The 244,234-nt window shown below is 45.9% G+C and overlaps 2 protein-coding genes and 1 pseudogene across 4 annotated transcripts; all 3 read right to left on the bottom strand.

The window, feature by feature from the left end:
- Nucleotides 1–3,714: 3,714 nt before the first annotated feature.
- Mboat2 (membrane bound O-acyltransferase domain containing 2) lies at nucleotides 3,715–125,990 on the bottom strand. 3 transcript variants are annotated; one of them, XM_032907527.1, is made up of 13 exons: nucleotides 125,794–125,989; nucleotides 80,959–81,104; nucleotides 76,410–76,487; nucleotides 37,577–37,672; nucleotides 27,373–27,428; nucleotides 22,628–22,682; nucleotides 17,706–17,886; nucleotides 16,001–16,193; nucleotides 12,875–12,978; nucleotides 9,802–9,866; nucleotides 8,465–8,597; nucleotides 6,252–6,403; nucleotides 3,715–5,086 (listed from the first exon to the last, which is right to left on the bottom strand). In XM_032907527.1, exons 1-13 carry the CDS (start codon nucleotides 125,866–125,868, stop codon nucleotides 4,861–4,863), a joined length of 1,560 nt encoding a protein of 519 aa, XP_032763418.1. In that variant the 5' UTR covers nucleotides 125,869–125,989; the 3' UTR covers nucleotides 3,715–4,860. The 3 variants fall into 3 exon arrangements, with proteins under 3 accessions (XP_032763418.1, XP_032763420.1, XP_032763419.1); XM_032907528.1 differs by lacking the exon at nucleotides 37,577–37,672 and having other exon boundaries at nucleotides 4,861–5,086; nucleotides 125,794–125,990; XM_032907529.1 differs by lacking the exons at nucleotides 37,577–37,672; nucleotides 76,410–76,487; nucleotides 80,959–81,104; nucleotides 125,794–125,989 and adding an exon at nucleotides 37,062–37,080 and having other exon boundaries at nucleotides 3,720–5,086.
- Nucleotides 125,991–174,184: 48,194 nt separating this feature from the next.
- Nucleotides 174,185–174,300, bottom strand: LOC116906348 (annotated as a pseudogene).
- A 62,876-nt stretch (nucleotides 174,301–237,176) lies between these two features.
- On the bottom strand, nucleotides 237,177–243,329 carry Rrm2 (ribonucleotide reductase regulatory subunit M2). Its single transcript, XM_032907526.1, has 9 exons — nucleotides 243,158–243,329; nucleotides 242,980–243,054; nucleotides 242,538–242,684; nucleotides 242,123–242,239; nucleotides 241,126–241,259; nucleotides 240,377–240,471; nucleotides 240,122–240,255; nucleotides 238,735–238,953; nucleotides 237,177–238,636 (listed from the first exon to the last, which is right to left on the bottom strand). Exons 1-9 carry the CDS (start codon nucleotides 243,254–243,256, stop codon nucleotides 238,484–238,486), a joined length of 1,173 nt encoding a protein of 390 aa, XP_032763417.1. The 5' UTR covers nucleotides 243,257–243,329; the 3' UTR covers nucleotides 237,177–238,483.
- Between the last annotated feature and the right edge of the window lie 905 nt (nucleotides 243,330–244,234).

The raw sequence follows: 244,234 nt of genomic DNA, 5'->3' as shown, positions 1-244,234 counted from the left end.
GGACCTTCCCATCCCAGGAATCCATGTCTCTGTCATTCCTACTGCCTCGTATGATGTTCCTTCTGGTGTGGAGGCCCCTTCATGTACATAAAGCTGACAAAAAGACGGACAAGACTGTATCCCCATTCAACACAGGAGTCCTCTCTGTGTGTGATTAAGTCAGCAGCAGATGGACTTCAGTGACAGATGAGTGTGTACAGAACCGAAGACATTTAAAATGGGGACAGAGACATATTTTAAAAGCTTATCAAACGCTCTACCCTATGTATGTCCTTCCCCCACGAAAGAACAGAGAAAATAATTAACAAATTGGTCTCTCAAAGAAGTTTTCCCAGGATAGAGCCTGTGCGGGGAGCACCAACGTCTCAGATTTCAGGGGGCAACCCCCACTCTCCCATTGCAGACAAGCTCCCCGGAAACTGCCACTCATTTTACTTCCTTTGCTGTGTAACGCCTGGCTTTATATTATATCCCATCGCTGATTACAGAAGCAGCACATGGGAGACACAGCTGGAGGTGGCTCTGGGTCACTGGATCGCCTTCAGACAGTGGTTGTACAGGATCTTTGAAGTGTTATTTTCAGAACAGACAGGCTGTCCCTTGATTTATAAAAGTGGCGTTAAGAGTTACCACTCGTTTTAAAGGCAAGACGAATTAGCTGGCATAGAAATGTGTCATTAGGTTCTGGGTGACAAAATTTCCCCAATCAGTGACCTATGGAGCTTCTTGCCAGCTCTTCACTGGAGTTTGCATTGTGTTAAAAACCTAGTAAAATAAATTATTATCTGAAAACATACAAAAACGTCATTAAGCAGCCTGCTAATTAAAATGTAAATTGGCTGCATCCTCTGTACAAGAGCCTCAAAAAGCAGCTTAGTCGTTGATTAGAAGAGCATTCCTACAAAATATCAACGTGGAAAATTTCATTTCAAATTTGTCTTCCACGAGGAGAAATCACTAGCCACAGATTCGACTACGGGGGTGTTACAGAAAATCACTGTAGGGAGCTGCCACATTCTAACCCACCAAACTGGAGAGTTCCAAGCGGGTTTGTTTTGAAATGCAAATCTCTTCCTTGAGCACTCAGAAGCCTGGTACAAACTCACTTTTCCAAGGGCAGTGGGAGGCAGAAAGTTAGCATCAAGGGCAATCAGATAAGTGATCAACCATTCCTCAGATGCCACTGGTGGAATGTAAGAGGTGTGTATGGTCCTCGGGTAGGTTAAGGTCACAGTCACAGTGTAAGCTGGAGTTCCGCACCTAGGTTAAACTGGGTGTGTTCGATTTCAGCCAGGGTAGATTACTAATGCCTGAATACAACCTCTCACAATACTGGTTTATAACTATACATTTGATCCAAATCTCAGTGGACACAGCAGAAGCAATTATTCTAAACACGTCTACTCTCTCAAGAGTGATTGGGGTCAGTTGAAGTGTAGAACTCTTAGTCAGTGAGCTGATACCCATGAAAAACTGAGACAGAAACAGTAAGAACAATGTTCTAGATTGGCCCATGAAGACACGAGCGGAACGCTGACGAGGTACGGGTTTTAAGTAGGAAAAGCATTTGTCCTAAGTGTCTAGTCTTCGGAAGTAAAACTTCACTGTTATTTTGATGGCGATTTTAAATTCTTTTCCGTAATTAAAAAAAAAAAAAAGAATGACTAAATTCTCTAAATTAAATAATTGCTGTAGAGTTACATGGTGATAAACCCCGTCTAGTAATATCAGCAATTTATGGGGGATATTTAATCCTTTCCAGCTTTACCCGACAGAAACAGAAACTAAAGAAAGCAACCAGGAAATGGCATGTTGCTACCTGTTGCTAGACAACCATTTTATAAAATGTTACCGCCTCGCTTTTTATAAAAAGCAGCTGGCAGTAACCGGGTCCCTCTTTGCCCTACAGAACTAGGGGGAGGGGGTGGAGGAGGTGGTGCTCCCCGAGGCAAAAGCCAGAAGGACCAGACAACCACTAAGTACTTACACAAAATCACCATCATTTTCTAGAAACTTCCTCCAAAGTGGCATGTGTGGGAATACCCTGTGTGGGTGTCATCCACGGTAGGGACCAGCATGATAAGACAGAGATCAAACATCTCTGAAACCTAGAGAACCTTCTCTCCATCTCTGAGTATTCTAAAAGCTAAGCAAGCTTCCTCAGTCACTCCAGGCTCCAACTAAAATGTGTATTTAAAAAAAACAAACAAACAAAAGCAAGCAAACAAAAAAACAAAAAACAAAAAAAAGTGAGCTGAGATGCACCAAATTGACAATTACTGTTTCAAGAAAATGAGATTTGAGGGAAGAATATTTTTGTTCTATTTTTTTCCCTGAGTAGTATATATTTGGACAGAAGTATAAATGTGATGTAGACTGGCCATCTCCAGAATGATTTCAGGATACTCAAGAAATGGAAAAATCCTATAAGCACACAGTGTCCCGCTCTGCTGGTTAAATGCAGTGGGCACATGGTAGGATGATCCTTCAGAATTAAGAGCAGGGCAAACATTAGTTTTAAATTCTTCTAAGTAGAAATAAAGTAATATTTACAGTATTCCAACTAGACATTTATTTTATAGAATGTGGGGTTTTTTTGGGGGGGGAATGAGAATTTGATTTATTTAATTTTAAATTGTGTTCTGATTATGTCTCCAAATTAGAAGACAGTCATCCAAAAACGACCTCATGAATGTAACTAGCAGCCGTAGAAGAATGAAAAGGGAATCAGTCAGGTTGGAATGCCGTGCATGTGCCGGGAAGGAGAACAGTGAGCAACCGTCTTGCTCTTTGGACGATAGTGCTAGGATTATAAATTCATTAAGAGGAAACAGGCAATGAAGGCTCAATGTATAGGCTCGGAAAGAAAGTGTGTTGGGTGGCAGATACAAATGGGATAATTTGTGAGTGGCTGGATAGATGGATCAAGCCTGCAGCAGCTTCTAAGGCTGTTCTGGCTTCACTTAGGAAAAGTTGTCTTTTCTTCACTGCTGTCTTTAACAGTGACTGGATTCTCCACCAAGTTCATGAAATCATGGAAACATCTGGGAGACTGGTACTCTCCATGAATACTATTTTCTTTCTCCTCAAATTCTACAGCTGGCTTGATTTCAACACAAGGGAAAGAAAACTAAGAAAAAGGTATTTTACTGGCCATTTCCCGGGGAAGGGGAAAGGGGAGGACTCTAGAGGCCAGGAGAAGGCGGTCCTCATCAGAAGCGACCTGCCTTCAGAAAAGCCAACACGCCACGTATGGCTCCCAGGTCCTAGAATGCCACGCCAGCATCTGCATCTGTCTTCCTCTGACATCTATAGGTTTCTGCCACCACCGCTGCTTCTTACTCAACTCTACTTACAATGTGTTAGCGGCAAAAACTCATCTGACAGCTTGGATTTCATTGAAAATTTAAGGCAAAACCAAAAACAAATTTCACAAAAGAAAAAAAAAAAAGAAGAAGAAAGAAAAAAAAAAAAAAAAAAAGGAAAAGATTGGTCAAGTAACAGTGAGGCCTAAAGGCCTCTTTTTCTCTAGTCTCAGGCTCGGTTCCATGACCTCAAACCCAGCCCTTACGGCTGCTGTAGCCCACACCACGCGACTAAAGACAAATCCAGTCACTCCAGGTAAGAGTGACTGCCTAAAGGAGAACACGGTATTTGTGTTGAGAGAATCTAACACCCACTTTAACAAGAGTTTAATGGAAGAATTGTAATGCATGAAGTTAAAGAGTATAGAAACTAATTTATTAATTTTCAAGAAAAAAAAAGGTCATTTAGACTCATCGACTAAGTTTTCTTTTCCCTAAATCTTTCCCAAATCGCAATGAAAAGGACAGGGACAAGAAACTGATGAACCATACAAGGACCTTAATTACTAGAGATTTCTTTCAAAGTCTTCAACTCATCTATCACTGTTACTCTTATAACCCCCTCTAACTCTATGTAATTTATGCTCGAGAGCTTTCTTCAGAAAGTCCACAGTGTTATCACTATGAAGCCGTTGTGTCCCCTACAGTTACACTGGTCTCGGACACAGAGGGGAGCCCTCTGCCGCTGGCTGCAGGCCGCACGGTGCTTTCCTACTTCTGGCCTGCTTACCTCATCTTCCCTCTTAGTATTGTTTTTTTTTTTTTTTTTTCTTAAGAAAATAAGCCCAAAATATCACATTGCCAACCTTTAATTATGTTTAAGAAAGTCCTCCTGGAAGGGCCCCCTGACTGACACCAGGTAATTAAGCTCCCAGAAGCATAAGTTACCTGTAATGAAGCCCTGACTGTGTACAGTTCCACCATGCATACAGTCCTCTAGGATACCTTAAGGAAACCCTTCAAATACTGAGATGTTTATTGCATTTTCTAAGAACCCACAATCTTAAATATCCGGCTTTAGTCTCCTCCTCAATCCTCTCTGCAGCACACCATATCAAATATTGAAATCGTCTCCTCACCATATTACCCTTGAAAACACCATCCCGGAACAACAGTTTAGGAAACGGAAGATTTAAGGCAAGACATTCATTTGGAAAAAGTTAATCGTCCAGATTGACATGATTATTTTTCCACCTCTTCTGTGCCTTGGGATACACAGTGTACATTCGGCAACAGGGTACACCTATGACCTTGAGGGCTGAGGTCAGAGCGCCCCGCTGAAACATGGGAAGATTTTGTATAAGGCGTGACCCACAGGAACATGGCATGGGAGGGGTTGTTTCATTCCATTCCCAATCTAGTGTACAGGAAATCCCCCATCCGAGACCGTCCCATTCCACCCAGTTAGTCTCTCTTCCTTAAACAGGAGGCTCTGCGAAGGCGTCAGGACTGGTTTCTGTTCACAGACGGGAACAGCCTTCCAGTGCTCTCCCCCTCACTGTGTTAGTGGCGAGTGTCTGGAGCCAGTGTCTTGGTTCTGATTGCAAACATTATTCATCGTGGAAAAGCTGTTCTGTCCCAGAGAATTTTCCCTTTCGTCAAACTTTTTGGCCCACGAGGGCTGAGCATTTTCCTGTGTGCTCTTTTTTCTTGGAGACTTTTTCACCGGCAGCAACAGCAACACCAAGATACTACAGACGTGGAGGCAGTAATACCAGGATCTGAAAGTAACGGGAAGACGGTTACCAACCACACCTCTCCAACGCCCGGGGCCCTGAAGATGGGGTTATCCACTTCATGACTCTTCCATTTTCTCTACAGTGTAGGCTGGGGTGTCGGTAACTGCAGCACCGCCCCCCATGCCCCCCACCTCACCCCTAGCTCAGAATATAGGCCTAGATATATTCCGGTGTTTGGTAAGGGTCTCGAGGCCACACAGGAAAAAGTAGAAAGGCATTATTAACAGAGACGGCAGACACAGAATTACAGGTGGGGTCACCAGAGAGCACTAGACATGAAATGTCCAGTCACTGCTTGTCCTCCTCTGAAACCCAGTCACTCAAATATAGCCACACCCAACACATCACCAGAAAATCAGCCACTGTGTGGACGCTGAGACTGAAGGGACTTAACCTGATTCCAAAGTTAAAAGTTTGAGTGGCTGAAGAAAAAAATAGGGGACAGACAGTCCCAACTGACAGTCTAGCCGCCCAAATGGGTAACTCTGTTAAAATGGGTACGTTAACCCACTACTTGTTTTTTCTATGTGAACATAAAGCTCGATTCTAATGTTGGAGTCCAATTCTTTAATCACACACTCTTGTGCTAAGTCCCCAAGCCCCACAGAAATGAAGAACTGGACAGAACCAATCTCAACACTATACTAACACAGGAGAAGCAAACATTGGTGGGGCAGGGAGAGGAAAGAGCAAGGAACACCAGACTTCACTCAGCAACTTCCGAGATACAGAGGACCACAGCAGCCAGTCACAGGCCAGAGAATGTGAAGGAGACAAGTCCCACCCTTCCCTTTCCATGATCGAACATCCAGGTAAGTAGTGATCGGCGATGTACTCTCCGCTTTTCCTTCCTAGCCATGTTCTGGACACTCAGGCTACACTAAGTCTTCCTGAGATGGGGCGGGTTCCCCTACTGGGGCCACTGAAGGAGCCACACTTCCAGCCCTGGGCTCGATGGGGTGAGCTGCTCCACGAAGACACTTGGAACTGCTTGGTCCAGGATTAAGAAATAATTGACAGTATACCTAATGGCAGAAACGAGGCTGGAATATTACTGGCTGTCTGTTTCTACTGCTCTGTTCAATTAGCAAGGACCTTCCTTTGAAAACACAGCCACCCCTCCTGACAGCTGAGAAGTGACACTTACCTGTAAAACGTGAACGATGGGTTTATAGAGAGAAGCACGAACGGAACAACCGTGTAACTTATTGTTATTTGGGTTGCCGCCCACGTTATGATGTCATAAAATAACTTAAGTTGAGGGGGTTCAATGAAGTAATGCCTAAAGTTATTCCTCACCTAAAAGGAAAAAACAGACGTGAGAAATTGCTACCTCTTTAGATTGCCATTATTTATAAAATATACCGGTGACGGCAACTACTTCAAGCCTGCAGAGTAGCACTCTCACACTGCTGCCTCGGTTTGGACCACCACTGCCCCCAGAGCGAGCAGGTTCCAGCATCAGCAATCACATACTGTTGGTGGGTGGGGAGGGAGCGAGCACATGGTGGACTGAACAGAGGGCCTCGGGGAGCTGTCTGCAGGTTTGCTGTGGACTTGAAGTTGTTTAAAATAAAGTTTCCTAAGAGGGTCAGCAACGGACACTGACGAGAGGTCTCTAAATAGTGCTGAGTAAATCAGAGACTACGTGTGCCTTCACTGGATCTCCAATTTCTTCTCTCACTTGGGAATGAGGCAGCAGAACTCTCGCTCAGCCTCCAAGTGTGTGGGAGACCGGAAGGGCCTATGAACTCAGTTCTGACCAGAAGCGTACACAGAAAAAGGGACCATATACCACTTACTGATGGAAACCGGGAAGGTCCTTTCGAAAGGTTTGTTTGTTTGTTTGTTTGTTTGTTTGTTGCAGGGTTGGAGACTTGTACATTCTAGGCAAGCACACACAGCTACATCCCTAGCTTTTTACAAAACAGTTCAAAATAGCCAAAGGTTGCAGTTCTAAAACTTAATCAAACAAGATTATTCATTTCTACCATATACCTCATTTTTCTTTCTTCTTTTATGTCTGGTGTGTCTTAACGTCTCCCCAGGTGAAGCATGGCCTTGGTTACAAAGATGCCACATGGGTTCCTCAGAACTGTGGTTACTGTTCTCAGAGGCTAGAACCAAATCTTGGCACCTAGGACCTCTTTCCTAGCTCTTGCTAATCCACTCTATCTAATACCAGCAAGCCATTTCCTCCAGCATGGCTGGGGATACAGCTCAGTGCTAGAGTGCTTACCTAGCATTGTAAGGCCCCAGGTACAGTCTTCAGCACTCTGAGGAAATAAAAGTCCTACCTCTCCTGACTCCCTGATGCAACAGACAGAACAGGACCAGGCCTGATGCCCAGGCCCCTTCCATTGTTTGTCCCCTTTCTTCCTCTCCAGAACTATCTGCTATTCACATATACAGGAACTCCCTGCTTTAACTACATCTCCCAGGCATTTCCAAAATTCACTATGGCTTTAAACTTTTCTAATGTTGTGCCCATGCCTAAGATACAATCTTGCCCCCATTACACCTTTGAAAGCACACAGACAAAAATCTGTAGTAATGAGCTCATTTCTAACCAACCCAACCAAGAGGACTTTAGACTCTCCTGATATCTGCTACCTACAAAACCCATAGGTTTTACTGTCTATGCCCTGGGATACACATGTAGGTGCACATACAGAACACACACATCCATGCTTATGCTCCTAGCCAGACTACCAGCTACCAGAAGGCACAGCCCTGTATTACTATGTCTTGCTATTTCCCTCATACACTCCCGCAGTACATCAAAATGAGTATCTGCTGCTTTGTTAAATGAGGGTATTTTGTTCATGGGACACACTACAAAGCTTGTTTAAACACACAGTTGGACACATTACTTCCCTCCAGTAGACTTTCAGATACCACATGGACTTATCCCCCTTTTCTCATCCATATTATGAAGCAATGTCAAATGTTTCCCCAAACTATTCCAGGTTCCCACTAGGGAACGCTCTACAGAACAAGACCACACCCACAATCCATAGTGTCTCCCTACTGGGACCAGCCCAGCCCCTTCTCTAGGAGTGGCCATGCTCTACTCTGAACTGAGAGAGGTCTCAAGGGTTACATCTCTCAGGAAACAAACGATTTAGAAGAGACCCCACATTCTACTCATCTTTGTTATCTCTCATGTTTAAAGCATTTCCTGCGTGCCAGGGGCATGTCTTCTCCTGGTATACAGTTAGCAAGGAGGCTGGCAGGGGTGTGAACACTCATTTCTGGAGAACAATCACACACCTAACTTCTACTAGGCAGATGATGCTGACCACAGCCAAAGACGCAGAGTCACTCGCTGAATTATAAAACAAAAACGTTGATACTTACAGCCCGAGCTGCTAACGTCATCAACACTCCTGTTAGAAATGTCAGATAGTATCCTGGATAGACCCCATGCCAAATGGCCGAGAGGAAGAATGTCTGGATTGTCGGACTGAAGGTTGCTCGTTCATAACACACCCTAAAAACCACAGAAAACATGGAGAGACAAGAGGAGTGAGTGGATCTAAGTTCCCAGAGCCCACGGGATCCTCTCTGGGCTGACAGGACACATGAAAACAAGCGGCCTTCCCCCTGGGCATTCCCTCAGTCATTACGCATCAGACTTGCAAGCGTAGGCTTTGCTGTGTCTTTTTACTGGTATATGTGATTACTAAAATGATCGCTTCCAGGTGGGGAGTCTATAAAACTTGGTCTGCTTTTCCTAACACAGGAGACAGGATTCGATATGAGATGAGCTAAGACAGAACACTGGGAAGGCTGGCTGGCAGGCAACGACAACATATACTGTTTGTCTCAGCGGTGCATTCGATGGCCACTGTGCTCACGTGACTCCTGTTCCCGGCCTGTAGTCTCAGGCTGAGGCACCATCGAGTGTGCCATTCCACCCCACCCGCCTCACACATCCTGAGTGAGACACGTCTGACCTCCAGTTCCCTATAGCCTGGCTGTTCGTGGGCTTGTCTGCACTCCAGGGGATGGCTGTAAGATCCCTGTTGTTGTTTTTCAGACTACTTTATTTTGCATGTGTGATTGTCTTGCCTACATTCATGCATACATATTCTGTTAGAAGTGTTTGAAAAGGGCCTCCGGTCCTCTGGAACTGGAGTTATAGATTGGTGTGAGCCACTTTGAGGATGCTGAGGGTTGAACTCAGGTCCTCAGCATGAGCGGCAAACGCTCTTAACTGCTGGACCATCCCTGAAGCCTCTGGTACAATTTAGTGTGAGCTCTGACTATGGAGTGAGAATGAGTCTTTTGGTCCTACCTGTGTGTGTCCCACGAACAAAATATATAAGCTGTTGATTCAGTTCTAGAAACCCAGGGCAAGCCCAGGGGCTGGCTGGTATGTTGTGTGTTTTTAATATTAGTCTCCAATGCACAAGAGTTAAGAGCTATAGGAACACTGGCTAGGCCCAGACATCGGCAGAGCCTGAACCAAGCTGAGGTGACATCAGCGTAGGAATGCTTGTGACTCTATTCCAAGAAGTTCTGACTTGATGAACAGTGCCTTGCTTTGGTGGGTGCTAATGGCAGACCCTCGATAAAACGAAGAGCGCGTGTCACTCAGCACACTGACAAGTGGTGAAGAATGTTGAGTTGGCAAGCTCGGCCTCAAGTCCTTAATGCCAAAGCATGCCCAAGGGTGACTCCAAGGAACATACCTTTTGAGCCAAAGAGCTGTCTGGATATTCCAATTATCGAGAAACATCTTAAAACTTGTTGACATCTGAAAAACAAAGAGACCATTTTCTTCGGCCAACAAAATAATGAAGCTTTAAGTCTACATACTAATAATGCTTTAGTGCGCGAAGAAACTAAATAAAAATCATTTGGTCATGACAGCATAGCGCTGGTTCCTTTCTGAACACTATTCTTCTAATACAGTAACATCATCCACGGAAGTTTATAAAAGAGAGTCGAGTGCCGTGATCTCCCAGGTCAACACATACAGGAGTCCTCACAGAGACCGGAATAATCACACAGTGATCTGCTCTGTGGTTCACCCTGGGCGGTGCAGTCACCTGACCCTCTCCTTTCCCACACTCTGACTCCTTTTAGGTGAAGGATGTCCACCAAGCCCTGCTTCTCAGCCTTGCTTTGCTATTCTGGATCTTAAAGAGCCCCTAGCTCCACACTGGCCCCAGAGAACAATGGGCCATAAACCTCTGAGCATGGCTACTTGCTGGGGAAGCCTCTCGTTAAATCTAACACTTGCTGGGTGTGCATGCTCACCTCTAGGCTACAACTTGTCTCCTGTCATCCAGTGTGATTGTCTTCTCTCTTCTTATCCAGTTACAGGGACAGTGGGATCAAACGAAGCCCCCCACTCCCACCCAAGTACATGGTCAATCACTGTGAGCGCCTATGTCCCAGCTCCCTTCTAGGAGTTTAGCTCCACAGTCTGTTTATCACATCAGGAACTTGGATGCTTCTGTCTTAGTTTTCCTTCCTACCCGTCTACTTATCAAAACCCTACTCTATGATGGCAATGCTGCCCACTGTCCCCAGTGGTAGCATCTGAATGATGACTGTGACAGTTCAGCCCTCTCCTACATACATGGTTCTCAGCTGTGACTGGGCCCTCAAACTACCTGATGCTAACTGTCCCTATTTTGAAAACAGTTATTACAATGCAACACTGGGAGGGGAGGGGTACATCAAAAAGAAGTGATCAGTAGCAATTAAAATACTCCAGAGTTCTCCCAGTCCCTCAGAGGAGGTGACCTGGCCTCCAACTACAGACACAGCCCGCCCACCCGCCTCAAGACAGAACTCACCAGACACTACACCTTCATCTCTAGACCGCTCACCTCACATGACATCTGCTTCCGTCTGTCTCAAGAGCACCATTACACAGGCCCCCTACCCTGTCTTTCTCTTCTATGTGCACAGGGGCCTCAGAGAACGAGTCTCTCCATCTTTAAACTCCTTTTAGTCAGTACTTTAATCCTTATTTTCTTTGTGTGTATGTGTGTGCGTGTATACACACACACAATCTTCTGTGTGTGTATGTGTGTGTGTGTGTGTGTGTATTCGCATGCAGGTGCCTACAGAGGACCCAGGAGAATTTCAGATCCCCTAAAGTTACAGGTGGTTGTGAGTTGCCTGACATCGGTGCTGGGAACCAAACTGAGGTCTTCTACAAGAGCAGTGAGTGTTCTTGAACATCTCTCCTGCCCCTTAACCTCCCCCTTTTAAGAGAAAATTAAACAAGAGTTTCCTCAGGCCCCCTCTACCTACAGCCTCCACAGCTACAGCCCCTGAGGTCCGGGCCAGCTACCTTTTATGCTCCCCCTCCCTTCAGAACTGTTGGTGAAACCATACCTACTGGGGTCACTCCTGACCCCACCTCAGTTGACATCTGGGACCATTTGGCAGTGCCCACCATGTCCTCCTTCAAGGAACCAATGCTTCTCTGTCCTCATGCCTCTTATCCCAGAAGGTAACACCTCATGAGCCCAGGAGGATAACACCTGGTTCTCAAGGTATGGAAAAACCATATCCGTTTTATCCACTGGCATAAAAACATATGGCAAACTAAGTCTCTCCATAGGGCTGGGAAGCTCCTCAGAGAGGCGCTACAGAGTTAAAGCTTGTAAATGCCAACCCTTCATCACCTTATTTCAGCAGCCAAGGTTTCCTCTCTCCTTCCCTGCTTTTACTTGTTTCCATTTTATGAGTGGTTTTTTTTTTTGTTTTGTTTTTCTTTTTTTGCCAGCTTGTGTCTGAGCACCTAGCTTGTGCATGCAGTGCCTCTAGAATCCAGAAGAGGGCACCAGATCCCTGGAATTGAGGTTACAAAAGGTGAGCTGCCCTGTGGATGCTGGGAATTTCTGAGGCTGTGCTTGGTTTGGCTTCTCTAGCCTCACCTCCAACATCTTCAAAAGCCATCTTGTGAACTCCTAGTCCTTTCCCACCCACAGGATGTTCTTCCTCCAGGGCCTACCTGGTCACCTTCCACTTCAGTTTCCCCTACCTGTGCGGCTTACAATCAGACAGACCACAGATCCACAAGCACCACATGCCTGCTTCTTTCAGGTCAGAACCTACTTCCCAGTACTTAAAGCTTCCTGCAGATCATGAGTCACCAGCCTCACTCACTGCTTCCTCAGGGGCCGGAGTGTCCCAGCACCAGTAAACACAGAAGTCGGGGCATTAGTTCACGGTCCTCCTTGCTCTCATTTGACTTTTCCAGTCTTTCCGCCCCCTCTGAGCCCTGAAGCCGGTGCTGTGAGTATCCTGTCTAATGCTGAGCGCTCATTCAGTCGTTCTCAGCACCCCGACCAGCCATGAACCCACCTGAGCTTTAACTCGTTGTGTAAAAATAAACATCAGTCCATGTGTGTGAGAAATGCCACCCACAGTCTCGTGCATGAGAACCTGTGGCTCCCTCCCAGCTGACTGGGAGTTTTGGGAGGTGTGCCTTGTTGGAGAAAGTTTGTCACCATGTGTAGGTTCAACGGTTGAAGGACCTGCATCCTTTCTAGTTCACTCTCTGTTTTGTGTTTGCATGAGGTGAGCTCCCAGGATCCTGTCTTACCACTCAGGCTTCCCGCCATCCTATCAACGCTAACCTCCATAAGCGCAAATACACTCTTTACTCTGTTAAAAGAAAGTCTGCGGCCTACCATGGTCAACAACTGTTAGCCCCGCTCTCGGGCAGCACCACAACCTATGAAAGCTAAGTGTGGCACTTACACTGTCACATGACTAACGTCTCAATCGTTTACTAACCTCTATTTGCTGAATTCTCAAATTGGAAATCAAGTCCCAGCGAGCCACTCCGTTCTTGTCGTATCCTCTGAAACCGAAGCCTGCTGCATTGTTAATGGCATCAGCTGTCGTGAAATATGAAGAAATGTTATGACAATGTATATACAACATAGGCACATGCATACATATACGGTTTGGTTTTTAAAAATTAATTTTATCTTTATGAGAGTAGATGTTTTGTACGCATACATAGTATATGAACCATGTGGCCCTTGGAGGCCAGAAGAGGCTCTTAGATCCCCTAAAACTGATGCTTGTGACCCGCCATGTGGCTGCTAGGAAGTGAACCTGGACCTTCTGCAAAGGAAACAAATGCTCTTAACTGCGAGCCATTTCTCCAGCCCCCGATCTACTCTACTTCCCCAGGAGGTGTATACACTGCCTTACTGTTAAGCAGTAAAAGTAGACTTTCTATTTATTTACCAGAGACTGAATCTTCCAGGCAAGCCCGTTCCTGCTGAGCTATATCAACTGTCCATGATTTACTCTAGTTTTGTGATTGTGCATGTGTGTGTACTCGTCTACTGCACTGTGTACAGGAGCCCACGGAGGCCACAGAGGGCACTAGATCCCTGCAGCCGGAGTTCCAGGTGGTCGTAAATAACCACACTCAGGTCCTCTGGGAGAGCAGCCTTCTTAACCATCCAGGCGTCCTCCAGCCCTGACTTAGTTAAGAGGTTAGAACAGCATCCCACACAGAGAAAGTAACAACCCCACTGAGGACGGTTGGTTAGTTAACAGTTGGTTAGTTAACAAACAGCAGACATGAAGCTTGAGCAGACAGGTGGGACTGAGGTGCTGGGTACAGCGTTAGCATACAGTGGAGAGAACAGCAGTAGCGTACAGCGGAGGAGAGAGCTCAGCCTCCCGGAAGGATCTGCTGTGAGCACTGTGTCTGAGCTCAGCATGTTCGTGCTGGTCTTTATTATAGACGAGTGGGACCTAATGCCTTATGGCTGACCAGAACCCACTCCTGTCTACAGAACAAGCTTTTCAATCCTTTCACAATGTCTTGGGTCCATCAGCATCTTTGCTTACAAATCAGGAAGTTTCTGCCTCAAGTGGATCCTTTCCAACTAACAGAAAGTGTTTCTAGTTCACACCGATTGTCAGGGCCAATCGAGCTAAGACCCTTCAAAATGCAGCAAAACACATTTGCAGACCCGATCCTACCCTTAAGTGTTTTGTTCCTTCTTACTTATTTGATTAAACGAAAATTTGCAATTGGGAGGGGGAGTACACAAGCAAGATTTACTCTTCTGTCAGGTTTAAGAAGGGCCAAATACACATGAACCTGTATGGTGAGCTGATCAATATGGTAATGTGCAGGCTCAATAGGATTAAAGATAACATGTGTTAATAATAGAGAAAAACCCACTCCCACCATACAAGGTTGCCAACAGCCGCCAATCAAATCCAAACGGGAACAGAACACCCATATTCCTATAGCTAGTGGCTTAACAGATCCAATGGCTCAAATTTACTTTTTATTATATTTATGTGTGTGTGTGAGTGTTTGAAAACAGGTTGTCAGGTAGGTAACAAGTACCTTTACCCAATGAGCTATCTTCCCAATATCAACGCTGACTATTAAAAAAAACTAAAAAGACAAAGTTGGTTTGGAATCTCAGAGCCTCTGTTTAAAGCCAGCATTTAAATAGGTATACAAGGATCTTAAGAAATTTGATTTACTATTAATGTTTAGATTTGACTAGAAGAAAAACCAGTATTAGGGCAACATTAAACCCACACAAGGCCAGGCATGACAGTGCATCTCATGGCGAGCATCCCAGAGCCTGAGAAAGGACCTGGAGAGTGAGATCTACCCAGGATGCCCAGGGAGCCCTGTCTCAAAACAAACAAATTCTTACAAGGGAACATTATCTTTGAACCACCATTAAATTGCTAGGCTTAGGTCACTTTTACTGACACATTTCTGTATGAAAGACTGAAAATAAGGACTCGAGTTCCAAGCCACACTTTTCAGCAATAAAATAAAGGCAGTAGCGAAGCCCCAACAGCTCAGCCTCCCTGTGACCTGCTCTTTGTGGTGTTCAAATGTTCACTGAGCATCACAGTCCTCAGAATAAAGAGACATGACGAAGTAGGACAAGAGACAGACTAACGAGGCTCCACGACACGTCACCCTCTGTGCCACATCAGTGTGCCCTCCACACCAGTGCGCCCTTCACGTCACATGAGTGCACCCTCCACAATGCATTACGAGTCCGTTGGACATTCAGGGAGACACATGTGGTGATAACATGCAAAAGCGCTAGAACCCACGCGGATGATGCTCACACAGGCGTGGTTACCTCCTCTCAGCCCACCTCAAGCCTCTCAAGGCTGTGACACAGTGCAGGGGAGGGCTGGGCAAAGGCTGGTCTCTCCTTCCCAAGCCCAGCTTTCCTGTTCAGTCTCCCCACGTCAGTCATAGGCCAGACACCCCACACCTCTTAAGTCCTAACCTCTCTAATACTTGTTCCACCTGGTGGGTGTCACAGACCCTTTTGGGAACTGACACGATTTTGTATACTTTACTGGTGAAGTTCTGGTCACAGTAAATTACATCTAATGGTGTCGAAATAAGTGTAATGAAGTCATACTAAGTTATAGGCACCCTGAAGACAGAAACCATGCCATTCATGTTGGCATTCATTCAAGCCAGCATGGACTCTAAAGTGCAACAGGTTAAGTATCCATTGTCACCTCAACTCACCACTGAATTTTATCTTATAATAAAATGGGCCTTGAACATGAACTAACTTGGGGGGTTTATTTCTGTTGCGGAATGACTCTAATTATTGTACTCAGTCTTTAACTATATATCCTCAAGAGGGCACTCTTGAGCTGGACTCAGTGGCATGCATGTAGGTTCAGCTACTAAAAAAGCTGAGGCAGGTGGACTGCTGTGACTGCGGAGTTTGAGGCGTAGTTGGTCACAGGTGTGTGCACGTGCACACACTCGCGCAAACACATACACACACACACACACACACACACACACACACACACCCTCCCCCCAGGACACTGCCTGATATCCACAAAACACACTTCCATATGAAAACAAGTCTACATGCTACTTACCTAAGGTCCATGCAAAATAGTACTTAGGTCTGGCAGCCAAGAGAGAGACATACAGATAGGTGGCTTTGGTCGGCCACGATGCGGTGGCTTGGAAATGCTCATCGATGTTGTACTCCACAGGTAGCATGCTGGAGATGGTCAAGTGGAATAACAAGGAGAGTCCACAGACCAGGAGCTTCTCCGTAACTGCTGCCTGGAACGGGTGGGCAAGAGTCACAACCTCATGGGACCGTGCGTACTCTACACACCAGGCACCTCCTGAAGTAAACCCCAGCTCTCCTGAGCCGCCTTGGCCTGCACACTTCAGATCCTCACCGTCCCGCACAGAAATACTTTCAACCTCTTGCCAAGGCAGGGTCTCTCAATCAAATGCAGAGCTCCACGATATGGCTAATCACGCTAGCCGGCTTGCTCTGGGGATCCCCCGTGTCTGTCGTTCGGGGATGGATCACAGGTTGGTTGTGACACTGCCATTATGTGGGTTCTGGGGATCCAAACTATGCTCCTCCCTTATACAAGTGCCTCAGCGACTAAGCCACTCCTCAACCTTAGGAGGGAGATTTTGACTGGCACTAATTAGGAAGAGAATGCAGCCAGAAAAGGAGAATCCAGAAGGCACAGTCCATGAGGGGCCTGCCATAGAAGACCCATCCCCTGACAGCACTATTTTCACTAAGGAATTGTTCCTTTTCTTTAAAAGAAATTACATCTATTTTATATTATTTATATGTGTATCTGCACATGCACTGTTTGTGTCTGGTGCTCACAGCAGTCAGAAGAGGGCATCAGATTCCCTGAAACTGGAGTTAGGAACCATTGTGAGTGACCGTGTTGGTGCTGGGCATAGAACCCCGCGCCTCTGCAAGAGTAGCACGCGCTTTAAACCTCTAGCCATCTCTCCTGCTCCTCACACAGCTCCTAAGTAACTCACACGTGTTCCTAATAATGACTTTGTCTCTGGTAGACGTCACTACTAGGTGGACTATAAAGACTCGTTTATCCTGAAAGATACTAAGAAATAGCTGAAAACCAGGTCAGTGGTGCAGACATTTAACTCTGGCTACCTGAGGAGGGTGAGGCAGGAAAATCACAAGTTCAAGGCCTGGCTTCAAAGTGAAGTCACTGTCAGCATCAGCTTCATGGGTTGGTAAGATCCGTCTCAACAAGACGAGAGGCTGGAGAGGTGCTCGGTAGCCTAGTTCTGTCGTTCAGAGAACAGGAGTTCGGTTCCCAGAACCCACGTCAGAGAGTTCTGAACTGCCTGTAACTTTAGCTCCAGGGGATCCTGGACCTTCTTCTGGCCCCTAAGGGTACCCCCCATACATGGTACATAAATGTTTTAAAGACAACGAAAACAAAAGATGGGAATGAGGGAAGAGATACCACTCGATAGTAGAATTATTTGCCTTAACTAATGTATTAGCACAAGGCCTGGCAAGGCTCTGGGTTCAACCCCTAGCCACACAGCATGCATGCTCACACCACACACACACACACACACACACACACACACACACACACACACACACACACAGAGGAAGGAAGGAAGGAAGGAAGGAAGGAAGGAAGGAAGGAAGGAAGGAAGGAAGGAAGGAAGGAACCAATGGTAAAATTAAAACAAGCGAAAACATTAGACTTTCAGAAAAGCAGGCCGACAAGCACACGCTGTGAAGCGCGGGGCTCCAGATGTGTCCCGTGCCCTTACGTTTGGAGATGGCTCTGCTTTCCCATGCTGCTCTTCTTTTCCATTTTCACCTGACTGTGCCATGTGGGATGCTCTGCCCTCGATGAAAGCAATGTAGTCTTTGTAGGAGCAGAGTGGGCCTGCCAGGATGCCCATGAAGTTGCAGGTGTAACTGACGTACTCCAGGAGACTCGGCATGCGCCTGCAATGAGGAGAAACAGTTGTGAGGTGTGGCAGACGCTTTCAGGGCAATCCACAGACACGTCGGTCCTGAGCTCATCAGCTTTGTCACTTCCGAAACAAAAGATGCCTTCGTTTTCATTTGTATCCAGCATTCGGGAGGCTGGAGCAGAGAATGCTCAACGGTATGTCTGGACAGGTGGGCTGCAGTTTTAACTTTCAATTTGACACAACCTACACTCACCTGGGAAGAGTCTTCATGAAGACTTCTGTAGAGCGGGTTGGCCTGCGAGGGATCAACCCGATTGTTTACATAGGAAGACGCAGCCCACCATAGGGAGCACTGTTCCCTAGGTAGGGAATCCTGAACGAGGCAAGTCAGGAGGAAGCTAGCTGAGAGAAAGGGGCTCGGTGCTTACTTCTCCCTGCTGTTTACCATGGAATGATGTGACTAGCTGCTTTGAGCTCCTGCTGCTGTGACTACCATGGTGATCTGTATCCTGCTTAGTTTTTCTTTGGTCCATGTGATACAAGCTAGAGTTATCTGAGAAGAGGGAACCACAGTAGAAAACATTCCTCCATAAAACTCATCTGTAGGCAATCCAGTTGGACATTTTCTTAGTGACTGATATGGGAGGCCCCAGCCCATTGCAGTCAGTGCTATCCCTGGGCAGGTGGTGCTGGAGTACATAAGCAGGCTGGACAAACCCGGAGGAACAGGGAGGTAAGCAGCCGTCCTCCACGGCCTCCACATCAGCTCCTGCCTCCAGATTCTGGCCTCGTGTGCCTGAATAGATTTCCTCAGGGATGGAGTGTGACCTGAAAGTTGTAAGCTGAAACAAGTTGCTTTGGTCATGGTGTTTTAACACAGCAATAGAAACCCTAACTGAGACAAACTATAATCTGGAATTATGAGCAAAATAACCCCTCCTCCCCTAACTAGGTTTTTGATGAGCTATCTTATAGCAATAGAAAAGAAGCTAGTAGGGAGTTTTCTAAAAGATTTTACAAGCAACTACAGAGGGTTTTCCATTATATTCCTCATAATGAAAGAAACCGAAGCACAGAGTGTGTGGGTAAGGAATCGTCTCTCAGGGCACACGTGCCTGCTCATTTGATAAGTGCATGCTGCATGCCAATCATGTGGACACCAGGCTCCCGGGTCTGCAGACCGAGCAATCATCAGATGGAATCGTGCATGCATGGAGCTTATAGACCAGTGTACACACACACACACACACACACACACACACACCAGACTAAAACAAACTATATATAAAGTAAGATACATGTGCATTTATATGTAACCCTCGGAGATGCTAAATGCCACAGAGAAAGGGGTCTCTTGTTACATGAAGTCAGGGAAGCCTCTGGACAGAGAGTAAACAGAAGTGAGAGCTGCACAAATCCAGACGACGAGGAGTGGAGGCAGCAGGAGTGCTGAGGGCACGGGTGGAATGCACTCAGTGACAGCCGACTTGACAAGACATGGGAGACAGAACAGGAGGAAAGCCTGAGGTAAGACCACATGGGACCTCCCATCCAGGCCACAGAAGAAACGGTGAGATCATGCAGAATGAGAAGGAAACTAGTCAGGTTTTAAAGGCCATGTTTCAAAAGCACCACTCTGGCCCTGTGAGGGCACAGTGGAGACACAAAGACCAGGCAGGGGACTATAGCCAATGACAACATCTTGGAGGTGCTGAGAGCGGCATGTTGTGTGGCTTCTGACAGTGCACCTGTGGGGCCAGTTGATAGATTAGTTGTGGGAACCAAGAGAAACAGGAGAACAGGAGGTCTGGAAACAGTTGTGATTCCTTTGCCTCCAGGCCTGTCCAAATGGCTCAGTGTGTACTGTCTAGTGGGCATCTACTTCATCTACTCAAGATCAAAGAGCAGCTACACCTGGGCACAGCGAGCAGGCCCCAGGGATGCTGGAGGCCATCTTTCCACTCGGCACACCATGAGTGGGTGAAGCCAGCATCCCCATAAACCAGAGATTCTTGTCATTTAGATGGGACAAATAGATCGACACAGCACTTCCCATCCTGACTGGAAACTCCATCTGTTCTTTCTCCCAGTCTGTCTGTCAGTTATTTATTTATTTATTTATTTCTGTGGTGGTTGGTAGTGGTATTTATGTTTTGTTCTAATGTGGTTTCAGAACTTATTTATTTAATCGTGTACATGTGTGTCTTTATAGAGGGTTTTCATAAATATCTTTACAAGTAACCATAGAGGGTTTGAATTAGTGCAAGGAGTCAATGTATATCATAACCATGCAGCAGCCAGAGTAGGCCAGACCTACTCTGAGTGAAAGATCCTCTGGAACTGGATTTACAGGCAGTTGTGAGCCACCACATGGATGCTGAGAACTGAACCTGGGTCCTTTGCCAGAGCAGTAAGTGCTCTTAACTGCTGAGCCATCTCCAGCCCATTTTTGTCTTTTGGAATAGTTTTGCTCCATAGCTCAGTGTCTCCAGTTCAGGTTGACCTTGAACTACTAACAGTCCTTTTACTTCAGCCTCTAGGGGTTGTAAATCACCATGCCTGGGGGCCGCCTTCTTTCTTTTTAAACTTTCAAACCAGGGCCTCATTATGTAGCCTGTAGCTAACTTGCATTTTCTGTCTCCGTCTTGTCTCTCTCCTTTCGGTACTGAGTCAGGGTTGAGAGTTGCCCAGGTGATCATTAGACTCAGCTGCATGGCTGACGGCGACCTTGACCTTCTGCTCCCAAATGCTGGGATCAGAGGCAGGCACCTTAGTTCCCACCAGAGAGCTAAGTTTGTGTTCTTCTCAGCCACAAACGTCACTGAAGAAAGTTTTGGCTCAATTGTCAAAGGAAACATGTGTAGTGGTAGAGCCACCCACTGTAATACTTACGGCCACTACATCCCTTGTCACAGGAAAGATTTGCTGACTTGGTCTGTCCCCTGACACCAACTGAGTGTCGCCTTAGGCCAGTCAGGCATCTTTAGCCTCAGGAACTGAGGGTCAACACTTCTTTGGTGCAGAGCACTGTCGTGCACAAGACGATGTTGCTCTTTACCTACTATATGCCAGCCCTTCCAGGCTCCCACAACCAGAGATGTCTCCAGCCATGCTCAAATGTCTCCAGGGGCAAAAATCACTGGCCATTTCAGAGCTGGGAACACCATGATACGCAGACAAAGCTCTCAAGATTAGGACCTTACACTTGTGAGAGGGCGGACGAAACCCATCAGTACACACATGCCAACAGGATGAAGACTCAGGGCACCCCTGAAAGGAAGGAAACATAACACTGAGAGCAGCAGAGGAAGTGGAACTACTGCAGAGAGGTGACAGGAGCATGGTGGTTCGAAGGGCACGTGGGACAACCCTACGCTGCTCCCTGAGAAACTGAGGGTGACCCTGCTGAGGAGAAGAAAGATGAACCTGACTAAGGTCAGAGGTGAGGACAGAGCGAAACTCAGAAGTAGAAAAGGAAGAACTTTGTCACAGTCAGGGAGCTTGGAGGGTTTGTGATTACAGACGGACAGACGGACAGACAGCGAGGAACCCAGGGCCCAGCTGCCCTGGGCAGTGACTCCCAGCAGACACCTCAGGCAGCCTTTGTTATCGCCTTATGTGCCTGGCTACAGCGAGTCATTTCCCCGTCTATAGTTCACCTGGGCATCTCAGAGTCAGGGTGAGGTCAAGCCAGTGAGGTTACACACAGTGTGGACGGCAGAGGGGAGGATGTCGTTCTTCATGAACAACTTTCCATCACTGAAGGAAAAGAAATTTAGCTTTGCATTATGAGCACGAGTGAGAGAGTGCTAGAATCCTGGAGAAAGGAGAATATAAAATATTTTCGGGGGAGAATTAAGGAAACGTAGTTGCTTTGTTTTCGACACAAAGGACCGTGGCTTTTAAGAAAGGATTTAACTTCATTTTACATGTTGGAGTGTTTTACCCACATGCATGTGTGTGTACTGGGTGTGCACCTGATGCTGAAGAAGTCAGCAGGGGGTGTCAGATGCCCTGGAACTGGAGTTACAGTTGGTGTCAGCAGCTGCTGAGCTAGCCCCAAGGACCTCCGTTTTTAAAGCGGTAAGAAGTTCAAAATGAACACAGCCGGCAAGAATGAGGATCGACCCCCGACCACCTCCCACCTCTCAGGCAGGGGACCTGGGGTTAACCAGGACTGGCCATCTGCCTGGTGGCTGCCCGAGAGGGAAAGAGGAATCAGAGCGGATGTGAGTGTCGGTGTCTGGGGTGGTTCAAAGCCAGGGAAAAATCAGGAACCAATCAGACAGGTCATAGAGAGGACCGGGAACAGCCACGCATTCCTTAATTCTTCACTTAGAAGCAATCACTCCAAAGGACTCATCCTCTTTAAAGGTAAAAGGAGGATTTCATTTTCAACTGTGTTGAACAAAGGAAGATGATGGCCAGCTGAACTCCTCAAACACAACCAGTAACACGAGCACTGCAGCTTTGTGCAGTGTTGCTACGCTGGCCCACTCACTGCTGTCCCGTCACTGCCCATGGGTGGCAGCTACTGTGACTAGCAGTGGTCACTACAGCTGCAGACACAGCATCTGTCTTCTGAGAATCTCAGAGACACATACACAGTGGACCTCTTATGTTTCACAGGAGGCACACACGGTAGAGGCCCAGGAGGGATTGCCAGCCTAGCACAGAACAGCTTGGTGGCCTGAAGCTGGGCAGAGGGAAGAAGGTTGGATTGCATGAGGCAGTGAAATGGTACAAACCAAGGTATATCCAAAGACGCCTACCTCACAGCCAATCCCCTCTGCGATGGAGTCAGTTCTTCATCCTTTCGAAACATCCCTGAGAATCAGAAAGAAGCACTTTTGTAAGTTATATTTCCTCTTAAGAATGGCGCTTGCCTCGTTTGCTGTGCATGCTGTACTCCATGTTTGGGCCCGATGACTGCCTCTTTCTCTTGTTAACACAGATTCAATCACAGCTGACCCATCACACGGTCTAACCCATCTTGCCCGGTAAATGCTAAACATTACATAGGGCGGAATGAAAGTTACTGGTCTGAAGGAAATTATTATCCAATTAGAAAAGCCCCCCAAATTAATGCATCCTAACTTACAATTTGTTATCTGTAACAGAAAGTGCTATAAGACATGAAAACTCCCAAAGGATTTTGACAACTAAACTTCAGTGCCTTAGACGAGCCACTCAGCGCGGGCAGTGACGGAGCTGATCTCTACAAGGCCAGTGGATAAGAGCGGAAGCATGTGCATCGTCCTGACCCATCTGGCTTGTTTTGTCTCAATCAGGAGGCTGTTGCTACAGCTAAAACTCAACTTACTAGATCCACATGCTTGAAAAAAAAAAGAAATACTAAATTCAATTTAAAGATCACCCAGAAAAAGAAAAGAAAGAAACAAGGAAAACAGAACCAATTTAAAGACAAAGGGAGACTAAATTAAGCAGACAATACTCTTAGCTTTTTTAGGAAACAAGACAAGATGATAACACTGTCCAAAGACATATATTTCAAGCCATTAAAAGACATTGAGATAAATAGAGACAAAAACCAGGGACAACAAAGTATAAAAGAAACATAGACAACCAATTAACACACAAATTGTTAACTTCATAATTAATTATAAGAGCATGATTAGTTAAGAAATGTCTGGGAGGCCAAAGCAGAATGGTGTCGAGTTCAAGGCCAGCCAGACTACATCAAACAAAAGCAGCAAAAACGTTAAAAGAACAAGCCGCCATCTTTATGTAGAAGTACACAGATCTCAATTATGTGACACACACATTTGGATGGATGATACTGTACGTAAGACAAAGATGAGAGAACGGTAGACACTCTGAAGACCGGTTAGCACGAGAAAAAGAGGCACAGACTGCCTGCCGTGGGCCCCTCAGTCTAGTAGGGAGAGGGATATAAAGAAACACGCCGTGCTTCTGTACACTGGCAGGCCAAAGACTCAAGAAACATTTCTCTCCTCTCAGCCTAGACCCACCCCCATTTCCCCAGTCTAATAAAATAATCAAGGTGTCATTTAAAATTCTGACCAGGACCATCACAACCCCATGAATAATGGCAAAAAGAAGAAAATCACTTCAGTAAGTAGGGAATAAGTAGGGAAGATAATTGCACAGCTATTTCGATGACAATGGAGGGTTGGTGGTTAAACAGCACTGGCTGCCCTTACAGAGAAACCAGGGTCTAACTCCCAGCACCCTCCTGGGTCTTACAATGTCTGTAAGTAGTCCTAGCAGTTCTGGTTACCACATTCACAGTATGCATGTGATCTAGTCACAAGCAGGCTGAACACTTATACACATAGATAAAATTAAATCTACTTTGAAAAAGAAGAAAAAGGAGGCCAGGCCAGTGAAAAAGATGGAGGTCAAGATGACCGGACAGGCGCTCTGACCCTCGGGAGCTTTGCCAGAGCCCGATTCTTTACCTCTTCCTTAGAAGGATCTGTACTTTCAAGCTTCCTCCAAAGGGCATGGACCTACTTTGGGGAATCACTCGAAGAAAACAAAACCCCAGAAACTGCACCAAAAAGGAAAGCACACACGGGATCTCAGGCCTACACCACTCCCAGCAGCCCTTTCCAAATGATCTAGGGCCACCTAATGAATGAGGGCCGGTGTTCCTTTGAAAACCTTTCCCCGACCTCCCTCCTTTTACTAGTAAAAGCACACATCAGCCATCATCTGTGATGCAAAGCGTTGCCACCTACAAACTTTTTGTTGTAATTTATTCAGTATTTCTTTGTGTGTAGGAATGTTCATGCCCGACAGGCCAGAGGTCAATGTCTGGTATTCTCTTACATGCGCTCCATAGTGTTAGCTTGTTTGTCTGGTGGGTTGGTTGGTTGTTTTCTTTGAGATGAGGTCTCTAAGTGAGTCTATATACAGCCCATTAGTTTGACTAGACTGGTTACCCAGCAAGGGCCCAGGATCCTCCTGTCTCATGCTCCACCGTTGCTGGAGGTATAGTCTGCCATGCCAGGCTTTTTTGTGGGTACTGGATCTGAGCTCAGGCCCTCATGATGTTACCACTGAGCTGCCCCACCCCACCCCTGTGCAGCGTTTCTAAGTGTTGGGTACAGTTCGGGGTTCCTGCACGTTGACCTAGGTAGGAGGCTATTCTCGTTTAAAACTGCAAACCAACCACAGAAAATAACTACATCACTTAAAGGAAAACATTTTTTTAGAATAATTTTGTCTATATGTACAAGCCCAGCTTCCCTCCTTCCTTCAAAATTTGAGTACTCAGAAATAGAACGACTAAAAAAAAAAAAATGTCATTTTTTAGCTAGAAGACTAAACACTACAATAAATTAATATAGTTCAGTCTAAGATAGGAGACAGACTCCTCATTCTCCCTTACTAAGTACGAGCACCCAGCTAGGCTGAGAGACGCCAACAGACAACAACAAAAAGCCCTGACCCCACCCCACACTGGCCAGGGACCAGCATAACCAAACACACTGCCAGGCTGTGCCATTCTTCAGTGCTAAGACCTAAGTAACCTCCTGCACACAGCTTAAAGCCATAACATCAGGGTAACAGGCTGGATTCTGTAAGATATCTCAAAACCACACCTAGAAGGTTAACAAGATAAAATATCTCTTCCTGAAGATGCTGGTATGAGCACTGCCACTGGACCGACAGCTCAACGGCAGCTACAGGCGAGGTCCGGCCCTACTGCCCAGAGTTTACATGACCAACTGCCACTGTCCTCAGTAAGGGCTGCCTGCAGGTATGACCCACTGCTGGTGCCAGGAGCTTGGCAGGCAAATAGTCCCTACACCGAGGAAACAAGTGTTCCTTAGGCTGCAAAGTTTGGTGCCAACATGCTTTATTCTCAACATCATCTTCCCCGGCTAGGCATTAGTGTCTGCTTGACCAGCCCCTGGGGTCCCAGTACTAACGAACTCCTGGAAGAGGACACATCACAGATGTGTCCATACTGTTGGGAATCCAGTGCTGTCCCTGACTTCACCAGGAGGAAACGCTGGGAGCTTGTTCTGGGTTCCTCGGGACACCACTACAGACAGGTCTGCCACTCATTGTTTGGAATCTTCACTGGAAGACGCTTAGCCAGGCCAAGCTAGCGATGAGTTTAGAGCGCTCGCTCAATACAGACAAGGACATCCTCCCTTGTGTCACTGAGGAATCAAGAGACTAAGAGGTCAGAGCCCTGACGTATGAGCTGGAGGGTGGCTGCTCTCCAAGAGGTTTTTGGGTAGGCCGAAATGCTTCCATTTGCAGGAAGAGTCGTCACATGCAAAGCTAAGGAGTCTCAACTCTTCAAACGTGGCAAGGCTGATCAAACCTGACTATTAAATCTATTTCAAAGACCAGGTTACAAAACGGGGCTCTGTTCAGTCCTCAGCTTAATAAATGTTGCCAGCAGGTGTTCTGGATCTATACACAGAACGATGCTCCTGACCCGAGATGCTTCTGGATTCTCCTTCCAGAGCCCGAGGCGGGCTCTGTCAGTGTGACACACGAGTCTCAGCATTCTCATCTACAACATTCAGGGCACCTGCTTCGTGACGTCAGAACCAGGGTCTGAGAACTTCTGCCCCCATCACTGAATGAGAGTGCAAGAACTACAAGACACATCTGTCAAGTGTGGGTCAGACTATGAACATGGAGATGAGAGGCCCAGGGCAGATGCAGGGGATGCGGAGGGTGGGGCTCCTCAGGCCTCTCCACGCCTCACCCTGCACATGCTGCTGCCTCTAGGAGCACATGCCCAGGAGATGCTCTGCTTCCTGAAGGGCAGGAAGGAGAGCTGTGGCTAAACACAAGGGATTAAACACGGGCCAGCGACTCTAAGAAGAAAATCTGTTCCTTCTGTCTGTGCCCCCGTAAATGAAGCAGGCAACACTGCTTGCCAGCAGCAAAAGGGAGAGGAAGAAAACTCCTCCTTGCCCTCAAGAACTGCCAAGGCTGTGCCTTGCCCGAGTGTGGGGACTAGGCTAGGAGTGGGCACAGGACTGAGGGATTCACATATGCGGGGACAAAGAGAAAACTCACTGAGCAGAGTTGTCCCTTCTACCTCTAAGGAACCCAAGCCAATACCCCAGGGAGTCTTGACTGCTGGCATTTCCTACATCCACCTATTAACTTAGCATATAAATTTGATGTATATTTACCCTAAAAGTTTACAAAAACACATGTGTATTTGGCTATGAACACAAGGGGATAGGGCAGGAGAAGTATATAGATTTCAGTACAAATGCAAGACAAATAAAGTAGGGATAAAATTGGACTTGGACTAACAGTCCGTCATATGGGTCATATGACTATTTTGCATTTTACCACTGAACTAAATTAAAAATCAAGAGAAAATAGAGGGTTTGAGGGTGAAGCATATTTTAATAACTTTAAACAAACTAACGGTTCCTTCCTTCCTTCCCATTCTCTATAGAGAGTAGAGTTAGTATAATATCTCGAGCCAAGAGTAATTTTAACAGGGTTCTTTTTGGTGACGAGCAGTCAACTTGCAGATTCTTACCGTCGTGAATTTCGTAAGCCAAACTAGTGATCTTCTGCGTAATGATCATCATTGGGCTGTGACGAAACAAAAGTAGACATTTTAAACGGAGAGTGTCATAGCAACATGTATGAAACATGTACGAAACAGGAAAAAGGCTCAACTCTGCTTACATGACAAGAAAACCCTCAAGTGTTTCCCAAAGCAAAAACTCGCTGGGGATTTTTAAGAGTTAACAACTCAGGGTCTCTCTGTCCTCGGGAAGTCAAAAGAGGACCCCGTGCTTAAAAACAATCTTCTGTGAGCCAGCCTCCTTTAACTTACACATCCTAAGATGAGGGCACGGCCGTCAGATATGGCCAGTTTGTGACTAAGTGCCTCCTCCAGCCTTCCCCTGGGGCTGATGCCCAAGGTTGCTCATCAAAGAGAACAGAAGATGAAAAAGAAAGGGAAAGGGGGGCGAGCAGAAATGTAAAGAAGTTGGGTGAGAAGTGTAGAGGGGTAGAGTAAACAGTAGGAGGGAGACAAGGAGACTGAAAAGGGCAGAAGGTCATCTCCACGAAGCAGGCAGGCTGATGCCAGCCACCCAGAACGGAGAAGCTTGGCGTCTAGCAAGGAAAGAAATGGCAGCATTGCTCCGACATCTCGTAACACTCTAACTGAATGGCAGCATTGCTCCTACATCTCGGAACACTCTAACTGAATGGCAGCATTGCTCCTACATCTCGTAACATTCTAACTGAATGGCAGCATTGCTCCTACATCTCGGAACACTCTAACTGAATGGCTAACTTGGAGAGAACCAAACAGTGGAATAAGGAAACGGCACCTCACCCCTCACAGCGTTGGCTTTCAGTTGGCCATTCGATTTTCTGAAATGTCAATGAAATCAGACATCACACTTGCCAAAAGGCAGAACATGTGTGCTCTGCATACCAAGACAGCCAGGAATCTCCCATCATCCTCCTCAAAAAGGGCCACATGGAATCACACTCATTGGGCAGCCAGAGCCAATTGGTCATGAGAGGTGGAGGCCCAGGCTCCGTCCAGCGAGCTTCCAATACTGATTTTCTGTCTGCCAGGCAGCTGAGAGCAGAGGGGGTGGGGGTTGTCTCCCAGTGTGTGCACCCAGCGGCAAGGATTTGCTTCCACATCTCACTCTGGAGTCAGAGTCACAGCTGTGTCCTTGGAGACTCAAGCTCCAAGGGACAAGGTCAGATGAGGGCTGTTTTCCAATTCCCTGTGCTTAAGAGGGAAGGGTTTCTCTTGGCTCTCTTAAAAGCCAATTCTTACAGTTACCTAGGAAATCACTGCTCAACTGGCCTAATCCCCCAGGTTGCTCTGCACACAGGCCCGTCTGTCATTTCTGCCTTGCAAGACATCTGTATGTCCTTGAGGATTATACAAATGCTCTGCGATTTTCCATCTCCACTGGGGAAAGATCCATTGTTCTCACCCGGCCTGATTCTCTTCATAATTAATTACAAAAGCCCATTCAGTTCTAAACTCTAAATCCCATGCACATGTAACTAAAACAACCCAAGAATTTATATGATACCTACATGGTGACTCACTCAGCTGTGGCTGTCATATATAATATGTCCAAGAGATCTATGCTTTGAACGTATGTCCTTACAGTACCCACTGTGCACCTGCATCCTCCATGGAACTTCTACTCATGAGGAGCAAAGGAGGCCAAACCTCACAGGACCACACCCTGGTCCGGGAGGCTGCACAGTGCTTAGGTGCACAGTCGACTCCTAACAAAGAGGGAAGAAGGGGAGGAGCAGATCCCAGGACCAATTCTGCCCCGCCCCCACCCATCTGAGCTTCCGGGAGTCACTCCACAAAGACAGCGACACTGGTGACCATCGGCCACGTGTTTGTTGCCTTTGGTTTTCAGTGGTGGCAATCCAATGCTTCTGGCTCAACTGCTCCCAGGAGCACAATAAACATGAGACTACAACAGGAGAAGATGAAATCAATAATGACTGCAGAGGGGTGTGTTGTGAATGAAGAGAAGAAAGGGTTGCTGGAAATTTCAGAAGGGATGAATGGATCAAAGAGAGTTAAGGAAGCTGGAGAGGAACAGATTGACAAACTCAACACAGAACATGAGTGCAGCTGGGAGACAGGAGCCTGGGGTAGGGAGGGGAGCCTGGGATAGGGAGGGGGATCCTAAGGTAGGGATGGGGGCGCCTGGGATAGGGAGGGGAGCCTGGGATAGAGAAGGGGGAGCCTGGGAAAGGAAGGGGACAAAAAACATGTCAAAACCCATACCCTCTTAGGGCAGAGCATGAGTGCAGCTGGGAGACAGGAGCCTGGGGTAGGGTTTTTCTACAAAGAAAACATCATTTGGAAACCAACACAGCCCCTCAGAGAGTAGATACAGATACGGAGTTTTCCTCAACAGCACATGTGTAAGTATCAGTTTCAGAGCAGTTAGTAGAATTATGTGGTGCTTTCACTGTACCTTATTGATATAAGGGCACTCCCCGATACCTAATCCCTTCCCCTGTCTAAGAATCTGGCATAGCCTGCCAGGCAGGGCAAAGAACCTCCCATCTATCTAGAGCAGGGGGGGAAGTAGCCCCAGGACTCCAAAGGAGTGGGGTCAGGGTCTGGATGACACCTCCTCCATCTTCTATGTGACAACATCGGTGTCTTGGCGAGAGTCAACTGGGAACCGAGGAAAACAGATGCCATTACTCTAGTAGATATGTAACTGATGGAACAGCTTCGGGCAACACAAAGACAGTCTCTCAACTAAGGAATCTCTTTAAAGACTTATTTTATCTTACGTGTACCCATGCTTATCTGCATACATGTATGTGGGCCACATGTGCATGTGTGTCTGTAAAGACTAGAAGGGGGTGTCATATCCATGGAACTGGTTGTGTGCCACCGTGTGGATGTTAGGGACTGAACCTGGGTCCTCTACAAAGCAGCAACACTCTGAGACTCTAAGATATCTCTCCATCCCCTGAACTAAATAACTTGATTTTATCCCAAATTCTCACCTGTAGTTGACACTACTAGAGAAAGAAGGTTTAACATAAATGAACACTTTCAGCACTGTCTCGTTGTCTCTCAGAGATGAATGAACTCCCATGATGCTTGTCTATTAATGCCCCAGTAACTACAAGCACCCATTTGCTACCAGGACATGACCTAGCAACAGAGACAAGCTGCTATGTCCCAACACTCATATCATCTTTATGCAATCGAGTGCCCTTTATCTACTAGACCCGTGGAAACCAAACAAGCCCCACCTGCCCAACACCAACCGCACTGGGGTGTGAGCTCAGTTAGGCCGTAGTCTGAGTCACCCACTGATTTACTTATTCTCTCATTCAGAAAGAGAACAGTTAATTAACATCTACAAAGCACCGAGCTCTGACTTAACCCAAGACACGATGAACAACATGTCCTTGCTGCCACAGAACCACTAGAGAATGACAAACAGGTAGGCCTACAATCTGCAAGTGCTGCACAAGAAAAAGGAGCAGAGAGAGGGACAGGGAACACGGATGAGAAAGTGACAGCACCCCAAAGCGACATATGAATGAAGACCCAGCTGCACAAAGGCCTGGGGAAAGGGCGTTCCAGGAGGAAGGAGGACCAGGTCATAGTCTGAGGAAGGAAGTGTGACTGGCCTTGCAAGAGCAGCAAGGAGGCCAGGGTGAGGACACCGGGCAGAGCAGAAGGCAGGTTCTCAGGGGCTGTGCCTTCCACCAAGAGATAAGGGTTGACCTGGGCTTTAGCGGGAACACTCTTGACTCTGAGAAGACTGAGCAAAGACTGTAAGGTGCAGAAGTGGGGATAAGGAAGCAGGTGAGGTGGTCTGGGGAGGTGACAGGAGAGAGCAGGAGCAGCGCAGGCCGACTGCAGTGAGTCCCAGGTGCGTTCTAAAGCCAGTAGGACCTTGATGACAATTTGGTGTAGTTGAGGCAAAGTTGGCGACCAGATGCTACCAAAGTTTCTGATAAAGCTAAGGGATACTAGAGCAACAGGTGAGAGATCCAAGGTCTACACCGTGTTTTAGGCAAGATGCTGATTAGACAGACAATGGGTTGGGATATGGGGGACAAACCAGCTGGCTATATGGAGCAAAATTCACAAATCGGGCCAGCATCTTGCCTCAGTGGTTAAAGGTGTCTGCCACCAAGCCTAACGACCTGGGGTCCCAGGTCCCACACAGAGTAGAGAATCAATGCCTGCAATCTGTATTCTTCTAACGTGCATGCACATGTACACACACATGAACATACACACACACACACACACACACACACACACACACACACATTCTTACTTTGCACACGTGTATATGTATGCATGCATGGTTTTGCTTTCCATGGTTCTTATGATCTCCAGTCAATCACAGTCTGAATACATAAAATGAACAATTCTGGAAATACTCCCGTTTTACATTTTATGCTTCTGTGAGTAGCATCTGGTGGATTCCACTCTGTCCCACCATGGTCACAAATCACTATCTCTCCAGCCCACCATGCTGAGTATGCTGTCAGCCCTGTAGAATCCATGTCAGCCATCAGAGTGACTGTCGCATTGCCAGAGTGCCTGTGCCTGAGTAGCACTTGACAAGGGCCCTGAAGTTAAACGTAGTGGCTCAGCTATGCCAAAGGGAAGGGGTTTCTTTCTGTGAAGGTGCAGATTTATTGTGGCTATGCGTGTGCAAAGAAACAGTGCAAACAGGATTACTGCTGCCAGTAATGCATGGTATCCCCTGTGAGTTGAAACATAGCTCCGGTGGATAAAGATAAAGGGGAGGTATTGCAGCCACCTTAATAAGTGACATTTGAATGAACGTATGAATGACAGAAACTCCAAACAGAGAGCTGAGGGGGAAGGAAGTGCCCCAATTATTTCCGCTGGGGTTTGGACAAGCAGATGCTCCAAGTTTGAACAAGGGTGCTTCAAACAGGAGGGTAAAGGAAGGCACAGAAGAAGAATCCAAGGACAGTGGGCTGGATGCCGGCTGCAGCAACCTGGGCAGGGCCCGCAGACATGAGTGACATGAGGAGGTGTTTCCGACATGCTCTGCCATACTGCGCCAAGAATCCACTCAAACTCAGGGGTAGAGCTCAGGCAGGGCAAGAGGCAGGCAACAGTCCCCTCAGCTCTAGTCTGTTTACTCCTGTGGTGACATACGCTGTATTAGCAGCCAGGATGCTTCCTGTAGTCAATGTAGGTCAAGGGCTGGGAGACACTCCCACAGGAAGAACCTCCAGAGCTCGAAGGTGCAAAGTCTCGGGTGGCTGACTCTTCCACTCACCCTATTTACACACAGCTCCTGGGCACTGCGTGAGGAGGACTACAAAGAACGGCTAGCGGCCTTCATGACTCATTTCACAAAACACAAAAACATGTCTAATTTTAGACTCTGGACTCCAATAAGGCTTCTCAAGATGGGGGGGCAAAAATGACAACCACACCTGCAGTGTTTAGGCCATGTCTGTCTCTGCCTCTGCTGGAAAGAACTGGCTCCCACAAAAGCCCTACAAAGGCATCACGCATGCCCAGTAGGCCTTAGCCAGGGGACACAGGAGACCAGCTGGCAGCCCAACACCCACTCAGCAGCTGATATTATATGCCTCGCTGTGAGACACAGCCTTTGATTTGAATGGGAAGTATTCTCCCTGCACCCCCTTGCGTGTCTGTTTTGTGGTGGACGCACTGAGCGATGCTTTTAGCAACACGGATCCAATTCCAATGAGAACTTGCTTCTCGCCTCCTGCAATTTATGTATTCGCGAGAGGCAAGGGCTTCCTTTCCTCTCCACGTCATGAATGCCCAATACAGTTATGTAAAGAAATAAGCCAGGATGTCCCCACCGAGTTATGATCCCACAACTGCCATTCTGCATATTTCCTTTATTTCCTTATTTGGCATGGAGGGCACGTTACCCAGGTTAGAGGCAACTCACAGCAGCTGCCTCTCATTCTCCCCTGAGGGACCTGAGAAACACTCAGGTCATCAGGCTTGGCAGCAAAGCACCTTCACCTGCTGAGCCATCTCGCCGGCCTTGCCGTTCTGTACTCTTATCTCTAGTCTCTACCCTGATGTCCTAAACCGTCTCCTTGCTGTTTGCGTAGGGTAGTCACTGTTCTAGAGCATTTATTCTTTTGGTTGTGCTTCATTGTGAGTTGGCTTTTTAGGGTCTCACTGTATCCTAGCTGGCCTAGAACTCGCTATGTAGACCATGCTGGCCTCAAACCTATGACCATCTTCCTGCCTCTGTGTCCCAGGTCATTGGGATTATAAACTGGGTCTACACTCGGCTTCTCTAGGCAAATTAATGCATTAAGGCAACGGTTTAACTTGAGAAGAATTACTGGATTTGACTATCTGTGACAAGCATAGTAAAACATGCCTTTCAGGCAAAAAATTAGCGTAGTCAGGAGCCCCACTACCCAAGGCTGAATCAGATAACCAGAACCCGGTGACGTCACTCACTCAAGGAAACAGGACATGGGCCTAGGACCCCATGATGCCGCTGGACAGAATACAAGCAGAGACCAAGAGCAATGTTCCACACACCTGTGGAGATGCCACCTTGTCTGCCCTGTGGCTAGAGACTCACCCAGGATCCTGACCCTTAAATCAGAGACTTCGGTTAGACACCGACCTGCAGCTGAGCGGTGAGCAGCCTTGGGGAGACAGGCTTACGACCATATTTAGGAACTCAGAGCATGAACTTTTGTGTGATCCCTCAGCACAATAAAATACGACTTTTGTTACCGACTTTTTGCTCGTGACACTATCTAACTACAGGCAGGCTGTTTCTCAAGTTCATATCTCACAGCTGACTTCACGGGCTCGGTCCGTTTCTTCTCAGACACGTTCCTGGACACTTCACAGACGCTTTTAAAATAGGTTCTTTTTTTTTTTCTATTACATTTTTAAGTTATTTCTGACAGAAAGAAATGCTAGTCATTTTCTACTTTTCTTATATCATGTTTCTAAAGCTGAGGTGAGACCTCACGACTTCAGTGGCTTTCTAACTTTTCTGCAACTAGAAACTTACAATAGGAATTTTATCATAAGAAATCCTGACCAAACATTATACAAGGATCAGTACACACACACACACACACACACACACACACACACACACACACACACTCCCATCCCTCTCCCCCTCCACTCTCCCACATCTTAGTTCTCCCGTGCCTCAAACACATAAAGCTGTCTTGATCAAGAGATTTAGTGAAAACTGAATTCCTCAGCAAGAGCCCAGGCCTCTCCCTTCTTGTGCTTCCTCCAGACATTCACCCTTTGAGGAGCAATGACACTTGTCCCAGTCTACAGGATGGCCCTTCTCTACCCCTTGCTGTCCCCATCTCCCGTCCCTCATCAGGGAGCACTGGCTTACAGGCTGTCTTTTCTATGGTGTCCACTTTAAAAAGAACAAGCTCAGAGGAGAAGGGGAGGGCGGAATGGGGGAAAGGATTCTAGGAAGGGGAGACAGGGAAGGGGACAGTGAGCTGGATGTAAGGTGAATAGGGAAATGGACGAATGCATCTCCATGTTTACTGCTAGAAACAAAAACTCTGTGAGAAATCTTGAATTTATGGGCAGGGTGGGAAAGTGTGTACTCCCCTGTCCTTCCCCGATCTCTTTTCTGAACTGCAGGAGACTCTGGTGACCCCACCCCTGGGGCTTTGGTGACCCCACCCCTGGGGTGTTTTACTTCATGGTTGACGTTTGCTGTACCCGGGTACTTATATTCCTATCATATAATCATTATGTAACACATGCTGACTTTCCCTTTCCTTCTCTTCCCTGGGAAAATAAAGACTTATTGGCACTCCAAAGTAAGTGACTGAATGAGTGAGTGAGTGAATGAATGAATGGATGGATGGATGAATGAATGAATGAGAGTAGCCAGGGCAGCTTGCTTCAGTTAGCTCTGCATAGTTAGATTCTACATCTAATCTCTATTAGTTCACTACTAGCGGCCAAATGCTTCCTCCCAGTGGCTAAAAATGTTTCTCTAAATCTGGATTATTATAAACAGGTAGTCTATCTTTAAATTGCTACACTGCTTTTTTTCTATAAACATTTAAAATTATACTGAAATATTTAGATTATAAATTTCAACAAAATACTGCGGAAGTCACTTCATAAATAACTTTGAACAAAATCATTAAGCTTTTAATATAAACTGTTCTGTAGTTTATGGGCCCATGTAATAGCTTGTGCTAACAGAATATCAACAGACATACACTTGCGGCTCTCTCTCTCTCTCTCTCTCTCTCTCTCTCTCTCTCTCTCTCTCTCACACACACACACACACACACACACACACACACACACACACACACACACACACATGGCCCATTACTCCAAATCAGTTCAATCAAGAAGATTCCAGAGACCCTGTGGAGGCAGGTGGCAGAAGGAAGAAAGCGCCTCCTTCCCTGAGAAGCTGTGAAGCAGAGGCTCCCTCTGCAAAGGACCTTCATGTGAGAATAAACCATCCACTGTGATGGCAGCTGTTTTGACAACAGCCTGAGTAATTAGCCTAGAAAGGTGTGATGTAAGGGGCTAGGAAGGAGCAAGGATTTGGAGTAGCAGATGAGGGAGGAAAAAGAGTAACAACTAAGCTCACACTGATGGAGCACTGCGGTCCCATGAGGTCCGGGTCTCATGGATGTGTAGTACTACTAACCCACAAGGGTCTAGAGGTCGTGTTAAAGCACTAGTGTTAAAAAGAGAGAGAGAGACTTTGTATGGAGTGACTATAGAGAGCCCCGGACTGGAGGATCCAGGGTTCTCACTGCTTGACCTCCCCGGAGCTGCAGAACCTGGGTGCAGGGGATCCACAGCTCAGGGTGAACAGGCACTATCTGGCGTGGTCAGCTTTCTGTGAGAATAGCTTTCTGTGGCTATTCTCAGCATGGATCTGCTTTCTAGGACTCTGATCCTTTCATAGCTGGTTCCCATCCTCACCCCACCATGATGACATGTGAAAGGAGCCACTTCCTCCCTGTCACAGTGAGCCCTTTCTGTGCCGATTCTTTAGGAACATGTGCTGTTTAGAGATGAGCTGCTGGTCTGGTCTCTGCCCTCTGCGTTCCAGGTAAAGATTCCAACTCACTTCCGCCCAGCTTGCTTCAACTGGATGGAGTGCTTCTCTTTCTTCTCTTTCTTCTCTCTCTCTCTCTCTCTCTCTCTCTCTCTCTCTATATATATATATATATATATATATATATATATATATGTATGTATTTATATATGTATGTATGTATGTATATATGTATTTCATCTGTATGGCTTGGTTTTGCTTCTTATTTTGGGACACAACTTGCTTTCATTCAAACTTATTTTTAAAATCTGTATAATTAAAATCTACCTTACTCTCATAAGGGAGAAAAAGATACTCTGTCCTTTAAAATTCTCTTTTTTTACAGGTAATTTTTTTCTCAAATAATTTGGTCAATTTCTACCCCCAGAAATATGATTTCTTTCCTAACTTGCTTATCTTCAAATTGGATGTTTTATTCATTGTGATACTGTCCAGATGGCTCCAGACTGGAAAAGGCGAACCCCTCTCCTTCAGTGGGAAAGCTGTGAGGCATGATGTGAAGTGTGAATGAAGTGTCCTGAAGCCCACTGCCTGGACCCCGCACGCACAGCATGACATGTATCTTTACAAAGACAGGAGGTGAGGGTGCATTTATCTCCCAGTGCTCCTTCAGCTTCCTTACAGGATAAGGAGACCTGCTCAGTGCCAAGGAGGAAATGCATTCCCCTCTGAAGAAACAAAAGCCAGAAGTGAGCCCCACTACTCCAGGGAGGGAGGGAGGGAGGAAAGCAGGGAGGGAGGGAGGAAGGGAGAGAGGGGGAGTCAGAGAGCGGGGAGAGAAGTAGAGAAGGGAAGGGAAGAGAGGACTAAATAGAAAGAATGTACCTGGGGAAGGGGGTGGCCTTCAATACTTATACATGCTTGCAAAAATTCCTACTAGATTAAAAACTACTTTCAATACCAGAATGCCATGTTAAGAGTCTAACTGCTCTATATTTAGACCGTTTATATAAGGCAATTTAAAAGCTCAGGTTATCTTTGCGACTTATTCAGTATTACAAATGTTTAACAGCTTTCCACTGGAAGTACTAAATGAAATTATAGTCTGTATTTTTTAACCACTATGTTAGAATAGATAAAAGAGGTCACTGAATCAAGTTTTAATCTTACCCTGAAAAATCAGCAGAATATTGTCCATAATCAAAGATATAGACTCTAGTAATCTGACACACTGAGAGGTATCCCAAAGCAAACACAAAGCAACATCTGCAAAACAAAGATAAGCCGCATTAGTGGGGATGCTCTTCTCAACGTACATCGTCAAGAAATGCACTGCTTCATATGGCTCGACAGTCACAGAGTAAGGCTACCCTACAAATACAGGCTACGAGGGCTCTTTCCTAATACGGGGCAAACGTGGATGAAACTGACCACTGTCGCTCTTCAATCTCATTCTGAAAGACAGACACACATAACAAAATTAGACAAGTGAGAGCCATGGACATAAAAAAATGTGATTACTGCTGACAGCTTTAATTTCTCGGTTCCTGCTTCCACATATATTACACAGTTCTTAGCTGGAGTTCCCCCTCCGTGTCGAACATGTGTGCGTGCTTTTGCATGTGTGCAGACACGAGTGTGTTCTCAGGCTTAGAGACCTCAGGTCCTCGCTCTCCCTCCCTCTTTATTCATCCAGGCCCCGTCCCTCGATCAATCCAGACCTCACACTGATTATGGCTAGTCTTCCGAGCCGGCTTAGTCTGGGATTCCCTGCCACCACCACGCCCACATGGTATTTATGGGTTCTGGGGAATCTGATCTCTGGCCTTATGCTTTCTAGCAATTTAGTCTGATTTTTAAAATGTGCCCTCAGCAGTCTAAAATCATGACCTTTAGAGCGAGTGGATGGGGAGGGAGGAGCACTCTCACCAACAACCAGCTAGTGACTTTAATAAACTTAACAGTGCCAAGATAGAAGTACAACTAAACACAGTATGGAAAATGAGTTTACTCATCAAAGAAAAAAAAACCAAAAGCATATATATCCTAGAGGACATAACATCACACAGGACAAAGGCTGCAATGGCAGCTTGGACTCTCAGGAAACACATATATTATTAACCCAGAAGCAGTGCTGGAGAGAGGAAGCTAGGCCTTCGTCTCATGGGAAAATGACGAGATAGATTAAATAGTCAAATATGAAACCATAACAAGTGGGAATTGTGACTTAATAAATGGTCAAATGCAGCTCTCAAACTGAGCTCTCAAACTGGAGAGTTTTCTAAACATTCAATACAGAAGCAATCAAAGGGAAAGTTATCTTTTTGGCTAAACTCAATCTTAAGCTGCTCATGTAGGTGATTCTGGTGGCTTTATAACTTGGTTCTTTAAAGCGATGAGAAAAGAAAAGGGGGTGGGGGAACTGGGTGTAGTGGTGAGCCCATTTAACGTCAGCACATGGGCAGAAAGGCAGGTGAGTCTCTGTGAGCTCAAGTTCAGACTGGTCTACCTACCAAGTTCCAGGGCAGCCAGGGTTAAATAGAGAGACCCTGTCTTGAAAGAAAAAGAAAGAAGGGTAGGGGGAGAAAAGAGGAGGAAGAGGAAGAAGAGGAGGAGGAGAAAGAGGAAGGGAGGGAAGGAGGAAGGGAGGGAAGGGAGGAAAGATGGAAGAAGTGAGTTGAAAAAAGAAAAAAGAGGAAAAAGTAATGCATGCTAAAGCCAGCATTTATTTGAGATATTTCAAGCAATATTAGTTTATCCTATAAATTCCAGTAGGAGTCTGTATAGGAAGGCTATCAGTGCTAATTAATCATCACAGTGACAAGTCAACAAGATAAATGTGCATTTACTTAAGCCAGGCCTGGTGTGGCAGTTCTTGGGAGGCTGAGGCCTCATTTCAAGTTTAGAGGCCTACCTATACCAGAGAGTAAGCTCAAGGCCAGCCTGGGCTATGTGGTAAGGCCCATTTACAAAATAAAGAGTAAAAAGAGTGACAGAGACACAGCTCAGTGGTAGAGCACTTGCTTACTAGCATGCTCAGGATGACTCAGGACAGGAGGAAAAAAATAACTCAATAGAGCAAACTCTCTTAGCACCTGAGAGAGAAAGATAACTTCCTTAATATGAAAAGGTCTAAATGTGGGCTGGGAAGGTTGCTTGCTGGCCCCCAGAACTCACATGACAAGCCAGGCATGGTGGCACAAGCCTGTAAGCCTGGCCCCAGGGAGACAGAGACAAGAGGACCTTTGGAGCTCAGCGCCCAATCCTATTAGGTGATTTAGTGACTTCCAGAGTCTATCAGAAACTGCATCGCAAAAGGTTAGGCTTAGAAGGTAAACAAGGCAGACACGACAGCCTGAGGTCCATCCCCAGACCCCATAGAAAAGTGTAAGAGAGCCAGCTTCACAACGGTGTCTGATTTCCACACGTGCAACGTGGCACAACTACCCACCACACAGCTCTCTCACACACACACGAACAGCAACAATGTGAAAAAAGGATTGACCTCTGGCCTCACATGCACACACGTGTTTCCACATACATATATGTACATTCAGTGCACACACACACACACACACACACACACACACACACACACACACACTCACACCACATCTTCTTGCCCTGAGATGGCAGTGACTAGTACGGGAAGAGCAGGCAGGAAGCATGGGATGGGAAGAAGAGGCAATTACAGAAGCACAGAATCAACCTACTCGTAGACTTGAAGACCCGATAGTAATAAATTCTGCTCTCGTTAAATTCACGCCTTAGTTTGCCATCCCAACCACAACCCTACCAAGGCCTTTGCGGGGCTAGCCAGCTGATCTTCAGGGGCTTCTGGCCAACTAACGAAACACATGATCCTGAAACCCTGTCCCGTCTAACACATGAAAGAATATGCCGTAGGGATTTAGATCGTAGCATTTGTTTCAAAAATAGATCAAAAGATTATCCAAACAAGAGACAGTTGAAAAAGACTCATTGTACAACTGGAATGTCTGTTTATAATAACACTGGCAATATTAAACCAGGGGTGAGAGGAATGGGGTTCATTGAGGTGAGACAATGGTTTGCTTCAGAGACAGTCCCCCAGGGTGTACTATACACATGAAACACCAACCAGTCAAATATGAAAAGATCTAAGTGGAAAGAGATCACGGAGAGTCATACGACAAGCTAAAATAGAACGCCTGGAGCAGGGGCAGTCACAGAAGCATAAAACTCCCAGAGGCCTCAGAGAGCCTCCTACAGCCACACAGGACAGTTCTGTACAACAGAACGCAAAGTATCGCGTGATAATGTATCAGAAACTACTTAGTACACATAGGTTAACATCCCTAAGAGAGGACTCCCAAGCAGTAAGAAACAGATGAGGAATTCAAGTGGAAAATAGATAAGAATGTCAATGAGCAAATTATATAAGAAAAAATGTAACCACCAGTTTATCTAGAAAAATAAATGAGACTCGGTCGAGAGCAGTCATCAGAGATAATCAGGATGGGAGAGCACGCTCAACACAGATAGACAGGGACTCAGATCTCACACTGTTCTGCACATCTGTTTGTCTATTAGCCAGTCAATGTATCGTCCGTCCATCTGTCTGTCTGTCTGTCTGTCTGTCTGTCTATCGTATGGGAGGAGCATGAAAACCACTGTGGAAGTCTTGAGATTATAGGACGCACTCACTCCTACTCCCGATTTCTTCCCTGTTGAGGATGCTGCTTGAACATCCTACCGACTGAGCTTCACGCCAGCCTGAAGGACGGAATTTTAAAGTCTTTTAAGCAGGTTTTTTTTTCTTACAGCATACATTAGCGTATGTATGTATGTATATGTGTATGCACTTTGAACTGACAACCCTACATTCTTATTTCACTCAGTACACTTAGGACATAGTTGTGAGTCTGCAGTACAATGGTGGAAATATTACACAATGGCACGATACTAAGCAATTCTACCCAACTGTACATTCAGAGATTTCCTGCCTAATTAGGGTGGAAGTATTTGTGTGACAGAAACTGATAAGTAAGATAAATCTAAAACCAAAATCATCAATTTTAGCCTTTAAGAAAAAAAAAAATTCATCCAATGTCTGGTTTTGTAAACACATTTTTATTTGGCCACACCCTGCCCATTTGTGTATCACAATGGCTGCTCTTGTCTTACAGCACCCACAGAAGCCTAAAATAATTACTACCTCATTTTGTTAGAAAACATTCACTGACCGTAATTTAGGGTTAAATTGTGGGTAAAGATAGTAATAATTCAAGTTCTTTTAACTCTAAGAGTCAAGGTGTCAGCCATTGTGAGGAGGGACATCACCACCACTATTTCATTAGCATATACATCAGTCAACGCTCACCTCAGAGTGACATTAGTTCATCAGTAGTGCAGGCAGCAACTTTACCGAACTGGAGAGTAATCACACATCTAACTGTAGTCAATGCTGTCAAACCACAACTGGCCTGCAATCACAGGTTAGCTATGAAAATTTTGGCACTACTCAATGACAGCATCTCACGGGAACTGTGCACACAAAATTTACAAAATTTGTGCACACAAAATTATTTGTAAATTATGGACTACATATCCACCCCCATCCATACATTTTTAAATATGTACATACGGCACTTTCAGTTTCTAAAAGGAATTGGTTGATTTCAGCTCCTGATCCAGACACCAACATCCACCAGACACCACCAGGTCCCTCACATAAAATGGCATAGTAGCTACACAGAAGCTAACACAAGGGAGACAGTATATAAACAGACTGTGTTTAAGGAATAATTAGTCTGTGTTTGTTCAACACAGACGCCATGTTTTTCTAACATTTTCTGCCCACAGTGCTGAACCCACAGATGTGAAAGCCACAGAGGGAAGGCCAATTGCCTTTTACACGTATACATCTTTCCCAGAAAGCTAGTTAGCTGTGAAACATAGACTAGTACTGACGACTCACATGCCCTTACTCTCGGAAAGTGGCTAATCTAAGCAGAACTTGCTGTAACAACTGAATACAAAGACAATAATTTGTTACCCCTTCTTACTGGTTATACTTTTACATGTGGCCATTGGATATATTAGGGATGATGAAATGTATTCCTAAAGTTGGTTATGGTTTAGTTTTGAAACTACTAGGTAGTTTAGTTACATCCATAGGTTTCTTTATACCACTGAACTGGGTTATGTCTTCCTAGAGAAAAGAGTGCTGGGCAGGCAGTGTAGCTTTTCTGGAGCACAGAGCAAGAGCCCTCTGCTTTCCCGATGTCCCTGGGTGTTGTTATACAGGTTCTGCGTAGCCCTACCTCAAGAAGAAGAGCACTAATTTTTTCCTGTTACGTGCAACTGATTTAGCTAGTCAAATGCTTGCTGTCACCTTGCCTTTTGAAATAGACTGTAGGAATTGTGTTGGGGAAAACCTTTGATTTTAAGTTCACACATCAGCAGAGAAAGCAGACATGTAAGCCAAAATGCACACAATCATATTTTAAATGATCCACTTAACCTATGAGCACCACTAACTATCTCCAAAGAGCAACAAAGATGCAAATACAATCCAGACTTCCAAATCAGAGCCCTGTCAGACTGCCGGTGTGATCTCTCAGGCATGGATTCCTCGCTCCAGGCCAGTAGCTGGGGACACTGACCATTCTGACTCCATCTCGAAGGACCTTTTGTCCTCCTACAACTGACCGACTTGTGAGGAGGCATGAAACTCAGACATGTCAACAAAGCATGACAGAGGATTTGGACAGCTTTACCTCATCCCTCAAGTGTGACATCTGCTGCTGGGATATTTCAAAGTGCAGCAGCCAATTCTTGCTTGTAAGAGGGGTCAGCCTAGACAGTTAACATACTGAGGTAGTAAGGCAGGAGATTAAATAGAACCTAAGGGCCTGATACTCCAAAGACAGCATTGCAGAATTAGCCGGTGGAAAAGCCCCCACCTCGTGATTTCTAGCTTCAAGCAATAATACTTTCTCTACTTTTCTGTTCACACCACTGTGCATTGAGTTGAGGTTTCTGTTCTGTGCAGCCAACAGCATCCTGGCTCAGGAGTAAGACTACCAAAGTCCAGGGGCTGGTGAGCCGGCTCCGTCAGCACGATGTTTGCAGTGACATGAATAGAATAGGTGTTCAGAACCCAGGTTGAAGTCAAGCGTGGTGGTGTGCATCTGTAACTCCGGCACTGGGGCTGGGGGTGAAGACAGGAGGATCCTGTGGCTCACTGGACAGCCGGCCTAGTTGAATTTACAATCTCCAGGTTTAGGGAGACCAGGTGTCAAAAAGTAAAGATGGAGAGTGACTGAAGAAGGCTCCTGCCCTCAGTGCTTTTCTGTCAACCTGACGCAAGCTAGTTATCTGAACAGAGGGAACCTCAACTGAGGAAACGCAACGTAAGACCCGACTCCAGGGCATTCACTTAATTAGTGATTGATGGGGAGGGCCCAGCTCATTGTGGGGGGGGCCATCCCTGGGCTGGTGGTCCTGGGTTCTATAAGAGAGCAGGGCTGACTCTCTGGAGAGATGGCTCAGCAGTCAAAAGCACTGACTGCTCTTCCAGAGGTTCTGAGTTCAATTCCCAGCACCCACACGGTGGTTCACAATCATCTGTAATGGGATCTGATGCCCTCTTCTGGTGTGTCTGAAGACAGCTACTCATATACATAAAATAAATAAATCTTATAAAAAAGAAAAAAGCAGGTTGAGAAAATTCTGAGGAACAAGCCAGCAAGCTGCACCTCTCCATGACATCTGCAGCAGCTCCTGCCTCCAGATTCCTGCTTTATTTGAGTTTCCCTCCTGACTTCTTTCAACGATGAACAGTGATATGGAGGTGGGAGCCCATAAGCCCTTTCCTCCCCAACTTGCTTTTTGTTCATGGGGTTTCACTGCAGCAAGAGAAGCCCTAACTAAGACAGTACCCAACACCAAGCTCATAGGCACATGTCTCCAACACTGACCTCATAAGCACATGCATGTACACCCCCTCCCAACCACATACACATAGTAGGTCAGTAGATCATGAACTGCACAAGGACAGAATGCTTTCTTACCACATTTCAGATGTCATTCATTACAAGTAGAGACTGCTGAGGGGGCAGCAAGGTACTGAGGAATGATGGGAACTAGGGAACTGGCAACGATGAAGAGAGTGGCATAGGACTCTCAGGTGAGGAAAGCAGGTCACTGTCATCCCAGGGCTGAGAGTCATGGTGGAGTGAAAACAGAAACTCGCAACAGCATTTGTATTGCCATGTGAAATCAAACTGGAGGGGCCGCTCACCGAGCTTCTCACACACAGGTCTGAGTAGCTGCCCTTTTAGTTTACCTGTGTGGTCCTTACAGTGATGCAACCCCCTTGAGACCCGGTTTTCCAACTTACAGAAGGGAGCTGGCTGGGGATTCCGCCTGCTCTGACCCCTTCCTGCTACACATCTGCACGATAAACTTGTGCATCCTAATACTCACTCCCGTCCGTATTTCCTAAAGCTATTTGCTCATGAGCCTTTGCTCCAGCAGCTGTGTGTCCTCTGATGGAAGAAACAGAGGCCCTTACTGCCTGCTTCCATAGCCAAGACCGTGTGGTACCAGTGTAAGAGATCGGAGTACAGAAAAGGGGGCCTAGAAGTGAAGCCATGTATCTGTGATGCTATAGCTTTCACCTTTAGTGTCCTTCACAGGCCCCTGTGTTAGCCGTGGGTCCTGCAGCCTTCATACTGGGAGGAGGTTCCTTGAAGGAGATACAGGACCCTGCAGGGACCCTGGCAATTTCTCCCCCCACCTCCGGCCAGGCAAACAGCTTTTCTATATTATTTCTGTAATTCCTACCATGATGTGTTTGCCACCTTCCACAGGCCCCAAAGCAATGGGGCTAAATGATCGTGGCTTAAAACCTCTCGAAATGTGAAATCCACGTTGATTTTCCTCAGGCATTTGTTACAGTAACAAAAAAGCTGATGGACTATTCAGTTAATTGTAAACACTGCCTTTCCCTACTGAAGCATTTAAAGGACACAAAGCAGGTCAGGGCATGAAATTTAAAAACTAAAAAAAAAAAAAGACTTTATCAAAAATTTAAAGTTCTCTCCTATGAGTCATCACTAAGGAACAGTTAGGCAGGGCAGAGACTGTAGGAAAATAGCCCCAATGTATCTGGCTGACAAAGAGGAAGAACAGTAACTAAAGCAAACAACAGGACAACAGGGGAAATATTTGAGTGGAATAACCCTCTAAAATTACAGAATTAGATGATTAGCACGAGACAACGTTGTTGGCACAAGTCCTTATCAGAGAAATCTAAAGCAAAGCTACAGTGAATATCACTCCATAAAAAGAGGGGACATCACCTATTGTTGGGGGCTAGGGTACAGTTCACTGAGGGCAACACAGGATTTCCAATGCTGTTGGTTCTATCCCAGCATAAAGAATTAAAGCATAAGAAAGCCTCTTTGGCCTTTATTTTATCAAAGCGGAAAAGGGAGTACCTGAGAAGTTTCCAGACGAAGGGACGAGGAATGGCGCTGTTGCATGCATATGTGCAACAGAGAACGTATCATCAAAGTAGATCACTGGCATGTATGAAAAGGTCTTAATTCAACTCGTTCTGCTGTGCCATTAGTGTACACTGGTCTTTGCTAGGTCACTACTGCTGTGATGAAACACCATGATCAAGAGCAAGCTGGGGGGCAAGAACAAGCTGGGGGGCAAGAGCTAGCTGGAGGGCAAGGGCTTCATTTGGCTTACACCTCCATATCATAAGTCCATCACTGAAGGATGGTGTCCTTTTAAATGTCAGGACAGGAACTCAAACAGCAGGAACCTAGAGGCAGAAGCTGACACAGAGGCCATGGAGGGATGTGGCTTACTGACTTGTTCCTCAGGGCTCGCTCAGCTTTCTTATAGAACCCAGAACCACCAGTCAAGGGACAGCACCACTCACAATGGGCTGGGCACTCCCCCATCAGTCACTAATTAGAGAAATAAGCCTACGACATGATCTTATGGAGGTATGTTCTCAGTTGAGGTTTCCTCATCTAAGATGACTTAGCCTGTGTCAAGCTGACACAAAACTGTTCAAGGCAATGCTGATGGCATTCAGAAGAAAAAGCCTTAAATAATGCAAACATAAATAAATGCAAACATAAAGCAAGTTGTTCTCCCAAACTCTGTGATGAAAGTACAAGGCTATTTCTTTCTCTTCCTCCTCTTCTTTTCTAACCTCTGGCAATTTTTTACATGTATCAGTTCTTCTCCTAGATACTTACATAAAAATACAAAAAAACAGATCCACAAAAACTTGTGCAGGAATGTTTTAGAAGTTCAAATCCTCAAACTCAAACTCAATAGGTCAAAACTTGAACCAGGCTGTAAGTTAAGAAGTGGAATGATGGGGTTGGGGATTTAGCTCAGGGGGAGAGCGCTTGCCCAAAAAGCGCAAGGCCCTGGGTTCGGTCCCCAGCTCCGAAAAAAAAAAACAAAAAAAAAAAAAAAAGAAGAAGTGGAATGATGCAGAATTATAGTATGTTCAGGGCACAAACTGCTAGCTAGAACAGAAAGGAATCATCTCTTTTTCCTTAGTTACTAAATTTATGTATGTGTACATGTGTTTGGGTATATAAGTGCAGGTCAGAGGACAATTGTGGGATTGACTCTCTCCTTCAATCATATATTCTAAATGTAGGTGAAACATTTCATCCTGTAGGGAAAGCTCATTAAACTCTGAAAGTAAACAATTCAATAATTTCAGGAAGTCCCTGAAACTGACCAGATTCACTAAATAAGCAATAACAACTGCTGAGAGACACATAGAGAATGCTGGGTGTGTTTGGGTGTTAGAGCTATCTTTGAGTCACTTCTACTCCTGTAGTGATGCCTCACTCAAATTCCTTTAAGTTACCTCAATAAAACTCATTGGTTCGACACAATGGACTCGGGCAGATCCACCACAGGCTCCCTATCTGGAACAAATAGACATTTGTTCATGTCTCCCCAGGAATAGTGTTACACAGAATATGACACAGTTTATATGACATTCTAGACTAGGCAGAGCTACTCTAAGAGATAGAGAATGGCTTGCTGGTTTCAGGAGTTAGGTGGACTGACTACATGAGGATATAATGGGGTTCCTTTGGGAAAAAGAGAAATGTCCTTTATCTAGTGGTGGGCAGCAGTTAAACAGATCTATATATGTACAACCATACTCCTGGAACACATAACTTGTTTTAGGTAAATTATACCTAAATAAAGGAAATTAAAATGACTTGGAAATAAATTCCATTAGGGTCCTCTAGAGCCATCCCCTCACTTTAAGCCCACAGGTCCCGTTTGCTTCTTTTCTCTGTGTCCACTTGCTTCCAAGAGGAATTCGATAGTCCCTTAAATGCCTATTCCATTATAACAGTGTCCACTTTCTGCCTCTAGCCTGAACATGTCTCAAGTATCCAAACTCAAGACAACTTCCCAACATCTCATCTAATGAGCACTGCAGGGCAGAAATCCTGAAGTGGTAACTAAGCATCCTAGCTACGTTTACCTTTTCCAGTAATCCACTCGAAATGAGAGAGAAAGAGGGTGGGGGTGTTGATTTTACGTCTCAGGACTGGGGTTAAATATCAGGGCTTTGATAGTGCTATGTAAGCACACACTACCACAGCTTCAACTCCAGCCTCAAAGGTCGCTAATGCCTAACTACCATTCCAGGCCCTTGCTTAAAGTCTCTGCAGCTCACAGCACTGCTGCCTGTATACATCTCTATCTTCACACTACACCCAAAACCGAGTGCTCCCCACCTGGCACATGATCCAGCCACAGCCATCACAGGAACTGCCTAGTCTCTCTTCCTCCATTCTCGCCCCCCTGATTGATTGTCCCACAACACTGGTGGGTGCTCAGAACTTAATCTAATACTTTTCCCCAGCACTTGAAAGAACACTGATGTTTCTTTCATTATTCCCCAGAAGCTATTTTTTTTTTTCTTTTTTTCGGAGCTGGGGACCGAACCCAGGGCCTTGCGGTTGCTAGGCAAGCGCTCTACCACTGACCTAAATCCCCAACCCTCAGAAGCTATTTTTTTTTAAACTTTTACTATGCTTTTAAAAGATGAATGATAAATACTTACATGGATTTTCATTTTTTATTCCAACCAAGGGAACACAGAATTGGTATTTTTCAGAGTTTCCCTGGGGGGCACACATGGTGAGTGCTCAATTTAAAGGCGTCATGTGCCCACATGCTATTCCAGATGATGTCCCCCATTAGGCTGACATAAGACAGATGCTGACCTGTCTGCCTATGTATTTGTCAAAGCTGAAAAAAATCAGTAAACTCAGGGGCTAGAGAAACAAGGAACTTGGTACCTACCTAGGTCAGGTGGCAACAGGTTCCCTCTCTAAAGCTTAGGTGGACTTAGAACTCATTCACTATGTAGCCAGGCTGGTCTTCAACTCATATTGATCCTTCTCCCCGATCCCCAAGTACTGAGTGGGATATTAGGTGTGATCCGACATTCTTGGTAGGAATTGTGAGGTGGATAAGACAGGAAGCTTAGCAGCCTGGCTACCACATATGGCTACATACTCTACCACACATTACCACTCAGGCAGAACCTGAATTGAAGCATCTGAGGACACACTGTCAGGCCAGTCACAGTTCCCAGTTGACGTGAATTCTGCATTAATTTGTTCCATTTCACTGTAAAGATAATTGTGGTCTTGTTGAATTGCTTCTTGCTGGCCCATGTTGAATCTCGCCTGTCTCCTCTCTCCATGCTCATGAGAGCTGCCCAGTGGAAACAGTGCAGACAATGGATGCAAATACAGCCTGATCTGCTGGTGGCTGACACAAGCCTTTCAGACAAGGTCACGTTCACTCAGCTTGGCGTCTCTAAAGTCTACCCTTCCCCTCTTGGCACACATATTTGAACATTCTAGACAACTGCAATTCTGAGGAGACTAAAGAGACAGCTCTAAAGTAATGTTTCACACTTGCACCTCGAGTCCAGTCCCTTCTAAATCTATTCTGAAACTTCTATGGGTCGTCATTCATTTCTATTTTTAGGACATAGTAATTCAGAAAAAAAAAAATAAAACTAGAGATCACTCAGCCTAGCAAGCTCCTCTACTTCAACTTTTTTTTTTTATTCTGAGAACCAGTTCTGCTATGTTGCTCAAATGCTACTTGGACTCGGTGATTCTCCTGCCTCAGCCTCCCAAGCAGCTGGAATTATATACACTATTCCATGCACATGCCACCACCCTGGCCTTGGAACTGCCTACCATTTGAACAGCAGTAAAAATTATCCCCAAGCTACAAATGAACAAAACCGTCATCACTGATGCAGGGGACTGCTCAGGAGTAATGTGGGGGCGCCCTGGATTTAACCCCAAAGATGGTGAGACAGTTCCTAAAAAAAACCTCAATAATTGACAACATGTTAAGGGCAGGCCTGTGGGCTGGAGACGGCTCCAGGGTTCCCAATACCTACACAGTGGTTCACAAGCAAACGTAACTCCAGTTCCAGGGATCCAATGCCCTTCACAGTTGTCAAGCACGTACGTGGTGCACAGACACACACGCAAGCAAAACATTCACACATAAAATGAATATATCTTAAATAATTGCTAATAAGCAATTAATAGCAATAATTAGGAATAAGCAGCAACTAAACTACTTGCCAAAATGCTAAATATGCACTGTGTAAAACGTTTCAATGTAACATATGCTAGAAAAAAGTCAATTAGATGTACCATGTATGTAAGAACAAAGGAAGCGAATAAGAGAGATGCAGGATAGGATCTGAAGTCTAATAAAACCAGAGATCTAGAAAAGATGCTTGCTTTAAAATTACCCAGGTTGCCTTCTTAAAGAACGTATGTTTAGTCAAGTTTGTCAGTGTTACTAAATGACCACCGTGTGCAAGGCAAGAGGAAGGAGTCTTGTTCCATGTGATAGCATCTGAGAATGTGGCCTCAAGCACATGCTGTGACTCCAAACTCAACACTGCAGAGGGAGCCTGCCTCTTCTTCTGCATTCTTGTCCCTGCTTTTATAAAAGTCATGTACGCATGGAGTTTACAAGTGAGAGTTCACACCCTGGCCCACTGTGACAGATGCAGTCTGCTCCTACAGCTGGCTCCACTCCCCGAGCAGGAATCCTGCTCTGCCGGCCAGCCGGCCATTTTACCTAGTGTTCGAAACCACATGAATCTGGACAAACTGCCTATCTCCCCAGGAGCACCAGACTCTCTGGGATGCCACCACCTGCAAGCAGAGTTTCAGCCATCCTGACATCAGCAGGCCTCCCATGAGTCTACAGCACCCTGACGCTCTTCAACAGGCTTTTAGAATAAAACAGGTATTTGTATTTTATCTTCTAGACTTCAACAGAAATCTGGTCTTTAAACCACTCTCATAGAATCAAACTTCTAAACTCTTTCTGCAAATCTAAGATGCCATTCTAACAACACATTTGCATATCTGGTGACACTGTTAGAAGCACAAAATTGAATGCTCCTTCATGTTTCATGCACTGTGTGGTGACACTCGGAGATGTGGTGTCTGCACAGGACTCAGTGACTGATCAGACCCTGTTCACAGGTGAATAACTAACCCGGCGTATGGTCTCTCAGCACCACATCCATGCCTACTTACAAGGATAAATATGACACCCTTATTTGAAGTTTGAATTCCTCCTTTTTTTCCTTAGAGTTCATTTGCTTTGAATGTCACTTTAACACAAACACACGCTCATCTTTTACAGGGGGATGAGGAAGATACAGAGGAAAGGACACCCTCCCTTTCAATAGCTTGGAACCAAGTTAGACTCCACTGTTGAAGCAGCATAGTGGGCACTGTGGGTCTTTACACCTAAATGTTGCCCCCCACTCCTGGCACCGATATCCACAGTGTGTTCTATCCAAAATGTCCTTATCGCATGTTGTGATCTGTGTTCTTGGATGTTCCTCTTGTGTCCATATCCTCTGCTTGGCTGAGCTCTTCCCAGACCTCAGCTGCCTCAGATGTACCAGAGAGCCTGGAATGCAGAAGGTGTTCTGGTACATGCCTGAAGAGACTTGCACAAATGAGACTGAGCGCAGGGTGCAGGGGTCAGTTGGAAGCACAACAGATAGTCCGAGAAGCTTCTGGGATCTGAGAAGCAGATAAAGGCTCCTTCAGGATGGCAACAGAGGCAGCTCCCACAATGTAGGAGACAGAGCAGGGGTGGCCCAGGGGAGCTAGGGGATTTAAGTGAAGAGCCAGAGAATCACGCGCTCACGATGACATTTACCTCATGAAAACTGGGACCGACACAGGAAATAGGCTTAGTTGGCACAATGGTGCTCAGGGTTCCTTAACAAGTGTTTGCAGGTGAGCGCTTACAAGGATCGTTGTGGAAGAAGTGTTATAGTTAAGATTTAGGAGAACAATAAGCATGTGTCGTGCATATGCTGTACAGTGAGAGAGGCACTCAAGGCCGAATAGCTCTGTAAGCAGAAGACCAAAGTCACCAAGGATGAACTTAAAAAAAAAATCTTCAAACTGAAACCAGTGCAAGGTTTAAACCCTAGCGTCTCAAGCTAATGTCGGAGACTAACAACTCACTGAGGACAGAGCCTTCCCTCATAGCCAGCATCTTGTAAAGACCAGGAACTGGAACTTTTTAGCTCTGGTCAAAGGAGTGATTATTATGCAAGCTCTTGCCCCAGTGGAGATGTGACATTGCCCAAAGGCAGTAAGATGGCTATCTAGCTGACGCTTCCTGGGAAAGAACAAAAATACACTATCGTCCCTTCACTTCAGAGCTACTCCAAATGGCTTATCAAGCAGCCCTCATAAAGCTTACTTAAAATGTGGGTTGGCCCAATGGTCCCTCTAGCCATTGTCCACTCTCTGCTTGAGAGCGTTCTCCTCTGCAATGGCCCCTCTGGCATTGACTACTCCAGTGGTTCTCTACCTGTGAGTCTCAAGGGGGACCTGACCAATCCTTTCACCGGGGTTGACTAAGAATATTAGAAAATACAGATTTTTACATTAAATTCATAACAGTAGCAAAATTACAGTTATGAAGTAGCAACAAATATAATTTTTATCCCTGGCGGTCACCACAGCATGAGAGGCTACATTAAAGGGTCCCAGTATTAAGGTTGAGAACCCTTGGCTACTCTCACCCCTTGAGAGTGCTTTCCTCTGCAATGGCCTCTCTCTGGCCATTGCCCACTCTTACCTTTGAGTTTATATAACACATTCACCTGCATTTTACTCTATACTTTGTGTGTCTCCTCTGACATCTCTTAATGGAGATCACAAGGACGAGGGAGCCACGAGAGACCCAAGCATCAACAAAGAAGTCAGACCTGGAGTAAAGGCATGGCGAGCTGCTGCCTTGACTTCTTACACTAAGCCTAAGCTCTCTTCCCCCAAGTATTTCCTTTCTTTAAGGCCTCTACTCTGAACAGCAGAACAGCTGATCAACTGGATATTTACACTCTCTCGTCTCCCTTAAAAGACTCTCAACCTTTCGCTGGTTCCAATAGGTGTTTCATGAGTACACTGTTTCCCCTCCTCCTTCCACAGACTGAAACATCTTCCTGGTAGTTAAGACTGCAAACGAAGATTCCTCTCTTTTCTCTACCTCCCCCACACCTTCTTCAGCAAGTCTGTCTTAAGAACAGATCCTGTCCACCTCCCTCTACTCCATACCTGCTCCTCTTACAGCTCCCAAGAAGCCCCTCTCCTTGGCACCCTCCCAGCATTCACGTAGCGGCATCCCAGCCACTAGTTTAACCTTTCCACTGGGAAGCCTTGCCACACGGAGCAGTGACAACAGCTTGACAAAACTTACTTCTCCCTTCAACTGCCTGGCAGGGTCTCTGTGTACTGAGGACTGCATGGCCCAGTCTCCTCTCAGACTCACACTACCACCCTCCTTGATCATCACACCCCAACAAGACCAGTCCTTTCTCTGGTCCTTGAACAAAACACCCAACTCAATGGCACCCTCTGCAAGCCCTCCCCACACATCTCCCCAGGGGTGCTGCCATGGTCCCCTGGACAGCCACTCAGATCTCAAGCCATTTAAAAGACAGCCCCTCCTGGGACCTTATCCAACCAGCCCCCTGAAGTGACTTTGCTCAGTGGTGTGCTGGCCCGTGGGTCACTGTCTTCAACAGTGACGGTCCCTCAGCAGCGAGTCTGACTCTGGCACTGAGAGAGAGCTGCCTGATACTGAACAGCACTTGCCGACTAAATGAACGCACAAGTGTGCACTCGAGTGTGTGAAACGTCTCCTCCTGAGAAGGAAGGCCAGCCAGCATCTCAGAGACTGGAGACTGGGAAACAGAGGCAGGGGTGGAGGTGGTCACTGGGCGAAGGGGGAGGATGGAGGTCAGGGAGGCAGGAGAAGAAGACAGGACTCACAGGCCCAAGTGCTTCCCATAGCTCAGCAGGAAGCAGGCGAAGCAGCGGGAAGAAACTGCTGGATGGAATAGCCTGTCTGGAATACACAAAGCCTTCTGGGTAAATCCTAGAAGCAAGGAGACAACCTGAGTGACAGCCATCCAAAGGAGGGTGGCTACCGACCCACGTACGGGATGCGTACTTTCCTGCACTCTTCTCTATAAACCACTCTGCGTTGTCCTCTGCACTATCAGCATCAACAGCCAGTGCTGAGTCTTTCAACCTCCGAAACTCAGCTCTTCCATGAGAAAATCTATTTTGATTTATACATGTTTGAATAACTTTCCCTTCTCACATTAAAAAAAAAAAGCAGACACATTAAAAATGTAAGAAAAGTTGCAAAAAAAAAAAAGTTATAGGCTAACTAACCTTACTCGTTTCAAGTCAGAGAAAGTAACGTGCTTGTAACAGGGAACATTTTTATGTGCCAGTAACTAAAGTCAAAGGAACAATGAGGCCTTTGCCTGCCAGGGGCTCAAACTCTAATGAGAAACAAATAGCTTTTGTGTTGCCTGACCACTGGACGCACACCTATGCTTTAAGCCACACATCAGGCTCAGGAGAAAAGAAAAAGCTGTGTTTAGGTCGGGACAAAAATACCTTATGATGGGAGCCAGCATACAACCCCGAAGGCCAGTGCTCTCTGGGTTCCTTGCAAATTTAGTTTGACACAACCGGGCCTGCTCCTTTACACAATGTCTCCATCTGCTTCTTCTGTTCAGTGACAGAGCAGTGGTGACAGGAAACAAGCTGGGACACGCCCACCTCACCCTCTGCACTCAACTCTAATCAGCTGCCTGCTCCGCCATAAGGAATGGCATTTACTGTCTTGCCTGTGATGGTTATTCCTGGCTGTCAACTGGACTATGTCTGGAATCAACTAAGACCCAAAGGACTGGGCATACCTGGGAGCCATTTTTTTCCTCTTAATTAAATCCTTTAACATGGGAAGACTCACTTCTAATCTGGATCTCTGAGGTGGAAAGACCAGCCTTAACCTATATCTTTTGAGATGGGCAGATGTGTCTTTAACCTAGTCCATACTTTCTGCCAGCAGTCCACATGAAACATGAAGCTCACTCTGCCTGCTTTCTCTAGCTCCCCAACACAGGCCTGTGAGTCCAGTCTTCTTCTCCTGCCTCCCTGACCTCCATCCTCCCCTTTCGCCCAGTGACCACCTCCACCCCTGCCCCACCCCTGCCTCTGTTTCCCAGTCTCCAGTCTCTGAGATGCTGGCTGGCCTTCTTTCTCGAGAGGAGACGTTTCACACACTCGAGTGCACACTTGTGCGTTCAAGTAGTTGGCAAGTGCTGTTCAGTATCAGGCAGCTCGCGCTCTCTCTCTCTCTCTCTCTCTCTCTCTCTCTCTCTCTCTCTCTCTCAGTGCCACAGTCAGACTCGCTGCTGAGGGACCGTCACTGTTGAAGACAGACCCACCCATGGGCCAGTACACCACTGAGCAAAGTCACTTCAGGGGGCTGGTTGGATAAGGTCCCAGGAGGGGCTGTCTTTTAAATGGCTTGAGATCTGAGTGGCTGTCCAGGGGACCATGGCAGCACCCCCAGTTGGAGGATGGGGTGGGGACATGCAAAGGGTACACTTGAGTCAGGTGTTTTGTTCCAGGACCAGAGAGAGGAGCATGATGACCAAGGGCCAGCAGGGCCCTCATAAGGGGCGCAGTGGTCTAACTGCGTCCCTTCACTTGTTTCACAGCCTCCTCTTCAGGATTCCAGCGTATACTGAAGACCAGCCGAGACACCCAGCCCCACGGACTGATGAACTACTAGATCCTTGTAATTTCCACTGTTAGTCATTGTTGGACTGGCTGGACCATAGCTAGTAAGCCATTCTATGACTCTCCTTTCTAGATAGACAGACAAAGATTGATATAGATTTGTTCTATACGTTCTGTGCCTCAAGAGACCCCTAATACTAATAGTAATACACTATTACTTCACTCATTTAACTTCTAAGTTTAGAATTTAATGTACATTAAACTTAATGTATGTTAAGTGGCCTTTATCTTTTCTCTCACAATGGGAAGGAGTTTCCACTGGGGTTTTTCTTTTGTCCCTGTTTTTTTCTGTGGGGTAGACAGAAACCCTTGTCAAATCCGTTCAGTTTTAGTAGACAAAGGAAATGCAGGAAATGTATACGCTTAAAAATATCAAACAATGAGCTTTGATTACAAAAGCCCTGCGGTCAGTTAGGAAAACATACTTGAGCCACAGTAAGAAGCCAAGAGGACAATTTCGCTCCATGCCAAAGATTACCCATTTGCCAGTTTCCTCTTAAGAGAAAAGGTTGAATTGTCACGCATGCGTGCATGCATACATATGTAGTTATAGATGGTGATTCACCATGTGGATACTGGGAATTTAATCTGGGTCCTCTGAGGTGCAGCCGCTGCTCTTAACTGCTGAGCCATCTCTCCAGCCCCATAAAAGACTTATCTAAAGTTATGGTGGGAGATTCCCTGTAGACAAAGATACTGAGCACCACCTTCCTGCCTGCCTCCACTACCACAATCTGTGCCTGATTGGGGCTGTGACGTCACCAGCTGCTTCAAGCCCCTGCCACCTTGACTTCTCCATCACAATGAGCTGTACTCTGAACTGTGGGCTAAAATAAACGCTTTTGCCTTGAAATTAATTGTGTCAGGGTATTTTATCATAGCAACCATAGCAACAGGAAAAGAAACAAAGAGATGTGCCAGATTATAGTAGTGACCCTTGCTTTTATCTTCTGTTTGTTTTGTTTTTGAGACAGAGCCTAACTATGTAGCCCTAGCTAGCATAGAATTTGCTACCCAGACCAGGCTGACTTTGAACTCACAGACGGCCTCCTGCCTCTGCCTCCTTAACTATTAGTTTAGAGTGAGTCTGCTTCTTCTAAAGGCTTTTATACAATAGTCCACCGTGGCGGAGGCCCAACAGATCTTACATTTACCGTGTCTCTTGATTAAAACAAGAGACCACAAGAAAGAGCTGGCCTTGCTGTCTCCGTGCGTGTAACCTCAGTTTCAAACAATGAAAGTGCATTACCATGCTTCTCACGAAGCATCTTGTCAATAAGGAACAAAAAACCAGCTGCCGTGACGTTCAGTAATATCTATTTGTTTTGAGTTAATGATCCCCACTGTTCCATGTTTACAGAATTCCACCTTTCCTCCGACCTCGAATTCCCTTGATTGGCAAGTCTGCTTGACAGCTGCTGTGTGTGACGTGAATGAGTGACACCACATGAGCACTACTACATGGGCGTGTGCTGAGACTAGGGTCTCAGATCCCCACACCCTCACTACCTAGCTAAACAATTATTGCCATTTTTAACCCACTTTTCCTGGAGCATCTAAGAGCAAATTCCAGATGTCGGCAGCACAGTTACTGCAAACACTGCTGAAAACACTTCTACTCAGAATACCTCTGCTTTGACCGTCCACCATGTCGTCACTGCATGTAAGACAATCAGCAGTTTCTGTGTGTCATCGTCCCATTCGCGTTCATGGTTCTTGTCTCAAAGCTGTTCGTTTTTGCTTTGTTTTAGAGCAAGGATGCTGGGACTTTGCTTGAGTTAAATTATCTCATTAACAGTTACAGAATACTGATTTTCGAACACTACTCTTCCAAACAATTAGCCGGAATTTTTTTCTTCATAGCAGAACATGTCCTTACCAACTAGGATTATTTGAGCAAACTGAATTATAGATCCTGCTAGTAAGGAGGCTGAATAAGTAATTATGGAGCTCAAAGCCCGGAAGCCTAAAAGATCTTAGAAGCCTAAATACAATAGGCTTTTTATTAAACAGCTTTATCGAGCTAAAGCTGACACATGATACAAATCATCTCCCAAGTGTGCAACTCAATACTTTTCATCAGATGTGTAAAGTCGTGAGGGTTCGGGGCATCTCTGATGCTCACCCACGGATCCTGGTGCTTACCTGCAGCCCCTACGGGCCGCCGGCCAAGCCCGGCCATCCACTCATTATGCCATCTCTAGACTTGTCTGTCCCAGAGATTTACAACTCAGTAGAATACAACACTCGGTCTTGTGTGTCTGGTTTCTTCGGCTTATGCTCCAGAGGCCTTGTGTATGTTTAATCCTTTTTTTTCCAGTGTCTGACATAGCACACCACGTTTATACATGCACAAAGTAATGAATATTTGGGTCATTTCCAGCTCCTGGCTGTTTCAAATACATCACCATGTGTAGAAATATCCTTTGTTTCTCTTGAGGAAAAACTGCAGCAGGAGAATAACCAGGACATATGGTAAGGCACTGTAACTTTTAGAGACTACGGAAATGTTTTACAATGTGACCGTACAAATTCCTAAGCGATGTACGAAGGCTCTGGTTCTCCGTTTCAACAGTGCTGCGTCTATCTCGCCATTACAATCCATCCTGCTGCAGTCCCGCTGATATCACAATGTGATTTAAGTTGCGGCTCCCAAATGACTACTGAGCTCAGCACTGTTTCATCTGGTTACTGGCTATGAAATGTCTAACCAGCACCTCCATCAGCTCCTAAATCAAGTCGCTTCAACTGTAAAGGGTCTTTAACAGGTATTTATTTTGCCAAGATCCCCCCCCCCGTGGTTTGTTTTCATTTTAAAGATCTCTTTTGAAAAATAATGTTTTAAATCCTGAGGTACAGTAAATTTTTTGAGTATTCTTCATCTAAGAAGCTCGGAGCCAGAGTTCTGAGGGGTTCCGGGGTAAGCTGTCACAGGGTCTGTGGTAAGCGTCAGTCTATATAGAATGTGGGATAACAGGTTTGTTGCTGTGCATATGGGCATCCTCTTGTCATCACACCCCTGGTTCTTTTACCCCTTAATTGCCTCGGCCCTCAGTACAGCGTTTAGTTTTATGCTCTCAACTTTTCTCATGGTGTGCACGTCTCTCCTCACATGAGCCGGTGTCCCGATTCCTACCTCAGAGGAAGTTGAGAAACTGGGATGCACAGTCCTCAGTCTGGTGTCCTTTCTTCAAACAGTTAGGCTGGGTCCTTATATTGCCCCATCAATTTTCAGATCAACCTGTTGGCTTCTACCTAGACACTCTTGACAAGAGTTTTTGTTGGTAACTGTACCGAAGGACTGAATTGAACCTACAGGTCAATGGGTCAATTGGGAAGAGCAGCCAGCTGCTGGCTTCTTCACAATACACAGTTTTAAAAACAGAAAGTCTCCCAACTGATGAATATAGAAGACTCTATTTAATCTTTACTCTCTCTAAAGAAGTGGATCTCAACCTGTGGGTCCAGACCTCCAGAAAGCCAATGGAAAACACAGATATTTATGCTACAATTCATAACAGTAGAAAATTACAATTATGAAGTAGCAACAAAATTTTATGATGGGGGGTCAACACAACATGAAGAGCTATGTTAAAGGGTCACAGCCTTAGGAAGGTGGAGAGCCACTGCTCTAAAGGGTGTTTGCTAGTAGTTTGCAAGTGAGTGTTAAACTTATTAACTATTTTTATTTATTCTTTTAGGTATTATGTGCATGAAACAATTTTTATGCTTTCACTTTGGAACATTGATTTGTAGTATACAGAAACAGAATTGATTTTTGTAGCCTAATTGTAGTTCTTACAGCATTATCAATCTCATTGACTCATTTTGGGTGTCCTTTCTAAAGAGCAGATGCCATTTCCATGGTGTCATTTTCAACCTAACTGTCTCTTTTAATTTACAGTGTGTTTCTTGTAGACAGCATATGCATAAACTTGTTTTTATATAGCTTTATAATCTCTGATGTCACTGACATTTGCCGATTAATTTAGCTACATCCCAGGTCATCTCGTCTCCATTCCTCTTTATGTCCTTCTTTGTTGCCCACCCCTTCTCTCTCCTCTCCCTCTCCCTCTCCCCTCCTCTCCCTCCTCCCTCTCCCTCTCCCTCTCCCTCTCCTTCTCCCTCTCCTAAGAGCTAGAACTACACCTCAGGCCTGGCTTCCCATGTTTGAGATTTTTTGATATGCCTTTTCCTTACCTTGGTGATGACTGGAGGGAAAGTACACAGCTCTTTTCTCATAATGTATTTTACATTAAGACTAGGTGAATTCTGAGAAAACAAGGCTTGTAACCAATATGGTCCTCACCCTGTCCTTTATAGTAGCACTGCCGTCTGTGTGGACATTACAATCCCAAGAACACAGCCCATGTCCTTCAACAAAGCTGAGGGATGAGAAAGCACCTACACAGGTCTCTCACCCTGACCCAGCCACGTCCTTGCCATTCCTGGGTCTCCTCACACCGTCCTGCAGACTCGGCTCACTACATTCTCTTTCAAGCTGCAGGACTTTCTCTAGCACTTCTTGAGGGCCAGATGTTTGTTCTGGAATCTTATTTCCTTACTCCCTGTGCTCTTTCTGACGGATAACTGCGTTGGATGCAAGGGTTGTCACCGGAATTCCTTTCTTCTTTGGCTGTTTTGGGTATGTCGTTCTCCTTCCCTTGGCTTCTCCTTCTGACCGTCACTCCTTGAACTCTTCTTGCTGCTTTGGAAACATTCCACTGGGAGCCAGAGAGACGGCTCATTGGTTAAGAGCACTTGCTGCTCTTCCAGAAGACCAGGGTTCTTGGAACCCACATGGCAACTTAAAAGTGGAACTCCAGTATGTCTGGCTCCCCCACACAGACATACATGTAGGTAAAACCAATGCACATAAAATAAAAACAGCTATAAAAATGTTAAAATAATAAAATAAAAATGATAAAATCATTTGAAATGTACTATTCTGATGGTCGTAGGACAACTCACATTTATCCTTCCTTGGGTCTTATATCTGCAGATGAATGTTTTGCATTAAAATTAGGAAGTCAGAGACCATTATGTCTTCAACTGCATACGTCAGGTTGGTGAGTACAGGGACTCTGATTGGTCATTTTCCTTGCGTATCCTGTGTCTGTATCGTGACTGTCTAATCACTCATGAATGGTACACAGCAGATCACTGACTTCCACGAACTTTCAAGTCAGCCCCGTCTGACCTTACAGGGCTTCTTAAAAGCGTCCTCCCCTCAGCCAAGAATGTGTGCTAACAGGTCTCTGAGGACTCTTATTTCCCTTCCCCTACTGGCCTCTGGAGAGGGTTTTCTACTCTCTACTCCAAATGAAGACAGAAACAAAGGTGCTATTTGCATGGGTAGGCTTGCCCTGGTGGCACTGAACAGGGTGGGACTAGGTCAAAACTAAGCGAGAACACCACAGATTCCCAGTGTTCTAATGTCGAAGTCAGCAGTTTCTCATAAATAAACGCTCAGACTCTTATTTGGTTTTGGTCAAATTCCAGTTGGCTTTAAGGCTGTTTGGGGGTTGGGGAAGAAATACACTGACTTCTACTCAAATGCATGCCTATCTAACAATTTGAAATGAGTTTTGTAGACTCACATAGAAGCTCTGTTTCTGTGGGAAGTAAATTAAACTTCCAGCATAGACCTGCAAGTCAGAAGCTACCTGCTCCAGTGAAGGCAGGATGTTATGAACACTGCCAGGCCTCACAGGAGAGTTCAATGCATACAAAGGTGTCCCTTACCATCCTCAGTGAAGCCAGCCATACTCAGAGGCCTTTCTGTTGGCTCCTAGGCACATGTGAATGTTGCTGTACCGTGGAAGGAAACACCGCAACCCTCTTTGTGGTTTGAATGAGATATGAGCTCCACAGATTTACAAATATGAACTCTTTGTCCCACGTTGGTGGCACTGTTTTGGGGGGAGGTTATGGAACTTTTAGGACATGGATCCTTGCAGAAGGAAGTATGTCATGGGAGGTGGGCTCTGGGAGTTTATAGTCACCCCCCAATACCAGCTCACTCACTCGCATGCTCTCTCTTTCACGTCTGTGTTTGAAGACGTGACCTCTCAGCTTCCTGTTGTCATGCCTCCTGCCATGCTTCCCCCAATATTATGGGCCTTCCCATAAACCAAAATAAACTCTTCCATAAGCCAGTTTTGGTCACGGTATTGTATCACAGTAACCAAAAGTAACTTATACACAGCAGGATCTCACCTTATTTTCTGTTTGCTCATTGATTTTAATTGACACAAGATTATATGGAATAGTGTGATGTCTTGATACATGCATCAAAATATTTAATATGATCACTCATATATCATTTCTTTGTGGTAAGAACACTTGAAAACCTTTCTTCTAGCTATGGGGAAGTATACAGTGTAGTCAGTCACCTATATAACACACCACGACAACCTAGTTCAGCTATGTAACAGTAACTGTACCAACCTCTGCCTAACTCCTTAGATGCACAGAACCCTTTTTTAACTCCTGCAGTCCCTGAGAATATCTGTTGTTCCACTGACTAAGATCATGGAATTTACCTTTCCTGTGCGTGACTGTTTTGCGTGAACATGTCCTCTAGATTCATGTGTGTTGGTACAAATGACAGGATTTTATCTTCTCATGACTAAATATTATTCTAGCGTGCACACATACTGCATTTTCTTCACTCATTCGTCTGCTGACGGGTTGATGCTGGTTTTATGGTTTGGCTGCTCTGAATCATGCTTCAGTGAACACAGGAATCTTGTTTCCTTTGGGTGTGTACCTAGTAGTGGAATTGTGGGTCACACGGTAGTTCTGTATAAAAATTTTTAGGACTCTAAAAGCACAGCCAACAAGAGCAAAAACAACAGAGTTACAACAGACCAAAAAAAAAAAAAAGCTTCTATATACGAGAGTCAAAGACAGCACACCAAAGTCCACTGACAGCCACCAAGGGAGGCATCAGTGCAAAGGGACAGCCACCAAGAGAGTTGACAGGATGAAGGAAGAGGGAGCACCAAGGAAGCTGACAAAGCGAAGGCACAGGACACAAATAAGAAACCCCACAGGACAGGATGCTTCTTCACTGAGGAACAGACATGGCTAACCTCCAGCACTATGTACTCACAGAACAACTCTGCTCCTTCCCAGACTCTGTGGACTTTTAAACTCCTTAAAACCTCTGCTGCCTGGTCGTCCGCCCTCCCTATCAGAGCAGGTGCTGGCTCAGTAGGACCTAAGAGATCTCAAGGAGCCCCAACCTCAGTTGTGAGGGATTCTGTTTGTTCTTTTTCAAGTCCTGTCTTTTTCAAGTCCTTTTTCAAGGGTGACAAGGACATGCAGCCAGTGCTTTGCCTCCTCCTTTAGTTTACTACAGAAGCAAACCAAACCCCCTGGCTAGTTTTGTTTTTGTTTCTTAACTTTCTTTCAAAATTCAACTTCCACTGCCGTTCTTGGCTGGGTAGCATAATGAAGTCACTTTGTTCCTTACAGAAAATTCCCAAAGTTGCTTTCTGTATGCAAATGAGTTGGGCAGTGTGCATTAAGCAGACCGCTTTAATCTCTCACACGGTGAAGAATAACAATGTGGTTCTCATCAAGATTCAGTATCACCCAGTTAACAGTCTCCATTCTCATCAAGATTCAGTATCACCCAGTTAACAGTCTCCATTCTCATCAAGATTCAGTATCACCCAGTTAACAGTCTCTGCTCAGCCTCTCCTGGCTTGTGACCAGACACAGGAGCATCAGAAACTCCACCTGACCAGTGTGGCTTGGTCCTGAGACGGCTGAGAAGCAGAGTTATTCACAAGCAGCAATCCAGGTTCCAGTCTGTTCTGTTTACTACAAACCAGGACCCTGGAAAGCATGTTTGGGAAGGGTTTGTGGTCTGCTTCCTACCTCAATTACAACACAGGCAGGGAAGCCTGTCAGTGCCTGACCCTCAGAGGAGGCGCTTTCCCCTCCAACTCCAGCCAACCCACGCCATCACACCGCAGGGAAACTGGAGTTAGACGATAGGGAGAAATGCAATCCTAACAGCCCTATAAAGCTCCAGGCTTCTTGCATCTGTTTCAGCTCATGACGTGAAGACCAGGCCCAGGAAATGGGATGTGGAAGGCAACAACTCCAGCTAAGCAAGAACTGAGCTGGGTACAGCTCTTGGAATCTGGGGCTTGAGAGAGGAGAAGACGGTCAGCTCGCAAGCAGTCACTTCGCGGGTGTGCTGTGTACCACTGCGGTACTGTGGACACTGTCAGTGAGGCTCTGAGAATACAACACGGAAGGAGCCTCAGTCTGTGTCACCTGCAGACCAGAGTCTAGTGCAGGAGATAAATAGGCTTCCATGTACAAAGCACACCATGGCTGGGACTCTGTGGGAAACTCTCTCACTCAACCCCAGTACATTCTAGTGCATGTGTGTGAACATGTGTGTGCATGTGTGCATGCACATGCACGTGTGTTTGTCATTGTCTGTGTGACCGAGGACTGAACACATGGCCTTACACATGTAAGCAGCACTAAGCTACATCTCCAGCCCTTCTCTCATTCTTACTTTGACACTGCTACATTTCCCTAGCTGGCCTTAACTTACTATGTAGGTCTAAACAGACCTTGAACTTTAAAGCCTCCTGCCTCAGCCTCCTCCATGATTGGGTTATAGGTATGCACGGCTATTTTCACATTTTAACATCTGTAGAATGAAGAATATCCCTCACAACAACAGCATGTGATCCCTTTTCTGGTGGTACATAAAACAATGAAACATTTAAGACCAATGGTACCTTGTGGAATGCACTGGTCTTGCCATGTTCCCCACCATCCTGAAGCAGCTGGCCCAACAGAATGATGGAATGGCCTTTTGAAGCACAATTATAGGGCCAATTAGGTGGCAGCAACTTGGAGGGCTGAGATCTTCAATAAGTGTCCAAATGTGGTGGAACTTCTCCCATCGGCAGGACCCATGGGTCCAGGAGTCAAGGAGTGAAGAAGGAGATGGTTCCACCTACTATCACCCCTAGTAGCTCACTAGAAAAAAACTTTTGCTTCCAGTTCCCACAACTTTAAGTTCTGCCAACTTAGAGGTATTGGTTCTAGAGTGGGGAGCAATCCTGCAAGGAGACACAACAAACATTTCGTTGAACTAGAAGCTCAGACTTCCCCCTGGCCAATCTGAGATTCTGATGCCATTCAGCCAACAGGCTAAGAAAGGAATAAAAGGGTGATCGATCCACATTACCATGGGGAAACTGGATTGCTTCTCCACAATGGAGGTAAGAAAGATTATGTCTGGAATGCAGGAGACCCTTCAGGACATTTCTTGGTACTACCATGTCCTGTGATTAAAGTCAATGGGAAACTACAGCGGCCTAATCCAGGCAGGATGACAAAGAGCACAGATCCTTCAGGGATGAAGGTATGGGCCACTCCTCCAGGAAAAAAGCCAAGACCTGCTGAGGGGCTTGCAGAGAGTGGAGGGACTATAGTCAGAAAGGGAGGTAGTTACAAATACCAGCTAAGATCATGCAAGTTGCAGGAAAGAGGATTATGACTGACATGAATGTTCCTGTCACATTTTGGGCAGATATTTGTATTTTCCTTCCTTAATTATTACATACTGTAACATCGATTAAGAGAACACCAGTGGTTATCATACTTAAGTTCTGAGATACTAAAAGAATATCTCTCAAGAGAGATTGCTACCTATTCTAAAATTTATAATGCACTTGTAGCTTGTACCTGGGATAGTTTGTCATGCATTCGTGGCTTGTACCTGGAATAGTTTGTCATGCATTCGTGGCTTGTACCTGGGTTAGTTTGTCGTGTCAGGCAAAAGTATGGCCTGGTTATTGCTTTCACTTGGAGATCAAGCATGATATAAGGAGATGGAATTCTGTGCCACGCTGACGGGGTAGACTTGTGGTCATTACTCTAGGTTGTCACCTTGAATACATTAACTAAATTAACTAAAACCCAAGTGGGTGTACACACCTGTGAAGGAGTTTTCTTTTAAATCTTATGAAATGGGAGACCCACCTTCAGTCTGGATCTTCTGAGGTGGAAGATCTGGGTTACACCGTCTGCTGACAGACTAAAGGGTGTGGGACAAGGAAGCTCCCACTGTGCCTGCCCACCTCACTCTCACCCACAAGTCCACCCCTCCACTGGCATTAGAGCAGACTTCTTTGGGATGCCCGAGTATACTGAAGACCGGCTGAGACAGCAAGTCTTATGGACTGAACAACTACTAAATTCTTGGACTCTCCACGGTTAGGCAGTCATTGTTGGACTAGCTGGACCACAACCTGTAAGCCACTCTAATAAACAAATCCCATAGACAGGCAGAGACAGACAGACAGACATTCTTTCAGATCTGTTCCTCTAGATAACCCTGACAACCCTCATTACTCCTAACTTAACCATGAGGAAAACTACGGTTTCAGAAGCTGGGTAACCTGGGACAGTTTGACACATCAACCAAGGAGCTGAAGAGACCTGACTAAGCCATGGTGCCACACCACCTGAGAGCAAGCATCCTCCCACAGCGTAAGGCAGGCAGCTTGCCAGTTGTGCAGAGCAGTAACTCACTCCACTAGAGAAGAAGGGAAGGGACCTCCAGGGTCAGGCAGACAGGGCTGGGAAAGGACAGCAGGAATTCACATGGGGGTGGGGCTCCCAGCAAACACAAAAGAGCAGAGTGTGGAACAGTAGGGGGTGTGTATACAACTACAAACGGTTCATTATGGCTGGTCTGGCTGCAGCCAAGGAGTCAGGGCTATGAACTGAGTGCACAGGCAGGCGGGGCAGCCACAAAGCCACTGCAAAGCTGCCAATTCTGAGTCTGAAGCAAAAGAGAAGCGATCAGACACATTTTTAGAAAGACCACCTGGGCAGCAGGGCACAGGACAGGGCAGGGCTGGGATCACCTGACAAGAGTCCAGGTAGAAGAACAAAGAAGAGCAATGGTGGCCCAAGGTGTCAGAGGGAGAGAGTAACAGCCAATGCTCACTGCCAGTCCCTGGGACCATAGCACATGCTGGGCACTCTCTCAAATGCTTAGAAATGCCCAGTGCCCAGAATGACCCAAGAGGAAAGTGAAGCCAAGGCAGCTCTGTGATGTGGGGAGAGAGGAGGAGGCTTTGTTCCTATCTCCTAGCCTGACTCTTGGAGAAGAACACGGCAGAAGACTAGAGAGCAAAGTTGAGCCCTCCTGGTACTGGTGCTGAGAGCTGGGATGATAATGAAGCAAGTCCTAAGACAAGACCAGCCTCCCACCAGAGGCCGTGTGCCCAGTCAGTCTCCCTTCCATAGCTTCTTTCCACCCCACATCTTTAAGTCTCAAGAATTATCCGTACTTTACCTTAATATCCTTTTTTTAAGTTGATGTATGTGTTCATGTGACTAGAGGATGTCAAATTTAAAGACCACAGAAACTAGAAACTGTTTTAAAAACAGATCATTTGGATCACTTGAAATTTTGAAAAGCAAGAAAGAGAGAGAGAGAGGGGGGAAAAAAAAAAAAAAACAACCAAAAAACAAAAGTGTGATGGTTTGTATATGCTCAGCCCAGAGAGTGGCACTATTAGAAGGTGTGGCCCTGTTGGTGTGTCACTGTGGGTCTGGGCTTTCAGACCCTCCACCCTAGCTGCCTGGAAGTGAGCATTCTGCTGGCAGCCTTCAGATGAAGATGTAGAACTCAGCTCCTCCTGCACCATGCCTGCCTGGATGCTGCCATGCTCCTGCCTTGATGATAATGGACTGAACCTCTGAACCTGTAAGCCAACCCCAATTAAATGTTGTCGTTTATAAAACTTACATTGGTCATGGTGTCTGCTCACAGCAGTAAAACCCCAAGACAAAAGGCAAATAGGCTTCTGTCTTTGGACAGTATTTTCAATCAATCATCCCTCATGCCTCCTCCAATTTACCAAGGAAAAGCACAATCCTGGAACCATTTAAGCCTACAAGGGAGTCACAATAGTTCTGCAAAACTGGCATTTTGTGCTTTAAAATGTAAGCAGTGACAAAAAAGGAGCCTGTAATTTAAACGTGTTTCTGTGCACTTTAAAGCCTTAATGCCTCAGAGAGCTATACGGCAGGTGGGCCTTATATTCTACAGTCTAGTAGCTTCTAATCTTTGGTGTTGCAAAAGGAACGGTTTTCAATGCATGAATAGGGGACAAGATTACAAAGAACTCAGATAGGCAAAAGGGGCAGTTCCAGCTTGGACTTCCGTTATCTCCTTCCTACAGAAGGAGCTGCTCGGGCTCAGCGACCTTGGGCCAATCTCAAGGTCAGGAAAAGATAAGCCATCCCGTCTCCTTCCTCAGCCTCTACTTCATTAAAACAGCTGCTGGGTTTTCATCACGGGAAATGGATACTCACCCTTCCAATGCCCCTTCACCTAAATGCCAGGCAGGTTTTCAGGTCATTAAATACTTCCTGTTACCCTTTGCCTTCCCTTCCATAAGCACTCAAAATACAGAGAGTGGAATAAGCTGGCAATAATAAAAGTTACTATTTTTTTCCTACACAGATTTGTTTTAAAATTATATTTCTGGTACGTTTACCAGAAATTTTAATGCATTACTTTGCAGTCTATATTTATTACAACTCTACTAATCGAGCAAAGCATTTCAAAAATTCTGGACCGTTTCGAATAAACCATGGAGTCTAAAGCCGGAGATCACTGCTAGTCAAGCATTTAGTTAAAGGTTAAACCTTTCTAGAAGATGCTAGATGCTACATTCTCAGGAATTTGATATAAAAAAAAAAATGTCACGCACAGAATCTCAATAGTATCTGCTTTTCTTTCAGAAGATGGATCTGGAAGTTTATGCTGATAAGCAAATAAAAATCTCTTTGTTTAAATAAAAAAAATTTTAAGACTCCAGTAAACAAACTAAGAACTCCCAGCAGCATGGATGGTTTTCAGAGACCTCCATGGTGTAAGAATGTAATGTTAGAACCCAGCTGCCACGCCGTCTGCAGCACCCCCTACCCTCTCAGATGCTGGCAGGCACCCACTGAGAAACACCTGTGAATCTCTAGCTAAAGGACTTCTAGGTCCCAGGGTCTCTTGCATGGGGAAGTGAGTTTCCATCCAATGGGGTATTAGTGGCCACATGTCCAGCTCCCCGCCCCTCTCCCTGCCTCCTGCCTGGGTGTCAGACAGCCGGGCTGCATGTGGGCTCTGCCATCCTGTCCTCAGAGCCCTCCATACTATCTGTGGTCTACCTATGTGTGTGCTTGTGGTGTTATTAATTCCCCTAGTAAACCCCACACCCTCAAGTCTGCCTCAGTGTCCCCTTAAGCCCCACCTCTGAGAGCTCTCACACAGGCTGTTTGTTACCTGTTCTGTGACCTTACTCAAGGGACTCCACCTGAGGAAACTTCCATTCCCTCCCCTGTACCTCCCACACAGTACTATCCCATCCGGTAAATGGGGTATTTAAAAACACCAAAGCCCTCAATGCAGTGAGGTTCAAGTTCCAAGTCACAGTCCAAAGGCTCCTCCCGTTCACTCCATTCCCTGACAGTGACTAGAAAGTCTGCGCCTGCCACAGGTGCACAAGACGCACCACACCACAGAGGGGAATACAACTGCGCTTCTTACCTAAGACTCAAAAGAAACTAATAACCCAGGATCCACACTTATTTTCCTTGAAGAACTTCTCTATCGTCGTGAGGAAACACCATAAACAGAAGCAAGGGAGGAGAGGGTTTGTTTGGCCCACGCTTCCGGGCATTGTTCATCATCAAAGGACGTCAGGACAGGCACTGAAGGAGGGCAGGGACCTGGAGGCAGGAGCTGATGCCATGGAGGGATGCTGTTTATGGGCTTGCTCCTCATGGCTTGCTCAGCCTGCTTTCTTGTAGAACCAGGACCACCAATCCAGGGATGGCAGCACCCAAAATGGCTGGGCCCTCCCCCATCGACCACTAATTAAGTAAAATGCCCTACAGCTGGATCTTACGAAGGCATTTTCTCAGTTGAGGCCCCTCCTCTCAATGGCTACAGTTTAGGTGATGTTGACATAAAGCACCTGTTTTATGCAAACTGCACGGCTCATCAAAACAAACAACAGACCTTATTGTCCTCATCCATCTCAATGCTTACATGAGCTCTGAAGGTTTTGTTTTTGTTTTTGTTTTTGTTTTTTAATTTTTTCTGCAATATTCAGGAAAGAATTAGAGACTCTTGGGGCAAAGGTACAATTAGTTTCTGGATATACTCAAAGTCCAAAGAACGAATCTTTATACTTCATCAACAAGCAATCGTCTCATTTTAGTTATTAGAACTACCTCATTTTTAAGTAACATGATTATTACTTTCAAAACCAGGAAGGTATCTTGGTGGAATGGGTAAGCCATAGGCACATGGGGGCTGTCACTAGTGGCTTGGCACAGTGCCTGATATATAGCAACTGTGGTGACATGACCCATGAAGAGGGGAGTTAAAAAAAAAAACAAAAAACAAAAAACAAAAACTGGAGAGACGCCTGTAGTTCACAGCACTTAGTCAGCAACAGCTATCCCCAAAGAGCCTGCACTCTCCACAGGACAGCGAAAGGCTCTTGAATATGGTCCACAGGGAACGCTAAGGAAAACAGAAGTGAGGTCCACTTCCCTTCCCGCCACATGTTACTGTCTCTCACAGGATCCCAGGATTACCCTCAGAGAAGTTAATGTTTTCCCCACAGAGTTACTGCTGAGCCACTAACCACTGCTAATTAGCTTCATGAGGACACATTTTCAAATGGCTGGAGGCTTCTGCCTACCAGATGGCAGCTTGAGGATCGCCACTCATTGTGAACTCGGTGAGCGTAATTCGAATAACATTCTTCATCTAGAAACACTCACTTAAGAGTCGCAATAGCAATGGACCCTAGAACTGCCCGACCTTGTGATACGGGCTCTATCAGCTCAACCTGCCTCTCTCCCTCAACACCACCCCTCCTTGCCAACAATGCTCTAGGGGGGAACCCCAGAGAGAGAGGCTAAGCAAGCGGCTGGACAGAGAACACTCTCGATGCACAGCAAGCCCCTGACCAAGCCAGAGAGCACTTGGGCTCACCAGCAGGATAGACTCCACGCTGCCGAGAAGCCTCCTGGGTGAACACTAGGAACCAGTACCCAACCCAGACAAAGCACACTCGAAAACAAGAGCTACAAAAGCCACTCAGCAGAACAGAACTGAACAGACCATTCCCCTTAATGAGCTTTCTCGGCTGTATGCTCACACAAATGCAAACTGTTCTACCTAAGAGTTCATACTCTGGGGAGCCCCAAAGTGAACTGTAGCTCACAGTGGTGAAAATTACAGAAGGGTACACGAGTTAGGGGTGGGGGGACAGGACACTCTGACATGACACCAGTGGACACCAGAGAAAGACCCAGCAAGACTCTGTAACTAAAGGTGGCCTCTGAAAACATTTCATCTACAAGTTTAAATGCTACTTCCTGGTGTCTGTGCCCTTTTTTCTAATTAAAACATACCCAGATGCCCACAGTATGAAGAATATGCCACAGTGCCCCCTCAGCTGAGACACTGAATTCATCCGAGGCCCTGAAAGGACTGATCTCAAAGCTGGTGGCGATTTGGCAGAGTCTGAACTCAGTCCCACATTGTACGGCTCCAAATAACCATCCGTACAATCTACCATCAAGGTCAACTGCTCAAGGTCAGACTTAGAATTTGACCTTTCTTGTGTCTTAGTCGGCTGCTGGATTTTACCACCCAGTAGTGAAAGGAATTATTTCTTAGCTTCTGGAAACTGCAGGACAATAATAAAGGCCACCCACACGGGCCCGCACCTCCATTTCAGGACAGGAGATTTAAAAACTGCCCATGATTTGAGTCGGAATGTCCCCCAGGGTTCATGCTGTTAGCGCCTATCCCCTCAGAGGTCAGAGTTTGGGAGGCTGTGCAATCTTTAGGGGGTCGAGCCTTCCTACCAGAAGTAGGTCACAAGGCAGGACTCTGAGGTCACAGTCCTGTTTCTGGGCTGCTTTGATGAGAATACTCTGCCGCCTGCTCCCCCCACCAGGACCTGCTTCACCTCGATGATCTAAAACCTTCCAACTCTGTGAGCCGAAATAAAGTCTCCCTCAGCTGCTTCTGTAAGATACTGGGGTCCCAGCAACACAGGGGCAGCAAGCACAAACCCCTTCTCACAGCTCTCAAAGGCGCGCCCACAGCACGAGTCCTTACACACTTGTCCTTCCACTCCGAATGCTCACACTTTCCTGTTTTCACTCTATGGGTCACTGATTTTGTTCACAACCACCAACTTACAAGGAAAATATTCTAACTTCTCAAAACCAACACCCCTTCCCCGGTCTACCTTTCTTCGGTCTACGTTAAGACGATGGCTACTCTCAATTGTTTTCAAGGTCTTGAGGCTGCCTTTATGAAGCTGGAAGCATATTTCCCAGCACAGATTTTTTTTCTAAGTAGTACAAGAAGGGTGTTCTGGTTCCCACAGCCATTCACAAAAGCTTGTTCTGCACCATTGAAAAGTTCATCACTTAAGGATGCTGGATCCACTTCACCTGGGTCATGGAGGAGACGGGGCTTCGGCACGCCCATGTGGGCTTAGAAAGCCGTTTTTCCCTACAGAAGGAAACACAGCATGGATGCTGTGCTGTCGTGATTTGGCTGAATCTAGCCCAGTTCTGTCTTTGTAAACACAGTTTTACTAGAGCGCAGTACACTCCCGTTGCTTCTGCATCCTAAGAAGAGAGTGCATGAGAGTTGTGAGAAAGGCTATATGACTTGCAGACCCTGAAGTTCACCATATGGTCTGTTACTGAGACAGTTTGCCAAATCCTGCTTTGGAAAATGCTGGGTGAATCCAGCAAAAGCCCAGATCTCCTTATATTAATTAGGAGAGTTAATATCCTAGTCCATAGTGATCTAAAATGTCTGTGTCCCTCAAGAGCCGGTGTTGACACCTAATGTGTACACAAGGGTTTCTGGAGGTGGGCTCTGATTATGGTAATGTCATACAGGAGCCTCATACAGGGGTTTTAAAGAAGACCTCACAGAGGAGACCAAGAGTATGAACTGTTGTACCTTTGACCTCAAGGTCACAGACAGAAGAGGGCTGAGTATGAACCAGGAAGCAGTTCTAGCCAGATATACAGTCTGCTGCCACTTGATCTTGGACTCTCCAACCTCCAGAATTTCAAGAAATAAGTTTCTGCTGTTTTATCAGTTGTCTGTTTCTGGCATTTTGTCATAGCAGCCTAGACCTACTAGTAAGATATGCAGGCTTTTCTACTTCTAAACACTCTTCTGGGTGACTGTCACCTAGCCCCTCCCCCAAAACTCACCTAAACCCTCCCCCAACTCACCTAACCCCTAACCCCTCCCCCAACCCACCTAAACCTCCCCCCAACTCCAAAACTTACATGAAAATACTATCTCGAGAAAACACTGGATTCCAGAATAGATGTTTTGTTTTGTTTTTAGACATTTTTATGTATACTAATGTTTTGCGTGCATGTATGTCTGTGCATGCCTGGTGCCCGAGATCAGAAAAGGTCATGGGACCCCCCTAGAAGTGGAGTTACAGGTGGTTATGGGTCCTCTGCAAGAGCAAGTGCTCCTTTGTTCTGCTCTGCTTTTGAGAGAGTCTTCTTGGCTGAGCTGGAACTGCCTCTGGAGACCAGGCAGGGCTCCAACTCACAGAGATCCACCTGCCTCTATCTTGCAAGTGCTGGCACACACAGAACACGTGCTTTTTACTAATGACTTTTGGTTCTTTTTTTTTTTTTTCGGAGCTGGGGATTGAACCCAGGGCCTTGCGCTTCCTAGGCAAGCGCTCTACCACTGAGCTAAATCCCCAGCCCCTACTAATGACTTTTGATCCATCTCTCTAGCCCCTGGATTAAGTTCTAATGACAAATTATCTAGCTATGGATCTGAACGATACAGCGCACATGAGTGTTTTAAGCAGGGAGCTATAGAAATCAAGTCTATAGTACATTTAAATATTTTAACTAACACATGGTAATGTTACATAAAGCAGAACAATTATATAATGAATATCATAAAAATCACAAAACTGTTACGCACTCAGAAAAGGACAGAGATTTCACTGCTAAGGATTTAAACTCTGGTTCTTTAAATAAATATACACATCATGTAAAACTATGCTGAAAAGAAGGAATGTAAGTTACCACGGAGAAAACAAGAAAGGTGAAGTCCCGTGTGTGTGCACTGAAATAAAAGCAATGAGAAAGGCGTCCAAAACACGTTTCTAATTATTTATCCGCCCACTACGTTTTTAACACTGACAACTCAAAAGGCCATCAGCAGCGACACTGAGTGCTAGTGCCCACAATAGTGCAAGGACAAGAAACACATTCTCCCCGAAAAGTTCCTGTGAAGGGTGGCACTACTCATCCTACAGAGCTGCACATCACCCCAGCGCTTTCCAGAACTGTCCCAAAGATAGAAACGCTCTCTATGTGCACTGGCCAAAACCGCCACTCAACATGCCAGACGCGCGGCTCCCAAGCACCTGACATGCAGCTGCTACGATCCAAGTGCAGAATTTTATTGTTTCATATATGAATAATGTCTGCACCATTTCTACTCCTCCCTCTCCAACTATGCCCCCTCCCCCTCAAACTCATGACATCTTCTTCTATAATTAATATTGTTGCACATTTACACACACACACACACACACACACACACACACACACACACACACCCTACTGAATCCACTTAGTGTTGTTCATAAGTACACACGGTTAGGCCTGACCCCTTCAGACTGAATTAATACTTAATTAATTATTAATTAATCAATTAGTTAATACTGAAGTGTAAGGGCACTGACTCCACAGACAACTCTTGCCTTTCAGGACAAGGAGTAATTTCTTTTTTCTAAGCTATGAATTGACTATCATCTCAACACAAAAGCCTATCATGGTTTCCAGCAGCCTACTCCTCTGTTTCCAGCAATTTCATCTGCTTCTCCTCGTACTATCTGGGTCAGAAACACAACTCTTTTCATCATTATGAAGTATCGCCCTGAGCCTGTTAGCTCCTCAAGGCTTTACAAATAGGTCTGTAGGGACTGGAGAGACCTCTCAGTGGAGCACTTCCTGCTCTTGCAGAGGATCTAGGTAGGGCTCCCAGCATCCTCATGGCTGTAACTCCAGTTCCACAGGACCCAACACCCTCTTCTGGACTCCGAAGGCACTGCATACACGTGATACACATTCAGACAAGTAGGCACTCACACATACACATAAATAAAAATAATCTCTTTAAACATTTAAAATACGGTTGTAATGATACAAAGATTGCTTCACCCAGAACACAATCGAAATGTTCTTTTTCCTCTTATCAAAGTTAAACATCTACAGAAGGAAGAGGAAAGCTAGCACGGCTGGGGAAGGGAACCAAGTCCACATCCATGAAGGTTAATCTTGTCGATTTGATTGAGTTGAGGGACACCTAAGAGACTCACAGAGCAAATTTCTAGGTCCGTCAGTCAGAGCATTTCCAAACACAAGCCTGGGACAGCAAGTCAGAAGGGCCCTGCCCTAAATGAGAGTTGCCAGCTTTCCAGTAGAAAAATGCAGAGAAAACCAGCCAAGGTGTCTTGCCCTCGGATCTTCCCAGGTGGGTGCTGTGGCCCAGGATCATACTCCTTACGTCAGTGTAGATTCCCAGCGATGGCGGTCGGGAGGCCTCGAGTCCTCGAGCCTCAGGCTGGAGCCACATCGCCACTCACTTCTGTCCTCAGCCCACCTCGCTCTGTACTGAGCGACTACTGGCTCCTCGGGCTCTCCAGTGGGTAGACGGCCAGCCTCAGGCTGTGCAAGCCACCAGACTAAACCCTCTATGTATACCCCACACTCTCGCCCCTGTGCTAGAGAAGCCTGACAATCAATCAACAGCACATTACAAGCGGAGAGATGACCCACGGAGGCAACCACGGAAGACACAAAATAAAACCAGACTTAATCAAGCACTAAGATTGTGATTTCTTATGCAAAACTCACAGAGCCATCCATGCGTTCTAGGAATTCAGAAATCTGGTAGCACACACTGTTTGCCACACATCACTAGCGGGGTCTCTCAAGCGCCTTTTACACTTCCGTGCCAGCTATCTGGTTATTCAGCCGCTGCTGTGCACCCCTCATAGCGGCTTAAGCCAGCATTCACTGACTCAGTAAATGCCCATTAAACGTTTACTGCATACCAAACAGTTTTAGGGGTCTGGTTACCCCTCCATATGGTTTCTACATTCAGAATCCCTACCTTGGGAAACTGCTTCTACTACTTCTTCAGTGTTCAAGCCAGGAACAGGGGCATTATTTCCTTGTCTCCTTCCCAGAGTTCCCTCGAGCTACTCAGTCCTAGATTTCCCTTCTAAATCTCCATCTCCTTACTTTAGTTCTGTTCTAGTCTCACTGCTAATCACCACCAGTACAACAGTAGCTGTTAAACTGGAACAATCCTGCCCTTAAGGGTATATCCGGCTTTTGTCACAGCTCGGAGTTCTCCTAGCGTCTAATAGGTAGGAGCCAGAGGTTCACTGCAGTCCTTCACGTCAAATGTCAGCTGACTTGCACACACAGGGGAGGGACACACACCAAGATTTTACACTGTGTTGCTTCCCTAAGAAATCATCACCCTTGTGGAGTACTGCCGTGTAGTAAGTGTGCCTCTGTTGCTCTTTTGATCGGGCTCTGTTCAGTGAGAGGTGTTTCTCTGTATGAACGCAGTCAATACTCACTGGTGCATGCTCTCCACTCCTGCTATGATCATGATGCAGTAGGAAATGCCACTCTGTACGAGAAAGTGTAAGGCATACCTGTAAAGAGGAAGACTGTGTTAGAAGCAGACACAGACATCAAGTTCAAATGCTACAGACAGGAAAGTATGTTCCCATGCTAAAGAAAAAAAGACTTAAACCTTCCCAAGCCAAACACCCTGGACAGGGTACCTATCCCTCAGGCCAAAGGAGCTAGATAAATAAAACCCAGGCCCATCCCCAGCTAAAGGCCCCAGCACTTCACACACCCTAGCAGCGGGAAAGCAGCATGGAGCGGCTTGGGTGGAGGACTGTCACCTTCTTCATAAGTCAGAAGAGTCATTTTAAAAGGAGTAATAAACACGGCTTTCAGAAATGTCCTGGCAGAATTCCTATTTCCCCAACATCCCTCAGCAGCAGTGTTTCTGATTTGTGCTGACCTTCTGAAGTGCCATTCACAGAACAAGTTACTAACAACACCCAAATCTATTCTCAGAGCACAGCGGCTCGAGTCAAATGCACTTCCTTCCAAAAATACAGTAAGTTACTATGTTTGTAGACACTCTGGTTTGCATGTCAGTCCTTTCTAATAGCCCGATACGGAAGTCAAGCATATTAACGACAAAACTATTTTATCTAGTCACATCACAAATTGTAGGCAAAATATGATACAGACCTCTGGGACCAAACCCAACCCAAACCATCCCTGAGCTCACATATGTGCCCGTGTGTACACAAGCATACACACATATACATACACACCACACACACACACACACACACACAGAGACTTGCCCTCCTTCAACTTCCCTTTTTGATGCCATGTTTTAGAGTAAACTTATGCAATTGTTATGTAAAATGTATTAATAAGAATCTTAACACATGATTAAAATTACTGTATCATTGACTATCAGATAATATGAATGTGGAAAAATGCTTACACATTTTCTATAGATAAGTTACAAATAAGGACTAGATCCCAAAAGAGGTCTGTAGAAGATAGGCCCTCCACCCACTGTATAGACAAGGCCAGTCTGCACCTCTACAGGCACGTGTGCGTGCACACGCGTGCACACGCATGCACACACACACCCCACCCACACACCCCACCCACACACAGGTACACACACTATATACACGAATCCAGAAAACAGCTATGACTTGTGGTGTTGCTACAATCAAAAGGCTATTGAGACAGGAAAACATATACAAATACAAATGAAAATAGAAAGAAACTTTAAAATAATGAATTGAAATATCTTATTTTTCAGCACCAGCAGTCTACTAACAGACCCTTAGGAATGTTACTGAGTTCTGTTATGTACTTGGAAGGACTTTAATGCTTCAAGTTTTCTTCAACAGGGCTGAGGAACATGCCTGAGGATTACCGGAAAAAAAAAAAGTGTTCCCTTTTCTGGGGAAATTTCCTTGGGCACGAAGACTTTGAAGGCAAGTTTTACTCCTCAAACGTCACCCTGCCCTCGTGCCTTGACAGTCTTGAGGCTTCTCTCCTGACACGCTTAGCTGCTTTTCGGGTGTGGAGTAACGTTTAGGCATCTAGTCGACATGCTAGCCTTCGCTGCTGTGGTAAGTCAGGTTTAGCAGCTGAATTCATCTGACTTGTGGACTCCACAAATGGCAGCAGGTCCCTGCTCTACACAGTTACCAGAGTTACTGGAGAGATTCCTCACACTGCCCCTCACTGAACTACTCCTCATTAATACCATGGGCACAGAAAGCAAGTTCTAGCCACTTGAGGTTTCTGGGATTATGGAAAGTGTCAACTGGCTCTAGAGAGAGGCACAGAGGGAGCTAATTTCAGTACTATCTGAAACAAATGGTAACAATGGGATTGGATAAATGGAGAAATGCCCAATCTTGACCAACTGGATAATCGTAGCACAGTCTGAGCCTCCCTAATCCACAAATTCACTCAAAAAAGTTTCCTATTTTGGAGTATCCCGAATGCAGGTTTCTGTACTAGAGACCTTCAGCCAGGAAAGCCAGGAAAGATGTAAATATTCCAAAGTCAGACATTCCTAATGCCAAGAATTTCAGATAAGGAACAGTCACCTGTAACAGACCTGCTCGTGCTAATCGGCACGGTCTGGTGCTCCTCGGGGGTGCTCCAGGCCTCAGTAATTAATCTCGAGTTCCATTTTACAGACAAATAAAGCTAAGGAGACAGCAGCTGCCAGTCTCAGAGCACTGATCCATCCGGATCTGACAGGCTTCATAGTCTAAGCTTTCACTACCCTGTACTCTCCTGAGAAGTTTCTATAACATCCGTGTACTGTTGTTGCCTGTGCACACGGGTAAGCCTATAGTCCTGGGGAAGTCAGAGGACAACATGCAGGATTCAGTTCTGGACAGAACCACGTAGCTCCCAGGGATCAAACTCAGGTTAGCAGGCTTGGCCGCCGCGATCACCTTTACCCGCCGAGCCACTTCAGTGGCCAATTAATACAGTATAGCCCTATCAAAAGATATTTAAATGAATAATAATTGCTATAAGACGCTTGTAGGCACTAAGACAAAAGGGGAGGGGGGCTGAACAGAAGTAGGTGAAGTGAGCAATTCTATTTAGAGAGCAAATATGTCCTCCAAAGGGAAGTTGTCAACAACAACAGCAACAACAACAACAACAACAAAAAGCACAAACAAATGGGAAGCTAAACAAGAAACCATAATACTTATCATTAAGTTGTACCAGTTAACAGTAAGCTATCTGCTCCCTCCCTCTTAACCACAGAATTTTTTTAAAAAAATTATCTCTTTTAAAAATAACCCAATTAAGCAAATAAGTATCTTGCTACCATATGTAACTTGAGACTTGACGGTTTAACCTTGAGTTAAAGCCTGGTATCTATGATGCTGTGTTACAAGGTATCCATGAAGATTTAACACCCTGAAAGTTCTCAGCAAAGGACTGAGAGTCACTCACTCTGCCCCAACCCCCACCTTCCCCTGCCCACTGTAGGCATCAGCTTTTCCACAGAGCACAGCAGGCACAGGGTCCTAGGCCAACCTCAGCTAGAAATGTCTCCAACCCTCAGGAAAACATGCTACACACATAGGAAATATTTAGCTATTAATGATGAATGTACACACTGAGATACCTTTCAAGATGCTCTAGGAAGTGGGGGAAAGATAAAATAAGGGTGGGGGTTTAGTAGCTATTAAGTGGGGTAATGAGAATACTACAGTCCCTCACATTAATCTATGTTGGAAAAGCTCTATGATGTTTAAAAATATACACTACCTCCTCCAAGTCAAAGCAGAAACCTAAGAAAACTGCGATTATACAGACTTGATGTCATCCAAAAAGTAAAAAGGACCATCTGCTTGGATCTTAAGACAATGGCAAAAATCACAACACTATATACACCCGCCACAGACAGTCCAGTACCATAACCTATTAGAGAGGTAGCCAGGGGCAAGCAATATGGCAGAGATGGAATAGATTATGCTCAGTTGATGATTTATGAAAGACACAGATAAATTATTCTTAGTTGAATTTTCATAGACTCCTAGGAAACATTCGCAATTGCTGGAGGCAAAGGGCAGATTAAGAAATACCAGATACTGCAGCCCTTGTTGGGATAAAACACAAACCCCTAAAGACAAGTAAACGTTAGCCTAGGAGTGACACCTGCCATCCATCCTACCATGGAAACCAAGCAGAGACCCAGTGAGTACAGCCTACTGCCTTCTTAGCTCGGAGAGGTGTCTGCAGAAGAGCAAGCCCAGAGTCCCCATCTGTGAATGGTAAGCACTTGCGAATGCTCATCCAGGAGGGAATGTTGTGAGTCACCAAGAAGCCCAAAAGTGACTGAGCACCTTCCTGTCCCGCTTTCCTCTGTCAGACATGACACAGGTGCCAAGTAGCACAGGCAGTGCTTTGAAGGGTAAGCTCTCAGGATAACCCAGTGAGGAAGACTGGGACTCACACACACACACACACACACACACAGAGCGAGAGCGAGAGAGAGAGAGAGAGAGAGAGAGACAGGGACAGACAGATGGAGAGACAAAGAGATACAGACAGAGAGACAGACAGAGAGAGATATCCCAAGTAAAAACCTTTCTCTCTGAAACAATATTTCTCCTCCAAGAACAAACAAAAGCCTCTTGTGCTAACAGTACAGGAGTCAGTCAGATGGGCTTTCCCAGACTTGTCAGAGCCAACAGCACCAAGAAAACCCAAAGGAACAAACAACACAGTAATTTATTGGTTGTCTTGGCATAAAATATTTGCAAGATGAGTGAAAAGAACTACTTAACAACAGGCTGCCTTTATAACTCCTCATGCCCCTGTTCATAAATTATAAAAAGAAAATCTTCTCTAAGATAAAAACCAAGCGGTGCAATTCCCAACCCCTCGTTGCTAGACTAGAAGATTTTGAAAGATAGCCTTGAACACTTTGTAAGTACAGTTCAGAACAAGTCCCTGTGTAATGTATCCCTCTACACTCGATTCTCAAATCTACCTAACAGCATTCATTTAAACATGATCAAAATAATTACTTACCATCCAAAGCAAAAAAATGCAAGATAAAGGCCCAAAAGGGTAGCAACTACGTGTCTGATAAAAGAGCTAGTTTTGCTTGAATGTAGATAAGTTCGAAACCAAACGGCTGCTAACAAGGCAAAGAGTTGGCACACTACAAAGTTGACCTGTAAAGAAAAATTAAAAGTTTGTGTTAGCAATAGACTGGAACTTCAATGTTACATTTAAATTCTAAGGACAAAAAAAAAAAAAAATACCACAGTTCATATAAAACTGAGTTCTTCTAGTTTACAAAAACAAAAACTAAAAAACCCCAAACCAATAAGTAGTGCGTTTCCCTGGGAGGAGCTTTAAGTTTGGGTGATGGTCAATATCCACTTCCTGCCCTGCACCTGGCAGGAGACAGGTGTGCCCAGGTGAGGTCAAGTGTGGCAAGCTACCTAGAAGGGAAGGGACAACAGTGAAGACACAGGGATGGAAAGCACAGGGCACTCTGTGGTGAAGGGACAGAGAAATCTATTCAGATGACTCAGGTCTTCACAACTAATAGAAAAGTAAAGTTCCAAGTTTCCCACAATGCTCAGGGCAAGGTCCAGCTCCCCCAAGTCTCCAGAAGTTGGTAAGATGGGGGCATAGGACTGTCCATGGAAGTGGGAGCACAGGGGGGCTTCTGGAGTCACTACTGTGTCTTAGGTAGGGGAGGGGCAGGGTGAATGACAACAATCAGACATGTTCCCACAGGGCTACCATTTAACCTCACATGCTCAGAGCCAAGCTCCTCACATGCAGAGGCAAGCCTGAGGCTGCTCTCTCCCCACCGACAGGCCTGAGAACAAGGGTCTCCTGCTTAATGAAGTTAAGGAAAGGTGCCCACTCTCTCTTCTGAAACTCATTCTTAGGAAATGTGCAAGAAAATATTGCTTAAAGCCTGCATATAAAACTTCCTCTTCCTACAGTCACAGACAAGTAGGTTCTTGCCTTGGCTTGTGAGAAGAACAGCCAGCACTGCTCCCTGTGTCTGTGAGACCACTGTCCTCGGAAACATACCAAGTGCAAGACAAACGTCTTTCTGATGGGTTCTAGCACTTGTTTCTCCTAAAGAGTATTAACTGTGTTTCTGAAAATTAGCCAAATACATTAGCCAAAATTAGCCAAATACGCTAGAAAAGTCACTGTTCTTGACACTAACTACTAACACCTATCTACATGCTCCTTAGACTTTAAAAACTTTCAAGTACTTCAATCCTCTCTCCCAAATATCCCTTAAGCAAGAAATTTACAGAGCGTTTGCAACAGACAAAACACAAGCAATCTGGAAACATAAGGTCTTAACCCTATCCCAGGGTAACTAGAATCTAACAGAAAAAGCAAGCAGACACACAGGAACATCAGCAGACGTTAGAGAGCCTTTTAGAAGGTGTACAGAAAATATTTTAAGAACGAGCTCGGGGCTGGGGATTTAGCTCAGTGGTAGAGCGCTTACCTAGGAAGCGCAAGGCCCTGGGTTCGGTCCCCAGCTCCGAAAAAAAAGAACCAAAAAAAAAAAAAAGAACGAGCTCGACCAAAATGTCAAAAGCAGGTGACAATGGTAGGCAGGGCCAGTGGTCCCCAACACCAGCAGGGTACTACCACCCGGGGAGCTTTTTCTCCCCAAGGCGCATGCCCTTCTCGCCTCACATATTTATATGGCATAAAGGAAACTGTGGGATGTGAGGGCGATCTGGCTGCGACATCTGTCACCCCATTGATCGCCAGGGTTGATTCGGCTGATCTGGCTGGCTAGGCGGGTGTCCCCTTCCTCCTCACCGCCCATGTGCTGCCCCTCCCAAGCTGGGGCCTGTCGAAGAGGACTAACCTTCCCGAATAGAGGAGGACCGTCTTCGGTCAAGGGTATACGAGTAGCTGCGCTCCCCTGCTAGAACCTCCAAACAAGCTCTCAAGGAAACTGTGACTGTGGCAGAAGCCCAGTAAGGTGAGATTCAGAGACTCTTGGTGATCACCAATCCTTAACTCTAGCTCTTTCACACCAAGGACAGTGAGACCAGGCCTCATGCCACACAATCACAACTTTTGACACACAGGACAATGTGTGAAACAAATGTCCAATACAGAGTCCTGAAGAGTGAGAGCCCAGCGCTGGACAGTAAAGAAAAGGGCGGACTGAAGACCCAGTAATGTAAGGGCAAATGGGTACCTGTGAGAGATGTCGGGGGAGCTCAGCATGGCCACCATGTGTAATAGTTAGGCCTTTAGCTACTAAATATAAAAGATTGAAGATGTTTTAATAAAGAAGGCACTGCGCACACATGCTCGCATGCGCACACATACACACACACACATACACACACATACACACATAGACACACACATACACACACATACACACACACACACACACACACACACACACACACCCACACACACACACACACACACACACACACACACACACACACACACACACACACACACACACACACACCACACACACACACACACACACACACACACACACACACATACGTACATACACATAGACACACACAGACACAAACACATATGTACACACATATAGACACACACATACACATACATACACACACATACACGCACGCACGCACACACACACGCACATGCGCCTCTGCCTTGGAAGGCACAGAACAAGGTGTGTGTAGAGACCATGTACAAGGCTGCTGTTACAGTCCCCGGGGCGAGAGAACCTGGTCCTACTGGGACAGTAGGGTCATGTGGACCAATCAGAGCAGCTGGTGTCAGTATCGGCTAAGCCATGAGAGCATGAGAAAAGGCAAGAGCCATTGGTGGAAGATGATAACGTCTGTCCGACCAGGAAATAGGGATGAGTAGCTTGTAGGGAAATGATGCTGTATATTCTACATGTGTGGCCATCCTTTCTCACTTAGCAGACAACAAGCTGCTTTAGAGATGCCAGACATGATCCAAGGCATTCGATGTACACCTGGGACAGGGGCACCCAACTGTTAACGCCAGCGCTCCTGAGATGGAGGGACTGTGAGCCTGAGGCCAGCCTGGCTACACAATGAACTCTTGTCTAAAAAAACTGAAAAGAAAGAAAAGGAAAAAGAGAGAGGGGGGGAGGGAGGGGGGGAGAGAGAGAGAGAGAAAGTTGATGTAGTCCAGGTCAACTTTTTATATATACTTTCTTCTAAAAGAAAAGTTTAGAATAAAAGAACTTTATTTTCTTCTTTTACTTTTTAAATATATCTCTCTCAAATATATCTTGTAATAAATATAAGACGCCAATCACTGAGCAAGAAAGAGTCGAGACTTCTGGGTCTGAGAGGAGGAGGGAAGCTGGGAGGAGGGACTTCCTGGAGGGGGGGGCACTTGATGTAGGAGGCCAGGAGCTGTTTGGGAGGATCCGCCACCAGAAGATTTCTGACATAGAATGGTTGGTGAATTTAGGATGCTCGGTTCTGAGCCCAGCGGTTGTGTTATCTGCTGATTCTAAACTAAGATTGTCTGGTGGTTTCCATCTCGTGGCGATTCAACTGAGCTCCAGGGAAAGGTAACCATGGCAGAGCGGGGGAAATTTGGGAGTGCTGAGCACATTTGGCAGCAGCCAGGGACAGGGAGGAAAGAGCATCTCGAAGCTCCAGAGAGGCAAAGCCAGCTTTGGTGGGACAGGCTTAAGCAAAAGGGAAAACGTGGTCCTGGGCTGGGAACAGATCAAGATGGTGACACCGAGGATTGTTTTTTAATATCACATGCTACAGGTGAGTGAGGTGACAGAGCAGGTAATGGGCACACACCACCACACCTGAAAACCTGAGTTAATGCCCAGAACGCACGTGGTGGCAGGAGAAACCTAATACCTGCACATTGTCTTCTGACCTCTGTGCCTGTGTACACACACACACACACACACACACACACACACACACACACACACACACACACAGAGCAGTACAGTCACTTCTCTCTGCAGGTTGCACACTGATTCAACCAACCATGAGTTGAAAGTACCCGGAAAAAACATATCTGTAGTGAGCACGTACAAACTCTTCCTTTCCATTTCCCAAAAGTGCAGTGAAGCAACTGTTCACAGAGCATGTACGATGTCTAGGCATTTCGGGCCACCCAGGGATGATTTAAGTCAATGGAAGAAGGTGTGCTGAATGGTAAATGCTGTACATTTATGGAAGTGACTTGAACATCCATAGACTCTCATATCTGGTGGGGTCTAGAACCCATCTCTCCCTACACAGAGAAGAGCTGCATCCTGTTCCAGTGACCTGATAATTTGCAAATAGGAAATGGGAGGAAGTCGGGATGTGGTGGTTTGAATAGGTATGGCCCCCACAGACACATGTGTCTGAATACTTGACCCTTAAGAAGTTGCACTATTAGGTGTGACCCTGTTGGAGTAGGTGTAGCCTTCTGGGGGAAGTGTGTCAGGGTAGAGGCGGGCCTTGAGGTTATATATACGCTCAAGCCACTTTTGGTGAGACAGTCAGTCCCCTTTTGCTGCCTTCAGATGAAGATGGCAGCAACACTCAGGCCTCCACCAGCCCTACGTCTGCCTACATGCTGACACATTCCCACCATGGTGAGAGCGGACTGAAGCTCTGAAACTGTAAGCCAGCGCCAATTAAACGTTGTCCTTTATAAGAAGAGCTGCTTTGGTCATGGTGTCTGTTCCCAACAATGAAGCCCTAACTGAGACACAGGACGATGGGAAGAAAGAAAACTGAGACTTTCTCAGCTAGTTTAACACTGAGTTGCTCACCTCCTCATTCACAGAGAAGACGCCTTTTTATCTGCTGCCCAGAAAAAGACTCATAACGGCCTCCGCCTGAGTCGCACCAGTGAAGTTATCTTCAAAGTGCTTGTCTTCAGCAACAAAGGACGAACTTTCAGGGCCTTGTGCCACTTCTAAGTAACAGTGACAACACTGGCTACAGGACATTCAAAGAAAGTAGTAATGTCTCCAAATAAATTTGTAAAAGCGATTAGGAATTTCGTAAGTTTTTCCAAAGAGAAACCACAGACATTATAAAGGAAAAGATTGACAGCTTTGTTTTTTTTAATTATATAAGATCTTAAGAGTATATATCAGGGGGGGAAAGGCAAAAAATAAATGAGGGAAAATACTGCAAAACCACAGAAAAGAAAGTCTCTTGTGGGAACATTGTGACCCACACAAGGACACTGGACAACACAGCATAGACAATTTATAAATGCCAATGTCCAATAAAACCAAAAACATCTCTCCAACTGTAAGGAGCATGGTAGCCCCTCAGTGAGGCACTGCATTCCAGCTCTTATGGAGGGAGGTTGGAAGCAGGAATGGTGTGCTACTTCAGGTTATAACAACCGTGGTCAGATCCACCTTTTTGTCTACACTGTCCCAGAAATGATGAGGAGAGAAAGTTTCTGTGCGAACCCATGTCCAGACATGGAGAGATGAGGAAGTGATATTTTATACCTGCCTTAGAGATGGAAGAAAGGGTGCTTGACATCTGTCTTAGCAATGGCTTGTTACTGCAGCGAATCCTAGCTTATCCTGACTAGATGTAAAAATGAGCACCTAAGTATACATCCTGGATAACAGTGCAAACAAATATATCCTACTAATCCAAATCATAATTTAACAATGCTAATTTATAAATCAAACACATTTCCTACATAAATGCTTGAAGCTCCTATGCAACAAAACCCACACACTGTAAGTAACAATGTAAAAAATATGCACATCTATGAGACACATGACAAAGGGCCAGTCTGTATTAAAATACACTCCTGCCAGCCACTTGGGCAGTGAGACTAGAGGAGAGTCAAGATCAGGGTAGTCTGGGCTTCATAGTGAGGCTGTCTCAAAAAGGAAATTAAAATATGTATACCAAAAACTCTTAAAAGACAGTAGGAAAAAGTCACACAGAAGAAGAACATAGCACACAAGCCAGGAAAATAAAGCACAAATCGGATGTAGTTAAATGTTTTAATGTGGTTAAAGAGACAGGCAAGATTTGCCTGTCCTGACACGGAAGATGACCACCAAGATGTATTACAGGTGAGAAGTACAAGCTAGAGCGTAAGAGCGAAGCTGGTCTATGCATACGCCTGCACTCACTAAACACACACCTCTGCTGACGCAAGCCTGCTGTGTGTGTGCCACAGGCTAGCAAGCCTGCTGTGTGTGTACCACAGGCTAGCAAGCCTGCTGTGTGTGTGCCACAGGCTAGCATCACTGTCATCACCATAGAGTCTGTGCATATCTACCACACTGCGCTTACTGGAGGATGCTCAACCATCAACTCCGTTCTCTCGTATCAACCATAGGCTACTCTGTTTCCATAGGCTGCAGCCTAGGAAAACTAGACATCAAGACATTAGATGAAGGAAGGAACAGAAAAAGACCTGAAATGCCCCAGTGTGCGCAAGCTTACGCCTGCAATAGTGCCCCCTGGGTAAACGCCTTCCCAACCCTGTCCCTCCATTCCTCACAAGACATCCACCCGTCTAAAAATGACTGTAGTACTCCTCTGTGCTTTCACACTTTTATGCATTTTCTATAGTGTATCACTTTGAATGTTTAACTTTCTAAATGGTAAAAACAGACCGAGCTCCCGCCGTTACTCCTAACACTTGGTTTCTGACGTCCGTCCGTCTGAGACACACCCTGCACCCTGCTTGCTGGCCTGTTGAGCAGGACTCTGCTGCGTGACCGTGTGGGTGCAGACTCACAGGTAAGCATCTTCCACTGAACTACATCCGCTAAACTGCTCTCCGGAGCAGCTTGGGCCTGTTCAGGCACCCACTCAGCCGTGAGTGCCGCTGTTCCACATGCCTAGCAACATCTGGTACTGCCAGACTTGGCATTTTTGCTGAGTTAGAGAACAGAAGATTTCGTCTCACTACTTTTTTTTTAAATGTCATTTTTTTAATAGATCTGTTGGACATTAAACTTCTACTTGATAGCCTTCTCATATTTTTCTAGTAGGTTTAATTCTCCTTATGACTAAGATGTCTTTATTTGCATCTATTGTTTTGCAGACAGCATCTGTCAGTCTGCGGCTGGCCTTTTATCTATATCTCCGGTTCTTCTCTAATACCTGAGTTTTCCTGCGTGACATGTCCACTCTACAATGACAGCAGACATGGCAGATTCAGGACCTCTCCTATTTTCTCACAGGCTAAGGGAGAGCAGGCTTTTGTGTGTGTCTAATAATGTACACAGTCACACCCTGCTTGAACAACAGGCTGCATTTGCTCTTTTTGGGCTTTAAATTTTATTTACTGGAGGGGTCCCCAGGCGTTCAGTGTAGAACAAACAATGCACTCACCACGCCAATTTTCTGACGCCCCTACACTGTTCACTTTGATAGCCACGAGCCACACGTGGCCATGAGCGCTTGTCTGTGGCTACTCTCTGAAATGAGAGGGGCTGTAAGTGCAAATTTGCACCAACTTCGAAGGTTTAGTGTGAGTAATTTCTTTAAAGAAAGTGTCTAATTAGTTTTGTAGCCAGGAATAGTGCCATATGCATGCACTTAGGAGACCAGGGCAGAATCCAGGAAGTTCAACCCTCGCTTGGTTAGCATAATGAGATCCTGTTCCCAACAGAACAGTAATCACTGTATATAGAATACATTGAAATAATGTTTCAAACACGCTTGTTACAAAGATCGCAAACACCAACTGCCTTCTATGGGATGCCCGTTCTAATGCTACTTGGCAATACTATGTTTTGTATAATAGTATTTGAGAGACCCTGCACTGAGGAGAATGAAAAAGGAATGAGGCAGACAGCTAAGGGTCAAAGGTCAAGGGTGCTCAGCAGGCTGCAAAGATAGAACATCTTCAGCTTCAGGACGCTGTGCTCAGCTCCATCTGGTAGAGCTAGTGCACAGCCATACACTGGAAAGTTAAAGAGACTCTTGGCTATCCCTGCGTTAGAAATGGGACTGATCTTTTTTATGACTTCTCCAGGTAAAACTCACATGCAGCTAACTATAAAACAATGTCCTTTCTAGCCAACACAAACTGCTACAAATCAACTTCAAATTCAAACAGAAATGACAAGGCCCAAATACAAACAAAGAATCATGTTTTAAACCTTTATGAGTGGATACTAGCTAAGCCCTAAATAAGACCTTATTACACACCCATCATATACGCCAGTCTTCAAAGTCTGGTAGTGTTATGTGCAAACTTCAATGTCTGAGTCATGGGATTTCTTACACAAGGCCAACATCAACTTTAGAAAACTGCTTGGCATTTTCTTACAGACTGAAGACAGTCTCCATGCTGCCAACCACTCCACTACTTACTTATAGGTAGAACATAAGCACCGACTGAGGTAATAAACAACAGTCTTCAAACGTGATATTGTTCATAATGGCCACATGCAAAAAGAGATTTTAAAAAAACCTTCAGTGGCAAAATGAACAAGCACACTGTGGATATTCATCCAATGAAACCCTGGACAGAGTAATGGAAGTAACAGAATAGCCCCTTTCAAGAGGCACGGTACAGGACCACACGGTACAGGACCGCGCGCTGAAGTCAACAGTTCAAGAGCAGCTACGCAACTCTTGAGCACAGGCAGAAAACACACGTATGTAAACATATAACCACAGTTCACTAAAGATTCCAGAATGCAAGCAGTAATCCACACTGGCTGAGGATGTCTGTGTAAGTGATACAATTGTAGCAAAGTGAAGGTGATTGTCATCACTGAGGTCACCTAAGTGCTTATCCATGGCAGGAGGAAACAGGTTACAAACGGGAGAGATATATTAGGCACTCTTAGTATTTTTTAATTTTATGCATTAGTTACGGTTAGGTGCTATAGTAAATATACATAAAAAGTATGTAAAGAGACAGAGGGTCACACGACAGCCCAAGGCTGCTCTGCCTTGCTGTGATTTAAAGAGCCTGGCTCTAGCTGCTCTGTGGCTCCGTCATCCAAAACATCTTCACTGGAGCATCCAGATATCCGGAGGGAGGCATAAAAGCGTGAGGCGATCACTTGTTTCTGCAGAGCCCTGGACTGAAGATGGGCCACAGTTCCCGGCAGCTGATATTTACAGAGCAGACTAAAGCTCCACACAAGGCAAGCTGGGAAATGTGTGCAGCCACACTGTAAGACAAGGAAAGCCTGAGTTGGTAAACAGGCAGCCTGCCTCTGCGGATGGATGGATGGATGGATAGATAGATAGATAGATAGATAGATAGATAGATAGGCAGATAGAGTGAGTAAAAGAAAAACCTATACCTGCTATATCTAAGCAGTTATGAGTCCTAAGAAATAAACTCAAAATATTTTTCTATATGTGTAATTAAGCTACCAAGTCAAGCCATGGAACCTACAGTCAGCTAGTATTAAATTATGTTAGGCACATACACACCTTAAGTTTACTGTGCATGTTGAACAATAAAATCTTGAAACCGGAAGTGCTGTGGAAGACCTTGCAGTTGTCCCCATGCACGTGTCCCACCCTGGGAAGGTGTAGGTGTCACCCTGCCTCCAGCTCCCACAGGCAGGAAGCTTATTCCTTCCCTTCATAAGCCAACCTAGTCTGTTACTGCAAACATTCTCAATTCATGTGGAGGGCGGGCAGCTGTGCTATCGGCCTCTTCCTTGCAAATCACCATCCTCTCCCTCAGCCCCTGCCCTTCTGCGTCGACACAGCCTTATATCCTGCAGTCTTTCAAAGCGCCTTTGCAAAGACTGTGTACCTGTTCTCCCCTTTCACCTTATAGGCAAGCTTCCAGAGAACAGGACAGTGTGGACACCATCCTAATCCACAAACGACTTATGTGAGGTTGCAACACTGTCCCAGTGGAGGGTTTCATTGTCAGGACCCGGATGCTCAGAATCTCAGCTTCCCTTCAGAGACCTAACACTCAGCTTCAGGGTTACTTCTGAGACATCTTCCTAGCCAAGAGAAGGCTCCTCTTGGCGGCTCCACAACCCAGAGGCCCAAATGTGGGCAATAAGACATCTGCACACGGGTGCCAAGGAAGCAGCAAGACTTTCTCTCTGAGGACGTGAGTGACACTGTGGTCTTCTGAAAAGGTAACATTGAGCCTCACCATCTTTCCCAAAGGGGAATTTCTGAGAAACCTGAAAACCGCAAGATCTACTATAGGCTAAACCATTTACCTATCAAATGCCATCAGGGCATTCCAAACTCCCTGGCCTGGTCAAATTTAGGTAGATACTAGCCTACATAAACAAAATTTTAAATGCTATAGGAAGACTTAAATTTTTTTTATATATTTTATTTCTATTTTTTAATGTTTTACCTATATGTATATTTGTGTGAGTATGTCGGATCCCTTGGAGCTGGAAGCACAGAAAGTTCTGAGCTGCCATGTGGGTGCTGAGAATTGAACCCGGGTCCTTTGAGAGAACAGCCAGTGCTCTCTGACCCTCTTAACCTCTGAGTCACCTCTCCTGCCCTGGAAATGTTTTAATGCATGAATATGCAAAAGGCACTCTGTTCCCAGACAGGGAGAAACAGTATCATGAAGGTATTAATTTCTCCCATAGTAATCATTAAATTTAAATCCAGTCAATAAGTGTCAACAGACTTTATAAAAAAGAAAAGACGGATTTTAAATTAATATAGACACAATAGATTACCAGGAAACATATAACAGGCTTTCAAAAAGTAGAGCGCTTTTTTTTCAAAGCTGAAATGATCAAGATTCCCAGTTCTCACATAAAAAGCCAGACATGGCAATGAAATCCTAGGGCTGGAGTGAACTCACTCCACAGAGTCGTTATCTAATTTCCATATGCATACTATGGTATATGTGCCAGAGCCCCCAACCCTGTGGCTCACGTGCCCCCACAAGCCCGTTATCACAAAATGCATACAATATAGAAATACTAATAAATAACGTTAAATTTTTGTTTAGACTTATTCATTTATTTTATGTGTCTGAGAGTTTGCCTGCATAGAAGTCTGAATACCACACGCAGGCCTAGTGCATACAAAGGTCAAAATAAGGCAACTGATCCCCTGGAACTGGAGTCGTGGGTGATTAGACCCATGACCTCTACAAGAACAAGTGCTCTTAAGTAGCCCAAGGAAAGCTTTTTTTTTTTTTTTTTTTTTTTTTTTTTTTTTTGGGCTGCCAGAGTAGACTGTACCAACAGACTCCAAATAACCACTGTACAAAGTTCAAACTGAACACACCCAGAGTTCTCTGCTGCACCTGCGCCCCACCCTAGCTCACCACTACAACAAACTAGCCTCTCCTCTTTACCTCCTCTCCTCTCCACACTGAAGTCACTGAGAGAAGTGGGAGTGGTCAGTCCACAGGAACAGACTCACAAGCCAGCAGTTAACTGAGCTGTTAAGAACACAACAGACACAGTTGTCTCCCATGGTTCTTATGCTCATAAAACTCTAACTGTTGCTGCCATTAGACTCTTCAGAATTAGAAACCTGAAAGACATGGGAAACAAAATGGTGCCACTGGTTGGTCAGCATACAGCAAGTTCCTCCATCCAGGGACAGTAGACACATGAATGCCTCAGCATGGCTGCTCCTACATCAGAAAAACTGACTTGGCCAGAAAGAACCCAGACAACGAAATGGGCCATGACAACTGCTCACTCTTATAGTGGATGGGTGAGTATGCTCAGAATACAAGGGGCAGGGTCTGTTTGGCATGCTCTCAGGACTCTTTCCTATCTCCTAATTACCTGTCAACTGCCCATCCTAAACCCACATGCACATGCTGGCTTTACCAGATAAAGAACCTGCCCTCCCAGGCCGGCCTATGCTTTCCTTCAGAGGAGCAGAGATGTGGAAGGCCAGACCCAGGCAGACAATAAATTCATCGAGGCTATAGCAAAGTCCTTAAGAGCAGCTGGACCGGGGCGAGATAGCTCAGTGGCTAAGAGCACTGGCTGCTCTTCCAGAAGACATGGGTTCAATTCCTAGTACCCACACTCTTCCTCAGGTACCAGGTATGGCTGTAGCACACAGTCATACAGGCAGGCAGAACATCTACACATATTACAAAAAACAAACAAAAGAAACAGTAGACAGAAAGGCAGGTCAGTCTCAGGGGTGATTAACTGACAAGTCTCCATGTATATTCTCTAATCACTTCACAGAAACCAAAAAGCAATCAGTCTTGACCAACACAGAGAACGACGTGGAAAGCAAGTTACTGAATCAAGATAGCACGAGATCAAAGGAGGTTCATCTTCCACCTACCAGATTAATGGAGCCCATCTCATGCTCATCAGAGTCTCAACCAACTCTATAGAATCCCTGTGCACGAAGGAATAATTTACTTAGCTAATCTCTCTGGTGAGGCTAAAGGGGTAACTGCCATTCACAGCCATTCCACTATGAACCCCAAGTAAAGACAAGACTCCCAGGGAACACTGATAGAAATCGCGGGTTCTGCTTCTGACCCGCAACAACCCTGCCACACCTGGTCCAGCAAATGAGCATCGGGTAGCTCACCTCAGCTGGAAAACAGGGGCGGCATCCAGAACAGCCAAGGGAGCCCCTGCTTTATATTTTATGAATCAAAGAGAGCCAGTGTAGGTGGGTGTGCACAGAAATGTCTGTCTCTGCAAGGATTACCAATAAGGGCTCCTGAAGAGCAACCATCTAAAGTCGGGACCCAAGAGGAAGTGCGATGACTAAAAACTCCTCAGCAAGAGAAAGGAAGGACCTCGGACGCAGACCTGCATAATGTCCCATAATGTCCCATAATGATTATGTGGAGTCAAAGCTGGGCTTTTCTTTAAGGCTTGTGAACTCGCCACCAAGCCTGACTGCCTGAATTCCATCCCCAGGACCACGGAGGGGAAAGAGGGGACTATCTCCCACAGGTTATCTTCTAATACATGAACATGCTGTGACATCTGTGCTCCCACACACGAGCACACGCACACACACACACGCACACACACACACACACACACACACACACACACACGGAGGGAGAGAACATACAAAAAGAACTTTTAAAACAACTATCTACTATGTTTCGATTTACACAATTTTCTAAAACACTGCTGATAGCAGAAGGGAGAGAGACAGGGAGAGTGGCAAGAAGGAGATAACGTCAGTAGACACAAGAAAGCTTAGAGACCGAGACAGTTTATTATCTCTGATGTGGTCCTCAGTGTCATGGGTGGATGTCTATGACAAGCATTAACTTGTACACTGTAATATGTAGGTTATTTGATGTCATCCATAAGACTGTTTGAATACTTTTTAAATAAAATAAACTGATCATCCTTTGTGTTGAGCTGGAAGCCGTACAGTGCAACTAAAGTCGCTTTTATTTAGGGAAAGGCATTTCATGCCAGTTACAGCCCGTGTTTCAGATAAGCAATTTCTGAATGGACACAGAGAGGACATTTAAATGTCTGCATTCCTCCCCATCCCTCATGTTCGTGGTCTAAAGGCTAGAAGCGTTTCAGTGAAAACCCCATCACCTCCAGCTTCTTAGGGACTGTTCTCTCTGGGACTCAACGAGATCATCAGTTTGAGCTTTGACATAGTCTAAGGGCCAGATTGCCTGTCACAGCTGCGACAAGATTCTAACCTTACCTCTGCCATAAAAGAACTGGGCTAGGGCCAGTGAGCAGGCTGGAGAGTAAAGGCACGTGCTGCCAAGCCTTGCCATCTGAGGGAGATCTTCAGGTCCCACACGGTAGAAGGAGAAAATCAACCCCCTGCATCTGCGCTCTGACCTTCACACGTGTGCTATAGCATGCACATCATACACACACACACACACTCACTCACACATTCACACACATACACACACACACAAACACACGCACGCACATTCACACACTCACACATTCACACACAGGCGCGCACATACACACATACACATGCACACGCACACACGCACACACGCACATGCACATAACTCTTTAGCCTCATTTCTCTCAGACTACACTTTTAAATTATTTTTATTTTATGTACATTGCTGTTTGACTGCATGTGTGTCTTGTGGTCAGTGTTGGGGATGTTGGAGCCCCTGGAACAGGAGTTACAGACATTTGTGAGCTGCCATTTGGGTGTTGAACCCCGGTCCTTGGTCAGTCTTAACCACTGAGCCATCTCTCCAGCCCATCTCGTGGGCTACTTTTCAATCAACAACTAAATTCCAATCCGCTCCCTCAACCCTCAACTTCTGTAACTGGAATAAGCAAACATAGTCCTATCATTAAAAATCTTTTCCCGGGGTTGGGGATTTAGCTCAGCGGTAGAGCGCTTGCCTAGCGAGCGCAAGGCCCTGGGTTCGGTCCCCAGCTCCGAAAAAAAAAAAAAAAAAAACAACAAAAAAAATCTTTTCCCACTTATTTTAGTTTGTTTATTTGTTCACTTATTCACATCCTGTTCACTGTCCCCCTCCTGGCCACCTCCTCCCCCTTCTCTGGTATCCCCCCCAACCTGGCATCCCAAGTCTCCGAGAGGCCAGACAAGGCAGCCCGGCTAGAAGAACATGTCCCACCTACAGGCAACAGCTCTCGGGTAGCCCCCATTCCAACTGTTCAGGACCCACATGAAGGCCAAGCTCTCATCATCACGCATGAGCGGGAGGCCTAGGACCTGCCTGTGTGTGCTCTCTGGTTGGTGGTTCGTCTGTGTCTATGAGTGGGAATGTTGGCATGAGTGAGGGTGCCTGCAGAGGTCAGAGTTGGATCCCCTAGAACATGACTCTCAGCCTTCCTAATGTTGCAACCCTTTAAGATAGTTCCTCATGTTGTGGTGACCACTCCCCAACCATAAAGCTGCTTTCATCACCACCTCATAACTGTAATTCATTACTGGCATAAAACATGATATAAGTAAGTATGTGGTGTGCAGGACATCTGCTATGCGACCCCGGTGCAAGGGCCCTTTGACCTCCAAAAGGGTCAAATCCCACAAGCTGAGACCTGCCTTAGCTAGAGCTAGAATTGCAGGTAGTCGTCCCAAGCAGATGCCGGGAACCAAACCTGGGTCCTCTACAAAGTAGCTTACTCTCTCATGCAATGAATCGCCTCTCTGGTCTCGCCTTTTAGCTTTTAATGGTGATTTCAAATCCAAGACACGTTTGCCTTTGGGGTCCTTGGTCACTAAACACATCTTACACCTTAAAAGTAATTCACGTTGACCTAGGTAAGTATTTTTTGATTTCTTTTTCTTTCTTAAGTTTAAAGTCTGTAGACACTGGCACCCTAAGGTCCAAACTGGTTAGTGTGCCTTTTCAGGCCACACTGTTAATAATCCTATAGCAAATCATTCCAAGTACCACCATATTACATGTTCATTAGGACTTTTTGTTTTGTTTTGTTTTGTTTCTTAAGACAGGTTCTCACTGTGTCGCTCTGACTGGCCTGGCATTCACTATGTAGCCAAGACTGGCCTTGAACTCACAGAGATCTACCAGCCAAGAATGGGAATTTGTGTCTCTTGTTTACCGTATCCCTCAACACCTATCCTCGGCACAGCCTCAGCTGAGCAGATACACACGTGTTAGTAAACACCCGCAAGCTCACATTTTCATCTCTTATGGAGAGCAGCTCATTGTTTCAAAGTTGGAGGGGGGGGGGATTGTCTGACAGTGTAAATGGAATTTCTTCTTGCTATTGCTTGAAACTAAATTAAGCCTGAGCTCAACAGTTATGATAAATCACAAGCATTTGACTTCCAAATTATACAGCAACATGTGGCAAACGGATGGCAAGCGATCAACATAGTTTCACTCCCAAGTAAGGTACACAGAGAAGGCAAAAGGCCCGGAGCTGCCACCCCTCCGTGCCGGCGGCCGTCTAACAGCGCTGCCTGCTGCAGTGCTAAGGGGAAAGGCACAGACGGAAGCCCATCTGCATCCCAGACTACAGACTCACGTCGAGAGTCACCAGTGCCAAGGTGAGCGTTAAACCGTCCTGCACAGCGATCAGAAGCACCATAATTAAGTAGTCAAAACCAGTAATTATCAACCACAGAAAACAAGCTCTGTTTTGAGGTGCAATGCGAGAAAATCTGTACTTAATGGGAGTTAAATGGTCAAGTTTGCAAACATTTGACTTTGGTAGAGATCATCTTCCACACACAGCCTTTCATCTTCATGTTTCTAAGAAAAAGCAGTCCTTCGAAGACAGTGATTCTCAACCTTCCTAACACTGTGGTACTTTGATACAGTTCCTCGTGTTGTGGTGACCCCCAACCATAAAATTACTGCCATTCCTAATCTCATAACTGTGATTTTGCTACTGTTACGAATCATATGCAGGATATCGGATAGGTGAGAATTACTGTTCTAAAAGATGCTACTGCTGGGATCCACACACACCAGGGTACACAGTAGGAGTGTCTCATGTAAATACCATCCGTTATATCACAGTAGGCTGACAAGTGCCTAATGTACCCAGCTCAGGACACCGTAGGAGCCATAAGCACAAATCCTTGCTCCAGCTCTCTGACAGAGCTACCTCTGGCTGGATACTGTCTCTCCATCATGGTTTCATAATTGTGAGCAGGGATGCTATCTGTGCTTGTGGAACCTGAGATCCATAAAGAAAATAAAAACAAGCCCTAAATGTGAACTAGAACTTGTTTACAGGTCCTTGGTGGAATAACTGGTACTATTTCAACAAGTTCTAAAGATGTGGGAGAAGAACACACTAATTTCCTACTTCTGCCAGTCACCGTGATGAGGCAGAGAGCCCCACCCCCACCCCCAGAGACTAAGCACTGCTAAATGCTATTGAGATGCTGGGCCTTTACTGTCCACACCCCCCAAGGTTTTTCCCTCTTAAATGACCAAAGACAAGGAAGAGTTCTTTGACATTTAAGAGATAGTTGTCACTCTTCTCTTGTGCTCAGATGACTTAAAGAGAGCTGTCAATTAAACAAGCTACTTGGTGAATGACTAGCCAGACTGTCATGGCAACCCAGCTGCTTTGAACACTTCATGGATGGCCTGAGGACATTCTACTGCAGCTGCAACCACCACCACACCGTGGTTTCTGCTTCAGGAGGCTTGACTCCCGTCACAGCTGCGCTGGCAGCTTACGCCAGCTCTGATGGAACTGGCTTCGGCCATAATAAGCCTTGGGAACCTGTCCCTTTTACCTGCGCACACTGTGGCTCTAGTCATCCAGGTCAGGACAACTTGTGATTGGTGCATATCGAGGGTCTGTGAATCGGTAGGACTAGATAGTATGATCTTACAGGCTGTGGCTGGAAAAACTAGGAGGCACGCCCCTTTCTAGCAAGTAACAGTCTCTGGGAGGCTTCTCTCCTGTGTGCTTTTCATCTACCCATCCACCTCCCACACTCTACCCCCACCCCACCAGCCCTGAGCTGTAACATTAGATACCAACAAGTCTTTCACAAACTGGGCGTGGCAGCACCCACCTTTAATCCCAGCACTAGGAAGGCAGAAAGAAGGCAGATCTCTGCATTCAAGGCCAGCATGATCTAAGTAGCTAGTTTCAGGACAGCCAAAAACAGTGTCCAGATTAGATAGGTAGGTAGGTAGATAGACAAATAGACAGAACAAGTCTCTCAAGCGGTCTCTTACTTGCCTAGCTTTAGTCTTCAGAATAAAGAGCAGACAAAACCATGGGGTTCTCAGACCCTGGTGACAGCAGGTATTTACAACAGTTAAATGCACAGAAGTGCCATAGAAGGGGCTAAGGAAATCAGCCATGTTCGGTACATCCCACTTTTGTGAGGGGAAAGGCTCTGGGAGTCTGCTGTGCAACCATGAATACGTTTCTCAATTCTGAACTGGCTGCGTGCACATGTGTGACCTGATACCACAAAGGAAAGCAAGAAGATGGCAATCCCACCACCAAAGCCACTCACTCTAGAATCACAGGGTTAGATGGAAGCCGAGGGCTCACCTTCAGCCTAAGTGTGGGAGGGGCTTCCATTACCTTCTGAAAACACATTGCACTTGTATTTCTCTCCTGAAATATACAACTCCCCAGAAAGGGGAGAGTGCACCAGTACATAAGATAAGGAAGTCCTTAGGACATAAAGTCCTCTATTGCTAACTTAAAATCCTATTTTCTAAACAGCAAAAGGTCAGCTTCTCTGGCAAGTTAAAGTTATCAGTGGTTATAGCTTTTGCATAGCAGTCAAGTATTTTCCAAATTTCTACTGCGCAGTCAAGCCCTATTGTCTTCTGGTCTCCCATCTTCATCACCAAGATGTGAGATATTAAGACAAACAGTTGCCGGGCATGATGGCACACGCGTCCTTTAACCCCAGCACTCAGGAGGCAGAGGCAGGCAGATCTCTGAATTCAAGGCCAACCTGGTCTACAGAGCAAGTTCTAGGACAGCCAAGACTACACAAAGAAACCCAGTCTCAAAAACAAACAACAAGGGGTTGGGGATTTAGCTCAGCGGTAGAGCGTTTGCCTAGCAAGCGCAAGGCCCTGGGTTCGATCCCCAGCTCTGAAAAAGAAAAGAGGAAAAAAAAAAAAAAAAAAAACAAACAACAAAACAAAGCAAAACGACAGCTAACGGTCCCCAGGGTCAGAGAAAGGGAGAGCAAATGGAGCATGAGGAATCAAAAGGAGGAGAAAGGGCTGTTTCCGGCCCGGCAGAGCTATGTCAGAGGCCTCCAACTCCTCTCCCTCTCAGAGGGAGAAACGTTGATACCTAGTACACCAGCCATCTTTGATGCTCAGAAATGTGTACGCACGGTTCCTTGGATAAAATGTAAAATTTCTTTTCCCAACACCTTAAAGACATCTTCATTAGATTCCAATGCCCCTCTGCTCAGCTGGTTCTATTAGCTGGACTTGTAGTCAGGGAGGCCATCAATGCTGAGCCAAAGGTTATACCCTCCCCCCCTTCTTTTTTATTATTTGTACTGTTCTCAGAAGAAAAAAGAGTTGTTAGATTTTAGTCTTTCTCATGATTCTAATCAAATTAGCACAAATTCCTTATTATGTGAAGCCAATTTCCCCCCCTCTGAGAGCACAATGGAATTATTTAAAGATAAAAATGGGTAACCTCTAAATTTAATCTTAAGCCCTGCTGTACACCCTGACCTCAGACTCACATCTCCAGTGGCCACACAGCATTTCTGCTTCAAAGGGTAATACACAGCTGAAAGTTAAAAACAGCCGAAGGGGAAAGCTTTCAAATCATCTCCTTCCCATGAACCCAAGCCACTCTCCCTCCAGCTCTGCTCCGCCACTAACTAGCCTGGCCACTTAAGCTGAGACCTGAGTGTAAGTGGTGTTCACGATTCTGCTCTCTCACGTTCAATCCACCACACCAGTTCCACAACTGTATCTCTAGCCAGGCCACGTCTCAGAGCCATGCACTGCTCTCTAGCCTAGACCCCAACTGCTCTCCCCAACTCCACTCCTGCCATCCACACACTAAAACAGACTTTCTCTTCTTTATTCGTGTGCATGCATGTAAAGCTGTGTGCATGTGCACCGTGTGTGCTGATGGCAGCAAGGGCCACAGGAGGGTACTAGATCTTCTGAAACTGGAGTTCCAAGTGCTTGTAAGCTGCAAAGGGACCAGAACAGTAAGTGCTCCTAACCACTGGCCTATGTCTCCAGCCCCAACAGCAGCAGTAAATGACCTTACTTACTTTCATGTGTATGGGTATGTTTTGCCTGTGTGTGTGTGTGTGTGTGTGTGTGTGTGTGTGTGTGTGTGTGTGTCACAAGTTGATATATATCATACACACACACACACACACACACACACACACACACACACACACACACTCCACATGCATGCAGTGCCAACAGGGAATGTAGGATCCCCAAGAACTAGAGTTATAAATGGTTGTGAGCCACCCTGTGGGTGCTGGCAGCTGAATCCAGGTCCCTCTGCAATGGAAGGTGCATTTAACCTCTGATTCATCTCGCTATCCTCCACCAACATAATTTATATAAAAAGACATTAAGAGCTGGAGGCAGGAGGATCAAGAATTCAGGCCACATGACATGTGTCAAACAAGCAAATAAACCAACTAAAGATAAAATAACTCAAAATACAAAAGTAAAGCAGAGGACATGGACATCCGGTAGTCTAAACTGTTCATGGCCTCCCCAGGGTGACTTCTAGTGAGTATTACATGAGAACTGGGCATACTACAGAGGAAACTCACAGTGGAGAAATCTGACAGACTTCCTCAGCCAAGTGATCAAAGCTAACGTCAGCCATGAGTGGTGGCACAGAACAAACCCACATGACAGATCAAAGTGACACTCTAGCCCTGTGGTCTTCTCCCTAGTCACCCAGAAGCCCAGATTAATCATGAGAAAAACATTAGACAGACACATGAGGGAGCATCTACAAATGTCAGCTTCATCAAAACAACAGAAGCCCAAGAAACTGTGTCACATAAGGACACCTAAGGAAACATGACCCCATGCAATATGAAGACCTGCAAAGAGCTCATATGGGCAAGACCTGTGTCCCCCTGAAAGTCACAAGTTGAAGTCTCAGATTCTAATGTAATAGCACCTGGAAGGAAATTAGAGCCAGATGATCCCATGAGACCATTATATGAAGAACCTGGGGGTGTGACTTAGGCGGTAGAGTGTTTGCTAAGCATGCACGTCTTAAAGACGGGGGGGGGGGGATGATAGATCAGCAAAGTTGCACTCTCAGTGAGAACACACTCAGGAAAGACCGAGTGGGTATGCAGAAAGGGGTATCTTTTGCAAGTCAGGAAGCAACCCCTCACCAGAACGGAACCCCGTTGGTAACCTAGTGTCGGACTTCCACTTCGGACATGAGAGTATCCATTACTATGCTATTATTTAGCCGAGTGATAGATGGTATTGTGTCATGGTACCTAACAACAAACAAGTAAACTGCAGGATTTTGTTTAAAATGGCATCAGTGTTCGTTCACTAGCTATGTAAGTGGCCACTTCAAGGTAATGTGTTAACAGGAAAGCCAGACGTGGGGCTATGAGGAATCAGCTTTCTAAAAATTTACAATTATTCTAAAGTAAATAGATTATTTTTAAAAACAAAAATAATGTCTTCCTATGACATTTAGGTTTTAAGCAAACTATGACAACCTCAAACCATCTAACACTTTGTGCCGTGCTCTCTCTGCTCGTTAACTGATCAAACCTCGCATATAAGCCCCGTGTAATACACCATCCATAAATTAAACTTGACAAAATGGCTTAAAAGTGTGTCACCATGAAAGCAAGAACTCTGGTGACATAAAAATTACTCTAAGACTTGGCAGGAGAACAGTAACACTTCTTTTGCTCTAAAATCTGCCACTTGGGTGAGGTTTGGCAGGGACAGCTCAGCAGTGCTCTGCTTGGCATCAGCCAGGAACAGGAATTATCTACAGATACATTCGCTCATATGTCAAGGGGTTGATGGTAGTTGACCTGAGCTGAGGAAGTCAGACAGCTACAGGTAACCTTCCTACGTGACTTGGCTTCCTCACAATATGGCAGCTGGGTTCCAAGAACAGACATTCATTCTAGGAAAAAGAGAAACAGAGATGGATGCCGCACACTGAGGCAGGCTGTCCTCTCCTGATAAAAATCCCACACCATCACTTTCAGGACACTCTGCCACTTGCAGCAGCCATGCAGCTTTTTACTGGGGTCAAGGAGGAGGGGAGTCAATGAAGTCCACCCCTTGAGAGGACATAGTAAGAAGGTTCTAGAAGAGTACACATGACTAGGAGCACTGATAGCATATTTTTTGGAAAATCTACTAAACACATCAGGTTATAAATGACATTTGGGGGTTCGGTCCCCAGCTCCGAAAAAAAAAAAAGAAAAAAGAAAAAAAAATGACATTTGGGGAAAGTCTCCCAAAGGCATGGGTAAAAAAACAAGATACTTTAGGAATGGTGGATCTAGATCCTGAGCACGAAGTCTAGAATGTAAGGAAGAGTCCAGAGACAAAGCAAGTGGGGGTGGGGGTGAGGTCAGGAGAGGAGTCCTCATCTTCCAGGAAGTAATTCCAGAGAGCTCCCAGTGCTAAAGGGCATCAATCTTTAGACTGACTTTACCAGGTGCCCCACACAGAAACAATACCATGAGGTTTCCAAGAATCAGACAACCAGATCGCCTTAGGAATCTTCAGGAAAGAGAAGCCATTACCTACACACTGGCCCCGCGGTTCTCATCACAGTGTTGTAAACAGCACACGCCTCCTGCTTTAGGGGAGCCCTCTTCTCTACCTAAAGTCTTATGAAAGTATTTCTAAACAAAGTGCAAGTGATTGAGAGTTTAATTTCCACACACTGATTCTTAAGAAAGTATCTGAATATGTGCTTTGGCAAAAATGAGAGTCTAGGGCAACCCACCAAGAGATGGTCCAGTGGGTAAGGACACGCGCTGTGAGGCCCTCGGCTGAACTCTCGCTCAGCACACACATGGTTCACACGCACCTGTAATTCCAGCTCCAGGGATCTGGGGCTCACTCCTGGCCCTGGCGAGGGATGGGCAGTGCACCAGGTGTACATATGGATACCACGCATACATGCAAACACTCACGCACATAAAATAAAAATAAATAAATCCTTTTGGTAAAGTCTAACCAAGAAGAATAGCCCTGGATTCACGAAATGCTGACCTCCGGAGCTAGAGAGACGGTTCAGGGATCAAGAGTACAGACTGCTTTCTCAGAAGACCCCAGTTCAACTCCCAGCACCCACATCGGTGATTTATAACCAACGGTAACTACAGCAGCCCCACGGAATCACGTACCTTTCCTGGCTTCCACAGGCACCCGAGTGTACAGAAACGCACGAGGACACAGTATTTAAAATAAAATAAAAATACACCTCTAGAAAGTAGTCATGATGAGCCAGGCTGACACAGCAAGGAAAGAGGGGCGCGGGAAGCGACTACGCTTTACCACACACAGAAGTTCCCAGAATAATGACCCAAATCACGCAGAGTGGGGAAAATAAATTCTGAAGGGAGAAATGTTATCCCTGAGGGTGATAACATTAAAATTTAAACTAGCAACACACTTTCCAAACTTCTATCAGCAGCAAGAATTGTGAACTTTATAACGAAACTTCTAAAGGCAAAAATTTAATGACACATTTCAAGGACAAACATACAGGAAAAGTTCTAAAATCTGTTTTCCTGCCTACACTAAGTCTTTAGAAGTGTCTCCCAAAAGAGAAACAATGACCATTAAAATAATATCTGCCAAACTGGCTAAGTTAGGGGTGTTCACATGTAGTGCCCGCTGAGGCAGAAGGATTTGCAACTCCAGGGTGGCCTAGACAACACAAGAAGACCCTGCTTTGATAATAAGAGCAAAATTAAATTGTATTTTCCCTAGCCAAACGAAAGGCGGTAGGTTTGTTTTTTTCTAATGGTTGCCAATATTAACTGTTTCTTCTTCCTCCTCCTCCACCTCTAATGAGCTGTGGAGAGATCCATTAGGTGTGCAATCATTCAATCCAGGGAATCATAAATTAGGTTACACTGCCAAGCTATATCCGTCCTCAGTATGTTTGCTCTTGGTTTTATGATATATTCTCAATACCCTGTCCAGGCTGGTTGTGAAGTAAGGATTTGCCTGCTTAGTCTCCCGTGTAGCTGTGGACAGGGTTTTGCTATGGAGTTGGCCCTGAACTCTCTACAAGCTTGTCTCAGCCTCCCAAGTGCTGAGATTACAGGTATGTGACACCATGTCCAGCTAACTATCAGGGTTTTTGTTTTAGGGGTGAGTGGATGTGTGTATAGGGGGTAGGGGGCACATTTATACAGGCATATATTGTGCCAGTCAATGTATGGAGGTCGGAAATCAAAGCTGAGTGACTCCATAGATCATGGTTCACCTTACAACTGAGGCAAAGTGTCTCACTTGAACCAAGAGCATTCCAAGCCAACTAGTCCTGCCAGCCAGTTTGCTTCAGGGATCCTGAGCCTCCATGCCTGTAGTGTATGTGGTGCTAAGGATCTGACCCTGGCCCCATGCTTACATGATAATCATTTTACCCACCAAGCCATTTCCCCAGCCTCCTCGAGTTTTTAAAAACAGTTTATTTTTTATTTTATGTATACAGGTGTTTTGCTTGTATATATGTAAGCTAGAATAATTAGTTTACAAAGCCAACACCTAATTCTTTTTTTTGTGCATGCACACACATGAATATTCTTATTCACATAAATATCTATTTCATATATATAATTTCATACATGCTGTCCGCATCTCTTTTTTTTTTTTTTTTTTTTAACTTGATTATTTCTGATTTACATTTGGATTGTTTTTCCCTTTACCGGTTTCTGGGCAAACATCCTCCTAATCCCTCCCCCTCCTCTTCTTTATGGGTGTTCCCCTCCCCATCCTCCCCCCATTGCCGCCCTCCCCCCAACAATCATGTTCACTGGGGGTTCAGTCTTAGCAGGACCAAGGGCTTCCCCTTCCACTGGTGCTCTTACTAGGATATTCACTGCTACCTATGAGGTCAGAGTCCAGGGTCAGTCCATGTATAGTCTTTAGGTAGTGGCTTAGTCCCTGGAAGCTCTGGTTGCTTGGCATTGTTGTACATATGGGGTCTTGAGCCCCTTCAAGCTCTTCCAGTCCTTTCTCTGATTCCTTCAACGGGGGTGGTCCTCTTCTCAGTTCAGTGGTTTGCTGCTGGCATTCGCCTCTGTATTTGCTGTATTCTGGCTGTGTCTCTCAGGAGCGATCTACATCCGGCTCCTGTCGGCCTGCACTTCTTTGCTTCATCCATCTTGTCTAATTGGATGGCTGTATATGTATGGGCCACATGTGGGGCAGGCTCTGAATGGTGTTCCTTCTGTGTCTGTTTTAATCTTTGCCTCTCTATTCCCTGCCAAGGGTATTCTTGTTCCTCTTTTAAAGAAGGAGTGAAGCATTCACATTTTGATCAGCCGTCTTGAGTTTCATTTGTTCTAGGAATCTAGGGTAATTCAAGCATTTGGGCTAATAGCCACTTATCAATGAGTGCATACCATGTGTGTTTTTCTGTGATTGGGTTACCTCACTCAGGATGATATTTTCTAGTTCCGACCATTTGCCTACGAATTTCATAAAGTCATTGTTTTTGATAGCTGAGTAATATTCCATTGTGTAGATGTACCACATTTTCTGTATCCATTCCTCTGTTGAAGGGCATCTGGGTTCTTTCCAGCTTCTGGCTATTATAAATAAGGCTGCTATGAACATAGTGGAGCACGTGTCTTTTTTATATGTTGGGGCATCTTTTGGGTATATGACCAAGAGAGGTATAGCTGGATCCTCAGGCAGTTCAATGTCCAATTTTCTGAGGAACCTCCAGACTGATTTCCAGAATGGTTGTATCAGTCTGCAATCCCACCAACAATGGAGGAGCAACACCTAATTCTTTAAGAAAAAAGGAGACTTAACGGTCAAAGAGCACTGACTGCTCTTCCAGAAGATGTGGGTTCAATTCCCAGCGCCCAGATGGCAGCTCTAGTTCCAGGGACTCTGGCCCTTGTGGATACCCAGTATGCATGTGGTGCACAGACAAACGGGCAACCAATCATGCGCACAAAATAAACAAATCTTCAGCAAGATCTCATTACCTCTCAGTGCACAAGCTCTTAAACTTTCAGTTACGTATTTCTGCTCATTTCAGAAGTTTCTCTCAGTGCACTTCGAGTGTGTGTTGAGATGGAGACCACAGGGCACGAGGGCCATCAGATCCAAGTCCTAATGAGTGGTGCCACTCACCAGCTGCAACCCTGGATGGGACTGTCAGACAGCTGGGTTGCACCATCCGTAACAAGAACTAACAGGGCTGTTACAAAGGCATACAGAGGAAACCCATGATGTCATAACCAGCAGACGCCCAGCAAGAGCAGGCGCTCCCTCCGTGGAAGTGACAGCATATACTTTGACTGTTTTGCCTGTAGTCTAGATGATGTCAGAACTGTCTCTAAGTGGACTTGGTCATGAAGTTTTATCACGGCATCAGAAGTAACTAATATACCACATAAGTATGGCTAATCTACAGCAGGGTCAGAAACAATTCTTTAAGAACTCATATGAGTGCTCATTCTGGAATGAGAAGATCGAAGCAACCTTGTTTGGCCAGGGCCCCAAGCTGTCACTGTCAACTGCCTATCAGGACCTAAGTTGGCAAGAGCATCCCTAATGACATGTGCACAACTTCACCTGTCGCCAAGCAAAGACAGGAGAAACATGTTCAGAACAGCACAATCTGCAAAACTGGGTTGAAGCTAAGGACTCACAGGGTTCACATGTGGATTCCTAGCAGAGCATAGGAAGGCAAGAACTAGTGTCTGTCTGTCTGTCTGTCTGTGTGGCCTGTGGCTCGATGGAACCTCACAGACTTCTTCAGTTTCTGTGGATACAGGCAGAGCCACTGTCCATCGATACTTACAAATGAACCATCCAAATAGAGCTTCACTTTGTTTAATATGACAATAATTTCTCCTACTTTGCTATTACTTTTTAATTAAAAAGTGTACACTACTATTAAAATGTGTCAATTACCATTACTCAGCTATACTGTGGCTTATTACTACCTACTAGTAAAAAGAAAGCACAGTAAAACATGGGTCAAAGGAATTATTTAGGGTGTGTGTGATTTTGTTTGACTAAGTTTTTCGATTCACAGGGAACTATTTTAACTGTCATTGTTAAAACCCTTTATAACTAATAATGACTGTTATCAGTTGTTATCAATTATTCGCCATCAAGCCAACAGCAACTAGTCTAGCGTCTAGCTAGGGTTCAAAAGGTATTTAACAGCCCATCTCCCGGCAGCATAAAGAATGATAAAATAATATTACAACCTGGGTAACACGCTGAGACGTGGGGTCTACACACAGGAATCAGCATGGTAATCCCAGCTAGGAGTCCTTCTGCACCCATTACATTCCAAACCCTTTGTCCAGAGCGCCTTCCTACAGCCTCACTCCAGGCCCTGCTTGTCTGCAGGAATCCCCTGCTCCCTAGGCCCCAAGCTCCCCTTAAATCTTTCTGGCCCCTCTGGGCACTTCTGTTCCCTCACTGCCCATGAGGAGTGGCTTCCTCTATGGGGTTTTCTCTATACCCTGCAACCTGCAGAAAGTGCTTAACTTCAGGCTTCTACAGAAAATAAAAGCCCCACTTTACATGCGGAGGGTGGGGTAAAGCGATTTAGAGGGTCGAGGATCACTCTGCAACACCATCTCTCTATCTCGTCCTGTCTGGGTTTTTTCGAGATTTTATGAATGAGGCTGTAGATGGGAGCCATGTCTGTCTCTCGGACTTGCTCTAAAACCATCAAGAGATAATATTCCTAGAACTCTAACCCCAACCTTGCCCTCACCTCCATGTCCCACTACAAGAACTGTGGCTTCTACATCTTTGAGTGCCATTAAGTGACCTGCCGAAAGCTTCTGATTTATGTTAACACTGGAACCCACTGTCTCCCAAAGAGAAAAATGAGACCCCAGAGTTGATGATTCACTACTTTAACTCGGAAGTTAATGCCACTGCAAGACACTTGCTGTTCATTTCTATGGTCAGCTTTAAGAAATGAAACCTAAAGTAAGTCATCTCATCAGGGGTCATAATCCACGACTATTCCATGCACCAGGCAAGTCTGTGAGAAAACATGTAAATAAGACCAGAGGGAAGAGCAAAGGGACGTGAGACTCTATCTGATGCAGGAGATCTACAAGGAGGCTCCACCCTGGAAAAGAAGTGGTCACACAAGCATCTTAGAGAGGTAGCCACATAAGGAAACAACGTGGTATTATTTACACTAAATGTTTATCTTCAGCTGAATGTGTGTGTGCATGTGTGTGTTGCATGTGCATGTATGTGTATATGTATGCACATGTGCATGTTGGCCGATAAGCACATGTGTATATGTTTGTATATGCATATGTGTTATATGTGTGCATATGCATGTGTGTGCATAGATGTGTGTGCATGTTGGTCAGTAAGCATGTATATGTATGTATATGTGTGTGTTGGCCCATGAGTCCCAAGGATGTCTCTACCTCCCTGGTGTTTGAATTCCGAGTGTGTGCTGCAGTGACCAGCTCTCTTGCCTGAGTTCTAGGGAGTCGAACTCCAGTCATCACACTTGCAAGACAAGCACTAAGCTATTCCCCAGTCTTACCCTTCTCTTCTTTATAACATAATCCTCAAAGTGACTGCCAGTTCCTTGTGTCCTCCTCATCCACAGTTCAGAAATCAAAGAAGAGCAGAACTGTTCCCATTCCTCAGAGACATGACATGGAGACAGATGTCCGTCTCTGTGTAGTTCATGGCTCCCAGTATCAGTGACTTGGACCAAACAAGCAGACAGCGCAAACAGCAGTGCTACAGGTGACAGCCTTTGGCAGCCCTGAAGATCACCATCCAGCCACAATGCACTTCCTTGTGGTAAGCCCAACTCTTTCAGCACTGACTAATCTGGAATGAGATCCTGGAGTGAACCTTATGAAGAGAACAGTATGAAGAGTTGAAGTGTACTGATGAAACTCTCAGGCCCGCTTAGAGGGAACTGCACGCTGCAGGCTTTTGCTTGTTTTTATGCCGATAGAATGGTCAATGATTTGGAGCCTTAAATTAATTTAGTCTCATTTTTACAAAATTTAAAATATCATCATCATAAAACTGCACCTAATTCAGACATGTGTCAAGTGTCTGCAGAGGCTGGCACAAGGCTCAGTTTATGGGGAAAGTTCTCTAGTAAATAGACATGGACAGAAAGAGCGATCCTCTCACTCAGCCAAGGCCAAAGAGGAGCTGGCCACACAGCTTGATAAAGCAAGTCCTCAGCCCTCCCATCCAGGTCACCAAGTCTCAGGCAGTGTGGGGAGGCACCACCTTGGGCAAAGCAAGCTGATCCATCCAGTCCTACACAGTGGGACATCTGGACATCGGGACATCGAAAACATCTAAACCGATAAACTGTTAACAACTGAAAAGTTCAATGTTGGGTAAGTTTAAAAACACAACTAGCTTTAAGTTCAAGTTTAAGTTCAAGAAACCTCTTCCTGAGAGAATAACGGACCCAAGTAGAAGAGGCCTAAGCAAACGTGCAAGCTCAGGACAGCAGGGATTACAAACTGAAGAGCTCAACACCGGGGTATTATACATACTTTAGACAGCACTGACTCAATGTTAAATTAAAACCAACTTCACAAAAAGACATATTCCACATGAGCCTAATTTTGTCTAACTATATACATATTCTCTTTAAAAAAAAAAAAAGTTAGCAGGCCGGCCAGATGGCTCAGAAGGCTTCTGACATGCCTGATGCCCTGAGTTTGATATCTGGAATCCACATAAAAAAGCCGGTCACAGCGGGAGCATGTGGAGTCCCAGCACTCCACCTCAGGATGGGAGACAGAGACAGGAGACTCTCTCCCTGAAGCTCTGGGGCCAGCTAGCTCTGAGTAAGGGCCGGGAGCAAACAAGGAAGTGGAAGGTGACGCCAAGTCCTGACAGCGGCCCTCTGTGTACTGAGGTGCGTGTGCACAAGCGTGTGCACACAGTAACTTTAGTAAGTCAGTGAAATTGTCTGTGGACGGAGAATAGCGCTTGATTTTGAAATTTTCTTACTTGACTACTTTTGTATTTTATACAACAAAGAGACATGACTCTCTGTGAACTCAGTTCCCTACTAGAGCAGTGATACCAAGACAGATGAAATGAAAACGCACATGTGCCAATAGTTACAGAAGGATCAAAACATGGAATACCTAATTCATCTCACTCCCTAAGTCCCCGAGGGACTGAAGTTTGGTTTTGCTCTGTTATTCAGCCCAAGTCCACTACTGTGCTTTGGCTTTGGTTCTGGCTACTAACCTGGCTCCTAGTCGCTCAGAGCAGCCCTAAGTCCATACAGATCAGTGATCATCTATACAGTCCAAGCTGCCATCGTTTCTGATCAGAAAATAATAATATAAACAATGCATACCAGGCATGTTTGTTAACATACAAATATTAGCTTCCAATACATGTAATCACTCTGTATGCACTTCAGCATGCAAATCACCTCTGTGACTGACGCATTCACGAGCCACCAGCTAACACACAAATCCACTTGTCTCTACAAGGGTAAAATTCCGTGGTAGCTAATGAAGCTATGAATGGGGGAGCAAATGACTACTGAGAGGCCTCGCATAAACAACCTCGGCAGGGACCTTAGATCCTTTGAGACAGGTTTATTTTCGTGTAAAATTACTGTTCCTAATACTCCCATTTGTGAAACCGTTTCATGTGCTGGCATTAAATGAACTCTGAGAACCGCTTTTGATTTTTGGTTCCAGTTGTCATAAAAATGGTCCTTCGTGAAAAAGCTGTTGGTGAATTCTTCTTATCTTGTGGGTTAGAAGCAAAATAGAAGTTCTGCCCTAACAATCTCATAAAGGAGGAAAAACTCAAACTCATGAGTAACAAAAACCATGTAAGAAATCTGAAGAAAAGGGAGACTTAAGGAAGGGGTGCACTGTGATGTGCACAGTTCTCACTAACCCGGAAGTCAGCACTCAGAGCTCCAATACGCTTCGAATCTTTACCCTGTATGGATCCACAAAAGACAAACAAATGTTTGCAGGAGTAAACCTCTTTAGAGGTCTGCGATCTGCCTGGGTGTGGCTTTAACATCTCCTTAACCTTAGGTGAAGACTGCACCCCTGTGGGGTCAAGCCTCTCTTTTAACAGACATAGACGGGCTTTTCCTATACTCTACTCTTCTTACACCTCTTAGCTCACGTGAACTAGCTCAGATATGAGCCGACTAAGTCTACAGGAAAGATGCTTGGGGCCTGTCTCCTCAGAATTAGTTCTGAGAACATGCTCAGGGCTAAACCAGTAACTTTGGTCTTTTTGGTACAATTTAGAAAACAGCAGTGCAAACTGACTAATTCATTTTCAAGTGAGCATATATAATGCTCAAACACTAGGCTTTCAGTTGCTGATCCCACCCCACCAGAGACATAAATGTCTGCTCACGAGAAAGCCCAAGGCACTGACACCTAGCCCACGATAATGCAGTCATTTATAACAAACCGGCCACAGTAGATGAGAATCAGAGGTCTCCAACTCTCTAGAAGGTAACTGGGAAGACAGCTTCTTGGGACATTTGTAAATTTATCCAGAAAATTTATAAGCAACTACAACTACCTAGAAACTGGAACTGGGTGCCTTCACAATGGGAGCAAGCGTGACATTCAAGTGGGAGCCAGCCCACCCCCACCAGAGGTTTCCCTTAGGAAATGTTGTTTATGCAAACAGACAGTTTACAGAAAAGGCTGTCGGAGAGCAGCATCGACATCCACAGAGCACTTGATATGAGTGCTCTATGCACACAGAGACAGTGGGGCACAAGCGCCTTCCTCACGGTGAGCACAGGCTGGCTCCTGAACTCCAGGTGCATGGGGTTTGTTTTATGTATGTGTGTGTTTTTCCCGCATGCTCTCCGTGTACCTCGCCCATGCCTGGTGTCTGCAGAGGGCAGGAGAGAGAATTAGATTCCACACAGAACTGGAGTTACAGACAGTGTGAGTGGTCTGCGCATGCTGGGAATCAAACTTAGGTCTTGCAAAGTGAGTGCTCTTAACCACTGAGCCATCCATCTCTCCGGGCCCAGGGTTTGGCTTTTAATTAGCTCTGCCATCAGACCCTGCCTACTCTTTCTCTGCTCTATGAAACTGAAAAGCCTAGCACAGGGCCAATATTTGCTGAAGGAGTGAGCCCGTGCTCCTGCACAAACACTGTTCCTCTCTGCAAGTTGTATTTTTTTGCTCTGAGAAGCCTGAAAAAAATGTATCCTTCCGCCTAAGCAATACACCTATTTTCTGTACATGAACACACACACACACACACACACACACACACACACACACACACACACACACACACACCTTAGATGAGTCCAGAGTGTGGCAAGCCTGCCCTGTGGCTCCACAGTAACAGAGCTGCAGCTGGCCATGGCTCCTAGCCAGCTCACTACCCTCCTTGTGACAAAGGTCTTGCAAAGCAACAGGAGCAGAAGTAAATGTCTTTGCAACGTAAGACAGCAGGGACCCCCATCTGGGAACTCTAAATGGCATCCATCGCCTGTAAGTTAAGACAGACACATCCGACTCACCTCACTAAGTCAGAACCCCAGATGGTACAGCCCAGCCACCTACTTCACACTGACTTTTCACTGATACACGAAAACTTTGAAAGCGTCCATATTTATGGAGTACCACGTGACACCTCCATACACACATAGGTTGTACAGAGTTTCCATTAGGTCACACTTATTTTATCACCTCCTCGAACAGCATTGATGATGCAAACATCAAAGCTCTCCCTTTGGCTTGCAGAAATACGCAGCCTATTACCATTACTTATGATTCCTTCTGTGCATCAGCACACTGGATCCTCAAACACTAACTATGATCATCCGTCGGCCCAGCCCCCGGGAGCCATCATGCACTCTTGGCTGCTATGAGGTGGACGTTCTGAGTGAGTTCCCACTGCACTTCCTTCTATCCCAGCTTATTTCACTGACAATAACATCTTCTGGTCCCATCCATGTTGCTGTACATGGCATGGTTTCACTCTGTGTGACTAGACAGGATTCCTATGTGTGAGTGCAGACAGGATTCTCATGTGTGAGTGCAGACAGGTTTCCCATGTGTATATGCAGCACGTTTTCTTCCTACGTGTATCGGTTGACAGACACCTGGGGTGTTCCCACTTCTTGGCTATTGTGACTAATGCTGCGATAATCATGGGAATGCAGATGTTTCTTCAACACAGATTTCGTTTCCTCTGCGTTTACACACAGTTTGTACAACTGCTGGGTGATGCCACAGTCCCATTTAAAATCTTCTTACTACAAATGTTCAACATCACTCATCATCAGGGAAACGCAAATCAAAGGCACCGGAGACACCACCTCAGTCCAGCAAGAAGAGCTCAATCATCACAGACGACAGGAGATCCGAGTGCAGGTGTGGACATGGAGGGAGGGGATCTGAGCACGATGTGGGTGGAAATGTAAATTAACACAGCCATTATGGAAAACCACTGTTTTAACAAAGGCTAGAGGGGACTCTCTACAAACCCAGCTGCCTAACAAGAGCCAGCCTCAACCTGGCCGGTGACACCTGTGACATGAAACAGGGGACTTTATATTGATTGGCAAGTGGAACAGAACACCATCCATGTGCACTGTTTATGCCACAACTGTTCTTCCAGGATCTCCCTCCATATCTCTCCCCCGCCTCCCTCTCTTCCCTTCCCCTCCCCTCTCCCTCTCTCTCTCTCTGGGTCACTGCTGTGGCAGCCTTATCCAAACTCTAACACAGCTGCCTTCTGACTCTGATTCACATGCTGTAAATATCTGTCAGTCCTTCTCACCCACTAAGTACACCCCTACTCTCTGTGTCTCTCCAGGACTTACTACAGCTTCTGATTCACAGCACTGACCTACAGTACTCAGTAAATAGGAAACGTATCCTCTGCCACCATCTTTACTAACAAGTGGTAATTCTCACCATCTTAAGTAACACCAACCCATCAGGATACAATCGCCAACATTCACAGACAACGCTTGCCAAATCTACACAGTTCAGGATGGTGGCTCTGGGTCAGAGGCGAACCTGCCTAAGCTCGAGATCCAAGGCTCTTGATTTGTACCACAGCCCACGTTCCCTGATATATTAACAGCAGGACACAGAACAGTCCCCTTTCCTTTGCCAGGCCTGGCCCTGCCACACGCTGCTATGACGTTTAAGAGGCTTGCTTGCTGGCCCGTGCCACCTGTCTAACCAGGGCAAACTGACCTGGCGCTACCTTTCTCCTCCATTTTACAAGCCAACTCCCCTGCCAAGCATTTACCAAGTCTGGAGTAATGGACACAGTAAGAACTAGAACTCTAATATGTCCATCACTCTCTAGAGGTTCAGGCTTTCCACAAATACAAAAAGGAGGAGAAGAAGCCAAGGGCAGTTTTCTGGCACTGCTCCACGATGGCTTTTCTTTGTTGAAATGTCTGTAACATCTTTTAGTTCTGATATTCCAAGTAGGAGTTTTGGGTTTTTTTTTTTTTTCTAAAGAACTCAAATATCTCCTACCGATGTCATACTCTTAAAAATAAGTAAATAGCACGTACACGACACTTCGCAGTTCTGCGTGGTAAAACTCAGCACCATCGGCAAACGCCTTTGTGGAACTTGTGATTTCTCCACTAGTGTATGCTTCTTGTATCTTATAAAGAAACTGAGTCTTCGGAAATGAATCCTCACCCCCCAATACATACCAAAATCTTAGCAGACACACTGCTCGACAATACTCAACACCCTGTTCTCTAATGTGTATGAATATATCACCATCTTCCAAGGCTGAAGCCCAAGGCTGTGATGCCAAATTTGTATGCAGCTTCAGAGTATTCTCCAAGAACAAAAGAAGACAGAAGTAGCTGGTATTACCCCGGGACTGCAATGCCAGCCCCCAGGATTGTCATTTTCTACTAAGGAGCCCTCCACTATCTCCAGAGGTACTAAGTGTCCCTTCCCTCCCCTCACACACCAAAATCTCTGTCACTTCTATTCTGGGGATGCGGCTAAAACGAACAGCTGTGTCAGACTTAGTATTTAAAAAGGCATGCCACCACCCGACTGTGAAGCAGCCTGTGGATTAAACTTAAACGCCAAAGCCTGAAGAGTTATCACGTGACCAAAACACTCTGGCCCCAAATCAATATACATCCAAGGAAAACTGAAATACCAACAACAGCTTGTAAGGCATTCAAGGCCTTTCCAAATAGTAATTGATTTCTCACTAGCCACACTTTTTTTCTAAATGCCTTATTCCGTAGATAGTTTTGACAACAATTAAAAAGCATAAATACCTAGATCTACAAAATGGATAAAAATAATAATAGCATAAAATGTCAGCCCTTCATTTTAGTAGGATATTAACTTTCAAGATGAAACCCGAGAAGTAGCCATTTCAGCCAAACGCAATTTAACTGGAAACGTTCTGGGGTTGACTCAGGGTTCAATTTATGAAACAATGAACTATGAGGGCTGCTCCCCAATACTGCTACAAGTCACCAGAGGTCCTGCTGGCCCTGCTTTAGTTTTAATCCGCTTTGCCAAAGTTCCTAAGCCTTGGAATACAGTAGCACACTTCAGAGTGGACATATAAACTGTAACAGAAACTCATAATTCCAAGTAGTCATTTAGCTAAATCTGATCTAGATACATTGTTGGGACTTAAAATGGGAGAACATAAAATTATTATCCAAAATTTTAAAATCATACTTCCATTGAAAATCCAAATTCCCAGGCTTCCCTTTGAAAAGGCAGCTTTGGCACCAAGCCAACATTCCTCTGAGGCAGCCATTAGCAGAAGTGGGGAGGGGTGTCCTGTTCCAGCTGCACATGAAGCTTTCCAGACAGCAGGCCATGCGTGCCTCAGGAAAGCGGGTGTACCGGCAGCTGCACTCCTTGTCTGCCCTCCAGGCACCTGAGGTAGGAGTGGATAGTGGGATGAACCATTACATCTAACCTCTTGACCTGGTCATCTTACGGGGATACCAATCACTAACCACGACCCCCAGAATTTGCCCTACTTCTGGTGTCAAGAAATCTTCTATCCCTGGTTAACATCTAGAACTTCACCATAGGCAAACATTTATCCTGAAACTTAAGTGTTGAGTTAGTTGTGTTCTACCTAATCACTACTGAGCAATGGCAGACATGTAGTTCTGAAACTAATGTCAGGACAAGGAGAGTTGGCCACGGTGTGTGTTAAATCCAGTGGGCAGCTGTTGAATGGCTGAAGAGAACTACCCTCAAGCCCCAAGGAAACCAGTTAGTCCTAGTCCGTTCCTTTGGGATGATCTAAAAGCATCTTCCAATGCCTCACCAGCTGCTAGCCACACTACGCTTGCTCTAAACAGGATGGGATGGCAAAAAACGAGTGTTGTAGAGGACCTGGACATTACCCCCAAAGGAGTCCATTTAGAGGGTCTTGCTTTATACAGGCAAGGGACACTAGAAGTGGCAGTAGTCTGATCCTTACAAAGACAAACGTGCAATCTGAAGGTCTCTTTTGTCTCAATTCCTAGATTAACATGTTACTAAAGCTTCTCTTCCCAAGCAGTATGATCCTTTAGCTGAGAACACTGACAGAACTGTAGTCATTCTCGGCTCCTTTTGTAATCACTCATCTTCAATGTTTGCCTGTCTTCAACCCTTAGTCCCTACTGGAAGGAAATCTAACAGTCGGTCAAAGGGACTTATGCCCACTAACAGAGATCTTCTGAGCTGCCCCTCAAGAATCCTGACCACTGAGACAGTGTCCAGGCCTCACACCAACACTAAGAGACAGAGAGCAGCTTCCCACCAGGAAAGTGGAGCTACCCTTGGGGAGGGCAGAGAGCTACTGTGGTTGATTACTGGGAAGGCCCTGGACACAATCAGTAAGACCTCAGCCTGTGCCCTAGTGGGGACCCATGGGACTCTTCCTCTCCCCGTCCATCACTTCCTCAGGGTTGCGGTGTTGTGAGTGCAACAGTCACTACATGGGCTGGCATCCCCCACGCCTGGCATGCTGCCTGGCATACACTTATCTAAAGGATGGCTGAAAAAGTTCTGAAGAATCCGAAGGTGACAGTGAAGTCATAGACAAAATCTGGCCTCCCTAGCCCCTTGAAAGAGAGCCTGCAAAGTTAATATGCCCGTGCCCATCCATGCTCTGGGCTTTGCTTGCTTATATCTACGATACCCACCCACTCTTACTAGATGCAACCTACTGTGTGCCTCTATATTACTGACAATGAAAACTGACCCAGACATGGTGGCAAAAGCCTTTAATCCCAACATTCAGACAGCACAGGCAGTCAGATCTTTATGACTTTGAGGCCAACCAGGTCTTGAGTTCCAGAACAGTCAAGGCTACACAGTGAGACTCTGTCTTAAGTGGGAGGAGGGGTAGCCAGGCCTTTGTGGCACAAGCCTCTAATTCTAGCCCTCCGGAGGCAAAGGCTGGGTGGGTCTTTGAGTTCAAGGCCAGCCTTATCTACAGAATGAGTTCAAGGACAGCCAAGGCTACACAAAGAAATCATGTCTCAAAGAAAAAAGAAAAGGGAACACTAAAGCTTACACAGACAGGCAGCTTGTCAAGTGCATAGTTAGGCGACAGTCTAAAGCCTCCATCACACTAGGTCCACACTCCCTCCAGGAAAGGAGGGTGCTGAGCCGGAGACAACAGGTTCTGTCCTTAGGGAATACATAGTGTCACAAGGAATACACCAAGTTAAATGCTACAGGTGCCACCGGAACAGATTCTAGGACATACATAAGGTTAGTTACAAACGCTGAGAACCCTGGATAACAAGGGCGCTGAAGACCCCTAGATCAGAAGAACCCCTCTGCAATGGTTTGCATATGCTCAGCCCAGGGAGTGGCACTATTTGGATTTGTGGCCTTGTTGGAGGAGGTGTGTCACTGTGGGCATGGGCTTTAAGACCCTCACCCTAGCTGCCTAGAGGCCAGTCTCCCACTAGTAGCCTTCAGATGAAGATGTAGAACTCTCAGCTCCTTCTGCACCATGCCTGCCTGGATGCTGCCATGTTCCCACCTTGATGATAATGGACTGAACTTGTAAGTCAGCCCCAATTAAATGTCCTGTATAAGACTTGCCTTGGTCATGGTGTCTGTTCATAGCAGTAAAACACTAACTAAGACAGCCTCTAAAGCCTGCTTCCTAGAGTCAGAAGGAAGCCACCTTTGATGAGAACCAGAGGAACGGGGCCAGGAGCCTGGCAAGGCAGACCCAGACCTGGAGGACACAGAATGGAGATGATAGGAATCCGGAACAGCGCCAGAGCTGAGAGGCAGACGGAACAACAGCTGTCTTTCTTCTCTGGGCACTTTCTGCGGCACTGGCCTCATTACAGAGGGGCTACATAGAACATGAAAGACAGCTCTCTAAAAGGGGTCCATGTTACCAGCAGGAATGTTCACAGCCTACTGACGAAGCATCATGTACTTTAAGTATGTATGTATCACCAACACAGACATAGTACACATACATACAAGGGGCCTAAAAGAAAAGCAATGACACAAGGCATCCTCAGGAAGATACAGGCTTTAGACAAACACTAAAATGGTTTGCCAGACCCTAAAAGGATACAGGGAATTTGGGGCAGGAAAAAAAAAAAAAAAAGATTTCATTAGAGCAAAGAGTTAAAAAGAAAAACGTAAGTGTACTGTGGAGTCGACTGAAGTTTACACAGTTGAACTAGGACTTGCACATCGGGTGAGGATTGAATTCATTCACAACACCCTGCTCTGAATCCAGCTGGAGGGCACACAGGAGATGTGGAGAGCAAGGCCTCCAATAGCCATTCTCCAGAGGTAGTAGGCCTGACCTTAGGTCAGTGTTTCCCAGAGCACGAAGGGAGAACAAATGGAGTATGTCCTCTCCCAAGGCCTCGAGGAAGATCAGTAGGCCCAAACCTCACATTCAGGAAGGACACCAGATCTAAACTTCTAGCACTTTCTACATATGAAGCTGTGCATACAGCTATGAGAAAGTGGGGCAGGACTGACCACAAGAAGATACACATTCTATTCAGCCGGAAAAAAACTGTTCCATGTCAGGGTCACGTGGCCTAGAATGCACTATGAATCTTTTTTTTTCATATTCCTGGGATTACCGGTCATTAAACTGCATTGTGTATTGGAAACTATGCATTGCTTTGTTAAAGACTTTAAAAATATTCCACATTTTTTTTTTGTTCTGGGGATCAAACCCCACAGCCTGTTACATGCTAGGGTAGCCCTCTACCATTAGGTCACACCCTAAGCTCTTCTTGTTTTTTTTTTTTAATTTAATTGTTTGTCAGTGTGGGCATGTGCACATGTATACAGGAGCCTGTAGAGTCCAAAAGAGGATGCTGGATTCCCTGGAGCTGGAGTTAGGAAGGCTTTGAGTCACCAGTGCAGGAGCCAGCTCAGGTCCCCTGAAACAGTATGTACTCAGCCACTAAGTCACCTCTCCAGCCCCATAGGCCGTATTCTTATAACCTTTTAGTAACAGAAAGTACCTGAAATATTTGACCCAGATCTCTACCTCTGATGGGGATGGGGAATTTTGGGGGTAGGGGAGGCTGTCAAAATACACATTCCTTGGCCCGCATTCCCAGGACTGGGAAGAACCAGGCATCACCTATTTTTTCCAACAGTCCCAAGTGATTTTGACACAAAAGGTCTCAGTCGCATTGTAGAACAAACTGCAGTGGCAACATGAAAGCTGTGACAGTTTAAACCAGCAAGTGACAGGTGAGTACTGCACTTCCCCAAGTTTGCCGGTGGATTTGTCTTTTAGTGTCAGAGACAGGGCCCGAGGACAATGCTTCTTAAGAGTGAGTAGGCCGTAGGAAGATGAAAAGTGTCAACTACTCTCCCCATAAGGAGAAAAGGAGACCAAGGGTGTGAGGCCACCCGGTCGGAGCTCCTCCTCCTGTGTCCTGGGATGAGAAGCAGCACCACAGCAGGGCTGGGTGGTACCCACACATCCCTCTGGCTCCACTCTCGGCTCTGTCCTGTGTCCCCAGGGCATCACCCACCCTCTGCAGCAGACCCCAGCAGAGACCCAAAGATGGGAGGAAAGGGAGAGGTGCAGCCGCCATCCCTCGCACTCACTCTAGCTGAGCCCTTCAGCTAGAGACCTCAACTCTTCTTTCCTCCGTGCCAAGCACCCCTGTTCCTCGACCACCCTCCTCCTGGGGTGCTGCCTCTCCCTTCCTCTTGCCCCTGCACACACAGGGCAACTGATCTGGGAACCATGCTGCTTCCCACACGCCCACCACCTCTTTCTAAGCACGTAAGTCTCTCTGGTTTCCTAGTTCAATCTGTCTCCTACCAGAGCCCAATGGACGCGTGCAACAGCAGGCAGAACGCACGTGTCAGAAGCCTGCCTAATCTATAATGTTCCTGGGGTTCCAATACGGAATCGGTCTTTTAGATGAGATCAGCAAGGGGCCCGTATGTAGGTGCGCTGGGATGGGATGGGATGTGAAGCGGTGATGAGAGGGACGTGTCCTCGGACACCTATGAATTAACAACTCTAATCTCTAGATCTCCTGAACCGAAATTCTAACACATATGAGCTTCTCCATGTCTAAAAAGTGACTAAGAGAGGGCTTCATTCACTCCTCAACAGCACAAATGATCTCTCTTCTGAGGCTCGCAGATGTGCCCTGTTTTGAAAGAAACACTACAAAATGATCCTGGCAGAAACCCCCACCTGTTAAACTGGACTGCAAGTGAAAGCTGTGTGTGAGTTATTTTTGAGTACTTCAAGTCAGCCACACCCCGACCTAATAAACAGAGCCTAGAATTGTGTGCACCTAGAGAGGCAGGGCCGTCAGAAGGGACATTATCAACTCACAAAGAACTCTGAAGCAATAAGGAGGCAGCAAAACACTTTTAACTCCAATTTAATCCTACTTCAGTCACTGTGTAGATGAAAAAAAAAAAAAAAAACTTGACAAGAGCTTCCTAGTTTCCTTCCCTAAGAAAGTCCTGAAGGCTAAGAATGCAATTCTGAAAATAAAAATATAAAATATAAGTGTTCTGTAATCAAGGAGAAATTGTGCACCAAACGGGAGCCAGGCTGTTGTACTGACTCTGTGTTTCATGATAATCTATGAGTGCATAGCGCTTATTAACTCTGACTTTACAGAGGAGGGAAAGCTGGACTTAAGAAATCCCAGGAGAGCCCAGTAGGGTGGCACCTTTGATCAGGAGGCAGAAGCAGGTGGCTCTCTGTGAGTTCCAGGACAGCCAGGACTACAGAGAGGGAGGCATGAGAACGAATGAGCAAACATAGTAACTGCCCAAGAGCAAGCAGTGGGCAGAGCAGGACCCCCACCCTGCTCAGGGAACTACTGTCACAGAGTGGTGCTTCCTGTTAATGAAGACCGGACAGGAGGATCCACAGAACATAAACCTTCTCCTTAGCTTTACGTTAAACTTTAGCAGCTCCAAGTCTTTACTACTGAAGCTGCCTCAAATTATGAGTCCACTTTTCTCTCTTCAGTTGTCTATGTGAGAGGGGAAGGACACTCAAGAGAAAAGTCAATAAATAAACTGACCAAACAGGAACAAAGATTTCTTTTTTTTTTCCGAAGCTGAGGATCGAACCCAGGGCCTTGCACTTGCTAGGCAAGCGCTCTACCACTGAGCTAAATCCCCAACCCCAGAACAAAGATTTCTTAAGCTTTCCCATTTCTTTCTCTGTTACACACATGAGTGTGTGTACACATGCCTACATATACACACATACATACACATACACACATAAACATACACAAGCATATAAGCATATACATACAAACACACACATATACATATACACATGCATATTTACATTCATACGTGTATAATACACACACACACACACACACACACACACACACACACAGGTTGGGTTCCCTATCCCAACCCACGATCACCAGCACACCAATATTTGGAACTCTGCACAGTTCTTATCTCTTCTCACCTTCACTGCCAAAAGGTTCAGTTCTAAAACAAAGACGCATACAAAGTAGTCCTCCCACATTACAACTACAAAATACACTGACGGTCTATGCAAAGACTTAAAAGCACGCCCATGGGCACACATACATGTGAACTAAAGAGTTCAGGTTTGAATTCTGACTTCCAGAGGTGTAAGGATCCTATGGAATGATGTAGAATACATGCGAACATTTCCCAAACTCTCAAGTATTGGGCATCATAGTTACTATTGGACTTCGCAGGCTTGGTAATGTCTAATCTTTCTTCCCTGCCCATTTCTTTTTCCTTCCTTCAAACCTTTCAAAACACCAGCATGAGTCCCTGCCTCATGTCTTCTCCCTGTCCCAAGAGTTTGGCACATAACCCATAAAACAATGACTCCTATACCAAGAGGGTGTCCCATGGCTCGTCTCTAACTGGTCTTCGCTGGTTCCTATACTGGCTAGTTACCACAGTTTCATGGTAGTAATTACAGCATCATAGGAAGTAAGTGGGGAGGGGGGCATAACTAGAAAGCAATCTCATGATAACTCAGAGTAAGGCAAAGCAAATGCAGTAGACGGTATAAGATTTTATATATATATATATCCATCGTGACGTTTTTCCTTGGTTTCATTTTGGTACTTGCCCTGGAATCTAAAATCCCACATCAGCAACTTACAAAGCACAAAGCCCCGTGATGTGAAGACACCTGATCTCTCCTGGGACTCACACAATTGCTCCTTACGCACAACTGCTCCTCAGAATGGTTCCCCTCTCAAACACACCCTCCACACATTCCTTTCTTCAGAAGTCCAGGATCACACTAGAAATAATGCCATTTGGAAAGCTTAGAGAGGAAAACATCAGGGGCCAGGCACTTCCTATCTTAAAAGGATCTTGTACCCTCCCAGATACCATTATTTCATGCTTTAATTTAAATTTAAGGACTACAGAACACCACTTCAGCTACCTCAAGGTCACTCTGGAACTCTTACTAAAGATAAAGGTTCAGAAGCCTAAGGCAAGATCTTCTGTTCCTTTGCCTTTGCCTGACAACACATTTTTTTCCTCCTGCTACTTCAGCAGCAAGGGCATCGGGTTCTAAGTGTGCCAAGCCAACACAATAGTAAAAAGTTCACATTTTATTACTTCCTAAAACAGCTGCTTTTACAATTTCCTAATTTCTCTAAGCACTGTAAATTGGCACACACACACACACACACACACACCAAATGAACACATAGCAAGTTATAATTTCTCACTTCCTGGCTTGTCTTTTTTCTTTCCTATGGAAATTACATTATTTAACTACAGCCAAGTCTTAGGCTTTCTTTCAACATGGATTCAACTGGTCACGTGTTATAAAACGTCTCTGATTGGCTTAATTCTAAAATGTCTGTCTAACTTTTATAAATGTTAATTACTCCAAGAGCATCATTATGAAGATTCTTTGGTATTTCACAGAAATAATCATTGCTATGAAAAGTACAGGTTGTGTGGATTAACCCAATATTCTTAAGAGTGGCTTACCACACAGAGCAAACAACTGCATTACACGAATGGCCACGTAAACTCGCTGTTCCACAAGCTTCAAGAGGACCCCAGCAGATGAAGATTAGGTAAGACCCTGAGACAAAACCTCTGGCTGATAAAGAAAAGGCAGTCTTAACTCAGGTCACCTTCCCTTGTTCTCCTGTTCACTTCAGTTCCACAAAGAACTTTCTCTGGATTGCTGAGATGTTTAGAGGAACTTACTGATGTTAGATTACTTTTAAAAGTTATGATCCTTTATATAATTTTAAAAGTATTGGCATAATAGGGCTATGACAGAGAGAATACACAATCATCTGTCCTACCAAAAGAATGAAAAGGTATAAGCCTCTCTCTCTCTCTCTCTCTCTCTCTCTCTCTCTCTCTCTCTCTCTCTCTCCTTCACATTAGCAAGAAAATGTTTTCAACAGATCCTGCCCTGCATGCACCGGTAGGCTGGCAACAACCTGTAATAGGTCAGAAATGTAACACACCTAGAGGGCATGTGTCACAATTCCATTTAGGAAATGGTGAGACTCCTCCACAGGGCAGAGAGTATCCAAAGCCTTTGATTATCATCAACTTAATAAACAAAGACTCATTCAGTGAATGAAAGGAATCACTCCACTTGGAGCACTCTAATAATCTATTAGCATGACACACACCACAACCGCTGTTGAAGCTGTGTGAAGAACAGGTATTTCACTGTTAATCGAAAGTTATGAGTGAAACGGAGGAAAGAAATAGACCTGAACACTGGGCAGAACTGTTTAACCCTCCTTTGAGGGTGTCTTTTATTTTAAACAGTGAAGCACAAAGCATCGAGCACAGTGTTAAGCTCAGATGTCACCTCCAGCTTAAGTCCAGAGAGGAATTCCGTGCTCTAAATTAAAACCTTAAGACATCACTAGCAGCTAGTCAAGCTGAGGACACTGAGCCCGTATCCTTTGGAAAGTGCAAACACCTCCAGATCAGAAATAATGTTAAGCAGAATTTCCAAAGTCAATTACCTTCAGCCCTGGGGCTAGACCAACTATCTAATCATACCTCACCAACAACTTTCCCAGACCTTTCTCAGGGACATACTTCCAAAGTTCCTTTGCTCAAAAAAAATGGCGCTGCTTTCTCCATCCCAATGCTGTTTATTTCTCAGTAATCCTGAGGCCCTTTAAACAATCAAATTCGACTGGCCTCATTTAAATGCCAGCCTTCCCTAGTGTCAAATGCTTCTCTGAGGCTAGGGTGAGGGGGCAGGATGGCTGCTCCTATCCACAGCTGCAACTTTTTCACCAGAAATCCTGGCACTATGAACTCAGGTTGACTTCTCTTCATAACCTGTCTTCCCCCAAACTGTTGCCTCTCCGTCTGTTGAGCCATACTTCAATGCAAACTGTTCCCAAGTGCAGGACAGCTTAAGCGTCATTCATCCACACCACGTCTTGGGCACTCGGCACCCAGACCACCCTCAATCTCCCGGAGCCCATAACCCGCAACAGTCCCAGGGTCCACCGGTCCGAGGACTCCCAGGTCTGACGCCGGGTGTCCCGGCAGCGACAGCATGCACACGCGCACGTCTGTCTAGCCCTCCCCGGCGGGCTGTCGCCGAGCCTCCGCCCGCGCCCACCCCCGCCCGGGCGGCGATGGGAGGCTGGGTGGGCACAGAGGCACCAGCCGGAGCGACAGCCGAGGGGGACAAGGCCAGCCGCGCGCCCCCGCCCCGCCGGGCGCCGGGCACAGCGGCCCCGGCCCCAGCCCCCACCCTGCTCCCGCCCGGGTGGCACCGCGGCCAGCAGAGGCGGCCAGGGCACGACGCCCCGGACGCCGGTACCTGATCGATGGGCAGCTGCACAGCGTTGCTGAGGGGCTGCAGCAGGGTGGAGCCCGTGGTGCTGGTGGTGGCCATGGCCGGGCCTCAGCGCTGCGCCCGCCCGCTCCGGCCAGTCGCCGCTCGCTCGCTCTGTGCCGAGCAACGCCGAGGATGGGGATGCAGCGGCGCGCCCGCCCCTCGGCCGCCCGCGGTCGGAGCAGCCGTGCGGGGAGGGGCAGTAGGCGGGGCCTCTTGACCCCGCCCACCGCGAGGCGCCCCGCCCACCCAACCGCGCGGCCTCCTCACGCCGCCCGGCCGCCCGATTTCCAGCAGCTTCCAGCGCCCCCTCCCCACCTCGCGCACTCGCGCGCCAGACAGCCCTGCGATCCAATGGCGTCGCGGCGCCCCGACTCCCGCAGCCAATCAGAGGACGTTGGCCTCACCGCGCCCCTCCTCCGTGCTGAGGACCAGGGCGAGGGGCTGAGGCTCGACCGCGGCTGTCGCCCGAGGGCGACCGAGAGTCAAGCTCGCTGGTGGGGGCGTGTGAGGGCGGCTTTGCCTCCGCCTCTGCTCACTTCCTTTCTCAGGAATGGTGGGCGCCGTCCCCACCCCTCACTGGCAGTGACGGTGGACAACAAAGGGGCTCGGGGTGGCGGCCAGACAAAGAGGGGGACTTGGAGGGTTGCAGCGCCGGGGGAAGTTGGGAACAAAGCTAGGGGGCTGGGAGCTACAGGGAGACGCACTACAAGAAACCAAAAGCAGAAAGTGCCTTTGTCTCCCGTGCTGCCCAAACTTGCGGAAATCCGGGTGGTCCTGTCTCACCCGCCGCCCACCTGGGCCTGATCGGTCACGCTGGGACGATGCCCTCACCGCGCAACCAGCCGAGAGGGAAACAGGTCGGACCTGGGCAGCGCCCGAGGGAAAGCCTGGGTAGCCAGCGGCCAGCATTTAAAGGCCCCGCCTCCTCAAAGGAAAGGCTGCTGGTAAGCATCCCTTCTTGCCCGACGAGCATCTCTGCCAGATGTAAATTCTGCTGTGTCCACACCTTCCAATCCTGGAGGGCAGTTAGTGTGTCGGCCCTCCAAATGTGATGTCTTACCCTTTAAACAAGCCATGGGAACACCTGGAAAATGCCAGCCGTCGTCCTCTCAAAATCCAAGCATTTGGAATTGGGAGGTAGAAATAACTTAATATTTAAGGGAGGGTTTAAATGTGCTGCAAACACTGCTTTTAAAGGTAGACTTATTTGAGTCCCCCAACAGCCATCTGAGGCAGGTATTGTAACCACCCTCAATCTAGCAAGGAAATTGAATTTCAGAAAAATTACGTAACTTAACCAAGCGCAAAATAACAGTGGGGGTGGGGATCCAACTAACTTAACCCCAGTTCTGATCTCTTAAAGACCCTCTTCACTCTCAGGCTTAACACCCACTACAGAATAGCCATCAACTACTAGGTACACCACTTCCTCAAGGACCACTCTAGAGTCTTCAGTAGGAAGAGCACAAATAGTGCTTCAGGAAACCTGGCTGTGGACCCAGCTGTCTCTGAAAAGGGCCGATTGAATTTAGTTGGGATAGTACCTTCCTGCCTAATATTCTCTGGTTGGACAACTGAGCCCTCCTAGTAAGGTAGTTTTTTAGTTCACAGTAGATAGAAGATGGGAAGGAGGGGGAGGGATGAGGTCTTTGACTCTTAATATTGTGTTCCAATTAGCTGCGACCAATTAAAAATCAAACCTGTCCAATAAGCTACTTGCTAAAATAACCCCAAGTCTGGACTTCTCTATTAATATAACCTTGGAGGGAGGACCGCTTTCTCTCTGTCTGTCTCTCTGTGTCTCTGTCTCTGTCTCTCTCTCTCTCTCTCCTCCCCCCCCTCCACTTTAGGGAAGTGTAAAGGAAGTATACAGGTGGCTGAACATACAAACTGAAGGGGAAAATACCATTTTAAAACCTTAAAAAGTGGGTGTTAGAAACATATTGCAACCTAAAGTAGGCAGCATAAGATACAATCCTAGAACAAATCCTGTCTACCAAAGGAACTATTGGACGCTAAATTATCTTTTATTTAGACTCCTTTAATTGAGACCTGACTCCGGTTTTAACCTGTCAGCCCTGGCCCTAAGGAAAGCAGGCAAAAGTAATGGTGAGAAGTCAGAAGAGGACTGCAATCAAAGTGCTACTTTGGGATGATGAATATGGAATTAAGCATTTCAACAAATCTTCCGGTATCGATGCTCACTTTAAATAGAGGGGAAAGTGGGGCAGTGAACAAGAGGTATGCATAACTAAACATACATGCACTCTGGTTAACCATTATCTCAGTTCTAGTCCTGCAAAATGGCCCTAGATTAGTCCTTATTGCTTGGTAGGACAATCAGGTGACTTTAGGGTCCTGACAGGCAGACACTTTTTAGGAGGTCTGGAACAAGACATTGTAAAAGTTGACAATTTATTGTGCCTTCATCCTTGAGTGGAAATGAAAGAATTGTTGCCACTTTAGATATTCTCTGGTATTAGCATACTTACCTGTAGCTGACCCCAAGTAAAGGAGCCAGATACAACGTGAAGGGAACGGCGCCAGGCTTCCCTCCTGCCTCCAGCTTCCTTGTGAGCCAAGAGAGGAATAAGCACTTTTTAGTAGAAACTTTTAGGTACCTGTTATAACTTTATGAAATTATTTATTTTAATATCTAGAATCGGAAAGATTTGAGCCATCTGAGAAATTTTATGTCAGAGTATAGGTCAAATATCTTGGCCTATTTAGTAACAGCTTAGATTTTAGAGTCAACAGATCTAGTTTTTGTTGGGTTTTCGTGTTTTGTTTTATTTTCTGTCTCCATTTACTAGACAGCTTTGGAACCTTTATTCACCTTAGTTTCCTTATATAAGAAAAGAAGTAATAATACTGTGTATGAAAAGGTTACGACTGTTTGCTACATTGTAACATTTGAAAACTACCACATTAATCAGAATCCTCCAGAGAAACAGACCAAACGGAATGCATAGAAAGAAACAGAAGAAGGTATAAGGAACTGCCTTGAGATGATGAAGACGTAGAAGCCTTCTACAAAGCAGTCAGGAGCACTTGAGGTCTATAGCTCCAGTCCAAATTCAAAGGCCTATGGGCCAGAGGAGCTCTGAGGTATGGACCTCAGCATCCGAAAGACAGCTGCACCGGTGTTGACAGGATTCCTGATACGGACGCCCCAGCTTAAGCACGTTTTCCTTCCTCTACCTTTGAGGTTTCTTTCAGTTCAATCGTGATGCCCACCCACACTGAAGAAGGCAGTTTTCTTTCCACAGTCTACCAATTCAAAAGCTAATCTTTCCTATAAACATCCTTACAGACACGTTCAGAAATACTATTTTACTGTCTATCCAGTCCTCCATCAACCCAGTCAGGTTGATGTATTGAATTAACCATTCAGGAAATTTAATGTAATTCTAAAAATGAAAAATGTTTCTCTCCTATGAAAATATTGCATCTAGATTTAACTGGTTTTCAGTGTATACATAGTATATACATGTATTAAAATATCATGTGGTATACTGTAAATATAGACATTTTGTCAACTACCCCTTAAATTCTAAAATACTCCATCTCTAGGTTTTTAATGAGGAAACAGACTGTTGAGTTAACAACCAGTGATGAGAATGTAAGTTGGATGGAGGCTTCCCCACTAGGATCTGCTAATTTGACTAGGAGCCTTCAGATGAGAAAGAACTGAATGAGTTATATGTGATTCTTCATTGTCCTGCCTCAGATAACCAACCTATGAGAGCAGTCCCCATGTCCCTAACTCTTAGAAGCATTTATTGAATATTCACTGTGTTCAAGGAACTGTGTGGATGCTGTAAAACATACATGGTGCTAACCATCAAAAGACAAAATCATCATGTGTATGAGACCGTAAAGTAATACAAAGCACCAGGACAGGTCAGTTTTTAATGTAAAAAAAAAAAAAAACACAATACCCTTTCTAGAAAACACAGAGGCTGAGTTGGTAGTCAAAAGATCTGAAAATTCTTCCTAAATATCACAGCAAAGAGCTGTGAACTCTAGAAGTTCACTCACCTTCTCTTATGCCCCAAGCCTCCCATCGTTAACTGTAAACAATGCTAGGTGTCCTCCTTTACAATAGTAAAGAGTGACCGTGAGCTCGGAAGTAATAATAGGCTGGGTTTTTAAAGATATTAGTATTGTTCTAATTCTAAAAATAATCTCAAGTGGTAAAGAGGCCTTAAGATAGAAATCACGTCTTGAGGGTTGGGGATTTGGCTCAGTGGTAGGCGCTTGCCTAGGAAGCGCAAGGTCCTGGGTGCGACCCCCAGCCCCCGAAAAAAAAAAAAAAAAAAAAAGAAATCACGTCTTCAACTAGTGTTACCAACTTGAGCCAAAGCCTAAGTGCCAAGCAGCGTTTATGGGTGACAAGTGACAGGGTAGCAGTGTTCTCGTCCGGCTCCCTTGCCCTTGCCTCTGAAAATGGAAATGGCTATGATAATTAAAGATCACTACAATAAAACGTTCCCTTCTCAACTTATTTTTAACTTTGAATAAACCATTCAGAAGAAATGAATAATCTGCCAAGCTGCTTGTGTTGTATAAAAATGGTGTGTGTCATGAAATTAGAGCTCTTGGGCAATTAGCTTGCCTATTTTATACCCTTTATTTCCTGGAATCACTTCCGAGTTGAAGGCCATTGAACTACACACATAATAAGGTTGGCTAAGTGGCTGGCACCCTTTAGCACCCACAGAGTAAGCTTAACCGGCGAACGCTAACCTCTAAGACCTACGATGCTGCAGTTATGAAATAACAAGGGAGCCTGAACAAGAGGTGTCTCATGCAGCAAAGGTTCTGGCTGTCCAGACTCGGCTGCTTAGGGGACCCCAACAGTGAACACAACACTTAGTACCTTCAGTCTCATTGCCTCCTTATTGAGCAAACTAGAGTGATTTCCCCTCCTCCTCTGCAATCGTGTGAGTCCCAAGAATTTCTGGGGCTTTCTCTGCCTCTATGAATCTAATTTTAACCTAGGTTTATTTCGCTGAAAGATACAGTCAAAACTATTTTTTCTTGAGGAAAGGGCAGAGCTTTGCAGTTGTTCCATGGGTTTCAGAGCCACTTCTAATTTTCTGTTTCTCTAGTCAACCTTTCTTCTCTGAAATGTGCATTCAAATACCTATTTGAAATCTGTATCTGAGGGAATCATGCCTGCATGTGTGTCTCTTCACCAGTTGTGTGCCTGAAGAGGCCAGAAGAGGATGGCATTGGATCCCTCTGAACTGAAATTAGAGTTGTAAGCCACCATATGAGTGCTAGGAATTGAACCCAGATCCTGGAAGAGTGGCTATTGCTCTGAATCATTGAATCATCTCTCCAGCTCCTGGGCCGTTTCACTTTTATGTGAATGAGTTGAATCTCTTTTAAAATAATGCCTCGATCTGAGCATAGTGGCTTACACAGTGACTGTGACCCCAGCACTGGGGAGGCTGCCACAGGATTGTTACGAATTAGCAGCCAGCCTGAGCTACAATGTGACTTCCAGGTCAACTTGGGCTATGTTGTGAGACCTTGTCTCAAAAATCAATCAATTAATCAAACACTGCCCTTTCTTGATGGAAAGATGCAGTTTGTAAGCCCTGGCCTTTAGGTATTGAAACAATTCTCTTCTGTTTCCACAAGTTTGCATAATGATATTCACATCTAAATTACAAACCACCTTCACTGTAAAGCTTTAGATTCGCCCCAGGTTGTGACATAATCACCACACATTACCACCTGCGGCATCTATTGCATTAGTAAGAATGCCTTACTTTTCTCAGTTCTGCCTAATGTTTCTGTTCATTTCTGCTTATTTGGGTTTTAAGGCATTCCCTCCCTGAAATGTATTGACATATCACTGCTGTGCTAAACAGTCTGGCCTGTCTGCTAAGGGGGAGGGTCCACTATCCCCTCTCATGGTTGCCACACCTCTCATGTCCATAATAACCCCAGAAGCCTGTGACTGAGCGGATCTGCCCTTCTGTAGGGGAACGTGTTGAACAGCACATCTTCCTGTAAGCGTCTCCAACCCTTCTGTCGCTGGCGTTGGATTTGGTTCCATGACTTAACAACACCAATACCAGTGAAGACTTAGGAGCAGGAACCCTCTCTACTGTGTAACCATAACGTCTATGGTTACACCTAACCCAGTTCCCTTGCCAAGGACTCACTCTCCAGGCATGTGGCTCTCCGGTACATGAGGTGCTTGCTGAGGAATGCCTTACAATCAGATAAGGCTGGCTTTCAGTTTCATCAAATTATCTTTTAATTTATTTTCCATCTGAAAGCAGATATTTCTTCCTGTTAGAGTCTTCGAGTGTGGATTCTAACCTAGACCTAAAACACTGTATATCACAGGGCACTGTTAAAAAAAAAAAAACAAAAAACAAAAAAACAAAAAAAAAACCACAAACACCACCCTTAAAAAACGAAAGACACGCTGTGTTCCTGAGAACACTTAATCCCATGTTGCTATTAAACAGGTAAGAAGGTGACACTTCCAAAGTAAACATAGGTCATATAAGAAAATATAAATGTCAAGGGAGAAACTTTCATTAGCGTTTTCATTTGAAATACTGTCCTATCTGTGGAGGTACTGGAGAATAGGCTTATAGAAGCCCCACCAGGTGAAGAAGTTGAGAACTAAAACGGGATTACCCTGAGTTTGAAGGTTATTTAATTGATTCCTTGGCTTCTAATGGTTTCATTTCTAAAATGGAAACCCAATTTTTTTATATAATTCAGATAGTTCACTTAAGGGTTGTCATATTTTCAGCTCTGGGCAAATACTGGCATCACTCACAGTAATTGCTATGGAAGTTGTGGATCTTGCAGTCTCTGTCATGTTTACCGTGGTGCCGGATGCCAGGGGAAGATGTGAGCCAACAACACTTCAGTTATCCCTGCTAAGATGGTGGCAGCCGCAGAGGGCTGTGGGGATGTCGGAGGGTGCTGGTGTCGATGAGCTATTAGATGACAATAAAATCTTGGTCTACCTCACATGAAAATTTTACATTAAATAAATATAACAACTAGGTTTTTTTTTCTTCTTAAATGCTAAGTGTGCGGTAGTGTGGTTATTTTTGTTTCTCTATGTATCTCTCCTGAGTCTGTATAACCTGCACAATAGGAAAGGAGTTTTAAAAAGGCAAGCAGAGGGGGTTGGGGATTTAGCTCAGTGGTAGAGCACTTGCCTAGCAAGCGCAAGGCCCTGGGTTCGGTCCCCAGCTCCAAAAAAAAGAAAAAAAAAAAAAAAAAGGGCAAGCATAGAGGAGTGTCTCAGGCCTGTACTATGGGGGGGTAAAGGCAGGAAGAATGGTCTGAGTCTGAAGCCAGTGTGGTCTGTACAAGTCAGGCTACATAGTAAGACTTTGTCTCTAAAATAGAGGTAAATCAGCTAGGCATGGTCGCACACGCCTTTAATCCCAGCACTCGGGAGGCAGAGGCAGGCTCTGTGAGTTCAAGGACAGCTAGGGCTACACAGTGAGAACCTGTCTCAGAAAAAAAAATTGTAAATAGTAGACGGTAAGTTACATAAGAATCTCATAGGTAAGAACTAAGAAAATAAATATAATTTGGACTATCATTTTGAGACAAATTACTGTTTTAAAGATTTTGGAAGGGGCTGGGGATTTAGCTCAGTGGTAGGCGCTTACCTAGGGAAGCGCAAGGCCTGGAGGTTGGGTCCCCAGCTCAAAAAAAAAAAAAAAAAAAAAAAAAAAAAAAAGATTTTGGAAATCTTAGGTACATTAGACTCTGTCCTTTAATACAGTGTTTCTGTAAATACTTTCAATCTACAGATATTTATCTTTTTTTCTTTTTTTTAGTTAACATCCAGCCACTAAACTAATGAAATGGTCCTGTTATTCTAGGACAGGAGCCAGGAATTTGGTTCATAAAGTGACTCATTCCTCATGTAAAATGTATTCAGCTACTGGTCCCTAGATACTCCTCCGAGAGAGCACTTGAAACTGTTCCCTCTGGAGTTACTTAAGTGTCATCCAAAGATAAATGAGTAGACAAAATAGACTCAAGTAAGTCTGAAACAACCCAAGAAGGCAGTGTATTTCAGTAGTACCTCCAGGACCATCTTTTTCAAAACAAGTCAGATCTCTGGAGAGAAATCAAAACAGGACTAGAATGTCTAGGTTGTGTCTTTCCCATTGTTCACGGGTCATGGATTCTCTGGGAGTTTACTGGATGAACTGTTGCCCAGAAGCTTGAAGGTGGGTTTCCTTCCTGTGTCGGCAGCATATGACCGTTCAAAGGAGAGGGGCATTGGGACATACCCACTGGTAGCATCTGCCAGCTAGGACTAGAATTCTAAATTGACCAGTGTTTCCTGAAAGTTTTGAAAGCATCTTCCTAGAAATTTCAATGCTGCCATTGATGTTTAGCTGGACTTTGTGGCCTATGTGGGAGGCCAAGGCAGGAAGAGCTTGAGTTCTAAGCTATCCCGGACTCCACAGTGAGACACAAGCTTCCCAAGGCAAAGAACTGCTGAACATCATACAGCCACTGAGTGCACCTGCCCTCTAACTCCAGTGTAGCAGCTGTAACGATGACCTCTGTCATCACATGTTTAAAGGGTGGACATGTCAGTGGTTAGCACCACTACCTGCTCTTCCAGAGAACCAAGGTTTGATCCTCAGCCACACATGGTGGCTCACAAAAGTCAGGTGCCGGATTCCAGCCCCTTCAGGCACTGCATGCACTCGGTGCATAAGTGTATATGCAGGCAAGACGCCCATGACACAGAAATAAAAATAAAGCGGTTAGCTGCAGTGTGTACCAATGGAAAGTCTTTCAGTTCAATGCTTCGGGAACCAAGCTGCTAAGTGACAATATCAGTTACTGCTTAATATCAGCTGCTGAGCTCGAGTAGCCAGAGAAGTGGTGGTCACCATGAACTTGGTGATGTAGGATCCAGTGGTTTTTCTAGAGATCCTCTGTAGCTCCCACCCCCCCTGAACCACACCCTGCCAAATTGCACAGCCATGATAAAGATCTCTCTTTAGACTTTCTGGTTTTCCCAGTTTGGGTGCCGGCATCCTCCACCTGCTCCACCAGTAGCTGCGAAGGCAGCTGCCATCCTCCTCCAGTGCCAGCTTGCAGAATTCTTAGTTGTACCGTGTTGGAATTCCTAAATTGTTACTTATTTCCTGTCTCCATTTCCCAGATCTTCTCAATGACTTTCTCAACATCCTATGACCTTCCTCTTCATTTATATATATTTATATAAATTTATATATATATATATATTTTCATTAAATTTGTTTCAGATTTGTGTGTGTGTGTGTGCGTGTGTCCATCATTAAAGATTTAAGGGTATAAGTAAAATGCATTTCACACACTGACGTTTACTTTATAAGAAATTATATATTGAAACAACCAAGTAATGCAGAACCTTGGAGCAGACCTTAATGTACGTGGGGAGCTGTGCCCGTCACCTAACCCATTGTTTGCCATGGCCACAGATTACCTAGATAAAACAATTATGAAATATAAGGGAAAGCATTAAGAAATATGAAGTCCACCTGAAGCTCCCGGCGTTCACAGTATCGATGCCAACCCATGACAGCAACATTATTGCCACCAAATATTAAATAGTCCCAAGGGTGGGAGTAATTGTTATACCCCGCTGAGCAGGTTTTTCTGAAGCAGTGGATCCCACTATAATTATAAGGACACTCTGTCATAACTGATACTAAGATGTACATGTAACAGAGAATTCCAGATAAACATCACTGTGAGTCACATCTATATATTTTAAAGACTCTCTTTGAACTGCATTTTAATAAAATTTAGCACCTGTTAAACGACTTTGTGCGTCATAAGTCATAATGCTATTTAACAGAATGTGAATTCGTTTGTCAGGACTTTTTAGATGCTCACCTGGCAAATGAATAGTTCTGTAGTTGTTGAGAATTTCAGAGTAAACTAGATGTGACGATGGTTCCTGTAGGCTCAGACCTGAGATGGGGGGTGGGTCATGAGGTGAGAAGCTCAAAGCCTGAGCTACATAGCAAGACTGTAGTCATTTTGTGGGGGGGGGGGTCCCAGATACCATGGATGTGCATATGAAGGCCAGAAGAGGATGTCCGGTATCTTCTTTCTTTCTGCTTTCTTTCCTTTAAAATAGGATTTCTCACTGAACCAGAGCTTACTATTGGATGGGGCTGACTGGCCATGGAGCTCCTGGGATACCTGTCCCCATTCCTTGTCACCCAAAGTGCAGTTAAAGGCACTGAGTGTGGCTTTTATTTGGGGATTCAAACTCAAGTCCTAATGCTTCTAGCACGAGCATTCTTATCCATCCAGCCGGTTGCACACGTCATACAGTTTAAAAGAAAAACAGAAACAAATACACCTGCCGCATTGTAATTTAAAATATTTCACATTGCACATGAGCAGCATTGAGATTTAAGTCTAAAACAAGTTTACTATTTCCAAAGTCCTATCAAGATTTCTTTACAAAGACATATCTTACATAATGACGGAGACAATTTATGTGAGTATTTCAATGCCTGTCCCTTTCAGATAGGATACGAACACAAGCATATTCCAAATAGATGTACTTATCAAATCGAGAATGTGAACATTTTGTCAGGCAAACAATTTAGTGAAGAGAGAAGGAACTTCATTTTAAAATATGCACAATATAAATTTCCCACATTTTCAAATTGAAGTAAGTTCTAGTCTCTAAAAATGAAGCGTGCTTTATTTAGAGTTGTTTACAAATTGACATTGAAAAAGTGTTAGAAAAGTTAATAGGTAATACTGTCTCTGAAGATATGGGCAGTGGGTTATAATATGGACTTGAACTTGGCAAAATGGTATTCTCCAATTTAACGATATTTCTGAAGAATGTGAAGTATATTGGCCGTTAGACGCCTCAGTGGGCTAAGGCACATGCCTCCAAGCTTGAAATCTGAGTTCTATCCCAGGGCCCCAAGCAATGGAGGCAAAGAACCAACTTTTGTCCTTTGACCTCTATACTCGTGCCACAGCACACACATGCTCACAGACAGATACATACACAAATAAATATAATAAAAATTTTGGAAGATGGTAAAATCTATTTTGGACCCTGGGCAGAGGCCTCATCTAATGACCCAGGGTTATGATTGACTGTTTAGATATGAAACCAGACAGTCTCTCCTATTGGCATAACCCAAATATCAGAGATCTACTGAAGGAGACTGGAGAGGTGAATCAGCTATCGAGAGCACTAGCAGCTCTTCCAGGGGACCCAGGCTTAATTCACAGCATCCACAGAGTAGCTAACAATTATAACTCCAGCTCTAGGGTATCTGATGCCTCTCTTTTGGCCTTTGTGCACACTACACATGTGTGTCCCACAGACATATGTGTGGCAGAACACCCATACACATACACTTTTTTTTAATATTTAAAGAACTATTTGGGGAAGAAATGGAGCAAAATGAATCATCATCACCCATATTTGAATAGCTCAAGACAGCATCACTGTCCCCTCAATAAAAGTGACATCTATGCTAACAGGAAAGATCATGGAGACATACAGTCTGTAAAGTTCCTCCTCCCATGCACCCACACTTCCATTTCTACTGCACAGTATAAGGGCTACAGCCAGAAAGCATAGTAATTAAACTTCCAGTCAGAATTCTGTTTCTAAATCCAATGTCCGGAACAATATGTGGAGCACTATTTTAATAATTCTAACAGCTTTAGCACGAGCTAAATAGTGACAACAAGACCAGCCGTGTAGGCTTTGTTTTCTGTCTTGCCAGTACAAGTTCAAATAACAACAGAATACACAAGTGCAGGGAAACAGTTGAGAGTGATTAGGGTCGAAGGCGACACAGACTATGCAGAAGAGTATTCCTCCTGGTGTTACGATTCTTCTGACTCCATCTAAAGAATTGAGCAAATCAAATACAGCCCAAACAGTTATACAGAACTGGTTTTAATTGACGTTAGAAATTTTAGGAACAGGGTTGGGGATTTAGCTTAGTGGTAGAGCGCTTGCCTAATTTAATTAAATCCCCAACCCTTGACTACATTCTTATTATAGCTCAGCAATTTTCAGCCCTGAGAGGAAAGAAGAAAAAAAAAACTAAGTCTCTCTCTCTCTCTCTCTCTCTCTCTCTCTCTCTCTCTCTCTCTCTCTCTCACGCACACACACACACACACACACACACATACCACCTTAAACACATTTCTTTCTTTCAAATGTCTTTCATCAGCTTGTGGAATGACTGCTGCACGGCACCAACAGGACTTGAAAAGGACAACTCAAGCATGAGGTTCAGGGGACTCAGCTTTGTTGATCCCTCAGTCAAACCCTCCTTGTCAGGGCTGTCGCTGTGGGTCAAGGGTCAAGTGCTGGCTTGTGGTGCATGAGGCCCTAGGTTCAGTTCCTGGTACTAAAATCATGGTCACATTCATGGTAAAGGAAACATATCACCAAAAAGAAACGACTGAAAGACAGAAGGAAGACAAACATTTGTTCAAAAGGACACTTCTAAGAATCTTTAGGGTGGCAGAGGCCTCTACCAGCATTGAGGGAGGCAGAGGCAGGTAGATCTCTGTGATCAAGGCCAACCTGGATCTGATATGTGGAAATAAGAATCTTTCACCCGTGATGATGCTTATGTGGTGTCACCAAAAGTAGAGTTGTTGGACATTTGATTTTTGGTGGTGTTGAGACGGGTCTGCCAGTTCTGGCATCCATGGCTGTGATTATTTTGTATGCTACACTTTGATAGAATGGTGAATAGAATCATATATGTAGATTTTTCACATTCCCTAATTAAATATTTATGTTGTTTGCTGCATAATGTTTCAATATCAGGTCGTGTTCGTGGAAGTATTCCCCGAGATTGTACTGCACCAAAACCAGAAATGCACAGTTGAAGAGGTGAAGGGATAGGATACTAGAAGAGAAAAAGGAACGCCCAGGAAAACCAGCTGGATCTGGTGGCACAGATCTGTAACCCCAGCTACTTGGGAGACCAATGCGGGCAGACCGCAAGTTCTAGGCCTCCCTGAACTACAGAGATTTTAAGGCCAGCATGGACAACTTAATAAGTCTCTGCACCTTCCCCCTCAAAAAAAGCAAAAGGTCGGGGGTGTGACTCAGCCATAGGGTGCTGGCCTGCCTAGCATGTGTAAGGCCCTATGCTCAACCCTTACTTTAAAAAAAAAAAGTAGGCAGGAAAAGAGGAAGAGAAAAGAAAAGAGAGAGAGAGAGAGAGAGAGAGAGAGAGAGGAGACATAGCAGGAATTTTACAGACCTCAACATAGTCCTTAAAAAAAAAAAAAAAGATTAAAACCATAGATTACAGACACAAAAAGACCGTCCTCAACAGAGAGGAATGTTCATGATGTGTTCTCCTCTCAAAGCCCTTTGTGGTGACAGGACATGATTGGAAAGCTGTGACCCTCAATGATCCTGGCCCTGTGCAGGCTTGGGCTCATCTGTGTGTCTGTGTAAATGTGAAAAAAAAAATAGAAAAAAAAGGCTTATAGGACATTTTTATATAAATAAAATGTGTTTGTATATAAAGCTGTTATTATAGAAAAGCCAAGTCTTATAAGTAAAAAAATTATAGTAATCCAAGGCTACTTGCTATTGAAGACAGAAAGTGCTTTTTATAAATTTCTTGTAGGGTGAGTGTGCAGTGTTTATAAAATCCACGGTAGTCCTGTCCAGGCCTGCTCCTTCCACTGACCACAGACTGACTCACCTAGAGCAGCTTCCAGGCCTGCAAGCTCCCTTTGAGCTACGTGTCCTACATAGGCGAACTATCCTCTGTCTTGTATACTGTATGGAGGGTGTGTGTGTGTGTGTGTGTGTACATGTGCGTGCATGTGCACATCCCCTTGTGTGTAGAGGTCAACCTCAGGTGTTGCTACCCAGGCAACATTCACCCTTTTTTTTTTTTTTTTTTTTTTTGGTTCTTTTTTTTTCGGAGCTGGGGACCGAACCCAGGGCCTTGTGCTTCCTAGGCAAGCACTCTACCACTGAGCTAAATCCCCAACCCCTCATTCACCCTTTTTTAATGACAGGGTCTCTCACTGGCCTGAAACTCAAAGTGTAGGCTGACTGATCAGAAAAGCCCCAGGGAATTTGCCGGTCATGCCCAGCTTTTTAAAACATGGGTTCTGGGAATCAAACTCAGGGCTACATGCTTTAAAAAAAAAAAAAAAAAAGCACTTTACTGACTAAGCCATCTCCCCAGCCCCTGGCTTATATTTCTTAGAACATAAACAGAGCATTTTATTTATCTCATATGTATATGATTTACAATATCAAGATACTTACAGTAAATATCAGGTTGCATGCAGTGACTTAGTAGGTACACAGGCCAGGGAATATAAATCCCGACTCACTATTAAAAGGAAATCCAAAAAAAGAAAAAAGAAAGGAGCGCGGGCAGGTGTGGGGTGAGCCAGGAGAGGACAGCTTGGCTCCTGTCTGCATTTAAAAACCCAGCACAAAACGGTGTTCACTCTGTCCGTAAGACTTGTCCGAATTAATCACACAAAGCCACCTCCTCCGAGTCAGATGGCCCTTCAGGGCCAGGTCAGCCACGAAGGGATGCCTCGTTTCATTCAGCAATGTGGATGTCCTGAGAGAGCTTGAATTGAAGCACTCTTCAGTTGAGAACTCCCACTCTCTGTCTTTATCGTCTACAGGTGGATTATATTTCTTCTTCTATTCCGATTATCTCAAACCAAACAAACAATAAAAACAGAGCAATGAGGCCGTGGGGAGAGTCAGAATCCATCTGTGAACTCTGTCGGACAAAACATGTTTTGAGGAATTTCTTTTTTGCTCTATTATATAAATTATCCTTTTGAAATGTTCACAATGAGCACAAATAGAGGGAAGAGAAGCATCCGCGAGTTCATCTATTCAGGCCGGCAGAGTATGCCTTTGGAAGCACGGGCGTATTCTCCTGCCTGGAGCAGACAGCTCTCCTGAACAGTGCTTTTAGTGGGGAAGGTTTGAGGTAAGGAGGGACAGAAGGACTACACGGCTTGAACAGCTCTCTGAGTGCAATCTGAACGGCCCAGCCCCTGCTTCCTGAAGTGGGCGTCCCTGTGGAAAGGCTGTTTGACCACGGGGACATGAAACACGAGGTGAACCCGGAAACTGGTGGTGAGAGCTTTAGGGTGAAGATGGAGGAGAGGTGTGAACTATGCTTTTGTGTCAAACTCAAAGTTTAAAATGATAGCTCCAAAATGTGGCTTCCTGTTTTTTGTTTTTGTTTGTTTTTAGAGGATAAAGGGAAATTGTTTTAAATATATATTTTATCCTCTCTCTATAGGGATTGTGAGGCAGACTATCATAAACCTTTAACAGCAGAAGTGAAATGACTAAGCCTGAGTGAGGACAGATAGCCAGGTAGAATTGCGGGCCGGGGAAAGTCTACCGCAAATGCACACAATGTACAAAGGGCCAAAGGCGTCGTCAGGTTGGGGGGGGGGGTAGAAAGCACAGCTGCTCACATACTGTCCGTCGTCTAAGGAAGCACGCGTTCCAGTTTGTGGAACAGATCTTCCCTAGCTCAGCTATCTGAGAACAACTCAGCAGCAGCTGAAGGGACCATAACCAGCCTTTGCAGATCGAAGAGATCCCACTGCTCCAGAGTGTTCTGTGTCCCCTTTGGGAACATGGAGGGGCTGTGCTGTGTTCTTACCACATGGGACACCAGCTCTTCCTGCCTGGAGGTGCGTCAGGGGACAGGTTTTTTAGTCACTCACATTCCTTCTCCAGGTTTGGATTTTTCCACTGGAACATTGAAAAATAGATCGGAATTGATCGTTTAAATATCTCTTTATGTTTCTTTCAATTTATTCCCACTCTCATTTAGCGTCCATCTTCCCCACTTTCTGTAGTCTATCTGGTGAGAGCTTTTTGATCAAGTAGTTCATACTTTTTGCAGTAACTCTTCTCTATAGTTTACCAAGAAGTATCTACTTTTTATGTTATTTAAAATTAGACAGGCAACATTTCAAAGGAATAGGTACTAGCAGCACAGTGTTTGGTGCCTTGAGGCCGTCTCGCGTGACTTTCAGCCCCTCTTTCCCTCTGCTTCTCCCTTGCTCCCTTTTCCTGAATATCGGCACATGGGCTCACTGAGACTGTGGCTGTGAAAATGCATTCTGGGGTATATGACCTCAAAGTAGGCCATAGATACAATGTTCGGAGGACCAAGATAACTGCTCCCTGCAGCCCTCCCTTCTTTCCCTGGAAGATGCTGGCCAGATTACAGGGAGCACAGACAGTCCCTGTGAATAGGAAGTGAGCAGAAAGTGAACAGAGGGTTTAACACATCCTCGGTATTTTCACATCTTCTTCTGTGACCCCATCATAGGCACCGGAGACCTAAACAGAAAGGACTTTGGTCTGGCAGGCAGCAAAAAGTTAAAATAGGTCTTTTGGGCCAGAGGTGGACATTACAGGATTGTGACCGGGAACGAGAAAGATAACCATTTCACCAAGTGCAGTGTGATGAGGGAAGCCAGCACACGACTGGCAGCTGCTCTTCCTCTTGCCTCAGACTGCATAATCATGCTATCACCAGCTCAGCCCCCAGACACCCGTATCACCTAAAATCTTTAGCTAGGGCTCCATGGGGGCGGCATTCATCAGCCAAGGTCGAGTCCTTGTTTTGGAAGCTGTCTTTCTGTTACCCTGCTGTGATCTCTCCTATCACCAGGATTATCTTCTGGCCAGCCCATTTGGCCACCCAGCTACCCTGTGCAAGTGCAGATAATGCCAGAGTGCTGTGGATCTTCTCCACTGTGTGCCAGAAAGCAAGTTCTACCTCACAAAGGAAAACAACAAACACCATGGTGTTGAGAAAGATCTCATGAAGTAGCCAGGCAGGAGCCACCAAGGCCATTAACAGCGGAAGGGCCTAGGACTGAGTGACCTGTAAGGATTTGAACTCAAGAAACATCCAGTAACCATAGTCACCATCAGACAGGCTATATAGATCAGCTGGTAGTACACACCTTTAATTCTAGCACTTGGGAGGAATTCTCTGGGCCAGTGTGATCTATGTAGTGAGTTCCACCCAGAACTGGCTGTGTCCTACCACACCTACAAGGTTTGCTTGTCATAATACTATAAGAAAGTTTATCATACCTGCTTTACAGAAAGAGAAACTGAGGCTTAGCAAGAGTGAGTATATTGACAATGATAAGGTCCCTGGTTAATTGTGTGTCTAAACTCAATCTACCCAAGTGTCTCGGCAGTTAATCCCATATCCCAGAGTCTGGTGTACCCTTCAGCTTTCGTAGTTGTGTTCTCTGCTTTCCTTCAGAACATTTTTTACAAACTGTTTGGGCTGGCTTGTTATTGTCTCAATGAGAAAGAAAGGGGGCCTGAAAGAAAGAACTGGGAAAGGCAAAGTAATTGAGTCCTTCATTTGTCTTATTCCTTCTAAGCTTGTGGGGTGGTTGGTCATAGTGGGGTGAGTCCAAGGAGGAAGATCTCGCTAAGGCTGGGTGCCTGTTTTCTCAGACCCCAACATTCTTCAATTGAGAGGTCTCTCCAAAACCTCAGACCCAACAACACCTCATCATCTTCACTAGTGGTGGACACGGGTGTAGGTCAGTGTAGGTCAGTGTAGGTGAGTGTAGGTCAGTTGTAGAGCATATACCTGGAGTAGTGAAGCCTTGGGTACCATCCCCAGTGACAAAGCCCCAAGGAAAACAGCAACATGAAAGTCTCCATTATCCACCCTCCCTGCTTCAAGACATTTTTTTCTTCTTCTTTTTTTTTTTTTTTTTTTTTTTTGGAGCTGGGGACCGAACAGGGCCTTACACTTGCTAGGGCAAGCGCTCTACCACTGAGCTAAATCCCCAACCCCTCAAGAAATTTTAATAACAACTCCCAATTCTACAAACAATCGACCATTTAAAAAAAAAACTTACGAAGATTATTTTTATTTATTTTTATTTTTATTTTTATCTACACGTACCTGTCTGTGTGAGGATACACACATGTACGCGTAGACGCCCACAGAGGCCAGAAGGGGGTGTTGAATCCCCCGGAACTGGAGGTACAGGCAGCTGTGAGCCACCACTCTTGGGGCACAGAACACAGGTTCTCTCCAGAAGTGAGCAGCAAGCGCTCTCAACTGCGAAGCTGCCATTCCAGCTCCTGGATTTTCTTCATGTGTGCATTTACCCCAAAGGAAAGTATTCTAAATATGTGTCTGCACACGCATGTGTATTTACATGTATGGAAGGACAGCTCTTGAAAGTCTGTGCCCACCTTCTGCTTCCAATGACTGTGCTCAAGCACCTTTACCTAGACACCCTCTCGTCAGCCCACCTACCATTTTAGCTACCTACTGATTGTCAACACCAACCCATAAAGGTGTCTCTCCTTCCCCCTTTACGAACTTAGCCCAGGTCTCACCTTGAACATAAAAGGACAAAATGTCCTTTTACAGGGATGGCAAGGACTTTAGAAGCCACTTGCTTTCCCTTTGAAGAACAATATATCATCAAACTGTCTTTGGCATTCAGAGAGATAATGCCAGGCAAGTGTGATTTGTAGATTCCGATGTTGTTTGAAGATCATTTGCTGCACTAGACTTTCCTGGAAGTCGTTTGCAGCCTGGCTCAGAATCGCATATCTTATACAGATGTGCTATGTTAAACAAAAAAACTAAAACATCTTCTAAGCCATTCCCGCTTCCAGTGTTCAATCTGGCAATAATGTGAACACTGAGAAAAAAGACTCAGAATAGAACTAAAACTCTCAAGTGTTTGCTTATCGGGTATTTATTGTGATAGACACTTGAGACTCAGCGGAGACCAAAAACGTCCCTGTTCTTATAAAGGTTCAGTTCAAGGATCAACTGAATCTATTTGGAAAGATAGACCTCAGACAGTAAATACAAGCAAGAAAAGAATGCAGGGGTTCTGTGTTCACTGATGTGTTCATAACTAAAGAAAGAGGGAGAAGAGAGGGGAAGAACAGATAGATAGATAGATAGATAGATAGATAGATAGATAGATAGATAACAACTTGCAGTGTGTGTGGATTTATGTAGTACAAACATTGCCACCACAGCCAATTTCAGTTACAAGCAAGATGCCACTGAAGGTAGGGGCAGGAATAGATATGTAAACACAGCTCTCCAGAGCTTGGGTGAGCCAACTTCCATTCCCCACTGCCTAAGAATCTGCCTTGCTATAGTTTAGATGGTCTCACAGCTCAATAGAGAGAAACAGACTTAACATGAAGTCAGTGGAAAAAAGAGAAAAGGAAAGAGAAAAAGAAAAGAAAAAAGAAATGCAAAATGCTCTTAGACTGTACAAAAGTTTTATACACATCAAATAACGTGTAAAGCAGAAGAAATCTCTTACCTTTGTTCTTCAACATTTGGTATAATGGGGAAAAACAGACCAGATGCCCTCTACTGAGAGAAGACTGTAAAGAACCTCTCAATTTATGTTCAACTGTGAAATCTTCTCTCAAGCATTCCACTTTCACTCTGATGCTCTACATTTCATTTTGGTTGGCACTGGGGAACCAGGGCCCCGGGCAAGCAGGCGAGCACTTGAACTGAGCTCCAGACTGTGGCTCATTCCTGTCTGTACTGGACAGTTAAGAATCAAAAGGTAGAAATACACTTTCATCGGTCAGTAATAATGTCACTTATAAAGTCCCTGCTATGAAGTAGCAGTTACACCGATGCCTTTTCTGTCTGAAACATCTGGAGAACAGCTATTACCCCACCTCACTGACCAAAACCTGAGACTCAGGAGCTCAGACGGTTTCTCTACAATCTCCTTCCTGTGTGCCTTCTGACTTTCAGACTGGGGTTCAATTTGTAAAACCTGAATCAAAAGCAGCATTTTTTTCATGTTGAATGTCTTTAGTTTATAAACAGTTTCACTGTAGTTGTGTGTGCGTGTGCATGCGCATGTGCATGTGTGTGTATTTGATTTAATTCATCAATTTTCTGAGGAATTTAGATTTAGTTATATCCTCTAAGGTAAGAAGCAATTTGTTTATGTAATTATTTATTTAGTTTGTTTCAGTATATAGCCCAGGCTACATAATAAAGCCTATAAAATTTAAAAACTCCTTTGCATGAATTGTGCAAATTGCAGATTTTGTGGAATACTATTTAACGTATGATTATTAATGTTAATATGTATCCAAATTGATCACCAACATGTTATAGGTAAGGAAACTAATGCTCAAATAAGTTCAAGTGTCTTGTCACACAGAAGGGTAAAGATGGGACCAGGGACTGAAGGGAGGAGTCTAGTGCTGTGTCTCCATGGTGTCTAGAAGAGACCTTAGACGAGGCTAAAGTCACATCAAAGCAAATTGAGTAAGAGAATTTTGATTGGGAAGCGGGAGTCCCCGTTACCTCATGTAGCTATGTTCTGAGCCCTCTATTCCTACCCTGTGACTTAAGCAAGGTTTCTATTCCTGCACAAAACATCACAACCCAGATAGAGAGGGGTTGCTGTCTACACAACCTACAGCAGAGCCGAACACCTACAAGGTACTCTTCCAGCTAGAGCCCTCTCTTAGGTGAGCAGAATGCTGGTCACATGCAAGCCATCCTGGGCTCTCTACACTTGGCAGATATTCCACCATGCAGCACCACTGGAAAATCTAATATCCCAGAAGGCACTTATGCCCTGCCAAGTGCAAGCCACATACATCTGTGGTTGTTCCCATCCCTCGTTTTTGGAAGGTGTGTCCGCACACACTGGCGTGATCGACAGTTTTTACTCTCCCGGAGTCCTGGCATGGAATTAGGGCCTATCAGGTCACAACTCAAAGATTCCTGGCAGCTTGGATTTTCATAAGGGAAAGACTTGGGAGAATTCCAAGATGTGGTTCAGAATTAGACCCTCAAAAACTGATGTGATTCATGAAAGACCATGGTTAAAGGGGGGAACATTCCTTTTTGTATGATGGTGGGATAAAACCTCAGAGCCTCTTTGAGCCCTTAGAATCTATTGAGTGTGTTGACTTGCTCTCCTGAATCTGTAGACCTGGGCTTCTGTTGTTAACCTTTAAGGAGGTCATTGTGTAACAAGGTGGGCTGATCTCTGGCAAAGGCCAGAAGAATGTTTTGTTGCTATTCGCTAGCTGATAATAACTGGTTGTTCTGTGTGTCAGAAGCCCCGTCTCTGTCTCTTAGATTTTCAAGTGTTGAAAATAGAATTCATTATGCCCAGTTTCAATATTAAAGAAACACACGTAAGTCTGGAGACACAGCTCAGGTGATTCAGTGTTTGTCACATAAGTGTGAAGATCTGAGTGTGATCTAAACAACCCATGTGAAAAACCTGGGTGATGACATAAGTCTAAAATCTCTGTAATGAGGAAGCAGAGACCATGGGGCTTCCTGGCCAGCATAGCCTCCTTAGTGAGCCTCAGGCCAGTGAGAGACCCTGACTCAAAAAGAAGAGGTACAGTGAATAGATACCTAGGATTGGCCTCTAACTTCCACGCACACGTACATGCATGCACGACTCTCACACATATGAACACACAAATATGCAGACACTAAAAATGTGAAAATACTGAAAGGCATGCAAAAAGGAAGAGGACCACACAGCAGTATCTAATGTGGTTTTTTTTTATGTTTATATTTATTTATTTTATGTGTGTGGTGCTTTTAGTGAGAATGGCTTCCATAGGCTCATATATAAATGCTTAGTCTTCAGGGAATGGCACTATTTGAGAAGGATTAGGGGGTGTGGCTTTGTTGGAGGAAATGCATCACTGGGGGTGGGCTTTGAGGTTTCAGAAGCACAAGCCAGGCCCAGTGTCTCTCTCTTCCTGCTGCCTGTAGATCCAGATGTAGAACTCTCAGCAACTTCTCCAGCATCGTGTCTGCCTGCTTGCCTTCATGCTCCCTGGCATGATGACAATGGATGAAACCTCTGAAACTCTAAGCAAGTCCCAAGCAAATGCTTCCTTTTTAAAAGAGTTGCCTTGGTCATGGTATCTCTCTGTAGCACTAGATCATCAGCAAGGACAATTTATATGAGTGTGTTGCTTCCATGTACATATATGCACACACACGCCTGATGTCTATGGAGGTTAGAAGAAGGGGTCAGATCCTCTAGAACTGGAGTTACAGTTGGTTCCAAGCTTCCATATGGGTGTTGGAAACTGAACCCAGGTCCTCTGCAAGAGTAAGAAGTGGTCTAAGCCACTGAACCATCCCCCACCCCCAGCTCCTCTGATACATTCCTGGGGGTGTAATTAAAGCCACTTAAAGATAATCAGTCTTCCTGATCACATGCTTTTGTGAGATACCATTTTTCTTTGGGCCAGAAATAAGGAATGGAAGTAAGTCCAGCCTTCCTCCAAACCCAGATGGTGTGGCACATGGCACCTGAATTCTGATGGTGCCTTAGTCCTGGCTACACAATATGGCTGGTACTGTGTGACTCGGGGCATTGCAATGGGCTTCCTATTTAAAGCTCAGTTTCTAGTTCATGCAGCCTTTAAAGGTACAATCCTGCCTTTGAGCTCTTCTTCCACAGACTGCATGAGATCTCCGGAGATTACTGAATGTCTCCAGAAGGCACGTCATGGGTCTGACCTGATGGGGACAGTGCTGCACATGTCCCTTGAATTGATATGATCTGAAGCTCAAAAGCATTTCTTAGTCAGCACTAAGACCGCAAACAAGCAAGGGAACCACAAGCCTGGAGCAGGGAAATATTAAACATGAAGTCAACCGAAGGTTTAAATAATTGCACTCCTGGGGTTGGGGATTTAGCTCAGTGGTAGAGTGCTTGCCTAGCAAGCGCAAGGCCCTGGGTTCGGTCCCCAGCTCCGAAAAAAAGAAAAAAAAAATAATTGCACTCCTCAGTGTTAAGTTGATGGAATTTAGAGATACATGCTATGCCACCTCTTGGAATGCTTTGAGAGCTGAAACCATCAAACCAAGAGGAATAATTTAAAGCCTTCTATAGGGAGCTGGCATTTGGATTGGCCCTGAATGCCAGAGAGCAATAAAGCAGACAGGCCTACGAATGAAAATGCAACTCGCTGACTTACACACCCCTGCTCTTGCCAATTCCTGCGCTCACCAAGTTTCACTGATGGCTTGGGACACTTACTTTGAACTCTAGCTTTTGAGAATTTCCTGTTCATGATACTACACCTTGCCAAGAAATTCTTCATTCTGATTCAGGGGCCACCCAGTTTTATAAGTTTAAGATTTAAAAGAGGGGAAGGTGGCTCAGCGATGAAAGCGCTGGCCGTACCAGTCTGTGAAGAGCTGACTTCGGATTCCCAGAATCCTTCTGTCAAAGATCCTAGTGTGCATGTGCAATCCAAGCATTACTATAGTGAGGTGGGAGACAGAGCCAGGAGCATCTTCAGACATTTTCAGACCAGCAAATTTGACATTTGAAATGGGAAACAATAAGAAATCCCGTCTTGAGCAAGGTAGGGAATGAGGACCAACACTCTAAGCTACCCCTCCGACCTCCATGTGAGCACCAGTACACACACATGAACACACACACACACACACACACACACACACACACACACATCAAAGAGTCAAGTGCACACAGGCATACACACAAAGGACTCAGGAAAGGTAAGTCACTTTTCAAAACAATACAGGTCTGTAAGGAAACGCAGAGGTATTCCCACTTGGGGTATTCCCACCTGCCATACAAGGTAAGTGTTGTGATTTTAATAATAATGCCCCCTATAGGCTCACAGGAGTGGCACTATTAGGAGGTGTGGCCTTTTGGAGTGGCTGTGGTCTTATCGAAAGAGGTAAGCCACAGGGGAGGGGCTCTGGGGTTTCAGAAGCTCGAGCCAGGCCCAGTGGCTCACTGTCACTTCTTGCTACCTGCCTATCCAGAGGTAAAATTCTTGGCTACCTACCTCTCCAGCACCATCTGTGCCTGAGTGCTGCTATGCTTCCTGCCATGGCAATGGATTAAACCTCAGAACGGTAAGCCAGCCCCACTTAAAAGCTCTCCTTTATAAGAGTTGAGTTGGTCTTGGGGTCTCTTCACAGCAGTAAAACCCTACCTGAGACAGTGATTATGATTCAAAGAGGACTCATGAAATGTGCCAAGGCTGCTCACCCAGGCGGACACTCACTCACTGAGTGACTTGCTGCTGATACTCATATAAGGGAGGGAAAGACTCTGCGGCCTTCTTAAGTCTGAAGTAACATGGATAAAGATAAACAGGAGAGAGGCTTGACAAATACCAAAGTTCTAAGTTCCCCTGAAGCTTTCAGACACAAAGACCCAAAGGCCCAGGGAAAACTGCCTACCTCTGTACTTAGGTTCTATGAAAAATGGCCAGCTGTAAGAAGATGCTTGGGCGAAAAACCCTCCAATCTAACCTAATAGAGTGGGTTAGACCCAGCAAGACTGTCCAGGCAGACCATCCAGGTCTCTATGCACAGTCCCTCCTGTCAGGTATGTGGTCGGACCTTTCTGGATTGAGGGTTTTATCACCCATCATCACACAAAGATGAGAGGATTTCTTTCTAGAAAGGGTTGTTGGAGTCCTACCTTAGGCTTCGTGGCTTATCAGAGAGAAGGAGGATTCTAGTTTCTGAGACCCGTTTAATGGAAGAGGACTTCCGATTTCCAGGACTCACTTCTGTGTAGAATTAAGGGACAAAAGGCAGAGAGGCAAGAGAGGACCATCAACCAACCTGAGGTTGCCTCTAATGCCTCAAAAGCCTTTAGTTCAATGTACCCAGAGTGCCCACACCTCATCCTTCAAGGTATTTCCCAGCTCCAATGCTAACATAGCCTTGCAAATAGACACCACCAGAAAATTCAGTTTTTCTTCTAGCCTTAAACACAACACCAACAGCACAAGCAATCGTTTTTTCCAATAGATAAATGGCACTACATTAAAATGTCAAACTTTTCTAGGAAGCACAAGGCCCTGGGTTCGGTCCCCAGCTCCGAAAAAAAAGAACCAAAAAAAAAAAAAAATGTCAAACTTTTATGTTTCCAAGAGCACCATCAAGAAGGGAAAAGGAGAATTCACAAAAAAAGGAGACAATCATGTTGAATAGTATGTTTGATAGGGATATGTAACCAGAATATATAAAGAATTATTACAACTCATAAAATGAAAAGTCAGTTTAAAGATAGGTGTCTTAGTTAGGGTCTTATTGCTGTGAACAGACACCTTGACCAACATGAGTTTTATAAAGGACAACATTTAATTGGGGCTGGCTTACAGGTTCAGAGGTTCAGTCCATTATCATCAAGGCGGGAGCATGGCAGCATCCAGGAGGCATGGTGTAGGAGGAGCTGAGTTCTACATCTTCACCCGAAGGAAGCCAGGAACAGACTGACATCCTCAGGCAGCTAGGAGGAGGGTCTCCAAGCCCACCCCACGGTGACACACTTCCTCCAACAAGGCCACACCTTCTAATAGTGCCATTCCCTGGGCCAAGCACATAAGCAGATGCAAAAAAAATTGACATCACAATAGGCAAAGAATTTGAGCAAATGTCATTTCCCCTGGCCAGAAAAAAAAGGAAGGGGGAGATTCACAAATGGACGATAAGCACATGAAAAGATAATCAATGTCACTATTCATTAGGGATGTGCAAGTCAAGCCCACAAAGATATGCCATTCACGCTGAGATGACTCCCGTGAAAAGATGAACTTTAGCCAGGAGGCGGAGAAACTGGGACCGTCATGGGTGCAAGAGAAGTAGACAATGACGCAGCCACTTTGGAAAGCGGTTTGGCAGTCCCTCAAAAGAGTTAAGCACAGTTACCATGGGACCTGAAAAATTTTTTCTCAGGTGAGCCAAATGTATTTACACACATTAATCATAACAGCCCCAAAGTGGAAGGACCCCCTCCCCAAATGATCAATGAACAAACAGATAAAATGTAATCTACCCATGCAAAAGAACGCTGTTCAACCACAAAAGGGATGGGATTTGGAAACACGGTATACAATGTGAGTTAACCTTAAAAACACTGCGCTAAGTGAAAGAAACCATACTGAAAACTGTCTTACATCATTGCACTTAGATCAGCATCAGGAGTAGGTAGACCCACGGAAGCACACCAGGATTAGCAGTTACCTAGAGCTGCAAAGGAGAGAAAGAATGGGGCACGAGAATCCTTGCTGTGGATAAGAAAAATATTCCAAAACTTGATAACTATACAGCTCTGTGAATATATAAAAAATAACTGACTCAGGGCAACGTGTCATGTGTCAGTCATTCCAAAACCAGAGGCTAATTAGAGCTACATGCTGAGACCCTGTCTCTAACGGCAAGAAAAATCAATTATAAAAATCACTGAATTCTGCACTTCAAAAGGCCGAGTTTTATGGTATGTGAATTATTTCTCAACAACGTGTTATTTTTAAAAAAAAGCTTTTGAAAAATAGGGGAAGGGAGAGAGAAAAACCAGGACTCACCTGTCACTCTTAGTCATCAGCACATAGTGGGGAGTTTATGGATCAAAAGCACATAGGTTGACAAATTTAAAAAACAGAGGGAAAGTTTAAAATAAGATAGGCACAGTGGTGCAAACCTGTGACACTAGCATGTTTTACAGGAACCAGGAGGATTTTAGGTTTAAGGTCCATCTGGACTGTATTATAGTCCAAGCTTTATCTGCATTGCATAGCAGAACTGTCTTAAAAAAAAAAAGTAAAAGATAAAACGAAGGAATATTCCAGAAAGAACAACTTGAAAAATGCAGCAGATTGCTTCTAGGAATCAGACTTCTAGGAAGAGAGCAGGGTGAAAGATCTTCCCCTGGAGTATGAACTTTGGAGAGTTTTAGCAACATTCTTGTACATGTTCCTAGATTGTCTTTTAGATTCTTTTTTTTTTTTTTTTTTTGGTTCTTTTTTTTTTCGGAGCTGGGGACCAACCCAGGGCCTTGCCTTCCCTAGGCAAGCGCTCTACCACTGAGCTAAATCCCAACCCCCTAGATTGTCTTGATAAGAGTAAGCACTGTGGGATTGTGTGGAGCACATCTGGTAGAGTGTTTGCCTAACACGCATGAAGCCCTGGGTTTGATCCCAAACATCACATAAACCAGGCTGTTTCCCGGGGAAGGAGGAAGCAGGAGGATCCCAAGTTCAAAATCCTCCACATGTTTGGATATAGGATACAGATAAAGCTGGACCTAAACCGGACGCTTCCTCCTGATGGTTGGTGTTTGTAGTGCTGGAGGGTGCTTATGCTGGATGCTGGGAAAGAAACATCATCCACAGTCTTACTCAGTGATGAACCCTGGAGGCTGTACGACCTGCCTGCCGGACAAGACGTGCGCACAGACACAACCGTGGCATGACTGTCTGAGGGTGACCAACCCCCCCTTCCTGATTGGATTTCAGGGAGATTTAAGGGACCCATGAGGTGGGTCCTTTTAAGCCTGCATGATTGGAGGCAGTGCAGAATGTACGACTGGTGTTCTGCTAGGACACGGAGTCTCAATTCCTCCTAGGGGTCTATGCATGCATCCATAGGTGAATGCTGCCTTCAGCCCGGGCCAGAGAAGCTTCTTTTTAAGAGACTCAGAACTAGTCAATACTGAGAACTGGCTGCTGAATGCCCACCCCTGAGTGAGACTTTTTAATATGATCCATTCCAAGGCCCAGGAAGCATAGCAGAAGAGGGAAGCAGACAGAGCTTAGCAGGGGAAGGAATGCTATGAAACCTCGTCCTCTGCATATGACCCAGTCCTTGAACTCATGAACTCACAGAAGCCATGGATACCTACACAAGACCTGGAAAACAATTTTTTTTTTCTTTTTTCTTTTTTTCGGAGCTGGGGACCGAACCCAGGGCCTTGCGCTTGCTAGGCAAGCGCTCTACTGCTGAGCTAAATCCCCAACCCCAACAATTTTTTTTATTATTTAAGACATTAAAATAGGAGAATAGAGATTAATTGGGAAGAGCGAGTGTCTCAGCAGAGACAAGAGAGGATGACGTTTGTAAATATGATCGCAATAGATCAACTACGTGTATGAAATTGTCAAAAAATTGAAATAAAAAAAAAAAAGTCAAGATTATCCTTAGCTACATAGTGACTTTGTGTCCAGTCTGGGATACATGAGATTACTCTCAAATTAAAAAAATAAAAGTAAATTCCGAGTTCCTGCTAGGAACTACTAATCCCATAGTAGCAATAGTAAAAATATTCAACTACTTCATAGGCCTGGCTCCTAGAGAACCCTGAACTGGGTTTCTGATGAGGAGCAATACGGGTTAACGATTATGACAGCAGCAAAGCCTTCCCCAGAACACGGCTTCCCATGTGCCCCAGAGCAATTCGGCTCTCTTTGATTTCTCCTCCAAAGAAGAACTCTGCAGCCCCTGGAGATTTGAAGGTAAGTGGCATGGAGTCGATTTAATGTTCCATCCCAAGAATGGTTAGCTAATGATTATTCGAAACCCTGGCTTGTAAAAGCCAGATAGGTTTGGGCTGTAACAGCACAGGTTACCCCACAGCTATGTCACATGTCTATTCAAAATTTAAAAAAAAAAAGAATCTAGATTATGTCATGTGCATGAATGTTTTGTCTGCGTGTGTATACGTGCACCACATATATGTCTGCTACTTGTGTGGTTAGAAAGAGGGTGTGGAATCCCCTGGAACCTGAGTTATGAATTGTAAGCCATCGTATGGGTGGTCGTGAGTCATGTGGGTGCTAGGAATCAAATCCCGGTCCTCTGCAAATGTAGCAAGTGCCCTGACCACTGAGCCACCTCCGAGGCTTTGTTATTTACCTGCAAAGGGGGTGGGGGGGCTGTTAAAATCCCAGCCACCCTGAGGCCTGGATGCGAGATGAGCTGCGCAAGGGTGTAAGGAGTGAGCTTTGCTTTCCGTTCATAAATGTGTCCAAAGCTAAGTGCCTGGTGAGGCAGGAAGACAGGAGGGAAAGGGGGAGGAGGAAGAATCCCTTTCAAAGGCGTGAATGACGGGCAGGACGTGTCGTTCAAGTGGTAGAGTAAATATTCCCCGTGCACACAGTTTAGTGTTCCACCCCCCCAACCCCCCACCCCATTGCACACACCAGGCACCACAGTGCACGCCTACAATCCCAGCACTCAAGGTGTGAAGGCAGGGGGATCAGGGAGTACAGCAAATTCAGATCTAGCCTGAGCTACATGAGAAAGCTGTCTGCAAACAAACAAAACAAAACAAAAATCCAAAAGCCATATACATATACATATACATATATGTAGTGTGGTTATATTACTAGTTAAGTATTTTATGCTGCAAACAAATTGTGTCCCACAAGTTAGAACTGAACTACTATCCTAGTCAAGAGAAATTTTCTGAGAATTAATAATTTAGGTCAATGCTAGGACGCTCACAATGCCTGACTACCACTGTCAGCACAACACGATATTAGAGAGACGACGCCACCTCCTCCTGTTTCCCCACATTGTACCTCTGACTCTAGGAAAACATGTGCAGACTGGGCAAGTACAAAGCTCTGTCTATTAGGTCCATGATTCTTCTCCACACTTGCCGTGGGCAAGCTCTTTGAGCTCTGATTTCTCATCTGTAAACTTACAACACTGTATGGGGGCTGAGAATGTAGCTCAGGTAGCAGGGTACATGCACAAAGCCTGGGGTACAATCTACAGCGACAGACAGACAGACACAAATACACACACACACACACACACACACACACACACACACACACAGAGAGATGCACACATTAATTTTTTTTTCTTTTCTTTTCTTTTGGAGCTGGGAACCGAACCCAGGGCTTTGTGCTTGCTAGGCAAGCGCTCTACCACTGAGCTAAATCCCCAACCCCTAATTTAAAATTTTAAAGACACTGCACAATCATACAAAATTCTGCATCATACCTTGCTGTGAACTGTGTTCTGGATTAAATGATAGGAAACAGTATCAATCACATGCAAACTATTGGTCAGCCATCCTTCTCCATGTGTGTGTGTGTGTGTGTGTGTGTGTGTGTGTGTGTGTGTGTGTGTGTGTGTGTGTGTTGGGATTGAAACTAACACCTCATGCCCGTAAGGCAAGTGCTCTGCCACGAGCTCCAGCTGCTGCAGCCCTCCTGCCTTGATAATAAGTGGGTCTCAGCCTCAGGCTCTCCTTCCTTCACAAAAGAACATCTGAGACAGCTTCCGAAGAAGCAGCGTGCCTCTGCATTGTTGCCAGCTCCTGCTTTCGGTTTTGAGGGATGTTGATCATCTATCCAGATACTTTTCCTTTCCGAAGTAATTGTCTATCTTCCATCCAGATAATTTTCCACTCCAAAGTAATTAACTAGACAGCCTCCGTGGCCTTCCCTCTCCCTTCTCCTTCTCTCCTCCTCCCCCTCCCCCCCTCCCCCCTCCCCCTCTCCCCCTTTGTCATATAAATAGCTACAGTTGAAAAGTCTCCTCCATGCTTCTAACAGCTGTCGTAGACAGAGTTAGGTTCTTAATTTCCATAACTATGGTTTGTAAATTGGCACAATGATTTAATTCCCTAGCTTGTGAATCGCTATGACTGTTTATCTCCTCCCTTCTTTCCTTCCTTCCTTGCCCCCCTCCCCTCTTTCTTTTTTTGTACTTCGGGACCCTTTGTATACACCTTGTCTCCTGCTTTAGATTTGTGGGGCCAAGTGGTCAAATCATGGACAATAAAGGTTGCTAAATGCGGGCCAGAGAGATGGCTCAGTGGTTAAGAGCACTGACTGCTCTTCCAGAGGTCCTGAGTTCAATTCCCAGCAACCACAAGATGGTTCACAACCATCTGTAATTGGGTCTGATGCCCTCTTCTGGTGTGTCTGAAGACAGCTACATAAATAAATAAACCTTTAAAAAGGAGGTTGTTGAATGCAATTCAGACTTTTAGCGGTTAATCTTTCAACCAAGAGATCACCAGCCTTAGCACAGAAGAAAGGCACCCCCAGCGAGTTGGGGAGTGGAGGGGATGCTGTCACAGGGCACCCTCAGATGAGGAGTCTAGCCATGACCTGACAGGATGACTGGCTGCTATGGAGTCAATCTACTATTATTTAGCTAGTGTCTTTTTTTTGTTTTAGGTTATGACATCATCTCTATAGTTAATCACTTTCCTGCCATTTTATTTTCCTGGCGGTCAGCAGGGCCATTTGACCTCGAGATTACTTTTTGTACTGGAATGTCAAAAGACAAGTATTTAAGCTCTGTTTACCAAATGGCCCCTGTTTTTAATGGGCAGTGTAGGATTTTTCTGTTCGAATAAAAATGACAGACACATAAAAGCTGAGCAATTTATCACAGTAATTAGCATGAAGGAGTCCATGAATAATGTGTAGGAGGGTCATACCCTTGGAGTTCAGTGTCAGTGAGAGGGACAAGGTGATATTCCCAAAGTGCGTGTGTTCTGAGTCAAAGTAGAGGACGGTGTCTAGAGGAAGACTCTGCATTCTGTGATTTAAGTAAATTTACTGGGATTTGAGGGATAGCTCTATAGGCAATGTGCTTGCTGTTCAAGCACAGGACCTGGGTTTGAGCCCCAATACCCAGGTATGATGCTATACTTGCAATCCAAGCTTCAGGAAGAGGGAGCTATGCAGATCTCTGGGGCATAATGGCCAGGCAGCCTATTCTAAATGGTGAGCTCCACATAGTTTCAAAAAACAAGACCCATAGACTATCACTAAGACATATAGCCAAGAGCCATAGACTACTTAAAACTCCCAACACCAGGCATAAGAAACCCCTTTGAGCTGTTGGTCAGGGTTGTCCAAAAGACTCCTTAATTGCCTCCCAGAGGTGGAAGGTAAGTCCCTGTTGCTTGTGACACCGTGTACTTCAGACACAAGACCCAGAGGCTCCTGAGCTGGAACTGACCTGAAAGCTTCCTCCCTCAGGACCAACATTCCTAGTACCAGAAAGTGCCATGTAAGCTTCCAGATGAGAAAAATCATCAAAACTCTTCCCCAGCTATGATACCTATGAACCAAACAATGACCAGCGTGGTTCAGTAACCTTAGGAAGACAGTAGTGGCACATGGTCCCTGGAGGTAACCAACAGCTCTCTACTTAGATTTCTGGCACCCCAATAAGAGGTAATCCAAGCCTCCTACTGGAACCTAGCTAACTCCCTGGGGCCAGTGGGGTCATGAATCTTGGAACCTATAACCACTACTTTATAAGTCAACAGGATCTCTAACTGTACGGTTAGTATCTATCCTTATCCTCATGGGTACGTGTGGTCCTCATGACTCATCAAGAAAACGTCTCTTTACTACAGATGGAGACCAGTAAAGAAAACCAAGGCCAATCAAAATGCAGTTACAGAGCCCAGTTCCAACGGACAGATCGACAGCATAGCTTGGGCAGCTAAGGCTCAAGGAACACGGTGGAGGGTGGGCAGAAAGATGGTTAGATGTTAGAGGAGTGTGTCTCCTAGGAGTGTCAGAAGCTGTGCACATAAAGTCTCACCAACATGACTACCCAAACATGAACTGAACAAGGACAAGAATGGCGATGGCCATGTTAACACGAAGTGGAGGAGCACTAGAGGCCTCAGCCCTAGACAAGAATTAGAGCAACTGAGGAATGAAGTGAATGGAAGAAGTAGTCTTTCCCAGAGAACAACACACCAACTGGTTGTCCTGCACCACATGGTCAGCCAGTAAAACATGCATACAAGCATACAAGTAACACTGTGTATTGTATTTATGTATGTATATGTATTTTGGCATGCACATCACACACACACACACACACACACGTGTGTGTGTGTGTGTGAAGTGTGAAGTTAAAGAAATAGGGGGCTGGAGAGATAGCTCAGCGGTTAAGAGCACTGACTGCTCTCCCAGAGGTCCTGAGTTCAATTCCCAGCAACCACATGATGGCTCACAACCATCTGTAATGGGATCTGATGCCCTCTTCTGGTGTGTCTGAAGATGGCTACAGTGTACTCTTACCCATAAAATAAATAATCTTAAAAAGAAAAGAAAAGAAATAGTTAAAGAAAGTCAGCCACGAATTTTGAAATAAAGCAAGAAGTACATGAGACGGAAAGAAAAAGGAGACGGGGAAATTATGTAATTATATTATAATCAAAAAATTAAAGAAATAGTAATTTTTCAAGATTGATGGCCCTTGAGGAACAACACTCAAGGGTTGACTTCTGGCCTCCACAGGCACATACTTGCACAAGCACTTGTGCACACTGAATGCGTGTGTTTGTGTGTGTGTGTGTGAATGAATGAATGAATGAATGAATGAGATGAGATGAGATGAATTTGCTCTCCACTGTTCTCATTCCACCCTCCCATAGTTCTAATCTCTTTCCTGTTCTAAGGAAAGGTAAAGCAAACAGACAGACCGACCTCCACCCTTTCCTCTCAGTGTGAATATGCAAACACAGTATCAGGTAGTCCACAAACCACCACTTCTCAGTGAGCCATGATTTTGTCGTCTTATTACCAGGAAAGAAAGCATGCGTGAGAAGGCAGAGACTCACGAGTCACTGTTAGGAGAAGAAAAAGCACAGCAACTTTTTGAAGATCTAATTATGCCAGGGGCAATCGGACCTTTCGGGTACAATTCCCATTTTACAGAAGAGGAAAATGGCATTGGATACGTTATTTCCAGAGTTTTCCAGTGCGTGACCAACAGATCTGGTATTTAAACCCCTCTGATTTTGCAGCTCAGAGCCCTTCAGAGCTGTCTCCTACCCCCACCCTACCCTCCTGATGCCTCCCCAGATGGTAGCATATGGCCACAGCTGCTTTCATGACTCCTGAGAGGTCTTGAGAAGTGAATGGAGGTGGCTTAGTGTATCAGAGCCTTCAAGGACCAGAGCATGGAAACTCCACCCTTTCTAATTCTCTCAAAAGTCTCACCTGCCTAGAGTTAGCCTGGCCCTTCATACTGTTCCACTCTAAGGTGTGCGGGAAGCTTGGCTGGGCAGATTCTGTCTAAAGTTGAGGTCAGTCACTGGTGGGTAGAGTATTTACTTCTCTATAGCTGTGGTAAAGCACCACAGAGTGACTTATGGAAGTGTTTATTTTGGCTTGCGGTTCTGGAGGGATAAGAATCCATTATGGTGGGAGCCAAGACGGCAAATGGCAAACCTGCAGCGGGAGCAGGAAGCTGAGCACTCAGCTTTTCGGTGACAACCAGGAAGCAGAGACCGCAAGCTGGAAGTGGGCTGAGGCTCTGAAACCTCAAACCCAGCCCTCTGTCGCACACTCCCTCCAGCAAGGCCACACTTCCTAAACCTTCCCAAATGCTCTGCCAACTGGAGACCAAGCATTCAAACACACGAGCCTACAGAGGACATTCCTCATTCAAAACACCACAGTGGGCATTCAGAGGAACAGTCACGGTCACATAACATCACCAGTGTCCCCATCGGACCGAGTTCTCCACCTGCTTCCAGCTGAATTCAACATTGACGTTGACAGGGACAGTGAGAATGTCTCTCTCTCCCCACCACGGCAACAACCAAGTCATCCCACAGGGCCTATAACATGCCTGCAGCTGGAAACCTTTCACTCTAGAATTTTCTCCACCTCTGTCAGCCCACTATCTCTCATGAGGATTCAGAGAAGGGCTTGATTTCAATCCCTTGGGTGAAAGGGTAATTTCCCTTGGAACTTGCCGGGTACCAGACGTGAATCGCATGGTGTTGTGTCTGTTTCTCCTTCAGGACATGAACAAGCAAAAGGTGTGTTTTCCTGAGCCCAGGGATCTTAACAGTTTTATTCATACAAGCAGAAGAAAGCAATAATAAATGGTGAGGGTCAATGGCCAATACCAAAGAAAGTGCCCAAGTGGGAGGTGCTAGAGATAATCCAACAGGAAGCAGTCTCCACAGCAGAGGACAGCTTGGAAGTCAGAGTTCTGAGAGATGGCAGCATTTTCAGGCAGCAACTACAGTAAAGATGATATTACAAGGAGCAGCGATGTGGTTGGAGGACAGTGGTAAGCATAAAAATACCAGTAAACCCATTACAAAGCAACACGAAGTAATGGTCAACTGGGCCCAGTGGTACAGGCCTGTAATCCTAGTTACTCAGAAACTGAGGGAAGAAGATTCCAGTCCAGAGCCAGCCTGGGCTACAGTGTCGATCACTGAGATTATCTCAGAGTACAAAGCAAAAGCAGTACCGAGTCTGTAGCTCAGCGGTGAGGGGCTGACCTAACTTGCATCGAGGCCTTGGCTGCAAGAACAGCTATGAGATGTCTTCAAATTCAGTGACAGTCGGGGTCTTCACGGTTCAGCCATCTTTGGCTCTTCCCCTAACTCATCCTAAGAGGTCCCTATGTATGGCCGTGGGTGGGACACCTGCCTCGAGTGTGCAAGGCCCTGAATTTGAACCCTAGCACTGCAAAAGCAACAAAAATAAAAACCAGACCCACAAGATACTAAGTATCCCCAAGGGTTTTGTTGAGTACCCAGAGTAGAGTTTCCTGGCTCTGCTCTGCCCAGGAGTGTGAGACTTCAGAGGGAATGTTTTCCTGGGAAGACCTTTGTCTTCATCCTTGACACACCAAAGACCCCCTTTCCCCCTCCCCCGTCCCCCTTTCCCCTCATCTTCCCCTCCCCCTCTCTCTCCCCTCCCCTTCTTCACAGCAGGACCAACCGGCAGTGGTGCTGGTTCAAACCAGGGTGCAAACCATGCCTGACATGATGGGTGGTCACAACCATCAGAGTAAATTCTCCTTAATTGTACTCCTTGATTTTATTTTTATTTTGAATTAGTTGGGAGGGTGAACTTCCCTTAGCTGGCTAATATTAGAATCAGCAGCTGTAAAAGCAAGGACTGTTTAAAAACTTGTGGGTGGGTCAGAAAAAAAACATTTTTTCATTTGTTAAGAAGAAACAAAATTAAAAAGAACATTGAGATGGGGAAGGGAGCAGTTCTGGATAATCAAATGAACACATTTTTCTCACATTAAAAAGAAATCAGGGTTATGAAATTTTATATGAAGGAGCACGAAGCATAACTAGTCTTCCGACTTAATTTACATTACTTCAATTTTACTACCATTCCTTCGAGTAAAACCACATTGTAGTACATTAGGTACATGGAGGGTGTGTTCTGGTTTGTCATTTGTTTATTTTACATAAGCCTGTCCAAGTATTGGCACTGGCTAGCATATTCGTCTTTTCTTAATTTTGTTTTTTATGCGTATGAGTGTTTTGCCTGCACATGTGTCTGTGCACCACTTGTGTGCCTTGTGGCTTGAGAGGCCAACAGATTCCCTGGAACTGGAAAGTTATGGTGGTGTGAGCCCCCACTGGGCTCTGGGAATTGAACCCAAGTCCTCTAGAAGAGCAGGCAGTGCTCTTAATCAGTGAGCCATTTCTGCAGTCCCCAGGGCTGTCATCTAACACCCCCACAATAGCCTCTCGTGGTGACATAATTCCTGGAGTTGAAGTTCCAGGGCTGTGCTGGTCACGAGGCCTTTCTGTGACTACAGATAGATGTGGTACGGGTAGAAATACAGCCAAGTGATGCCAAGAGTGGGGAAACCAGGGAACCCTCTAAAGAAGGTTTTACCATGCTTGCTGTAACTTCTGCTGGTGTTAGTTTGCCACACGAGCAAGTAACAAATCACTGAAGAGTGCTGGACCAGCAGGGTGGGCGACTATGCCGGGTCACAGAATCACTCTTTTCAGTGTTACACTGCTACATTCTGCTTTGCCAATGATCCCCCCACTTGGCTCTGTCATCAGGGGCACCAGGAGAAGTCTGTAAGCCTTTTTTTGTTTTATTACTCATTTCCTGTGACTTCCTATCTACTTCCTATGTGACTTCCTGTGAGCTGTTTCCAGCAACACCTATTCACCCTGGCGGCCACAGTTCCTAAGCCAGTGTGCAACTTTGTGGCTTTTGCAGAAGCAACTCTTCTCATCACCAGCCCAGCAGGCTGGGGCTTCCCCTTACCATCTTTCCCCTTGTTTTATTTGTTGTTTTCTGTTTGTTTGTTTGGTTGGTTGGTTGGTTCTTGCATATTCTTCATTGAAACCGTTGTCAGGATGTTTTAATCTTTTCCTACTAGTATTGATGCTATAAATTGCATTTCTGTTCTTTTGACAATTGTGCTTTATTGTTGTTGTTTGTTCGTTTGTTTGTTTTTTAAGACAGGGTGGCTCTGGCTGTCCTAGAACTCATTCTATAGATCAGGCAGGCCTCAAACTCATGAATGAGCCTTCTGCCTCCCAATTGCTGACTTTCTGAATATGTCTACCGTGTCTGGCTCTAAGCATCTTGAACTAACTACTTAGTGAAGGGACTCTGGGCAGCTCAAGCAGGGCAAGCTTGGCTCTGGCAGGCCTTTCCCCTCTTCCTAGTCCTTCTGCCTTGCTAAAAACCATAAGATTACAGTCCTCCCCCACCCTTCTCCCATCTTCCCTCCTCCGGCTTCTATGAAGATGCTCCCACTCCCACCCACCCACTCCCACCTCAACACCCCAGCATTCCCCTACTGAGGAATTAAGCCTTCACAAAACCAAGGGCCTCTCCTCCAACTGATGCCAAACCATGCTATCCTCTACTATATATGTGGCTGGAGCCATGGGTCACTCCATGTGTAGTCTTTGGTTGGTGGTTTAGTCCCCGGGAGCTCTGGGTAGGTGGGTGGGGTCTGGTTGGTTGATATTGTTGTTCTTCCTATGGGTTGCAAACCCCTTCAGTTCCTTCAGTCCTTTCTCTAACTCCTCCATTAGGGTCCCCATGTTCAGTCCAATGGTTAGCTGCAAGCATCCTCATCTGTATCAGTAAGGCTCTGGCAGAGCCTCTCAGGAGACATCCATATCAGGCTCTTGTCAGCAAATACTTCTTAGTATCAGCAATAGTGACTGAGTTTGGTGACTGCATATGGGATGAATCCCCAGGTGGGGCAATCTCTGGATGGTCTTTCCTTCAGTCTCTGTTCCACACTCTGTCTCCATATTTCCTCCTATGAATATTGTGTTCCCTCTTCTAAGAAGAGCTGAAGCATCTACACTTTGGTCATCCTTCTTCTTGAGCTTCGTGTGGTCTGTGAATTGTATCATGGATATTCCAAGCTTTGGGGTTAATATTCATTTATCAGTGAATGCATACCATGTATGTTCTTTTGTGATTGGGTTACCTCACTCAGGATGATATTTTCTAGTTCCATCCATTTGCCTATGAACTTCATGAAGTCTTTGTTTTTAATAGCTGAGTAGTACTCCATTGTGTAAATGTACCACGTTTTCTGTATTCGTTCCTCTATTGAAGGACTTCTAGGTTCTTTCCAGCTTCAGGCTATTTATTATAAATAAGGCTGCTATGAACATAGTGGAGCACGTGTCTTTGTTGTGTGTTGTAGCATCTTTTGGGTGTTTGCCCAGGAGTGGTATAGCTGGGTCCTCAGGTAGTTCAATGTCCAATTTTCTAAGGAACCTCCAGACTGATTTCCAGAGTGGTTGTACCAACTCACAAAGATCAAGTGACCATAGGTGTATGGGTTAGATCACATTCTTAAACCTGGCCACCAAGGCCTGTTCCCTTATTTAGCCACCTCTTCTGCCTGAGACTGATTACCAAGGTCCAGCTATCTAAGTATTGAAGTCCAGCAATCAAAAGCCCCCTATAGCTCACCTAATTAACATGCCCAATCAAAATTAAACACACCTCATCCTAACACAGATTCCCATCGTACCTTTCTAAACCACCATTTTTCTATGTGCTGTCTATCCAGATATAGTACTTTACTCCTCTCTGGGACAAATAACCCTCCTGCCTCCCCTTTGTTTCCTTCCCCTCCTCCCTCACCCTCTTCTCGCCTGTCTCTGAACCTTCTCCCTGCCCTCTGTCCCTCTAAAGCAAATAAATCTCCTTTGTGTTGAGAACTTGGTCTTGGGGGTCCTAAGCCGATACTTTTCCTTTTACTTCATCTTTCGGTTTTGTTCACTACATGACAAGTTTGCTGTTGGCAATGTCTCTCTTCTGTCAGAAATCTAATTGGCCTTAGAAGTGGGTCCAACTTACATCCAATTAACACGAAAGGGATTTAGGATAGACTTTTTTTTTAAAGATTTATTTATTTTTTTACTTATATGAGTACACTGTAACTGTCTTCAGACACACCAGAAGAGAGCATCACATCCCGTTACAGATGGTTGTGAGCCACCATGTGGTCGCTGGGAATTGAACTCAGGACCTCTGGAAGAGCAGTCAGTGCTCTTAACCACTGAGCCATTTCTCCAGTCCCTAGACTTTTAAGCTAAAACTGTTTCTTCAGTTAAAATGTTCAGCCACAGCGCTTGCCTAGCGAGCGCAAGGCCCTGGGTTCGGTCCCCAGCTCCGAAAAAAAAAAAAAATGTTCAGCCACTCTTGGTTCACTTCTTTCTCCGTATTGGTTCTTTGATGGTCTTTAGGAACTCATAAGAAACATATTTGTGGCTTATTCTCCCCAGTGCTTGAGACTGAACATTCATACTTGTCTGTCTTTGCCTCCCCGTGTCTTATTCCCAGTGAACTCCTCAGAAATAACCCACTGCATCGCTTCCAGTGTCCCTCTAGAGCTCATTCTCTGATCTTAAATTCTTGTTTCTAGGTTTTCTAATTTGCATTTTAGCATATGAAATCCGACTGCCATTCACACTCGCTTTTCTTCAATAACTTCTTTAAAATTAATGGGTTTTCCTTCACTTATCTCCTTGAGGAAGGTGAAAACTTTATAAGACTTCGGGCTGTTTTACAAAATTAGCTTGAACAGCAATGGAATTATGAGAGGTAATCTTTCTAACTATTTTGCTGGCTAACTTCTTGTTCTTTAAATTTTTAATTTAAAGGCTCAACTTGAATAGGGGTTTCTTGTCTCTCCTGCAATGGTAGTTACTATACTGTTGTAGCTAAATATCTCTCTCTCTCTCTCTCTCTCTCTCTCTCTCTCTCTCTCTCTCTCTCTCTCTCTCCCATGTTCTCTATATTGCTAGAAATTGAGTTTTACATCGCACTGTCTAATTGTGTATTGACCATACAAAAATACTGTATTCTATTATAGACCTCCAATGTCCTGAAGCTTTTACGTATTTCTTTTTTAAAACCTTTATACTATGTATTTTCCAGTTGATACATTTTGTTATTTTTATTAGTATATAGTATTGCACAAAATAATAGCTTTCACTATAGTTCACATGTGTATTCAATGCCCTGTGGTCACATTGCCCTGACTGTCACCCTCAGAAATCCCCCTTCTCCTCCCAGTGTGTCTTGTACTCCCCTCTCTCTTTTGCAAAGTGGACTCCTCATGTGAGAGGCAATATGTGTCATCTGTCTTTCCCATTCTGCCTTACTTCATGTGACGTGATGGTCCCAAGTTCTGCCCACTCACTTGCTCTTTTGGATCAATTTCTGGTAGGTTTTCTTTAATCATACTTAAAACATACAACTTGCTGCTTTCCTACATGTTTTCTCCTTTATACCTGTGTTTACCATTTCTAGTACTCTCTGGGATAGGTTCTAGTCAGGAAAACAGAAACCATGGAAAGAGTTTAGCATAAATTTTTGTCTACATTGGTTAAGATTTCACTGAAGGATAAAAGGGGGGGGGACATGAGGGAACCATAGGAGTTGGAACTGCGTAGAGAATTTGCTGAGGAATAAAGACCTCGTGATAAATGAAGCCTACAGACTGGGATGGGAAAACTATACAATGATGAGCCGTCCACCATAGGAGAAGAAAGCCAGGATAGTGCAGCTAACACCAAGGGATCTTCAACAGCACCAACACTGAGCCTTCTCTTGGGCCAGGTCCCAGTCAGCAGTGAGTGCCAACTTGACAACGCATAGACTCACTTGGCAAAAAAGAGAGTTTCAGTTGAGTAGTCTTTACCAAGCTGGTCTGCGGTCTTGTCTATAAGGACTTGTCTTTATTGTTAATTTATGTGAGAGAGCCCAGCCCACTGTGGGTGGCACCATTCCTCAGGACAAGTGGTGCTGGCTGTACTAAAAAGCTAGCTAAGCATGAGTCTGTGAGAGAGCCAGAGAGCAAGACAGGAAGCAGCATTCCTCCATGGTTCCTGCCTCCAGGTTCCTGCCTGGGGTCCATGCCCCGACTTCTCTCCATGATGTCCACAACGTGTAAACTGAAATACTCTCATCCTCCCCGGAAATGCTTTTGGTTAGAGTGCTTTGTCACAGCAACATTAAAAACAACAAACTAACAAACAAAAATCTAGAACAGTCTAGAACATTCCCACAGTATCATTTTACTGAGACTCTCTTCCCTATAAAATGTTGGTCACAGGGAGCTTTACTCAGGTTCTATCCCTAAGAGAGGCATTTATGAAGAAGTAGCCTGCAGTTCACTCCCACTCTCCCTTCCTCCCTTCCTCCCCTCCTTCCTCCCCTCCTCTCCCTCCCTTCCTCCCTTCCTCACTTCCTTCCTCTCCTTGTGCAATCGCCCGTGTGCACACACACACACACACACACACACACGCACACACAGTGCACCTATGTGATAGTCTTAGAACATCTCTTCTCTTTTTGTCTTCCTCCTTTGTGGGAAGTTGGAGGAATGACTAAGGGCACTGATACCCTTTGTTAAGTACATGGGTTGTTTGTTTGTTTTTTGTTTTGTTTTGTTTTTTTGTCAGCACAAGAATGGGATCATACTTCTGGAGAACCAGAGTCGCATGTCCATCAGTTTCACTTGGGTAGATCCCTGCTGGATGCTACATCAATGATTTCATTATGCGGATTTAAAGTCCTTCATGGACCCTCGAGTAGTGATTCTCAACCTGGTCAAGACCCTTTTCCGGGGGTGGAGGTGGGTCACATATCAGATACTATGTATATCAAACATATACACTACAATTCGTAACAGTAGTAAAATCACAGTTATGAAGTAGCAATGAAATAACATTATGGCTGAGGGTCACCACAACCTGAGGTATTAAAGGGTCACAGCATGAGGAGGGTTGAGAACCATTGCTCTAAAGCATGACGGTTCTGGTGTACCGTCTGATTCTGGGTTGAGCTTGGTTTTGGAATCTTGGCTATTTCTACTTACATGATCATGTACATGTTTTAGCTCTCTGATAATAGTTTCTACATCTTTTGCCTATAGAGTCACTTGTAAATTCCACACAAGACTTAGGCATGGCACGGACAAACAAACAAAGCCTCCAAAATAAAATAACAAACCCTTGGATAAATACGCAGACATCACCTTTGATGTGAGTTATTTCTGGATTCTAAGAAGCAGGAGCCACAGGCTTCGTTGTCTCCCGTTCTTCCACCACAATCTGGTCGAAACTTGATTGGCAGCTCTGACCTCCTGACGGTGCTAGCCTGAGAGGCGGAGAAGAGCAGGCGATGCTGGCCGAGGACTCTGCTTTATTCATACACACACGCTGCATGTGAATTCCATCTACAAATGTCTTGGAGGGATGAGGGGGTCAGGAATCCATGCCTCACACAGTCATACAAGCAGCTGTGTTCATTTACCTGGTTATCTACCCGTCGTCAGGGCACTGACTTTAGACACAGGAAATCCCATGGTATAGTATTGAGAGGAACAACTTTAATTTCTCCACTTGGTGCTTCATCCCACCTGCCTTCCTGTGTATTCTAGAAAAGCACCTCTCTATATCAATACATCGACACCTTTAACAATTTTCGCAGGTCTCTCTCTCTTTTTTTAATTCCTCTGTGCCAGTGCTGTGACTCAGTTAAATGTGACTTGGTTTCTCTGAGGCAGCACATTACACTGGGATCCTGATTTGCCAGTAGAATTTTGCAGTAATTCAAGCTTTCTCTGAGGCTGTTTCAACAGGCCCCTGCTGGTCATCTGCAACAGCTCTGTTCTTTGCATCTTCCTGATGTCTAAAGATTCCTGAAGACATCTACCGTACACCGAAGTTGTTTGGACCCCAGGGAGCATACCTGGCTAACGGTTTTTCTTTACTCCTTTTCTCTTTGTAGAAGGAGTTGCCTCAGCTCACTCAGGGATCTTTTAAGAGATTCTGAGGTATCTGCCTCTGTAGCTGTCTTGTCAAAGTTATTTTTCATTGTCTGGGGTATTTTTGTTCAGTTTTTCTTCAAACGTGTTCAGCTTGGCATGGAATGACTTTTCTATCTATCTCTCATAAAAAGAAATGTATTTCTATTTGTAAAACATGTCTGTCGGGGGCTCTAACACATAGCTTTGTGTATGGTAGGTAAATCCTTGACCACTGAGTCATAGCGCTAGCCCCTGATAGCGTTAGTAAACCAAACATAGGTTTGCTTAGCCAGGCATCAAAACACCAATTTTATTACAGATTAGTTTTGTCTAATTTAATCTTTAAGGCTTCCTAAGTATTTTGCTCCCTCAATTTTCTAGTGACATTTTTAAAAATTAAGTAAGATTATTATAACACTAACGGCATTCGAGGAAGACAAAAAGCCTTGCCATGCTGTGGGATTCCTTTGTACCCATCACCTCCCGTACTCTAGCCTGAACTCCAGCCACGGTCTCGGTTTTCAGCTTTGTTCTGGTTTTGACCAGTTTCACACAGGTACAACCTGACAGTTCTGCCTGAGGCTGACACACCTCGCCCTCAACTTCCTGCCTGCCAGTTGCTAGTCAGGGAGAGCCGTGAGACAAAGTCCACTCTGGCAGGCACAGCCAGGCGTGTAGAGCCTTCACACCCCGCTGGCCCTGAGACAGGAGTGCAAAACAGAAAGGGTAATGGAAAAAGAAGCAATGATGGGTCCAGAGACCTCACCATCAGTACAAAACCAGAACTGCCTGTGGAGACGTGTATTCCCGAAGCCACCTCAGGCAAGGATGTCAAAGACAAGTGATGTGCTTACGTGCAGAACATTTATAACCTCAACTCTCACCATATTAGCCCTCCTTTCTCGCCCCTAAATCCAAACACCACCTCAGAAACCCACCTTACAGCTTCACTGGTAAAAGAAAATTTAAGAGAAGTAAGCCAGCACATGCCATTTTTAAACTGTTCTTAAATTTTAGGTCTTGATTCATCTTCAAGCTTTCTCTAATGTGTTATTTTCTTAAGCATAGAGTATTTTTTTTCCCTCTTCCAGAAAGATTTTCATACACTAATCAAAAGGGGAAAAAAAATCAGAATCGTCCCTCTAAAATAAAATCCACTTAAAATTTCTGGCTCTTATTGGTCTAAAAATAAAATTGATTATAGTAGGAAGCAGCTGGGCATAGTGGTTCATGCTGTTAATCCTAGCCCTGGAGAGGCAGGGGCAAGTGGCTCTCTGGGAATTGAAGGCCACCCTGGTCTACATAGTGAGTTCCAGGACAGCCAGAACTATATATATATAGAGAGAGAGACAGACAGACAGAGAGACAGACACAGACAGAAAAAGAGACAAAGAAAGAGACAGAGGGACAGAATTTTCAATAATAATCATCATCATCATCATCATCATCATCATCATCACAAAAAAGTAGGAAGCATATGGATGATTCTTCACTGGCATATAGGATGGATCTGAATTTCTCCCAGACACAGAATTCAACTTCAGCTCTCACTTGTTAGATTAAGAATTGGGAGAAAATGAACTTACTGCAATGAAATGACACTAAGTGGTTAGAGCCTCCTTTCTCCTGCAAGTGCCAAACCAGGAGTGAAGCCACAGGATGGGGAGATGGCTCTGTGCTGAGGTCCCTCCATGACAGTGGCTTCCCTCTGTCTTTCACCTCCCAGGCCAGGGTGCCTGGCTGCTTTGCGTTGTTCCCAGCTGATGAGCCTCCTTCGTTTCTCTGTTCTGACCACAGCAACTGAGGACAGAGGAGCGTCTAGTGTTGTTACTTTATCCCTGGGGGACACCTCCGAAGCCACAAGCCTCTGTTCATGTCTTATGACTCAAGCTTGTCCCAACACTCTACCAACTGGAGAGGGAGGGGCCATGGGCTCTCGCCGGGTGGCTGTGTGTTCTGTGGACACACTGAGAGGTTCTGTCCCCGAGATAAGGTTGTTAGCAGAGCTGTAACAAACTCAGCAATTCATCTTTAAAAGGTTTGTTGAGAGATGAGTAATCAAGAAACGCAGGAAATGGGGATTTATTCAAGGTGACCACATTGGGAAGAGAAACAAGGGGAATCCAATGACCTCTTGAAGTCTGTGTTCAGGGTCCTGAAATGAGGCTTTGCTTCAGCCAAAGATATGTAACCCTGGCTATGGTATGGTTCCACTCCTTACTGTCTTAGCCCCAGTCTCTGAGAGATTCTAACAAGTCGTCAGAACATCATGAAAGCTTCTCCTGGGAGTCAGGTTCCTTCTCTGGCTGGTACCAGGCTTCAGCATGAGACACCTGGAGAAATCCCTCTTTCTTAGGTGCCATTTTCTAAGAGTCAGATAACCACCTGGGCATGAGGGCACACACCTTTAATTCTAGCACTTGGAAGGCAGAGGCAGAGGGATCTGAGTTCAAGGCCAGTCTGGTCTCAGAGTTAGTTCCCAGGCAACCAGGGTTCCACAGAGAACCCCTGTCTCAGAAAACAAAACAAAACAAAACAAAACAAAAAAGCCAGATAGTCAAGGGACACAAATATCTCTCTTTGGAGTATCTTTGCTCCTGCCAGTGTGTTTACAAAAATGAGGAAAATGGGGCCAGAAAGCAAACCCAAAGGTGTCAGAGCACCCCAGGCCAATCCCCAGAGCAGACCCCTGTGGGGAGACTCGACAGATGGGCAAGTGTCCCCTGTCTCCAGCCCTGTTTCTCACCAGCCCCTTCCACTCAGGGGATACACTCCCCTCACACACAGACAAAGCACAGCCTCTTGATTCTCCAAACGCATGTCTTGACTTTCTTGGAAAATGTAGCTCATCCCTTCAGGGTATACATCTTCCAGAAAGTCTGGGCTAGTTCATTTCCAGAAAGTTCTACTTCGTTCTGGGATATTCCTATGGCTTTCCTGAGAGAAGACAGAGACGGAAGTGATGGCTCAGTGTTTAAGAGCACTGGCTGCTTTTCAGAAGACCTGAGTTCAAACCCCAGCACCCACAATTTGGTTCACAGTTATCTATAACTTCAGTGGCAGAGAATCTGATCCCTTCTTCAGGCCTCTGACAGCACCAGGCACACACACACACACACACACACACACACACACACACACACACACACACACACACACACACACACACACACATACACACACACACATACACACACACACACACACACACACACACACATACATATGCACACACATACACATACACAATAGTAATAATAATAATAAATAATAAATAACAATAATTTTTTAAAGAGAGAATACAAATAAGAAAAAGAAGAAATAAATGTCAGGCTTCCTGAAGCTGAGGGGGAGGGTATTAAACATTAGTTTTCTTCAAATGATTCTACAGTGGGGGTGGGGAACATAGGCAAATATCAGTAAATCTGTCCCGTGTTAAATTATAAATGAATTTCTATGCCTCACATATGTTCAACATCATGTATGTTCCCTCACCACCAACAAAAATTCAATGTGCACAAGAGTCCAAACCAGGAACACATCAGAATGTGCCTTATTGGAAGACGGAGTCTCAACAGAGGCAGTTTTGCTAAATTGGGTCATTAGGATGGGCGTCCTCATAAAAAGATGTTAGGTTCAGAGGGAAGTGTGAAGACACGGGAGAAGGAGGCTCTCTGCAAACCAGGAGGAAGGCCCAGAAACCCTGAGCCCAGGGCCGTGAGCAGGCTTGTGTGCTTCTATGGTTTAAGAGCCCTGTTCTCTGGAAATTTGTTACCACGCCCCTCCCAAACCAGCAAGATGCAACAGTGCAGACATTGAAGCAGGAAGTTTGCTAATATTTGCTGACTTCTTTTTACAGGGATGAGCTTTGTAAATATTAATCTGGCTGGATTTGTTTAACATTTTATTGCTTCTTTATGAATCCCAATCCCAATCCCACTCATCACCCCATCCCTGAATATCTACCCTCAGTCCTTGCAACCTTACCCCCCAGAAAAGAAAACCGAACCAAACAAAAAATTTCTCTTTGGAAGCTGCCGTGTGCCATGGTGTATACGCAGTATACTGTTTGTCCAAGAGCGTTACTTACAAATGTTCATTGCAATGAGTCAGTCATTGGTCTGGTTCGAAGCCTCTGGCTTCTGCTGCTGCAATCTCAACACTGGACCCTCACCAGGACTCCTCTTGGCTCTCCTGTTGTTGCCCTGTGTCATGGAGATCCACCGGCCTTTCTAGGACTCCCTGGGAGCTCAGATTCAACTCCTAATGATGAAAGGGGTTGATTGGATCCTCTTTGATCCAGATCCACCGGCCTTTCTAGGACTCCCTGGGAGCTCAGATTCAACTCCTAATGATGAAAGGGGTTGATTGGATCCTCTTTGATCCCTGCGTTCTCAGCAGGTGATTAGTAAAACTGCTGAACGCGTTCACTGAGGAACCGTGGGAGTTTTTGAGGGTGCTTTATGCAACTTTGCTTTTCAGACAGCCAGGACCTCAGGAAAGAGGTCAGGGTTGGGGGATGCCGAGTCTGTTTCCATCACTGAAAAGACCTCAGGCCCATTAGCCTTCTAAATGATTTAGTAAGTCTTACAGGAAAACAAACTGTAGGTTTTGCCAGACATTGACAAAGCTCAGGAAACCCAGAGCCTCTATGCTCGCACATTCTAAGAAGCTAATATTCCATATATCTTTCATAGATGGTGCCTGTCTGAGCTGCTGCTGTGTTCCACTTGCTTTAATCCATTTTCTGTTACTAATAACATAATACCCCAATCCAGCGTTACTGCTCGTGGAAAATTATAAGACAAAGCGGTTTGCTTAAACTACTGTTATGGTTGAAAGGCAGGAGTCACAGCTGGCAAATGGCCCCAAGGCAGCTTGGGGCATCACCATATGGCTAGAGACAGAAAAGAGCATGTGCCTGCCTGCCTCGTTTTTTGGTTTTTTTTTTTTTCTTTTAATTTGGGTATATTTTTATTTTAGGAGTAAGAGGTTTTATCTTTCTGACTGGATGTGAGATTTATTACACAGAAGAACACTGTAGAAGCCCTCAGGAATTCAGGGCCCACCACTAGTCCAGGAGAATTGGAGATATATCTGTGGTGAGATCTACTTGACCCCACAGCTGTCAGGAGCGAACCACGTCTCAGCAGCCATGTCTTCAAATCCACCTGCGTTAACTTGGCGAAGCTCCTCTTCTTTGAGATGGGGATCTTCTGGCAGGAGGGAACTCGAGCTCGGCTCTCTGCAGAGACTCAGTCACATGTTTCTTACTCTGCAGTTTGGTGCGGGTGGACATGATGATCTGGCCAATGTGAACCCTGGCCACTGTGCCCCGGGGCTTCCCAAAGGCACCATGCATACCTGTCTGGAACCTGGACCAGGGACGACATTGAGGTCAGGGATTTGGAGAACTGCCAGAAAATTGTCTCCAAGGTCTCTTAGGGCAACCCATGTAGGCAACAAGCTCCCTATCCAGGAGGCTCACACACCAGGCCCCCATGGAGGAAAGGGCCTTGGCTGGCTTAATTGGTTGCAAGTGTATGTGTGTTTTATCTGCACGTATGTGCAACACATGTATGCCTGATGCCCATGAAGGTCAGAAGGGGAAGGGTCTGGTCCCCTAGAACTGGAATTATAGATGGTTGGAAGCTGTGCCGTGGGTGCTGGGAATCGAACCCTGGTCCTCTGTAAGAGCAGCCAGCGCCCTTAACCAGTGAGCCGTCTCACCAGCCCCTCTCTTCTCTTCTTTAAAACCCTCCAGTATCCACCATGCAGACTGTGCCCTGAAGATGGAGATTAAACTCCAACATGAGATTCAGGAGGACAACCACATTCAAACCACAGAAGATGTTTAAAGGAAAAAAAAATCTGATAAATAGCAAATAAGACTATTCAGACTATCGATATGGGGTTGGTTATAACAGTGAGTAAATACAGGGCTTAATTTTGACCCAGGCTAGGACCAGGATGGCTAAGAGCGGAGGAGAATCAGGAGTGAGTGGGTAGACAGGAGGAAACACTGGATACAGTCCATGACAGTCAGACAGTGACGATGTGCCAAGTCTCCATAAACAGACTTAGAAGGATCCTAGCTAAAGCTGGGCCAGGCATGTTGAAAACCACCCTGAGGATGAAGCCTAGTTGAGAGAGAGAGAGAGAGAGAGAGAGAGAGAGAGAGAGAGAGAGAGAGAGAGAGAAGAGGGGACAGGGGAGAGGGGAGGGGAGGGGAGAGGGGACAGGGGGAGAGGGAGAGGGGACAGGGGACAGGGGAGAGGGGAGAGGGGAGAGGGGAGAGAGACTAACAGAGGGGTCAAGGACACCACAAGAAAATCTACAGAATCATCTAACCTGGGCCCACAAAGGCTCACAGAGACTGAACCACCAAACAGAGCACGCGTGGGATGGACCTAGGTCCTCTGTATGTAACAGATGTGCACCTTGGTCTTCATGTGGGACTTCAAACAGCAGGAGCAGAGGCTGTCTCTGACTCGGCTGTCTGCCTTTGGTCCCTGTCCTCTAACTGAGCTGTCCTGTCTAGCCTACGTGAGAAGATGCACCCAGTCCTACAGCAACTTTGATATCCACAGGAGGCCTCCCCTTTGTTGAGGAGTAGGGGAGGACTGGAGGATAAGGGGAGAGGGAGGGGCTGGGAGGAGGGGAGGAAGGGGAAGCTGCCATTGGAATGTAAAGTAAGTCAATTACTTAATTAATTTTAAAAAGAGGGGCTGAGAGGGACCTGCCTAGAGTTTGTCACCTGTCCACCGGCTGGTATGTGATGTAACAGGCAGTAACCGGCAAGGTTTTTACCACTGGACTTCCTTCAGTTCTTCTGTCACCAATCCTAGAACAGTTGATGTTGCCAGAGGCTGAAAAGACGGGGAACCAGTAAGATTGCAGCTGGGTTCAAATCGGGCTAATTGCTCATACACTGGGGAGCAAGATGAAAATGTGTCTCCAGCTGACCAACTTACACTGCCCTAGAAGCCTAGCCGTGTACCTGTGCAGGCCAGGCCACCCTACCTGCTCCAAGCATCCTTGAGCAGTTCTGGACGACCCAGAGGAGTTAGACCGCAGGGGAGGCCCTGGGCCCACAGTGGCTAAGAAAAGCACAGACTATTTAGATCCAAAGTGTCACTGGATTCTGTGTCTGTCACCTCCTGTGTTTCACAGCCACCGTGGGGCATTTCTATGGGAAGGTAGCAGCATCCAGTTTCTCCGGAACATGGCTTATGTGAGGTGAGAATGCTGTGTTCACAGGAAATGTGGCAAAAACAGGGTAGTGTGTTTCCCCACTAAACTTCACTGTTTCTCAGAAAGCTATTTGTGACAAGGGGCTTAAGCCCAGCTGGAATGGGATGGGGTTACAGAGACACTCCTTGTAACTCTTGGTATGCCTAGGACTGAAACTAATCTGGTATGAGAAAATGAATTGAAGGCCCAAGTGGGTGACCTTAAAAACCACCTGGTTCCAGTCACCCCACAGTTTGATTAGAATCTCTAGGGATTTACAAACCTTACCTGTCAGGGTCGCAAGTGGGATTCTGACTTATTAACATTGGGGCAAGAGGCTCTGCGAATTTAAAAGTACATGTCTTAAGATTCTTACTGGGCCTACAAGATGGCTCAGCAGGTAAAGGGGTCTGCCACTAAGCCCAAGGACCAGAGTTCAAACCCCAGGACTCACATAGCAGGAGGCAAAAACAGACTCTCTTTCAAGTCATCCTCTGATGTCAAGACAAAAGCCCACTCTTTCTCCCACAAACACAGACGTGCAAAATAAGTAAACAACACCACCACCAACAACAACAACAAAAATGTAAGGAGTCCCATCTCCCCAAAGACTTTAAACTTCAAATAGGATTCAGATCTGTTTTACTTCTACATTTCCTGGGTGAGGAAACTGAGGCCCAGAGAAAGGGGATGTCCTTGAAAGGTCGAGCAGGCAATTAGTGTTGAGGTAAAACCCGAAATGGATCGTGCAGCAGCCTGTTTTTCAAGGGCTTTGATTCACTGATTTGGCGTCCTCAGATCTGGCGTCGTCAGACGCCACACAAACGCCAAAGCCTTCAGCTGGTGTCCCTCTGAAGACAGGCTTGCAGACTGATAGAGAACAGTGGGAATGGGTAAGTCCACACAGTTCCAGCCCCTACGTTTCGACAAAGGCATTTAAATACAAAAAAGTAGAAGGGTGGAATTAGAGTCATGCGTCTATCACCACCAAACAAAAAGAAATTCAAAATGGATCAAAGACCTTAATCAGGCCTGAAACTCAGAAAACACTTCACTATATACACACAAGCAAGAACTTTCTGGGAAGGACTCCAGGAGCATAAGAATTAACCTGAAGGAGTAACAGATGAGATTACACGAAATTAAGAAACATATTCATATCTGGGCAGTGCTGGTGCACGCCTTTAATTTTAGCATTTGGGAGGCAGAGGCAGCTGGGTCTCTGAGTTTGAGGCCATCCTGGCCTACAGAGAAAGTTCCAGGACAGCCAAGACTACTCAGAGAAATCCTGTTTCGAAAGCCTTAAAAAAGAAAGGGAAGAAGAAGAGGAGAGGGAGAAAAAGGAGGAGGGAGGGAGGGAGGGAGGGAAGACGAGGAGGAAGAAGAGGTGGAGGAGGAGGAGGGGGAGGGGGAGGAGAGGGGGAGCAGACAGCAACATATCCACTGCAAAGGAAACAACTATCAGAATGAAGTAATGCCCTATTGTCAATTTATATCCAGGTTATGTAAAGAACTACAAAAGTTAAAACAAAAAGTCCAGGCAATAGATGTGTTAACGCATGGGCCGCACAGCTATCAAATGAAGAAATACGCACGGCCAGTAAGTACCAGAAAGGTGTTCATCACCCATGGCCAGCAGGGAAATGCGAGTTCCCTCTAACTGGAGACTGCACTTCACTCTCGTCAGAAAGGTTAGCAGTGAGAAACAAATGACAGCAAATACTGCAGGGGTTTGGGGAGGAAGCAGTGTTATTTACCACTGATGGGGCTGGAGGTGTGTGTAACCACTGTGGTAGTCGATATTAATGCTCCTCAAAAGACAGAAACCTGCAGACGGAGCTGCAGACAAACCATCTCCCTCTACTATCCGTCCCAAAGGACCCCAAGGCAATGCACTACAGAGGGGTGGGGTAGGGGGGTAGGTCAGCCACTAATGTGTTTACCTTGCAAACATGAGTACCTGAGTTCTCACCCCAGAACCCATGTAAGAAGCCAGGCATAGTGTCACACAACTATAATCCCAGTGCCAGGGAAATGGGGACAAGAGGATCACCAAGACTCTGCTTCAATTGGAAGTAGATGCCATAATGAAACCCCATTATTCTGTATACTAGCTTAAAAATTAAATTCAAGCATGTATATAAAAGACATGAGGTCTGCTAAATGCCATTGGGAAGTCATATTCCAGTGCTTATGTTTAAAGGTTTTATCCAAGGTTTTATTGTTGTAAGTATAGTATATGACACGGTCGGTGCATCCAGTGTATATTGTGATAGCATCACGGTCTAAAGGGAACTGATATGGGGAAGGGCTCCAGAGAATAAGATGGGGACTGAATTTTTACAGAAAATAGTAAAGAGACAAATGGAAACTTTTCCTCTAAAATTGAATACACTTTGCATTTACTTTTGCTGTGACCGTGAACTCTTAGAATGACCCAAAGTGCTAAAGAAAGGTTGACTGTTTTTCTTGGCGTTATCACCTCAGAACGACTAGCTATATCTTCTGCCTTCTGTTTGTCTTTCTTTCCTTTTTAAAGATTTATGTATTTCATGCATGTGAGCACACTGTCGCTGTCTTCACACACACCAGAAGAGGGCATCGGATCTCATTACAGATGGTTGTGAACCACCATGTGGTTGCTGGGATTTGAACTCAGGACCCCTGGAACAGTAGTCAGTGCTCTTAACCAGTTTGTCAAGAAATGATGCCAGAGATGGGTAATTGCACAAACACCAGGAGATTCAGGGACCCCCACCCGCACCCCCCAGGACTTCTCTTAACCCTTCCTTGTTCAAATCCTTCTCTCCTCTCCCCAAACCGTGTCCTGGAGCTATTTCTAAGACCTTCAGGCTTCAGACTCTCTAACTCACCATGTTATGAAGGCTTAATGATATCGGTTTATCAGCAATTTGCATGCCTTTGCATATTTCTACATATCATGACAATCTGTGAGAGACTGAGGAGGAAGTAACCAGTTATCAGAGACAAATGCTAACATGAAGAGGGAGTGGCGTGTGAACGGAGCTGATTGGTCACACGTGATTGGTTCTTTAGTTCTTTAATGAGTATTTCAAGATACACAAAACAGTCATGCTAGACCAGCCTGTAAGACTCTGAGGGGAGCTGTACAGTGAACGACTCTGAGGGGAGTCATACAGTGGCTGTTCAGATGATGTGGGTACCGTGCACTGGGCAGTGTGTTACCCTAGTATATTAATATGGACATGAATACCTATCATCTTTGCAGACAGAAAAGGGCAGGCTCAACGTGCCACCATTATGCCATCATCGGCAACAACTCCTCTTTGTCTGGAACAACTTCCAGTTTGCCGTGGTAACAGGCTTCATCCCTGAATATAGCAGTTGGCACATAACTGTGCTGGGCCAATCACTATGGCCCATTCTGTAAGGTGAGTAAAAGGGTCATTCTTATCCCATGAATGAAACTCTGTGTGTGTGTGTGTGTGTGCACTTGAATGTGCATGTGCGTGCACACGCATGTATGTGTGCATGTGAATGTTCATGTATGTAGAATCCAAAGGACCACCTCAGGTGTCATCCTCAGAAATGCCATCCACCTTGCTTTTTAAGATGGGATCTCTCATCCAGTTAGGATAGGCTGGCTGGTAGTGGGCCCCCAGAGATCCACCTGCCTCTACCTCCCAGTTCTGGGATTACAAGCATGTGCCACCATACTTACATATATGAGTTTGGGGACATAAACTGTCGGCGCCAGCACCGACCTGGTACCGAGAATCGGGCGAAAGCCTACGGGATGAAAGAAACACGTTTATTCGTGTCGGCCAGGAGAGGGAGAGGGAGAGGGAGAGGGAGAGAGAGAGAGAGAGAGAGAGAGAGAGAGAGAGAGAGAGAGAGAGAGAGAGAGGAAGAGAGAGGAAGAAGGAAGAGTCTCCTGTAGCTTTATTCACCACTTATATACCCAAGTCTCCAGGTAGAAAATAACTGGGAAGCACAGTGGGAGACCCTGGCTCGTGACTACCTCTGATTGCAACAAAAAGACCGACTAGGAGATCTGAATAAATTAGGGAGAAATCTGAGAAGGCCAGCCTAAATCTCAAGGATAAAGGCTGAGGAAGTAAAAGGCAGAAGTAATTGACCACCACCCAGGTGTGGTCCAGGTGGTCAGTTCCACATGCATCAGCCGGGCTCAGCCATGCAGTGGAGACACCGGGTGTTTACTACTTGGTCTTTTCTTCCTTGCCAGAATACATGGGAGAGGCCTCTGTCCAACAATCCCATGACTTTGTACCCCATACAGTTACAAAGTGGCCAGCCCAAATCCAATATGGCACTACAATAAACCTGGATCCTCGGCAGTTTTACTGACTGAACTTTCTCCAGAGGCTAAAACTCTATTGCTAAACAGGCACTTTCTCAGCTGGTCTGAAGTCTGGCAGCTGTCCCTACACACCAGGTTAGTCTATGGAAACCTCAGGTGACAACCACGGCTTAAAGGTTATGCTAGTGGTTCAGAGTTGCACCCTGACCTATGGTGTTAGCTGTCTGGTGTTAGCTGTCCGTGGCCAATCACAGTCTAAAGCCAGTAAATGCCGAAGGCGGAGCTCTGAGATTACAAGGCAGTTCGGAGTGGCATGGTGCTGCAATTGTTCTCTGTCAGTGGGAGTCATTGTTGGTGCTCTCCAATCGCTTCTGTGGCCACCATCAATTAAATTTATCAGGGTGTACATTACACACAGGACTCATTATTTTCTGTGGCTTCTACCTCCCCTGGGGTCTTAGAAGCCATCACTCCTGCAGATAAGGAGAGACACAGAGTCGTCTGTTCTCGAGACCTGGTATTTGTGACTGTTCTTATCCAGACTTATCTCTGGATTGGCAGTGGTAGCTGTTGCAGCTATTTTCATGGTTCTCCTAGTCCCGTGCCCTCACCCAAAGCTTTTGAGTGACTGCCTTCTTCCCTGCGGAGACCTAAACACTGCCCCCCTCCCACCGAAGTCCTAACGACAAACCAAAGTTTGATTCCACCAAGGTTCAACCCAGGAAACCAATGAGTGTGTCAGGCTTATATACAGAACACAGGTGAGTTACTGAGGTAGGGGGGACTCCAAAGCAGCCACGCTGGGAAGTCTTCACCCAGAATGGATGATGGGTCCTGAGGCACAGGAGTGATAGTCCCCAGCTAGTAGCACTGTTCGGAGGAGTTGGGGAGCCATTAAGGGATGAGGTCTGGCTGGCAGAAGTAACTCACAAGAGGTAGGTTGTGAATTATAGCCTGGCTCTGGCTCCTGCCTGTGTCTGCTATGTGGCCAGCCACAAGCTCTCAACCAAGGTTAGACCCCCAGCCATCGCACTTTCTCTTTTAGGAAATTGAACTCAAATATACCCTTCCCCTAAGCTGCTTCTCACTGGGTGTTTAGTGCAGCAACGATCAAAGTAACTACTGTGGTACTCTCTCACTTACGGTCTCTATTTGCAGCTTTAACCAACAGACATTAAACTAAGCCCTTATTTCTCCTCTCCATACTTACCGTCAGTCACACTAGTGTGCTAAGGTGTAGACTACAGTTAGAATAGAAAAAAGACTTGGTGGCTTGGGGTGGTAGAGTCTGAATTTCCTTTGTTCTGGCTTGCTAGGCAGCTCCCTTGGTTGGTTCCTGTTGTGGTTTGCCCTGAAGTTATCTGTATTTTGATGCTAATTCCACTGCCCCAAGGACAGCTGCCCTGTCACTACTCAGAACTCAGGTGATTTCACCAGAACCACCTCCCCATTGAATTTGTAAAGTAGAGGTGAGGGGCAGGTACAGGATAGAAGGAGGCCTGTCATTGGAGAAGGAAGGATGGGCGGGAGAGAAGTTTGAAGGAAGAGGAGGAGACTAGGAGAGAGACGAGGAGACAGGGACAGAGACGAAGAGAGGGGAGAAGCCATGGCAGGTGATGTTAAGATTCTGCTCTGTGTATTTACAGGTTGTTATCAATGTTCCTAAGAGATGGATGGTACTGGGGTTTGTATGTTTAAGTGGGCAATTATATCATACCAATTAGGTCAAAGATTATTGTGTTGTGTGTTCTTTAATGTGTAGATTTAAGTAATGTAATGAGTGTGGGGCGACTGGTCTGGGCCACCGCAGAGTTGGGATGTGTTTCCACCAAGATATCTAGAAGATATCTTGGGACATCGTAGTGCAGACCTAGCAGGGTAAAAGACCACCGTTACTTTTTTATTTTTATATTTTTACAACAACAGGTTCAAGGTCATGCCAGATATATAAAATGACTCTTCTCTCCCCTCGCCAAAAGGCAGGAGCTTCCTGAATGGAAAGCTGGCTCCCCCAGCCCCAACTCTATTGACATACAGGGCACCACGAGATGCTACGCACAGAATTAGGTTGTTCTTGTTAACAGCAAGCTCACAAGGTGGCCGGAAACATCTGGAAGGAATGTCCAAGTGGTGCAGTCACCTCGTGCCAGCCTGATTCTCCAAAGTTCTCTGTGTAGAGCCCTTCCAAGGTTGCAAGAGCAATTTTCCACTTTGATACATTAAACATCACCATGGGTGATGTTGAAATTGTCCCGCCAATAGTTTTGGGTCATGGGCCAATGTAATTTCCCATGAACTGAATAAAACTGTTCTCACAGCATTGAAAGGCCTATATTTTATCTACAGAGGAAAAGACATAGATTATTCCTCCCATCTGGGTTATATGGAACTTCCACCATTAGCAAAGTGACCCCAGAGATCCAGAACTGTAGTAGCGACCGTGATTCATTCTACGTACATATTTCAGAAACTGACTCTAGAGCAGACCCCCTATATACAGGGCCCTTAGTGTCCCGGGGAAACGGAAAAGCTCTTGCTGTCCCTTGAAGATGCAACCGGCTTGACGCCCCACCACTTTAACTCCGTGGGGTTCACACATAGAAACTGTATCTATAAACTTTAAGATAATTTTAAAGCCCTAATTAAACGCCTCTCTTAGAGAAAAATACGCCCCAGTGGTCCAAGAAATGTACAATGCCCCAGATAATTCACTCGCTATTAATCTGGACATGTAAAAGATTGAAGATGCATGCCTGGGAAGATGGCTTGGTGGGTACTAGCACGTGATGAGCATATGGCCTTAAGTTTCAATTCTCAGCACTCATGTAAAAAGTCTAGTACTGGGTTGGGGATTTAGCTCAGTGGTAGAGCGCTTGCCTAGCAAGCCCCAAGGCCCTGGGTTCGGTCCCCAGTCTCAAAAAAAAGAACAAAAAAAAAAAAAAAAAAAAAAAGTCTAGTACTGCCATACACAGGGTGGGTTGGGGCTGAGACAGGAGGATCATACGGTGTGGGGAGCGGGTGTAGAGGCAATCCCAAGATGGCGCCGGGACTGCTGCCGAGTCTTACAACTAGCACCTGAAAGTAAGCCACGCCCCATTGTGAGAGCTGCGCAGGCGCACCATGACTAGATCAGGCCATGTGACATGGACCTATGAACGGAGGTTATGCAGACTGGACAGTTGAGGGAGGATATAAGGGAATGCGCTCAGGGGATGTAAAAAGGTTCCTGAATAAACTGCTTTGAGAAGAACGTCCTTTCCTGCTGGTCGGGGTTGGAAGCGACAATAGGGGTCCTGACCACCAGTGCTGCTCCACATTCAGTGAGAAACTCTATCTCAACGGCAGAAAGTGGGAGAGTGGGAACCAGACACCCTCCTCTGGCCTCTATGGGGCATAAAAGCATTGTATTCTCATACACACACACACACACACACACACACACACACACACGATACCCTGCATACATAAAGCTCACGCAGTTCCCAAAGACTCACATGATATTGGTGTCCTCTGAGCATGGGAGTCTGGGAATCAGATTACTTTGTTATTGACAAAGTATTACTGGGCTCCAAGGCTCTGTACTGTGAGCTCAGAAACCAGCAAATGCAAATGAGCGAATCCTGTGCTCACTTATAAGAGCATCAAATAGCATCTTAACAACAACAACGACAAAAACAAAAACAAACAAACAAAAAACTATGGGAATTTAGAGCAATCAGAGGGAGAACTTTCTGGAAACTAAGCAGAAATAATTTTCAAATTTAGAAACCCATTGCTCAGGCAAGAGATGAGATGTTTGCTGCGGCCTGAATCATAGTCCAGCTGCTCAGGTGGGAGAAAAGCTTATTTAAATCCAGAACAAAAACCTATGAAAGATGTCAAAAGGAGTTGGAAGCCTGAGAATTCTAGGAGGTAGAAAAGGACAAGGTGAACTCTGACAATCTGATAATGTTAAAAATCCCACCTGAAAATTGAATCCCTCAGAGCAGGCCAGAATGAAGGGCAAAGCAGGTTCTTATAAAAGTTTTTGCATCTGAAGCAGGCGGTCCCTCCAAGAAGAGGGTGTGGCTTGTTGTGGTCCTCACAATGAGGCTCAGGTGTAGTCAGGTGGAGACGTTGCTAGCTCTAGGTATCTGTTCTCCACCCTTGAAGTACATATCCAGAGCAATCTAGAGGAGCCAGAGGGTTTTTATTGTTTTTTTTGTCATCGTTGTTGTTGTTGTTGTTGTCTGAGAAAATGGGGCTGGAGAAATGGCCTCATGCTACAGAGCACCCACTACTCTTGTAGAGGTGGGGTTTCAGTTTCTACCTCACACGTGGTGATTCGCAACCACCTATAACTCTAGTTCTAGAGGATCTGATGACTTTTTCTGGACTTCTAAGGCACTGCACACGTAGGGCCCACATACACACAGGCAGGCAAAACACTCATACACCTAAATTAAATTGAAACGTTTTTAAATTAATTAATGTTTCTAATCAAATCAATTTTTCTTAAAAATACTTTTTTAAATCCGAAAGAGTGCCCCCCGCCCCCAGTCCTCATTTCTGGCAGATCTGTGAAGACCCCAGTCAGCAGCGGATGTCGGGGGGTTGGTTCCGTGTTCTGCTGTGATACCAGCTCTGTGATAGCCTTCTCCGATGGAGCAGACATCAGAAAAACTGCGATCAGCAATTTCCTACTTCATTTGTGCATCGAGAGCGAGGTTAGGAGCTCGGGCCAAGCAAAGCGCCTTGTACTCCGTGCGTATCTTCCTGGAGACTCTCCAGAGCTCTCTGGTGCCTAGCACTGACCGAGCTCTACAGAGCTGTCCCGGAAGGGTCCCAAACCTAGTGCAGAGACGCGGCGTGCTCTGACCCCGTGTCTTCCCTTCATATTGCTTTGCAAACCTCTAGTCTGCTTGTGTGGCTGAACAGAAATCCGTGGACCTCCGGTACTCACACCTAAAGGTATCCCCTGGGGCCCACATTCCAGAACAATACCCAGCAAACCAAATGGTTCTGACTGGCCCACATGGTATTGCTTTCATGGGTTCCCGAGATCAACTTCTGGAATAGTGCAGACAGGCTGATTTAAGTTCGTTCTCTCTCCTCTCTCTCTCCTCTCTCCTCTCTCCTCTCTCTTCTCTCTCCCCTCCCTCCCTCCCTTCTCCCCCCTCTCCCCTCCTTCCCCCCCCCTCCCCCCTCTCCCTCTCCCCTCCCCCTCCCTCTCCCCTCCCCCTCCCCCTCCCCTCCCTCTCCTCTCCCTCCCTCTCTTTCTCTTTCTCTGTCTTTTTGGTTGGTTGGTTTGGGTTTTTTGAGACAAAGCTATCTGAGTGGCCTTGGCTGTCATAGACCTAGCTCTGTGACCAGGCTGGCTTCAAACTCACAGAGATTCACCTGCCTCCGCCTCTGCCCCTGCCCTACCCCATCACCACCCCTGTCCCTGCTCTTGCCTCCCCAATGCTGGGATCAAAGATGCTGCCACCACTCAAATTAGGTTATTTCTTAATCACATTAGACATAGGGCAAGCTCATGACTCCGGGCTACTAAGAGTGCACAGCTTACTCCTGGACTTGCAGGCCCTATTTATTATGGCCATGAACTGACACACATTCTTCTATATTCTGACAACACAGATCTCCCAGACCTCTGGTTTTCAATCATTAAAAGTAGCAGAACGGTGCTGGAGAAATGGCTCAGTGGTTAAGAGCAGTGGCTGCTCTTCCAGAGGTCCTGAATTCAAATCCCAGCAACCACATGGTGGCTCACAACTATCTGTAACAGGATCTGAGGCCCTCTTCTGGTGTGTCTGAAGACAAGAAACAACATATACATTAAAAAATAAATAAATAAAGTAGCAGAATGGTGGGGACAGCGGGAGACTGCTCAGCTGGCCGTCCTGGCCAGTGTGACTGTTGCTATGAAACACCATACCAAGAGCGAGTTGGGAGGAAAGGGTTTATTCAGCTTACACTTCACATTGCTGCTCATCACTAAAGGAAGTCAGGACAGGAGCTCACACAGGGCAGGAACCTGGAGGCAGAGCTGATGCAGAGGCCACGGAGGGGTGCTGCTTTAGCCTCTCCCCATGGCTTGCTCAACCTGCTTTCTTATAGAACCCAGAACCACCAGTCCAGGGCTGGCCCCACCCACAATGGGCTGGCCCCTCCCTCATCAATTGCTAATTAAGAAAATGCTCTATAGGCTTGACTACACCCCAGTCTTATGGAGACATTTTCTCAAATGAGGCTTCCTCCTCTGGGATAACTCCTGTTTGTGCCTCATTGACTTGAAACAAGCCAGTGCGACTGACTTACTGCTGTGACAAAAACACATCCCCTTTCTTTTTTTTTCTTTTTTTTTTTTTTGGTTCTTTTTTTTTTGGAGTTGGGGATCGAACCCAGGGCCTTGCGCTTCCTAGGTAAGCGCTCTACCCCTGAGCTAAATCCCCAGCCCCAACACATCCCCTTTCAATCAGAACTTTACCTTTCTCATGCATCCCCAAGATGACATGTTAATATTAATATCACGATAATATAATATAATATAATATAATATAATATAATATAAATAACTGGGAGCTGCAAGGGTGGCCCACTCTCTTAACTCTTGCAGCTGGAGGGCAGCTCTGCAGCCCCATGCTCTCCTCCCACAAGCAGGGCAAGCGGCATGAGCAACAGCAGCACCTGAGACTCCATATATACATTATTTTGCCCAAACAGCTTTACTTGCAAATAAGAGCCTCTGGCTGCTCTTCCAGAGGTCCCGAGTTCAATTCCCAGTACCCATATGGAAGCTCACAACCGTCTGTAATGGGATCTGATTCCCTTGTCTGGTGCGCATGAAGACAGAGCACTCGTATACATAAATGACACAAATAATTTAAATCTTTAAGAATAAAATAAAACAACCTTCTATAAAATAGCATACATAACTTTAAAACGAATTTAAACTCATTAAAATGTTCAGAGAGATTCAAAATGGCAGCAGCCTCCAGCACCTAAGGGGCGATGGGACCATCCCCAGGAGCCCGAGAGACCCACAGAGGCTTCGAGGGGAGATGAAGAGTATGAGTTCTTCTGCATCTCCAGAACAACTGAAGACAGCAGGTCTTACAGGACGATACGTTTAAATGGTGGTTTCACAGCATTGGGAGAAAAAGAGAGCTGAAGAGAGCAGCATCCACAGCGGAAAGCGGAACCAGAGATGTAGCGGACAAAGGACCGTATTATGGCTGAGTGGGGCCCATCCTCCAACTGCCCCAAGGCTTGGGCCACCTCCCCATCTCCGCCACTTGTGCTGATCACCCTGCTGGGGGAAAGAGAGCATCAGCACAGAGGGGGCCCAGTGGCTACAGGCCAAGGGCTGGGTGATGTTGAGCAGCCTGGAGCTTGAGGGATTCCTGCCCCCAGACAAACTGCTCAACCCCACACTCACCTTGACTCTGGGCAGCAACAGGATATCCGAGATGAGTCTCATCGGTATCCCAGTCTTTGCGGCGCCTCAGAAACCTTTAACAGACCAGTGACATCGCAGTTATAAGTATTTACATGTAAAGCTGTTTCGAAAAAAAAATACGCATGGCGCCTCAGCTGCTGCTGCTGCTCATGCGGCTTGCCCTGCTTGTGGGAGGAGAGCATGGGGCTGCAGTGCTGCCTGGAGCTCACGCAGGTCCTTCTCCTCCCCACCCCCACCCCCACCTTCTTACTGTCCCCTCCCCCTCTCCACCCCTCCCCCTGCTTGCTGCTCAGCCACACAAACACCATGAAGGTGAAGAATGGTTCGCTCCGTGGTTCATGCTACTGCCAGAGGCCTTGTTGGTGTCCGTGGTTCATGCTGTCCCTGAAGGCCAGTATTGATATCCATGGTCCGTGCTATTGCTGGCTGCTATGGGCAAGGAAGCTCTTTTGACAGTGGTATGGGTGACTGCAGACTCCTGAGAATGAGAGACATTGAAGGCTTCTGTGACAAAACCCCTCATCCCCCTTTCTACTTCCCCTCCCCCTCCATAACTTTAATTTTTTTTAAATCCTATTTTTAAATGCTTTAACCTCCCTTGTAGCCCATCACTCACCAGAGGTAGTGGAGAAGAAAGGATCTGGGGGTTGGGGGGACCTGTTTAAAAAAAGTTCTTTGGAGCAACGCCTGTCTGTGTTGTCTGGAAGCCAGCAGTTCAGTTCCCAGGTTAGTAGGCAGCTCAATCCATATGCAAACACTTCATAGACACACCAGCAGTCTAGTTTGGTAGAGTCGGGTTAGCAACAGTGGTGACATGACCTAGTAGAGACAATCAGGCCTCAGCCTGGCTTGAGTCAGCAGCAGGAGGGACCAACAGGAACACCAGGAGAAGTTTTTAGCTGTGTCTCTCTCAAGGGAAGTGAAGATCAGCGAAGACAAGAGACTAACAAGCATTGTACAGCTAGCTGTACCAGCAAGCCAAGGTCAGTCTCCGTCACTCTGTGGAGTCCTATTTATATCCTCTAAACATCATGCGTCCTCCTCGTGCCTTGCCTCAGCACGTGCATCCAATCAGCCCGAGTCCTCAGAAGCGGTAACGAACTGCAGTATATCACTAGGAGTTTTTTTGGAGAGCTCTCTATGGTTCAACTACACAATGTACGGCGAACCAACACATGTGTGTCATTAGCAAAGACTTTTATCACGTGACCTTTCACGTGTTTGTTTTAGAAGAGAACATCCTTTCTCCTGTGTGTTATAGCAAAACGTTCCTTTATGTGTTATGTATCCCAGAACCATGAAGGAACCCCAGCAAAACACCATCCAACCGACTTTCCAGAGAACTCTTAAGTTTCCCCTTCGCCCCCTCACCAGTCTAGACAGGAAGTTATTGAGAAGACAAGGATGCTGAAGTGTGGTTCTTCACAGTTGATGGCTTCTGGCCGGGGTGGGGAAGGACTCAGTTTTCTTTAAGATTCTGACCACTGGGCGTTTGACCATGCTCCGTTGAGTATATGGGCAGCACAAATTGGACTTGGTGGGCTTCGGTTGTGGGGATACAAAGGTGGGGGGGTAGACCTGGGAGGAATGGGAATCGAGTGTATTTGGGATGCACTGTATGAAATTGCCAAATAATTAATAAAAAATATTATGGGGGGGTAGGGTGTCAGTCTCTTGATAAAACTCCAAAATCTCTTTTAAGAGTTCCAGTCTCTCAACTGTGGGCTCCTGTAAAATCAAAAGTAAGTTAACTACTTTTTTTTTTTTTTTTTTTCCCAGCTGGAAAAAAAAAAGAGGCCAGTCTCTCAACTGGGGCTCTACCAAAATCCCCAAAGTTAACTACTTTCTTGTTTACGGAACATTGAACAAAGGACAGGTGAACCCACGTGCCTTGTCTAAAGTCTCTTTGCTACATGCAGGGACTCCTGTGGCGGGATACATCTACTCCAGGGCCTTTTTGAGACCTTTGCTCTACACTGGCGACAGCTCTTCTGATCGATGCCTTGTTTTGCCTCCGATCCCAGAACCATGAGATTGCCCATCATCCCTCTGTTCAGGATCCATCATCCTGCTTCTCCAAATCAGTCTTAAGTCATGTAAGAGGAGATGCTCTTCAAACAGGGACCACTCATTTCCATCTTGATTTGGGGAAGGGAAGGGTGACCCACGCCAGCATCGGAAGACAGCATGTCCTCAGAATGAGCCGAAGCAGATCAAAGAAGAGATGAGTGAAAGGCATAGACCGTGCCGTATGTTATCAGACTTCCAATGTTCAGTTCAGCTGACCGGGAAACCGTTTCCCACACAGTCTGTGCCTTGCCTTTTCCGTTATTATAACAAAGCGCAGGAGCAGCCGGAAGAGAGTCCTTGGAAGTCATTATGTGGAAAATGCTGTGTGATGTGTAATGATGAAACCAAGGGGCACTGGGGAACTTCAGAGACAAGCTGATCTATAGCTTCAATACTAAAAGCTCCCACAGGGCCAGAGTATTGCGAGCATTATCTGTCCTGGTATCATCTCCTGGTGATGGGAAATGCGAAACAATCCAGCACAGACACATTTGGCAATAAAGGACACTAAACGGTGGCTGCTGGGTTTGACTGTGGTGATGTGGAGCAAGGGTGCTGCAGAGACTCATCCTGGACACCAAGTAAACAACGAACAAAGATGGAGTCCCTTCTCCTGCTTACGAGTCTCCTTGATAGATCAGTAAGGCGTGTAGTCTTTACATCTCATCACATTTCTTTAATCAGATCATGAATGGAAAAAGCCTTGCAAGAACGTGTTAGAGACAGACAGGTCCAGTTTGGTTGGATGATATTTAAGCTATGTTCAGCAAACGAATCAGCTATATGAAAACCAAGTACAGTGGCCCCTTGCTCCTAGGGTCCCCACAGACACCAAAGTCAGGAGGTGTTCAAAGATCCCTTATATCAAATGGCATGGTATTTTCATATAACCTACCCATGTCTAGCATCATCTAAATTCCCTCTAGATTACCTAATATATAAGATCTAATATATAATATATAAGACCATGTAAAAAGTGACGTAAATTGCTCTTTACCGCTATCATTAGACCGCAATGGCAAAACAGCCAATATGTAAACATTGCAGATATGATTGTCTCAATATATGTTTGATTGGCATTTGGCTGAGTCCATGAATACAGAAGTCACTTATACTTAGGTAGACTGTGTATAAAAGTCATGGGCCTCTAGTTCAGAGGCAGCTTGGAGAACTGAGGAAGGAGCATGAGATTCCTTCAGAAGAAACTATGGAGCAGGGACAGCAGTGACCAACACAAAAATCCACTCCCATTTTCTGACTGCTGGGTGGCCATAATCTATGCCTCCTTTTGATCAGGAAGAGACCCAGCTCATAAGATTAGAACTATGCTGTGGCTATGTCTGAGAGTTTCTGCTCAGCGGAGGTAAGCAATGTGCTACTCACACTGAATGCCCACAGTCCCCTGGCATGGGTATCTCATTAAACATAATAAAGATTAAAATCTCAGAACTAAATCAAACTGGGATATGAGGAGAAAAAGGACAAAAAAAAAAAAAAGGTAATGCCAACCTTTTGTTTAGGAAAAGTTCAACAGTTCAAGTTTTAGTCCTGTAGGAAGTTAGGAAGACAGACAGTTAAAAAGCTTCCTCCTCTGGACCACAATGCCTTGAAGGATCTGTATCTCTTTGTTTGTTTGTTTGTTTGTTTGTTTGTTTGTTCGTTTTTTGTTTTTAGTGTATATGAGTGTATCTTCCTGCTTGTATGCTTGTGTACAACGTGCATGTCTAGTGCCTGCAGAGGCCAGACAAGGATGCCAGATCCCCTGGAACTGAAATTACAGATGCTTCTTACTGGTCACATGGGTGCTAGAAATCAAGCCCAAGTCCTCTGGAAGAGCAGCAAGTGCTCTTAACCATTGAGCCATCAGCTCTCCAGCCCCAGGTCGGTGTCTTTTAATTCATTTTTCTTTCCCTTTTAATATCCCTTTTTAACAGTTGGGTTCTTTACAGTAGACTTTCAGTTTTATTTTTGGCTTTGCCACAGGATATGTGTTAAGGGTCTCATATCCTATAGACAGAACCAGAAAACCTAGGTTGAACAAAGCAGTCTCCCAACTGTGGATAATACTTAGACGCTCTGATACTTACAGTGCTGAAAGCATTAACGTGCTGGTGGGGGGAGGAGGGGCAATGGTCAGGCCAGGTCTTCTTTCTTGTTTGATTCTTCTTCTTTTTTTTTTTTAATTAATTAAACAAACAGACATATACATATGGATGGATGGATGGATTAATGGATGGATGGATTAATGGACGGAAGGATGGGTGAATGGGGCAAAGCTCCCCAAGCCAATCCATTCAACCAACAACTTTATTTCTTTTCTCTGGTCTTTTATACCTTTTTGAAGACAAAAAGTTCTTCAGAAAATTACCTCAGAGATAAAATGTTACATAGAATGGGAGTTACAAGAGGATGTTGATATTAAGTTTAAAGTAGTGTTTCACTATATTATACTCATTAAAAGTTCAAAGCAACAGTTTTTTTCCATGGCCTTGCCTTACCATAGTGCACACCCATGACTTTATCCTTGAACCTGAATTTTTTTCTTTGACCACAAAATTGTCTCAAGTCTATTTCTCTTTTTAGGAATACAATGAAAGCTCATTGTATTTCTTTGTTTTGTTTTGTTCTGTTTTGTTTTTGTTTTTCGGAGCTGGGGACCGAACCCAGGGCCTTGCGCTTGCTAGGCAAGCGCTCTACCACTGAGCTAAATCCCCAACCCCCATTGTATTTCTTATTATGCAGCTTTTACTTACTATTCTGATAAGTGGACACATGCTATTCTTGATTCTGACTTTATTACATCTTTTTTTTTTAAAGATTTGTTTATTTATTTTATGAGTACACTGCAGCTGTCTTCATGCACACCAGAAAAGAACATCAGATTCCATTACAGATGGTTGCAAGCCACCATGTGGTTGCTGGGAATTGAACTCAGGACCTCTGGAAGAGGAGTCAGTGCTCTTAACCTCTGAGCCATCTCTCTAGCCCCATTTTACATTTTTCTAGCAACTAAGATGATCTTTAAAAAACTTTCTTCTTAAAATTGTTTAAATCAAATCAGAAATTCTATAGAATTACTATCTATTTGTCTATATAGCATCACTACAAAATAGTACATCTTTGTAGTTCTGCAGAAATCTGCTCAAATGGGTGGGTCAATACCTAGTGATTGTTATATATATTTAATAATAAAAAATAATATTAATAGCAGGAATCTTTCCTAAAATGGATTTCTATTGGGCCTTGATTACTAGAGCAAATCCGTCTTAGATGTTAATTCAAGGCAGACCCATCTCAGGAAAATCACCTGCTAGTTTATAGCTTCTCCTTGTTGACTCCTGACATTAACTGTCCACACTAGTAAACCCCACACAGCCTTTAGATCCTCTAGCTAGAGCACAAAAAAGGATAAATAAAAATGTAAACAATTTATCAGGAAGGTTTACTTTTCCAATGTATGCCCACAGATTTATAACCACAATACCTATATAAATATTAGCAGTGTTACCTCAGCCCCTGATCACACCATGAGAGCAGCTTTTGTTCAAAGACCTTTGCTTTAGTGTTGGGCATCAAAGAAAAATGAGCAGGAAACCTCGGGTCCTCTGTCCTCCAAAAACTGTGTTAGCCTGTTTTCTGTTATCATAACAAAGCACTTAAGTGGAAACCATTATATCCTCCCTACCCGTGATATGTAGATACAAACATATCATGACAAAAGGAAACCTACAGAAATGATGTAATCTACCCACTATGATAATACTACAAAGTATGTGGTCAAAACATTTTTGGGAGGCAGTTCTGCAACTTTATTTGACATTTGGCAGGCTAGTTCTCATCCACATTGACTGTCTGTAGGTTTTTGAATGTGGTAACAGGCACGTAAGTTAGCAGTATATAGAGCTTGTTTGGTGAATCCTCGTCCTCATTACGCTTTCTGGACAAACGTACTCGGATGAGGTAGGGAACATTCCTTATTCCCTTGGCCCAGACAGCTTTATTGAGCCTGGTGTCCGTGAGCACATCTGAAGTCCCCATTTCCTTCATGGCAGATTTCCAGATTTCCTTGAGTGTCCAGGGAACACACTTCTTGAAGCCCATTCTATGGATATGCTCATGAATGTTGGTGGTGTATTCTCGGGTCACCACCTCAATTGATGGCAGAACGGCCCTTCTTCTTGACACCCTTCTTTGTGGAAGCCATTCTGCCCAACCCAAGTTGGAAAGGATGAGCGTGGGGGATTGTCAAAAAGCTTTTTTAATGTTAAAGTATGACATGTATACAGAAGAAAGTGTGTGCATGCATGTGCACATGTGTGTGTGCACACACATGTGAACATGCATGACTTATCTCAAAGTAAACTCACTATTAACCACCATCCAAGGCTAAGCAGGAACTGGAAATGTACCCTCCCCCAACTACTAACCTGCCCTCCCCAAAGAGAAGCACCACCTCATGTCCTAAGACCATGACTCATTTTGCCTACTGTGTGTTTTCACACTAGGATCACATAGTGTGTATGTTTTTATATCCAGCTTCTTACGTGTGGTCAAGTGACTGAATTCCATTGTGTTTCACCTGCAACCATTTGGTGAAAAGACTTTCTTGTCCTCACTGCTCTGCCATGATACTTCAGTGTTTGTGTGTGTATATATTACATATGTGTGTAAGTGCATGTGTGTGCACATGTGTGTAGAAGCCAGAGGACAAGCTTGGGTGCTGTTCCTCAGAAGCCACCCACCTGTTTTCTGACCTCACTTATTCAGCTAGATCAGTGGTTCTCAACCTTCCTAATGCTGTCACCTTTAATACAGTTCATGTTGTGGTGACCCCAACCATAAATTTATTTTTCTTGCATTATAATTGTAATGTTAACATCATAATTATAATGTTGCTATTGTTATAAACCATAATGTAAATATCTAATATGCAGGATAGCTGATATGTGACCCCTATGAAAGAGTTCACTGGACCCCAGTGGGATCACAACCCACAGATTGAGAACCGATGCCTTAGAATCGCTCATCCCCACTGTAACACACATAGCTCACGTTTGCCAAAGGAGAGCAATTGCACTCAGAAACTTCAGCTATGTCCTGTCCAACAACCGGAAGAACTAAAGGAGGCCGAGACTGGTGGGTGGATTTCTGACTTTGAGGCCACCTTGGTCTACACAGGGGGGGGAAGTGGGGGGATGAAAGGTCTTCACTTTTAAAATACTTTCTGTACAAAGACTAGCATGGTCAGTCTCACTGGGTAGCCAGTCTTGAGCAATCCACTCAGGTTGCTTAGTCCAATGTAATGAAGCCCATGTCCTTCTCATGCCGATGGAAACGCTGACTGTTCAGCGTGGATTTTGGGATCAGACTGAGGATGTTAAAGCCGCAAGTGTGAGACGAGCCCTATCCAAACTTCCATGGGTGACTCCAGTAGAGCTGCTGGTGACCCATCTTGCCTTCAGATGGCCAATGAGGGCAAAGGGCAAGTAAGCCTTCTGAGAAAAGTGTGGTATTTTTTTTTCTTCTCTTTTTTTTCGGAGCTGGGGACCGAACCCAGGGCCTTGTGCTTGCTAGGCAAGCGCTCTACCACTGAGCTAAATCCCCAACCCATAAGTGTGGTATTTAACACACATCTGTAGTGTCGGAACTTAGAGAGCTGGGGCAGGGACATCACCAAGAATCCAAGGCAAACGAAAGCTACATCAAAAGCAAAATGAAAGGAAAGAGAAAAAATACCTTTCTTTGCCTCTCTGCCTGCTTACCTGCCCTCCCCGCAGGCGTGTGGAGACAGCCAGCCAGTTCTGTGTTTTTTCCTGGTGGGTTGGTTTTACTCACAGATTTGGGGTGAACACTAAATTATTTGGTCATGTGATTTAAGTGATTTTTATATAAGAGCAATATGGACGTATTCATAAGGTTGTAGACTTACACACATTCTAGAATGAAGATCAGAGACCAGTGGAGTTGCTTTGGGAACTTGAATTCTCTTCTGGATCCAGTATCATCTGCTTTTCTTAGCAATGAGGGAAACTCAAAAGCTTGAGTGGTGGACGCTTGAGCGGGGCATACCATGGCGACATGATGGTTTATACTGGGTACATGTGGCTCTGCCATGAGCTCCTCAACTATACACACTGGTAGGCACAAAGCTTTAGCACAAGGCTTGACTGCCATTTTCCACCAGTGAATGCTTGTGATGCTGTTAGTTTTTGCCACTGGTGACATTCCAATCGTTACATACTGAAACCATCCAAGTGACAGACACCCATCAGTCCTATGGCCCTGATACCACCTAGTACTGGCTTGAGTTCAGAACACACCAATGTCCCTGCACTCCACACATAGGGCCTTTGCTGTGTGCTACCCAGCCCCAGCAGTGACAGCAGAGGAGAAAGGATGGCCATCCCTCCCCCCAGCCTGTTTGATATTCCAGGGAGGAAGCCACAGTCGGCAGAATCCTTAGCTGAACCTGCCTGGCTGCACTGAAGGCTGGAGGGCATAGCCAGGAAGTGAAAATGGGCACAGGCTCCAAATGTGTCACCCTGGGAGCAGAGGCATGCAGTGACCTGTGCCACCCCACCCGTGAGGAAGCCATGGAGGCAGAAGAGAAAGCTATGACACCAGTCTTTGGATTCATTCATGAACAAGCTGGATTCATTCATGAACAAGCAGGGTAGAGTGATCGGAGAAATCGGCAGACTCTACCTCAAAGTCACCAGCAGCTAATGGTTCTATGCAAAGACAGTTGGGGAGACATTCAGGTCTCGGGGTCAGAGACTCAGGGACACAAGGAACTCAAGGGACTCAAGGAAATAAGAGGCTAGGAGAAGAAAGGCTGAAGGAGAGACAGAAATGAGTCAGGTGGGGTCCAAACCAGCTGGTGATCTCCCACGTGTCCAGGGGTCCAGGCTTACAAGAATAGCTTAACCCATATTAGAATCACCAAGTGAAGAGATCAAGACAGCCTCACACATTGCCCTCACATGGATGGACGCTGTGGTTTGACACAAGTAGGGACTCCTTCCCCTAAAGGTAAAGGCAGACACATACTCAGCCCCACAAAAGTCTACACCATGGACCTCCTCGGAGTTGCCCTTCTACATGTCTCACCTCTCAGAGTTCTGCCCAGGTAGGGCCCTCAGAAACGGAGAGGTGGGGGAGGACAAGCAGGCCAGCTCCCAATTCCCAGGGCCTGGCCTCTCCCAGTTTCTGCTTGATCAACAAAGACTGCTATCGGAGAAATGAAAAGCCTTGAAACCCAACAGGTCCTTCAGAGATAGCTAGGGTCTGACAAAAGCCCCAGTAGGTGACTCAGCGCTAAAGGCCAAGCATACTGTCACCCGTCCAAAAGTTGGAAACTAGGTAAGAGGGGACAGGACTGCCTCCTGCCTCCTGAGTAACCCCCTTCCCAGAGGGTGGGGGTGGGGTGGGGGTCTTCAGGATAAAAATGGAATAAGGACATTAGGAAAATACCCTGCAGCAGGGCTGGAGAGGTAGCTTAGCAGTTAAGAACAGGGACTGATCTTGCAGAGGACCGGAGATTGACTCCCAGCACCAAGTGGTTCACAGCTGCCTACAAGTCCAACTCCAGGGGATCCACCGTCTTCTGGCCCCTAAAGATAACTGAATTCATGTGCAAATATCCTCTTATACATACATATACAAGCTATGTATATCAGAGTCTGGGAGAAGGCTCTGAAGGAGGCAGGGAGCCAGAAATGGGAGGCAGATTGAGACAGATGGCTGGTGCCCAAAGCAGGTGCCACATGGAAGGCACCGTTGGTGAGGAAACTGCAGAGCAGGCTGAACAGAGAGAGGCTGAGTACCAGGAGCCAAATCTCCCCACACCCGTGCCATCCAGGGCAGGAGAGACGATGAGAGGAACCTGAGACACCAGCTTTCCCATTATTCTCAAAGCAGTGAGAATCCCTTTGGAAATTCTAGCCATGAGGCTGCAAGAGATGTGGGTAAAAACATAAATGACCCTTTAAGGATCAGTAGGATCCAGGATAGAGTGAGGTGGGCCTCGATGTCAGTGTCTAGGCCAGGCAGATTTACCAACCACACCGACGACGTGTGCAGCAGGGAGTCACTAACACTGTACCTCCCCACTGTGTCCATCCCCAAGTCCTCTGACTTTGTCCCTTATCACTGGCCCTGAGCATAGCCTAGGCTCCAGGTCTGACTCCAGCCCCTACTCGCCACTCTGTGACGAGCTCAGAACTCAAGCATAATCACCTCAGGGTCTGATGGGTGAAGCCAGGCCTTTGGCTCTTTGGAGGATTGAACTTTGAGCCACGCTGGCCTGGGCTTCTTTTGGGGGGCCCCTTATTGAGTACCCAGTGGGGTCTAGAGTCTGGGGTAGTGATGTTCTTCTGCATGGATGCTCGGTGGGCCTGAACCAGCGAGCAAATGTGCATGCGTCAAGTGAATGATTGAAGAAAAAGTCAGAGACTTGAAGACATTAGAAAAGGTGATTGAAACCTTTGAAGGCCAGACACGCCAAAACAGAGAAAACCTGCATCAAGATGTCTTTTCGTCAGAGGGATTTCTACAGAGCTAACAGGCACATGCCCCGAGATGGGACTAATGTCTTAATGTCATAATTACAGGAAACAAATCTGCTGTGGTCTTGATTCAGATTATCCTTTCTTGTTCCACACGAAGTTATTTTCTTGTTGAAACCCACAGTAGTGCGGTGAGGTAGATGCTGTGTGCATTTCAAAGGGAAGTCACAAAACCACACTTGGTGGCACACGCCGGAAGTAGATAGAAGCTGGAGGATCAGAAGTTCAAGATTATCCTCAGTGAGTTCAAGGCCATCCTGGGACGAATAAGACCCTGTCATTGGGGGAAGAAGTCCTGGGGCTGGAACTGTAGATCAGTTAGCAGAGTCCTTGCCTGGCATGTATAGCACCCAGGTTCAATCCCCAGTACTGCATAAAAACTGGGTGTGGCAGCATGAGGAAGTGAAAAACAGAAGAATAAATTGTAGGCTAGCTTTGGCTACATAGTGAATCAAGGCCAACCTGGGCTACATGACATTCCGTCTCAAGGTAAAACATATAAAAGGTTAGATACTAACTAGAGGAGCCGGGGGGGCGGGGCTTGCCCTAGTGACAGCAGTAAGTGACAACATGCTTTTAGCAGCCAGCTTTGCTCTTGCATAGTCATTGGGCGTGAATCCTTTGTCACTCTGGCTTGGTTTGCTTGTATGAGCAGGGCTATGAAGCCTTCTAACTCTATGCCTGTGTTTGCAATACATCTTTGCAGGTTGTTCCAGAGCTCTGGCTTCCACCCATGACTCCCCTGTCATAGATCCGCCTCCTGCACAATGCTGACCTCCGCAGAACCCTGTGAAGATGGGTCTTTGGTAGCCGGAACCTGCCCAGGGGCTGTGAGAGACAGTCAACGGGCATCTTTCGGCACAGGCTCTCCATCCAGAAGACAATCCAGGCAGTGATTGCCAAGAGACTCTGGGTGTCAGAGAGGAGGTCTGTGGGAGAGAATATCCCAAGGCACCCCCACTAAGTAAGGAAGTGAGGGGGTGGCTCAGAGTCCTAGATTTTAGTGCCATTGTGTTGGGCTGAAGCAACAACCACAAAGAAGGATACAAATGACATCACCGCCAGGATTTAAAAGACAGATATACACAGGTGTTTTAAAACGTCACAGAGGGGTTAGATTTAGCTCAGTGGTAGAGCGCTTGCCTAGCAAGCTTGAAAGGCCCTGGGTTCGGTCCCAGCTCCGAAAAAAAAAAAAAAAAAAAAAAAAAAAAAAAAAAAAAAAAACACGTCAGAGAGCCATTGTACTGCACATGGCTACCCCAGCCCAGCTAAAAGTCAACATGGAGTCGCTCCTGCTAAATGTCCAGGGGACCACACCAACAACTAAACTCTCACCACCCATGACACTGGTGTTTACCAAGAGAGAGACTGAGAAGAGAGACCCACTGTGCTTTTTTATTATTTTTTTGTTGTTGTTTGTTTTGCTCTGACCTTCTCTGCATATAACACTAACCACCTTTGGCCTCGGTTTCCCTTCCCACACTTTCTGTCACTTACATCGTCTGCACCCTAAGTCCTTTCTGCTTCTCTAAAGCAGTGGTTCTCAACCTTCCTAATGCTGCAACTCCTTAATACAACTCCTCATGTGACCCCCCCAACAACACATTTATTTTCATTCCTATTTTATAACTATAATTTTGCCACTGTTCGGATTTATTTATTTATATATTTGAATACGCTGTTGCTGTCTTCAGACACATCAGAAGAGGGGCATCCGACCTCTTTACAGACGGTTGAGTCACCTTGTGGTTGCTGGGAATTGAACTCAGAACCTCTGGAAGAGCAGTCAGTGCTTTTAACCACTGAGCCATCTCTCCAGCCCCCAATTTTGCCACTGTTACGAATGTAATATAGATATCTGGTATGCAGGAAATCTGACAAGTGATTCCCTATAAAGGTGTTTGTTTGACCCCCAGGTTGAGAACCATTGCTCGAAAGGTTTACTTCACCTTGAGTTTTTAGGAGTCATCTGTACATAGGACTGGAGCAAGGGCTCTGTGGGAAAAGTGCCTGGTAAAGAAACATGAGGCCCCAGCACCCACATTTAGATCCCTAGTATCTACCTAAAACCTAGCTACGGCCATGGCTATACATGTGCGTATAGCCCTAGTGTTGGAATGCAGAGACTATTCAGCGCTTGCCTAGCCTGTGTAGCCAATCAGTGAGCACCAGGTTCCTTTGGAGAATGGTGGTGAAAGGCACCTCATGTAGACCTGGCCTCTACACACATACACTAAGCACACACACTCACATACAAACACAGACACACACACAGTCACAAACACAGACACACAGACACACACACACACACACACACACACACACACACACACAAATACAAATGTGTTTTATATTCTGTTTTTAATAGAACGTAGCCCATTCCTAGCATCACAGAAAATCCTCCAGGAAATATCCTAGAGTAGAAATCCAAAAAGCCAAGAAGTTCTCTCTGCTGTGTCCTTTTCACCTCTGACACTTCCCTTTGCGGAGTTAACGAGAGTGCCAAAGCCCCTGCAGCCATGTACTAGAGTCAAGATCCAGAGACACCTGGACTCAGGGATGACATCATACTGCAGAGCAGGATCCTCTACTCAGCAGGACGACACGTACCTGTAATCTTAACTGAGGCTAAGGTGAGAAGATCAAGAGTTCTGGGCCAGCGTGGGCTACCCAAAAAAGATTCAATTGCAAAGAGGACAAGCTGCAGCTGGGGGGATACCCCAATGGTTAAGAGAATGCACTGCCCTTGAAGAGGACCCACACTGAGCGGCTTACAACTGCTTGTAACTCCAGTTCCAAAGGACCTGATGCCTCTGTCTTCCTCTGGCATTTGCACAGATCAGACGTATGGTTAAAAATAATAGAAAATAAATCTTAAAGGAAGCTCAGCTGGACCTTCAATCTCAGAACTCCGGAAGACAGAGGCAGGCGGATCTCTGTGAATTTGAGGCCAGGTTGGGCTACCAGATTGAGCACCAGGACAGCCAGGGCTATACAGAGAAACCTTGTCTCAAAAAGAAAAACCAACCAACCAAACAAAACCCCTCAAAAGAAAAGCAAGAAAATAAATTCCCCAGATTTAGCCATTACAGCCTTGCAGCCATGCAAAACAAGACAGTTTCCATGTGCCTCCCACGGCTCACCTGACCTTGTAGTGACTCCTTACACACATGCACAAATCCTCAGGCATGCGCTGTGGCTGAGAGAGCTGAGGTGCACAGTGGAGGGGCAGCTGTTTATGGTCCCTGAGCTAGCAGGTGTCACTGACGAGACAGGTACGCGCATGCCATTCCTCCAGAACCCTGCCTTTTAGATCTCAGCTGGGAGGAAAGTAAAGGCCAATACAGAAGGGTTTGAGGGGCTCTCAAGCCTCCTCCACATGCCAGGGTCCCTCAGGTTCCCTGGGCTCAGAGTCGACTCTTCTTTTCTCCAATAAGAACTCCTGTATATTTAAGCACCAGAGATCTAAGTGAATGAACAAGGACTGGTATAGAAGAACTGGGATGAGCAGAGAATACACCAGCAGGTGAGCTACACCTAGCCGCTTCATGGCTAGCCATTTGCTAGCATGTAAAAGAGTGTTCCCCTCTCTCTGTCCTAGTTTGCTTCCTGATGCTGTGATAAACACAAGACCCAAACCAGCTTTGGGGAGGAAAGGGTTTGGCTCACTGGTTACAATACGCCCCAAGACTTATCAATCAGGTTTCTGAGCTGATCGAGCAGGACCATATTGAGTGAAGATCCTACAGGGTTTTTATGCCTAAAATCCACAAACATCTGTCCCAAGTTATTCTACCAATCTGGATTTAGGGATAGGGGATTTCCTTAGGAGCATGTCTTGAACATTTATTTATCCTGCTCCCATTAGTTGGCATATTCAGTCCATTGTTGAAAGAAACAGAGACAGGAACTACAATAGAGTTCCCAAGCTCGCTTTCTTACACAAGCCAGGACCACCTGCCCAGGGTTGGCCACAGTGGGCTGAGCCCTCTCCCATCAATTATCAATCAAGAAAATGCAGCAAACACTTGCCCATGGTCCAGGTTTGTGGAAGCAATCCTTCAGTTGAGATTCCTTCTCCTGGATGACTCTAGTTTGTGTCAAATTGATACAAATTGACCCCTTTGAGGTCACATGTCAAACTTTCACATTATGATTCGTAACAGTAGAAAGTGACAGTTATGCCGTAGCCATGGAATAGTATTATGGCTGGGGCTCACCACAACATGAGGAACTGTACTAAAAGGTCACAACATTAAGAAAATTGAGAGCCCAGCCCTACGAGGTTACCGAGTCACTTGACAAATGTGGGGGAAAGACCTCCTCCAGCACCATATCTGCCTGGATGCTGCCATGCTTCCTGCCTTGATGATATCTGAACCTCAGAACCTGTAAGCTAGCTCCAATGAAATAATGTTCTTTAAAAGAGTTACCTTAATCATGGTGTCTCTTTACAGCAATGGAAACCCTAAGACAACTGTCTTCTAAACAGCTAGAAGGGTCTCAAAAGCCCACTCCTGGGCTGGAGAGATGGCTCAGTGGTTAAGAGCTCCGACTGCTCTTCCAGAGGTCCTGAAATCAAACCCCCACAACAAAATGGTGGCTCACAACCATCTGTAATGGTATCCAAAACCTTCTTCTGGTGTGTCTGAAACAGCTACAGTGTACTTACTCTACAGTGTACTCAAAAAAAAAAAAAAAAAAAAAAATTTTAAAAAAAAAAAAAAAAAGCCCACTCCTACAGCGATACACTTCCTCCAACAAGGCCACACCCACTCCAACAAGGCCACACCCACTCCAACAAGGCCACACCCACTCCAACAAGGCCACACCCACTCCAACAAGGCCACACCCACTCCAACAAGGCCACACCTCCTAATAGTGCCACTCCCTGGGCCAAGCATATTCAAACCACCACACTTGGCATGTGTGAAGCCCTGGATTTGATCCACCAGCACTACATGACGGTACATGCCTATAATCTGAGCACTCAGGAAGTGGAGGCAGAAGGATCAGAGGCTCAAGTTCATTCCTTTTTAAAAAGCAAGGTTCACCACCATCTTGGGACAGATGAGCCCCTGTTTCAAAAACATAAAAACAAAACTACAGATGCGCAAATTCTTCATTGTGTGTTCCAGATGCTGCCGAAAGAAAACATCACAATGTTTGCTGCTGTGTAAGCCCTAAGGGATGCTGTGGTCATTTGGGCAAACTTCTGGGACCCATACAGCACTGTCTAGTAAGGCCTAGAGGTGAGATTCAGAGAGAACAAAGCAAAGAGGAATGAATTCTCATGGAAGATTGATGCGCTGAGTGGTAACATTTGCCAGGCAGGAAGATAGGTGCCAACGTGGGGTTGACAAAAGCTGCTGGCTGGGTAGAGCTCTCACTCACTTACCTGGACAGCTCATACAACCAAGAGCTAGACTGTGACTACAGAGATGTGAAACCTGGGTGGTTTGGTGCACATGCAGGAGGCTCTGGGGTAAGGCCACGTGAGCCAGCAGGAGGCAGGCAGCTGGTTCCGACCTCTGACCATGCACTGTTCAGAAATGGAGAATGGTGTCTTCCTATGGGCCTTGGGAAGAAGGGACTGGGGTCCAGGGAGCCAAGCTGGAGGCCCCAGGTCCACACTACACCAGATGCTGGGAAGCCCAGGGGAACTGTGTAAGCACATCTGGGGATGGGGATTTGGCTGTCAATCTTAGGGACTGGTTTGTTTGTTTGTTTGTTTGTTTGTTTTCTCTCCTGTGAGATGAGAACCTGAAAGAGTCTGTCCACTTATGGTTGGAAATCATCGGGTCTGGAAAATTGGAAGCTGAGCCTATGATTTCAGGGATGCTAAACTCACTGGAGCAAAATGGAGAAACGCTAGCGGCAGGTCAGTTAATTTAGATGCAGAAGACAAGTTTTGTTAGAGAGGACAGAGCCTGTTCCTTCCCTAGGGCCTCACTGGTCACTGGAACTCCTTTCTCTCTGGAGACTGGGAGTCTGGGACAAGGCTTGACTTGGTATACCCATTGTACCCTCAGGTCTTGCCTGACAATGTAACATTTAGTGAACATTTGCTGAAGCTTAGGTCATCACACACACACACACACACACACACACACCCCAAAGCTAGTCATCCACAACTGTAATGAAAGCAGTTTCCTAAAATATTTACATTTTAGCATTGTAATTTCATATTACACTTAATCTACCCTTTTATGGTAGTCTTTACTTATTATTGACTTTATTTTGTCTTGTTTTGTTTTTGTTTTTGTAGTTGTTTGAGACAGAATTTCTCTGTGTAGCACTCTGGAACTCACTCTGTAGACCAGGGTAGCCTCAAACTCAGAGAGATCCACCTACCTCTGCTTCCCGAGGGCTGGGATTAAAGGTGTAGCCCCTGCCACCCCATGTTGCTTCACAGCATCTTAAATCATCATGCAATTCCTTGGGGACGTAGTGCAAAGCAGTTCTGACGGACAGAAGAGTGGTGATCACGAACCTTTGCGACACTTCGGTTGATGTAAAGTACTTCTGTTGAGATTCCAGTGGCTTTGGGGGGAGACAAAACTGACCATGAGAAATTTATTTAGAAGCAAACTGTGGGATCTGACGTCACCATGCCTTGCCAGTTCACCAAAGACCAAGAGAAGGAAACATAAACAAAAGCAAAGCATGAAGGAGAGAAGCAGGCTGCCCTGCCCATTTGTCCCAGTGAGCCTCACCTGAGAGAGACTCTGGGACAAAACCTCCTCTGGGGATGAGAGACTTGGAACAGGCAGAGGAGCTCACTGGTGAGACAAGATGTTCCCTGGGTGATTTGGTCACCTCCTAATGAGTGACCCTGCAGGGTGTGGAGGGAACCAGTCGATTGTGAAATGACGAGGAGGCCACCACCTATAGATGCACCTGGGAAGCAGTTTCTGTCTCTTTGTGGGGTGGGGAGAATGGGCTAATGTTTGTTATCTTTGTCAAAAGCTTAGGAATGCCATTGTCACCCCTGGAAGATGTCACAAGAGACAGCTATCCCAGCATCTGGCTTGGGCACCTTTCTCCTCTGACATCCTCACTGGTTGCCAGCATTCCAAGCCCCAGCAGGGAGATGCTATCTATCTTGCTTAGGGAGCTTGTGACACTGGACCTGTCCCCCCAGTTCCACCCATGGGAGTCAGCTACCTGCAAGACATAATTTGGCACATTCCAGAAAGGCCTTCTGCTGCCAAGCCAACCTCCTTCTGTTTCTCACCGGGTCCTGGAATTCTATCAATAAAAGGCCAAAGTCACTCCTCTGGGGCTCACAGGCTTCTCTGAAGAGCTCATGATGTTGTGGGAAGACAACAGTCTGAGAACACAGTTCCAGCAGCTGGAGAGATGTGTTGATGGGTAAGTGCTTAGTGTACAAGCATGAGCACATGAGCTGGAATCCCCAGATTCGACATAAAGCTGGACAGGCAATGCACATCTATGACACCAGAGTTCCTATGGCCAGATGGGAAATAGAGATGAGAGAATGCCTGGAAATGCATGGGCAGCTAGCCCATGTGTGCACAGCCACAACCAATAAAAGAGAGGCCCTTTCTAAGACAAGGTAGAAGTGGAGAATCGATAACTAGTGTTGCCTTCTGATATCCATGTGCAAACTGTGGCATGCACAGCAACTACACTCATCACATAAATATGCACGCACACACACGTGCGAGCACATGACAGGGGCGGGGCAGCACTGACTTTGGGATTCTTGTGTTGGCTAGCTGCTAGCTTTCAGTAGCCTAGAATAAACCCATTCTATCCTCCCTCTGTCCCTCCCCCTCTTCCCTCTCCCCCTTTCTCCCTCTCCCTCTTTCCTATCCCCCTCTCCCTCCTCCCTCCCCCCTTCCCCTTTACCTCCCCCCCCTCCCCCCCTCCTCCCCCCTCCCTCCTCCCCCCCCCTTACTCTGCCCCCCCTCCCCTCCCTCCTCCCCCCCCTCCCTTCCCCCCCCTCCCTCCTCCCTCTCCTCCCTCCCCCCTCTCCTTCCTCCCTCTCCCCCTCGCCCTCCTCCCTCTCCTCCCTCTCCTCCCTCCCTCCTCCCCCTTCCCATCTCCCTCCTCCCCTTCCCATCTCCCCTTCCCTCCTCCCCTCTCCCCTTTCCTCCCCCTCCCCCTCCTTCTCCCTCTTCCCATCGCCCTCCTCCCTCTCCCCCTCTCTAAACTAGCAGCACTTAATGCCTGTCTCCCTGGCCATGGTGAGTGAGGATCAGAGGATAATGGATGTGGAGGCTGAGGAAATGTGAGAGAGACAATTATTACTAAATGATAGTCATCCCAGGCAGTATTAGCTGATGGTGTCAGAGGGGAGAGAAGCTTCCAGAAAAGAAAAAGGGCGGGGGCCCTGACCACTGGTGTGACTGCTAAAGTTTTGGCCTGGGAAGGAGCCGCACATACCTGAACACCCAAGGACTCAGCGGCTCAGCTGAACTCAGCTTCCACACCTAGAGTTAAGGCTAGCGAGAGCTGACACAGTTAAACAACTGTTAAGACAAATAACGAAACCATGTCTGCGCAGACCATCGCTCAGGTAATGGCAACAAAGAGACCCAGTCTTGGCAGGAGCGGCCCATGTATGTCAGACCAAGTAATTGCTTTCTTTGTCAGAATTTCCTGGATCATTTCCTCCCCTTTGTTTGGCTGACAGAGCCTGGCCTCGCTTCTGGGAGTCTGTTTGCCAGACACGATTGGGTCCTTAGAGATAGAAGACACAGACCAAGCTAATTTTCCATAAACACTCTGGCACACGTAATAATTATTACAAAGGGGAAATGGGTGTGTATGCTTCATCTGGGAGATGATGTGAGGTGGCAGGGAGATGTGAGGGAGAAAAAGACAGAAGATGGCTCCTGGGGCCACACTAGCTGCTTTCTTGTCAGGAACCTTACAGTCTTGGTTCCAGCATTCGATATGTAAAAAAGAAATCCCATTTCATTTGCAATAGGACTCTGGAGGCAGAATCCAGGGATGGGGAAACTGGGACTTAGACGCCAAGCCTTAATGACATAGTAGCTTACTCTGCCTTTTACAGTGTGCCCAAGTGGGACAAGCCAAGCGAGCTCTTTGCTTTCTGGGCTTCAAGCCTTCCGATTCAGTGGAGGTGGTGGTGGCGGCCTCTGGCTGTGCTATGAGAGTTCACTGTGGTAACTGGGAAGCAGCTGACGCACAGCAGGCCCATGACAGACACAGGGCTCTCCTCTCATTCCTGACAGACAAGCACACTAAAGAGCAGGGGATTAGACCACTTAGACAGCGCCACCTTGCTCATCATAGGCAGAGTTGGGTATCACCCTCCTGAGGCAGAAATATGGGTGTAGCAACTGAATTCATACCCTCAGGAGCTGTGTCACAGTGGCTGGGCTAATCTCTCCAGCATCTAAGCCACCAGAGGGCAAGATCCTAGTTTGGCTTCTGCTCCCCCAGAGTCTCTCGTCTGGAGCCCACATGTAGACTGAAGAAGTGCCTAGAGCAGGTTGGTGAAGCCGAGTGTTGAAAAAGCATATCAGGTCCCTGCCACGTGCCCGAGGGTGTCCTGGCCTCCCACACTGACTCTGTGGATTCCTGTCCCCGCTATAGGGTGGACTGGACATGACAGGGGATCCCATCCGAAGCAATTGGGTTTCACTCAGGCACAGCCCGGCCGGAGGATCCACAAGGAAACCTAGCAAGATTAAACAGAATATAGGATGGACACACAAGCTTACACTGAGCTGAAAATACGAAAGGGGGTGTTCTTTATCCCAGCAGAAGAATGCTGAAACAAGAGGTACCAGGCTTCCCCCTTGGGCTTCCTAAGGAACAAAGGCCACAGAGGAACCCAGTTAACTCTTTGAATACTCTGGGCTCAGGTCTGAAGCTGCTCCCTCTTCTCCCACCTGTTTCCCATGCCCAGGTATTTATCGTTTGTTTGTTTGTTCGTTTGTTTGTTTGTTTTTGCGATCCCGGAGGTTGAACCCAAGGCTTTGGACAGGCTAACACAGAGCAATAGCCCCAACCCCGTCTGCTTTTTATTTTATGACAGGGTCTCATCAAGTTACCTAGGCTCACCTTGAACTGAGTCTGTAGCCCAGCCAGACATGATTTATGCTCTTGCCTCAAATGTGGCCTCTACCTGAGTGTGTTGGCCATTCCTGGTTGTCAACTTCACATCAGGAATGCACTACAATCCAGAAATGGAGGGCACACCCGTGATCCAGACCTTGAGGCTGGAAGACACAGGCTCCTGACCTGGATCTTGAGGCATTGTAGCCAGGGAAAGCTTAGGCCCAGACAAGGTGGTACACACCTTTAATCACAGGAGACTGAAGCAAGCAGATTTCCGAGTTCAAGGCCAGCCTGGGACAAAGCAAGTTCCGAATCCAGTCATGGTATCACACACCTTTAATCTGGGCCACGTTTGCTGGAGACCCACATAAGGACATTGGGAGAAGGAAGTCTCACTCTTCTTCGCCTGCTTGCACTTACTTGCTAGCACATCTGTTGGAAGCTATTTCTTCAGAAGCCCAGCTTAAACAGCCAGCCTCGTGGGACTGAGCAACTACCAGAGTCTTGGACTTCCCATTCCCAGCTGCCATTGTTGGGTTAATTGGACCGCAGACTGTAAGTCATCACAGTAAATTCCCTTAATATAGAGAGACATTCCATAAGTTCTCTGACTCTAGAGAACCCTGACCAAGACACTGGGATTACAGTCCTTTGCCACCAGGCCTGGCTCCAGGGCACAGGTTCTCAGGCCACAGGGAATCAACTCCATGAGCCCCTGTCTTGGCATAAAATCTCCAGTTGACCAACAAGGGCAGGTGTGTAGGAGGAGTTCTGGCGTCTTGGTCTAGTCTTTGCTTCCATTTGGCCACCATCTTTCTTCTTAGAAACAAAGCCCTCAGTCAGGCTTTAATAGGTCAGAGTTCCTGTTACCTTTGCCCAAGTCCTGAAGCAGCCCACATGGAAGTCCACTGCTGCCTTACTATGTATCCTGGCACATGTACGTGAGGTGACATGGCACATGAATGGTGTCATGAGCCTGTAATACCTGAGTTCATATCCTGGAACATTCTGGAAGACACCCTAGGCTCCCTGCTGAGAGCCTCAAGCTTCTCACTGCCTCTTAAGTACTAAGAGTGTGCCCAGAGCCCGTCCACTAGTGAACTGAAGGTTTGATCCACTCCAAACCTAAGGCCAGGTTTGTGCCTCTAGGGAAAGCCTCAGTTCCTGACATAGCTCAAACCCCAGAGGCCCAAGCAAGCCTGCTGGGAGAAGCCACGCTCCAAACAACCACTGCTAAAAGGCCTTCAGAGGGTAGCTAATTAGGGTCTCTCCCTAACCACTCTAAGGTGCACTCACAAGCCAATGGTCTGCTATCCCAGTCTCCTGAGGACTCAGGGACTCGGCTGCCTCCCTCGCAGATGAGATGTGATTTCCCCGATCTTTGTAAACGTGAACTCTGCCTCGTTCGATCAGCACTAATTAGCTGAAGGATCAGGGATGTGCAATGCTGTGTACTTAGACCTGCTGGGAGAGTTTGAAAGACCTGATGTCACAGAGTCAAGAGGAGGAGGCTGGAGGCATCAAACACTTGGTGGCCTAGTAATCCAGGAGGGCTTCTCAGTCAAGATGTCCGCATCCTGATCCTTGAAAGGCAGTTGAGCAGAGATTGAAGAAGAACATGGTGAGTTGCCATTTAGGGGACACCTATAAGCAGCACAAACTTAAAGATCTGACAATTCCAAGTGCTAGAGGAGATGAATTACCCACAAATGCCCTTTACCTGCTAGTGGCACCAGTGTGAACCAGTTACCACTTTGGAAGATGCTTAAAGAGCCGTTTGCATACCCCCTGAGTTAGCATTGACACTTGTTATACACCCAAGAAATAGACACATACCAAAGTGTTTCTAGCAGGTATGTTCCAATACCAGCAGCAGTGGTATTGAGGATATTGACAAACAGAGGCATATTCACACCATGGACTATCATACAACAGCCAAAGTACCGAGTGATACCCGTAAAAGTACAGGTAACTGTCATCTTCTAGAAGATTCCATTCAGTATGACACACTTTAAAATCAGTTAAATAATTAAAATCTAATATTCGTGGTACGACTGAGGAGTGGGTAAGATGGGGGACATAAAAAAGGGGATAAAGAAAGACAGATGTGGGGTTGGGGATTTAGCTCAGTGGTAGAGCGCTTGCCTAGGAAGCGCAAGGTCCTGGGTTCGGTCCCCAGCTCCGAAAAAAAGAACAAAAAAAAAAAAAGAAAGACAGATGCACACGGGATTAAGGATGGTGGTTACCATGGAGATGAGCTGAAGAAGATGGAGCATGGACCACTCAGCTGTGTAGAAGCCTCAGTGAATGCCTCAGATTTCAGGTTGGGCGTCAGTTCCTCAGGTGCTCATTCCTTTACATGATTTGAGTGTTCAGAAAGCCCTTTGTTCCCTACGTTGTCCTTGATGGCCTCATAATTCTCCTGCTTCAGTCTCATCAGTAGCATGGTGTGTACCATGTGAGCATACCACCTCACCACGTCTCACCACATTACTTGTATGTATGTGTCTATGTGCGTCTGTAGGGGTAAAGGACAGGTGGTCAGCAATGGATATCTTCTATCATTCTCTACCTTCTGTTTGGAGACAGAGTCTCTCCCCATTCTCAGAGCTCAACAGTTGACTAGACTACATGACCAGTGACTTCTGGATAACCACCTACCTTTGCCCACTTCATACCTCCCGCAAAAGGATTAAAGACATAGACCACCATACCTGGCTTTTTACATGACTGATGGGGGAGGGGCCCAAACTTGGCTCCTCAAACTTCTGCAGTTTAAGATGTATCTCTCCAACCCATGAATCCTTTTTATACTTGGTCTTAGCCAAAAGGCCAAGATGTACTATTCTTATATTACTTTTAACACAAGGCAGGTAGCTATTTTTTGTGGAGCCACGCTTGTAGTAGCAAAATAATAAAATCATGAGTCCAAGATAGTGATTTTATCAGTTTTGTTTTCCCGAGGAACATCAGAATTTTTTTTTTTTTTTAAGAAGCAGGGGGATATAAGACTGACATGTCTGACTTTACAGAACCAGATTCACTGGGGTAGAGGTGAGCTGGGAGGAGGAGTGTGGGTGTGGAGAGCCTCCACATTCCCAGGTGCTTGGAACTTAGAGCCAGAGCAGTGAGGGCCCTGCCTCCACCACACCTTCCCGTGCCAGAGCATCTACAGAAACTGAGGCAGGGTGTGCACAGCAGGGTTGGGTGGTGGCTACAGCTCAGCACGCTGTATTGCATAAATTGCCCATCCCTAATTGGTACATCTGAGCTGACATAACTTTCACTGCAGTGAAGGTTTGCTTTGGTTTGTTTTTTTTCGAGACAGTTTCTCTGTGTAGCCCTGCCTGTCTTTGAACTCTATAGATCAGGCCTTGAGTTCAAGAGATTCACCTGCCTCTGCCTCCCACGTGCTGGTATTAAAAGTGTGCCCCCCACCACCTGGCACACAATGAAGGCATTCTAAGACTAGGGTGGATCTTACCAGGTCTTTGATCCATGTAAGATTCTAGAACATTCTCCCAGTATGAAATAAAGGCATTGACTTATAACCACCAGGTGGTATTCTGTCCTCTTGGTACCAGCATTGATTCTGATGACCTCTAGGGCCCGCTCAATCCTCCAGAAATGGTAGCCAATTCTCATTTCCAGCCATGTTCCCAGGGAGCGCTGGGATCTGACTGGCCTTGCTGAATGCCCATTGCCAGACATGGTCACATGAGTGATCGCCGGCCTGAGCATTCCTTCTCAGATCACACTGCCCAAGAGTGTAGGAGCATCAGGACTTCCCCACACCCCTAGGAGCCAAGTCAGTGCCAGTCTATACAGTAGCCAAGGATAGCCTGGTTGGGGCTAATAATGCACCCGAGGGCTTTCACTTTAATCTCAACTGCAAATGGCCTCCCAGAAGACCCAGATCCTATGGTGGCACAAACCAAAGCCTATCCCAGGTCCAGGTCAGAGGTGAAGCACAACTCTACCTAGATATTAACCAGGAAAGCAGGTATGCCTTTGAGCAGGAGTAGACACAAAGGGTTAAAAGTTCTAGAATACTGAGGGGAAGGGAGAAATGTTGAGAATAGTATCCAAGAGGGAAGCAGGAAGTTGAACTTCCTGTCAGGATACAAATGCTTTGAAGTTAGGGCCAAGAGCACCTTGACCTACAGGGACCGTGACTGAAGCTTCAAGGAGAGAGGACATCTCAGTGTTCCATGCATACCCAGTGCACACACATCCCCTCTCCCCAAACTCACACCCTATCACGCGAGGTTCTTGGGTATAGTCATAACCATGAGGAAAGACTGCAGGCAATCACTGGAATTATGGGGGAGAGGAAGACACACCACCCTTTGCGACTGATTTCTTGGCATTTTATTGGATGGGGGCTGAAGCAGATACCTGGACCCATTGAAGGAAAATGAAGAGCTCAGTGCCCAGGCAGAGTGTGTCAGGTCTTGGGCCAAACTGCCTGAGCTAGTACCGTGACACTCAGGAGCTGAGTGCCCTGGGGACAGATTCTAGACTTCTCTGTGCTTTAATGTCTCAATGCGTAAAAAAATGGTGTAATACTAACATCCTCAATACTAACTAGTCTATAATACTAACCAGTCCTTAATACTAATTAGCCCATAACACTAACTAGTCCATAATACTTATAAACTAAATGAGTATTTGTTTAAAATATTTAGAGTCAGGGAGGAAGAGGTGGCTCAGCATTGAAGAGCATTGATTGTTCTGCCAAAGGACCTGGGTTCAATTCTCAGCGCCCACATGGTGACTTCCAACCATCTAGAGCTCCATTTTCAAGGGATTCAATGCGTCTACTGGCCTCCATGAGCACCAGGCACACACAGGTATATATGCAGGCAAAACACCCATGTGTGTATGTGTGTGTGTGTGTGTGTGTGTGTGTGTGTGTGTGTGTGTGTGTGTGTGTGTGAAATCATGAGTCAGGTGTAGTAGTGATGGTCCATGCCTGTAACCCAAGCGTTCAGGAGGCAGAGAAGGAAGATCAGGAGATCAAGGCCACCCACAACTACATAGGGAGTTCAAGGCCAACAGGGTTTATGTAAGACATGTGTAAAGAAAAGACAAAAAGTTTAGAACACTGCATGTCGGGAGCAAAGACACCACAATATAATATTTCTTATATATGTGCCTTGCTTATCATGTGAGCACGAGTCTAAAGGCAGAGATTCTCACACGTTAACCCTCCAGGCGTCCATCTCTGCACCCAGGACGCAGCCTGCAAGAGGAATACCCACAGCTGTGAGGACTGATATCTTGGAATTTGGATTTCAGTTCCCAGTGTGGCTGTCTTGGTTCCTCTCTCTTATCTACACCAGAGCCACCCCAATCTCACCTTCCTCTCACACACCCTGACTGCTGTCTGTGCCACCTCCCTCCTCACACTCAGCTCAACACCTCAATGAGTCACCAGCACCCTGTAGCCCTGCCCACTTCCCTCTGGTGTGGTGTGGTGTGGTGTGGTGTGGTGTGGTGTGGTGTGGTGTGGTGTGGTGTGGTGTGGTGTGGTGTGGTGTGGTGTGGTGTGGTGTGGTGTATGTACTCTGGGACATCCTGGCCCAGCTCAGCTCAGAGCCACCAACCACACCCTGGAGTTTTGTCTGACCAGTCTTGCTCCTGCTTCAGTCTTCCCCTCTCTTCAGCATGGTCTTTCACATGCTCAGGCTTGACCAAATTATATAGAAAGCTTCCCTCTGCCCTCTGCCCTCTGCCCTCTGCCCTCCGCCCTCCACCTTCCCCTTCCCTTCTCTTTCTCCACTTGCAGTTTTTGTCATTCACTGACCGGCAGTCTATTTCAACCTGCCCACCAGTTCCCACATTCCTACAGGAGCCTGAGCTCTCCAGGGTCTTTCCCCTCCCCAACCTGAGAGAATTTCTTCAGCCCTATTCAGCCCATTCTTCAAATAATTCTCAATTCCTGGCCTCCACTGCCTGTTGATCCCTCCTGCCCCTTGCTGTCCTCCATGCTCTGAACGCCTTTGGTCCACCTTCTCCTTACACCCTCCTCGGATAATTCACCAGTTTATTGATTCAGCTTCCATGTAAGGACTCCACAGTTTGTATCTGAAGATGGCAAACCCCTTCCAATACATTCCTTTTTTATCTACATATTTTAATTTAAAAACGTATTATTTGTGTGTGCGTGTGTGCGCACACGTGCACCCACGAGCCACAGCAAACATGGAGGTCAGTGGTCAGCCATGTCGGTCCCAGACTGTTTGAGGTGGTCCCATGTCTTTACAGGAGAGACCACAGGGTATCTTGCCATAACTCAGCATCATAGTACAATCAGCCTCAAGCCGCTATGAGATTTGCTTCATGTTTTCCTACATCCGTGTAGCCAACCACAAGGCTTCACAATCTGGGATCCATTCTTGGTTTGTTCCTCCCTCAGGACTGAATCACCAACTTCTACAAGCTTAACTTCCAAAATATGGCTTCTTATCGTTCCTAGTATCGTCCCAAGTTGGCCTGTGGCGTCACTGCCTTCTCTGTTGAAATTGGTCTTCTTAGCCTGTGGTCCTCCGGCTTGACTTTACCTCCATGAGCAGGATGTTCTCTAGACCTACACCGTGTTCCCGCCCCTAATCTGCAGAAGAAATTGAGCATCTGTGTAAGAGCCCTTGGTGGTCTCCTGTCCTCTCCCTTCCTCTGTTTCCAGAAGCATGAGATGGTACCTTCTAACTGCTACCAAACCCCACTACTGAACCCCAGCATACTCCATGCCCTGTCTTGGTCCTTGCCTATGTTGGGGCTCTGTCCCTGTGGGGACTTCCTCTTCAGTTGCTCACCCATCAACACACGGACATTGTGACTCATCCTCTGGGATTTGGTCTAGATGTTCCCTCCTCTGGGGCACCATGGATGGCTCCCCAGGTAGCCAGGATCCCTAGCTTTGTTCAGTAGATCTTAGAGCTGCCCCTGTAGTTCAGTCAATACTAACTCAGAAGAGGATTTTTCTTTAGTGTATTAGGAACTGCACATTGCGAGGCAGATTATGATAGCTCCAACCTCAATTTATGTTCTAAAGAAGGTGGGGACAATGGGCACTCACATGGGAAGAAAAGAGCTATGTGGCTAGTAAAAGATGAATGGAAAAAACATGCTTGGGAGAGAAATATCCATGGAACAAACTTTCAACAAAAAATAGATTTATTTTTTATATGTATATAGGTATTTTGCTTGCATGTATGTACGTGTGTGTGTGTGTGTGTGTGTGTGTGTGTGTGAGAGAGAGAGAGAGAGAGAGAGAGAGAGAGAGAGAGAGAGAGAGAGAGAGTGTGACCTGTGCATATGTCTGGTACCCTTTGACATCAGAAGAGGGCTTTGGATCCACCGAAGCTGTAGTTCCAGGCAGCTATGAGCCACCATGTTGGTGATGGGAATCAAACCCCGGTTCTTGGCAAGAACATCAAGTGCTCTTGAATAGTAAGCCATCCCTACAGCCCAGGGATTGGTTTCTTGATAAGCATCATAGGCCCTGAGTACAGCGAACCTGTTCAGAGTTCCGGTCATTCCAGTGCCTGTGGCCGAAGGCTGATGTGATGGAAGTGCATATTCTGGGCCAGAGCTGGAGATGCAGTTACATCCTGCTCCATTAGCCTCTTCCTACACTGGGAGATGCTTTGTTCATGTTGCTTCCAACCTAGTTCCTTTTTATTTCCACACTACATCTTATTTCCAGATTTGGTCAAGGGTCAAGCAGGGTCATCTCTACAGACTGGACGGCACCACAAAGCAGCACATATCACTGTCCACTGAATGAATGAATGAGTGAATGAATGAATGAGTGAATGAATGAATGAATGAGTGAATGAATGAATGAATGAATGAGTGAATGAGTGAGTGGCTCTTCCAGTTCTTACTGTCATTTACTGACTTTAAAAACTGAACAAGGGCTGGAGAGATGGCTCAGCAGTTAAGAGCACTGACTGCTCTTCCAGAGGTCCTGAGTTCAATTCCCAGCAACCACATGGTGGCTCACAACCATCTGTAACAGGGATCCGATGCCCTCTTCTGGTGTGTCTGAAGACAGCTACAGGGTATTCATATACATAAAATAAACAAAATCTTAAAAAAAAAAAAAGAAAAGAAAAAAAAAAAACTGAACAAATTTGAACTTCAAATGAATCAAGAGCAAAGCAAAGAGGGCCGGAAACTGTAAACCAGGATGCTCACTTTATTACCCTCAAGGCTGTCCCATTCTGAGCTGGGTGTGCTGGGGAAGTTGCCCTCCCAGAGGTTATGGGTAGGGTGGGTCTCATTCCAGATGTGAAAACTATGCTTAACCGAGTTTCCTGTCTGGCCTTCCCATACAACTTTAGAATGTAGATTTAAACATCAAAAAGAAGTCAACGGGGTCTTGGAGAGAAGGCTCAGAGGTTAAGAGCAGTGGCTGCTCTTCCAGAGAACCCGAGTTCAATTCCCAGCAACCACAGGATGGCTCACAGCCATCTGTAATGGGATCTGGTGCCCTCTTCTGGCCTGCAGGCATACATGCAGGCAGAACTCTAAATACATGGTAAATTGATCTTTAAGGGGGCAGGAAGTGGGGGAATCGCTCAGCACAGAACTACCAAGACAGTTTAAAGTGATAGAGTATCGTAAAGCACAGGTCTAAATTCCCACTCAGGAATTTAGAACAGTAACAGTGGTTACAGGCTGTGGGAGCCGCTGAGTGGCCTAGAGGGAGGATTTCGGCTTCAGGGATGTGTCTGTCAGTCACCCAGCCTGTTGAATGAGCCCGTACCTGAACTTGTACATGTACACCAGCATAATTATACCTACTTCACAGGATTCTCCTGAGGGCAAATTAGAGGGCCCATCACTACAGAAAGCATCCAAGAAATGGAACTGTCCTCATCATCAGAGGGAGCAGTACGCGCATGCCGAAAATTGTAACCGCTCTTGAAAGGTACTACCTCATACTTCTGAGGAAACTGAAGAGTTGGCCAGATTAGGTTGGCCTGTGGGTTCTTTTCTCAATTGCTAATTAATATAGGAGGGCTCATGCCCTTGTGCACAGCGACATCCCCAGGCTGGTGGGCCTGGGCTATTTAAGAAAGCCACACAATGGACCAGAAGGGAGTAGTGGTGGTGATAACATTTCGTAAAAGCTTTAAAGTGTCTCCTACAGTCAATAAAGCTTACTAAACCCAGCTGATATAGTAAAGTGCTTACTGGACCTAAATTCAATTCCCTGAACCCACATTATGAGAGGAGGAGGGGGAAGAGGAGGAGGAGGAGGAGGCTACAGCAACAATGCGTCTCACACTTGCAATCCCAGCACTGAGGGACCAGTGACAGGCAGATCCCATGGCTTGATGGCCAGCAAGACTAGCCTACGTGAAGAGTGACAAGCCAGGAAAAGACCCTGACAGGAGGAAGAAAAAGAGGGAGGGAAGGGGAGAAGGAGGGAGAGGGGGAGGAAAAGAACAGGAGATGGAGGGAGTGCTGAGAGGGGAGAGAAGGTAGAAAGAAAGGAGGGAAAGAAGGGAAGGGTGGAGGAAGGGCAGAAACCTCAAGAATGACGTATGACATCTGAGGTCTTTCTTGGGTCTCCATGGACAGTCACACACATGTGCACCTGCACAAACACACACGTGTACACACAGACATCCACAAATAAAAATAAGACTTACTAAGACACGTCAAGTTAAAATACAGAGTTCCTTCAGACAGGAACCCATTAGTGTGGGGCTGGAGAGATGGCTCAGCACTTAAGAGCACTGGCTGCTCTTCCAGAGGATCCAGGTTCAATTCCCAGCAACCACATCTGTGTGTAACTCCAGTTCCAGGATTTCCTAACACCCTCACAGGCAAAAACACCGATCAACATAGAATAAAGGGAAATTACATATGAAAAAAATAAGTAAGAGGACATTAGCTCGTGGCGCCACGGAGAAGGATCACTTGTGTGTGAGACACACCAGTAGGGGGAGCGGCCTGGTCTCCTCGCTCTCTGCTTTTCACCCACGGTTGTGACCCAGCAAATAGAGCCAGGCATTTGGACTAGGCCACCAGGTATTGCTGTGTCACAAAAGCTACCTCCTAATAACTGCCACCTATCCACAGGCACATAGTGTTCATTATCTGATTGTCACAACCATCCTGCAGTCACCATCTTTATCCCAAAGACGTGAGGGACAGGGCTCAGAGGGAGTGGGGACTTGGAGGTTATGCTCCTAGTGAGTGACAGTTGTATAGCCTGGATCGAATGTGTCTGACTCAACAGTGACTTCCCTTCCTGTTCTGCCTAGCGGTGTTCGGGCGACAGTCCCCACGATTTGGCCAAATTAGGATCCTTCCTACCAGAAAGCGTCCATCATCCTGACACGAAGGATATGCTATAAAAAGACAGGGCAGGCATACCTTCTCAGTTCTGGGTGAGGTCCCTGGCAGCAGCTCATAATTAAAGGACTCAGAGGCGGCAGTTCCAGGGTACTGGAACAGAGCCATGGGACAATCGGAAGGTAATCCCTGCTTGGTGAGTCAGATGGCACGATTCCATGTCGACTTTCCAAGTCAAGCCTTGCCAATCCGAGGCCTGAGCACCAACAGCCTTCAACCAGTGCTCGCCCGCATCTCACCTCAGCAGAAAGAACTGGGAGAGCCTGAGGTTGTGGCACAGTTGGCAGACTGCTCGCCTAGCACGCTGAGAACCCTGGGTTTTGTCCCTAGCACTGCATACACCAGGTGTGCTCCAACCGGTGCTCCAGTGTTTGAGGTGTGGAGACTGCGGAGTCAAAGCTCAGTGTTGTTCTTAGCTCACAGTGACTCTGAGGCTAGCCTGGGGTACACGAGATCCTGTCTGGGGGTGGGGCAGGGGAGCTCAGTAGCTCAGTAGATAAGAGAGGTTCCTATTCAAGCACGGGGACCCGAGCTCATATCCCTAGCATCCACAAAAAAAAAAAAGAAAAAGAGAGAGAGAGAGAGAGAGAGAGAGAGAGAGAGAGAGAGAGAAGACTGGGCATGACTGTATGTACCTGCAATGACAGTATTAGGGGACAGAGATAGGAGATCCTAGGTGCTCACAGTCTAGGCAGCCTAGCCTAGCTGGACAGTGAAAGACACAGCCAACGTCCTCCTCTGGCTTGCAGTGTATGTGTAAGGGCACACGTACTGCCACACACGCACACACACACCAGTAACTAGATAAGAAGACAGAGTTCACCAATTCATCACTCCTCTCCTGCAAACAATTCTGTTGTGAGGGGGCTTCCTTGCTTTCACTGGTTCTGCTTTTCTGGTAGCACATTCCCCCTATCTGATCAACAGACAGATAGACAGACAGACAGCATACATAGCTTCTCTTCCACATCTGTGTTATACACAAGACACAAATAAGAAACCTAAGCTCAAGGGGATTTATAGGTGACCCGCGACATCCACCATGTGTGACGTCCTAGAAAAAAAATCTCACAGCCATAAACAATAAGTGAAAATGTGTCCACAGAGCTCACAACCTGAACACGAATGCTCCAAGCACGTGATTCATAACCAGCCCAAAGCGGGACGAACCCAAGTGCCCATTACCTAATGAACAGGTCGATAGAATGTAGTCTAATTTACCATGCAGTAATATGTGGGTTCAATGTCAAAAAAACAGTGAAGGAGACGGGGAGGACCAGGGTTCAGATCCTCAGAACCCACGTAAAGCCTGATTTGACAGTGCACACCTGTAATTCCAGCACACCTATGGAGAGATGGAAATCAGAGACAGGAGACTCCCTGCAAGCTTGTGTGCCCGCTGGTCTGGTACACACAGAAGTGAACAAGAAACCCTGCCATAAGCAAAGTGGAGCAAGACCAACCAACACCTGGACTTGTCCTCTGTCCTCCTCAGAAGCAGCACGCCACACATGTGCCCACGCTCAAACACATGAACGTGCACACACATGTACAAAATCTATACAAACACCTAAGGAAACTTTTTTTCTGAGAAAGGGATTCTCCATGTAGTGCTACTATCCTGGAACTTGCTCTGTAGACTAGGCTAGCCTTGAACTCACAGAGATCCACCTGCCTCCTGAGTGCTGGGACTAAAGGTCTATGCCAACATACTCGACTTAGAAAATAAGTTTTTAAAGTGAGATGAAACGAAAGCTAAAATGTGGATAAGAATTTATTTCACCTCTGGCACGGAGGATGCCTTTCATGAGATGGTCGTTATTGCAACAGTGTGTCACTCTCCACAGGGCAGACCTTTGAACTGAAACTGTGACCTTAAAAGAAGATTGCCTATGTGTTTTTGTGAAACACACATTTTAGTGTCCACATACCCACAGGTGCCCTTGGGCCCAGGGTGAGCAGGCTGTCCCATGTCTCTGTGGAAGGCCAGAGCACCAAACTTACCCAGCTGAAAAAGCTGCCACTTAGACTCAGCTACCATGGAGCAACATCAACCATCTTTTCTGTCACCCTTTGGAGTCCCTTTCCCATTAGCTCCTGCTTGGAGTCATCAATGAGTAGATTCTGTGATCAAACGTGGGGTGCTGGGGCTGGATGCACTGCAAGATACAGAAGGGAGAGCCTGAGTTCTAAGGAGATAGCAATTCTGTGAGGCAGGTGGGTCTAGTATTAGCATGTCCATTTGTCAGGTGAAAAAACTGAGGCCAAGAAGGGCAGAATGAGTGCCTGGGGGAGTCATCACTCTTATATATTGCTAGCCACACTGGATCTCAAGCCTGAGAGTCCTGAAGCCTAGCCTGACATCTTCTTCTGGCTAAGGATTCTTTTTTTTCTCTTTAAGATGCCAGAGTATGGGGGTTGGGGATTTAGCTCAGTGGTAGAGCACTTGCCTAGCAAACGCAAGGCCCTGGGTTTGGTCCCCTCCCCCTCAGGGCCCACTGCATAACTAGCAGTGTCTGGCATCAAATAAAATGCAGGTCCACTTGCTCAGGCATTAAGAAGAACATCAAAGCCAAGCGGTGGTGGTGCACACCTATAATCCTAAAACTGGGGAGGCAGAGGCAGGTGGTTCTCTATGAGTTTGAGGCCAGCCTGGTCCACAGAGTGAGTTCCAGGACAGCCAGGGCTATACAGAGAAACCCTGTCTGGTTGTGATGGTTTATATATGCTTGGCCCAGGGAGTGGCACTATCAGAAGGTGTGACCTCGTTGGAGGAAGTGTGTCACTGTGGGGGTGGGCTTGGAGACCCTCCTCCTAACTCCTAGGATGCTCAAGCTGTTCCTGGCTTCCTACGGGTGACGATGTAGAACTCAGCTCCTCCTGTACCATGCCTGCCTGGATGCTGTGATGCTGCCACGCTCCCACCTTGATGATAATGGACTGAACCTCTGAACCTGTGAGCCATCCCCAATTAAATGTTGTCCTTTATAGAACCTACATTGGTCATGGTGTCTGTTCATAGCAGTAAGACCCTAAGTAAGACACTGTAAACGAAGAAGGAGGAGAAGGAGGAGGAGGAAGGGAAGGGGGAGGGTGAGGGGAGGAGGAGGAGGAGGAGGAGGAGGAGGAGAGGAGGAGAGGAGGAGGAAGAGGAGGGGGGAGGAGGAGAAGGAGGAAGAAGAAGAGGAGGAGGAGGAGGAGGAAGAAAAAGAAGGGGGAGGAGGAGGAAGGAGGAGGAGGAAAGAAAGAAAGAAAGAGAGAGAGAGAGAGAGAGAAGAAAGAAAGAGGAGGAAGAAGAAAGAAGAGGAAGAGGAAGAAGAAGATTAAAACAATGGAGGCTGAGGAATGGTTGCTCAAACCTGAAGACTTGAGCTCAGATCCTTAGCTCCACATAAAAGACAGGCACAGGGTCTTACATCTATAACTCCAGAGGAATGGAGACAAGCAGCTCTTGGAGGCTCACCAGTCTAACTTAAATGGTGAACTTTGGGTCTGACACCAACCTCGAGCTGACACACACATGTATGAGCATGCATACATCACACATGTACCACAAACACAAAAGATGGTGACAGACAAGAATTAAGTGAGCTCAGGCTTTCCTAAGTATGGCTCCCTGTGTCCCTGCAAAGGTCACACTCCATTAAGGACAACCCTAGCTTTCATCCCTGCTATACAGAGTCCTGGCACGTGATGCATCACAGAGCAACTCTGTTCTCTAGTTCCAACAAGAAATGACTTCTCTTGGCTAGGTTACAAGCCTGCCCTGAAGCCAGCCTCTAGCACCTACCACCATGGACAAGATGACCTAACACCCTGTAACACTTACTGCTTTGCAGATCTGCAATCTCCTCACTGATGCCATAGCTGCCTTCTTTTCTGAGAAACCTCATCTCTCTGGCCCAGTTTCAACTGCCCTAAGACACCCCTACTGAGTTGTAACCCCAAGATGGAAACATCTCGAAGTCAGAGTATTCTTTGGGGAACTACAGAGAAGCCAGAGGTTACAAAAATCCCATACATAAGAAAGGTAATTTGGTATTAATGAGACATGAAATGCTTGCAAAAGCAGGTCTTGGATCTTCTAAAAATCCAAGCAATTGCTTGTGAGTATCTATGACTGACAGATGTTGATGCATTTCCCTCAAATTTTAAAACTATTACACAGTTGCCTGGGAGTTTGCTGCAGCAGTCCATGGTGCCTCTCAGTGCTGTATGGAATCCTGAGTCCTAACTGAGGCAGGAACTGGGACAATTCTACAGGGGTTTATGAATAGAGGCACAAGGAAAGGGTGCTACAGTATGCTGTCATGTACTCTTTTCACTGTCCACCTCAGCATGAGGACTGCTGACAATCCCCCCATATTACTGTGAGGTAAACCCAGGTCATATTTTTATTCTAAATATTTAATTAAACATTTATATAACATATCAATTATTTTTCAGTATAGTAATAGCAATATTTGATTTGGAAAAGAAAAGAAGGAAGAAGATGGGAGGAGAGGGACAGAATGGTTTGGGACAAATACGATCAAAATATTTTATATGTATAAAGATGCCACAATGAGACCAATCATTCCGTATATTTCATATGCACTAATAAAAACATAATGCCAGTAAGTGTCCTAAAAGTAAAACTCCCCAGCCAGTGCCTGAATGTTTTAATGTCCATGAGTAAAAAAGAATGGTTAGCCAAGGACTGTAGGCTATCACCTTCAAAAACAAGGAAGAAAAAGTAAAAAAAAAAAAAAAAACAATAATGAAGGCAATCGAGAAAGAAAGAAAAGGCTACAGGGGGAGAAAAATAGTATGTCTATGGAAACAAAAAAAAAAAAAAAACATGGGAAACAAAAGGGACATGCTGTGGTGGAGGTCATTCATGGAGCAGTTGCATGCAGAAGATTCCCAGTATGGAGGGAGAGTCAAAGAAGGGAAGAAAAAATGGCATAAAAAAGCCAGGAGAAACAGAGGCTTGATCAATGATGTCTGTGTTGTATAAGGTCTGGACCCTTCGGGTTGGGGATTTAGCTCAGTGGTAGAGCGCTTGCCTAGGGAAGCGCCAAGGCCCTGAGTTCGATCCCCAGCTCAAAAAAAAAAAAAAAAGAACCAAAAAAAAAAAAAAAAAAAAAGGTCTGGACCCTTCAAGGAGGAGACTGAGAAAAGCCAACCATTAACAGAGAAGTCCTGCATAGCCCTCCCCTCAGGACCACAAGCATCAGGGAAGTAAAGTTCTTCCTACTCTGGGCTTTAGAGAAGAGAGTGGTAATAGAACCAAGGGAGGCCTGAGAATAAAGTGGCCTTAAAAGCTCTTCTTCTGTGACCATAAGAGGGCAGGGTAGCTGTAAACATTTCTACCTTCTGCTATTTCTCCAGTAGCTGAACTGGGGAGGTTGGGGGGGGGGGCACGGCAGCATCCTATGGGGCAAGATGGAGAAGGAAAGTGAGGAAATGAGTTCTGGAAGGGGAAATAAAACACTAGGTACAAAGTTCTGTTATAATTTAGATGTGGAGTGTCCCACCACCACCACCTGAAAAGGATTGTGTGTTGAAGGCAGGGATCGTGTAAGCCCTGACCTTCTCAGTGGGTTAATTCGTTTACAGGTTTGGGCTTTGATAGACTTTTGGAAGGTGATGGAAGCTTAGGTGGCAGACCCTATGGGTCAGTTACTATTTACACTGCTATGATGAAAATACCTGACAAAAACAAGGAATAAGGGTTTATTTTGACTCACAGTTTGAAGATACAGTCTGTCACAGTGGGGATGGTGTGGCAGCAGGAACACGAAGCAGCCGGTCACATGGTATCTATAGTCAGGAAATAGATGAAAATGAACACCAATGCTCAGCTTGCTTCCTCCTTTTCCTGATGTATGGGATCTAGCCCATGGTGGATGGTACCACCCACATTTAGGATGGACAGTCTCACAGTTAACCTAATCTAAACAAACTCTCATGCGTATGACCAAAGACGCGTTTCTTCTATAACTTAGGGCCTGTCAAGCTGACAGGATTAACCAATACAACTTATTTAAAGGGTGTGGGCTACTGGAGGCGTCTCTTTGGGGACCGTACTTTTCCTTGGGTCTTTCTCTCTTTCTCAGCTTTTCAGAAGTGGTCAGTTTTATTCCACCATGCCCCTCCCTCACTATGAAATGTTAGCCTTACCTCAGGCCTATAACACTGGGGCCCAACAACACAAACAAAGATTTCTGAGCCTATGAGCCAAAGCAACCCTTTCACACACACACAGACACAGACACAGACACAGACACAGACACAGACACACACACACACACACAGAGAGAGAGAGAGAGAGAGAGAGAGAGAGAGAGAGAGAAACATAATCTTGTATAATCTTCATATTAAGTGGTTAAGAAAGTCATATTACTTCCTGGCTAATGCACTGGTTATTTAGGGCTGGAGAGAGGGCTTAATGGTTAAAAGTACTCAATGTTTTTTTGTTTTGTTTTTTTTTTCTTTGTTGGGTTTGTTTGGATTGGTTTTAGTTTTTTAAGACAGGGACGTGTGTGTGTGTGTGTGTGTGTGTGTGTGTGTGTGTGTGTGTGTGTGTGTGTAGCTATGCTATCCTGGAACTTAATCTGTAGTCCAGGCTGGCCTCTTTGTCCCTCAGGTGCTGGGATAAAAAGGACACACCACCAAGCAAGCGCACAGCTAATAATTTTGTTTTTGTTTTATTTTGTTTTGAGATAGACTTCCACTGTATAGCCCTGACTGTCCTGGAACTCACTTGATAAACCATGCTGGCCTTGAACTCACAGAGATCAGCCAACCTCTGCCGTCCAAGTGCTAAGACTAAAGGTGTGCACCACCACCACCCTGTGTATTTAATGCTCTTGTAGACTTACACTCAGCTCCCAGCACCCACACAGTAACCCACAACCATCTTTAGCTCCAGTTCCAAAGGATTCAATGCCCTCTACTGGCCTTCAAGAGCACACACGCGCACACGCGTGCACGCACACACACACACACACACTAAAAAGAAATGCTACAATAAATATAGTCCTTTGCCTCTAAAAGACCTGAGGATTGCTCAAGGAAACGGGTATAAAGATAAAGAGTGGCAAATATCTTTGTTGTGGAGAGTTGAGAATCAAAGTGATTCTTAGAAGAGGGAAAACGTGTAGGTTGATATGGGTTGGCTGTGACTCTCAACCCAAGCTGGAATATAGGTCAATGGGAGGTGCAGGCTGAGTGTATGCATGTCTGTTTGCCTAGGCTCAGAGCAGCTGTATGCTGTGCTCTGACGACATCATCCTGCCCAGCACATGTGCACTTTTAAATTCACACCACACTTGAATGTCTCCCTAATCTGTGATTGGGTTGGTTGCATTTTCAAAATGAGCAGTCTACCTGAACTGAGGACTTCCAGACTCTTCCAGACTCTTGTGTGGCTGGCTAGCAGGAATTTAGCCCCACCCACTCCCTGCTTCCGGTCCCAGCTGCCTGGAATCTAAAAGGTGGTTCAGCTAACAACTAGGAACAGCTCTATTTACTGGTCCCACCCCAGACCCTCAGGGAGCTCCTGCAGTGTGGCACTGTGCCCTGAACATTCAGTAATGCCACGCCAGGTGCATAGCTCTTTGTTTGCTTAAACCATGCATCACAGGGTACCGCTCCCCAAAGTCTCCCAGGGACAAAGGGCAAGCTTTAGTAATACCACTTGACAGATGTGAAATGAGGCCTAAGAAACTGGTATTCATCCAGAGACACAAAGCCCACATCGTCACAGTGGCTTTATCAAGCATGGTCTTGAGCTTAGCTGTCCTTCCATGCAGTGGGACTTAGGATGGCTTCTCTAAACACCGGGGCTTCCTTTGCTGTGAGAGGAGAGGAAGCAAAGACCCAGGTAACCTACAGGCACCTGCCTCAGCTGAGCTCACTTCTAGTACTGACACCTGTTTCTTGGAGCTGAAGGAGCAGGCCTCCATTGCCACCTAAGGAACCTCACCCTGAAGTGCTGGAGGAATGTTCTAGTATCACCAGGACATGAGCTTTTTAGCAGGGTTGCAATGCTCCTTTCAATTGAGGTCATGAGTCAGAGTCCTGTGAAGGAAAAAGCAAACAGCTTGCAGGATGTACGAGGCGTTTGGTCCAGAGGCTGCCACAGGCAACGGCTTGCATCACAACTGTCAACTTTCAGGCCCAAAACCGGCCCTCAGATTGGGCGCGCCTACGTGTTCCCAGGGAGGTCATAGAGCTCTTTGCTAGTCACCACTCCTCAGCTGTGCTAACCAGCCTCCTTTTATTTTTTTAGTTTCCAAAAGCAGCAGCAAAAAGCCAGGCTGTTTCCTCTTTACTGTGGTTTAACGAGTCGGTCACAGGACAAGCTGCTCTCCTGAAACAGGCTTCAAAGACCTAAGCACTCAGCAGCCCCAAGGCTGTGATGCAAACGCAGATACATTACTGCAAGATCTAGAAAGAAAGGTCTGATGGGACCAAGAAAGACGTAGCTCCTCTCATAATCAGGGTTCCTGTTTGACACTTGGCCCAGGCAGTTGTCAAAACATTAGGACACAAAGCCCAGCAGGAGGGCTTAAATCACTGAAGGGTGGTGGGTGGAAGGATGTACCACACCTGCTGCTTCCTGGCCTGCCTTGCTGTAAACGGAGCCACTCAGCCTCACTGTCCCAGCCATGATGGTTTGAACTCTCTGAAACAGTGAGCCAAGGTAAATCGTCCCATCTTTAAGTTACTCTGCCAGGCACTGAGAGAAATAACCAATGGTTGGATACCACTCTCTCCTGCTGTGTCAGCGGGTACAGTGGGTACAGTGGGTATTGCTCCTCTTAACTCTCTAATGAGATAATCTTCCCAAAGATTCCAGGGCCCTTCATCTGTAGTCACTCAGACTCCTCCCCTAGCCCAGCGCACGCTGCCCCAGTTCACCAGATTCCCGGTCCCTTCACTTGAAGGAGAGGCAACAGTCAAGTCATCACAGGGTCTGCCCAATGCACTGAGCATCACCACTGAGAAAGGTGGTCCCAGTCTCGATGGCCCCACGTCCCTTCCCAGCTCCTAATGGCCACAGCCGCATCCTCAGCATCCTCAGTGTGCCACTCACTTCTCACGGGATTCCCAGACGAGGCACGGGTTTCAAACTCCACCCTAAACTCCCCCAGCTTGTGTGCAGTGAGGGAGCCCATCTCCCTCTCTGGCTTTCAAATCCCAGCCCCAAATACCCACTCTGATTTTTGTATGCAGAGACAGGTAAGCTTTCTTTTTCTTCAGGAAAATCATATTGAGGAGAACAATATTGAGTTTAAGAATGTGATGGGACTGGAGAGATGGCTCAGCGGTTAGGAGCACTGCCTGCTCTTCCAGAGGACCCTGGTTCAATTCCCAGCACCTACATGACAGCTCATAACTGTAGGTAACTCCAGTTTCAGGGGAATCTGACACCCTCACACAGACATACATGTAAGCAAAACACAATATAATAGATAGATAGATAGATAGATAGATAGATAGATAGATAGATAGATAGATAGATAGATAGATAGATAGATCAGTCGATAGATAGACAGATAGAATGTGTAGCAGGTGGATGGTTAAAGGAAAGTTTTATCTCAAGTCTTCATTACTGCTCTGAGAATCTGGTCCCCAACTGAATACTACTAATTTTGTGTTAGAAATATGCAATATGAAGATGCAATGATCATGTTTCTATGCAACTAAAGTAGTCTGTGAGGGGAGAGGAAACCTAGAGTCCAATTTAGTGACAAAAGCCACTAAACTTTTTTGACTGAGCCTTAAGAAGGCAAAAATCAGGGGCCAGCTGCAGTTTTTCATGTTGATGCACACACACACATATGTGCAAATCCATGTGTGTACACACACATACACACATATATACAAACAAAAATCATGGCACATACATGCATGTATGTATGTATGTATGTATGTATGTTATTGGCTTAGGGTTACTACTGCTGCAATGAAACACCGTAATCAAAACAACTTGGGGATTAGGGGAGGGTCTATTTCGTATATTCTTCAATATCACTGGTCATCATATAAGTCAGGACAGGAACTGACACAGGGCAGGAACCTGGAGGCAGAAGCTGGCACAGAGGCCATGGAGGAGTGTTGCTTACTGGCTTGCTCCTCATGGCTTGCTCAGCTTGCTTTCTTATAGAACCCAGGACCACCAGCCCAGGGATGACACGACCCACAATTGGCTGGGCCCTCCCCTACCAATCACTAATTAAGAAAATGCTCTGGGGGCCCGGCCACAGCTGGATCTCTAGTTTGTGTCAAACTAGCCAGCATAAGTATGAAAAATCAGTTGTGGAAAAGATGCTCACTGCCAGCCTTAAGCGAAAACCACCAGAGAACAGGCCCGCCACCCACTATAAGTCACATGTAGGTCTTGCCACATCATTCTTGGCACAGATGTGAAGCCACCGGAACCCTCACACAGCTGTCACGTGCCCTTAGGCATGTAAAATGGTGCAATTCTACAACTTCTTTAAAAGCTGAACTCATGCTGACCACGTGGCACTCCCATGGACACACTCAAGAGAAAGAAAACCATTCCACTGAGATTCCCACGAGTGCTCACAGCAGCATTATTAGAGCAGCCAAGCAGCGCTGAGTGTCCTCCCACAGTCGAGGAGGGCCTGGACAGACCTCAGTACACCATTCAAGGATCTGCAACAGGGCGAGAGGACGATCCAGTTACACACTGCAACTGACGGATTTCAGAGCACTTACACTCGCCTGGGGGAGGCCTGAGAGAAGACGTAGCATAAGAATCCACTTCTGGGGCTGGAGATCTGGCTCAGCAATTAGCAAACACAATTCTTGCAGAAGACCCAAGTCCTATTCCAAGCACCCACATCATCTCAGGGCAGATCACAAACTGTGACTCCAGCTCTAAGGGATACGCACCTTCTAGCCTCCAAAGGCACCTACCGGTACTCACAGATACCTGCACTCATGAACACCTATGCACACAAACAAGCAAAATGAAAACAATTAGCAGGGTGGTAAAGTATACCTGCCTTTAATACCAGCACTCTGGAGGCAGAAGCGGAGATCTGGGTTCAAGGCCAGCCTGGTCTACATAGTGAATTCTAGGACAGCCAGGGCTTCACAGAGAAACTGTGTCTTGAAAAACCTAAAAATAAATAAACCTGTTTTAAAAAGGTTCTACAGAATGCAAACTAATCTCTAACCTGTGGCTCAGCGGCCAATTGCAAACAGGAGCAGAGGTAAGGGTATGTGAATAGGTGATTCATCTTCGGGGAAACTGGGGTGCGGAGATGCTCATTGGCTCAGCTGTGATGGCCTTGTGGGCTTTTACGTCAAACCTGAATATTGAACAAGAGACTGAGGATCTAGCCCAGTGTGTAGAGTGCTTGCCTAGCATGTAGAAGGCCCTGGTTTCCATCCTCAGTCCTGTAAAGAGAAGCAACACGTATTAAATGGTTCACATTTGCTGTGTTCGTGTGAGCTTGAGTGATGGGGCAGTGAGATCCTCAAGGGATTGCCTTTTGGGGTGGGTCGGGGGCGTCCTTAGATCGTTTGGGAAAAAAGTGGACACCCTCAGCTTCTCAGCCTTCCTGTTCTTCAATCTGATCCCTTCTTCCTGTTGGCTCCCCATGTCAGGATCCAGACCAGGCTGAACGTTTTTTAAAGTTAGCCTGCCTCTGGTGTCTCACTATAGCAACAAAACGACACAATATTTAACTAATAGAACATTAAACGGGCACCATGTGTTTTGTGTCAATTATATCCTGATAAGCCAGAAAAAGGAGAAAGAAAACCATCCGGAAGGAGGGGGGGAGAGCCAAACAGAATGTGAACTGTCTTTGATATAAATTCTTCCAAGGAACACAAAAGAGACAGAAACCCCAAATCAAACATAAGTTCAAAAGCTGCTGCTAACCCAGGAAACAGGGAGCAAGGCTGTGAGGATGTGGTGATCAGAGAACCCAGCTGCTCATCAGAGTCCCTCTGGCATCAGGGACATACGGCCTAATAACAGAGAGCCTGACTAACACAGAGTGAGCCAAGAGAGTAGAGATCTCAGGTAAACCATGACTGACTGAAGTGAAGGGGGAGGAGCAAAAGGAGGAGGGGGAGCAGGAGGAGCAGGGAAGGCAGGAGGGGAGCAGGAGGAGCAGAGGGGAGAGGGAGCAGGAGGAGCAGAGAGGGAGAGGGAGCAGGAGGATGAGGGAGGGGAGGAGGGGAGCAGGAAGATGAAGGAGGGGTGGAGGGGAGCAGGAGGATGAGGGAGGGGTGGAGGGGGAGCAGGAGGATGAGGGAGGGAAGCAGGAGGATGAGGGGAGGGAGGAGGGGGAGCAGGAGGAGGGGGAGCAGGGGGAGGGGGAGCGGGAGGAGGAGGAGCAGGAGGAGGGGGAGCAGGAGAAGTGAGAGCAGGAGGAGGAGGAGCAGGAGGAGAGGGAGCAGGAGGAGGGGGAGCAGGAGGAGCAGGGAGGGGATGGGAGGAAGGAGAGCTTTTGTTTCTGACAGCCCTAACACCATGAGTGCCATGGGACTTGATAGGTCCTGGTCCCTCCTCATTCACCATCCTCAGGCAAAAAAAAAAAAAAAAAAAAAAAAAAAAAAGGATGGAAAGAGAAAAAGTAAACAGAATGAATCTTCACAAATCTGCCCACAGGAATAAAAGAATAAAAAAGGAAAAAGGGGGCTGGAGAGATGACTCAGTGGTTAATACCACTGCCTGCTCTTCCAGAGGTTCTGAGTTCAATTCCCAGCAACCACATGGTGGCTCACAACCATCTGTAATGGGATCTGATGCCCTCTTCTCATGTGTCTGAAGACAGTGACAGTGTACTTATATATAAAATAAATAAATAAATCTTTAAAAAAAAAAAGAAAGGGCAGGAAAGGCATGTGGCAGGTAACTAGTGACGATGTCACCAGAACAGATGAAAACTGCCACCAGGCCTTCCACTGTCAATTAAACGAACAAACAAATGAACAAAACAGGCAGCTAGAAAGCAAGAGCATTCTGAGGCGATATTAGCGCTTGGGGCTGGGTCTCCACAAAAGAATGAGCTTGAAAGCTGGGGATAGCGCTCAGTCGGCAGAGCATTCACCTAGCATGCTCGAAGCCATGGGTTCAACCCTCTGCACTACATGGGTCGAGCATGGTGGGGCACACTTGTAATCCCGGCACTAGTGAGGGGGAGTCGAGAAAACCAGACATTCAGGTATTCAAAGTCGTGGCCAGCTACACCATAAACTCAGTACTGCCTTAGCTACATGACCGACCATACCTCAAAAACAAAACAAGCTGGGCTTAGCGGCACACGCCTTGAATGCCAGCACAGGAGGCAGGAACAGGTGGCTCTCTGAGTCCTAGGCTGACTACATTCCAGCCTTCCTCTTATACAGATTTTACTTACCAACGTAAGACTGTGCATTCTGTGTTCAAGGTAGTTTTCGAAAGTCACCGTCAGCAGGCCATGGTGGCATAGGCCTTTAATCCCATTACTCAGGATGCAGAGATAGATGGGGGTCTCTGTGAGTTCTAGGCCAGCCTGGTCTACATAGTGAAGTCCATACCCCGTTCCAAAAAGTCACCATCAATCAGTATTAATGCTGATGATATTGTAGTCTTTCCCATATGACAACCTTCTACTTCCACAGGTACCTGCTGACTCTCCCTAAATAAAGATGACCTCCTAACGTTCACAGAAGCAAAGATCTGGAAGCTTTCTGTTCTGATGTCTCCAACGACTTTAGCTACTAAAAACAGCAGTTCCACCTATATGCTAAACAATTTGTTGGGGATCACTGAAGGGCCAGAATAGTGAGGTTGCTTTTGTGCTTGGAGCCCAGAAGCTGAGTGTTTGGAGATGGTGGACAGCTGTCTTCAGCTAGAGCCGCAGCCCAAGGTCCCAGGAATCGAATAGTCCAAGGGTGCCAAATGATGTTTCGTCAACATTTCCATAAAGCTCATTCCCCGCCTCCATCAGACAGACACCAGCACAAGCCCTGGTTCCTGTTTTGGAGAGAGCTCAGCAACCTCGCCTCTGCCCCTGCAAGAGCCCAAGGTGCAAAAGGAGAAAGCTGGCTACTGCAAGCCCCGGAACTCAGGGCGATTCCGGGAAGGAAACACCAGGTGTGCAGGGACACACCTGTTGTGGTTTGTCCTGAAGTTATCTGTATTTCGATGCTAATTCCACTGCCCCAAGGACAGCAGCCTAGTCACGTACTCAGGAATCAGGTGACTTCACCAGAAACGTCTCCCCATTGAATTTGTAAAATAGGTGAGGGGCAGGTATAGGATAGAAGGAGGCCTGTCATTGGAGGAGAAGGAAGGATGGGCGGGAGAGAAGTTTGAAGGAAGAGGAGACTGGAACAGAGAGGAGAGGAGAGGTAGAGAGAAGCCTGGGCAGGATAATGGAGGCTGACGTAAAGATTCCGCTCCGTGTATTTACAGGTTGTTATTAATGTTCTCAAGGGATGGATGGTACCGGGCTTTGTATGTTTAGGTGGGCAATTATATCTTATCGATTGGGTCAAAGATTATCGTGTTGTGTGTTCTTTTATGTGACGGTTTGAGTGTAGGAAAGTGTGTGGCGGCTGGAGACACTGGGCCACTGCGGAGTTGAGATGTGATTCCACCAAGATATCTAGCAGATATCTTGGGGCACTGAGGTGTCGGACCTAGTGGGGTAAAAGACAACCGATACTACTTTTTATTTTTTATAATTTTACAACAGCCTTCACCTTAGCTTTCTGGCCTCGTGGCCTGAAGCTCCGCTTCCAGTCACTCTGCCGGCTGAAGGGCTGCCATAGCATAACTGTGGACAGAGAGACGGCAATTTGGGTGTGTGTGGTGGGCACCCAAAGCCGCTAGAACAGCAGGGGCAGGATAGCAGAGAGAAGCGAGAGAAGCGGAAAGCCCGAGTACCTACCGCCCACTCTGGTGCCAACGGCTCTACTACGCTCACAACCTCAGCTGGCCCCTACGGTGTGAACCTCACGCCGTGTCAGAGTTCATTCCTTGGTCGCTCAGAGAGCAAGGGATGAGGTGGATGAGGGAGGGGAGGAGGAGGAGCAGGGTGATAAATGCAGGTCTATACTGCTTTAAAGGCTGAGACGTTACAAAGGGGTCCTGACTTAGCCTGTGTAGGGCTGGGGAGGTTCCTAGCGGCCTCTAAGTTGAGGTCTGAAGGGTTGAGAGCTTACAACCAATGAGGAAGCCCAGATAAACAGAGGGAAGATGAGAAATGGCTCAGGTCCGGGAGATTCCAGGCAGGGTGGGGAAAAGCCCCGGACTCAGGCAATACTTTGAAACATGGAGGGTGGGGCTCATGCAACAGAGTGGCATCTGCCCTGTCTCTGGACAGATGGATCATTCTGGGCTAGAAGAGGCAGGGCATGAAGCTTGGCCCTGAGTGGGGGACAGGCAGAGGTGATGTACCTCGTAAATAGGTGGATGCCTGGTGCCTGGTGAGGGACATGAGAAGGCAGGTGCTCCCTCTCCTGGCCACAAGGAAAATAGAAGTTGCCAGTGACCCTGGATTACCTTAGCCTGGGAGATGGGGGCGTGGGGGTTTCCATTTCTTGAACTGGAAAGCAGGAGATAAGAGAGCAAAACAGAACTAGGGTGCAGTTTGGGTCACACCTGTGGGGCGACCAAGTGGGACATCCCTTATTGTTGGGTCCACTCTTCTAGCAAATTCTAGAGACAATGATTCTGACCCAATCTACTTACTTCCCTTTGGGACATCCGCTCAGCTTTTGCTCTTGTGGCCCCACTGCCAAGCTACTCACAGGAGGAACGATCAGGAGTCCACCACCTCTCTGCCTCCTCTGTGTCCTGGCAAGACATCTATGTAACCACATACTGAGAACAAAACTCTGAGAGCTGGGATGGGATCAGGGGCAGCCTAGTGGCCATCTATAAACTGTAGGAGCTAGGAAGTGGTTTCAAGTCCTGGTCTAACACTGCTGTCTGGTCCAGCAATCCCATGTCTGCATGGTGAAGACCCAGGGACGGAAGAATGAAGGTCTAAGACAGGAGCCGAGGGAAGAAGGCAGGAGAGAAATCAAGAGAGGTCCTTAAATATTGGTGGAGTGGCATGCCTCTCACCCCAGCAACTCAGGAAGCAGAGGCAGGCGGATCAGGATCAGCCTGACCTGCATAGCAAGTTCAAGGACAGCCAGAGCTACACAATGAAAAAGACCCTGCCTATCTCAAAATAAAAGAGGGGCGGGTATCGAGTGGGAGACAATCCTTGTGTTCCTCAGAGTTCTGGCTTGCTTCGAACTCCGCAGAGGTCCCAGTGAATTAGTACTCTAGGAACTCCTTGGAAGAGAGCGTTCCATGCCCCTTTTCTGCTCATCAGAACCAAGGAAAACGGGAAGGTATGGAGACCCCTAGTTTTTTTTTTTTTTTTTTTTTCTTTTTCTTTTACTTTTTTTCGAGCTGGGGACCAACAGGGCCTTAAGCTTGCTAGGCAAACACTCTACCACTGAGCTAAATCCCCAACCCCTCCTAGTTCTTTTAATGTCCCTTCCCCCACTAAGAGGTAACTGGAGTCTTTGAAGCCCCAGCTCTAGGATTCAATGGGGCAAAATCTCCCTCAGAAGCTTTGTCACAGGAGTCATTTTTTTTTTAATGCAAAATAGTCTACTAGTCATCGATGGGGAAGAAATCACCTCATCCCATAGAATGCTCCAGTCTCTGACAAGCAGCCCATTGTCACCGTGGCGCTCTCTCATTCTAAATGACCTTGCAGAAGTAAAATCTAACACCTTTGCAGTCAACAGTTCTGACTGAAAACTGCCAAGTCAACCCTAAGAGGCTGGCGAAGCAGACCTGGGTTGCCCGTCACTCTGGAGGACACGGCTGCCTTCTCTCTTATGCCCAGTCAGCAGGGTGGTATCTATACTGGGGAAGAGGCCATGCATCCTTCAGTCATGTACATTCAAAGCCTGGAACATCTTGCTAAACAGAACCAATGTCAAAAGCTTCAGACTAGTATTAGCAGGGCCACTGTTCCCCGGTAAGAGAGACAGTGAGGCAGCCCCTCAGCCAAATGGCACTAGCAAACCATCTTGTTTCCATTCCACAAAAAGCCAAGTACTCCTAATGGCCACGTCAATGCTTGATGATGAAGGGGGAAGAGAGGGAAAGGTTTCGAAGACCCTCCCTCAGCAGACAAGGCCTCTACTGATTCCCATGAAATGGGAATAAGCTTGTCTGAAGAAACAAAACCACATCCAGGATCAAGGCACACCCTACACTGAGCCCTTAATTTGGACTTTATGTCAGGAAATCCATCTCTTCCAGATCTAAATGCCTAAAATTTCACAGGTGCCCTAGGTTGCACCCAAGGTCAATTCAGTTAAGGTCATGAGTATCCAGGTGGCCCTTCCTCTAAGGCACAAGCAAAATCTGTTTTATGTATGACAGTACACTGCCAAGTGTTGTAACCACAGGTCCTCTTGAAGCAGTTAACCTGTCCTTCCCCAAGTGGGTCTGCTCACAACCAGGTTCTCCATTCACTCGTCATTATGTATACCACTGGGGTACAAAGGCAGTGTACTCCCTAGACTCCTCTTGAACTTCAGTCCTTTTCTCATGCACCTGTCACTCATTCTTAAAAGGTCCCATGCTAGGTAATGCAGAACCAAGAGCACTCAGGGGCAGAAACCACACCACCTCCACTCCACTGCAGAAAAAAGTCACCTTCTTTACCTTACCCCTTTGCAGCTCAGCAATTCTAAGGACCCCAGGAGGGACTTCTGGGTCATGGCCACAAAGCAAAGCCCAGAAGAGTCCAACAGGTGAACCCAGCGCACAGTAGTGGCTTGTCTGAAGGAATGACAGGTTGGACAGCAATATGGGGAGACAAGGGAAGACCTTTGACAGACTAACCTGATCCCAGATACATACTCCTTGGAAGGGCAGCAAAGCTAGACTCCCACTTAAAAGCCCAGAAACAGGGTGCTTTGAAATGTAAAAGGGGCCTATAGCCAAGGCTACCAGACTAAAAACTAAACATTTGGAAGCTAGAGGCAGAATCAGGAATTCAAGATCATTATTCTGGCTTCTGTGATCTTTGCTCCCCACTCCCAAACAAAAGCTAAAAGTGCTACACACCTGTAATCCCAGCAAGAGGCTGAAGCCAGCCTGGGCTATAGACTGGGTTCCACAGACCCCGAACCAAGGCCCAGGGCATATCTATCTTACTGACCTATGTAAGAGGAAAATCGTCCCCACACCGACAAAAAACAGAAGGTCAGTTTTGAGAGTAGGGACTCTGTGAGGGGAGGACCAGCATTTGGAATGTAAACAAATGTAAATTCACCCAAAGAACGGGGGTTAAATCATTTAACACTTGTACACCATGCAATTTTGAAACTTGAATTTATTAATTTTAAGTAACAATAATTTACTCATATTACAGAAACATATCTATACAATAAACTAACCAGGGTCATACATCTGACTTGCAGTTATCTGGTTAACAAGGAAGCTGGAGATCATTGTGAACTACCCCAGGGAACGCTTGCTGTTTTGGTTAAGAGTCCCACATATACACCAACTGGCCTCGAACTGGCTAGGTGAATTCTGGCTATTGTTCCGTTCTCTAAACAGATTAATACACAAAAAGGCAGATTAAGGTGAACCAGCTGTTATCTGTTATCTACTGGTCTGTACTCCAGTCTGAAAGGAACACACATTAACATCTCATACAGTACTGGTTTTCTGGTGTTTAGGAATTCATCAGGTAAAGCCAGGTACGGTGACAGAAACCTTAATCCCAGTATTTGGGAAGACAGGCAAGTTTGAGGGTAACCAGGTCTACATAGCAAGTTCCAGGCCAAGCCAGAGTTACATAGTTAAGACCCTGACTTAAAAAGCCCTACAAAGGCCCTTTCAAGACTTTGTACTAACTAGGAATGGGACAAAGTACAACTTGAAAAAAAAAAAAAAACTACTTTTCACACAAATGAGACAGAGTCAATCAGCAAGTGTCCCAAATCTCATCTAAGTTTCAAGTGACTCCTGAGGTGGAAGGTTCTCTCCACTGAACCCCACTTGTGAACTGATCCATGTGCCTAGGGTGCACAGGCCCGACTTCAAAGCTGATGGGAAGTTCCCTGAAGAACAAAGCCTGGAAATTGCTTGTTCAACACTGGCTTAGTCACTTAAGACTCTGAATGGGGCTGCCCTCAGTGGTAAATGGATCACTTCCTACTCGGTCTAGAAACCAAATAAAGCAGGCCTTCCCCTAGGATAGTACCAAGTCTGTGTGCAAAGTGCCAGTTTTATTATTTACAAACTTGTTAAGTAAACTCTCCATGACTGCAGGAAACAGTAAGTGAGGTTGGCATCTAAATGTTTAATAAACCTGCTTGCTTGAGGGTCAGTGCTCATGAAGCCTGGCCGGGTGAGCTGTTAGTGCTTTGATGAAGCTAAGGGTGACCACGCGACTTGCGGACAGGATCTCCCTGAGGATCCAAGTAGCCATTGTTTTAAGTATGCTTCCTTCTAGTGGCAAACCTAGCAAGCAGGACCGAGGTAGCTACACGGCTTTTAGACACCAGTTAGCAAATTTAATGACAATTCGTGGTGTAGCCAGTTGTTTGGTTTTGCTGATTTCTTTTAATGACAAGGGGAGAATAATCAGCAAAGAGCACACGGATCGGTTGCTTAGAAGTCAGCATCCAAGGTGAAAGAATTCTCTGTTGAATTTGACATTACTCCCATCCTCTGGTATTCGCCTACTCGCTTCTCAAAGAAGTTTGTTTTTCCTTCTAGTGAAATATTCTCCATGAAGTCAAATGGATTTTCTACTTTGAAAATCTGAAAAAGGTCACATCGAGATATATATATATATAAAATGCTGAAACCAAGTGAAAGAAAAGAGGGGAGGATGGTGGAGACCACAAAGAGCGCTTTACCTTGTTAAAACCCAGCTCCAGCATAAGCCTGTCGGCCACAAACTCGATGTACTGCTTCATCAAGGTGCAATTCATCCCGATGAGCTTCACAGGCAGGGCCTCCGTGAGGAACTCCTGCTCTATCCTGACCGCGTTGGTAATTATTTCTTTTACTCTCTGCTCCGACGGCTTGTGTATCAGGTGCTTGAACATCAGGCAGGCAAAGTCACAGTGCAGACCCTGGGAGGGAGAGTTCAAGATCACCGTGAGGCTGAAGAATCCTACCGTTCGCACGCATCAGATGATCTATCCTTACAACCTCATGCAACTTGTCTGGCCACGCTGAGGGCAAAGGAAGGTATTTAAGCCTGGTGTAGTTAGTGGAATCCGGCATTCTGGAGCCAGGGACAAGACTGCCCCCGCCCGATCACCCATGAGTTTGAGGCCAGTTTGGCCTACACTGTTCCAAGCCAGCCATGCTACAGACAGCCACAAAATCCAACGATACAGGCGAGAAAAAGAAACCGGGTATTTAACTGCCAATTATGAAACCAAGGAGTAGGCTAGCCCAACTCAAGCTAAACTAGCCTCAAGGCTGCCACCTATTACAACATAGTACACCCAGAGGCTACCAACAGTTGGCTCAAATATCTTCACAGCCACAAGCTCTAGTTCTCGACATAAAGTGGTGAGTCTTAGCACAGCACATGGTACCCCAGTGAACCCCAGGGCTTATCTTCCTACACAGGAAGGTAATCACTTGCCCTGCCACTGGGCTCCAGGGATGGTGAGGTTCCTGCTCATTGCTTTTCAGACCTGACAAACTATTAAGTCTGTCTGTCCTCAACCTACCCCAAGAACCTACAAGGAGCCCAAGCAAAGACTCTCCTCATCAGGAGGCTTACGAATTAACTCGGAAGTACAAAGGATCATGTCTGATACCCTAGAAGTTCTGTTAAGAGCTTTGGTTTATGCATTCAAGCCTACAGGATAACAGGAATATGTGCTGGGAAAACCAGTAGTCTTAATACATCACTTAAGGTAGCTTATTCTTCCCTGAGTACTGTGTGATTGGATTCACATTAAATGTGGACACAGGGCTGGGAGTCTGGCAGGACACTTCCCTAGCAAGCAAGCATGAGACCCTAGGTTGAATCCCCAAGTCTTGGAACAGCTTGACAGTTACAAGGAGCATGCGCTGCTTTTGCAGAGGACCCGGGTTCAGCTCCCAGCACCCATATCGGAGCTCACAACCACCCAGTTCCAAGGTCATCCTCCCTTTTGTCTTCTTTTGCAAGCAAAACACGCACAGTACAATCCCTTTTTCTGAGTGACCACACCCCCTTTCTCAGGTCCCCATCAGTGGACGGAAAGGCACATATCTAAGACATAGCTATTTCAGACTCACCTCATCTCTGCTAATAAGCTCATTGGAAAATGTAAGGCCCGGCATCAGTCCCCGTTTCTTGAGCCAGAATATCGATGCAAAAGAACCAGAAAAGAAGATTCCTTCTACCGCGGCGAAGGCCACAACTCGTTCTCCTAGCAAGAGTCAACACGAAAACGTTCCTTGTGAGACCACTGCATTCTTAGCACGGGCCAATCATCCAGTGGCATTACTTGGGACAATCAAGTCTGGGTTTAAGGAGGGAAGTGTCCTCACCATATGTAGCCTCTTTGTCCCCAATCCAACGCAAGGCCCAGTCAGCCTTCTTCTTCACACAAGGCATTGTCTCAATGGCGTTGAAGAGGTATTCTCTGTAGGCAGAAAGTATGATATGAAATGGTACCTCAGAGCCCCGGCAACACAACAGGCATCGCATAGGCCTGATTCATTACTTCTACATCTGCTTCCCATCCTGGTGTTCAGTGGCTACCATAACCCAGTCCTTTCCAGCCTACCTCCATAACATATAAGCCTTCTTTATTCTCCTATAATCTAATGGAGTAATACGTCAGCTAAACTGGCCTAAAATGAACCTTTTGATTTATTTTCTAGAGTGTGTAATTCCCCCCTCACTTCCACTTACAATTTTATGCTTTTATAACCATCTGTGCAATGCCCACAGAGGCCAGAAGAGGGCATCATTTCCCCATGACTGGAGTTACAGCCTGTGGTGAGCTGCCCCATGGGGGCCAGGAGCTAAAACTTGTGCAAGAGGTCAATCTCGATCATCTCTCCAGCCCCTGGGGCTCGCTGTTTTTGAGACAGCAGTTCGTCTGACTAGCCTTTGACTTCTTGGTAATGCTGCTGTATTGGTCTCTGTGTGCCGGAATTACAGACACAAGCTAGCACACAAGAGCTTGAGGCTAACACATCTACAGACAGTCAGTTTTCTGCTCATTTTCCCTTTATGAACAAAATAAGTGAGTTCCAAGCACCTCGGGCAGAGCATGTGTATACACACTCACCTTTCTTTGGAATCTTTAATGTAAGTGTCAATAAGGAGACTGTACATTTCGGAGTGTATGTTCTCCATGGCAATTTGGAAGCCATAGAAACAGCGGGCCTCTGTGACTTGAACTTCTTGGCTAAATCGCTCCACCTAGTGGTAGTAGAATGAACCACAGTTAGACTTGGGAAAACTACTGGTTGCTTCACTTCCTCCACGTTAGCTACCAGTAACGTGGCCTCGCCTGCTGCAACACTAAGTGGGAATCTGAGTAAGAGGCCATCTTGGTTCTAGGCCAGCCAGGATTACATTAGGACCTTGTTTCAAAAACATAAAAAACAGGTATACATTCAATACAATTTAACCCTCTATTTTTATTACAATTTTTCGTGTTTTGCAATGAAGCTCATTATTATTTTGTCATATGCTCAATTTACCAACCGGGAAATGTATGTAACTCCTATTTTGCCAGTTATTTTAATAAAACTGTTATGAGCTCTGAACCTCAGTGCCACTGTCCAGGCCCCATAGGGTTTCTTTTAAACATTTCGTTATTAACTAATTCTGTTCCCGTTAACTCCAAGTACCCACTTACAACAAGTAACGTGCGACCAAAGTATTATAGAGGCCCACAAAAAGCTAAGCGTAGTAGTACGTACAAAGAGAAGACTTACTACTGCTACTGAACAGAGCGGGGAAAACTAGGATGAATGCTAACATATACATTCATAGCTCTTCAAGACTTTATTTTGCTCGTGCACGAATGGGTGCAGGCATGTACAGGCAAGTGCCCAAGGTCAGTGTGACTTGTCAGAGCCCTTAAGAGCTGGAAAGCAGATGTGAAGCAGTTCGACACGTATACTCATAACAGAACTCGGGTCTTCCGCACAAGCAGGAAGTCCCAGAGTGGAGAGTGTGAAGCCAGCCATCTTCTCCAGCCCCCATTTGGGGCATAATATAGTCAAGCACCGGCTCTAGATCTCTAAGTGAATGAGGGGTATTTCACGCAAACTCACCAAGTTCTCATTGACTATGCCGTCACTCGCCGCAAAGAAGGCCAGAACATGAGATATAAAATGTCTCTCATCTGGTTTCAGAGCTTCCCAGTGCTGAATATCCTTGGAAAGGTCCACCTGAAGTTTAGAAGTTCACGGTTTTAACAGGTATGCAGGTCTCTCTCTCTCTCTCTCTCTCTCTCTCTCTCTCTCTCTCTCTCTCTCTCACACACACACACACACACACACACTTTAAAAATTAAATCCCCTATACCATTTGACCATTGTATTCTTCACACCCAGAATCCCATTTGTTCACGAGAGCACCCGATAGATATCTCACTAAACTACCATTCCCAAGGGGAATCTAGGCGCATCTTAAAAGTTGTGATGGCCACGCAGGAGCCTTCTGACACGGCAAGTCCTGAATGATTACCTCCTCGGCAGTCCAAAAGGAGGCCTCAGCTTTCTTGTACATCTGCCAGATATCATGGTATTCGATGGGAAAGACAACGAAACGGCGGGGATTTTCTCTCAGTAACGGCTCTTCCTCAATGCTGGGCTTAGTGGGTGCTTTACTTTCCTGTTGGATGAGAATGCCAAGTGAACCCCCATATGCCAAGCGAACCGTGTGAAACTGCTAGTGTCTCATCAGGTCAAGGACTTTCAAGGATGGACGGTCTGGTGTGGTTAGCTGTCACGCTGCATGCTACTGTTATCCTAGGCCGACCCAAGTAGGACATGCAAGGGGGACACTTTGGCGGGAAAGAAGAAAGTCAAATTAAGTCAGCTGGGACAATGCAGCTTTGGCGCCATCGGCGTGGCGCCCTCTACTGGAGGCCTCAGCGACCCACCTCAGCTCCACACGGGCCACTCACCAGCTCGGCGGAGTCCTGGAAGATTCTCCTCGCAGCCTTGCTAGCCAGGACGCGGGCGCTGCTGAGGGTTGGGGGCTGTAGGGAGACAAGCAAGGGTGAGTGGCGGTAAACACCGTCCAGCCTCCCGGGTCCTGGACCGCACAGCCTGCCAGTGCACACCCAACCCCGCCGTCCTCACCGTGTTCTCCTTGTCAGCCAGAGTGAGTCGCTTCAGGGGCGACAACTGCAGCTGCTGCTGGTCAGCGATGGTGGCGAGCGGGGCGCGAACAGAGAGCATGGCGAACGAAGGCAGAGGTGGAGACGACGAGTAGAAGAGGGAACAGCTGGAATCCGGTGGACCGGCAGCTGCCGGCGTCCGCACCCTTTAAAGGGCGCTCGAACCGCGCGGTCCGAGGTGGGCGTGTCCTCGGCTGCGATTGGACGCCGCTGACCCGGCTCGCGGCTCAGCGCGGGAGATTTGAGTTGCGCCGCAGGCCTTCCGCACAAAGACCTACAAGGAGTCTGCGCCGCCCTGGTGCGCGCGGGCGCTCGAGGGGCCGGAACCGTTTTGGATTGCTAGAGGCTCGGGGATTGGAGAGCACAAGGGGGTGCCGGGCGTTGCCGCCGAGGTTGGTGCCTAGGGTGGAGTGACGCTGCTGGCCTCTGGGACACGTCGCCTTGAGTGACTTTGCGTCCCTAGTATAGAGGTGCGGGAACCCTGGTTTCTTAAAGAGATTCGGGGTCCCAAGTAATCGCGCCGACCTTGTGGGATAAGAGGGTTCTCAAACTAGGGTTCCCTAAAAACTGCCTCCAAGTACACTAAGGGGTACGGACGCAGCCTTGGGGGCCATTTCCTAACCCCCGCCTCTTCTGTCAGGCCCCCAGCCCCTGTGTCCCACTTGTTTTAAAAGGTTGCTGGCCGAACAAAAATTCCGAGAAGCTCAGAGGATGATTACCAGTCCTACATTCGTTTTACGACTCTGGGCGTCCAAGAGTCCAACAAACGAATTTGAAAATTCCTGTGGTGAGGGTGGAGACAGGAATTCAAGTTTCCTTATGGCTTTGTCGCTGGCTTTCTGGTTTGCCCTGCGGGGTCCAAGATAACCAAAGATAAGTGCTGAGAAGGGACGCTGAGATCCCGGAAAGAACGGTGGAACCTGGGAACGCTCCACTGACTCTCCTAGGTCAAATATTTTAAAAGAGGGCGAGGGAGGCTCCCCTCTCACTGTAGATGTGAAAATCACCGAACAATAGTGGCAGCTCAAAGTTAAGGCGG

This window comes from Rattus rattus, chromosome 7 (genome assembly GCF_011064425.1).
Source record: "Rattus rattus isolate New Zealand chromosome 7, Rrattus_CSIRO_v1, whole genome shotgun sequence".
Lineage (NCBI taxonomy): Eukaryota > Metazoa > Chordata > Mammalia > Rodentia > Muridae > Rattus > Rattus rattus.
Note: the sequence above shows the minus strand (reverse complement) of the source record. Positions and strands in the feature narration are given on the sequence as shown.

What these genes read in the sequence shown, in the direction of transcription:
- Mboat2 (XM_032907527.1), bottom strand. Translation starts at nt 125,868, where the DNA reads ATGGCCACCACCAGCACCACGGGCTCCACCCTGCTGCAGCCCCTCAGC. An exon ending in GGAGTGGAGAGCATGCACCA is followed by an intron (nt 37,673 to 76,409) that starts GTGAGTATTGAC and finishes TTTGTTTTGCAG; the next exon opens with ATGTTGCTTTGTGTTTGCTT. An exon ending in CTATTTTGCATGGACCTTAG is followed by an intron (nt 12,979 to 16,000) that starts GTAAGTAGCATG and finishes ATTTCACGACAG; the next exon opens with CTGATGCCATTAACAATGCA.
- Rrm2 (XM_032907526.1), bottom strand. Translation starts at nt 243,256, where the DNA reads ATGCTCTCTGTTCGCGCCCCGCTCGCCACCATCGCTGACCAGCAGCAG. An exon ending in ATTAAAGATTCCAAAGAAAG is followed by an intron (nt 240,472 to 241,125) that starts GTGAGTGTGTAT and finishes TTCTGCCTACAG; the next exon opens with AGAATACCTCTTCAACGCCA. An exon ending in TGGAGCTGGGTTTTAACAAG is followed by an intron (nt 238,637 to 238,734) that starts GTAAAGCGCTCT and finishes GACCTTTTTCAG; the next exon opens with ATTTTCAAAGTAGAAAATCC.